The 287,251-nt window shown below is 43.0% G+C and overlaps 2 protein-coding genes, 1 long non-coding RNA gene, 1 other non-coding gene and 1 pseudogene across 9 annotated transcripts; 3 read left to right on the top strand and 2 right to left on the bottom strand.

The window, feature by feature from the left end:
- Nucleotides 1-65,707: 65,707 nt before the first annotated feature.
- On the top strand, nucleotides 65,708-72,230 carry LOC103553887 (inositol hexakisphosphate kinase 2 pseudogene; annotated as a pseudogene).
- Nucleotides 72,231-76,657: 4,427 nt separating this feature from the next.
- Nucleotides 76,658-139,424, bottom strand: MALT1 (MALT1 paracaspase). Of its 2 annotated transcripts, XM_070627775.1 has the most exons (17): nucleotides 138,953-139,424; nucleotides 130,010-130,176; nucleotides 119,996-120,117; nucleotides 115,503-115,662; nucleotides 113,582-113,760; nucleotides 113,066-113,162; nucleotides 112,217-112,249; nucleotides 109,482-109,508; nucleotides 107,270-107,302; nucleotides 100,918-101,121; nucleotides 92,973-93,150; nucleotides 92,149-92,223; nucleotides 91,687-91,814; nucleotides 87,227-87,376; nucleotides 84,978-85,135; nucleotides 83,391-83,516; nucleotides 76,658-82,305 (listed from the first exon to the last, which is right to left on the bottom strand). In XM_070627775.1, the coding sequence occupies exons 1-17, from the start codon at nucleotides 139,225-139,227 to the stop codon at nucleotides 81,865-81,867; spliced, it is 2,553 nt and encodes an 850-aa protein (XP_070483876.1). In that variant the 5' UTR covers nucleotides 139,228-139,424; the 3' UTR covers nucleotides 76,658-81,864. The 2 variants fall into 2 exon arrangements, with proteins under 2 accessions (XP_070483876.1, XP_070483875.1); XM_070627774.1 differs by lacking the exon at nucleotides 112,217-112,249 and having other exon boundaries at nucleotides 138,953-139,356.
- A 5,453-nt stretch (nucleotides 139,425-144,877) lies between these two features.
- LOC139084961 (U6 spliceosomal RNA) lies at nucleotides 144,878-144,980 on the top strand. Its single transcript, XR_011542901.1, has one exon. It is a non-coding gene; the product is annotated as a U6 spliceosomal RNA (small nuclear RNA).
- Nucleotides 144,981-167,586: 22,606 nt separating this feature from the next.
- ALPK2 (alpha kinase 2) lies at nucleotides 167,587-285,217 on the top strand. 3 transcript variants are annotated; one of them, XM_008524634.2, is made up of 14 exons: nucleotides 167,587-168,262; nucleotides 184,069-184,196; nucleotides 187,407-187,524; nucleotides 212,350-214,066; nucleotides 247,777-251,194; nucleotides 254,185-254,332; nucleotides 258,918-259,045; nucleotides 259,143-259,178; nucleotides 262,053-262,327; nucleotides 263,769-263,857; nucleotides 265,769-265,986; nucleotides 266,266-266,308; nucleotides 271,123-271,171; nucleotides 284,450-285,217. In XM_008524634.2, exons 2-13 carry the CDS (start codon nucleotides 184,073-184,075, stop codon nucleotides 271,142-271,144), a joined length of 6,336 nt encoding a protein of 2,111 aa, XP_008522856.2. In that variant the 5' UTR covers nucleotides 167,587-168,262; nucleotides 184,069-184,072; the 3' UTR covers nucleotides 271,145-271,171; nucleotides 284,450-285,217. The 3 variants fall into 3 exon arrangements, with proteins under 3 accessions (XP_008522856.2, XP_008522853.2, XP_070483874.1); XM_008524631.2 differs by lacking the exon at nucleotides 266,266-266,308; XM_070627773.1 differs by lacking the exons at nucleotides 265,769-265,986; nucleotides 266,266-266,308.
- LOC103553881 (uncharacterized) lies at nucleotides 168,858-216,670 on the bottom strand. Of its 3 annotated transcripts, none has more exons than XR_011542074.1 (4): nucleotides 216,451-216,670; nucleotides 212,328-212,897; nucleotides 210,246-210,438; nucleotides 168,858-171,209 (listed from the first exon to the last, which is right to left on the bottom strand). It is a non-coding gene; the product is annotated as an uncharacterized lncRNA (long non-coding RNA). The 3 variants fall into 3 exon arrangements; XR_011542073.1 differs by lacking the exon at nucleotides 216,451-216,670 and adding an exon at nucleotides 213,990-214,271; XR_545574.2 differs by lacking the exon at nucleotides 216,451-216,670 and adding an exon at nucleotides 182,582-182,691 and having other exon boundaries at nucleotides 212,328-212,469.
- Nucleotides 285,218-287,251: the final 2,034 nt, after the last annotated feature.

Below are 287,251 nucleotides of genomic sequence, written 5' to 3'. Positions count from 1 at the left end.
GCTGGCCTGGTGGCATAGTGGTTAAGTTCACGCACTCTGCTTCCGCGGCCCAGGGTTCACAAGTTCGGGTTCCAGGCACAGACCTACACACCGCTTGTCAAGCAAGCCACACTGTGGCAGCATCCCACTATAAAATAGAGGAAGATTGGCACAGATGTTAGCTCAGCAACAATCTTCCTCAAGCAAAAAGAGGAAGCTTGGCAACAGATGTCAATATATAATTGTTTTTAACTATGCAGCAATAACAACTAAAGAAGTGGCCTCTACACAGGAACTTAAAATTCCAGGATTAAATTACAAAAGTTCCTACACACAAAATTCATCACTGAATCATTCACAGATAAGTTACTGCAGCCAAGAAATGGAAGCCAGAAGTTCACAGATTGCTACAGGATATCACCAGTGAGGTTAATTTTATTTTCACAGGGGAGGGGGTGTAAGAAGGACTGTACAACGGTCCCTTTAAAGAGGGACTGTTTACCGTACTTTGAAGGATGAGACATGACTATTGAAATCTTGTGTATCACACCGTGGTTGCTGGCTATGTTATGGCAAAAATTTAAAGATAAGTTATGCATTGTCTTTTAAAAAGAGTGGTTTCAAATTTGCCCACCTTTTTTTTGGTAAATGCTATCCATAATATGCTGACAGATATTTTGTTAGAACAAAAACCTGTTTAATCTGTCCCTTTGAGGTAAAGATAATATTTTAACCACAAAAAGGAAGTGATTGCTTTTAGAAAGAAACTCATGCTATGGAGAGAGCATTTTAGCAACTGATGTTTAGAAATCACTCGTGATTTGGTACTTAAAATTATGTATGCATATCACTTTTGACAACTATTAGATATGTTCACTTAAAATAAAAGTATTTTCTAAACTGTCAAAAAAACCCAGATAGTTTCAGTGTGTTTGAACCTATCTGTTTAAAATATAGAAATGCAAAGGCAACTTCTTCTAGTTTACATTCAGAAACAATTGACCAATGATGGGAAACAGATTCATCACCCAAATTTCAACTAAGCCTTTTGCATAGTTGGTAGGTGAGATTGAAAAATAAGCATTGTCATTAAGTGGTAAAAATAACCCACCTCTTCCAATGGCACATAACTTTGTGAAGCATCTCTTCCCACCATGACAGTGTTGAAAACAACCAACATTGAAGTAAACTGAACTTAGAACAAGATCTTCAAATTGCTTTATCACAATGTGTTAGATCAAGACTTCCCAAAAAGCAGCATATTCAACATTTAGAATTTTAATGAGAGCAAAACACTTTATACCACTAATAAAGAAAATTAAATTGTAACCACATTGTTTAATCCATCATAATTTCAGCCTTCTTTGCCTCCCATTTTTGTGTATAATTTGTAATGTACATGACATACTAGAATAGTACTCCCTGTATTTAATTTAGAGGTAAATATATAGGTGATCCATCGAGACTACAAAGGCCACTGGGTTCGAAACATTTCCTTGAGTGGACAAGCTCAACTTTTGCTGGACACAGTGAAAACCTGTATTCCTTAGTTTCACTGCACTGACAGTCTAGATTTGGGGAAATAAAATGCACGTGGTGCTGAATAAACTCATTCCAAGTATCAGGTAAATAATCATGACCACACTTTTTTTTGCTTCCACCTCAGCCTCTCACCAAACGTAAAAGTGCAATGTAGACTGCACCACTACAGAGAGCTCCTGGGTCCTCCTTCCAGACGGTGCCTCTGCTCTGACCTTTCTCCCATCTTAGACATCCCAGTCCATCACTTACAGTGTTAAAGCAACTCTACTGTAGCACGTGGAAAATTCAGAGCAGAAACCACAACCAGTTAAGCTGCCTCGGGCACTAGACACACTAAACACCATGCCCCACGCACACTACTCAGTAGCTTTGCAAAGGAACCCCTACAGGTGCTGCCTGTCTGTCTAGATTGTTTTAACTAATCCATCCTCCTCTTACCCTTTAAGCACAAATTAAGCCAACGAGAATAAAGACCCTTCCTCTCGAGGCATAAAGTAAACCCTTGGGCCCCTTTTTGGCTGCCTCCCTTAAACTGTAGTCTGAAGGATTTTCCGTACTTTGAGAATTCTGCATGGGGCCCCTGACACCAGCCCCTTCTTGAAATTCTCTCTTCCCTCAACTTCCACTGCACATTTCTCCCTTCCATACAGATCATTCCTTCTCAGTCTTTCTTCTTTGCCGATTTTCCTGCATTCCTCTGCAACATATGGATTTTCTCAAAGTTCTATCTTTGGCCCTCTTTTTTCCTAAATCTGTGCTTCTTGGGGAAACAATCCCTCTCAGGGCTTCAAGTATCTCTTTCTTCTGGATTCCCAAATCTGTGTTTCTGGCCCTAATATCTCCTCTAACTCCACAATGAATTGCCAAGTAAATTCGAGAAATGACTGACAACCACTTACAACTCGGGAGGTCCAAAACTATACCTCCTCCTCTTCCGTCCTCCACCACCCGCATGTCACTCAATGGCCCCACTCTCCTTTCTCCATCCCTCGATCATCTTCCACTCCCTCCTCCAAATCCAGGAGGAGAATGCAGCCAGTTCTTTCTGCACCCTTCTCAACATGCTCGCCCCCAGTTCCTGCCCAGGTTGCTGCCTTGGATTAAGCAACTCTCTCTCACACAGACTTCTTAACTAATCACAAACCTCTTTTCAATGAATTTCTTCCCACCAAACAGCCCTTAAACAACCAGTTTATCATATTAAATGCGTGTTTATTTAGGAATAAACCATGTTATTCCTTTCCTCTAAAAAAAAAAGTGTCCCCTTGTCAAAAGTTGGATCCCCAAACATGACCATCACAACCTATTGATAAGGCAAAGCTGAGTTCAAGGGTGACCATGGTACATAAGGGAGAACGCCACCTCAGAAAACTTGGGCAGGGTCTCTGAGGGAGGTGGGTAAGGCGCGAATTTATTGAGAATTGGACACTTGGTTTAAGGTGGGTCTATCGGTGTGGGAACTTGGCTAGGAAGGAGAAGAATCCAGGACTGGTGGAAACAGCAAGGTGAGGACTTCAAGGTAAGGGATTTAAAGAATCTTAGAGCACAAACTATTGTGTCCTTTTCCATTGAAGAGCTGATAGGTCTTTGGAGAAGTTCCTCTAAGAAACAATCAAACCATTTTCTTGGGCAGGAAAGTTCTGGCAGAATAGAAAAAATGCTAATTAAGACAATGGAATAGCTAAGTCATGTTAACACAGATTCTAGGTGTAGTTTAGGTTCTCAACATCCAGGCTGGGGTTGGGGGTAGCCAGTTTTGGCTCTTGCTGATTTTGCCCCTTCAAGGCTTTCCTAATTTGACTCCAGCCTCAACGTCCATCTCATCCATCCAGTCTGAGGTCATAGTGCCAGGTGACCAGAGAGGAAAGAGAGATCATGCACAGAAGTATCCCAAAGCCTTTCTCTCCGGAACCTACTAAATAATAAAACATTTGGATAAATAATAAAAATTTCAATGAAAAGGTCTGAGCCCTTTATCCTTAGCAAATCCAGAGCATCTTGCCATAAGAAAGGGGGAAAAGTGGGGGCTGGCCCCGTGGCCGAGTGGTTAAGTTCGCGCGCTCCGCTGCAGGCGGCCCAGTGTTTCGTTGGTTCGAATCCTGGGCGCGGACATGGCACTGCTCATCAAGCCACGCTGGGGCGCTGTCCCGCATGCCACAGCTGGAGGGACCCACAACGAAGAATATACAACTATGTACTGGGGGACTTTGGGGAGAAAAAGGAAAAAATAAAAAAAAATCTTTAAAAAATAAAAAAAAGAAAGAAAGGGGGAAAAGTCTTGCCATCTGGAAAACCAAGACCGTTGTAGGATTCCCACCTGATCAGGTGGGTAGGATCTGAGGCACGCACAGGGCAGATCTGGGAAAAAAGCTGTGTTTCCATTTTCCTTCTCTTAGCCTATTTATTTTGTGTTAAAATATTTATATTGTTTCTGCTAGGAAGCTTGTCACAGAAGAAACAACTTTCCTTTTTTATTACTGTCCTAGATAAGATGTGAATAAGCACTTAGAATTAAATAGCAAAAGCCCATGAGCAAATATAAACCCAGGGAAGGCCTCTCTCTGTCTTAGAGCTGTGGATCTCTAGGTAGCACTTGGAAAACTGTTCTTTATCTGTTATCCGGGGCACCTTCAGCGGCCCAGGGTTTTGCCAGTTCGGATCCTGGGCGTGGACATGGCACCGCTCATCACGCCATGCTGAGGCGGCGTCCCGCATGCCACAACTAGAAGGACCCACAACTAAAAAATATACAATTGTGTACTGGGGGGCTTTGGGGAGAAAAAGGAAAAATAAAATCTTAAAATATATATATATATGAATGGCTAATACAACTGTGGACTGATGTAGAGTTAGACCAACCCATTTCAGTTATTAAATGCTTGCTAGTGCGGAGCCCAATTCTTGACATGGGAATTGGACCTCGGGGCCTCTGCGGTGCTATTCCTGCTCTCTTTGATGCTCTTTCCACAGTTATCTACCTGCCTGGCTCCCTCCCTCCCTTCAGTAATGTCTCTGTTCAATTGTCACCTTGTCAGAGGGAGTTCCCTCACACCCTAACTAAAATCGCACCATTTCCTCCCTAGCTAGCCCTTGACTCTGCTTTCTTGTCCCACAGCTCTTACCCTACTCAGCTCTATATTTAAGGTTGCCAGATAAAACACATGCCATCTTTGGAGTCTACTTGTACTAAAAAATGCTTCATTGTTCATCTGAAATTCAAATTTAACTGAGTGTCTTGTATTTTTATTTGCTAAATCTGGCAACTCTAATTATATTGCATCTTTAATTCCTTTCCCTCTCATTCGAATGCAAACTCCATGAGGCAAAGATGAGGTCAGTTGGATTCACTGCTCTAAATTCCCAGCATCTAGTGTTCTGGGGCCTTGTCAAGCTTGGCATACATTAGGCACTCATAAGTGTTCAGGAATGAAGGAAGAAAGCGCAAGGCAACAGAACGCCAACTGAGGACTTAGTGCGAACGGGGCCATGCATGCTCACTCCCATCTGGCCTCTGCCGTCTCCTTGGAAAATTTTCAATTGTAACGGGGATTCCAAGGATGAAAACATTTGCTTTCTGGTCCAGATACTGGATTAAGACCACCAGTACATACCAAACTGCCAAACCCCGGGCAAAGGACAGCTTACAAATCCTACTGATATAAATCAGAATTGAGCCATAAATTTGGCAGTAAAAACACAATCCTTTGTTTTTTTTTAAATACCCCTTATCCATTCCTCATCTTGCCAAGCATCTCTGATCTACAATCACTGGATTTCCTTCCCCAAGTGCATACACTCTATTATTCCTCCATTGAGCTCTCGTTCTCATAAGCTAGAAAACAAAACTACATCCATCAAACATTGTCTTCAACAGCTAGTCTTTAAAATACTTGGACACATCTAGGGTGATAGTTTGGGCAGCTTCATTTGATGTTCTGACAACTGAGTATTGTTAGTTTTGACTCGGTTACTTAGAGAAGACTTTGTAATTCTTCCCTAATCACTCATGTGTATTTATTCAGCTAAATAACTCTTGTGACCCGTGGCATTCCTCTTATGGGTCTTTTCCAGAGACAGGAAGCCAAAAGGCGGTGGAAGCTCAGAAAGCACACCTTTTCCACCCAGCAGCAGAAAGGAAGGGCTTCTTGCCATGGTTTCAACTTTGAGTTTTCACCCAGAAGGAAGCCAGGTCTTCTGTTTCTTCTGCTTATCCCACACCCCACCCACCTGGAGGGGAAAAAAAATCCTACTAGAAAACATCGACCTTTATACAAATAAATTGCCAAGTATTTTTTTTCTTGCTAAATCCTTTAAGCTTTGCTGTGCCTTAACCATAGAGCATAATTATGAGCAATGTATATCTCAGTACATCTTGAAGTAAATGACCGAAGACTGACAATACACTGGTGGGATACAGGAAGAAAGTGACAAGGAACAGATTGCTACTGAAAACCTGCCAAGAAAATTTCAAACATCTAAGAAGCAACCCCAAAAGAGAAAGTGGGAACAGGTGCAAGACCTGGACAGCCAGGCAGGTTGAAGCTGAGGTGTGGAACAGAGATACGGCATGCTGTGCTGTCTACATTGGATCTCTTGGACATCTACTATGTTCTATTCAACATAACATTATTTCCAAAGTTCAAAAAACATCCTCCTGCCTTTATAGGCAAGCCGCATTCTGAAAGAGCCTTTTTGCTCTCAATAGTTGTACTAGAAAACGGTGAAGCCTTTAGTGTGCTTCGGGTGCATGGGACTCTCACCCTCTGCCCTAAATGACCACAGTCAGCCAGTTTGCTATACTTCCGTGGTTCTTGCATCTATTTCTCCTAGTACTTCGACTTTCCTTGAGCTGCCAGGAGTTGCTTCTGCCTTTCCTAGGGGACCTGCTCCCGGCAGCTCCTCCTTTTCTAATCAGCTACTGAAACCAAGTAACCAAGTTGGTAAGAACCATGACTAAACCAGGAGGAGGAGCGCCAAGCTCCTGGAGTTTCCATCTTCTGGCAGTTTGCGAGCATCCCCCTCCCCCTACATTCCTCAGATACTTTAGAGAGCTGGCTTTGCAGGATCCGTGACTCCTTGGTGTGTGAGTTGTGGGAGCCAGGATAATACTCAGCACTTATGGAGCCCTTACTTTCTGCGGGGTAATGCTCTAAGTATTTTGCTCTGGACGTATACCTCATTTAACCCACCTTCTCTCACACAAACCTATGAGTTGAGTCCTGTGATTATCTCAGTTTACAAATCAGAAGACTAAGTAACTTTCTTAAGCACACAGCCTTGAAGGATAGAGCCAGCATTCAATCCCAGGCAGTCTGGCGCCATGTTCTGTTGACCACTGCTCCATATGGAAGCCAAGCTTGAAAGCCCTGAGTCATCCACAGCCCTCCTGTAGCCTTTCCTCCCTGCTCTAATTTTTATCGAGCTTGTGGACCTCTGTCTCCCAAACACCCCATGGCTCTTGGGATAAAATCCAGCCCCCTTATGTGGGTTACTCAGCCCTCCAAAATCCAACTCTTGCTTACCTCCTCAGCTTCTTGTCAGGCCCAAGGCCCCTGGCGAAGTGCACCCCCAGATTCTTCAGGGTCTCATTGTTGGAAGAAAATCTTTCTTGCCTTGAGAGCTCTGCACGGGGCACTCAGTCCTCCGCCTCTGCCTGGCTAGCCCTTACTCACCATTCATGCCATAGCTTGAAGCCCACTTCCTCTGGGGAGCCTCGGAGGACTCCGGTCCTGCAGCTGGGAGCTCCAATAATACCCTGTATTTCCCCAATTTGTTGCATTTATTCCACAGCACCGGGGTTGCTGGTCTCTCAGCTCGAGGAGGGGAGGACCCCATGTCTGGTTTACCATTATATCCCCAAAGAGTAGCAAAGTGCCTGGCACATGGCAAGAGTAGCAATAATCATAAGTAATTTTTTGCATTCACTCATTCAACAAATTGATGGCGTGCCTACTAGACATCATACACTATGGTACTCAAGATTTTCTCCTTTAATCCTTCTGCAAGATGACTTCATTTATTCTTCATAACAACTCACTCAACAACCCAGTTTATAGATTAGGAAAGTGAGACGTAGTTTCTTCTGCTAGAAAAACAAAATTGCCCAAGATCCCAGTGGAGACTCAAATATATCTTTGTTGAATGGATACGCGCGGATGCATGGACCCTGGTCGGGCGATGGAGGTTTCCAGACTGATACCCCTGAAGGAAGTCAGAAATAAGGTTAAAAGTTTACCTCCTTAGAGGTGAACTATTAAAAAATCTAATATAAAAGGCCTAAGACAGGCAAAGCCCCCTTAAGAGACAAAGCTTGCCAAGGCAAGACTAGACTGTAATCTAATTGAAGGAATTAGCATATCTAAAGAAAGAATGTGTCAATCAGAAGAGGGGGGTTGGTCAACTTAGAACCTTGGGAAAATAAACTCCAGTCGAAAGCAGCTTTGACAGCGCCCGGCCGAGAACCTTTCCCGGGGGGAGGTGCCTGCTAACGTGGCAGGTGTAGCCCGGGGCGCAGAGAATGCCGCCGACAGCCGAATCCCCCGCTTACCTCCCCCGCACCGGTCCCCCGCCAGCCCACGACCCGACTGTGATTCCGCTTCCGCCCGCAGGGAGAGCCTAATAATAGCTCCCATGTACTGATCTGCGTCCTGGGGCGGGCACCTTTCGGACTCTCCTTGTTGCATTTCAGCCTCACACAGCCCAACTTCCTGCCGAGGAACCCAGGCCTCGGGGAACAAGAGGGTTTGCCCAAGGTCAAACTGCAGATGTGGACAAACAGTGGAGGTTGGGACCCAGGCTCGCCCAGCTCCAGGGCGCAAGATTATCTCTCCTCTCCCTTGCACGCACCCCCCAACATGAGCATACCTGGCCCGAGAAGAGCTCTTCTCCTCCTTGTAGAAAATAACTGAGTTGACATTCTGGTTTGTGCCCTTGCCTCATGCGGGGCTGGTTTCATGCATGTCTTCCCCGAGAAGTGAGTCCGCCTCAGTTTGTTAAGGTCGAACCTTCTACACTTCAGAGTCCTCCTCCATCGCCCCCGCTCCTCCCTGCCCATCGAGCAACTCACAAGAACATAGAAATGCTCCCTTCTCTATGCCGTTCCTACCTCCCGCCACCTGCCCTCCTGCCATCTCTCCCCTAGAAACAATCGCCATCATTTATGGGCACCTGGCATCCTGCTGGGGACTGAAGATAAAAGGAAGAAATGGGTACTCTCCTTAAACCGTTTAACATCCCAACTGTTACACTTTTGTGAATGAAAAGGACAATCCATTAGTAATTAAGCAGGACAATAGGCATAACCCAGAACCACCAGGCGAAGGGGACGTGTGTATTCACCCTATGCACTTGGAAGTCCGGGAGATGAATCAGCCAGTATATAGCTGTGTGATCTTGGAAAAGTCACTTAAACTTCCTAAAATTCAGGCTCACAATCTGCATAAGGACAAAGCATTTCCCCCTCTTTCAGGATTCCCCCCTCTTCAAGTGTGGGGTAGATTTAGAAGAAACAGCAAACCATTTTAGCCTATGCACTGACAGGCACCCCGTGCATGATTTTAGACATTTTCCCCCAGATCTATATAGACAGGACTGCAAGGATAAGAGAACAGCACGGTGAGAAATATGTGCATAAACCTTATGACCTGTATTATTCATCCCCTTCTCTCTGCTCCCACTCTCCTGTCCCTGGCTCTTCAAACACGCGCCAATGCCTCATTAAAGACTCAAAACCATCCCATTAGGTCCAAATGCATGGAAACATATTCATGATTATTCAAATGATCCCCCCGTAATATAATCAGCACCGCCTTCATAAATATTCATTTTCGCTGTGCTAATCACTGTGTAATCTTACAAGAGGGAGTGCCTCTGTAATCCTCTTCCCTTTTGGCCTCCCCTCCCTCCTCCCTTTGTCTGATACTCTTTTCTCTACTCCTAAGCCTTCCTAGGTCTTCACGATCTCTTTCAGGGTAAAGATATTTCTGGTTCTGATCTAAAGCATTCTTTATTTATCTCTATCTGAAGATTATTCTACGAGAAGGTTATCCTCTTCTGAAAGGAGGGCTGACGAAGGCCCGACAGCTCTTGATTCTCAGGCATCAGTACATCCTTGATATTCCCTGTAATGGACAAGAGAGGTTCTCTTCACATTTATAAATGGGCGTCCCAGGCAGATCCTGCACTGGAGGACCACCCAGAAGAATAGCCCCTTACAGGTTATGTTCTGGGATACAGACAAAGCAAACAAGGCTCTGGAATAGGGCACGGAATGAAATAGGCAGAATAGAAGGCGAGGCAGAAGCTAGCAGTGGGGGAACACTGGGGGCAGGAGGAACCAGGGGGAGGCAGGAGATGAGAGAGGGAGTAACTCAGGGCTGAGTGTGGCATTTGGAATCTCTGTTGCAGCTATGTACCTGGATAGTTAGGCTGACGATCCTTTATCCTTATCCTGCTGTCTGCCTCTTGCCTAACTTGACCATCTGTCATTGACTGCAGCAACCATGTGTAAAATCAGGAAATAAACATGAATTCGAGCAAGGTGGAGCATGAAGAAGATTCCTATAAGAACGATGAGTCAGTGGAAGTTAATCCTTTAAATGAAGCCCCCCAAGGAGCTTGTTTCCTGTCACTAGGTCTTGGCACAGTGGCAAGGAAGAGCCCTAGTTCTCGCGAAGAAGTGCATATGCATGCATAAGCCCACAGAGAGCAGAACACAGGTGGGTCGCAGTGGGTCGCATGATCATCCTTTCTCAGTAGCCAGAATAGTGCCCACGATAGTCTATGTGTGCATTTGCTGGCAAGAAACTGTCTATACCATTTATATCCTTTGACGGAAAAACATACAAGAGAAGAGGAACGTTTTTATGGTAAAGGACTTTGGAAATTCTAGAATGGGGACAAAAATAACACAATTAAAGGAAAAAAGATAATAGCAGTTAACATAACCTCTAGGCCCAGATAAAAAGTGTAAGTATTCAATATTGTATGCTGCTCTCTAAGACACAGGGAAATCTCACCGTTGTCTTTAATTTTATATGAGAACCGTTTTACTGTTCAAGCTTTTTTAGGGTATAAGGAAAACCCACTGCTGCTTACAGTTTGAATAAGAATCATTTTTCTTTTCAAATGAGAAGCAAATTGCTCCTAAGTACCAAATATGTATAGGATGAAAATGAATGGAAAACAGCCTCTAAAGCAATACTTTCAGTAATTTCATTTGTCTTCTTAAAGGCATGAAAATAAGATGGCTTGTCAAAGAAAGCCTTCTGTTTCCCGAAAGGGAAACAGAGAACTCTACCACGATAGAAAGAGGATGCTGGTGACAAAAACCATTATCAATTTTTCACGGTTGATTTGTTAGTGGTTTCAGAGAGATAAATAATATTACTTTCTAATCCAAAGAGGTCTCATACCTGAGATTTGCAACATTATTTCTTAAATCAACATAGTTTTCTCTTCCTAGGAATCCTCAGAGAACCTGGAGTCCCTGATTGGGTTTAATGAGATTTACACAAAGGGAGTTGTCAGTAACCACAGAAACAGGGCAGGGGTTTCATAATGATTGTGCTTGAATTGTATTACAGTCTGAAAAGAGCCTTTTTAATTATAGGGTTTTGAGGCTGGGGGGAAAGGGGTTGCGGGGTGCAGGGGGTGGGAGGGGAGGTGGGGGTGGATGTAGTTTTTCATGGTAAGAGACTGAAAAGTCTTTTATCTATTTAAAAGGATGGCAGGTGGGCTCCACTAGCAAGTCTTAACCCCAGGACTCAGCTTAACCCTGGAGAAAATGTTTTTCCTTTTCAGCCCTCTGTATCTGCTGGTTCTTCACTTCTTTAAATCGCTAGCTCTTCAGATGGAGTTTAGCAGGCCTGGGGGTGGAGGAAGGTTCGGCTGAGGACAGCTCCAAGGGTTTGAAATCCCTCTGCAGAGCAGAGTTCCTGGAGATGCTACCGTAGTTCTGCGGGCGGCTTGGGCCCGGAATCAGCCGCTCCCAGGCAACGAGACCTGACCTGCTTTGAAGCTGATGTCACTCAAGCCTGAGACCCCATTTCCAGCTTAGCTGTGCAGGACTGGGGTTTTTGATGGTGTTATGTAATTTCAGCCCGTTTGAGTTTCCCTAGTTGATTTCTCACCTTAAATCTGAAGACATCAGTGGAACTCATTGTAGCAAGAAGCACAATCAGTTAATATGGCAGATGTGAGGTCTGGAACTAAATCTCAACACAAAAGGTCAGGGCCCAGAGGCCGTCTTCACAGGGGAGCCATGCTTGGAGGGCCAGCTTAGCATCCCTTTGGGTTCCTGTCTTCTCAGGATCTACCTCTCCTCCACCATTCTTTTTATTTTTTATTTATTTATTTTTTGAGGAAGATTAGCCCTGAGCTAACATCCACCGCCAATGTTATTTTAATGTTCTTACATTATTGAGAAAATGAATCATGTACCTAATCTGTGACCCAGCAATTCTGCTCCTGGTTATCCACCCAAGGAGAAGGAAAACATATCTACAAAAACTTGCACAATAGCCTTCTTCTTTTTTATTCGGTGAGGAAGATTGGCCCTGAGCTAACATCTGTGCCAATCTTCCTCTATTTTCTATGCGGGATGCCGCCACAGCGTGACTCGATGAGCAGTGTGTAAGTTCACGCCAGGGATCCGAACCAGTAAACCCCAGACCACTGAAGCAGAGCACATGAACTTAACCACTATGCCATGGGGCCGGCCCCACAATAACTTTCTTAACAGCTTTCTTTATAAGAATCAAAACCTAGACATAGCCCAAATGTCCATCACCAGTAGAATGGATAAACTATGTTGTATTTGTAAAATGGAATATTACTCAGCAACGAAAAGGAACAGACTATAGGGACACTCAACAATATGGTGGAATCTCAAAAACATTTTTACTGAGTGAAATAAACCTTACACAAAAGAGTACTCCCAGTTTGATTCTATTTATATGATGTTTTAGAACAAGCAAAGCTAACTATGATGGAAAAACATCAAAACAGTGATTTTTCCCTGAGCGGGTGGAATTGACTGGAAAGTGACAGAAGGGAAGTTTCTAGGAGAATGGTAATATTGTATATCTTGGTGGAGACTTGGGTTACATGGGTGTGTAGATTTATCAAAAATCATCAAATGATACCCTTAAGATTTGTGCACTTCACTTTGCAACAACATGGATGGACCTTGAGGGTATTATGCTAAACAAAATGTCAGACAAAGGGGCCAGTCCAATGGCACAGCAGTTAAGTGTGGACATTCTGCTTCGGTGGCCCAGGGTTCGCCAGTTCGGGTCCTGGGTGCGGACATGGCACCCCTTGGCAAGCCATGTGGTGGTAGGCGTCCCACATATAAAGCAGAGGAATATGGGCATGGAGGTTAGCTCAGGGCCAGTCTTCCTCAGCAAAAAGAGGAGGATTGGCAGCAGATGTTAGCTCAGGGCTAATCTTCCTCAAAAAAAAAAAGAAAAGACAAACACAAATATTGTATGACTTCACTCATATGTGGAAGATAAATAAATAAACACACAGATATGGAGAACAGATTGGTGGTTACCAGAGGGGTAGGGGATGGGGGGCAGGGCAAAAGGGGTAAAGGGTCACAGATGTATGGCGACGGATGAAGACCAGATTTTGTTGGCAAACGTGATGCAGTCTATACAGAAATCAAAATATAATGATGTACACCTGAAACTTATATAATGTTATAAACCAAAGTGACCTCAATTGAAAAAAAAAAAAAACCACACGTATACCAAGTGGTCAAAAAAAGATAAAAAAGATTTCTGCACTTCATTGCATGTAATTTTTAAGGTAAGGTAAATTACATACAAAAGCTTTTCAGTATCTTGACTGTGGTGTGGATACATGAACCTGCACAGGTATACAATTGCATAAAACTTAATGAACAGACACACTCACACAAATGAGTACAAGTTAAACTGAGGAAACCTGAGTAAGGTCAGTGGGTTGCATCAATGCCACTATCCTAATTGTGATCTTACACAACAGTGTTGCAAAATGTTATCATTAGGGGGAACTGGACAATGTGTGCAAAGATCTCTCGACATTATTTCTTACAACCGTGTATGAATCTATAATTATCTCAACAAAATTTTCAACTAAAAAAGATAATACACAAATAGTCTACTGAACCACATGCATACTGAAATGTCTAGCGGTGAACTGTTCTTAGAAATACATCAAAAAAAGACGGATTGGGCCGGCCCAGTGGCGCAGTGGTTAAGTTCACACGTTCTGCTTCTCAGCCGCCCGGGGTTCACTGGCTCGGATCCTGGGTGCGGACATGGCACCGCTTGGCAAAAGCCATGCTGTGGTAGGCGTCCCACATGTAAAGTAGAGGAAGATGGGCACAGATGTTAGCTCAGGGCCAGTCTTCCTCAGCAAAAAGAGGAAGATTGGCAGTAGTTAGCTCAGGGCTAATCTTCCTCAAAAGAAAAAAAAAGACAGATTGAGGGATGATTGGAGAACTGTTTAGATGGACAGATGTGATAAAGCAAGTATAAAATGAAGACAGGTGGTGGGTGTCCACTGTACAATTCTTTCAACTTGTCTGTATGTTTAAAAATTTTTGTAATAAAATCTTGGGAGGAAAAAGTAGACAGTAGCTGGCTGTGGTACCGCTGCTCATCAATGCCAACAGGGACCCAGATGCTTTCTATTTTTGGCTCCTTCAATCCTAGCGAGTTGGCTTGTGCTCTCAAACTTTTCCGTCTCATGGTTGCAAGGTAGCTGCTGCTGCTGCAGACATCAGATCCCCGTTAGAGGGAGGGGAAAGGCAAAGGTGCCTCTGTCCCCCTCATCAGGAAAGGAAAAGCTTTCCCGGACAACTCCCAGCAGATTTCTCCTTACCTGTCGCTGCCCTGAACTGTGTAACGTGGCCAACCGTACCTGCAAGACAGGAGGGAAAGTGATGAATTAGCTGGGCACCTTGTCAACCCCCCGCAAACACACACACAAATTTGGTTTGTTAGCAAAGAGGGTGGGATGGACACTGAGCAGATCACACCTATTAATGGCCACACTGCCTGGTATCAGATGCTGCTGGCATTGTCAGAGGTATGCCCATTTCTGTGATTCTGGCATGAGCTGCTTCCTCTGAACTTCCATGTTAGCTGGGCAGTATAAAGACACTCCAAAACATATGTGATTCCAAAAGTGCGTGGCTGAAGAACTTAAGTAGCTGTTTCACCCAATGTATCATATAATTTGGGGATCCCATTGGTGCCACGAGCCATATAGCTGAAAATGGAATTTACTAATACCCCAGAAACGAGATGCCTTGAATTTCTTCTATTTTGAGATGACGTTTATACAGCACATTAAAAAACAATCAGGTCTAAATGTGCATTATTTGTGTATGCAAATCTGAAATAATCTGAAAACTTCAAAGGTATTACTCGGTAGGCTCAACACATCTGTGTGTGTCACCGGGTACAAACCCATGGGAATGACCTCGGGCCTGAGAGGCAGCAGCCGCTTCCAGGTCTGTGAGCTCAGGACCCACAGGTGTTCTATTAACTTGGAGTAACACCCACCGCAAGGCTTGACGCTCCTCTGCCACAGCTCATCTGTGATTGGATGACATCCTTACATTTTTAGATCCAAAGTAAAACACACACCTTATAACAAGACAAAATCTTCATTCAATTTTTAACTATCACTAATGGGCACTCCCAAGAATTGTTTCTTAACGTCCTAAGGAAAGGAAATTACTACTTGACCAGCCCACTTGGACAGTCTCTTTCCTCACCCTCTATGACCTCACAGAGTCCTGGCCTTTTCTGTGGTGGGAGGGTCTCTTTCTCCTCCTTCCCTCATCCTGCCTTCTCCAGGCTCAAAACTCAAATTCAGTTTCCATCAAAGTCACTTATTGGTGACCTTGGGCAAGTATTTAACTTCTCTGGGCCTCAAATTCTGTATCTATGAGAAAGAAACAAGTGATGTCTGTACAGGATTCATGTGAAAAGTCAATGAGGGGCTGGCCTGGTGGCATAGTGGTTAAGTTCGCACACTATATTTTGTCTGCCTGGGGTTTGCAGGTTCGGATCCTGGGCGCAGACCTGCATGCTGCTCATCGAGCCATGCTGTGGTGGCATCCCACATACAAAATAGAGGAAAGTGGGGGACCAGCCCCATGGCTGACTGGTTAAGTTCGTGTGCCCCGCTTCATTGGCCGAGGGTTAGACTGGTTTGGATCCTGGGCGTGGACATGGCACTGCTCATTAGGCCATGCTGAGGCAGCGTCCCACATGCCACAACTAGAAGGACCCACAGTTAAAATATACAACAATGTACTGGGGGGATTTGGGGAAAAAAACAGAAAAAAAATTAAAAAGTAAATAAAAAATAGAGGAAGATGGGCAGTGACAGTCTTCCTCAAGCGAAAAGAGGAAGATTGGCAACAGATGCTAGCTCAGGGCCAATATTCCTCACCAAAAAAAAAAAAAAAAAGTCAATGAAATGAAGTCTTGGAAAGCAGCATGGCACAGAGCCTGGTATAGTCGTGCTTAATAGACATTAGCCTCTTCCCTCTATTACAATAGATGGCACTGTTCTTGCCATTTAAAATTAAAAAAAAAATCAGTGTTGCCCATTGTTTTAAAATAGAGCACATTAATAGAAAATTTGAGGTTTAGTAAGGCCAACAGATGAGGGCTGGTCAGGAGGCGGGGGGTGAGGGGTTGGGATGGGATGGACAGATGGACTGTGGGCAAGAGCCTCGATGGTGGTTTCTGTGGGAAGGAACCAGGCAAGGCAGGGTCAGCCAACTTGGAGTTAGCTAGTTTGCATAATGTCAGTGGGTTCAGGGGCGGAGTGGGTGTTCTTGGTTGTCTGCTACTTGCCCTGCGGTGACCAGGGCAGGTAGATAGTGACCCAGAGTGTGAGAGCCCAAGAAAGAAGGGGTAGGGAGCCTCTGGCATAGTTGGAGTGCATTTGAAAAGTGCACTCACTGGTGAGTTGTCCACTCTCACTAGGCATTGGCTAACCCTGGGAGGGACAGTCCAGGGTCAGCAAGGCTCCACATGTCAAAGCATCTGAATGCAGAAAATAAAAGACATGGCTAGTACACCAATGTTTAGAAATTGAGATATTTCATGGAAGAATTTGGACTTGTGACTTCTCTGTATGAAGTAGGAGGATCTTACAAAGCTGAGCCTGTGTCTGGGCATGGCCACAGCAGATGAGACCTGAGCTGCTGCCTCCCTAGGTGGAGCCTGAGAGCTCCACAATCCTCACCACTCCCTACTGCCTCAGCCTGCTTCACTCCTTTACATGCCTGGCTCCATAAGCTATTTCTTTTCATTTTTTTTTTTGGTGAGGAAGATTGTCCCTGAGCTAACATCTGTGCCCATCTCCTCTATTTTGTATGTGGGACACCTGCCACAGCATGGCTTGATGAGTGGTGTATAGGTCTGTGCCAGGGATGCGAACCTGCAAACCTGGGGCTGCCCAAGCAGATCATGTGAACTTAACCACTACATCCCTGGCCCGGCCCGGGCCGACCCCTATTTTTATTTTTTGATTATAGTCATCCTCACGTGCATGAGGAGGTATCTCACTGTGGTTTTAATTTGCATTTCCCTAATGTAGAAATATGCATATTACTTCTTAAAACAACTGCATGAGGGGCTGGCCCACTGGTGTAGCAGTTAAATTGACGTGCTCTGCTTTGGCAGCCCAGAGTTTGCCAGTTTGGATCCCGGGTGCGGACCTATGCACCGCTCATCAAGCCCTGTTCTGGCAGGTGTCTCACTCATAAAGTAGAGGAAGATGAGCACAGATGTTAGCTCAGGGCCAGTCTTCCTCAGCAAAAAGAGGAAGATTGGTGGCAGATGTTAGCTCAGGGCTAATCTTCCTTAAAAAAAAACAATTCCATGAGATAGACGCTATTCCTGTTTTATAGGCAAAGAAGTGTAGGTTTACAGAGATCACGCTGCTCTTAAGTGGGGGTGTCTGATGTAATCCAAGGTGTGTTGGTCTAATTTCATCTCCGCTATGCTGATTCCCGTATGCTTTGTTAAGTAATAGGTACTTTGACTTTCACTAAACATTAATTAAAATTAAATATCGAACCTTGCAATGTGCCTGGAGTTCAGAGAAGTAATGCCTGCACTTAATCTATTGGAAACATTTTATAACCCAAAGCAGGTTCACTGTGTCGTTCTTGCCTTCTGTGAAAGTCAGAGTATTCCAGCCACAGACCGTGCTTTAGTGAATGAATCTAGGAAAAGTGACTGCCAATTTTCCTTTTAATGGAAGGAAATGGAATAGTGTAATGTCCCAGAAGTCTTCAACAAGACAAAGGACTTTGAAACACTGGTGTTTCCTCCGTTTTGGTGAGTACACAGCTAATAGCTTCATAGCTAGATCCTGTGGGGGTTTTTGACGAGTGACGACATTTCCTTGGGGTAAACACAGCAGGCCTTTGTTCTAGGCGGAGGAGTAGTCTCCATTCAAAAAAAATCTCCACTATGGATGCCCAAAATGCCACCTCACCAGCAGTAAGCAAATTAGTATAAAAGTCAAATGTGCAAATATTACAGAAGGGCACAAATGTCCTATGTCATTATGCTGAGGCTGTGGAGTATCCACAGGACGAACATAGCATCGTTTAGTCATTCCCATTTTTATAGAATTTTAGGTTATTTTTAGCTTTTTCAATTACAGACAATACATACCCTTAAAGACAGGTCTGCTTACTTGTGCTAATATATTTCTATGCTTGTCATAAATATTTTGTTAAGCTTTGCCTCCCTGTACATTCCTTTTAAACATGCTTTAGCCTGTATATCTTCAAATTCATTCCACAAGTATTTGCTGAGTACCTACTGTACAGCAGGTAGGCCCTGAGCTCAGGGAGGGGAATAATGGTGAGAAAATAAAAATAAAAAGGACTTTTCGCCAGCAGGAGGAAACAATTAATTGCAAAATAAATGTGATGTTATGATTGTGATAAGTATTGTGATAATAGGCGCTCTGACTTTCAGTAAACATGGATTAAATTAAATATTGACTATAGCAATATGACTGGGGTTCAGAAAAGGTCAGACTGCTTCTAATAAGCAGAGCCTCCTGTGCTGTGAAACATATGACAGGGGAGCTGACCTAGCCAGAGCTGAGGGAAAACTTCCCTGAAGAAGTTATGACTGAGCTGAGACACTCTGTGAATTGAATAAGTGAGAAAGCTGGGGGTCTATGGAAAGCTTTCCACGCAGAGGGAAGAGTTTGTGCAAAGGCCCTGTGGCAGAAGAAAACGCAGCATATTAAAGGAACAGAAAGCAACATGGCTGAGTATAGGAAGCTTTTTTCCTCATGTTTGATAAAGCTGGAGGGGAGGTCAAGGCCAAACCTTGCAGGGTCTTCCAGGTAACATTAAGGATTTTGGTCTTTATCCTAGGAGCAATAAGAAGACCCTAGAATTTGAAGCAAGAGGGTGGATTAGATTTGAATTTGTAATTGATTTCTTTGGATGTGGGCAAAGAACAGATTGGCAAGAGAGAAATGTGGATGATGGGGGACTAACCAATGGAGAAGAAAGATGGTGGCTTGGTCCAGGGTGGTGGCAGTGGAAAGAAATGGACTGATTCCAGTGACAACTTCGCTGGGGTCTTGGGGAGGGAAGGAATTTAGCTGTCCCACAATCTCCATCCATCCTGCTATAGGAGATGCTGTTGATGTCCCGTCCATAACCCTTCAGCCCACCCTGGAGATCACCCACTCTGAGAGAGAGTTGCCCTACACACTGATGGCTTCTTGCCTCAGGCACCTGTGCCTTCCTGCCTGAGGACTTTCCTTGGCAGCAGGTTGTACTTGGCCAGCATGCACACACTTGGAAATGCTGGGGAGTTACAGCCCCCAGGAGCAACCTTGAGTCAATACCTACAGGAGTTGGTGGATATATACCCCAGCTTCTTCTCCTTTCAGTGGGAGAGTTCTAAGGAGTGTCCTATACCGTGTCTCAGAGGGTATGCAACAAGATCACACTCCAGTAGCCTAAAGGGAGGACCCACTATTAACACACGCTGTGTGCTTCTTTGCCTTCCCTGTCTCACTTCCCCGTTAACTCACAGCGCTTCCTGGAATCACCTCCCAAATGGACCACTAGTACCTGGGAGAATTCGAAACTAAGACACCTCCCTATAAGCCACTCAAATAAATATAAACCTAAGCAAATATAATGCTTGTTATGCAAAGATGGCTCAAAACTAGCTTTCCCTTTGCTTTTCATCCTATACAGAATTTCTGGAGTTGCCAATGTTAGGATCTGCTGATAGCTCGCATGGGGGGCGGGATGGGAGGTTGAGGGAGAGGGAGGAAGCAAAGACAATTATCTAGTATTTAGACTTGCAAACTGGAAAAATAGTGGTGTGGTGCCATCCACGGAGTTAGGGAAGGCTGAAGGAGGGTCTGGTTTAGGGTCAAGATCATGAGTGTGCTTTATTCCTTGTAGAACCCGGCAGTGCACCTCTCTCCCATCACAGAGTGTTGATTGCTTGGTTAAGCTATAACCATGACTGGCTACATAATTTGTGGGGCCCAGTGCCAAATGAAAATGCAGGACCCTTGTTCCAAAATGATTAGTTTCAAGATGGCAGCCACAGAGCATTAAACCAAGCACGAGACACTTCTGAGCTCCGGGGCCCCGTGCAACTGCACAGGTCACGCACCCGTGAAACCAGCCCTGCCTCTGGCTCTGGGAGGACAACAAGAAAGAGGATAAACTCTGGTTCTCACAGACTCATAAGCCGTAGGGGTCAGAGAGACGTAAACAGATAGTTATAAAAATCATCCTTATCTTTAAGAGATACATGCTAACATATTTGCAGATGAAATGTTATGATATCTGAGCTTTGCTTTAAAATAATTCAGGGGGAAGGGGCATGTAGGTGGAGGGTGTATTTAAAACACCATTGCCATGAGTTAAGTGTTGAAGCTGATGATGGGCACAAGGGGATTCAATACAATATTCTTTGTACTTTTGTATATGTTTGATATTTTCTATAATTAACAAAATTTTTTTTAAAGATTGGTACCTGAGCTAACAACTGTTGCCAATCTTCTCTTTTTTTTCCCTGCTTTTTCTCCCCAAATCCCCCCAGTACATAGCTGTATATTTCAGTTGTGGGTCCTTCTAGTTGTGGCATGTGGGACGCTGCCTTAGCGTGGTCTGACAAGTGGTGCCATGTCCGCGCCCAGGATCCGAACCAGCGAAACCGTGGGCCGCCAAAACGGAGTGGGTGAACTTCACCACTCAGCCACGGGGCTGGCCCCAACAAATTTTTTTAAAGAAAAACCAAGCAGTAACAATACTATATGAAAAATGCTATTACAGATGCTGGAATTTGGAGATTATTTATATACCATATCCAGTCCAGACCTGTTCCAGACTGAGAGCATTTTTTGAATTACATATTCCAATTTGGCGTTTGTATATTTACATGTACAGTCTCAAAAAAGAGCAGAATGAGTTTTTTCCAGCTTTAATGGGATATAATTGACATGTAACATTGTGTAAGTTAAAGGTTGTACACTGTGAAGGTTTGACACGTGTATATTGAGGAACGATTACCACAATAAGGATAGGTAACACCTCCGTCACCTCACATAATTACCATTTTGTTGTGGGGGTGGTGACGGTGAGAACATTTGAGATCTACTCTCTTAGCAACTTTCAAATATACAATGCAGTATTGTTAACTAGTCACCACACTGTACTTTAGATCCCGGGACTTACCCATCTTATCACTGGAGGTTTGTACCCTTTGACCTACATCTTCTCATCTCCCCTCTCTTCTCCCCCTCACCCCCTGCTCCTGGTAATCACCAATCCACTCTCTGTTTCTGTAAGTTCAGCTTATTTGTTTATTTATTATTTATTTATTTTTTAAAGCATGCAATTATTTAATATATCACTCTCCAGGGAACTCTTCCTTTCTTTCTTTCTTTTTTTTGAGGAAGATTAGCCCTGAACTAACACCATGCCCATCTTCCTCTGTTTTATATGTAGGACGCCTACCATAGAATGGCTTGCCAAGTGGTGCCATGTCCGCACCCGGGATCCGAACCAGTGAACCCTAGGTGCTGAAGAGGAACGTGTGAACTTAACCACTGCGCCACCTGGCGGGCCCCCAAGTTCAGCGTTTTTAGATTCCACATGTGAGATCCAGAATGAGTTTTTAGAAGAGACATTTTATTTCAGTTATCTGTTGCTGCGAAACAACCCCCAAACTTAGTGGCTTAAAACAACAATGATGGGGGCTGGCCTGGTGGCGCAGTGGTTAAATGCACACATTCCGCTTTGGTGGCCTGGGGTTCGCTGGTTCAGATCCCAGGTGTGGACATGGTACCGCATGGCAAGCCATCCTATGGCGGGCATCCCACATATAGGGTAGAGGAAGATGGGCACAGATGTTGGTTCAGGGCCAGTCTTCCTCAGCAAGGAGAGGAGGATTGACAGCAGATGTTAGCTCAGAGCTAATCTTCCTCAAAAATAACCGAACAATGATGTATTACATCTCCTGATTCCGTGGGTTGACTGGGCAGTTCTGTGGGTCTTGCCTAACTCACATGGCTGGAACAGCAGGGGCTGGACCATCTAAGATGACCCCTGGGCTGGGCCGGCGGAATGGCTGAGGAGGGGCTGGGCCTTTCTTTCCGTGTGGTCATTCCTCTCAGGCTTCCACAGCATGGCAGTCTCAGGGCTGTAAGAGGGCAGGAGCTAGAGCCGCCAGGCTCAGAGGTCACACAGCATCGCCTCCAGTGCGCTCTGCTGGTTAAAGCAAGTCATAGGCCTCCACTCCTCATAGGCAGGACGGCACAGGACTTGCAGCCATGTTTAATCTATGTGTTTTGATAATGACAGTGACATTCTAAAACACCAGCTGCCTGCCCAAGCCTAAAATTACTGAGAGGCCTCACACTTCATACCTGACCAGTGAGGCTGTGAGCAAGTCTCCGTGGCCCAGATGGGGCTGCTCCAACATCACTGACCTGCCGTTTGCAGCCCAGAAGGGCATTCCAGAAAGACCCATGATGGATGCATTTGGGTTTTTTCCCTCAATGATGATTGCTGTGGACTAAATGTTTGTGCCCCTCCAAAATACACATGTTGAAGCTAAACCCCTAGTGTGATGGTTTTTGGAGGTAGAGCCTGTGGGAGGTGGTGAGGTCATGAGAGTGGGGCCTTTGTGAATGGGATTAGTGCCCTTATAAGAAGACACACGAGAGAGACGACCACTCTCTCTCCGCCACGTAAGGACACAGAGAGAAGGCAGCTGTCTGCAAGCCAGGTGGGGGGCCCTCACCAGACTCTGAGTGTGCTGGCACCTTGGTGTTGGAGTTCTAGCCTCCAGAACTGGGAGAAATAAATGCTTGTTGTTTAAGCCACCCAGTATTTGTTATAGCAGCCCAGGCTGACTAAGACAATGATCATTTTAAATGACTCTTTTTTTTTTCTTTTGAAATATCTTTTTTTTTTTTTTTTGGTGAGGAAGAGTGGCCCTGAGCTAACACCTGTTGCTAATCTTCTTTTTTTTTTTTCCCCAAAGCCCCAGTATGTAGTTGTATATCCTAGTTGTAGGTCATTCTGGGTCTTCTATTTAGGATGCCACCACAGCATGACTTGATGAATGGCGGCGTAGGTCCACACCCAAGATCCGAACTGGTGAAGCTCGGGCCACCAACGCAGAGTGCGCGAACCCAACCACTCAGCCATGGGGCTGGCCTCTTAAATGACTTTTTAGAAGAAGTCTATTGTTTGGATGCATCTGTGTTTAGACTCTTAGGTAAAGAACGTCTGCTGTGGTTGGTGTGGCTGGAGCATAGGACCTCCATGAGGAACGAGCCTGGAAGAAGATCACAATGTTGTCTGAACCGCACCTCATTTTGTTGGGGAACTCCCTCCCCTTGCCCCACGTGCTTCCAATGGGGACTGCTCATCGACGTCTCCTGAATGCCCGGCCCACCTGGATTTCTCCAGTGAGTGCTAAGGGGACAGAGACCCTTTCGGGGTAGAAGTGGCAGCGTTGAAGGAGGAGCAATTGCTGGCTGGGAAATGGGAGACCCAGAGCTTTGGTGCCCAAGGCTGAGCCTTCTGCTTCTCCAGACACGTAGACATTCAGCTCTGAATCAGTTTACAGTAACAGCTCACACACGTCCGCATTTAAGGGCTCAGAAAAAGGGTCCTCTAAACAGAAGAAATCAGAGTCCAGCCCACAGGATTCGTTAGCACACTATTTAAATGCAGAGGTAATATCTTTATATCTTGTATTATCCCTGAACTCTGCTCTCTCTTTGTCTCTTGCTGGGAAGAATTGCTGTTGGGGAGGCCTGTGTCCTGTGGAGCCATCCAACGCTATTGGCTGGTTTGCCAGGAAGAGCTCTCTTTGTGGCGTCCTCACCCACACTGGGCAGAGACAACAAAGCCAGCCCTGAGTGCTGTGCCAGCCGTGGCAATCGCCTGGGAGAGAAGAAGCTTTTAGAAGTTAACTCCGTCAGGGCCACCCCAGCTACAGGGAGCTGTGCCCTAAGATGCCTGCTTGCTGCCAAACCTGAGGGTCCTCCTAAGACTATGAGTTGTATAGAAATCGAGTTAACCTTCTAGAATCAGAGTCTGTTGGAGCAGATGTAAACAGCCTGCGTTAGGAAGGAAGGCATGGTTCTGTTCTGGTTTGCATGGAGCATCTGAGAGACCCGGCATGGGCTGTGGAGTCATCAAGACTTGGCTTTGAATTCTAGCCTGTTTCTTCCTTCATCCGTGAAATGTGCTTGATAATATCTATCTCACAGACTGTCCTGAGCATCAAATGTAATCGTGTATATAAAAGTACTTTGTAAATAGCACTAAATTACTTGCCATTTATTTACCCCCAAGAAATTGGGGCCACCCGGAGGGCAAGCTCTAGGTCTCATTTTTTTTTTTATTGTAACAAAAAACACGTAGCATAAAATTTACCATTTTAACTATTTTTAAATGTAAAGTTCGGTAGTGTTAAGTATATTCACATTGTCGTGAAACAGATCTCTGGAACTTTTTCATCTTGCAATACTGAAACTCTGTCTCCCTTAAACAACCACCACCCCTTCCCCCTACTCCCAGCCCCTGGTAACCCCCATTCTACTTTCTGGCTCTGTGATACCTCATATATGTGAAGTCATACAGCATGGTCATTCAATTTTGAAGGATCTGTGCTTAGCAGGGCCCCTGGCCCCTTAAAGGACTGTCAGTAATCTCCGCTGGAGCGAACGCGGGTTACAATCCTCTCTACTCTCTAGGTGTTCAGACTTCTCTCACATTAATGAGGGGGAACACCCTGCGGTGGTTTGCCTGGGACTTCCCCTGTTTTAGCACTGAGAACTCTGCATCCTGGGTAACTCCTCAGTCCCTGGCAAACAGGGACGGTTGGTCGCCCTGCCCTAGATAACCGGCTATGCCAAAGACACGCTAGATAGGGACGAGCCAGAACCAGGAGGCTTTCTGCCGAGCTAAGTCAATGCTTTCCTGGGAAAAGAATCTTTCTGCAGGACTTGGGTTTGCTTTCAGAACGTTATAGCCACGAGGTAGGTCAGTCTTTTTGCTCAGAGTTGGGTTCCCCTCCTCCCTGAGCGCTTCAAAGAGATCTGCCTGGGCAGCAGGTAAAACTGACTTGTCTCCCTCAGCTGTTCCCAGGGCTCACTCAGATGAATGACATGCTTCCCTGGGGCAGAGCCAGGTTTTGTGGGCCTGGAGCTTAAACAATTCAGGGGACTTCTTGAAGAATAATAGAGGGGATGGCCCGGTGGCACAGCAGTTAAGTGCGCATGTTCCCCTTTGGCAGCCCAGGGTTCGCCGGTTTGGATCCCGGGTGCGGACATGACACCGCTTGGCAAGCCATGCTGTGGTAGACGTCCCACGTATAAAGTAGAGGAAGATGGGCATGGATGTTAGCTCAGGGCCAGTCTTCCTCAGCAAAAAAGAGGAGGATTGGCAGCAGATGTTAGCTCAGGGCTAATCTTCCTCAAAAAAAAAAAAAAACAATAATAGATATAGCCATGGCAACACATTACCCAAGTACCTCTCAGGGCCCTGGAAGGGTCCAGACAATCAAAGGCCCTGAAGACTAAGCTTCATTAGCTTCACAGGAAATCTGCTCTCTTCTTCCTCTTGCTTGTTTTTTACTTCAGTATTTTTTTAAATTTAGGTAAAATTTACATAACATAAGATTAACCACTTTAAAGTGTACAATTCAGTGATATTTAGTACATTTACAATGTTGTGCAACCACCACCTTTATCAAGCTCCAAAACATTTTTATCACACCAAAAGAAAACTTTGTACCCATTAAGCAGTCCCTCCTCGTTCCCCACTCCCTCGAGCCCCTGGCAATCACCAATCTGCTTTCTGTCTCTATGAATTAACCTATTGTGGACATTACATATAAGTGAAATGATGCAATGTGTGAGCTTTTGTGTCTGGCTTTTTTCACTTACTATATGTTTTCAAGTTTCATCCATATTGTAACATGTGTCAGTACTCCACTCCTTTTTATGGGTAAGTAATATTCCATTGTATGGATATACCACAATTTGTTTATCCAGTCAAGAGCTGATGGACATTTGGATGGATTCCACATTTTGGCTATTGCAAATAATGCCTCTGTGAACATTCATATTTGTTCAAGTCCCTGTTTTCAATTCTTTTGGGTATATACCTAGAGGTGGAACTGCTGGGCCATATGGTAATTCTATGTTTAGCTTTTTGAGAAACTGCCATAGTGTTTTCTGCAATGGCTGCACCGTTTTACATTCCCACCAGAAATGTGTGAAGGTTACAATTTCTTTACCAATACTTATTATTTTCCATTAAAAAAATTATACCCATCCTAGTGGGGATGAAGTGATATTTCCTTGTGTTTTCCTCCATGCTCTTTCGTGCTTTCCAGTCAGTTTGACATTTTCTGATTTTCAAAAACATCTTGAATATAATCATTTGTGGAAAAAAAATTTTTCTGATGAAGAATAGTCAACAATAAGGCATATACTTATTTATGTCCGTGCCTCCTCACAGTGGTGCTTTCAGCCCCCAGGCGTCTAAATGACAGGATATGAATTTGGGCTGGTGGAAGGTGTGTCTTCCCAGGGGTAAACTAGGATCTGGGAGTTGCAGACACTTTGAGGAAGCAGACCGGACTGCTGGAAAGATCCTGATTGGAAATTGACCTGCTTGGTCCTCCATCTTGTCTCTCACTCTGAGAGAATTATTTAGTCCCTGCATTAGTTTGCTAAGGTTGACAAACTACCACAGTCTGGGTGGCTTTATTTACAACAGGAATTTATTTTCTCGCAGTTCTGGAGGCTGCAAGTTCAAGATCAAGGTGTTGGCAGGTTTGGTCTCTCCTGAGGCCACTCTACTCCGCCTGCAGATGGTCGCCTTCTCACTGTGTCTTCACACGGCCCTTCCTCTGTGCACAGCCATCCTTAGGGTCTCCTCCTCTTCTTATAAGGACACCAATCGCATTGGATCAGGGGCCCCAGGAGTATGACCTCAGTTAAATTTAATTACCTCTTTAAAGGCCCTTTGTCCAAATACAGTCACACTGAGCATTAGGGTTTCAACATGAATTTGTCGGGGACACAATTCAGACACTCTGAGCTTTGACTTTATCATCATTGTAAAGAGAATTGAAATCAACTTGAAAAGTTTACAAGAAACTAAAAAGTAAAATCGCAGCCCTCTACCATGCCATTAATTGGATCAGTGAGTCAGACCAGATGGTGAGATACGGCAGAAAAAGCTGTGCCTTCAGGGCCAGGAGAGGATAGCTGTCAGCCGAGAGGCCACCATCAAAGTCCTTTTATTTCTCTAGGGTAGAAGTTTATTATGAAGATCAAAAGAGAAAATACATTTGGAAATGCTTTGAAATTATAAAGCACTATAAAAACCAAGCCATTATCATTACCACTTTTCTTGTTCATAGGATGCAATCTCAGCTAAGCTATGTAGTTATCAATTTTGTCACTAAATGCCACCTGCTTGAGTTCTCCACTTACACCATTTGCCACTGAATTAGTAACGATTTGGCTTGGCTGTGAGTGACAGAAAACCCGAAATAACAGTTGCTTAACAAGACAGACAAATTGAAGAAGGAAGCAATCTGCTTCCAGAAGTCTTCAAGGACAAGTCCTTATGGTCCAGCATGGCAGCGTCAGTATTCCAAACATCAGGATGCAAGAAGGGATGATGAAGAAGAGAGAAGAGAAGGGTTGTGAGCCACACCATCCCACTGGACAGAATTTAGTCACATGGCCACAACTGGCTGCTAGGGAGGTCAGCAAATGTAATATTTATTCTGGGTGGCCATGTCCTCTGATAAAATTTTATCACTAGGAAAGATAAGAAAAACAAATATTGCAGGAAACAGGAGTCTGTCTTATAATGTGCTCCTCCAATTCTCTGGACTTCAGCAGTGACACAAATCAATCAAGGAGAAGCCATTGAACAAGCCAAGAAATAGAGTAGGAACTACTTTGATAGGTACAGTTTTGTGTTCAAAAACTGATTCTAATACCTTGCCTCACAGTCCACAGGCTCTGAGGTGAGCTGAAACAGATAAACAAGCATATAACTATGAAAATATTGCTATGACACAATCGAGAAGGAGTTTTGGAAGGCATTGATTCAATTCTGCAGGAAGCCTCTTAAATCAGTTCCTCCCTGAATCAAGGCAGGGTACCAGTGTTTTAAAATTTGTACCTGCAGAATTTTAATTTATGGAGGTGACTGAGCGGCGACAGGGAGAGGTCAATGCCATTGAAAGAAGATTTTTATTACTTACATTTCTCAAGAGAGGAGAGCATACCATGCCACACAGGGCCACAGGGAAAGCGCTGGATTTTGGTCAGATGGAAGAAGGGGAAAGCCAAGGCCAGCACCTTTACTGTGTTTTCCGAGGGTAAGGCAAGGCAGGGCAGAGTAAACTGCTTAGGATTGGCTAGTTTGAATAGTTTCAGCCAGCTTTGGGCTACAGGGGTGGTCTTTAGTTGGCTGGTACCTGGCCCTGGGATGGCTTAGGGCAGGGGAAAATATTGGACTTGGCATGTGAGAGCTAGATAAGGAGGTCACTGGGGTTATCCACTTGAGATTGGTTGTTTGCATAGGAAAGGTGTGCTCCTAAGCAAGTTTTTATTATCTTTAGGAATTAACTAACCCTGGGAGGGGCATTCTCTCCCTCAGTCAGTAAGGTCCCCCAAGATGTCAGAACATCATAAGATACAAAAAATTAAAAACAAGATTAATACAGTCAGAGCTAGAACAAATGGAATTTCTGTCACCAGGAATAGTGCTTACTCGCCAACCAAGAGGATTAGAGGCTGCTCTGTGAAGGGCATTGCTGTCCAGATTCTCTTCTAGGCAGGCAGACAGCATCGTACAGCTTTAAAGGAACAGGACTGGAACCAGGCCTGAGCTTCGCTCTACTTGCAGCCATGTGAGTTGGAAAAAATTAAATGCTATCTCTAAGGCTCCATTTCTTTCTGTACAGATGGGCAGAATAAAAATATCTACGCAGAACTCTTGTGAGAATCAAGAGAGAGAATATGTGTAAAGCCTTAGTATCTGATTGCTAATAAGTGAGCAATGTTCATTAGTTGTGTTAAAAAATAAACTGAAGCATATTAAAAATTTTAAGAGCTTATTTGAGCAAAAATCGATTCGGATCAGGCAATGCCAAACCGGAAAGTGGTTAGGAGCGCTCTACCAACAGGCACTCGGGGAGATTTTTATAGAGAAAAGGCAGAAGCAAAGTAAGGAAATGATTGACTGGCTACAGCCTGAAGCTTGGTCTGCTGTTTGTGATGGGTTGTCCTTAGGTTTCAATTTTGTAACCTTGAGGCGTTTCTAGGCTTAGATTTTGGTTTGCTTCCACAGGCAGCCAGGATCTTAGAGCCGCCTCAGTGTAATGGCCTCTTTGTTTAATTAATTTAACAGCTGTTCTTGATATTATTATTAGCAACAGTTTGTTTACGAAATAATCTAGGAGTACATGAAACACGGGTCATTCATTTACTCAGCGCCTACCCTGTGGTGGCCACTGTTCTGGGCCCCAGAAATATCAAAGTGACCAGATTCTTGCGGGTCTGGAGTTCACGTTCTGGAGGGAGAACAGACGATAAACACATGGATGAATAAAATGCAAGGAGGACACAGGAGAACAGTCTTGACAACAGCTCTTGTTTTCACACTGTGTGACAGGCACTGTGCTAATGGTTTCCATACATTATCCTATTTAATCCTCATTTAATCCTCAGAACAACCCTATAAACCAGGTTATTGTTATCCCCGTTTTACAGATGAGGAAACCGAGACTCAGAGAAATTATAGCATTAGCAAAGGGCAGAAACAAGACTCTAACTTCTTAGTGGCTATGTTATGCTGCCTGCCTTTTTTTTCCCTGCCATTTTTAATACAGCCTTCAGCTGATGAGAGTAAAGTTGTATAAATCAAGGAATCTTTAAAATGCAACTCTTTGTAGTAATTTATTGTGCTCATGCTGTTAAACAAAGAATGTTCCCGAAAGTAGACTTTATCTAAATTAAGCTTATTCCTGGGAAAACCGCTTACGCAGCTCCTGTGTCCCGGCAGTCAAAAGCTGTGAATCAGCCCACCCTAACGGCTGGTCCAAGCACCAGTATGTTGAGTTTATTTTTCTCCTGAACTGAGGCTATTTGGGAGAGGACTTGGGAAATCTCATACCTCTCAGGTTGGGAACGTCCAAGCTAGGAGCTAGAAAATCTAAAGAAGAACAAGTGAGCACTGAGAGTCAAGAAGAATACATCCAGAGACCTTTGTTATGCTACCGATGTGCACACCTCTGCTCCAGGAAAGCCTTTCGCCATAAAATGTAGTTACGCCTTGAATGGTACACTTGCTGAACTATTGTCATCTAAACAATATGGTGGACGAGGCCATATCGCATCTAACCTGATCCTCCACTGAACTTTTCTTTTCTCTCTTTTTTTTTTTTTTTATTAAGAATCGTTACTTTCTTAAATATCCCCAATTTCTCTTCACTTCCAGGACAAGCACTTGGCTTTTTTTGTCAGGGCTATGAGTGTTTAACTCTTTACATGAGCAAGGGGACATTCAATTACAAGTAGGAACGATCAAGACTGACTGAGATGCAGATGCTGGAAGGCTCCTTCACCAGCCCTGGAATGAAGCACACACACCCTCAGCAAGGTTCAAATTCCTGGCTCAGTGAAGCTAGGAAGAACTACATGACATTTACTTTTGAGCTACTGATGAAAAGTTGAAACTATTAATGCCACAGTGCTGAGAACATAGTTAGTATATTAATTATCTATTGCTGAATGAGAAATGACTCCAAAACATAGTAGCTTCAAACAAAACAAAACGAAAATTATTTATTATATCTCTTAGTTTCTGTGGATTAGGACTTCAGACAGGACACAGCAGGAATAATCGACCTGCACTCCATGCTGTCTGAGGCTCAGCTGCAGGACTTGAAAGGCTGTGGGCTGAAATCATCTGATGGCTCGTTCACTCCCATGTCTGGGGGTTCGCTCCCATGAGGCTGGCTTTTGGCTGGGGGCCGAGGGATGTTAGTCAGCACATCCACACATAGTCACTCCATGTAGTCTGGGCTTCCTCACAAAATGGTGGTTGGGTTCAAAGAGAAAGCATCTTGAGAGCGAGAGGGAGACAGACAGCCAGGTAGGTGGTGTAACTTTCTACTACCAACCTCAGAAGTCACATAGCATCACTTCTGCTGTGCTCCGTCCGTCAGAGCAGCCACCACCCAGATGCAAGGGCTGGAGGAAGCCTTGCTCCCTCTCAGTGGAAGGAGAGTCAGTCCCATTGTAGGAAGACCATGTGAGACAGGACAAACATGTAGGTGTGGCTATCTTTGGAAAATATAATCTGCCGCAGATGGAACTCATCAAATACTTATTGAGTGAATCTGCGAGTGCTGAGTACCTGCTCTCAGAGAAGTTGTAGTCCAGCTGATTGACTAGACACAGAATCATTGGACTCTTTTGCTTCATGGCACCTAGGATCAACTAGTTCTACGCTTCTTAGCTGTTGTTTGTGTATCTCCAGGAGCATCCAGAGGTAGTCTGGATAGGTCATAGGACTCTCTTGACAGTTAATAAGCATTTGTAGCCCCCGGATCCCCATGTGCACGCACAGGGGAGATATGTCCTCTGCCAACTCCACCTGCTGAGGACCATCCACCTGTGGCCCCTCATCTGCATTTAGAGAAGTGCTGTGCTGGGGCCAAGCAGACTCGGTTTCAAGCCCCAGCTCAGCGCCTCACAGTTGTGCGCTCTTGGATGAGTTAGCTGACCTCTCCAAACTTCTGTTTCCTCCTATAGAATGGAGTGACCCGGCCGAGACAAATTACCCAAAAACTTTGATATCGGGTAAAAGGATGACTTCACGTCCTTTCAATATCGTATGGGAACATTGTCTAGCCCAAGGCACTCCCAATTTTTTTCTTTTAGTTTCCTGTAAATCTTTTTTTTTCCAGTTTTATTGAGAAATAATTGACATATATCACTGTATAAGTTTCAGGTGTACAGCATGATGGTTTGATTTACATATATTGTGAAATGATTACCACAATAGGTGCAGCTAACATCCTCCAAATTTATTTAATTCTCCAGGAGATGTATGTTTGTTTGTCTTGCTGTTTACTAATGACTAAGGCCCAGATTCTCTGAAGTTACATGTTAGTTTGTAGATTTCCAAGACTAGTGAAGATAACTCCAAAGGTTGTGGTTTCATTGCCCCGTAGGACATTAACCAGTTTTGTCTGTAACTTAGAACACTTATTTTAGGGTGTCTTTTCTGACTACACAGACCTCTGTTCATCAAATTCTCATTTGAACCTGCTTTACCATCCTTCTGGCACCCACTGTAAATTAGTTACATAAATAATTGCTGCGTTCATTCCATATTTGTCTGAGAGTCAGTTTTGGTTTTTTGGGTTTTTTTTTGAGGAAGATTATCCCTGAGCTAACTGCTGCCAATCTCCGTTTTTGCTGAGGAAGACTGGCCCTGAGCTAACATCCGTGCCCATCTTCCTCTATTTTATACGTGGGACGCCTACCACAGCATGACCTGCCAAGCGGTGCCGTGTCCACACCCAGGATCCGAACGGGCGAACCCCGGGCTGCTGAAGCAGAACATGCACACTTAACCACTGCACCACCGGTCTGGCCCCAAGAGAGTCAGGTTTTCAACTTTTGAAAGTTATACTTTGATAGTCCAAAGTCCTATACACCATGAAAAAAAAGAGTAATTAGTGTCATAGCAATTCACTGGACAAAGAGATCTGAAAAGGTCAGGAAGACTCTAGAGGAAAGACTTTTTATAGAAAGACTTTCAAGAAACGATCTTGGGGCCAGCCCAGTGGCCAGAGGTTAAGTTTGCACGTTCCACTTTGGTGGTCTGGAGTTTGCCGGTTCAGATCCTGGGGGCAGACAAGGTACCGCCTGGCAAGCCATGCTGTGGCAGGCATCCCACATATAAAGTAGAGGAAGATGGGCATGGATGTTAGCTCAGGGCCAGTCTTCCTCAGCAAAAAGAGGAGGATTGGCAACAGATGTTAGCTCAGGGCTAATCTTCCTCAAAAAAAAAAAAAAAAGAAAAGATATTGATAGATGTGGATAGTTTCAGGATGGAGGAGAGCATTTGAGGGCTGGAAGGGCCTCTGTGCAGAGGAAAGGCCAAATAAGTGGGGAAGTCAATTGAACAAACCAGAAAGCCATGGTCTGGAGAGGGTAATAAATAACATTTTGAAACTAACCACATGAAAGACTATTGATAACCTCACCACTTCACCAGTTGTAAATTATTAAGATGAAAACCAGCAAATTTAAATTGTATTACCTCTAAATTGTATTCTCTTTTGTTTTGCTTTTTCAACACAGAGGAAGCAGAAAGATGGTTGCTTCAGTTTATAGCTATGTCTTGCTCGTGTCTGCACGAACCTGCATGGGTGGCCTTTCATGGGGTTAGTTTGGAGAGAAAATGAAATAGTGCACTTGGTCATAAAGTTTTAATTTTTTTTCCTGGGCTCTGCAGAGCAACCCAGAGAGAGAAGCCCATGTCAATGCAGGCGGCTCAGATTACCAGCTCGACTAGTAACATATATAGAAAAGAAGTCGTTTTCTGCCTTTGAAATATTTCTTTAGAACTCATGAATTTTTTATTCTGTAAATTAAAGAATGATCAAGCACAACACTTGGAACCAACCAAGCCAACCCATTGCGAGAAAGCCATGAGAAAAGGGGCCTCGTTTGGAAATAAAGTGTTGAATTTCACCTTCCTTGCTTTTGCTGGGGCATCTCTACTATCAGACACTGCTATTTTTCATCTTCAAATTGCAGCAAACTATACGTAACATAAAATTCACTATTTTGACCACTTTTAAGTGTCCAGTGCTGTGGCATTAAGTACATTCACATTGTTGTACAACCATTGCCACCACGCATCTCCAGAAGTTCCTTCATCTTGTACAACTGACACTCTGTACCCCTTAGACAACTTCCCAACCTCCCTCCTCCCAGCCCCTGGCGAGCACCATTCTACTTTCTGTCTCTATGAATCTGACTATTTTAGCTACTTCATGTAAGTGGAATTGTACACTGTCCTTTTGTGACTGGCTCATTTCACTTAGCATAATATCCCCAAGCTTCATTCATGTTGTAGCACATGTGAGAATTTCCTTCTTTTTTAAGGCTGAATCATATTCCATCGTGTGTACAGACCACATTTTGTTTATCCATTCATCTGTTGATGGACACTTGAGTTGCCTCCTCCTTTTGGTTATTGTGCATAATGCTGCTGTGAACATGAGTGTACACATATTGGCACACTGCTTTCTAAATGCCCACTTTTTACTTATTTATTATGTTTAAAATTTTTATTTACTTAATTTTTTTGAGGAAGATTAGCCTTGAGCTAACATCTTCTGCCAATCCTCCTCTTTTTGCTGAGGAAGACTGGCCCTGAGCTAACATCCGTGCCCATCTTCCTCTACTTTATATGTGGGATGCCCACCACAGCATGGCTTGCCAAGTGGCGCCATGTCCACACCGGGGATCCGACCCGGCGAACCCCAGGCCGCCAAAGCAGAACGTGTGCACTTAACTGCTGCACCACCAGGCCGATCCTAAATGCCCACTTTTTAAATGCCCCGGACATTGTCCAGGAGACTGAAACATGTTCAATACTCACTCAGTCTCACAAGGGACTTTTGAAAACTTTTTGTACGATCCTAATCCTAATCAGATTTCTACCCATTTTTGTGAAGAGCAAAGCCATGAGCTGTAATAGCATCTCAATATAGAATTTCTGCTTGCCTCAGGTCGAATACTCGTGGTTATAAATTACTGGCTGTTTTGGGAGTAGCTATTGCAATCCTCCTGTTATATTTCCCAACTTCCCACACCGCTTTCTGGTATCCGACCCAGCTGTTTCTGACCACAGGAGTGGGCAGGTAGTGAAGCCAAACCAATCAGATTATTTTTCCTGGGAATTTGTAAAAATCATCTAATAGCAAGATCTGCAATAGAAGCTCCTTATGAACCTCGGCCATGTTGGTCCCCAGATCTGTCTTGGTTCCTGCTTTCAATTCTACGAGCTGCCCAGTATCATTCAAATAACCTGCTCCTTTTTGCCTTAAATTCATGAGTCAATTTCTATTGCTTTCTATCAAAAAAAGCCTCGCCTGATAAACTATTCAAAGACTGTTGATTGAGTTTCTTCAAGAAAGATAGGAATACCACAAAACTCATTAAACATGAAAATGATCTATTTTATTATGGTCCATTTCTCTCAGCATGTCCTGATAGCTATTTTAAAAACATGTCATAACTGAAAGAAAATCTGCTCTCTGTTTCCTTCTGTATCTCTATGTGTCTGTCTTTGTGCTTGTCTCTGTCTGTCTGTCTGTCTCAGAGGAAGAGGAGGAGAAAGAAGGATTAAAAAGGAAGCAGAAGAGGCAAGTGTTACAGAGCAGAAACTTCAATCATATAAAAATGTGGAAACTTCCAGAAGGGAGTCTGTTTTTTGCTCCTAGGAACACATGCCTTTGTATAAGAGTGTGTTTCTAATTCAGTGCTTGATTTACTGTCTTCAGCTTCTGGCTTATCCTCAAAGTAAAGATTCACTTGGGTTGGAAAGTTATTCCCATCAGAGTGAGAATAATTGGGTCTGCATTTTCCGTTATTTGCTTTTGTGTTTTCGTAAATGAGAGAATTCCTCCAGAGTCAGAAATTCTCCCCGTGTTCTAAAGACTTCTCTCGTTTGAGCCATGGCTCTGTGAGCTCTTTCTTCTAAAGAGCCACTTCTGGATGCTCTTCCACAAAGCATTTTAAAATGTGGTGTTGGTCTCTTTTTTCTGAACCACATCAAAGAGCATATATTGTTTCCTTTCTGAGAACAAAACTCTTTAATGACAAGAAAGAACAAGAAACTGAGCAGCCAGCCATCCCTGTCAGGAAAGACACCGGTAACTCTGACTATGACAATGGATCCGCTTCTCCGATCTCTAGACGCTTTTTGAAATTTAAGCCCCAGTGCAGTAATTACGTCCTAGCACATACTTCTCCAAAATGCAATCACACTTTTCCACTTTAGAAACTGTTTGTGAGCCTGGATTAATAATGAATCCTCACAGGGCAGTTCAGTAACACCTATCAAATATTTAGCATGGACTATTTAGCAAAATCACAAATATTTAGCAAAATTACGAGGTGTTCTTGTTCTTTGACTCAGCAATGTCACTTGTAGGACTTTATCCTACATACGCGTATATATAATATGTATTTTATGTATATACATATGTGCACAATGACAGATGTAAACAGTTACTTGTTGCAGCACTATGTGTTAGAGCAAACTATTGGAACATACCTGATGCTCATAAATGCCCTTCGTATTCCGTCTATCCAACAGAATACTATGCAGCTCTTTTTTAAAAAGGGCATTCTCATGTATTGATATGGAAGGATCTTGAAGACATATTTTTAGGAAAAGAACCCCAGCAGGCTTCAGAACAATGTATGTGTAGTAGTTCTTGACTTTGAGCATTAGAATCACCTGGGGAATTTTTTAAAATACTGATGACTAGGTTCCTCCCCCAGAGATTCTGATTTAAAGTTTCTGGAATGCTCCCCCAAATGATTCTAATGTGCAGCTGAGGTTGAGAAAAGCTGGTATGCGGTATGCTTACATTTGCTTAAAGAAGAAAAAAAATATGAATTTGCATTTATAAGCTCGGACTGTCTCTGGAAGTACACCCAGAAGGTAATGTCAGTGGCTTCACCAAGGACGGGAACTGGATGTAACTTTCCATTTGTATACCTTTCAGCGATTCAATTTTATATCCAGTGAGCATATTACCTATTCAAAAATATATAAATGAAATCAAATTTTAGCAATACTCTTCAGAAATGCTACTTTGGAAAGAACAGGTGAAAACTATTGAGAAAATGATCTCTCCTTTTTCTTCCACCCTCAAAGGCTAATGTAGTTTAAGAGAAAGATGCATGAGGGAGGCAAATGTGAAAAAAAATCAAAGTATCAGTTTTCAGGCAGGCTCTTTCTTTCTGTTTAGCCTACAAATGGAGCTATGTCATTCTGACTGTGGGGAGGTAGGAAAGGCAATAGTTCATATCAATTGTTGAAAGTAAACTACTTGTCCATCCATCTGTCCTACCACTCATCTATCCATCCATCCATGCACCCATCCGTGCAATACTTCAATAAAACATAAGTTGAGCACTTAGTAGGTGGCAGACCCAGTGCTCCTGCTCTTGAAGAGCTCAGTCAAGCTGGGGATAAGGAAATTTTAACCAATAATAATAAAAATCCAAAGCGATGAGGACTACAATAGAGATGTACACAGAATATTTGGCTTTCTTAAATACTTGGGATTCCCTGCACCTTATGAAGATGTAAAAGTGGAAAAACTGATGGATAGGGAACTTCAAGTTTACTGACACCATGTGTTTTCTGATCTGGGACAGGTACAAAGGAGGTTGTACCTGTGGGAAGGGACAGGCCAACAACAGGCAAAGGGCATGGGTGTTACTTCTGCCTGAAAATACCTCCCCAGCTCATCAATTAGACTTTCACATGCTGACAGGATGTCTATGTTCATAACTATGAATTAGATTAAGTTTATCATTGGCGCCAATACAATTCCTCTTATTTAACTTTTTTTTCCTGGTAATCCCAAATTCATATGCTTAATCTGTAATGCAGTCTCAATCATTTATTTCAATTTAGCAAACAGTAACCGAGCATCTCCCTATTCAAGGCACTGTGCTAGGCACTGGGATACAAAACAAAATAGGACATCGCTTTGTAGCAGGAAAGAGTCAGCAGTTAACCAGAATTCAGTGTGCTGAGTCTGACACTCCAAGTGCCGTTCTGCCCACAGTCTCTCTCTGAGCAAGCAGCCGGTTCCTAAAGCAAAGGTCATCCGAGGTAAGAACAAACATGTTGGATGTCCCGAGGAAGGAGTGCTTAATTTAGGGTAGGGAGAATGTTTGGGGTGGAGGTTAGCACGGGATCAAGCAAGGTGATATTAGAATTTGGCCTTGAGGAGTGTGCAATTTCATAAAGACATGTTACAAAGAATGAGAGAAATCTGTGAGAATTTAAAGGTATACCAGTCCACGGAATATTGGAGTCATGAGAATGACTATGAATTTCACAAAAGGGTTTGGAGGTAGGAGGTTGCAGATGAGGTAAGCTGGAAAAATAGGTTGGGGTCAGATTGCCAGGTGAATTTGGACTTAATTCCATTGCAATGGGGAATCGTCAATGCTTTGTAGGCATGAGACTGACATTACAGATATGTTTTAGAAAGAAAAGTCTAGCATCAGTAACAAGGAAGGATTATAGTTTGTAGCTGTGAAGTGCAAGGAGGCAAGATGAAAGGCTGGATAACAAGTTGAGCTATTGCAAGAGTTTCGAAAAGCAGTGATGAGGGCCTGAACCAGAGTTTCAGAAATGGGAAGACATCAAGAAAATTAACTGGACATGGTAGAGCTGTGAGGGAGAGGTGTTCACTTCAGTGTGTGGAGTTGTGATGACCACAAGGACGGCAGAGCTGGGGAACACTGGAGAAGAAGCAAGCAAGAGGGGAAAGTAATTATTTTGGTTTTGATCATGTTGAGTCTGAAATGTTTGTGAATCACCCAGAAGGAGAGGACAGTAAGAAGTTACATATATCGGTACGGACATCAGAGAGAGAACTGGAAACAATGATATATACATTCTTGGTGAACTAGTGATATTAGTCCCCTGGGGAGCATGAGAATCACCCTGGAAGAGAATGAGAAATGGCAGTTTAAAACTTGTTTCTCAGTCTCAGTGTAATTGAGGGAAAGTACCCATTTCTATCAGAAATGATGACTAACTATGAGTCATTGTGAGGAAGAAATTAGCATCATCAACGGGCAACATAATTTGAAATGTGTCTGAAATAATGGTGATGGAGGCCTGCCTCTTCAGGGTATATGTTCGAAAACCAGCAGTATAGGCTGATTAGAAAAGAACAAACCAAGGAGGGACCCTAGGGGACAATCATGTTTATGTGGAGGCAAAAGAGGACTTAGTAAACAAAATTAAGAGGGTCCATGGGAGAGTGTGGAGGACCTGGAAAGGGTGGTAACACGAAAGCCAGGAGAGGAGACAACAGTCACATGCAGAAACGCCAAGGAGGATGAAGGCCAAAGAGAGACCAGAACGGCAATTAGTTGTCACAGGAAGCTTCTAGAAGCTTAGTAGATTGGTGAGGGTGAAGCCAGACCATGGTTGAGTGGATCATTCAGTGGAAGGTGGGAAAATGCAGGCAGTAGATGCAGATATTTTAAAGAAAATTTTGTTGGTGAAAAGAAAGCAGATGAGGGTGGGTTTGGGAGAAGGTAGGACTGAGGGACACGTGAGTATGTCTCCAGAAAGAGTAGGCACCAGTGGTGAGCATGTGGTTGGAAGTGAGTTAATAAATGAAAATAAAGACTTAGAAAAGATAGAAGTGGATGTGATCAGGATTATGGGAAAGATGGTCTTTCCAAACTTCCTGGGTTATGGGAATTACCTAGAGCACTTGTTAAAAACACGGATTCTCATGCATCTTCCCAGGAAAGCCTGATGCATGAGGTGTGGGTTTAGGGTCCCTGGAATATGTAATTTTAGTAAGTTCTCCTTGGTGATTAGCAAGTGATTATCATCATCAGAACATTTGGGAAATGCCAATTAGGAAATGCATTAGTAAGAGCCCAGTCAGAAAGCAGAACCCACTTTAGTTGTTTCAAACAGAGGAATTTAATATAGGAAATATATATTATGTATACCTTACCTAGCCAGAAGCAGCCATGACTCCTGGTGGTGTTACCAGAGTCCATCAAGGGCAGAGCGGATGAGAAGATTGTCACATGTTCATACAACTGAGAAACTGCCCAGCAATGAAACAGAACGAACTACTGCTGTATCAATAATGAGGATGAATCTCAGAAACACAATGTTGAGCAAAAGAAGCTTGACGCAGTGTGATTCCACCTATATAAAGTCCCTAAACAAGCAAGCTAAACTGTATTATTTAGGATGCATGCTTCAGAGGGCAAACGAAGTGCTTACCATGAAGTTCAAGACAGTGACGAGTTGTGTCAGGGGAGAAAGTGGATTGTAATACACAGGGGTGTGTGTGTGTGTGTGTGTTGAAGGGGGGGTCCTGGTGTGCAGGGACAATCTATTTCCTGCCCTGGGTGATAGTTATACGAGTGTTTCTTTTATAGTTAGTCATTGAATGATGCATTTGTTTGATGGTCTTTTCTTCATATGTGTTGTATTTCACAATAATATATTAAGAAAAAAAGGATATTACGGAACATCATTCTAGGATGCTCCCTAGAGAGTGGGGAAACTAGTTTGGGATAGAAAGCGAAGGCAAGGAGGTGGGCAGAGGGACTACAGGTTTGTGGCCATCACCCTTGCAAGACACAATGGCTGGTATAGAACCCGCAGGGAAGACCCCCACCCCTTTGTGAGGAGCCCATTAATTCTTACATTGCATCCCATTTTAATGCATCTGCTTCTTTGCTTTCTCAGTTCACAGTAGGTTTAAGAAATAAAACAGCAAATTTGAAAGGAAATGCTGACCCGCTAAATGCGGGAAACTAGGGAGGAGACAGAGGAAACTGGAAAAAGATAAAGTAACAGCCAGCTAAGCAGTGTGAGTCCATTTGGTAAATTATTGAACCAACATGCGATCAGTGACCTCAGAGGTCTGGCTGCATTTCAGCCTAGCTGATGATGCTGACCCTCAGGAGATGTTTAGGTCGTGATTGGCGTGCTCTATTTAAGAAAGCAGGGGCATGTTCCATACGTTTGAAAAAATTTCCGTTAAAAACAAATATTTTCAAGGTTTGGCACTGAAAGGGATAGAGCAAAAAATTTTTTAAATTAATTTTGTTATTGTGGTAAAATATACGTAACATAAAATACACCACTTTTACCATTTTAAGTGTACAATTCTGTGGCCTTAAGTACATTCACATTGTTGTGTAACTATCACCACTATCTATTCCCAGAACTTTTTCATCACCTCGAACGAAAACTTTGTACCTATTAAACAATAACTTTCCATTTTTCTCTCTCTCGAGCTCCTGGCAACCACCATTCCACTTTCTGTTTCTGTGAATTTGACTACGCTAGGTACCTCACATAAGTGGAATCATATACTATCTGTCTTTTTGCAACTGGCTTATTTCAGTTACATAACATCCTCAAGTTTCATTCGTGTTGTAGCATGTGTCAGAATTTCTTTCCTTTTTAAGGCTGAATACCAATCCATTATATATATACCACATTTATCCATTCATCCATCAATGGACACTTGGATTGCTTCTACCTTTTGTCTGCTGTGAATAATGCTGCTAAGAACACGGGTGTACAAATATCTATTTGACTCCCTGTTTGCAATTCTTCTGGGTATAGACCCAGAAATGGGATTGCTGGATATATAATGATTCTATTTTTAATTTTTTGAGGAACTACCATACTGTTTAAAGATTTTATTTTTTCCTTTTTCTCCCAAAGCCTCCCCGGTACATAGTTGCATATTTTTAGTTGTGGGTCCTTCTAGTTGTGGCATGTGGGATGCCGCTCCAGCACGGCTTGACGAGCGGTGCCATGTCTGCGCCTAGGATTTGAACCGGCAAAACCCTGGGCTGCTGAAGCGGAGCACGTGAATCCAACCACTTGGCCACGGGGATGGCCCCATACCATACTGTTTAAAAATAATGTTTTTATTTTTTTCTTTACCCAACTGCTCCCCATCCTTCAAGGTCCTAATGAAGTTCTCCCTATTCCAGGAAGCCCTCACTGGTTTCCTCCACTCTTTCTACCTGTATGTTTTGTACCATGCAATTTGGCAGTTGGCTAAATACTCCCCGTACGTAACACGTGGTCTTGCTCCCCTGTGTCAGTTGTATATCCCAGATTAGATCATAAATTCCCCAGTAGTGGAGAACATCATGCTCAGCACTCTCCTCATTCCCCATTGCATGTAGCCCAGAGGAGAGGATATGGCAGATTCACAGAAAACCACTGCTTGTTTGTTTAAAGTACAATCAGAAAGAGGCACAGTGCCATAAATCTTCATCTCTCATATTTTAGGAGATCTGGTGAACATCAAAGCTGTTTTGGAATAGAACCCAGGAGAAACTCCCATGCGAGGTGGGAGGTGGAAACGGTAGGAGCTGAGACAAAATAATTGGGGTTGAGTTGGCATTGGCATTGAGTAACAATGAGAAACATAACTGAGTTTTAATCTTGGCCTTATTGCCTACTAGTGTGGGTTTGCGGCCTTGGACAAATTATTTAACTTCTCTTAGTTGCCCATCAGCAAAATGAAGATGACATTCTTTCACTTTACAAGCTCTGGATGAAGCTAACCTGGATAATGCCAGAAAATGTTGGTCGCCTACCCTTCTGCTTCACAGATTATCCTCTATCTCCCAATCCTCCATCTTGAATTGGTAGTCACAGGTTTCAGTCTTCCTTCTCTTTTTTCCTTACTTCCTGGAAGTGTGTCTGAGAGCAGAGTTGGTGTCTTTAAAACGCAAAATTTGTTATTATTCAGGGCTGATGAGGCCAAAAGATGAGGATGTGACTGAAGAGATTGTTACTCGAAGTTCCCTAGAAGCAGGAGGCACACCACACCGTGCAGGGCCACATGGGGAAGCACCAGGGTTGGTCAGGAAGCAGAAAGGGTGAGAGGAAAGCATGGACCAGAGTCTCTCTTTTTTTTTTTTTTTAAGGAAGGTTAGCCCTGAGCTAATTACTGCCAATCCTCCTCTTTTTGCTGAGGAAGACTGGCCCTGAGCTAACATCCATACCCATCTTCTTCTACTTTACATGTGGGACACCTACCACAGCATGGCTTTTGCCAAGTGGTGCCATATCCGCACCCGGGATCCGAACCAGCGAACCCTGGGCTGGCAAGAAGCAGAACGTGTGCACTTAACCACTGTGCCATCAGGACGGCCCAGGCCAGAGCCTTTATTGTGGGTTTCCAGGAGAGGAATGGTCAAGGCGGGGTTCGCAGGGTAGGCAGGTTTATATTGTCTAATTTGACCAATATCCGTGGGCTCTGGAGCATGGTGACTGTCTCCAGTTGTCTGACTCTGGGATGATTAGGGCAGAGGAATATTGCCTCCTGGGTGGAAGAGCCATAGAGAGGAGGTGCTTTGGAGTATAGGCTCTGGGTGGGTTAGTTTGCATATGAAAGGAACACTCTTAGGTGTGCAATTTGCTCTCTCTAAAAATTGACTAGCCCTGGGAGGGGCAGTCTCTCCTCAGTCAGCCAGGCCCCAGATGCCAGAGCATCAAGAATACAGAAAATCAGGGGCCAGCCCCGTGGCTGAGTGGTTAAGTTCACGTGCTCTGCTTTGGCAGCCCAGGGTTTCACCAGTTCAAATCCTGGGTGCAGACATGGCAGCGCTCATCAGGCCAGGCTGAGGTGGCATCCCACATGCCACAACTAGAGGGACCACAACTAAAAATTCACAATGATATACTGGGGGGTTTGGGGAGAAAAAGGAAAAATAAAATCTTAAAAAAAAAAAAAGAACACAGAAAATTAGAGAATACAGTGTAATACAGTTGGTGAATGGGGAGTGCAGACTGGCTTTCAGATACAAATGTTATGATTCCTACACTCCCAGGATCCTTGGCCCAAAACTGCCCCTACAGCTAAGGAACCACTTTATCTACCAGCCTGAGAATCATAGTCATTCGGAGAATGGCCTCTTTGCCTGAATTCCCCAAGGATTCTGACTTTCCTAGGCCCTATCAGCTGTCTTCTCTATGCTCTCTTTACACAGAAAGGTTTTAAGCTCCTAAAGATAAATATCTCCAAGAGGTTAAGAAAATGACCTCAGTGGGAAGAAAGTGAAATCCTCACTGGAAAATTTCAACGCAGGATGGCTCTCTCACAAAGAGGAAACAAACAAACAAAAAAAGAACAGGAATACTACTAATAAACATCTTCATAAAACATTTTCAAATGAGGGTTGCAACTCAGCTATAAAACCTCACTGAAGTCTAATCTTGAAAAAAAGACTTTGAAATAATAAACCTTGCTCCAAATTAGGAACGCCTGCAAATGTAGTAATTTCTACCTAAGAGGCTTTGTGTCCAAACATGTCATTTGAGAGCCCGGGCAGACAAAGGAGAATGCCCTTGGAAACAAGGCCGCCATTCAGCCAGGCCGCCTCGAGGCATTGGATTTCCTGGCTGGGCTCAGTAACATTTTCAGCCACATTAGGCACCAGCTTCAAACCTGGTGGGAAGCAAATTTAAGTGTTTCTTTTAGTGAAAAACAATGAGAATGCTGTATTTCACAAAAGACAGGGATCCTATCCCTCCCGGATTGGCAGACCTGGAGTCTAATGATTAACTTTGACAGTAGCTTGTATTCCTAGATGGTGAATTTTATAGAAACCTTTGGGCTGGCAGAGCTTATCCCAAAGGGGAAATGCCCCAGATCCTCTACTGAGCACAAGTTCAACAGCCTAGGAGAAAGTGTTTATCCTATTCATATTTATCTTTGTATTCCCGGGGATAACTGAATGAGTAAATTAATGATCCTATAAGCAGAAAGGCAGCCCGTGGTTCTGATCCTAAAGGACAATAGGAGATTAGAAAAGCATAGATGTTTTAAATTCACCAATTCATTCACTCACTCATTCATTCAATTAACAGATATATACCGATTGCATCTGAGATACAGAGTTAGCAAAATCTATGGTGAGAAATAGAAATAGTGGCATCTGGGGTGAGGAGTGGGAGACTCTCCCATCTGCAGATGAAGGAGAAAAAGACTTTCAGGAGCTGCAGAAGAGAGGAGTAGGGATGGAGCCATGGGCACAGGATAGAGAATGCAACAATGGGTACAAGGATATCAGATCAGCCAGCAGAAAGACTTCTGGTCAAAAAGAAGAAGAAAAGAAAAGAAAAGACTGAGAAACTAAGGGTTGAGAATTGAATGGAGAAGTTTTACTGTCAAGCAAAGAGCCCAATCCAGCCCAAGTCTAGGCTCTAGGGGATGAGGTTGGGGGAGGAGAAATGGGCCTCTTTTAAAGCTGTAAGACCATGAACCATCTCTGGCCCAATTAAGGAGAGCAAAGTCTCTGAGTGTGGCTAATGGGCTTATTGGTTAGTGTAGGGGAGGAAGACATTTCCTCTACCCTCTCTGGGTTCTTCTGGCCAGAGAACAAATTAAATTCACATGAGACAGAATAACAGGAGAAAATTAAACACAGCTTTATAACATGTATACATGGGAGAGGCTCAGGCAAACTGAGGAACTTGCCAAAATGGCTGAAGTCACCACCTTAAATATCATCTTCAGCTAAAGACAAAGGAGGATGTTGGTGGTGGGGGGAGTTAGTTACAGGAGGTTATCAGACAAGTACAGTAAAAAAGATGCAGATTTAAGTCCTTGCCTTTGGCATCGATTAAGAGTTTCTAGAGATAAGGTAATCCCCCCTTCTTCCTGGTACAGAGAGGGAGACACCTTTACAGATGGAGATTTCCTTTACAATGTAAATGTCTCTTAAAGGGTAGGTAAACTCTGCTTTTCAGAGTTGCCTTCCTGTCTGCAGTTTGTTAAAAGTAACCAGCCCCAAATAATCCTCATGCCAAAGAGACATATCTTGGGGTGGCCAATTCCAGTCCCCCACATTAGGTAAGCCCTGGACTTGCTAGAATGATCAGCCACGGGTGTTGGGGACATTCAGCTCCCTCTACCATGTGAGGTGCCCAAATTGGGATCATGGTGCCCAGTTAGGTCTATAGAGTTGTCAGCAGATCAGGAGGCCAGGTTAGCATCTGTCAGGTCAAGGAGGGAGGACAGACACTGCATGAGTGGACATCCTCCTACCCCAAAAGTTCTTGCTCTTGCATATATTCTTAGATTCTTGTGGTAGGAAGAATTCTAAAATCCTCCCCCTCCCCAAGATTTCCTGTCCTAATCCCAGGGCCTGGGAAAATGATGAGATACCATGCCTTGATTGTGTCATATTACATGGCAAAAAGGGATTTTGAAAATGTTATTAAGGTGACTAATCAGTTGACTTAGAGTTAATCAAAAGGGAGATTATCTGAGTGGGCCTAATGGAAACACATGAACCCATTAAAAGCAGAGAGTTTTATCCAGCTGAGAGCAAAGGGACAGTTAGAGAGACTGAAAGCCTAACAACGATTTGATGCACTCTTGCCGGCATGAAGATGGAGGAGGTCCTGTGCATGGACCAAGGAGCAGCCACTAGGAGCTAAGAGTGACTCCCAGCTGACAGCCAATAAGGTGATGAGGACTGTAGTCTTGCGGCTGCCTGGAGCTGAATTTTGCAACAACCTGAATGAACTTGGAAACGGCTTCTTCCTCAGAGTGCAGCCCAGCCGATATCTTGTTTTCAGTCTTGTGATACCCAGAGAAGAGAACCCAGTTGAGCCTAACCTGCAGAATTGTGAGTTAATAAATGGGTGCTGTTCTAAGTGGTTAAATCTGTGGCCTTTGTTACACAGCAATAGAAACTAGTACAACCTTCTGAGTGTCAGACTCTGGGCTGGATACTATGGAGACATAATTGCTGCCTTCAAAATCTTTCATCTTGTGGGGACAACAGATGCAGGCTGGTGCAGAGAAATGCAGGATTAACGCCCAAATGAGTGGGGCAGGGAAAATCACTGAAAAATCACTACCGAGATGTTCTGAGAAGAGAGAGGGTACTCTGGGCTGCAGCGATGAGGTGTCTTGTCAGGGAGGAGCTGGGTGACTCCAATTACAATATTTAGGTGGTCCTGGGGCCCTAAAGATGCTCTATCGAACGATGGGTATGCACATGGGAGCAATTCTCCCTCTCTTTTTGACATCAAAATCAATGGAAAAAGAATCAAGAAGTGAGAATTTAGTTAAGGAGAGGATGTGGGGCTGAAATGGCTCTGCTTGCTGGAAATGAATGGGCTGTCCCCTATGGTGTTTATCACAGATACTCTTAATAGACTGTGTCTATTTTGCTGTAAAAGATGCTGCTACTGCCCAATTATCCAAAATTCTGTTTCTTTTCAACAGTACTTTAGAAAAAGGCAGCATATTAATATAACAGGAATGTTTAGGAACCCAGGGGAGATTAAGCTGTCAGCCAGCTGAGGCAGGCGCTCTCTTGGGAACAGATTAATTCCTTCTCTTTTTATCTCTGCAGACTCTTCCCCACGACCCCAGGGGATGAGGATGTCAGTGAGTTAATAACTGGGAAATACACCTACTGCAGACGTCTCCCTTCTCTGAAGGGTGAGAAGTGGGGATGGGGAGGTTGGGCAGTGGGAGATGGGGAGAGGGAGGGAAATGGATGCTTATTTATGTATGGCCTGAAAGGTCCCCAGAAACACCACCCTCCAAGGGGGTTATTTGCATCCTGCCAATTAGCATTTCCAAAGACCTTGATAAATGGATGGTAAAAACATCCGTTGGCTTTTGCCATGCAGTGTGGCCACATTAACAGTTTGCTTTGCCATGACAGCATGTATCTCCTTCAGATTCTTCGAACCTTTGCCCTCTTCCTGCCCAACCTGAAGTACCGTAGTAAAGGATTGGAGCCCTCAGAACATGAAAAAATAATCCAGTGTCAGAAAATATTTACAACTGCACAAATCAATTTCTTAGCTTCCATTCACTTGAGTATTTATCTTGAGTACCAAGTATCTTGGGTATCTTGAGTATGGTCTAAATGTTTGTGTCCTCCCAAAATTCATATGTTGAAATCCTAACCCCCAAGGTGATTGTATTAGGAGGTGGGGCCTTTGGGAGGTGACTAGATCATGAGGGCGGAGCCCTCATGAATGGGATTAGTGCCCTTCTAAAGGTGGCCCAAAAGAGCTCCCTAGGCGCTTCTGCCACGTGAGGACACAGTGAAAAGATAGCTGTCTATGAGGAAGCAGGCCCTCGCCAGATACTGAATTTGCCCGTACCTTGATCTTGGACTTTCCAGACTCCAGAACTGTGAGAGAGAAATTTCTGTTGTTTATAAGCCACCCAGTTTGTAGTATTTTGCTATAGCAGCCTGAACTGACTGAGACAAGTACCACAGGACCTATTTTTGGGTTTGGACATAGCAAGGAAATTGAGGGTGGACCTGATGTTGATTCAATAATTGGGGTATGACTATCTCCTTGAAGGGGCCCTTGCCTTCCTTTGAAGATATCCTGTGGGTACTTCTGTGTAGGATGTATATACAGCCTTGCTGCAATGGCTCTCTCGGTGGTTGCCTGCTGAGAAGTTTCCACATCATGGCCTGTCATGGTTCCTGATTACCTATCTGGTTTCATATTTGGAATTCTTCCCTACATACTGATAGCTGCAGCCACTCTGGGCAGCTTTCTGCCTCCTAGATACCCTATGCTCTCTCTTCTCTTTTGTTACAACACTTCTCTCTGTCTAGAAGCTTCTGGACACCTCCTCTTCTCTCAGGAAACTCCTACTCATTCTTCAAGTCTCAATGCAAACTCCAGCTCTATTAAGCTTCCCATGATTCTCTCAAACACCTAGGGACTGGTTTCTCCATGCTGCCACCAACCCTTGATCAGTACGTTGTATTGTCACCGTTTGCCTGAGAGGCTCTCCATTAGACTCAACTACTTGAGGCACAGTGCCTGTTTTGTTTTGTTTGTTTTCATATTTGTATCACTGACATTATTCTTCCGCAATAAATATTTAATGACTATAAATAAATAAATATAAAAAAAAATAAATATTGAATGACTATAGAGATTATGGATTGTGTGTAGGTGACATTTGTAAGGTGTCCTGCACAATGTCTAACTCAGCCACCACAGGTGTTCATTGCATGTTGGGCTTCTTGTGGAAAAGGAGGGAAGAAGTGAATGCAGAATCTTTCAGAGTGTAAGTACCTAAAATGCTAACATACCTTGGAGAGGGTTCCTTTGTGGTGAAGGCAAAACAATAAGACCTTAGAAAGTCCTGGTGAGACATTCCGCTTTTGAGAGTTTTGGTTTGATGATCTATTAGAGAAGAAAAAATAAGTAGATACCAGTTTCCTGTTGGCACCGGTACTTATCCGTTCTCTTAGTGATTTCAAATGCTGTCTACTTTCGGCAGAACAAGCAGTTACATCCTTGTCCCTCCCTTCCCAGCATCTGCACAGAGCCACCATGTACCCCAGAATGTTAGGTCCACTTGTTTACTAAGTCACAGTTCCTATGCTCGTCAGTGACGGGCAAACGCATGATGTACAAATAAACAATTTTTTTAACTTAACAGTGAAAAGAATAGGAGATTTGGAATCAGAAGACTCCCAAAGTCCCAGCCTTGAGTCTGCGACTCTGCCAGTGTGACCTTAAGCTCTTTGTTCCTCAATGAAGTCATCCTCAAAACGGGAGCATGACGATGACAGCTGTAGTGGCCTCACAAGGCTGCAGTGACTGTCAAATGAGATACCTTAGATACTGCTAGAAGACCACTTTTTTAAATGGTCGAATTATGACTTTCACACAACTATGAAATAGATGTGTGTCAAAGATTTTATTTAACTTGTTGCTTAATGCAGAGACCAGCAAAAGGTTAAAACTGGTTCAAATTTGACTTACAAAGATTTTTTATTCCCCAGAGGACACAATTGCTTTGCATTGCCATGAACAGGAATCAGTGCGTTCCTATAGACGGGGAAAGTTTGTGTGGTCAGACTTCTACAACTTACCTTCTGTCTCTACAGAGTTATTAAATAGCTTAGTCTGTCAAAAATACTCCAAGATGCAGACCTCCACAGAGCCAGCTAATTCCTGTAGGGTCCACCAGAAAACCCCCAGCACTCTACTACAGGGCCACGAGGATTCTCTTCTGACAATTTTCCCTGATACCCAACAGCTGGACATTCCTGCCCCTGGGAAGTCCTGCCTTGTCCTTGACAATCACATTACACCTCGATCCCACCCCTCCCACTCTACCCTCTTCTCCGCTGGGCCACATCCCAACCCATTTTCACCAGCCTTAGAGGAAACGCTGTCCCTTCGTCTCAAGCACCCTTCTCCTCCAAGACCTCTCCTTAACTTCCCTCTCTTCTGGTTTTTTCAAGTATCCCCCCCTCCTTCTCCATGGCTCCTGCTCTGTGGCTTAGAAACATCTTTAAATCTCTCAACTTAAAAACAAACATACAAAAATATGACATTACTCACCTCTATTTGTGCAATAATGTTGTGTAACAAAAATCCTTGACATTTTGATGGCTTATAGCAGGTATCAACAAACTTTTTCCTTCAAGGTCCAGGTAGTAAATATTTTAGGCTTTGTGGGCCACATATTGTTTCTGTTCTGATTCACTTTGTTTTTCTTTATGACTCCTGAAAGATGTAAAAACCGTTCTTAGCTTGTGGCCAAATTGACCTGCAGGCTGTAGTTTGCTGATTGCTGGTTTATAGAAACAAGCATTTATTTTTCACTCAAGTCTCTGAAGCAGACTATAATGTCCACGCCTCCCCCATTGATGTTGGTCATGGCCATGAGCTTGCTTGGCTGGTGGAATGTTAGCAAATGTGACATCAGAAGAACAAGCCTTGTTACCTGTCGGTCCAAAGAGGTTGAAAGACATATAGCGCAGACCTGGACCCAGACCACAGCTTGCAACTGGATCAGCCAAACCTCAGCCAAACCTCAGCCAACCTCTTATGTTGTGCAACGTGGATGGTTGACTACTTAAGCGTGAACTGCCTGAGCGGGGAAATTTGGTAATGACACTTATTTCTGTTCTGCTAATGAAAGTCTGAGACTAGTGTCCTCAAAGTGTGCTCAGGAATCACCTGCAAAGGGTGGTCAGAACCATCTGGGGTACTTGTAAGTATCAGTTTTCTGGGGCCTCACCTTCGAGGGTCTAATTTGGAATATCTGGCGGGAAGACTCAATAATGTGCATTATTCCTGAACTCTCTGGGGAGTTTGAGAACCACTGTCTCAGACTTCTCGTGAGTTCTTTGGTTCAGGTTGGTAATAGCTACTGTTGTTAGGCACCTACCACGAACCAGATGCTTTTCAGATGTACATGATCTTATTGTTAAACCTTGTAACAACTCTGCGAGGTAGGTATGACCGTCCCCATTCTACAGCTGAGGAAACTGAGGCTTGGAGAGGTTAAAGAACTAACCTAGGGTCACATATCTATCAAGGCGCAGGATCAGAATCACCCGCTGCCTGCTGGCATACTTAATTTGGTTTACGGTTTTAGTCTTGCTTGACTTATATAGTTTTGCAAATCAACCCATGCAGTCAGTCTTTCAAGCCACAAAAGTGCAGAGAAGCAAAAGAGAGGCTGAAAGCAAGGGGAAGGGAGAGGGCGGCGTCCGTCCGGGAAGCTCTGCCTGAGGACTGTTTGTTAAGGGCAAGAGGAGGGGCCAGAGCCTCGCTGGCTGCTCCATCAGGGCGAGAGGCTATTTCCCGTTCCTGAGGACATAAAGGAGGTAGGGAGGCCAGAAGCATCAGCCAGGAAAGCAGGCCCAGGGCTGAGGGGCTGAGTGGTCACACCTAAAATGCCCCACAGTGGAGCCAGAACCTTGGAAGAAGGCAAATATTCACACAGGTGATTACATTCCTTAGAATCACCCAGAGAGGGTGTTTAAAATGCAGTTTCTCAGGCTGCCTCCCAGATTCTGAGTCAATGGCTCTGAGCTACACCTAGGGATCTTCCTTTTCAGCAAGCTTTCGGAGTCTGATATTGGTGTTTATAGATCGCATTTTGAAAAACCCTGAACTAAAGAAATGACTCACAAAGGTTAGGATTTCTCTTTGAAAAAAATTACGTAAGGAATATTTGTGTAGAGTAAATAAATTCTAAAAATGCAGAAAAATACAAGGAAAAAAATCACTTGAAATCCTACCAGTCGGGGATACTTTATCAACATTTTGATGTATCATCTTCCACATTTTTCCCGTGTGTATGTATGTGTGTGGCATGCCAGATAGAGATGGGGCCGTACGCCATACATTACTCTGTAGCTTGCTTTTTGCGTTTAACAACATATCTTAACACACCCTTCCATGTCAATAAATTTATATCATATTTCTGGTAGATTTTCAGGTATTAGTAGAGACCCCTGTTTTGGGGGGATGGTCTGGGACCTTTTACCTCCTTTTCAACTTGTATTATCTACCAAACACCTACTACCCTTGGGTAGAGCTAGAACTTGGGGTTCATTTCTGAACCCCACTGTCTTGCATTCAGCTACACTTCTTGGAGTCCTGCCTGGGCTGGGAAGTGAGGAGCTCTTGCCTGATTCTGGACAAGGAGCATCCTTTACTGGCATTCTGGGCAATTGCTCTGGGGCTTCTGAAAGCAATCAGGGGAATTTTCAGCCTCTGACGCTAATCCCGAGGGTTTCCAGCTCCAAAGCCACTGTGAATCTGCAAGGCTTGCAGCTTTGGGTTACAGTGAGTGTCCTTCCCAAGTCTCACCCCCGCCTCCCACCCACGGAAGCCCCACGGGGATTGGGTTCAGAACTGACTCACGCGTTGAAACCTAAGCCAAGTGAAACCACAGCGGCCGCCTCTGAACTGCAGAGAGGGCCACCCCCAGGCTCTCTGCTCCCGTGCAGGCCCCAGGTCCCAGCAACAATGCAAAGTTCAAATCTATGGTTACTTGGAAGAGCATTTGGGAACAATCAGGGGGCCCCTGACCTCTGACATGTGACCCCAGGACTGCCCTCCCTGCCACAGAGACTAAGCTTGAGTCCTTGGAACCAAAGAAAAAAATGTGTCATAGAAGGCCCGTTTTTTTTTTTTTGAGAAGAAATGAACTTAAAATACAATCTTTAGTAAACTTTTTTTTTTTAAGTAATTGGGATAATTGCCTTCAGGCTGAGAGATAAACAACAAAGCAAATCCTTTAACCTCCTGTCCGGGGCTGTAAAGGGGGCCTGCATTTGTATTTTTCTGGGGCATTTATGACCTAAGGGCTGGCCCCTCTGCCTCTGGATTGGGGCCAGCACAAAGCTGGGCTAATCACAGAGTAGTTCCGGAAATGCAGGTCTAGAATGGAATTTCCTCCCGCGCCCTCCAGTCTGCAGCCTCCGCACTGAGCTTCCCCTTCTGGAAGGCTCTGGGCCCAGCTCTGGGCAGAGCTGGAGAACAAAGGGGCTGTTTCTCTGCATTTTCCCTGGAGTCCAGCGAGCTTCATTTTCTACAAAAATTCAATAAAAGCAACTCCCTTCCTTGTGCTAGGGCCGTCAGAAGAAAAGAAACCAAGAGCTGCATATTTATGAAGCTGATGATGTGTAAATCTCTGTGGAGGAAATACAAAAACGTACATTGGAGCCTTGCCCTCAAAAGGCTTACCGTCATTTGGAATGTCATAACTAATCACAGCGCAGGAAAAAGTCAACTCACAATTCAAGACAGCAATCCAGGCAATCATCTGACAAGTGAAAATTATAGGCCTCAAATGTTCAGTAGATGTGAAATATTTGATGAGCGTCTCCTCTGCTAGACAAGACGGGGGATCGCAAAAACCTTATAGTGTTAACTTATCTCAAAGATGGCTGCCATCACTTCTTTCCTTCCTCCTATGTATGTTCCCCTCCCTCTGGGTGAGGTGGAGTCTATGTCTTTTCCTCCTTGAATCTGGGCTGGCCTATGACTGCTTTGACCTATAGAATATGGTGAAAGTGAGGCTGTGCTGCTTAGTTCCAGGCCTAGCCTTTAAGAAGACTGGCAGTTCCTGCTTCCTCTCTCTTAGAACCCAGCTGACATGCTGTGAGGAAGTCCAAGAAGCCACATGGAAAGTCCAAATGGAGGGCAGTTCAGGCTCCAGGACCATAGTGCCAGCTGAGCTCCTGCCAATAGCACCAACTTGCCAGCCATGTGAGTGAGCTATCTTGGCAACAGGTCCTCCAGCCCCATTGATCCACCTCAGCTGACACTACTTGGAGCAGATAAGAGCTGCTCTGCCAAGCTCTGCCCCAGTTGCAAAACTGTGAGCAAATCAAGGATAGCTGTTGCATTCATGCGTCTTCTTTGTTCTCACAACGATCCTATCGAGAAGATATTATTAGTACTATCCTGCTTTGTAGACAAGCGGCTGAGATTGAAGAGGTTGAGAGAATTATCCAAGATCCCACAGCTAGTAAGTGAAGAAGTCAGGAGAACAGGATGTGTCCTGAGGTTAGTGCATACACCGATTTGTCAGGAGTCAGGGATATTAATCTGGAAGTTGTGTGATATAAAACAGGAAGGTGGATTGGTTGGGATTGAAATAAGGAGAGACCCATGTGCCAGGATAAGAAGTTAGCACTTCATTTAATAATGGCTACTTAAAAGTAGCCATTGAAGGCTTTTGAGTAGAAGTGACAGGAAAAAATAAACAGGTGGTTGAACATAGGATAGTTTGAAGGGACAAGAGGCAGCAAGCAGGTGGTCTAGCCAAGAGAGAGCTGTTCAGGAGGGAAGCGATGGGGGTTTGCTGCCTGGGGTGCCAGTAACGGAAACAGAAAGAGACACATGCCAAGACCTTAGAAAAACCCAATGTTAGGATTCAGTGGCCAGTGGTTCCAAAAATTTGAATCTGGATGTCCCAGAGAAGAATGGTTTAGGTGATACTGCTAAAGAAATTCGTAATGCAAGAAAGAGAGCCCATATGGGGAGAGAAGTACATCTTAAATACTTTGAAAGTTGTTTGTAGAACTGGAGTATAATTGAGGAAGATTAGTTTTAGATATGCTGAAACTGACAAAGAATGAAGATGTGGAAATCATGGCCCATGCCCTCCAACGGTTTATGATCCTGAGTTCTCTCTCTCTCTCTCTCTCGCATATATACACAACAATCACACATACACACGCACATGCACCCATAATAGACATTCAAACATACATACACACACCAGAGAGCCAGTAAAAGTAGTGCATAATAAATGGTAATAAAAAGAATAAACTGCCAAAACGGTTTGGTACTGAGAATAAACACTATGAGTGATCTGGAAAGGAAAGCTCAGTGGCCTCGGAGCATCTGAAGGGGTTACAGTAAAACCAGAGGAGGATGTTCCTGTAACAGACACTTGAAGACAAATGTCCCGGGGGATGGAGGGACTATGAGAAAGAAAGATTATCATCGCCAGCACACATTCTTTGAAAATGTGATTTTTAGTGACCATCGAGTATTGCATCTCATGAATAACCACAGTGGATTATACTCTATCCCAGTAAGTTTTGTACATTTATGAGGTTGATAATTTTGGCTATTATAAATAACACTAAAATGAAAGTCTCTATAAGGAAATTTTTGGGTGCATCTGATCTTTCTTTGAAGATAGATTCCTAGAAAGGGACTTACTGCACTGAAGGGTGACAATTTAAAAATATTCTTGATACTCATTGCCAAACAGCCTGCTGAAAAAATTGCTAATTCACACTTCGTCCAGCAGCCTAAGGGGCCTTTCCCACTGGGTAAAACAGGATGAGAAGAGGACATAAAGCTCTATACTCTGTTCTTTTTGCAAATAAGTATGTGAAAATAGATGAAAAGATACCCCAAATGGTAACAGTGCCTACTCTGGGTGTTGGGGTTTATGGGTGATCTAATTTCCTTCTTTATACCTTTCTATATTTTATACATTTCCTAAATAGTATGAATATTACTTGCAAACAAATTTTTTTAAGCAGAAAAATATGGCAGAAAGAAGACTTTGCTCAAGTCACGAAAACGGTGTTGTTGTCTCAGGTCTCCTGCTGACAGTGTCGACTTGGAAAAGCCACTCAACGCCACTGGGCTGCAGTTCGCTCACCTCTGAAACAGGAGTTCTCAGCCCAGGGATGCATAAAATCACCTGGGCACTGAACATACCTTTCCCTAAGTCACACCCCAGACTAATGGAATCTGACTTCGTAGGGCTGCATGGCGCCTGGGCATGGGTATTTTAAGAAGTGACCCACGTACCCTAATGTGCAGTTTAGGGATGAGCACCCCTGAGCCAACGGCTCTGAGGAAGGCCTTGAATGCCATGTTGAAGACCTCATCCCAGTGGAGCCGCTGTCATCTCCGGAGCCCAGAGAGAGAGGGAACCAGATGCTGCTATGTCAGAGCACACCTCCATGTGTTTATTTGCAGCGCCCCAGCTGCAGGTAGAAGGTGATCTGACTCATATCCACCAACATTTTCAGACAATGAGTCAGAACCAAACAAAATCGCATCTCTTGCTAGCGCGGCCAGTTCCTCCTCGATTCCAAGGGCCGGAGAGATCAGAATGATAAAGCCCGCTAGTGGCGGGCTTTGGTCCTCCCTTCCCGTGTTAGGGAAGCAAAACTGGTGGTCTCCCTTTTTGGGGGGTTTGTGGTTGAGGAGAGGGAAGTGGAGGTGGGGCAGAAGGGAGAGGTAGGACTCGGCCTGTGGCCGCCTGCTTTCTCCGGGCCAATGGGGAGCTGCCACCTCATGCTGGCCAGGCTCCCAGCCTCCTCTGAAGCCTGGAGATTAGGGCAATTTAATCCTTTGCTCCTCTCCTCTGGCTATTTCTGTGGGGAAGGGGGCTGGGCTGGCTCTTGTTCCCTCAGCAACAGGGCCTGGCCCGGCTCCATTGTGAGGAGGGCCCCAGCTGGGAAAAGCAGTGGGGGAAGGAAGGGAGGAGCCAGCCTTTCAGAGGTGGTGGGAGCTGGAGCCACCCAAGAGCCCTGGGTTCCAGAAAGGGAGGAGAAGCATTTAGGGTCCTCAGACCCTCGCTGGGAGGAGAAGGCCAGAGGAGGAGCCTGTGGGCATAGAAGGGCTCATTGTTTACTGCTGAAATTGAGGATGCCGCCAGACTTGGGGGAGGAGGTGTTAGAAAGAGGACCAGGGCTATCTCTCCCTTTGATGGAGAGGAGGAGGCCAATCCCAGACAGTCCTGCTTGGCGGCTGGTTCTGGCCTTCAGCCCTGAGTCCTCACACTTGGCATTTTCTGACAAGCCCTGTCAAAACGACTAAGTATTTGCTTAGCATTTCTCTTCTCAGAGCTCTTAAAGGCTTCTCCCTCTGAAGTCCCCTCTGGGGCAGGGATCTCCGACTGCTCCATCTTACATCTCTAATTTGCTGTGGTCCTCTCTCCCTCTCCCCTCCACCTCTTTCATCTCTCCTTCTTCAGGTCCATCTCTCCCTGCCTGCCTTCTTCCCATTTACCTTTTCTTTCTTTCTTTCTTTCTTTTTTTTTGAGGAAGATTAGCCCTGAGCTAAAATCTGCTGCCAATCCTCCTCTTTTTGCTGAGGAAGACTGGCCCTGATCTCACATCCATGTCCATCTTCCTCCACTTTATATGTGGGACGCCTACCACAGCATGGCTTGCCAAGTGGTGCCATGTCCCCACCTGGGATCCGAAACGGTGAACCCCTGGGCTGCTGAAGCAGAACGTGCGCACTTAACCGCTGCGCCACCGGGCTGGCCCCAAACTTTTATTTCTTCCACACACACATCCATTGCAAAAACAAAGGAAAATCTCCCATCCTCTTCCCAGTCTTGGTTTTCTGTCAGAATAATAAAAGTTCTGATGGCCTTGAGCAGGCCAATAAAACCATCCAGTCTTAAAGACATTAGCGAACTTTGTGAACCAGATTTGTGACACTTTAGAAAGGTTCTGTCACTGGAAATTTTTAGATGCCTCAGTTCTTAAAGATGTGAGCCTCCATTTCTAAAAACAGCCACTTTGAAGCGACCGCTTCTGACCATACCCAAGGAGTAAAATTGGTGTACTTTACAAACGTGATTTAATTAAGCCCCTTGAAAATAAAATAAATATCTTCTGGAGGGATATCTTGCTGTTTTTAGTGACTCCCATAACGCTGTTTCCTTAGGGACCGTTGTTTCCACCTGGAAAATGTCATGATATTAAGTGTCATACTGAAGAGAGTCAGTCACCCATTTGATGAGGTTTCTTTTTATTGTTGAATGCATCACCAACACAGAGGAACAATACCCAGGGTCCAGTGGAACAGAGCACGTAAACCCAAATCTGACCCCTCCTAAGACCTACTCGCCTCACCCCCGCACAAATAAAAAGATCCCAGTTCATTTCTCACGGGGAGGATGGGGATCCCTGGACCAGCATCTTTCTTGCAACTACCAGCACAGCTTTCCTTGGACAATTCAGATCACCCACAAAGCATTTAACTTTCTTAGGCTTCACTTTAGACTTCTGCAAAACAGGGTTGTTGTGAGGATTAAGACAATTCACGGACGTGGAACATTTAACACACGCCCAGGGCCCAGGAAGCAGTAGTAATATTGTCTGACCTTTTTGCCTTGGGAATGTGCCTCCATCATCTCCACGGCGCACAACAAGCTAGTGCACAAGGACTGTTAACTTCAATTTACCCACGTAGAGATGGAAGCTCAGGCAGGGGCAATAACTTGCCCAGGGTCACCCAGCCAGTTAGATGGCGTAGTCAGGATTTGAACTCAAAGCACTCAGCAACACAGAAGCCCTTTCCAAAGCATCGCCCGCCTCTCCTGCATCGTGGCAGGAGTATAAATGGCTTGCCTGACCTGAGTCCCTGGAGGTTTGTTCTATGGAGAAAAGCCCATTATGTCAGTGCATTTGAAAACTGCTGGAGGCGGTCCTTTGGTGGATGGCTCGGAATGCCTATGAAGCAGGTGGAGAAAGGACCAGATCAATGAGTGTGATGTTTTTGCAGCTCCCGCTGAGGGCTTGCAGTCCTCACTGTACTGCCCGGGTTCTGGGCCGAGGCTGGAGTGTCGAGGCCTCCGGGGAGGCGGGTTTCCCCACGCTGGTGTGATTTCAGGGGAAGCGGAAATGTTCCCTCCGGCCGGGCACCGATCCTCCAGATCCAGACGGTCTGATACGACATGTGCCCGAAGAGCCAGCATCAAGGAATCATTCTTCTGAGGCCTTTACTCTGTCTAGAGTCTTCTTTTCAAATGAATATGCCCACCAGAAGGAAATCACCAGAACGATGGGGCCATCTTCCCGGAAAGCAATAAAGCACCGTCTCTCTGGGGTTGGGGGGCAAGGGAGGGGTGTGTTAGAAAGAACAAGCAAGGGAGAGAATGGGGTAACGAGAGAGGCGCCAGGACCTCACAGGTCTTCCCAAGGCATCTTGGGAAATACCCTTGATTTGATCTTTGTTTTATGATCTCTGTTGGGTTTTCTTGTTCCTTTCTGCTAATTTTTGACCAAGTAGGGGGATGACGGAGAAGGAGAGGATGTGGTGAATGATGGAGGTTAAGGGACAACAGCAGTTGGCTGCCTAGCTGAGTGGGGGTGGGTGGATAAGACAGAAGTTGTCTCTCACCCTCAGCACACGTGTGTGCACACATATGCCACATGCACCACCCCCCAACCCGCACACCCCTGCTGCGTTTTTAGAGAATAACAGTGCCACCTGGTGGCTATTTACAGGCAAAGACCCCTTTAAACTTTGAAGAATAAATAACACGTTATGTTATTCTGTACTGTACTTATTTACTTTGGTTTCCCACAGCTGAAAGTCCCTTTTCTCCCTCATGTCTTTTTCCCAGAAAATGAGCCAAACCCTAACTGTGCTTCTGAGAAGTGCTTTACAGCATTCCCGGTGGTACTTGGGGTGGGAGAAACAATACTCAGATAACAGCCTCCGAATGGAAGTCCAAATCCTCAGGGTCTTAATACCCTGGATTGAGCTTATTTGGGGAAGAAGCAGCAGGACTGAGGAGCAGAGGACGGTGAAGAAAAGTCTTGGTTTCAGGAATTGATTCCAGCTGCTGTCCGACGCTGTGCAATTTTTTCTCTCTCAATTACCAGAAGAGCAGAGAACACTCATCAATAGCATCCATTTCTGCTTCTCTGAGCCAAGCGTGGTCTCTCCAGTAATGGCTCATCTCACTTTGCTATAAGGAAGAGACATGCCACCCATTTGCATCCCTGATTCCCTCCCTGTGCCAGGCCCTGCACATGGCGGGGTCCTTCCCACTGCTGGTGACATCAGGGTAGGTGCAGACCTGGGGCTTTGCTCCCACGAACTGAGGCCGCCCAGGTCACAGGTGATCTTTATCTCCCGAAATTGATGAGATCATGTACGTCAGGAGCGTAACTCGCTGCCTGGTATATCATAAGTGTTCTGTAACAGCAGCTGTGAACGCACCTAACACGCATGGAACCATATATACGTATACAACTAGTAGCTTTGCCTAGGAAGCAGCACGAAATGTTAGTGCTTTGGGATTTATAAGGACTCATTACAAGGCACCAGGACTTCCAGCTGTGAGGTTTTTTATTTATGTAGGACTTCAAGGAGTTCTTTCCAAATGCTAAGTTGTGAATCCTCGCAAAATCCCTTAGAAGTGACTGGCCAGAAAAGGGAACGCGGGTGAACCCTTAATCTGCGTAATGTGGCAGTCGAGTCAGGACAAGGAACGAGCAGTTCTTCAAACCCCGCCCCCGCCGCTGCCCCAAAGTCTGCAGCAGTAACACTCTCTTGTAAACAACCTGGTTTTGTCTGTGAGTTCTAGGTAGACTCCTTATTTGCCCCAAGGCGGGGAAGGAATAAAGTTTTGAAAAATGATTCTGGGTTCATCTGTGAGCAGGACAACTAGGATGAGAGTGAGAGGGCTCACATTTTCCCTTCTGCTCGCCAACATTTGCACACAGGTGAGATCAGGCTAAGATGAGCATCAAGAGAGCCTGCAGGCGCAGGGCTTTGTGGGAAGGATCCGTCTCCCTGCCCTTTTCGGCTTCTGTTAGCCGCCTGTGTTCCTTGGCTTGTTGCCCCTTCTTCCATCTTCAAAGAGCATCCCTCCCATCTCTGCTTCTGTCGTCACATCGCCTTCTCCTTTCATCTCTCCCTACACTCCTGTTACAAGGATCTTTGTGATGACATTCGCCCACCAGATAAGACAGGATAATCTCCCCGTCTCAAGAGTCTTCATCGCATCAGCAAAACTCCTTTTGCCGTGTAACATTCCCAGGTTCTGGGCATTAGGATGTGGACATCTTTGGGGGCCATTGTTCGGCCTCCCAGGCTGGGACATGGGCAGGGAGACTGAATGACATTGTGAGGAGGAACTTCTGTAATATGGAAATCTTTCCATAATGTCAGTTTCTCTAAGTCCAAGGACTATGGAATATTTCAGCAATGAGTTGCCCATTGGAGTTCTGAAATGTGCGAACAGGAGCTGTGTTTCTTGATATATTCCCCACCTTGAGGGGAAGGGAGGTCATTGCTGTGACTCTTCTGAGCTAGGGGTGGTGAGATCCTGGAGCAGGATAAATTTCCTCCCCCAGAAAGTAGAGAAAGCCCTTGAAAGTCCAGCTACCAACCAGGCAGGCCACACGGGTTGACAGGGAGAGGCCCTTGGCCACGGCAGTCACGGAGAATGGAAAATGGATTTTATAACAAGCAAAGCACAGCGAGTTCTTTTTGACTGTCTCCAATGAGACCGTTTCTGGCTTTCACTTAGTAAGAAGAATCCTGATGGGAGCCACATACACCACATATAAGCATTTCCTTCTGCTTTTCAAGAGAACCAGGTTCAGGGTCAGAGTTCTCAGCAGAGAAAGCTGCTCAGAATGCCATCAAGCTTACAGAGTCCCCCATTCAGCACCATTCAAAAGGAGTGCAGCCTCACCTCCCCCAGAGTCAAGACAATGAGGTGGCATCCACTCGTCCCAGAACCTCCAAGATGGTCCTGGTCATAAATCTTCTGCCCTGTTGTCAGATCTTCCGGTAGATTCTAGAACCTGGTCTGAGCCTTGAGCACATGGGCGCCTTTGACTCTCCCTGCACCACAGCATAAACTGCTGCCCGCACAGGCCCCCAGCACAGCACATTTATTGCTGCCCTTCTCTTCCAGTGTTGTGGCTTCAAAGCCCCCAACGGGAGACTGCACAAAACATGGTCCCTTGGGTCGGCATTGAGGTTACAATGACCATCCCTCCCTCAGCCCTGCTGGTCAGTTCCACAGGAGCCCCGATTTCCCACTATCCTTTCCCTTTGAAGAGTTTAGCTCTATGTACCAAGTTCTGGATAGCTCCAAGCCCCGAGGATAAGCACACTGCCCCTCTTCAAAGTTCTTACTTTTTACAGAGCTCTTCCAATCCTTTGATTTTATCAGGGAGAAAAATCTTAATGTGGGGTGTATCGGATAGGAATCTGCTAGGCTGCAAAACACAGAAGACTTGACTTATACTGGGTTAAACGGTCGGGCCAGGTTTCTCAACCTCGGCACTATGGACATTTTGGGCCAGATAATTCTGTTGTAGGGGCTCTCTTGTGTATTGTAGGATGTTTTGTGGCATCTTTGGCTTCTAACCACGAAATCAGTGATTTTCAAGGGGGGGCAATTTTGTCCCCAGAGGACATTTGGCAATATCTGGAGACATTTTTGGTTGTCACAAGTTGGGGAAGAATAGGGTGGTACTACTGGAATCTAGTGAGCCGAGGTCAGGAATGCTGCTAAAATAGCCCACAATTCACAGGACCGCTCCCAACAACAAAGAATTATCTGGCCTCACATTTCAATAATGCCGAGATTGAGAAACCCCGGGTTACAGAAAATAAAATGGGCATTTAAGTTGGTCCAATGAGATGGGAGGAGAAAATCCCAAGAGAATGACATCTTCCCACAATAGAATTTGTATCCTATTCTCTCTGCTGATCAAGCCAGAAACAGTTCCTTTTAACTGATAATTCTGGGATGAGTTACACACTGGAGGCACTTCCTGGCAAGAGTCTCAGAGGGGGCGTGGTGCAGGAGAGAGGGCGCACACTTCATTTTAGAGATGGCTCAGAAGCACGGCAGAGGGTTAACAGATGCGTGCACTACTAATTGGGAAAAGGGGCTGCAAAAATTCTAGAAGCCACCAAATGCAGCTGCATTTAGCAACATGAGCACTGAAGATATGCTGGAAAACAAAACGAAACAAATATTGAAAGGACCAGACGCAGACACCCCCCACCGGAGGGAGACAGCAGGCAGGCCCATCTCCATCCTCTCAGTCCCTTTTGCTGTTATGGATTTATTTTTTTAGTACCTAATATCTGTTGAAACACTTATAGCTCAAAGTACATTCAAATGTCACCCACGTGTACGTACAAATGAAAGCAGGCCTCCAGTACGAAAAATAATGAGCAGATAACAAAGGGAAAAAAGGAAGAGTGTGTGCATAAATGCCTCAGCTGCAAATCAATCAGGCCCTGGGCACGAAAGCTGTATTTTTTGTTCTATAAGTATAGCTAGGTGATGAGGAATAAATAGATGTGGGCTGTCACCAATTGGAGCAGCTGCTGGTCCCTCCCCAGTGACAATGCAGTGGGCACAAGTTAAGGGGGAAGGTCAGATAGGGAGCCGGAGAAAGGAGAGGTTGATTAAAAGCACATTGTGCTCAGCTGCCTGGTGTACCTGAAACCATGTTGTTTTCAAACCTCTTTCTTTTCCACCTACCACTGGCTTGAAACATAAGAGCCAATGTGCGTTGTAAAAAACCAGGTGCAGGAAAATAGAAAATCATTCCTCAGTTCCTGTTCTACTTTTCTCTCTGTGCTTTCGGATCCGGGGATAACATGACCTCCCTGGCCAGGTGCTCTCAGGTTCAAGTTCCTTAAAGAGCTGGGCAGCAAAGAATGAAGGAGAAGAAGGGACAGGCTGAGGAAGGTTATCCACAGACAGCACATCCCAAGACGTGTCAGAGTGTTAAAACATTCCGGACTTTCTTAGGTCCTTTGGTGACACTTTTTTTCTTTTTTTGCACAAAGGCGGAAACAGAGGGCATGCAGTGGAAAGAGGTGGATGGTTGGTGAGCACGTGTGAATGCCCCTGTGGTTGCCCTGATAACTCTTGTTAAAGGTTTTCGGTGGACATTTACCAATCAAAGTGGACAGATTTAGGGTAATTCTAGCTCATCAGGATTGGTGACTCTGACATTGTTCAAAGACGGGGAACTCACCCTTCCACCTGCTTCTGAGCCTCCGGAACAGGAACCCCTCCAGTCGATCTCATCGCTGCACCCCGGCACCCAGCACAGAGGTGGGCAAAGCTGTGGCTATTAAGCCACGTCACGGAAGCCAGTCTGTGGGGTCCGAATCCAGGCTCCACCATTTACTTCCTCTGTGACCTTGAGCAAGTCAGCCAGCCCTTGGGGCTTCAGTTTCTTCCCCTGTAAAATGGGCATAATAAGAGCGCCTCCACCAAAAAGGCCTGAGTGAGAGAAGCAGTAAGCACAGCGTCAGGCTCATAGCAGGTGCTGTCTGGCTATGAGCTGTTCTTAGCATAGGGGTTCAAGTTCTGTCTTGCTCAGCCTTCTAGCTCATTGAAGGCCAAATATCTAATGCATTTTACCGGTTAAAATTTTTTTTGTCATAATTACTCATTGTTTTTCTTTTACATACTGTACAGATTGTTTTCAAAGTGATATTTCAGAGGACTTTGAATAGCCTTCCGTCCTGTTTCTGAACGTGGGCAGGGCTCCCTTTGGGGTTCTCAATACAATCCAGATGAGCTGCAGGTGCTGTCTGGCCGGTGCATGGGGAAGGCGTGGGCGAAGATAGGCCCCAGATGTGCAGGATATAACACCCCCCCCCCCACCCTTCCCACCCCCCAGGGCAGAAGGGTCCGGGAAAGTTCGTGGCACACGACGGCCTGAAGAACCTCTCATGCCCACCTTGGGATTCCTTCCGCATTCTTCTCAGCGAAATCATCCCCAGGACTCTGCCTTTTCTTGGAGGTTCAGGGTATCTCTCTGTGCCTCAGATTCTGTACATGAGAAATCACAACAAAAATCTAGAGTGGGAACAGTGTGAGCGCACTTAATACCACTGAACTGGACAGTTAAAATGCTGAAGGTGGTCAATTTTATGTTATGTATATTTTACTGCCATTCAAATAATTTAAAAAATATAATTATTAAAAAGAAAGGAGGGACCTAAGACTTTCATTCACGATTGACACCCAATTCCAAGAGGCTCAGTCTGGAGTCACGTCTTCTGGGGAGCCTTCTATACTCCTCCCGTGCGTGTCCTCCTGCTGTGTGGGTGGGTTTAGGAGCTCAGCCGCACCTGTGAGTTCCTTTGCTCCTGTGTCCTGACCCTTCCCAGGAGGGGCCCTGGGGGGGGGGGGGCACTGTTGACAGTTCCTCAAAGCAGGAGCCTTCCTCAGAGGGTCCAGTGGCATGTGGCCATGCCCATGCCCGGGAGTGGCACTTCTTACGGATTCTGTGCTTTTTTTTTTTAAGTTAAATTTTTATTGAGTTAATGATAGGTTACAATCTTGTGAAATTTCGGTTGTACATTATTGTCTGTCAGTCGTGTTGTAGGTGCACCCCTTCACCCTTTGTGCCCACCCCCCACCCCCCCTTTCCCCTGGTAGCCACTAATCTGTTCTCTTTGTCCACATGTTTAAATTCCTCATATGAGTGGAGTCATACAGAGATTGTCCTTCTCTATCTGGCTTATTTCACTTAACATAATTCCCTCAAGGTCCATCCATGCCATTACGAATGGGACGATTTTATTCTTTTTACGGCTGAGTAGTATTCCATTATATATATATATATACACCATATCTTCTTTATCCAATCATCAGTTGATGGGCATTTAGGTTGCTTCCATGTCCTGGCTATTGTAAATAATGCTGCGATGAACATTGGGGTGCATGGGACTTTTGGAATTGCTGACTTCAAGCTCTTTGGATCAGATTTTGTGCTTTTTGGCACCATGGTCGTGGGAGTGAGAGGACAGGAGAGGAGAGAGCAATGACCACTTGTAATGGCTTGCTCAAGGCTTGGCTGAGCCTGGCTGCCCCCACGCCACTCCTGCTATGCTAGCAGCCTTTCCTTCCACGTTCCCTCGGCTGTCCCTACCTTCCCTATGGCCACCCCTATCTTCTTCCCATCACTGAAGTAAGCCGTGGGCTGGATGGGGTGGCCCTGAGTGTGTGTGGAAGCTCCGGGTGGTAAATGCAGAATTGCCCCCTCAGTGTGTTCTTCCCATGGCAGATGGGGAAGGTGCCAATTGCCTCCCCACGCGGGAGGGCCAAGGGCAAACTCAAGCCTGCACTGCCCTCTGCTGGGAAGCCCAGCTCAAGGCTCCTCAGAACTTCTGGACCAGATGGAAAGCCAAGCCAACGCCCTGCCCAGCGAGCAGGGGCAGACCCAGGAGCACTCTGCAGAGCCGGCCGTCCTGAAAGCCGGGCCTTGAATGCCCACAGGGCCCCCTGCAGCTGCCCAACTGCTTCTCCTGCTCGGGTCCCAGGGCTGCTCACTGGGGTCTGACCCACCCTGTGCTGGTGCGGGCTGGCAGCATCCATAGCAAGCCCTTTCCAGGGGACCTGGATGAGCTAGCTCCCCTTCAGGCTAGGTGAGCTTCAACTCCCCCCTGAGCAGGGGTGGAGGGGGGTGCGACTCTGGCTTCTAGCCTCTCCGGGGGTGCGGCCTCACCCTGCTTGTCTCTCCAGGGTGTGCCCTGTCATTGGCTTGTCTTTCCACCATTGCCACATGCCCCATTTCTTTTCCAAAACGGAGTTGTAGGTGCCCTGTCCACTCTCAGTGCCGCCTCGTGGCACGAGTCTCTGAAGAGCTTGCCTGCCCCCAGGCCGTTCCCACCTGACCCGGCAGCCAGACTGAATGTCCAGAACATTAACATGATGCTGCTCCGCCCCTGTCTGACCTCCTTCAAAGTCTGCCAACTGCCAAGACGATGATTACGAAACTTAGCGTGAAATACAAAGCCCTTCGCCGTCTGGTTCCTGCCTTCCTCTCTGTTTGACGTCAACACTACCTCCTCTTGTGTCTGCCATCTTCTTGTCACTCAAACAAGACCAGCATGGTCTCTGTGGCCACGCGACTGGAATTCCTATACCAGCTTTACTATTGGCTAGCTGTTTGACCTTGTGGTTACCTCTCCCGCCTCAATTTCCTCATCTATAAAATGGGGATGATAATAGAAAGCGCTTCATAGAGTTGTTGGTAACATATACAGGTCTATCTCGTTTTATTGGGCTCTGCTTTATTGTGCTTCACAGAAATTGCATTTTTTACAAGACCCTCCACCAGCAAAAAGATTACGACTCACTGAAGGCTCAGATGACGGTTAGCATTTTTCAGCAATATAGTATTTTTTAATGTTACGTGTATTTTTAAATTTTCATTTATTTTTTAAAAAAATTTTATTGAGGTCATATTGGCTTATATAATTGTGTAATTTCAGGTGTACGTTATTATGTTTCAGTTTCTATATAGACTGCATTGTGTTCCCCACCAAAAGTCTAGTTTTTATCTGTCACCATACATATGTGCCCCTTTATCCTTTTTGCCTACCCCCAACCCCCTTCCCCTCTGTAACCAGTGATCTGTTCTCCTCATCTGTTTGTCTTCCACATATGAGTGAAATCATACAGTGTTTGTCTTTCTCTGTCCAACTTATTTTGCTTAGCGTAATACCTCAAGGTCCATCCATGTTGTCTCAAATGGCATGATTTTGTCTTTTTGATGGCTGAATAATATTGCATTATATATATATACTGCATCTTCTTTATGCATTCATTGATGGGCACTTGGGTTGCTTCCAGGTCTTGGCTATTGTGAATAATGCTGCAATGAATTTAGGGGTGCATAAATCTCTTTCAGTTGTTGAATTCATGTTCTTTGGATAAACATCCAGTAGTGGGCTAGCTGGGTCATATGGTATTTCTATTTTTAATTTTTTGAGAAATCTCCATGCTGTTTTCCATAGTGACTGCACTGTAATAAAGTATTTTTAAATTAAGGTATGTCCATTTTTTTAGGCATGATGCTATGGCACACTTAGTAAACTACAGTATAGTGTAAACCACAACTTTTCTGTGCACTAAGAAACCAAAAAATTTGTGTGACTCACTTTATCGCAATATTCTCTTTATTGCGGTGGTCTGAAGCTGAACTCACAATATCTCCAAGATGTGTTTGTAAACAACATAATATACGTAAAGCACTTAGAACAGAATCTGGCACATAGTAGGCACGTTGTAAATGTCAGTCATTCTTTGTTGAAAATTTTGGCGAAGTCTTCCCCTTGACTCCATCTTCTATTGTCAATCTGATCACCTGAATATTCAGATGAGCAACTTAGCCGGCAACCTCAGATCAGTTCCTTGATCTCCTGATCTCCTGCACTCCAGTGACTTTCACTTCCAGTTCACCTAAGCCACCCACACTCGTGACACCCCGAAAGTAGTCGGGACTTACAACTCTTCACAACTGTCTCAGAAGCCTTCAACTTTAGGATCTTGCCTTCTGACGGCAGCCACGCATCCTTCCAGCTCTCTCAGCATGCACTGCTTCTAGATCTGCTTGTTTTCTTCCCAAGTTATCCAGTTTTTTGGTTCCTCTTTTTCTCTCAGCCCATCAGATGTTTCTAGCTTTTAGAAATTTGTCTGCTGAGTTTATACATTATTGATCATTTGAACTCTTACTAAGATCTTTAACTCTCTTGTACATTCATTCATTCACTCAGCAAACACCCGGGAGTGCCCTCTGTGGGTCAGGCACCGCCTCAGGCAGTGGGCACACGCGATCCCTGGCCTCAAAGCTTAGGGTCTAGTGGGAAGAGGCAAAAATACATTAGCAATCCTACACTTGCAAACTGAGAACAGAGCTAGGATGGAGAATAAAGAGGAGGCCTTGTTTAGAGGGGGTCTTCAGGGATGACAACAGAAAAGTAGTCATTGAATTTGACCAAATGGAGGCCACTGGTAACTTTGACAAGGACGGTTTCAGGAGAAAAGTGTTGGGATTTGAACATTTTAAGAGTTAATGAGGGGCTGGCCTCGTGGCCGAGTGGTTAAATTCGCACGCTCTGCTGCAGGCAGCCCAGTGTTTCGTTGGTTCGAATCCTGGGCGCGGACATGGCACTGCTCATCAAGCCACACTGAGGTGGCGTCCCACATGCCACAACTAGAAGGACCCACAACTAAGAATATACAACTAGGTACTGGGGGCTTTGGGGAGAAAAAGCAAAAAATAAAGTCTTTAAAAAAAGAAAAAAAGAGTTAATGAAAGTGAAGCTGTAGAGGTGGTTCACACGGGATATTCCTCTGGTGACTTAGCAGGGGAAGCAGAGAAAATCGGAGATACTACAGCAGGCAGGACCGGCACCTCCTTCAAAAATTATGAAGAATTTGAAGATGGTGGGGCCGACCCGGTGGCGCAGCAGTTAAGCAGTTAAGCAGTTAAGTTCGCATGTTCTCGGTGGCCTTGGGTTCGCTGGTTCGGATCCTGGGTGCGGACATGGCACCGCTTGGCAAGCCACGCTGTCGCAGGCATCTCACATATAAAGTGGAGGAAGATGGGCACAGATGTCAGCTCAGGGCCAGTCTTCCTCAGCAAAAAGAGGAGGATTGGCAGCAGATGTTAAAAAAAAAAAAAAAGAATTTGAAGATGGTGAGAGTAGAGCATTAAAGCAAGCACTGGGACCTGTGCAACTGAAAGGTCACATGCCCATGAAGCTGGCCCTGACAGTGGGTTTGTATGCCAATGTGAATAAGTCGTTAGAAAGAGAGATATTGATTATGTAAGAAAGAGGAGGATAATGAAAGACGTAAAATTTGGGGAGGAAAATAAGGAGACAGGACCCAGAGTATCTGGGGAGGGATTAGACAGGAGGAGGTTACGTCCTCCACGGTAACAGGAAGACAAATGTATGGTATGGATGCAGCTGACTCGGTAACACAGCTGTGACGGCTCCATCTTCTCAGTGATGGCTGGGGCAAGGTTTCCAGTCAAAACACAGAGGGGACAAGGAGGAGGAATGAGGGTCTGGGAAGAAAGAAAACGTGTGTGGAAGATGGTTGGGGTTGGAGTCTTGCCAGTTAAAAGAAAATGGAGGGAGGGTGGATCAAGGGAGTTATTGGTGAGAGTGGTAGAAAGATGAACCAAAGACTCCGGGTGAGACAAGAAAACAAGCTGTCAAGAGAGGCTGTGAATGAGCCTCTCTGAGAGGGGTCAGTGAGTTAGCAGCCTTGATCAGGTTGAATGGTTACTGTGGAAGGAACACTTGGGGAAGTGAGCAAAAGCATAGGCGTTTGCGATCAGAGAGGGCAAGGTTTAACTTCTGTGGTGACAAGGGCCAGGGTGGCTCCAGGGGGATGTGTGGTTAAGTTACACGAAATGGTCCCTGTTGATGAGGAAGTCAAGCAAAGGAGAGAAAAGTTGCTGGTCGGTCATCAACACAAAGTTGAATTTACCAAGAAAGATGAGAGGACACAGGGTGGAGCCTGAGACTTCTAGACCAGTGGTAAACTCTTCACTCTGTTTTCTGAGACTGGGGAAAGAACGCACTATTAAATTTTTTTCTTCTTCAAACGTATTTCTTCTTAAGTTCTGAGATTCCCTCCATTCACCCATTTCTGCTGAAATATCAAATAGCTCTGGGGCTGGAGGGGGCACACTTCTTTCTTTGGGCCAGGAGGGGGCGCAAGAGACTGCGACAGAAGTGTTGGAGCTAAAGGCAGGCTTCTGGGAAACAAAGTGGATTGGGCTCAGGATCCGCTCTGCCTCCTCTCCCATAACGTCCTTCCGAAGGCAGGCCGGGTGGGAGCCTGTCTGAGGGTTGGTTCACCTGTGCGCTGCCCTTCTGTATTAGTTTCTTAGAGCTGTCGTAACCAACTGCCACTAGCTTGGCGGCTTAAAATAACACAAATTTATTGTCTCACAGTTCTGGAGGCCAGAAATCCAAAATTAGTATTACTAGGCAGAAATTAAGGTCTTGGCAGAGCCATGCTCCCTTGGAAGGTTCTAGACTAGGAGAACTCTTTCTTGCCCCTTCAGCATGTGGTGGCTCCGGGCATTCCTTGGCACGTGGCTGCATCGCTCCCACCCTTGCCTCCATCTTCACACGTCCTTCTCTGTGTCCACGTCTTCTCCTCTTCCGTCTCTTATAAAGGCCATTGCCACTGGATTCAGGGCCCACCTAATCCGGGATGATTTTAAGTCCAAATCCTTAACTTAATTACATCTGCTAAGACCCTATTTCCAGATAAGGTCACAGTCACAGGTTCCTGGGGTTAGGAGAGAGAGATATATTTTGGGGGGCCACCATTCAACCCACTACACCTTTCCTTTCTCTCTAGTTTAATAACTCAGTGGGTGGTCCTCATTTTATTTTGGTGAAAATGTCAGTACAGTTACTTAGTTTTGACTATAGCCTGCCTGTGCCAAGGTCTTTACTGTGTTACCTTATTTAATGCTCACAATACCTCTGTGGGGCAGACAGTACTGTTGACCCATGAGGAAACTGAGACATTCAGAGGTGAGCAAGCTGCAGAGTGGGCTTTGAACCCCAGGCAGCTGCCCTCTTCATCCTATGCTGCCTCTTCTTGGTAGGATCACATTTCTCCCGAGAAGGTTCGTGCAGTTCGAAGAAGTTAGTTAGAAGAAGAATTTGAGGGGCTAAAGAAATCTGAAATCTTGTGCTACAGTGTAGAGAAAACGACGAATGTCAGTTCCCAGCTTAAACACTCTAACCCTTGGAGCATGAAGTGTCCCCAGCAACAGTTACAGAGGGTGAAGGAGAATGAAACATCGGAACCAGTACGAATTTCTCTCACTGGAGAACCTGACTTCCCGCCACGGGGTGCCTTGTGTCCTGGACCTCTAGAGGGGTACATGCCAGCATGGTGACCATGCATCCGAGGAGAAGGCACCAGCTGGATGCACCAATGCCAGCAGAGCACATTGTGGTCACTGGTGTGCACCTGTGTGTCATGCCGGTGTACCAGGCAGGCAGTGAGCAGCTCACGTTCGTGAACAAGTACTAAGGATGGAGGCTGTCAGTGGAGGGCTTCAAGGAGGCGCTGTTCCAGTTCTTCCACAATGGGCACACCTGCGCCGTGAGCTCCTGGGCCCCGTGCTTGAGAAGCCGGTGGAGCTCAAGGCAGTGTTGCAGTGACAGGAGTCCTGCTGCTTCTACTCGAGCCCCCTGCTCGTCATCTACCAGCAAGGAGCTGCCTGAGGTGGCCCTGCACTCAGATGCTGAGGACTCGGAGGGCTTGTCAGAGGAGCTGGGTGACAGGTCTGCTGGTGCCTCCGCCTTCAAGAATAGAGGTTCTCTGAAATCCTCTCCTTTCAGGGGCTGTGTCACCAATTCCTGCAGGGGACTCTGCAGACTCCCAAGTCTTCCCACTTAAGAGCCCCAAGCATCTGAGGATGGGATCAGAGCTTCCTCAGACTCAGGCAGCAGCATTGACTGGGGGAACATTTTGCATGCTCTGGACCAGATGTGAAACTTGGAGGAACAGGTCCTGCAACTGCCCTTTCATCTCTCACAGCCCTTCTGTCCCCACTCAGATTGCATTTTTGGAGATAGGCCCAGGGAGCTTCGGCTCCAGGCTGCCTGGTGACCCCAGACCCTCTGGCATCTGGTCAGTGAGCTCCCGCTCAGTGTGGGCCAACCTCAGTAGCCTCCCTTCACAGAGGCCTTTTGAAAGCCAGCTGCCCATGTTGCCCACCGGAAAACAGACATGCCTCCCTCCCACCTCTCGCCAGCAGGGGGCCGGCCGTGCAGCTCAGCTGAGCAGGACCTTGTGAACAGTCTTCCTTACCCTTCCTCACTACGTTATCTGTTGACTTTCTTTTCAGTCTATGGACAAAATCAATGCTATCTAATAACTGTGCGATTTCTGCAGCCCTCCACTCTCTCTGCTGGCTAGCCTCAGCTTGAGCCTTGGTTACCCTTGTTGGTCACATGCTGTCAACAAGAGTGAGGACTTAGAAATGAGGGAAATGGTAGCCCAAGAGTCACACCGTGACCTGGACACAGCGTGGGTCAGACCTGAGATGTGTTAAGTCAGCTGATGTGGTTAAAATGGCTCCCAGACCAGCAAGGCAAGTCTGCAAGCTGGTCAAATGTATACTACTGGGGAAGAAAAACCTCTGCCAGAACGGGCGTTGGCAGCAGATGTTGGCAGTGCCCTCTGGGTGCTGTCCAGGACAGAGCGACTCTTGCCTTGGAAGCGTTCCAGGCTCATTGGCAAGGCTGGCCGATGAGACAGATATTTGCGTCATCTTATCCTGGCGTCCTTGACCACTACATTCATCCGAGTGCCTCCCCTTGTTCCCATCACACTTACAAAAACGCCTTTGACTGTGAACTGGCCTTCCACACAGGTGTGCTTCCAGGGAGGGCATGCACGCATGTGCTGACCCAGTGTACCACACCCCTGACTTTCTCCAACAAGCACACTTTGCCTTGCTGGGGGGCCTGTCAGTGTGTGCCTCGAAACCGTGCGCCTCTCGGGACCACAACTAGGTCAGGTGACACCAAAATGTAAAATCAGGTTTTAAGAAACTTAATACCTTGTTAGCAATAACTGATTCAAATGGGAAGATATCAGATGGTGTCTTGCCTTGTTAATAACTCCTACCAGCAAGTCACATCTTGAATGACAGTTGATTTAAGGGCCAAGTTCTGTGCTCTTTGCCAAAACTGCTGGTCAGTACCTGCTCATATGGCCTTTACTTGTCATCAGCAGCTCAGACTGACTGGCCTTCTGAACTGCCCCCTTTAACGGGGAGGCGAGACGCCCTCACAGCACCATAGTCTGCCCAAGGTCACCCGGCTGGTATGAGGAATGGCTGTGTGTGTGAGGGCAGGATCCCCAAGCAATGGTGGGGTCTAGTGAGAGAGGAGCCGAACTGATATTTTTAGCTTAGGATTTTTTTACACAAACCGAAGCACTTGGAAAGGCAGTACGTAAAACAGATAAAAGCAGAGTTGCTCTCGATGAAACAGAGGTGGGGAGCCCCAGTCCCATCCTTCAAGCGAGCAGCTACTCTGAACAGTTTGAAAACCACTGGATTCTGGTGTGAGGCCAACTGTTAGAACAGGAAATTGGGGAGGGAAACAAAGCCACTTACCCAAGCTGGGGCACAGGACAGAGGACACCAAAGCCAGATGACAATGTCAGAACCCAAGTCTGGCGGCCAGGAGGATAGATGTACATACAAGATATATATTTAAAAAATTATCAGGGTTTAGGGAAGACACTAAATCTTTGTAATGTGGTAATGACCATTCTACACAAAGTTGGAAGTAGTAAAACTTACAAAAATAAAGTGGTCCCCCTTATCCGTGGGGGATACATTCCAAGACCCCCAGTGGATAAGGAAATCTCAGATGGTACCCCACCCTATATATACTGTTTTTTCTATACACACATACCTATGATAAAGTTTGATTTGTGAATTAGGCACAGTAAGAGATTAACAGCAATAACTAATAATAAAATAGAACAATTATAACAATATACTGTAATAAAAGTTACCATAGATCTTAGCAGCCTCAGCATACAATTTTTTTTCTTTCTTTGTTAAGTCGAGAACTTTCACTTTTTCACTTAAAGGAAACACATTATGGCTTCTCTTTGGCACATCTGAATTGCCAGCATCACTACTCTTGGGGTTTGGGGCCATTATGAGGTAAAATAAGGGTTACTTGAACACACGCACTGCAATACTACCATCTGATAACCGAGAGGGGTACTAAGTGACTAATAGGCAGATAGTGGGTAGAGTGTGGAGACCCTGGACAAAGGGAAGATTCATGTCCCAGGAGGGATGAAGCGGGACGAGCGAGATTTCACCACACTACTCAGAATGGCTTGCAATTTAAAACTTATGATTTACTTCTGGAATTTTCCATTTAATATTTTTGGATCTCGTTGATCATAGGTAATCAAAACCTAAGAAAGCGAAACTGCAGATAAGGTGGGGGACTACTGTATTTTAAAAATATATTTTTTTAGCACCTTTCCATGTCAGAACTCTACTAAGCATAATATAGCAACATTATTAACTTTAGGTCAACTCCTTTGGAAATTTTTGGAGCGTGATCTGTGACTTTCACACTTAAAGATAAATTACTTTCTCCTTTAAGAATAATGTTTTAATATTTTAAAATTCTTTTTAGAAGAATGAAATGTTAAGCCACATTATTAACACATTTTAAGTCATCAGAAATCACTGTTGGCTCTTTTTCTGCTGTGTTGGAAAAACACCGAGAGCAAGTTATCAAATTAAAGATGCCATTCCTTCTGTTTTCACAGTAGGATGGTTTCTTGCAAACTTCAATGACTTGTATCTCTTAGATATGATCTTTATTTAATACTCCACCAAATATGAGCATTTAATGTTATATCATTTTTGCATTGATTCAACATTATTCAACAATGATTGCGTGTCTTCATTATTGGCTAATAATCAGTAGCACTGTGGAAAAAATAATGGGCTCTGTTCTGGGTTCGAATCATCGTGCCTCTGCCACCTGCCAGTTGGGTTATCCAGGGTAAATTAATATCTTGGGTTAGCCTAACAATTTGTTCCTTCATCTGTAAATTGCGAGGCTAAGTTCAATGAGATTGTGTGTGCGACGCGTGTACCTACCACAGAGAGAGTGACATGCCCCACCCCAAAGGCTTATTTGCTTTCCTTCCTTTGCATAAACGTTTACAACATCTTAAGTTCCCATGTATTTATGCGGTAATAGTGATGAAGCACTTATTCCACTAAAAGAGTAGAAGCAAGCTCCATTTTAAAAAGTCAGGTTTGGGGTGGAATAGTGAATAGGAAGGGAAATAGTTTGCCCAGAAAGGTGTCAGTTTCTTGCAATATACACAAATTAATCCAAAATTATTTTTGAATACGTGATTAGTTTAAAACATTACTTGCAATTGTACACTTCTAGTCATAATGTAACGATAGGACCGGAATTACTCTCCAACCTCAAACCACCAGAAAGTCACCAAAATATCTGAAACAATAGTTTTTAGATATTGGACAAGGAGCACTGGACAGCCATCCCTGAGGGAAGGGAACACATAAGGTTAGCACCCTGGCTGCTGGTGTGCAGGATACAGTAGGGGAAGGTTCTGGATTCCCAAGTATCATCTTGATAGTTGTACTGTGGTTATGTAGGAGAATGTTCCCGTTTTCATGTAATATACACAAGTATTTAAGGGCAAAAGGGTAACCTACTTTCGAACAGTTCAGGAAAAAAATGTCATATATATGTATGCAGATACACCTAAAAACACACATACATTTATGAGACAAAATGATAAAACATGGAAAAATGTTAACATTTACGGGATCAGGGTGAAGGAATATGGGACTTCTTTGTACTAGTTTTGCAACTTTTCTCTAACTTTGGAAATGTTTCAAAATTTAAAAATATTCAAAGTCTGGTGCTAGCAATTGATTAATGTTGGAATACTCAGCCAACCATTTCTACTACTTAAATACTGGTCAGCTAAACTCAAACATGATGCAAAAAAGTGGGAATTACTTTAGATTTTTAGGAATTACTTCAGATTTACTTATTTTGTAACAGGCAGAATAAAAAGCACCTATGTCACAACTAGAAGGACCTGCAACTAAGATATACAACTATGTACCGGGGGGGGGGGGGAGGGGGGGAAATAAAGTAGAAAAAAGAAAAAAAAAGAACATTTCCTCTGAAAATCTTAAAAAAAAAAAAAAGCACCTGTGTGTTACTCGTGACATTAAAAAAAACCATGAAGTCCTGTGCATTTTTAAACTTGATTTCATTTACGAAAAATTAATGTATTCTAAAAGCAAATTTATTGAAGCTTAGCATATTTGCATTATACAATGTGTATATCTATATTTGAAAATTATATAATAGTTGTTCAGTTTATAAAAACAGGAACATACAGGTAAGCAAAGACAAATAATCCCACCAATCAGAGAGAAACCCTGCTAATCAATTGTTTTTGTGTGTTGATATAATGCACGTTATACATAACACTAACAAGTGGTGACATTAAATTTCCATGCTTTTTGAAAAGTGATTTTGGAATGAACAAAATTGAATTGCAATTTACTTTATAAGCCGATGCTACATTGCTAATGCTATTATAGTACTTTGTAGGAAGTACCTTAATAACAAATAATACACCCTGTATGGTGGATGGACCGGTATGGTTTTGTGAAAGCCACATTTGAAGAACGACAATCCTTTTCAAAAAGCCGGCACTTTACAGGAATTATCTTCCTCGTCCTGCCAGCCCTGTAAAGTATTATAAGCTTCTGATGTTGTATCATCATCCCCATTTTACAGATAAAGAAATAGAAGCACAGACAAGTGAAATAACACACTTCAAGGCACACTATTTAGTGGTGAAAGCTGGAGTTGACTCAGACTCCTCCACCTCAGGAAAGTCAAACTTTGAGTCTGATGCTGAAATATTTTTAATGCTGTCAAATTGGGAAAAAATTACATACGTTTGTACAAATATTCACATATTCTGGGTATATTTTTCTTTACTAATATTTTATCAATATAAGAAAGTTATATAATGCACAGGAAAGTATTAAAAATATATTTTAGTTAGGCCTGGATAAAATTTGCAATGCCAAATGAGAAAAACAGGTTGAAATGCACAAAAATAATGTGTAAATTCTGAGTATTTGGCATCACTTAACAGTTAAAAGCAATGTTAGTATGTAAATACCATAGGAATGTCCAAACAACAGCAAAAACTTACAATTTATTAGGGCTTTTGTTAAAAAAATTTTATGTAAAAAAAATCCAGACATCCTCTTGATTTTAAATTTGTGCCAATCTATGTGTCAATTTATCAATTATCTGAGCTGTGGCTGTATCACTGAATTTCCTGAGTTTGACAAGTCAAAAAGATTGTGATTACTGAAGAGACCACCTCATTGTTGCTTCATGTGCAAGTCAGAGGTGTGGAAAGCCATAAATATTGGAGATGGAGGAAAAAGGAAAGGGCAAATGCCCCTTTTCAGAGTCAGCATTCTTTAAAGACTTTCTTTCCTTGGCTGTGGCCCTCTATTTATTGGACCTGTTCCCCTCCGGATGGACATTTTAATGTTTTATATTCAAATGATCTCATGTCTCAAGATTTGATTATTCTTTTATTAGAAAACACGTAACTCATAATTGCTACTTTATAATTTTTTAAGTTACTTTCCAGAAAAACACCCCCTTCCTCAGAATCAAAAATTTGGCTCCGGATTTAGGTGAGTCTTTACTATCCTAATCTCTTCTTCACATTGTAATTGGCGTCGACAGGTTACCTTTCTGAAATTCCACCGATGTATATAAATCCTATGCTAATATTACAAAGCAATTGGTGTAAGAGAGTCAAACAAAACAAAAGCATGGCTGATAGAAAAGACAAAAACTGCACCATTCTCTTAGTTATTTTAAAAAACTTTAACAAATTATAAATATAATACATGCTTAGTTAAAAAAAATTCAAATATACAGAAGAATATAAAGTGAAAGGGCAAAGTCCCCTTACCCTACCTAACTTCTAGCCCCATCCTCTACAGCTGCACAGTCGAATATGGAAGCCACGAGCTATATATAACTGTTTAAACTAAAAACAAAATTAAAAAAAAAATCCAGTTGCTCTCACTAGCTGTATTTCCATTGCTCAATGACCACATGGGGATACAGGCTACCATACTGGACAGTGCAGACGGAGAAAATTTCCATCATCAGAAAGTTCTTTGCACAGTCGATTGGTTACTGCAGAGGAGTGACCATAATTAAGAACTAGCATAGCCTTGTTATTATGAGTTCTTCATATATTCTGGATATGAGTCCCTTTTCAGACATAATTTTCAAAGATTTTCTCCCATTCTGTGGGTTTTTTCACTTTCTTGATGGTGTCCTTTAAAGCACAAAACTTCATTTTGATTAACTCCAATTTTTTCCCCCTTGTTGCTGCTTGCGCTTTTGGTGTTTCATCTAAGAAATCATTGCTAGTCCAAGGTCACAAGGATTTACTTCTGTTTTCTTGTAAGCGTTTTATAATTTTAGCTCTTATATTCAGGTATATGACTCATTTTGAGTTAAAATTTGCATTGGTCTAAGATACAGGTCCTTTAGCATGTGGCTATCCAGTTGTCCTAGGACTATCTGTTGAAAAGACTACTCTTTCTCACTGAATGGTATTGGCATCCTAGTCAAAAATCAATTGATCATAATGTATGGATTTCTGGACTCTCAATGGTATTTTTATATTCTGTCTATCCTTATGCCAGTACCAGACTATCTTGATTAGTGTAGCTTTGTAATAAGCTTTGAAATCTACTAAATGTGAGACTTCCAACTTTGTCCTTTTTCAAGATTGTTTTGGCTGGGGGTCCTTTGCATTTCTGTATGAATTTTATCATTTTGTCAATTTCTGCCCCAAAAAAGCCAGCTTGGATTTTGATGGGAATTGCATTGAATCTGTAGAACAGTTTGGGAAGCACGCCATCTTTAGAATGTTAAGTCTTCCAATCCACGAATGGAGATGTCTTTCCATTTATTTAGGTCTCCTTCAATTCCTTTCAACAATGTTTTGTAGTTTTATTTTGTTCATCTTGATGCTACTGTAAATAGATCTTTTCAAAAATCTCAATTTCAGAATGTTTATTGCTAGTATAGAAATGAAACTGATTTTTGTATACTGATCTCGTATCTATCCTGCAACTGTGGAACTCATTTATTAGTCTTTAAATGAATTCCTTAGAATTTTCTACATGACAAGATCATGTCATCTGTGGATACACACAGTCTTCCTTCTTCTTTTCCAGTCTGGTTGCCCTTTACTTCCTTTTCTTGCCTAAGCTGGAACTCTAAGGACAATGTTGAGTAGAACTGGTGAGAGTGAGCATCTTTGTCTTATTCCTGATCTTAGGAGGAAAGTCTTCAGCATTCAGTGTGCCGCCATTAAGTAGGATGTTAGGCGTGGGCTTTTTGTAGAGGTCTTTTATCATCTTGAGGAAGTTCCCTTTTACTCCTAGTTTTTTGCGTATTTTTACCATGAAAGGGTGCTGAATTTTATCAAATGCTTTTTCTGCATCTATTAAGACAATGTGGTAATTATGGTAAATTTCTCCTTTATGAACATAGTACAGTTGATCCTCGTTATTCACGATTCTGTATTTGTGAATTTGCCAATTTGTAACATTTATTCGTAATCCCAAAATCAATACTTGCAGCACTTTTACGATCATTCACGGACATGAGCAGACTGGTGAAAATTTTGCGATCTCTGACGTGCGTGTTCTCAGCCGAGGTCAAACAAGGCAATGCTTTGCCTTTTTGTTTCAGCTCTCCCACAGAGACAACCGGAGGACGGAGAAGGCAGGGGGCAGGGCAGTGTAGTGCAAGCAGCTCTGGGGCCAGTTGGATGGGATGGAATCCCAACTCTGTCACCTGTTAGTGGGGTGGCTTCAGGCAAGTCACTTAATACTTCTGAACCTCATTTTCTCTTTTTTAAGATAAAGAAAACAATCTACCAGGATAAGTTGTTTTTAGGATTTAAGATTATAATCTACTTGAGTTGTGTATATGTATAAATACACACACACTCACATTTCCCCTAGAAGCAATGGCTCTGTATTCACTAATTCAGTATTCATTGTGATACTACAGAACATAACTACTGCGAATAATGAGAATTATTTGCATATTACACTGATTTTTGGATGTTAAACCAACCTTGCATTCCTGGGATAAATCTCACTTGGTCATGGTGTACAATCCTTTTTATATGTTGCTGGATTCAGTTTGCTAGCATTTTGTTGATGATTTTTGTGTCTGTATTCATAACAGATATTGGTCTGTAGTTTTCTTGTGTCGTCTTTGTCTGGTTTTCTATCAGGGTAACATTGGCCTCGTAAGAAGAGTTGGGAAGTGTTCTCTCCTATTCTATTCTTGGGGAGAGTTTGCAAAGGACTGGTATTAATTCTTTAAATGTTTGTAGAATACAGCAGTGAAGCCATCTGGGCCTGGGATTTTCTTTGTGGGCTGTTTTAAAATTATTAATTCAATCTTTTTCTTTGTTATTGCCAGTTGCCTTTTTAACTTGCTTTTAGATAGAACCAAAGGTGATAACATTATCTCCTAAGGCTAGTAAAATTCAATAATAAAATACACATTATTAAGGAAGATGTGTCCAACATTTGTAAGATTCAGATAAGCAGCTACCAAGATTATCCAGTAGCAAAATTATCCTGCTGTCTAGCTTTAACATAGACAAACATTTCATCACCTGTTATGTACTTTAACGACCTTATGAACAAGAAATTCCGGCCTGTTCAACCTAAGATTTATATACAAACCTCCTAACTGACATTTGCAGTAAAGTCCTATAATCACAAAGTAAAGTTTGTACGTTTCTAGACTATACACAGATATGCATATTTACATATCTATCTTTAAATCTATCTACAAAAATAGTACCTGTTTCAGAACCTGTTGGGAAGGCAGTGAGTAGTGGAATAAACACCAGAATAGAAATCTGGAGGTCTCAGTTCTGTTGCCAGCTCTAACTTAAAGAAGATGCCTCAATCTGTTTCTCCCACTGATAAAATTAGGTTAAGCCTGATGATCACCATGGTTCTTTCTCTGGTTCTAGAAATACAATGACTTATTCTACAATAATGCCATTCCCATTTTAATTACTTCAGAGTGGTCAAAATGAAAGCATTTTTGTTATATACACATAAACATATACACATCCATACTTAGAGAATACACCTCCATTCTTAGAGAATAAATCAACTAATTCACAAAATTTTAAAAGAGAAAGAAGAGGAGGAAGTTGTCTGTGGTTAAATAATATAATTCCAACATCTCAAAGTCCTGAGTTTGCCATGAAACAGCTGTTATTCATTCTCTCTATATATACATATTTGCTTTTTCACAATACCTCACTTTATATAAGTACTGTTGCATATGAGGCATCGTAATTACCATGACTTTCAAAAACAAGCAGGTCACTTTTCAGAAATTCTGAGCCCATCAGAGAAACTGAATGGTATTTCATCAGTCGTCTCTACTGGCATATTACTTCTACCAAACTGACATGAATACTGATGGGTATGATGACTTGAAAGAAATGCATCTGCAGTCCGGCTGCAACGACAACTGTCTGATGGCAGAATATTACTTGAGTTACCAAGATGTGAATGGTAAACACCATGGAATGAGTCTTGAGATGAATGATAACGTCCAGCTTCTGCTGAGGTGGCCGTAGAGCTCTGGTAAGGGCCGTTACACATGATACAAGTTTGAAAGCAAGTCTTCCTTCCTAAACCTCGATGAATGTCTAGTTTAGCAATGAGAGGTTTCCCGACATTCACTTCTTGCTTTTCCTCTACAGTATCTTCCAATCCTGAGTACTGATATGATAAACATACTGTGAAGATGAGATGCTCCTGAAAAGGTAAAGAAATAAGTTTGTTATTTTTATCAACTGTGAAAGTACATCAATCTTAAAATATTATTCATACACACAAATACAGACAAAACCAAACAACAACAAAACTCCACTCTTGCTCCCCTTCTCCAGGTTCCAAACTTCAAGGCATCCTTTACACACCTTCCCTACACTAAGAAAGGCCTTCCTTTTCCCCTATTCAATACTTTGAATTAGTAGCATTCCAGTTCTTACTACTGAAAGTAGTCAAAATCATGGAGATCTTGTATTGTATTCCTGGTAAACGGTAGAAAGGTATTTTCCAAGCAGTGGGGCGTGGGGAACTCACCTTCCCTATTACTGGAGATGAAGAATGATTCTTTAACGAAACAAGAATCTGGCTTTACATTTAGGTCAAAGTTCAGCTGTTTTTAAAATACCATGAAACAATAATCCACAATCATAGGTGGAGAAGTATAATCGAAATAAGATAATGGACTGAATTTCAAAGATAGAAATAGACTGCCAGTAGACTGCTATGAACAGGGTGACAACAGGTTTACGTCTGTTGTCCTCGTGTAATTGTCAACAGTGCCCACTTCATTCCCCAAGTTTTGGCTGATACATTCTAACGTCATGCAGCTATAAATAAATTAAAAACTCAACTTTGACAAGGATATACTTTTATTAGAAAGCTCAACCATACAGAAGTAGTTTCTGATTTGTAAGTCAATGAGAAATGAAAAAAGATCAAAATAAATTCCAATTCTAATTTGCTAAGTTTTGTAGAAAGTCAGAAGTAGGTAATGATTATTTGAAAATGCTAAGATATCTAAAAGTAGACAATGCTCTCTCTCTCAAACTTCGCAACATGGAGAGTAATCACATACATTCTCTGGCAAAAATCCTCAGCCCAGGATCAGGGACAGAAGACGATATGAAAAGCGTCACTGGTAAGACTCACTGTACATCAGTTATCTCTGCGCTAATCCAATACTCAGTGAAGCAGCACATCTAGGGACTAATACAAGGTTCATGTGCCAAAATGAATTTCCACTTTCATGAAGTTTTCCATTAGTAGTTATGAACAGGGAAAGGAATCACCTTTAACTTTTGCAGTGAACTGAGTCTAGTATAGAGGCAATGCTTGGGAAGATCCTTTGATACTAAATAGCTGCCAGTTTCTTCAGGTGTCCCTTTATTTGCATCTTTTGGATCAATATCTAAGTCCTGTGAAAATCAGTAAACGTTATTAATGAAATCAGTGAAAGTCACAACATTGTCTATGACAATAAAACACCTTAGCATGTATTGCTCCCTCATGAATTCTGGCCTAAGTAGGTAATCTCTTATCTAGGACTAAAAAAACAATGAAAACAACATTCTAGAGTAATAATAGGAATTCTAAATTCTGCACTGATACACTTAAAAAGTTAGCTCTCAAAGGATAGTGACTTTCAAACTATGCCTAGAAACACTTCTTAACCTACTCGAGTTTCCTTTTAAGTTCCAGCCTCATTAGCGTTTTGATTCCTGGATTCTCTCTCTCCTCATTCATCACTTTTGGGAAGCTGCAGGAGGATTTATATGATTCGTATATTTAGGAAGAATAAATGGACATGTCAAAGGCAGCCCTTAACTTTTTCCTCTTTTAGAGTCAAGCGGCCAAGAGCAGGAGGTCTGTTCTGCAGCTCGAGAGAGAAGCCCTCAGGCTCTGCCCTGCCCAGTGCCCAGGGAGGCCCATCCTGGTCCAGTGCTGCCATGACTGGTGGACAGACTTCTCTAATTCTGGGGTGCAGTGCTGGACCATTCGCTCTCACACTAAGCAATGTCCTCCATGAAGCCTCTATCAGCAGCAAAGGTCAAGTTTTGGATTTGTCCTACTCCTTGCTTCCTTCTCAATTTACACACCTAGGTAGGAAACAGGGGCAGTGTTTATTGACTTTTTTAGGCCAACACAAAGTACATATACTAAGTGTTTGGAAAGAACAGAACTAGATTTCTATTCTTCCAATATACTACCACAACTAGAGAAGACTTACACTATTGTAATAACTTATATTGGAAACAATAGTTTCTAAAAGAAAATTATTCTTGACATACGTAGAGCACATTTTATTCCTTCACTTTTGATACCCTATTTAGGGTAAGGGAAATTAAAGGCATCTTTCCTGGGTGAACTTTAGACATTTCTAAATTTGACAAATTTAAGGTATTTTGGCAGTTAAGTTTTTAAATATTATGACAATATTAAATATGATTTAATTTAAATATGTTACTGAAATACAAATAAGTATTTCTATATATGTAATATATATATGTATACATATTTCCTTTTATATTTACCATCAACAGTAAGTTTTCAAAAATTTAGTCTTTTTTTTTTTTGAGGAAGATTAGCCCTGAGCTAACTACTGCCAATCCTCCTCTTTTTGCTGAGGAAGGCTGGCCCTGAGCTAACATCCGTGCCCATCTTCCTCTACTTTATATGTGGGACGCCTACCACAGCATGGCTTTTGCCAAGCGGTGCCATGTCTGCACCTGGGATCTGAACTGGTGAACCCTGGGTTGCCAAGAAGCAGAACGTGCAAACTTAACCGCTGCACACTGGGCCAGCCCCCAAAAATTAAGTCTTTAATAAGTGAGGATATATCCTTACATTTACAATGAAAGAGAAAAGGAGAGACTTACAAGTGGAAAATCAGTAACATAGGCGTCGCACATCATTATATCAGGTGGTTTGTGGACTATACTTGTATAGATTATCATGACATTGGAAAACTCAGCTGCAAATCCTAACTGAATCTGAACGCCACATTGAAATTTAAGACACATACTTTCTGGAAGTTCTGAAAAAGAACAATAAGAACAACTTATAAATAACTATTTAAAGGGTGCTTGGTAAGTTTTCCGATAAGGAGCAAACAAATATTCTTTTTTTTTTAAAGATTGGCACCTGAGCTAACATCTGTTGCCAATCTATTTTCTTTTTTTCCTCCTCCTTCTTCTCCCCAAAGCCCCCCAGTACACAGTTGTATATTCTAGTTTTAGGCCCTTCTGGTTGTGCTGTGTGGGACGCCGCTTCAGCATGGCTTGACGAGTGGTGCTAGGTCCGCGCCCAGGATCTGAACGGTGAAACCCTGGGCCACCAAACTGCAGCATGTGAACTTAACCACTCAGCCACGTGGCCGGCCCCCAAATATTCTTTATGGGGCAAAATACAGCTAGACCTTTTTCTTTTGCTTAAAAATGTTATATAACTAACATATTATTTAAAGACACACACACATACACATAGAAGGAAAGCTCAATATTCTGCTGGTCAAGCAAAAATCTTTCATTTACTGTTTTCTTCCAGTTCTTGTCCCTCTGCATATATAATTTGTACAGTGGTAATCAAAAGTATACATACAATTGTAGATGTATTTTCACTATTGCCTCAATCTTCATGAAAATAGTTTTTAATATAGCATAATGTCACTGAATAGTTTATTACCATTAACAGTTCTGTTACTCTGGAATATCTATAATATTTCTGGGTTTTACTTTGTTTTTCTGTCATAGTCTTTACTTCTTACACATACCTAATGCTTTAGGATTGTTGGATACAGCTATTTGATAGTTCCTCACATGTGACAGTTTTCCATTTATACAGAATATAAATATACTAGTTTTACATAACATTTCCAAAACAAGGTAACTTAAATTTTTAAAATGTTTGCCTATTTGACAGGATTAAAAAAGGAAAGAATTATACCATCATAGTTTTAATTTTCTTTTTAATTGAGAGGATCTTTGTGTTTTTGTCTTATCATTTTGCATAAGCTCTTTATTATAAAAAATTGTCTACTTACCAAATTTGTTACAAATACTTTCTATCTGACCTTTTAGTTTCATTTTGAAAAAGCTTTTGTTTACCGTTGATCTTTACCACCGTGATTTTGTTACTGTTGTTGTTTAGAGCATTTTTAAAGGAAAAAAATCAATTTCAATTACTTATTCGATTATTTGAAATGTCAAGATAATATATTTATGGCATTTTACATTTTAATTTACATGTTAATTTACCAAAAATATATCTCAGAGAACAGACTGTCATGAGAAAAACGATACTATATAGAAGTTCAACAAATACAATTAATTTTCAATTATCTATAATAGGGGATTGCCAGCATAAATATTTGGGACTCATAGAAAACTGAAAAATCTTTATTTCAGTTAATAAATCAAAGTTACTTTTTCACTAAATCACATAGAATTACCAAAGGCAATTAAGCTACAGATATGATTTCTACCTCACCTTCTTTTCTCTTGATCACTAACTCACTGCTTCAAGCGTCAGAATGCTTAGGAATTTCCGAGGGAATGCTAAGTAGTATTCATAAGCAAACAGTATTTGCTGACCACCAAGCTGTCTCTTTACATGTGCGATCTTATTCAGTAGCAACAACCCTATTAAGTAAAGTACTATTTCCTGTCCCCATTTTATAGGTAACAGGCTTATTGAGTGGTTGGGAGAGACAGGATCAGAACTCAGGCCTGTCTCATTTTGGAAACAGCACACTGGAACAGCTCTCAGATAGGATCAGAACTCAGGCCTGTCTCATTTTGGAAACAGCACACTGCAACAGCTCTCAGACAGGAAGGTCTAAGGGACTACATGAGACAAATTAAAAATTATTTTAAAAATAGAATAATTTAGAAATGATTATATTTTAACTTTACCAATGGTAAAAATAATGGGTTAAATAATATGTCCAATATCAAATAAATCAGTCTAATATCTATAATGGAAACATTTTTTAGTCTTGGATTTGCCCAGGCTAAAATATTTTCACTACAAAATTGGGAGGAAAGTTGTATATTCAGGAGGAAAAAAAATTCATGATTTAATAAAAGTTTATTATAGAAAGACTTCACAAAAATAGGCTGTACTGTACCATGTGCCTTGGCCCACTGTAGGTTCCGCACCAGAGACTCTGCAGAATATGCTGTTCCCTGTATTGGATCTGTCAGTGCTCTCTTTTCAGATAAGCTACTTCGAATCTCTAGAGCCTGTTTGCCTTTGGTAAGGTGACATTTACCCATATCTAAAAGATAAGAAGTGAATGTTATTTTTAAGACCAAAATCTTTTCATTAGGTTTCAAATATTAGGCCAAGAACTCCCCTACCAACCAGTTTATAGTCTCAATATCACTTATTCACCCAACAAATATTTACTAAGCACCTACTATGTGCTGGGCATGGTTCAAAGTGGTTGGAATATGGCAGTGAGCAAAGAGACAAAAATATTGGACCCGTTCATTTCCTAAGGTCCCTTTCTAGCTTTTATCTTCTATAATTCTCTTAATGAATCCCTAATATTCTAAGCCTTGAAGTTCACAAAGAGCTGAAAGTATATTTCTTTACTGAAAACGCAGCCATGATAATTTTACATCTATACTCTGTTGAGAAATATGTTCAGAGTAAACAAATGACTACACATCTATGAGAAAGTTAAAATAGCATGCTGTCTTTACCTCAGATTTATTTATTTGATTTTCTTTTTGTTTTGAGGAAGATTAGCCCTGAGCTAACATCCACTGCCAATCCTCCTCTTTTTGCTGAGGAAGATTGGCTCAGAGCTAACATCTGTGCCCATCTTCCTCTATTTTATATGTGGGATGCTGCCACAGAATGGCTTGATAAGCGGTCCATAGGTCCGCACCTGAGATCTGACCCCCCGAACCCTAGGATGCCAAAGCAGAGTGCGTGAACTTAACCACTATGCCACCAGGCTGGCCCCACCTCAGATTTAGTTTTAAAAAAGGAAATAATGTGTTAAAACCACCAAGACAGTTAAAGCATCACCACTGCCCTCCCCTAGCTTGAAGTAATCATTACCCAATGTACTGTGTATACTCCCATACATATTTTAATTTTTGCCCATGTGTAGGTAATAGTAAATAGTATGTGTCAATGTTTTAGGTTTTGAACTTAAAAATGCTATGTTATACACATGCTTCTGGGATGTGCTATTTTCAATCAACACGGCTTAGAGACAGACTTTGGAATATTGATAAATCTCAATTTAAATTTATAAAAACACTGTATGAATAAATTACAGTTTATGATCTTATTTCTGTACACATTATTAATAAATAATAAGTTAAACAATAATATCTGGTTTAGGGAAAGTAGTTATTTATTGGGAAAAAAGACAAAATTAAGAGTATCCGTTTTATTCAGAAAAAAGATTCCAAATGTGTTTGCCATCTTTCAACATTAGTGAGATTAGAGAGAGACAGAGATAGAAATATAGAGAGAGAGAAAGAGAGAGGGAGCGAGGAATGCAGCAATCGAGAGTTGAGTCTAAGTCGCATCAGCATGTTGGAGGTTGAGGAGGGAGGCTAAGGGTGGTGAGCGTGTGCTAAAATAACTATAGTCACGAGAGAGGAGACACAGAAATCGATGAAAAAAGATGAAAAAGGAAGATGAGTCAATCACAAAAAATCAATGATTAAAACAGGTACAAAAAGCCCACAATAAATGTAATTGAACTAAATTTTCTAGTTGAAAAACAAAGATTATCAGATTGGATTTAAAAAATCCAGTTATTCTAAACGTGAAAACATTAGAAGCATTCCCTTTAAAATCAGAAATAAGGCAAGGATGTCTACACTAATACTTCTTTTTAATAATGTCCCAGAGGTCCTAGCTAGTATGAGATTAAGAACATAGAATTCCTCTAAATCAATAAGCAAAGCAAAAACACGACCATACAAAAATGGACAAAAGACATAAACAGATTTTCACATAAGAAGATATAGATATTACCATTAAAAACATGAACAGATGTTCAAATCACTAATAGTCAGGAAAAGCCAAATCAAAACCACAGTGAAATACTATTTAACATCAATTGGCAAAAATGAAAATGTCTGACATAAGAAGTGATGGAGAGAGTGCAGATTTACATCATCTCTTGTACATTATGGGGGAGGGGGTAAGTATAGATTGGTGCAACCACTTTGCAAAACAGTTTGGCATTATCTCTTAAAATTGAACACCCAGATACTACAAATATTAGATTTATATAGCAAAGAAACTCTTTTTTTTGAGGAAGATTAGCCCTGAGCTAACATCTGCTGCCAATCCTCCTCTTTTTGCTGAGGAAGACTGGCCCTGAGCTCACATCTGTGCCCATCTTCCTCTACTTTATATGTGGGACGCCTACCACAGCATGGCTTGACAAGTGGTGTGCAGGTCCACGCCTGGGATCCGAACCAGGGAACCCCGGGCTGCTAAAGCGGAACGTGCACACTTAACTGCTGTGCCACCAGCCCAGCCCCCCAAAAAACTCTTGCATAGATACTCCAGGAGACATATAAGAGAACGTTACGATAGCATTGTTTACAATAGCAAAAAAGCAGCTGTAACTCAAATGCCCACCAACAGGAGAGCAGTTGAAAAGCCTGTAGCACCTTTGCAAAGTAGAATATCACATAGCAGTCGAAATGAGTGAACTACAGCCACACAACAATATGGATCAAGCTTAGTAATATAATATAATTAAAAAAATTCAAGTCCCAAAAGACTACACAGAGCATAACTTTTTATAAAGTTAAGAACAACTAAAATAAAAATATACATATTCTTTGCAGATATATATATAAACTCAATAAAACTATGTAAGAAGCAAATCAAGGGAATGACAAACAAGATTTAGAATGATGGTTACCACATGAGGGGAGGCAGGGAAAGAGGTAGAGGGAACATATCCTTAGATTAGCTTACTGTTATCTTAGATTCACATCAAACATCCACTCACAACAAAAACTGTCAACGTTATGTTCAAAGGTAATTTCATGAAAAATAACTAACCTCACTAATTGAATAAATGTTTTTTTCTAGTAGGTCTTGGAGTTTATACAGCAAGATGGTTTTTGGGTATCTTAAATGCCATACTCTAAGAATTAGATAGGTAAGCATTTATTTTGCAATTTCAATCAACTTAATAATAAGGCTGTCCAGAGTAATACAAAAACCACAATCTAGGGTTATAGACAGACAGCTGCAGTCTCACAGCAGCAACGAATTTATTTCATATTTAGTTTCACTTGGACACAATTGAACCTGGAAAGGTGGTTTTTTCCCCCTCAACTCCTTGGCTTATGATCTCTGAATACCTTTTTTTCCTTGAGGACTTTTTAATTAAGTATTCCATAAGATATGAATATATCATAAAATACATAAAATAAAAATATATTAACATATCAATATATAATAAAATATAGATAAAATAAAAAATAATCCAGAAGTTCAAATATAAACTCAAAGCTCACACTGGGATGCTATCACTGACACAAGCTGGTATACATCATATATAGGGAAACTGGTGATTTTTATTAAGTTTTAAAATAGTTACATTATATTAAAAAAATTACAATAAAACATTTTAGAGTTTCTGAAGCACCTTCATAGATCTCAGTTTGAAAATAACTGACATATTCCAAAGGCTTTATTTTTTTAAGCAGAAGAATCTTTTCTTCAAATGAGAGCTTAAACAGAAGCCCAATACGTAAAACAGATAAAAGCGGAACTTCTCTGGTTGAAGAAGCAGGTCAAAAGCCCTGGCGTCTATGTTAAACGGGAAAGTGGTGAAGTCAAGTGATCCAGCTAAAAGATCTGCACTGATAAAAACAGGAAAATAAGCAACTATGACTAGCAGCTGTTAATGAAAAACTCAGATACTTTGTACTCAAGGTGCCATCGTTGGAACATTCATGAAACTCCATTTTCTAGTGAGCTGGCTTGCAAAGGCAGTAGCTTCTTTCTGATATGGCTTATAAAACGTATTTCAAAAAACACAGGTGAATCGATTGATGTAATATGTACTTATCACACCTGGCGCACGCACAGCATTACACTGGGCAGGCAAGGAAAGGGACAGAAAGAAATGGAGACACGGTGTCAGACCTCTAGGGTCATGTCCTTAAAGTGGCATTTTAAAACCACTGACCAAGTTCATCAAGAAAAAAAATGAACCTAGCTTTTTCCACCAGCGTCTCAAAATTTCTGTTTCATCTACCTGATCCTGGGAAAGGACGCTCATTGAACAGTTTTTTTTTGCAAATAAGTAGACTGGGCAGCAACAGGCACAGAAACAAGGTAAAGAGCTCTGAGGATAAACCTCATTTATTTCACATTCGTATCTGGTCAGCCTTGTAATTCAAGCAATGCTGCACAGATGACATGCAGCGAAGTCAACAGGGAAGGAAGGAATTAAACGGGAATGTTGCTGAACACTATATGAAAAAACAGTTTAATGAAATAAATACTAATTTCAAACCTGTGCAATAACAGTAGGAATAATTACCAAACAGAGAACCCTGAGAACCTTTCTCTTCTTTATTTTACCTTCTGCAACTTCATCCAGTAACACAGTAATTTTCTTGTCTTCTAATAATCTATCTTTTAAAAATTTCATGAAGATTCCATTTGCCAATCCAGAATGCTGGATTTCAAAAGCTTCTGCTCCTTGACACCTTAAAAACAGAAAAAGAAAGAAATTTTTAAAAAGCAAACACTTGCCACATGAGGCTTCTAAAAATACTAATGAGCTTCATTCACTCCCCTGTCTCTCAGATGACATCCTAATTAGAGTTAATCTTTAAGCAAGAACCAAACACTTTGGCCCTTAGTAAAAAAAAAAAGGATGCCAAGATGTAAAGTCAGTTATTTAAAATTTTTTATCAAGAATATCAAGGAGGCAAATTTATGCCTGGATGTCTATGAATATTTCTAGGCCTCTAATCTACAATCAAAGAGAAGTCATGGAAAAATGAAGGAATCATCAACACAAACATAAGATTTTCTTACGTGGCATATCCAAACACAATATTGGCAGTGACTTTCAGTGCGTCCAAGATCGGAATGGTGTCATCGTAGTCATTTCTATTTAAAAGGTAGGAGGGGAGAAGGACAGACATAAATATGAATATAATACATAATGAAAAATATGACACTATTCTATTATACATAATTTAAAATTACAGATTCAAAATTCCTTTATCTAGTCAGTTACATATTTATCAAAAATAATCCAGGGCTCCTACACTGCTGCGACAGCAGACAGTCACCTCTTTTCTCTTGTTGGCTTTAAAGCTGGAGTTATGTTCGAACTCTGGCATTGGATTTTGGTTGGTAAATGCTCAGCACGAAAAAAACTGTATATGTGAGAGGAATCATCATTGGTTCTATTCCTTAGTAACACATTGGCAGACAGACAAGATCCAAACCTTCAAAAGTCTGGCTCAGCTAAACTTTCTATGTCTGCCAGACCAGGACTGACCAGAGGGACCACAGCCCCAACTCTACGGGTGTTGTTTCTGTCACTTCCTGGGGGACAACTGCAGCGAATGTTAGAGGCATCTGAGGAGAGGTGTCTTTGTAGTCTGAGCAAATACCCACGCCCCCTAGTTCCTCGCTTTTGTTCTACAGCAGATAGGAAAAAAGTTAAAATAATGAAATATGCATAGAGAAAATATATTTTCCTCTAGTTTCCTCTTAATCAGTTTCAATCTATAATCTAAAATTTACAAACTGAAGTGGTCTTAGCATTCACAGGTTTGCCTTAGATTTAATATTTCAAGGTTGGTATTTAACTCCAAGCAGCTTTGTTTAATAAAGATTAGACAGTTTACCTTTTCCTACACATATCCAACAAGAACACATTGAGTCCAGTTTCTTTTTCTTGCATTAATTTCAGTATATTCTGTACACAGAGGCAGTTTTCAGACCTATATGGATTTGGAGCATCAACAGGAACCATAAAGCTGTTCCCAAAGTTTTCATAACCATGCCCTGCATAATATAATAATCCTGAAAAGGAAAACAAGAGGTAAAAGTTAATTCTAAATTACACTCTGAACACGTATGTAGCAACTCTCTTAAAAAAAAAACCGTGACTTTTTTTTTTTCTTTTGAGGAAGATTAGCCCTGAGCTAACATCTGCCAATCCTCCTCTTCTTGCCAAGGAAGACTGGCCCTGAGCTAACATCCATGCCCATCTTTCTCTACTTTATACATGGGACACCTGCCACAGCAGTGCCATGTCCGCACCCGGGATCCGAACCAGGGAACCCTGGGCCGCCGAAGCAGAACGTGAGCCCTTAACCGCTGCGCCACTGGGCCAGCCCCAATCATGACTTTTATTTCCTTCAAGTTAATGTGAGCTTATTTAAGAGATACCCAATTATAAGTACGGTCAATGTTAACTATATTTGCATTGAAGATTATTTTGGCAACAGTCTTCATTTAAGTATTGTATTTTAAACCAACTCTAGATGCTGTCCTGAAGTCTATTTTAATTCACAGAAGTAATACATTTGTAACCAATGATATAACATGGAATGCAATTTTATTTCATCATGTATAAAAAGAAAAGGGCTAAGGACTTTGCACACTCATCTGTCTCCTCCCCGAGACCAGGAGCTCCTTCAGGACAGGGGCAGCCTTACATTACCTGTGGATTCCTGGCACAGAGCAGGAGCTTAGTTAAGTATTCAACAGGTGAACAAATAAACACAATTCCGATGAAAAGTAACTGCAGTATCAAGTGTTTAAGAAATTCCATAGGCATTTCCATACGATATAAAGCAATGGTTATATAATATAAATGTAGCTTTTTCTAAGCAGAGAGGGGAAATCTGATTTCATGGATTATTTCTTCTTTTTGTTGTGAGATATAAATATTATTAATTTTCCATTTAGCATCTCTTAAATTAATAATCTAAAATTTGGGTTAGTTTTAAAGATTTTTTATTTTTCCTTTTTCTCCCCAAAGCCCCCCGGTACATAGTTGTGTATTTTTAGTAGTGGGTCCTTCTAGTTGTGGCATGTGGGATGCTCCCTCAGCATGGCCTGATGAATGATGCCATGTCCTCGCCCAGGATTTGAACTGGCGAAACCCTGGGCCGCTGAAGCGGAGTGCGCGAACTTCACCACTCAGCCACGGGGCCAGCCCCGGGTTAGTTTTAGTATTAAAGAGATGAGTCATTATTTCTTTATTGAAAAATGATATTATAAAAACTGGACCAAACAACTCTAAATACTTTTGTGAAAAGAAGTTTGTTTTGGCTGTAAAAAATAATGATGAAAATAGTAGTTTGGGCTTCCTTACAAAAATCTTTGATCGAAATACTTGTGAAGACACATTCCCTTAAGCATGCAATCTGTAGAGTGCACTAATTTTGCTCTCTCAATCTTCTGGATGTAATGACATCGTCATGTGCTATGCTACAGTTAACAGTAAAAGGCATTTAGATAGGGAACAAAAAGCCCTAATCCTTTGTAGCTATGGTCCCAACTCCTAGCAGAGAACGCGGCCTCGAATACTAAAGAAAATGTGCTTCATTTGGCCCTAGAGGGCAGGATCCAAGTCTTCTCACTTTTCTTGAACTCCTATTAAAATAAGAAAAATGGTTCTTTCATATGTAACATTTCGGATAAAAAAATGACAAAATGGACACACCTATTAATTCAGTGAGGGTTTATTCTATACCTCGTGCCCTACGTATTATCATGTAGCTATGGAGGGAACGAAAAAGAAAAGGAAGACAAAGTTTCTGGCCCTGAGGATGCTGCAACTCATTCAGGCATGCTCATGTTGTTAGCTAAGCAACAAAGAAAGTCAGCATATGATTAAATACCATAAATCATGTGATTAGCGCAATCCTGTAGGAAATGAATAAACTGCAGAGAGGAGTATGAGTGTGAGGTAAAGTACTAACGGATGGTCTTGAGAGAACGGGTACAATCCAGAAAGGCAGAGAGAGTAAGGTATGTTATAGGCAGGCAGAACAGAAACAAACAAGGCTTGGACCTGAAGCTAACAGAAAGGAGACTAGCCTGGCAAGGAATTAAATTATCTTTGTAAATGAAAGTGAGAGCGCACATACAGGGAGCATTTTGAAAATCATGACACAGGGAGTGGGATTAATTCACTAAGCAATGAAGAGCAAGTAAGTGGAAAGACAACCCACAAGAAAACATTTGCAAATCATCTAAGCACAACTTGTATCCAGAATATTAAAAACAACTCTTCAACTCAACAGTAAAAAGATCACTCAATTAGAAAATGAGAACTGAATAAACATTCAGAGGATATACAAATGGCAAATAAGCACACAAAAAGATGCTCAACATCATTAACCATTAGGGAAACGCAAAACAAAACAATGAGATATCACTTTGCACTTACTAGGACAGCTACAATCAAAAAGGCAGTAAGTGTTGGCAAGGATGTAGAGAAACTGGAACTATCTTACTTCTGCAGGAATACACAATAGTGCAGGCACTTGGGAAAGTATTAGGCAGTTCCTCCAAAAGTTAAACTCAGAATTATCATATGACCCAGCAATTCTACTCCCAGGTATATACCCAAGAGAGCTGAAAACGTGTCCAGACAAGAGTGTGCGCCCAATGTTGACAGCAGCATTATTTCTAATACCCCCAAAAAGGAAACAACCTAAACGTCCATCTGCTGGTGAATGAATAAACAAAATGTGGCATATCCACACAACGGAAGACTATCCAACCATAAAAATAATTGTACAACATGGACGAACCGTGAAAACATGCTAAGTGAAGGAAGCCAGACAGAAAAGGAGGCATCCAGAATGATTCCATTTCTATGCAATGTCTCAAATAGGCAAATCCATAGTGATGGAAAGTAGATTTTGCTGTTGCCAGGGGGTTAGCGTAAAGAGAATGGATATGGGGTTAAGGGACACGTGATTATGGATATGGGGTTTGCTAATGGATAATGGATTTGGGGATTCTTTTTGGGGTGATGAAAATGTTCTGGAATCAGGTGACTGATGCACAACTCTGTGAATATTCTAAAAACCACTGAATTGTACACTTTAAAAGAGTAAAATTTATACTCCTTTATCAAGTATTCAAAATATGATTCTATTCCTCATCAGTCTCTTTACTGCTTCTACAGCAAGATACGTTTATTTTTAACCTCCATGGCCCCGATCATGTTACTCTATCTCTTTTCCATCTACGCAAATCACAACCAATCCTCAAGGGTTATCTCAAGTTCGGAACTCTCCGCAAGCTGTCCCCGGTGTCTAGCTTTCTAACACACTTCAGTCTCTCCGACTGTGAAAGCCAGCAGCAGCACTCTTGAACACTTAACTACATACTGGCTTTTATTGACACTTTACATTTCTATGACTATTTAATTTCTCTGATAAAAAGCGATCATAATAAAGACATTAATCTTATACATTTGTATCGTACTTTCAGGGTTTTCAAAGCACCTTCATATACATGATCTGATTTTAATTCATATAACAATTTTTAAATGATTTCTATCCCTATTTTATAGATGTGAAAATTAAATATAAAAAGATTAAATGATTTGCTTAAAATCATATAGCTGATAGGCGTTTGGACTCCATATATATAGCATTTGTTTTTCACATTATATAAAAGGACTTATAATTTTCTTAAGCATATGGATCATGGTTTTTCTGTACGTTTCTCAACACCTAGCATACTCCCTATCTAGGATATAGATATAATAGGAACTCAATAAATACTTATTGAATGCATTAAATTAACAATGCCAACTGATCAGGAGACAGGTAGATCTGGAGATCTTTCCATGAAGGGTGTGATTTTCAGTAGAAATGGTACCATTTCTACAAGTGATATTAGAGACAGCCAATCAGAAAGCTTGGGTGTTGCTTCCAGTGTATTACTTAACACGTCTGGCTCTGGCAGAACAACTTGGGAGAGGCAGCAACTGTGAGGGAAGGTTTAGCCTCCTTCACCCAGGGAAAGCTAAGTGTGGTCCATAACTGTAGTTGCTGAAATTAAGGCACTTATAAGCAATGCCTTTTCTCCACCTCAAAATGATTTATGAAAAGCATAAGCATTTTGTATCAAAGTCTAAATGCAATATAATTAGGAAATTAAACATTTGATGTGAAATAAACTAGACCAAATAGTATTTTAAAAATTCCATCTTGGGGCTGGTCTGGTGGCGCGGTGGTTAAGTGTGCACGTTCCGCTTCTCAGCGGCCTGGGGTTCGCCAGTTCAGATCCCAGGTGTGGACATGGCACTGCTTGGCATGCCATGCTGTGGTAGGCGTCCCACGTATAAAGTAGAGGAAGATGGGCACGGATGTTAGCTCAGGGCCAGTCTTCCTCACCGAAAAGAGGAGGATTGGCAGCAGTTAGCTCAGGGCTAATCTTCCTCAAAAAAGAAAAAAAAAATTCCATCTCTAGTACTGCTTATTAATTTAATAAGGACAAAAAGACAAAATAGATATCTTTATAAATGACGAAGGATTTAATGTGGTTAGAAATGTCATCCTATGAATGAGATCTTTAGGGAATTTTAGTTCTTGGGAACATGATTTCCAAGAATACAGTTTGTCACAGATATTTATTTTTGTCTACACAGAAAATAACTGTTTAAGTGGAAGACTCCCACTTGAGCTAAGCTGCAGTGTACCTAGAACAGTGACTGATCACAACATCCACCACCATCACCGCCATCGACCTACACCACTCTTACTGTGTGCCGGCACTGCTTGAAGAAAGTGCTTTAATTATACATTAGCTCATATAACCCTCCTAACACACACCTCATAACAGGGTGGGTAATACTATCATCTCCCTTTCACAGAGGTGAAAACTGAGACACTGAGAGGTTTAACAGTTTACCCAAATTCACGGACTAATAAGTGCTAGAACCAGAATTTGAATGCCGGCCAGATTAACCACTGTGTTATATTATATTGTCTCTTTATAATCTGCTGTGGCTTTCTAGTTAACTTTCCTCTCAGAAAATAAAAAACAAAAGTGTACTGGTTTTTCATGGCTTCACTAGACTATCACTTTAAAAACCCCTTCTTTTTTTCAAATGAAGTCTTAGGCTGAACTTTAAAATACAAAAACTTATGAAAGCTAGGTTTCTTTCTGTTTTTGAGGCCTGAAGTAGAATGCTACCTAGTTCAAATTCCCCATTTAAAGATGAAGGAAAACTTGAATTCAGGAAGTTACAATAATAATAGCTACAATATTTTGAGCATTTTTAGTCTGTCAGGCACAAGGATAATTATTTTATCTTATTTATTCTGTAACTACCTTATTTAGTCTATCCATTTTATAAATCCTTTTTGGCTTAGAAAAGTGAAATAACTTGGTCATGGTCACACAGTCAGCGAGCAGAAAAGCCAGAGCATGAAAGCAGGCTAGCCTACTCCGAGGCCCACTGCTTAACCTCCAGGCTACACTGGACGGCTCTGCCATACTCTGACCAGACTCCTCTAACATTCTTCCCCACAAAAGCACAGCTAAGCTGCAGCCAGCAATGGATGTAGCAAGGCATTGGGTGGGGTGGATATGAGGCCAAACTGCTACTCTCTATTGTAGCTATCTGTATAAGATAACTGGAAATCTTTATCCCTATTTATCTTCAAGGACATGTAGTATAAGTCAGTTATTTCTGTTCTTAGATCGTGTTTTTTATGTGTATATATGTTTAAAAGTGTATTACTTATTTTCTGTTCCGTTGCAACTTTTGATTCTTTGATAAACCCACGGGCTATATAATATAAAAGGGCATAAACTTGAGTGCCTATGTTTTCCATATCTAAAGTTGTTCATGCTGAAATTGCTATGCTCTGCCTCCACCTCCCCGCCGCCCCCAAGTACCACTAGTCACCTGGGCTATCAGCTGAGGTAAAGGCACAGGCCAGGAGAAACACCCTACTCCCTTCACTACCACACTTACATGTAATGTAGATGTGTCTGATGTTTGGGATATTCACAATACTTCAAAATATAATGCAGCCACGCTGTTAAGACATGAATCAGCAGGATTTTAAAAACCTTCCGGCTTTCTTAAGCTGCCAGTTGGCTTTAATATGCCCCTTTATTCCATATTCCAAGATGATGTTTTTATACTGGGGCAAAACTTCAGCATAAAGCTGAACTCTTCTCGTCACAACTTTTTTAATATTTCTGGTTGTCTACTTTGCAGGGGCGATGAAAAGTTCGGATTTAAAAAGCTACACAAAAGATGTAAAGCCAAGGTGACAATGTCAGTAAGAAATGAGAATAAATAATCAAGTACATAATTCTTCATAAAATTCCCTCACTCCTAAAATACTTCAGCAATCCAAAAACCTAAATTGGTTAATACTTTTTCCTTTTACCTCATTACTTTTAGCGAAGTTTAAGAAGCTTATTCCTGCTTACGCCATCTAGGCACTTTAAAAACTAGATAAATTACATAATATAAAAATAATGAAACCACCACCTTATTCTAGACTAAAACTACAAACCAATTACCAAGGGGGCACATCTGTGTAGTCTCTCCTGTTTTCATTAAAAAAATGAATGGACTCACCCAGAGTCAGCACTCTATACACTCATAAGCAGGACTGTTATTATGACATCAACATAATATTTGAAATCCCAAATTTGAGGTATTTACTTTGTTGACTTATTTGTGGGACAACAGTAATCCTTATTATTTAAGAGGAAACTCATTTAAATAAGATTTTGAGATTCTCTCCTATCCCATACACAGTCACGTGTTAAATCTTGAAAAAAACTGGTTTTCTTCCAGTAAAAATACTCCTTTGAGACCCATTAGCAATTCCATCAAGCTTGCCTCCTCATATCAATCTAATTATAAATAAACAACTAAATTTAGAAGTTATTGGAGTAAAATAATTTCAAAGATATAGAAGCCAAATAGATACTTTTTGTTTACCACTGGCATGCCTAACAATAGACCTGAAAATGTCACTTTCCTGGCAGTCAAATGTTATTGCACAATATCATGGTAAGCACAACCCTGTGAAATACGGCTCAAATGAGCTCAACAGCTGGCCTTCCCACATTTGTGGTTATACCCATTAAAAGAAATAAGTTACCAGAGAAATTACCTATTACTGACAGCATAATCTCTTTAAAAAATCTTTACCGTAAATGTAGTGTTCTTAACATATTTAGATGAAAGGAGGAGAAAAAGCATTAAAAATTTACAGTTACAATTTTTATGGAGGTCCATCTTTAGCTCTACCTGTATTGAACTTTAGTTCACAAATTGTTTTCATATGCCTCATTCACCAACATTACCTTGTTAAATTCTAGTTCCCACTAAAATACGAGGAAATATAATAGTGCAATAGTTAGAAAAAGGAAACAAACATACAGAATGTACATTCAGTTACAACCTTTTATACTCCAAACACACACACACACACACACACACACAGTAGTAGTTTACATATTTGAGCAAACAATTTGCTATTTGGTTGAGCTTTACTATACTGTAGCTCTTGTCACTAAAAAACAAAATCACGTAAGATAGGTAAGGATTCTAACAAGGACAATATTGTTTTGACAAAATAAGAGACATGAAAGTAAAGACATTAAGCTAATTAGTTATTCACATGGATCTATGGAATGAAATTCCAATCTATCTTTTTTTATAAGAATAAAACTCTTCAACAACGTGTTTATTGTAGCTTCCTGATTTTTAACTCTTAATCTAACTTGTACCATGAAAAGAACAGTGAATAATTATAAAAACAAAGGTTATAAATATCTTACCATATACTCCTTTGTCTAAAAGTAGTAAAAATTCATCCACAGCATTACGCATCTCGTATTCGGTAAGATCCAACAATGAAACAACTTTGAAATCCAGCTGTCTTAACAAGTTGGTCAATTCATACACATCCACCAAAGGAGCTTTAAGCTTGGGGTGCTCCCAGTAATTCATATTTCCTATCAAAAGAGCAACCTTGTCCTTTGCTGTTAAAAAAACGGGGGAGAGGGATTTAAAGGCGGATATAAAGATTAAAATAAAACCTATGGAAACAGTATCATTATAATAAAAAGTATGCTTTACAAATAACATTTCATTATTATTTAATTTCACCTTAGAATTATCACTTTATGTAGCAGATCAATAGTCTCTACTGTATAGAGGCTAATAAATCAAACAACTGAAATTAAACTTATTGACACTTCTCAGAATCATGGAAAGGATACTCATTAGCTGTATATGAAGCAAAATCATAACTAATATTAAAGTAATTACTTTTATCGAACCACAACAAAAGTAAAGAATATAATATTCAGCTAGACTTGGAGAGCAAATTTAGCAAGGGATATTTGGAACTGCGTTCGCATTAAGTTAGGTTCTGTTTTGCTGACAAAGAAAGAGGCTAAAAACAAAAGAAATACCAAAAAGAAGGACAGAAGGAATTCGCATCAGACCAAGTCACGGGAATGCCACAGAGAGAGAAGCAGGAACTGGGAAAGAACTGCATCTGGATGCGATCAGGTGATGCGCTGCCTCCTCTTAGGTTCTTTAAAAAAAATTTCTTCTGTTTGGGCGAGATGCAGCTACCTTAGTCATCTGTGAAGACTTTTTTTTTAAAGACTGGCACCTGAGCTAACAACTGTTGTCAATCTTCTTTTTTCTCTCTTCTTTCTGCTTTTTCTCCCCAAAGCCCCCCAGTACCTAGTTGTATATCCTAGTTGTGAGTGCCTCTGGTTGTGCTATGTAGGACTCAGCCTCACCGTGGCCTGACGAGCGGTGCCATGTCCATGCCCAGGATCTGAACCAGCGAAACCCTGGGCCGCCGCAGCGGAGCGCGCGACCTTAACCACTCGGCCACAGGGCGGGCCCCCGTGAAGACTTTTTGAATGAGTATCTTAGTTTATTTTCTGACGTTTGTGCACTGAGACTTTGCTCAAAGATGCGTTCTCATACAAAGAACGTTCTGTTTTTAAGAAGCAAAAAGATCCACAGGCATCCCTTAAAAAGTACTGGCTAGTTAACCAGCTGTAGAGGTTGTCCAAAAACAGCTGGGGAAGGCTGGACACAGCTTAGTGCTTAAGAGGTTTTCAAAATTGCACCTTCGCTAATCCGGGGTGTGGTTAAAGGTTAAGGACTTGAGACTGTGCCATGACAATAGGAACCTGTTGTGACGTTTCCCCTGAGGACTGGCAGCGGGGCGTGTGCAGCACATGTTACGGTATAAATCCGTGATGGAGACACCAGGGAGCAGAGGAGAAGGCGGAACAAGAGCATCTGGCGGTTCCAGCCACACCGGGGAGGACTGCAGGCCACCTTCCGACACAGGCCAGGGCTGGGTGACCAAGCTCTGTCACAAAGTGCTAAGCAGTTTATTTATGAATTATTATGAATACTACGCTTATGAAACTGAAACAAACACAAATAATCACAATGCTGACTTGTCTGCAATATGTAATAGAACTTCAGATGTTTCAAATCATTCAACTGATTAAATTTCACCAAAAATCTCTTTGGTGAAATTTCTTCTCTTTCCACAGAACACTTACATCTAGCGTCAAACAGGTGTGGGGAAAAACTGGCACCAATTCAAAGAATGCGACTCTTTCAAAGTGGTAGAAAACCACACTTTGTGAAAAGTCTCAATACTTTTATGTCATGGTATCTTTATTCTATACTTATTATTTTTTTTTAGGAAGATTAGCCCTGAGCTAACATCTGCCGTCAATCCTCCTCTTTTTGCTGAGGATTGCTAATATCTGAGCTAACACCTGTGCCCATCTTCCTCTACTTTATATGTGGGATGCTGCCACCGCATGGCTAGATAAGTGGTGCGTAGGTCCACACCTGGGATCTGAACCGGTGAACCTTGGGCCACTGAAGTGGAACGTGCAAACTTAACTGCTGTGCCACTGGGATGGCCCTTCTATAGCTATATTTTTAAAGATTTCTTGAAAATTGCCTATTCTTATGTGTACACACACTTTAGAAAAAAATCAAATGATACGTATGCCACATTTCTAATTCAACGAACTTCACTTCAAGTCCTATACAAATGATAATCTCTTCTTTTACCCAAAAGAAAAGGCCAATTATCAAGACTATTTCATATATAAGGATTCAGACAGAAAGCTTCTGCTAAACTACCGTTAGTTCTAAAACAACGAAAAAGTTGAGAATACTCAGGATGGAATTTAGCTTCTTCTTTTGCCAACAGAACAGGACCTAATTTAATAGGAACCCAGTTCTAAACATCCTTGTTAAATTTGCTCTAGAAGTCGAGTTGAATATTATATTCTTTACTTTTGCTGCAGTTCAGTAAAAGTTGAGAATACTCAGGAAAGGAGGCAGTATAAAATTTAACACTGCTTGTGTCTCCCTTTTTTAGAAGTTTCTTCTTAAATAAACTAGATATGTGGTCTTATACCAAGTACTCACTATATGCAAGACTGTTAGCTGGCTAACCCATGGAAGGAAAATTCTCAGTGCACATTTTCACAGGCCCATCAACCCCATCAGAATTCAGACCCGAGTGCAATATAGTGATGGACTCAGTTGAATCTACTTCTAAGTGAGGGGAAGTAAGAGAATGTGTCTCTGGCTTATACCACTGTAGTCCAAATCATGGGCTTCCCACAGTTATCATGTGGTAAAGTGTTTGCAAATCCTAGTGGGTTTTTTTGGTAGAATATTATCATAATTCAATTCTAATATATATGCTAGACTAAGTTTTACTGGCACAAAACAATTATAAAGAATAAGATAGAAAAAAATCACTGGGGTCTTTGCAGAAAAAAAGCTAGTTGTCAAACTAAGCATGTTTCTGCTAATACCAATTTTTTATCTATTTGGAAAGAACTCTTGGTATAGTTTACAGAATGCAAGGGTTCAACAACTTGAGAACTGTGTGGCTTAAAATGTATGTGTCAACAACTGACCATAACTCTTCAAAAATTTTTCCTCAATGATAATTTTTTTAAATTTAAATTTTATTTTTCGGTGAGGAAGATTGGCCTTGGGCTAACATCTGTGGCAATCTTCCTCTACTTTGTATGTGGGGTGCCGCCTCAGCATGCTTTGATGAGTACTGCAAGGTCTGTGTCCAGGATCTGAACCCATGAACCCCAGGCCACTGAAGCGGAGCACGTGAACTTAACCACTACACCACTGGGCCAGCTCCTCCAATGATAATTGGTTCCTTCTTCTTCTCCCCAAAGCCTCGTAGTAGATAGTTGTAGATCCTTCTGGTTGTGCTATGTGGGATGCCGCCTCAGCATGGCCTGATGAGTGGTGCCATGTCACGCCCAGGATCCGAACTGGCAAAACCCTGGGCCGCTGAAGCAGAACACAGGAACTTGGCTACAGGGCCAGCCCCTTCAATAATAATTTTTAATACCTAGTTCCTATGTCTTAGAGTATTTTCTGAGGTTTAATGGTAATAAAGATAATGGGTAAGTAAATCTTACCTTGCCCAATCTACTTGTAAAACAGTTCCTGAATGACAGGCGAACTGGGGTGGATTGAGAAGAGAGAAGCAGAGTGCAGTGGTCAAAATAAGAGATGACAGACTCATTCCAGGAGTTAGTTGTAAGAAAGGGAAAGGAAAAGTCAGACTTTAGAGAGACGACAGACAAAGAAACTGCAAAATCTGAAGTTGAGGAGATAAGAGTGAAGAATCAAAGGAAACTTCAAAACAGCAACTATATAAGCAATTTATGCTGGTTTTCAAGTGATAAAATGGAAGAAATTTTCTGTAGAAAAACATTTACTGTAAGAGCCACCCACAATTTCTTGAACACAAACCATTTATTGGAAAAAAGAAACACAAACGCCAGTTGATTAAGCAATAGAATAAAACCACTTCAGAAAGATATTTTAACTACACGATCCTAGACATCTTCCAAAGCTTAATGCCATGTATTCTTTAAAAACCGGTACAGCGTTACAGCATTAATTCCATGTCTAATCACTCTAATAGTGTGTTACTCATCTTATCTCACCCAAAATGAATTAATATTCACAAGTACCTGAAAAAGGGCCTGGCACCTATTAAGTGCTATATAAGTATTTGTTAAATAAAAAATCTTTGGCTGTCTATCAAAATTGAATATTAGCATCAAATCTGGTTGAAAATAGTGTCTCTCTTGGTCTCATACCTAAACTCTTAAATCTCGTGGCCTACAAAATAAGTCCAAGTTCCTCAGTCCGGCAAACAAAGCCACTCCCACTCCAGTTCATGCATCCCTCTCCAGCTGCAGTAGAGGACAGCCCCCAGTGAACCACTGCATCCTTGCCCTCACCTAGTGTGGTCATCCTCACCCCAGCCCCCAGCCCCTACTCCCAAATCTGGGCTGCCCTGTGATTCTCTCTGAACAACATAATGTGGCAAAACACTCTACAAGTTCTGGGTCTAAACCTCAAGAATACTGACAGCTTCCGGTTTTGGGATCCAGCCACCCACCATATAAAGAAATTTAGCCACATGGCAAGACCATGTGGGGAAGGAAGGGAGGGGAGAGGGAGGGAGAGTAAAGACCCAATGTTCACAAGAGGAAAACGGGAGCACATGCCCCTTTTAAAGGAACAGCCACTATTACTTTTCAAAAGAACCTAGAAATCTGAACTTTATATGATATCTGATCAGTGACAACTGAGTCTAATTGTTAAAAATTAGACCCCCCCCAGGTTAGCCAGTTTGTGCCCTTTTCTCTATGGCTTGTAGCAAGCTCATGTACGCTACCCTTTGGTTTTAACTTCCATGTCTATGCTGGCGATGCTCATTAACTGTATCTCCAATCCTGGCCTCTCCTTAGTGTTCCAGATCCATGTACACAACTGCTTGCTATGTATCTTCACCTAGATGTGACACAAATACCTCAAACTGGTTAGAGAGCAAACTGATGGTCATCTATCCTCTGAATCTTGCATTTGATTCTGTATTGTCTAACTCAATGGGCTCTATCACCATCCGCCCAGTGGTCCAAGCGAGAATCCTTGCAGACATGGTGATTCTTCTCTATTTTTTTAAAAACGTTTTCTTTTCTTTTCTTTCTTTCTTTTTTTTGGTGAGGAAGATTGACCCTGAGCTAACATCTGTTGCCAATCTTCCTCTTTTTGCTTGAGGAAGACTATCACTGAGCTAACATCTATGCCAGTCTTCCTCTATTTTTGTATGTGGGACACTGCCACAGCATGGTTTAATGAGCAGTATGTAGGTCCACGCCTGGGATAAACCCGCGAACCTTGGGCTGCTGATACAGAGTGCACAAACTCAACCACTGCACCACTTGGCCAGACCCTCTCTCTATTTTTTAGAACCTACAGCAAGGTGACAAAAACAGCTTACTGATTCCATCACCTAAAGACTTCCTGAATTTGTTCTTTATCTTCTGAATTCTCACTGGTACCACTCTAGTTTAGATTCCCATTATTTCTTACCAAGACTATTACAACAGTCTCTTAATTTTTCACCTAACCAAAACATCCTCTCCTTTCAGTTTATTTTCTACACTGACACAAGACTGGTCTTTCAGAGAGACAAATCTCATTCACCCTCTATCAGAGTTCCCTTCCAATGGCTTGCCTGGGAAATGGGGCTCCTCCAGATCTGGTCTCACTCTGCTTCTCTAGCCTCATTCTCTTTATGCTCCAGAGCACTGTGTGTTACTTGCAGCTCCCCAAATTCAACAGGCTGTCTCATTCTCTACAACGCTGTACTTAGGATTTCATGTTCTCTCTGCCTGGAAGGCCCTTCTCCTATTCATCCTTCAAAACATAGAGCTGCTGTGGGCAATCTCCCTGCTTTTTCGTAATCTAACCCCACCAGGAGATAGTATTTCTCACTTCTATGCAACATACATGTTTCTTTCCGTTTATAGGTTTGTTTGCATGTTGCCAAAACAAAGAAATCACTCCACAGAAGCTGACTTGGTCCCAGAAACTGAATTCATAATCTCTTTAAGCCTCCTGTCCTATAATTTCTTTTACAAATATCCAAAATAAACCATTTGGTCTCAGTGTTATTCAAATATTTATAAAAGCTGTCAAATTAAAATGTCTTAAATCCCTTCACGATCACCATAAAAGAGTTATATACTATAATGATATTTTAATCAAGCATTTTAACGCTCTACTCACCCAAAGGCTGGTCAGCTGTTTGCTCTTTATTATCTATAAAAAGATAAAAATGCAAAAAAATTAAGACGTTATTATCCATGATTCAAATATCTTCAGGGTTAGAGATGTATGGAAGCAATGAACAGTAACAAGATAGAATATGTTTTCCAACAGCTAACTTACGATTTTAAGATTTTCAGATTCTTGATAAAAACATATACCTGGCTAGACAGAGTTGGAATCAGAGCAGGGGAACGTCTTTAGTAATTAATTGCCACAGCTGGGGGTAACCATCTTTAATGTGCTAGGTGGAAATTACAGTCTGCCTGCAGTGGGTGGTGGTAATAAGAAATCGCAGGAGTAGTTAATGTTCACTGAATGCCTGCCTGGCTCTGTTCTACGTGCTTTAAATACATCTGATTGACATAGACCTCCCTTCACTCTATGAAGTTTGTACTACTGTCACCTCCATTACACAGAGAAGGACTCTGAGGCAGGGAGAGATTAAGTCACTTATCCAAAGCTATCAAGCTAGCAGATCTCATTCTACAGTCCACGCTTTTGTCATTGCCTACACATAAAATGAAACACCTCCCACCCCTGAGGACCACGAGGGAAGAAATGCGGGAGCTCAATCAGTAATGTGTCTACTCTCATAGACAGGGTAACTTTGCTTGCATTTTTAATAATTCATATGCTACTGAATGATGTCTATTAAAATTCTTCTTTGTTTTTAAAACTCAAATTTTTTGGTGTTTCTGAATCTTGAGGAGTAAGGATATAACGAAAGAGAGGGCCAAGAAAATTTTAGAGCGTAGTGGTGGCTGTTTGCAAAGGTTTTCCTGAAATAACTTTTCACAACGTTCACTGAAGGGCGAGAAATAACAGACCAGTTTAGGAAAGGAGGATTCTAACCAGGCCAAGAGAAACCAGCGGCTACGTGACAGGATGGTCTCTGGCACCATGAGGGTCTGGAGTTTGAAGCACGTCTCACCAAGGCTTCCCCTGAGCTCGAGGTTGGTTCGGCAAGACCAATGTGGTGACAGCGGCCTCTGGTCTGCCTGATCTGCTTGTATGTCATCAGCACAGCCCAACCATCACTCACAATAGATTCTATTCACAAAACATGGGCAAGGAACTAAGCAAGCCAGCTAGGGTGCTAAAATAATGAGAAATAACATGTTGAGAAATAAGAGGGCTCTCCATAAACACGAAATGATATAACTGCTTTCTGAATCTACTCCTGTAAGGTCTTATTTTCAGATATACTCACAGATCCCAACACTGCCTTTCAGATTCCTCTGTGTTTATGGAATCCTCACAATCAACACCTCTTTCATCTCAGTTAAGGCTTTCCCTTTAGCTTAGCTTGTTCAGAAATCTGTTCTGATTAAAACTGGCCAAAGAATGATGAATACCTCTGCCGGCTGTCAGTCTCTTAAAGGTCACTGACCAACTACTTATCTGTATAGCGCCAACTATTCCCACTAACACACCTTTTACTTCAGATAAAGACGCCACTCAACTAGTTCATATGTTCCATGATTGAGCGACTCTGAACAAGGTCCCAGGGGTCTGGCGAGTTCAGAAACGTTACCTCTGTTACTGTTCAAAGACTTGTTTCTCATCATTTCAAATTAAATGGGCACTTGCCCCATTAACTGCCTTTTATGATATAGAATCATATACAATGATAAAAAAAATTGATATTCTACATTATCTCAGTATACTTACTTTTCTATCCTTATAGTCTTACAATCTAGAATATCTTAAATATTTCCACCTGCATGAAATTGTACTTCATGTAAGTACTAATTTCAAGCCTAAATTATGATATTATTATTTTTGTTTTTTAAAGATTGGTACCTCAGCTAACATCTGTTTCCAATCTTCTTTTTTTCTTCTCTTCTTCTCCCCAAAGCCCCCCAGTACATAGTTGTATATTCTAGCTGTAGGTCCTTCTTGCTGTGCTATGTGGGATGCCACCTCAGCATGGCTTGATGAGCAGTCCTAGATCCACACCCAGGATCTGAACTGGCAAAACCCTGTGCTGCCAAAGCAGAGCGCACAAACTTAACCACTCGGCCACGGGGCCGGCCCCTGTGATATTATTTTAATAAAGGAAAAAAGTAACTAGTACTACTATAGCAAAAGAATATCTACAGTATCTTTAACTTACTGTATTCAATAACTCAAAAGTCTAAAACTAATGTTTTACGTTTATATTACTCACCGGGATGCCCAAGATGATTTAACTCATCTAAAATGAAATGAGAAAATTGATTAGCTTTAAATAATCTAACTGCCAATTTATAGTAAATTGTAAGTAATAGTAAGTAAACTGTAATAGTGAATTGTACAATAATCAGTAAAACTAATCAAAGGAGTATTTGGTTTTGAGTTATTAAATGTTATAATGTTTCATCAGTTTAGAACTTTTCAAATGCCTTAAAGGAGAAGCCATGAAAATACTGAATGGGAAAGCACACTGTTGTGGATATCATTTAGGACTGCTTAGCTATTATTATCTTCATTAAATGGCAAAAAGCTAAATACACTGACTCATAATTTGTTCAAAGTTTTAGATATTCTGGTCAATTATGGGACAAAAACAGTTAAGGGAGAGGTCTGTCTGTGGCCTCAACTATAAACTTCTTGAAACTAATTAACAATCTCAAATGATCTTTTTTTAATAAACTTTTAACTTTAGAACAGTTTAAGATTTACAGAACTAATGTGACAACATTGCAGAGTTCCTCTATATACCCATACCCAGTTTCCCTATTTTTAACATGTCAGTAAAGTACATTGTCACAACCATTAATGTTCTTTTTTGTTCCAAGACCCCATTCAGGACACCACATTACATTTACTCGTGGCATCTTAGGCTCCTCTTCGTTGTGACAGTTTCTCAGACTTTCCTTGCTTTTTGATGACCTTGACGGTTTTGAGGTGTACTGGTGAGGTACTGTGTAGAATGTCTCTCAATTGGGATTTGCTGATGTTTTCCTCATAGTTAGACTGGTGTAACGTGTTTTTGGAGGTAAACTGGTTTCTGAATTGTTAACCTGTACCCTCTCGCTAAAGGACACATGAAATCATCTAAGCAAATATCCACGACATTATAGTCATCTATCTTTCCTTTACAAATCTTATGAAGATAAAAGTGAACAGTAACAATAAACTACAAACGTTATACTATTCCTAAGATGTTACGCAGAAACTTATTCTTCTACGTGATGTAAGATAACTCAGGAGAGGCATCAACTGGAGTACAGGGCGATGTACGATTTCTTCAGCCTTCTGTCGTACAGACGTCACTCATTTCCAGTTACTTAGGTCAGCACGTTGTTCTTCCTCCCCCTCTTCAGTGAGGTTGCTTTAGACATTCGTAATCCGTTCAGGTTTTTTGGTCATATTTTGCATTCCATCCTGGGATCCCCCCTCCTCTGACCTCCTACTAAACGATTTTTTTAAACTTGCTCACATGTATTCATCATTACAATGATCACAGAGAATAGTTTCACTGCCCTAAAAAATCCCCTGAGCTTCACCTATTCAATCCCCACCCTGTCCCGATGAAATATCTTTAATAAGAGACGTAAAATGAAATAGATAACATCATGTTCTACAAGTAAAAAACGATACGATGCAGGACACTGTTTACGGTATGTGTCAATCCACCAATTATAAAATGCCTCAACTTTGTAGACTTTTTTACAAAGAGAAGTTGCATCTAATTTTTCCCTCTGAAATTTTTGGAGTAGATAGTTTGATTTTCATCTCTAAGTGTTCTGAACAGATTTATTTGAAAATTATTATTTAGTAGTGTGTTCCCTACTGCAGAAATTATAGGGAGAATCTTGCAGGCAAAGAGTCAGCACAGCCAGTGGTAACTTACAAGCACCACCCTGAAAACAGCAATGCTAGTTTATGTTTATTCTTAGAAGTTGCCAAAGTTAGGAAGTTTTAAAAATCATGCAACTAGGCAAAAAAAAAGTAAGAGAATGAAGAAGAGTTTGGTTAGGATTTCTTCCCATAGCTTCCCTCATGTAGGGCCCAGAGATCACGGGACTGGAATCCTCTTATGCTAGAGAATCCCGGTTCAGGATAACGTGTTGGGATGAAAGCAGTAATTATAGTATTCAAAGTGCCACCATAATGATACGAAAGACAGGAAAACCAGGAAACCTAAGATTTAACATTATTTTCTTAATTCACCCAAGTAGAGCCTAAGGTTATATAATAGTTTAAAGAGGCAGAAATTGAAAAAATACTTTGCTATCCACAAACTTAATTTTGTAAAACAATGTGATATCATACTAAGGGAAAATAAGTTTTAAAATTTACTCAATACAACTCATGTACAATGCTTTGGTTAATTACAACAAATTAGTAGCTTATGCTGAAATAGATTTTCAGTTCTCTTTATACATTACGTAAAAGTGACATGGTAGATTAATCTACAGCCTTGTAGCTTCAAAAAATGGATCTTATCAATTTTATTTTAAAACAAAATATTTAATACTTGATAAAACAAGTTAAACAATAAATCTCCTGTGCTGAAACTTTTATAGAAACTACATTTGTGTTTGAGAGGCATATTATCATGGCTCAAGAATAGATAAAATAATCTAAACAACGATCCACGATGGTACAGACATCTATCTTTTTTATAAATTTTATGAAGATAAAAATTAACATTAAGAATTGCAAATTCACTGTTGAGACGATGTTGTGCAGGAATTTTATTCTTATATGCAATAGCATTCAAGTGAAAATGAGTTATTTTAATAGCGTGTCAGTTTAATGGTCTGTGGCAATTTACAAGTCCTCAAAGACTAAGATACAATATCTTTCGATGAAAATTACTTCTAATAGCTAGTATTTTTTCCATCACTGCACTCTACCAATCCCAGAGGAACCAGCATGCAGGATATTTGGTTTCAAACCAAAGGATTACACTACCTTCAGTGCACTCCACTGCCTCATCTGTTCTTCCTTGTTCCAGAGAAAACAAATGTGAATATATTGTAATTCATGATCTTAGGAAGGGCAGCCATCAAGCAAACAGAGAGATAAATATCATAGAAATATGTTGGCAAACCAACATATGCATCAACATCTCCTACTATTAACATAACTATAAATGCATTACGCTGAAATAGAACAAACTCCCAAATTATGTACTTCATAATGGGGATTGTTGTGAATAATCATTCTTTTCTTTATATGTCTGTGATTTTCCTTTTTCTTTTTTTTTAGTGAGGAAGATTGGCCCTGAGCTAACATCTGTGCCAATTTTCCTCTATTTTGTATGTGGGAAACCACGACAACATGGCTTGATGAGCGAGCGGTGTGTAGGTCTGAGCCCAAGACCTGAACTGGCGAACCCTGGGCCACTGAAGCAGAGTGCACAAACTTAACCACTACACCCCTGGGCCAGCCCCTGTGATGTTTGTTTTTTAAAAATGTTTTACTAAAAATCTTTCCCCACTATATCAAGTTTTTTATAACTAAAGTTTTAAAAAATACATTTTTGCCATAAATGTTTAAATAAACTATAAAATTCAAAAATAACTAAAATGATCTAAATAAAACAATTTTTCCTGATTCTTTCCGCTCTTTGTATGTCAACCTAGATTATAAATTTTGTATGCATTCTCTCAAATTTCTAGATAAACAATATAACTCCTGATACTTACATCATTAAATAGAACGGGGTAACAAGTAGTAGAATTTCCATTGCTCAAACTTCTCATTTCATATAGCTTGTATTGTACTCCATTTGTCAGAACACTGAGTAACACTGCTTACCTATGATGATTTCTACCTTCTTGCTATGTTGACTGTCTCGATCATTATAAACATGACACCAATAGGTTCCTTGATGTTCCAAATCCACATAAGGCACCTACATCAACATCAAAACACACACATTTCCTCTTCAATTTTAATTTAAATTTGCTTGGAGAAAAAGTTATTTTGTATTTTAAAAAACTACAAAACAAAATTTCACAAGGCTTTAGACATTCTTAGATCATTTCCATTCAATTAGGTTAAATAGTAGCAAGCAAATGATACAATGATTCTAACAACGGTGAGTTTGCTGCAATACTTAGTATAAGCCCTTAGATGTGGGCTGGCAGTATATTCTAGCACTTTTGCAAATATAAGAATCACTTAATATCAAGGAAGGAGGGACTTGAAACAAAAATACTGAACACATTAAAAAACCCCAAAGAATATGAATTTTAATGTGCACCTTAATTTTCAATTATATTATTTATTTCACCTACTAACACAAAAAATAGCCCAAAACCAACTTCCTACCATATATAGCTTTTTCGTCTCATGCGTCAACGGTGATTCATTTTTGAACCACTGGTACTGAGGAATAGGGCTTCCAACAGCGACACACTGTAAGACCAAGGTGCTACCAGGCATCAGCTTTTGGGACCTTGGTTCAACACAGATTTGCAACTTAGATTCAGAGACGCCATCCAAGCTTCCTTAAAAGAAAAACATTGAACATAAATAAAATCTCTACGTTAAAATTTTTTTAATAATTTAAAAAATAAATGTTTTCAAGTTCACCTTTCATTTTTTTACAATCTTTAATAGCATCTCCCGAACTATGTTTCATAGAACTGTAGCACTTCTAAAAATATTAAGAGATGTTCTGTGGATAAAAGGATGCTGTGGACAAATAAGTTTAGAAAATTCTGGGTTAAACAAATTTAAACAGTTTTTGTGTTTTTTTTGAGGAAGATTAGCCCTGAGCTAACATCTGCTGCCAATCCTCCTCTTTTTGCTGAGGAAGACTGGCCTTGAGCTAACATCCATGCCCAACTTCCTCTACTTTATGTGTGGGATGCCTCCACGGCATGGCGTGCCAAGCAGTGCCATGTCCGCACCCGGCATCCGAACTGGTGAACCCCGGGCTGCCGAAGCAGAACGTTTGCACTTAACCGCTGCGCCACCGGGCCAGGCCCTACACAGATTTTTTTATTGCAGGACTTCTCAGAGTTCTCAAAGTGTTAGTATGCATTGTGTATTTAAGAGGAGAAAACAGTTCCAGTGGTTTCCAAATGTGTCTGGTGGCAGAATCCTCTTGGTAAGGTGAAACAACTTATTAACATCTTGAAAGATATTCACGTTCAACACAGAAAGCTCTAAATTCTGCTGTTTAACATGACATTAAAATAAGGAATTTTGTTACTAGCACTGAGTAAATACAGATAGGTTATCACTAGTATTTCTTCCCAATGCAGATATCAGAAAGCAGCATTTACTGAACACTCAATTGTTACTTTTTAAGTTCCTTGAGGACAGAGGGTTTGTCAATGTTACACTATACGCACCAAGTCCCCATCACGAAACTCAAGGTCTAACACATTGCAGGTGATCAATAATATCTGTTGAATGAACAAGATTCCATTTATAAACATACTAAAGTTCATTACATGCACAGATATATTCTAGAAAGATGTAAATAACTCTCTTAATTAATCATGACTATTTTTAGACTATTTAGATGTAGGAAAAGCTAAATTGAGAGAGAAGAATGGAAGACAGACTGACTGGTAACAGAAAGTCTGTTTCCCTCCTATTCTTTCTGTCTGGCAAAAATGACAAAGAATATGGTTCTTGACTATGTGTATGAATAAATAAAATAGTATCTGATGGCTGCTCTTTAGACTGTTTTTTTCCCTTGATCAATACTAGATATTGGACTAAAAAGATGGATGACAAAGAGCAGAAAATTAGTTTGATGAAATGCTTTATTGCAGAGAATGATACACAACATGCTCTTTCATGTCAACATCAAACCTAGAGCTTTTATTCCACAACACAATGTTTTAGGAATAATGCAATAGTTTGGGAGAAAAATATACAGTATGGAAAGGAACTGAAAAGTGAGCAAGACTATCAGATTTTTTTCTCCTCGAAAACCAGAGACCACCACCTTCAAATCCACGAGAGAAGGCAAGTGCGAAGAGGTCAGCAGCAGGACCAGAGCAAGAAGGGTTCTGTGCCATCCTAAGGCGTCTGCACTTATACACAGACATCCACAGAGAGAGAATGACAGTGCATGGGATAAAAGCTTAACAATCGGTGACCTTATGTTGGGTGAAGTACATAGGTGAGCTTTTGGTGCTATTTTTAATACTGTGAAAGTAAAAGTAAACATTTAAACTAAAACAAAATAAGGCAATTTCCATCCCAACATTCAACTTAATTCATCACTTACCCCGGAAGCTTTCTGTGACTTCTGTGACATCACAAACATCCAGCTGTGACCACTGGCTGAATTCAAAGGTGAAGTGATTATTAACTCGACAGACGTAAAAGCCTGCATCTTTTACGTGCACTGTGTTAAAAATAAGTTCTGATGCATTTCCGTTTGGAATCTGTGATAGAATCAATAAGAGAACATGTGAATGACTCATCAAAACATGCCCTATAAAACGTGCTGTGCAAAATGTGTGATTTCTTTGGAGCTTTGAAAAGTATATCTTTTTTTCCAAGTTCTAAAGTATTTGTTACTTAAAACAAACAACATTTCGAGTAATTTAGGACTGCAGTCTTAGAAATCCAGTCTTTCAGAAATCCATTAACCAGAGTTAAGCTCTCTCCCATATAGCTTCCAAAAACTCACTAATAGAAAAGTACCTGTTGTCATTTAAAACTGTTCAATCGTTAGTATTTAAAGAATCTACAAGCGCAACATTTACGAGTTAAGTAGCCACATGCTATAACAAACGCCATGAAGTGGAGAGGAGTGCACAGAAAGTGAGGCCTGACCAAATTAGCTGTGAGCACGTGAGCAAGTTACTCCACCTCAAGACTCTCTTTTCTCATCTGCAGAATTCTCTAAGAGGACAGACTCCTTATAGTCTGTCCGATAGTCTTCTTTCCAGGTCTGACAGAGAAGCGCTATGGAAAGCGTATCTGTGATGGAGGGAGCGGCCGGCTGGCCGAGGGTTTCCCGAGCTTCCCCCCCCACCCCCACTCCGGGCTTTGGTCACATGGTTTCTTTCATCTTTGCTGCTCCCATCAGCACCACCCAACTCTGCCAAGAGGCTTAGTTAAGTGCCTCATATGAGCTCCCTTGCAAAGTACTTTAACAAGCTCACCCCTCTCCCTGTCCAAACCCCAACCAATTGAATTCAACTCTCTCCCCTCTCAGAACCTGCAGGAGAGCAAGAACATTTTGCTGAAGATGTGACAACTGGGATGGGAGGCTGCACTGAGCACTGCCTGACAATCCTACCATGTTAATCTACTAAGTTTGCTTTCCTACCATACTGTTAATGTATCCTTTCTCTCTCCTCTAACCTCCTGCAATTCTACTTCTCTCAGCCATTGGCTTCAGATAGAAACTCTCCTCTTCCTGCCACCAAATCACAAAACTGTCTGTGTCTCTACCTACTTATAACCACTCTCTTCCCTCCTGTTAAAATGGAAAATGCATCTTCCTAACACAGGTTACTTGGGTTCAGGATCTATGAGGACCCATTGAGAACCGCAGAGTCGGTATGAAGATTAGTTCAAGCTGAAGACATTTGGGATTCAACAGACGCAGAAAGAAGCCTTCTCAGAGCTTCCCTTATCAGACTAAATGCAGAAACTTCTGGGAAATGAGGCTGCCATAAATTCCCTCTTCAGTGCAGCTTTTACTCCCAGGAAGGAGCCCAAGAGTAAACAGACCATAAATCCCCTCCCCAGGGGAGTTTTATGGCCGTGAGGAAGATGCAGAGACCACTCACACCTGCATGAACAAAGATTATCACAGACTTTCTTATCTCCTGTTTATTCTTCTGGAAAACCCTTGTATTTCCTAAAGAAAACCATTTGTTCTTCGCATAGAGGCCTCTTCTCCCTCATCCCTTTTCCCTACTAAGTTAGGTACATAAGCCTCTAACTTTAATCACTCATGGAGCTACTTCTTTTCTAAGTTTCCATATAAATAAACATTTTTTTCTTGTTAATCTGTTATTTTGTCAGTAAATTCACAGACCCCCAAGGACTGACCATGAGGGTAGAGGAAAACATTTTTCTCTGACAATCCCATTCTCTCTGACCTTGCTCCTGGAATTTTCTCTCTGCTTTAGCATCTTTTTCTCTCTTATGTCGTATCACTCTCAAAAATATACTCTAGTGCCTTGTATCTTAAAAAAACAAAAACAAAAAAACAAACCTCTCTTGACCCACACCCACTTCTGAGCAGCAATGAAAACGCTGACCACTCCTTTCTTCTTGAACTCCTTTCCCTTTTAGGCTCCACACCATCCTCTCCTGGTTCTTCTCCTCTCTCTCTTGCAGATTCTTCTTAGTCTCTCTTCTACTGGTTCCTCCTCCACGACAGAAACTTTCAATGTTGTCTCACCGGATATCCAAACCGACTAGCTGATTCATTTAGAAATCTAAAACTAAACTCTTGATTTTGCTCCCTAACTCGATTCCTCTCCCAAGCTTCAATACCTCAGTATGTAACACATCCCCAGATGCTTACATAAAAAATCTAAGGGTCATCCTTGATGTCTCTTCCTTTTTCCTCATGCTTCCCATCGAATCTATCAGCTTTGGTTAACTCTACCTCTAAAATAAACTGACTTACACACTTTGATCCATTTCCAGTGCCACACTCTAGTCCACACAACCATGACCACTATTTCTAGTGTAGCACAGGCTTACATAACTTGGTCTTCTTGTTTTTCTCTTGCTTCCCTTTGAGCAGTAAACGTGTGTTTTAAAAACATAAATGCTATCCTGTTACTTCTCCTGCTTAAGACCTGTAGTGGCTTCTCACTTTACATCACCTTGTTTATTTTCCTCACAGAACTTAACTCAAACAATTATCTTTTTTTTTTTTTTTTCTGAAGAAGATTAGCTCTGAGCCAACATCTGTGCCAATCTTCCTCTACTCTATATATGGGTCACCACCACAGCGTGGCTGATGAGTGGTGTAGGTCTGTGCCTGGGATCCAAACCCTCAAATCCAGACCGCCGAAGCAGAACACACCAAACTTAACCACTATGCCATGGGGACAGCCCCTCAAAGAATTATCTTATTTGTTTGTTGTCTCTCTCTCCCCACTGGAGGAGGCAGGCCCCTTGTGAGTCAGTGCTCCTTCATCATGGCCTTGAACGTGGCCTGGCACAAAACAGCTGCTCATCGCGTACTCGTTAAACGAGTATTTCTTAAAATAGACCCATGAACATACAAGTGGTTTGATAAAACTCAACTTGCTGAAGCTTTGAAGTCCATTACGACTCTCCAAACCTAAGATGTACTCCCCATCCCTTACATTTCTACTATTCTCAAATCAGGACATATTTCACAAATGATAATATAGTAAGTTTTCTCCATTACTTCTCCTTCAAAAGGCATTTACAAAAATGAAAGCAACTTTGCATTTGAGAAAATATGGTAAAAAACGTTAAGTCACCATCTCGTGGAAGCCTAGGCACAGAAAACACCTGTCTGCTAAATTCTCACGACCCCTGACAACAGGAACTCACATCGCTCATAATGACAGTCAGGGTTCCACACGGGCTGTCTGGCACCAAAGCCTAAATGAGCTCTTTTTAGTACAGTCCACAGCTGCTCTACTTTACCTGTGTGTGAGGGATGTGGACAAAAAACTGTATAAAACCACACACTTCTAAGGCATAGAGTGATCCCATTAAAGGAAAGATTGTAATCTTACAACAGCTCTTTACCTAGTTTCAGGTTTGCAAATGTAGCTTTAGCATCGAGCTGGGAAGAAAGCTTAGCTATCTGACTAACAGGTTGAAAACAAAATGGAGTTTTAAGGTGTGATCTAGGAGAGAAGGGGGCAACGGGAGATGGATGAGGGAGAAGAGAGATGCCCACCAAAGTGGGACACGACACAGGCCAGCAACACCAGTGAGAAATCCTCAGTGACAGAGGGACTCAAAGAACTTTTTTTTTTTTTGAGGAAGATTAGCCCTGAGCTAACATCTGCCACCAATCCTCCTCTTTTTGCTGAGGAAGACTGGCCCTGAGCTAACAACCATGCTCATCTCCCTCTACTGTATATGTGGGATGCCTGCCACAGCATGGCTTGCCAAGCGGTGCCACGTCCACACTTGGGATCCGGACTGGCGAGCCCCGGGCCACCGAAGCAGAACGTGCTCACTTGACCGCTGCGCCACCGGGCTGGCCCCTCAAAGACCGTTGGAGAAAGAGAATTCCAATATGCGATTTTAAATTATCTGTTGGCAGTGCAGGGATACAGTGCTTCCACAAGAGGAATAAAGGCCCCCTGCCACCAACCTGAATTTTACTTTAGAATCTACCACAATAGCCGGAATCTTTTGATCTAATACAGTTATGTGGAATGCTTAAATAATACTGCAGTAGCCTTGAAAATCTTGTAATTAAAGATTTTAGTTGGAACATAATTTGTTGCAAAGGAGTTTGTATAAAGATGTTAAAATGTACTGGTGATGTTTCCTATTTGTTAACGCTGTCGGTCCAAGCTATTTTCCACAATTTTTAGAGTAGAGAACTGATTTTATTATTGCTTACAATTTTTTTGTAATATGATTTTGAAACTGTCTTACCAAAATAATTATTGGATACTTCGATAATAACACAGCAATGTCTATCAGATGAAAATTCCTAAAAGCACATTGAGGATAATAATGCTAATTAATTTTCTATCATCCTCTCTTCTTATGACAAAGGAATTAAAAGACATTTAAAAATATTACCTCTTTATTCATTTTGAACCATTGATACTGTACAAAAGGATGTCCAGTTGCCCGGCAACACAGTTTCACAAACTGTCCAGCCAAGACTGCCTTTGATTCTGGGTTTACGGTGATCTTTATTCCTTAAAAAAAAAAAAAAAGTTAAAGTCACCAAAGAGGGGTTTTCCTTGTTTACATTTCTGAAACCAAAAAAAGAAGTATTTTGGAAATAACCTGCACGTTGATCCTTGTTATAAACCACCCATTCACATCTGCTTCCCCCATCAGATTATGAGTCTGAGAGTTCCAGGCTTTGTCAAACGAGGAGGAAAGACACTCACCTGCGGAAGACTTTGATCTACTGTACTTCCCACGATTGGGGGAGAAAACTGTTTGCCATATTTCTTCAATTCTCAGAAATATGTTTTCCACATTCTAACCCCTCTGAAATCAGGACGCCCCTTATAACAGATGTCTGCTAGGCAGCAGTCATAACGTCGTTTCTCAGTGCCAGCTCTTGGAATACTTGGTCATCAATGCTCACGTGGGTGGCACTTCAACTGAGTTAGCTGCACTCTTAGTAAGACAAGTGTTGAGTTGAAATGCCAACGAAAATGTCTTCACAAGACACCTGAATTTCAATGCTATGATTCAGCATTAAAATGAAAATTATTCTCTAAGCACAAAAGCACAGAAACAGAACAGCAGGATATAAATTTGATATACGTGACTACAAACATTTCTCACATATGACTATCAGCATCAAAACTTGGAAAACTTTTGACGGGAGCTTCAAAGAAAATCGTGGAGTCAATAACGGAATACCCTCCCTGGCCCTCCCTCCGGCCTCTCTCTCAGTCACTCCATCTGGGGAAGGGAAGTCTGCTGCATGTCACCGGACACTCAGGACGCCCTGCGGAGAGGCCCAAGTGGTCAGGAAAGAAACTTGGGCCTCCTGCCTACAGCCATGTGAGTGAGCCACCTGAGAAGAGGGTCTTCAGACGGCTGCAGCCCTGGTCAACAGCCTGGCTGCCCCCTCATTAGGGGCCAAAACCTGAGCCCGAACCACCCAGTTGAGCCACTTCTGGATTCTTATCCTCAGGAACTGTGTGAGATAATAAACAGTTGTTGTTCTAAGCTTCTGGTTTTTGGGTAATTTGTTATGGAGCAACTGATAACTGACAGAAAAGAAACCAAAGTTAGGAAATTTTACATCTGCCAGGGCTGTAATACAAAAAACTGGGTTAGTTGGCTTTTAGAAAGGAAGGAGAAAAGATCATTAAAACTTACAAACCTTAATTCCCCACACCTAGTTTTATTTTCTTTCCTCATCTATCCTGCATATGATCTCATAACTATCTTTTTCCTCTATAACCAACCAATCCAAGGGAAGAAAACAAGATTACAACTGAAGAGGAGTTAGTCTAAACAGTAGCAATCGTATTACAGCAAAGGTACTAAACTGTCTAGGAAAAAAATAGTCTATAAGGTAAAATAGGTGTGTGAAATCCATACCAAAAAGACACGAAATAAACCCCAAATCCAAAATAAGTAAACATTTATTGCATACCTACTACATTTCAGGGTCCGGAGAAACCCTAGAAAATCTTTGGTAAATCAAGTAGAGCCTCTTAAAAAAGAACTTAAAACTTTTGTCAAGGGAGAGCTTTCATATTTATTAATTCTTTATGTTGATTCCAAATCTGCACAGGATGGATGAGGTAAGAGTTTTCTGAATTCTGTAACACATGTTGGTAGGAAAGTACACGTGGAAGTCAGAAAATGGGATGAGCACTCTCACTTAAGCCAGCAAATTCACAACACTGTATTTTCATGCTCCCATATACCATTCCTCTGCCAGGAGAGACTGACATCACAATTTTAAGATACAATGATTCTGATTTTCAAAGTTCAGGTGTGGTAAGAGGGAAAAAAGTTGCTATAACAAGAGAAAGGAACAGGTATAAATCTGAAAAACACAAGGGTTGTAGCCAATTCTGGCTTTAAAATGTGGCTGTGTCACAGCCATCTCAAACTCAACATGTCCCAAATCTCCCCAAACAAAACCCACTCCTCCACTTGACCCGCAGTCTTCTCCCTCTCAGGGCAGATAAACAGGTTTCCAGCCTACCCGACCTGTCCAGTTACTCAGGACAGAAACTCAGCAGCCATCCCAGAATCCCTCCTTCTCACTTGCTGATTCTCCACATGTAATTTATCTGCAAGTCCTGTCAGTTAAGCTTTTCCAAGTCTCACCACATTCAACGCCACGGTCGTCATCCAGGCCACTACCAGCTCTCAACTCAACTACTGCTACAGCCTGCGAACTGGTTTCCTTGCTTCCAACCAGCAGCCCAGATGTCTCTTTAAAACATAAATTAATCCACATCACTCCTCTGATTAAAACCCTCTACAGACCTCCCACTGTACTCAGAATAAAACCCAAACTCCTCACACGGCCTACGAGGCCCTACCTGAACGGACCTGCCTGACCTCGGCCCCTACCATTCTCCTTGCTCACCATGCTCCAGTCACATTGGTCCCCTTTCCTGGGAAACTAAGCTATTTTCTGCCTTTCCATTTACTAGTCCTCTGCTGGATTTTCCCCGCAAGCCCCCACTGTTTCATGGCTGGCTCACTCTTTCTCATCATCTAGGTCTCCAGTTTCCCTGGGCAACATCTCTAAATTAGCCACTCCCCCACCCCCAGTTCTTTATTACATTCCCCTCACTTTGTGGTCTTCACTGTACGAATCATCTGAAATTCCTGTTTCTGGTTGTCTGTCGCACCCACTAAAACTGAGGCTCTGTGAGAGCAAGCACCTTGTTTGTCTCAGTCACCAGTTTATAACCTACAATAGTGCCTGGCACGTGAGGATACAGTGGGTGTTCAACACGTATTTGTTGAATGAATATATATAATAATAATAAAAGTCACTTTAGCAGCAATTTACTGACTGCTTTATAAGTGTTAGCCATTTGGATCTCTAACCTTCAAAATAACCATATGAGTTAGATATTAATTAGACCTATATTACAACGAAGAAAATGAAATTAAGTAATTTGTAGGTGGTCACCCAAAATTACCTTGAGTAAACTGTTTAACCTCGCTGAGACTAATTTGTTTTCATTGTAAAATGGCAGAACTAGGGCGCAAACCTAGGTTTTCTTGGGCTTTAAAATCCTCATGCTTGTTAGCCCAGTGATTCTTTTTCTTTTCCCCTCCACCTTTATTGAGACATAACTGACAGAGGCCGGCCTGGTGGCACAGCAGTTAAGTGCGCACGTTCCGCTTCGGCGGCCCGGGGTTCGCTGGTTTGGATCCCGGGTGCGGACATGGCACTGCTTGGCACGCCATGCTGTGGTAGGCGTCCCAAATATAAAGTAGAGGAAGATGGGCTCGGATGTTAGCTCAGGGTCAGTCTTTCTCAGCAAAAAGAGGAGGATTGGCAGTAGATGTTAGCTCAGGGCTAATATTCCTCAAAAAAAAAGATATAACTGACAAATAAAAATTGTATATATTGAGGGTGTACGGCATGATGATTTAATATACATGTATGTTGTGAAATGATTACCACAATCAAGTTAATCAACACATCCATCACCTCACAGAGTTATCATTTTCCAGTGATTCTTTTTTTTTTTAAGGATTTTATTTTTTCCTTTTTCTCCCCAAAGCCCCCTGGTACATAGCTGTGCATTTTTAGTTGTGGCTCCCTCCAGCTGTGGCACATGGGACACCGCCTCAGCATGGCTTGATGGGCAGTGCCATGTCCGCGTCGAGAATTCAAACCAGCGAAACCCTGGGCCGCTGAAGCAGAGCGCGCGAACTTAACGACTCAGCCACAAGGCCAGCCCCTCCAGTGATTCTTAATGCGTCTCCCAATGCTAATCCCATCTTCTGCCACAGTGAGCCTCTCTTACTAGAGGGAATGTATGGGGCAGAGTGCAGTGGCTTGCACCATGACAGTGCTTATAAAGTGACTGTGGCAAATGTTCTCTGCTATTATACAAAGAGACGAGACAGAGTGATGGAAAGTAAAAGGCTTCTTCCCTAGAGGGTCTTACAAAGGAATGAGCGACCTTTCTGGAAAGGGTCCATATGGCCAGGATGTTCTAAACGGTATCATTTGTGTGGGACACAGGACTAAAGGATTTTTAATGTACATTCAAATTCAGTTTATACATCTATCCTCTACCAACAACTCTAGTAGTCTAGTCTTCAGCCAGCAAGTACATAACACATATTTATCACTTATTGCTTCAAAGACTGAGAACTGAAAGGCAAAATGTGATTTGGAAACCACTCTTGGTGAGTAGTAAAGAAAAGAAGTCACAATACCTCCCATGTTTTAACCACACTCATTTCCTTCCTCCCACGTAGCGTTGTGTGACAGGGAACCATGGTCATCCTTTAACCACCCTCCTGCAGAGCCCACTAGTGAGAAGGTGCTGACAAAGGTAAGGAAAGAACCTGGCATGGCGCGATGGAGGGCACACCTAGGCACACAAATAAAAGTTCTGTTTTAAAGGGTGAATGCACAGCTTCCTGGCAAACAAGCCTATTTTCAGATAACATCTGCAAAGAAGTCAAAGAGGTTACTTGATTTCCTGTAAGCTGGGGAGAATCTGACTAGGTATGATGGAACCTGAGGATTGCGCTTTCAACACACACCTATGCAGATCAACAAATACATGACATTAAACAATAAAACCAAAAACCCTGCTGGAACTACAAGACAGACAAATTAGGGACGATTCCTGACTTGACAAAAGGACTCATCATGGGCTCCCTTTAAGTTACTCTCTCTCGAAATGCACTTAAATATTGATGCAATTCACAAACAGCTTTTCCAGGAGATTTATTCCATACGTTCCAGTCCATCTATCTTCAGAGACCACGAACCAAAAAATTTTTTCCATCAGCTTCCATCTAAAACTCTCCCTCAACATTATTCTGAAACTTTCTAAGTCATTGTTGAAAAGCGCCCATAGAGTCCCAGAATACCTTCCTCTTCCGCCAACAATCTCCCATTACACACCGAAGTATGTCCATGTTATGGTCCCTTTTACAACGTTCTACAACCAATGTATGTCCATGCAGTTTCTTCTTACATGTCAATTTACATGTGCACCTACTGTGGTTAACCCTAGCCTCCTCAGCATCCCATATTCTTCTACCTCGCCCAATGACCCTGCACACCCAGGCGCAGAAACACATTCCTTCACACCTCACTTACCACAGCCTTTCTCTCTCTCTACTTCCTCCTCATCCTTATTCCTAGCCATACCATCTTTGCCTCTTCATTTCTTGATATTTTCCTTTTGGGAATTTTTATTGCTCATGAAACAAGAAAAGTCCCTTATAAATAAGATCTAGTATTTGTGTACTTTTTAATTTGACAAGAAGAAAAAAACTGAAGTCCATGCATTAAACAGGCATAAGAGGTAATCATCTATACTTAAGTTCCTCAAACAACCCAGAAATTTCCTAGAATTACAGAAATGACCTTGAGTTCAGGTCAGAGTCAGCAGACTTGGGTTCTAATCTACCTTTGTCAATAACTGTGACTCTGGCCAAATGATAACTTCCAGAAATCTCATTTTTCTACATATATATTTGCTCACATTTAAAATTTAAATGTTCATAATAGTACTGTTCTCTTCCTTCACGGAATTGTGAAGATAAAATGTGAAGTAAAGGTATTTTGGTTAAATTAAAAAATAACATTCAAAGATCTTTGCTCTTGTCTTAGAGATAATAAAAGTAATAAAAAATAAAATTGACATCAGAAACATAATGAGTGTGCCACAAAAGATTAAAGAAAAAAAGTAAAGTGATCTGAAAGAAAAAAGGGGTGGGGGAGTGAATGGAAAAGATGCCCCGAGGATCTCACATGACTCTGCCGTAGCTGTCTGAGACAAACCGAGAGCAAAGCACCTACATGAAGAATGAAATAAAACAGCAACATCATAAAACTGGAGTTGGAAAGAACCTTAGGATTCACCTAAGGAAAACCACATAAAAATGTTAATGATCTCTATATATCCCCCACTGTCTAGCTTCTGCTTAACCAATTTCAGGTCAGGGCATTACTTCCTTGGCAACCATTTCATGATCTACATAACTCTAATTGATAAAGCCTATAAATCTGCACTCAAAACGTTTTCACTTAAGACAAAAGAAACAAAAGCATCTTGAACTGCACATTTGAGTCTATCTACAGTTTTTTTTTTGAGGAAGATTAGCCCTGAACTAACTGCTGCCAATCCTCCTCTTTTTGCTCCTCTTTTTGTTGCTCTTTGAGCTAACATTCGTGCCCATCTTCCTCTACTTTATATGTGGGACGCCTACCACAGCATGGCTTGCCAAGCAATGCCATGTCCGCACCGGGGATCCGAAGTGGCGAACCCCAGGCCGCTGAGGCGGAACGTGCGCACTTAACTGCTGCGCCACCGGGCCGCCCCCAGTCTATCTACATTTGCCAAGCACACAGATGCCAATATCAGTTGCTTTAGGGATCAGGGTTTTTGATCCTTTGATAAAAAAGTAATGGTCTAAAAAATTGTTATGAACTTCTGGTTCAAACAATTTCAGCAAATTCATTTAACATCTCCACCCCCCCCCAATTCCCACTGAGATGACCAAAGGAATAAAAACAGGGAAACAATTAATCAGCGCTGGAAATGGGGATGCACATCATCCATGCATAAAAACTATAAGCAATTTCTCGAACATAAAACACAGGCAAAAGCAGACTGAGGGGCAAGCTGGCCAACACATGTGCTGTGGAAAAGCCCAGTTAGAGAGAAAGCAGAAGCTAAACCTCAATCCCATGGGGCTCCTTAAGAAAATACATTAGGTGTCACGGCCCATGGAGACCAAGAATTTGGGGGCGAGTTACCCTCAGCTTACAGCTCATGCTAGGTGAGGGACCACTGAAGCTGGCTCCTAATCAAGGGAATCATTCCAGTCAGAGATGGGGGGATGCTGCTCCAGCTACTTCTGGGCTATGAAAACAAATACATCAGTTTCTCAATAGCAGATGAAGTCCCTTCTACAGCCATCTCCTATGGCGATCTCTGGCTGTGATCCCACGTACAACTGAAATCTGGTAAAATAAGTCTACAGTTTCCCCTTCTCTCTACATTTAGGTCTGAAAGACCTGTACAGAGGTTCTCAGCATCCTTGACAGAACTCATCTTACTCACCCAAACCAGACTGCTTCATAAAGACAATTCGGAGAAAAGTCATTGGACTTTCTGTGGAATAAAACCTAATGTCCTCCTATGAAACTGCATTACTCAAACAGAAAGAAATATTAGAATAGTTCTATTTTGTATTTTCACCAAGATTCTGGAATACACCAAAAAGGAAAAACTAGAGATCAGATCAAACTTACTCTGTATATACTTGTTTTTATGATTGTACTGGATGTGATCATTTACAGGTTTGTCTCCTCTACTAGACTATGAACTCTAAATAGGCAGGAACTATGGTTTCAGTCATCTTTGAATTCACAGTACCAAGCACAACATCTTGAACAGCAAAGGTACTGGAATAAAATAAATGTTTATTGAATGAATGAGCAAAATCCCAAATTAAGTTGATTCTATCAGAGCTTACATTCTTAATTACAATGGTTTTTATTCTCAGTATCCTTATTAAAATATTAAAATTATTCTCTATAAGTCTTATATTTCCTTATTCTAATATCTGTAAATACAGTAAGTTTTAGATTACCCACATAAGATGCAGATAGAAAACTAACAGTAATTACTTCTTCCTGAAATTACTGAGCTTTATTAGATCCCAAAATATTTCCTCTCAAATCAGTAATTAACATTCAAGAAACAAGTGACTCCTACCGGATACTATATGGCTAATATGACATAAAACTTCACAGAAACAGTGCATAAGTGGTAACGTAGAAACTGCTTTCCTTTTCCTATTCTCCCCTCAAATGTGAAAAGGTCCCCGGGTACCTTTGAAAAAGCCTGTAGGCCAGATATCACGATGACCTGCACAGGGGAACACTGACAGTAAAGTGCTAATCCTACTATTTGGAGAAAAACACAAAGAGCAGAAATGGACTTTTCAAAAGAAGATTACTGACGTTTATTAGGATGGCACTGTATTCACTGCTGGATTGTCAAAAATCAAAATGTAAAATACTGTTTAAAATTTCAGGCAGATCGTTACACATATATTGACTCCATTTCAGTCAAGCCCAGTTTCGTATATGGGAAACTTTGACAAATCGGAAACTAGATCTCAGGCCAGTGATTGCACCACAGATCATGAGATGTGAGGCCTCTGCTCTTGTCCAGATGCAATTCAATTCCACACAGCATTATTCCACGTAATTCTTACAACTCTGCGAGGTAGAGAACACTTAGGCTCATTTTATAGATTTGGTAACTGATGGTCAGAGTATTACGTGTAATTATTGACAAAGATAACGAGACATAAACATTCTATTTATTTCCCAGGGAGGTTTCTTAAGTTTTTAGAGGCTCTGGTATTCTATAAAGTTTGAGAACTGAGAAGTTAACTGAGTGCCCCGGACTGGCAGATTTCAGTCATCACAACTTCTGAGTACTACTCAAGGCACTGGGGATATAAAAACTAATAAATGTCACCTGAAGAAGTAGCTTACTAATTGGTGACAGACAACAATTTTCTCTAGACAGGATGTTCATTAGCAGCTGGTGATAGAAGTGTTAGAAGGATGTTCATTAGCAGCTAATGATACCTACTCCACACCTCTTGGTACAAAGAGGCACTGAGAAACTTAGGTCAAGCATCCAACACAGGATGTGACACAAAGGAGGCATTTTCAGGAGGTTTCTGGAAAGCTAACTCAACCCAACTCCACTCCCGGCTCTAAACCAGGCGAATCAGCACATTCCATCTCCCTGGCCACAGTGACAGGTGCAGGGACAGGCACGTGGCCAAAATTAGTTAACTAGAGTGAATCTTATGATTTTTGCTGGGTCAAAGATGAATGCAAGGAACAGCTAGTAGATATCTTGTGACAATGTAGAAAGTCAATCTCGGAAGAAAGATAATGACAGGAAAGGAAGAGCAAAAATGAAAAAAACCAACTCCTGGGGAACAGGGTTCCCCTGCCTCTCTTGCAGCCCAACCTGTTTCAAGATTTTTCCATTAGGACAGCCAACATATTCCCCTTATTACGGCAATGTGAGGTGGGGTTTCTGGTACATGTAACTGATAGTACACCACTCCCCTGTGTCCCTAATTCCCCAACCCCAGAACTGACAAAGTTAAAAATAAGATCTGGATTATAATGTTAGGTTCCTCATGTTAACTTAAAACTATATCACAAACAATTTGTTATGTAATGAAAACTGCATCCATCACAACCATGTAAAATGAAAGCATCATGTCCTTAGTCTACGGCCCTCCGGATCTTCACTGGCTTCTTTGCTTCTACTGGGTCCTATAATGGCAAAGTGGACCCCTGAGAAAAGGCTGCAGCGCTGCTGTCATCAGGTGACTTAGAGGGTACGGTCTGTCCTGCCTGATACTACTTTAGTTGACCAACTCTATCTGTAGTTGTGGGGAGGAGGGACTGTTTCCGAGTCCTCACATCTGACCTTGGAAGTGAGAAACCTCACCCCATATTGGTATATTCAGGAAAAAATCATATGGTTAAGTCAACCAACACTTCAAAATCATCATGTTGGCAATTGTAATAAAGACATTCTTCTGTAGAACTACAACACCATTATCACACGATAATTCTCTAATATCGAACATGCAGGTTATATCTGAATTGTTCTACTTGTCCCCAAAATGTCTTCTGTAGCTGATTTTTTGAACCACAATCCAATCAATGCATTTTATTGTCTTTTTATGTGTTCTTTAGCCTTAAGCTGTGGAAAAAAATGAGATTCCAGACATTGACATTTTCTAAAAATATTTAACACAATTGATCTGGTCAAATGAGATATTTTCCTCTAAGTTTGCCTCCATGAACTCCTGGAGAACATACCCAAGAGAGAAACCTACCTGGGGGGCTGAGAAGCTGAAGAACTTCAGTGTGGTCCATAGCCTGCAGGAAGTCACTCAAGTCCGTGACCGTACAACCTTTTTCACCCATTAGCTTCAGTAAACATAGGCTCGGGCTTCCTTCAGGCTCCAAGACCTTAAGAGAACACTGTTCCAAGTCCAGGCCACTGGAAACAACAGATTTAATCCAAGTCAACAATTTTCTTCAATATATGCCTGCTGTATGTTTGGCACCATCATAGGTGTTGTAGGGAATAAACCACGAGTTGCTGAGTGATGAAAAACTCTTTACATTATGACTGCTACTGTCCTTTCCTCTTCCTCCTGCCACTACAGGGGATTCCTCTTTATTCCCTTTTCCAACTCAGCTCCGAATGACTACTAAATCAGGACAATGAGGGAAATCTTGAAACAGGATATGAGAAAAATTTGGCCTTGATAGTGATAAAAATTTCCACCTTTAATTTCAGAATAGGGAATAGGAAAAACAGATAAATTACTCTTTCTTGTACTTACATAAAGCATAAGATGACTCAAAAAAGAGGCATCAATCTTTGAGACATACTGAAAAATGAAAAAAATTAACACAGTATTTTGTATTAACAAAGTAATGTCTACGTGTGTATTCACATGAAAAAACTAAGATACAGAACAGTTTATGTTCTGTATGATACTATTTTTATTAACAAGAATATATACATGTTCTTATATAGGCAGAGTAACTTTGAAGAGACAGCCAAGAAGTTGGTAGCAGTGGTTGCACTAGAGAGAGGAGCCAAGGGAGCAGAGCTCATACCTGGATGATTCATTTTTCACTATAAATCCTTTCGTATCACTGAATTTTTTACTATGTGCACTGATTTTTGCAACAATTTTTCTAAAAAGACACTTAGTGCTATTGACATTCAAAGTACTTCTAAGCACCTAGAAACACCCTAATGGGTGGGCAGGCAGACTACGGTCTGTGGGCCAAACGTGTCCAGTCGCCTGATTTTGCAAATAGTTTTGTTGGAACACAGCTATGCTCATTCATTTGCACATTTACACACGTATATGGCTGCTTTCCTGTTACGACAGCAGAGTTGAGTAGTTGCCCTGCAAAGCTGAAAACATTTACTATATGGCTCCTTACAGAAAAAGTTTGCTGACTCCTGCTCTAAAGAATCTTTACATTCTGTCTCATTCTCCTTTTGCTAAAACTATTCTCCTTTTTGTATTAGTATTTTCTTTTTTTTAAAGATTGGCACCTGAGCTAACATCTGTTGCCAATCTTCTTTTTTTCTTTTTTTCCTTCTTCTTCTGTGCCCCCGCCCCCGCCCCCGTACATAGGTGTATAGTCTAGTTGTGAGTGCCTCTGGTTGTGCTATGTGGGACGCCGCCTCAGCGTGGCCTGATGAGCGGTGCCATGTCCGGCCCAGGATCCAAACCCGTGAAACCCTGGGCCGCTGGAGTCAAGCACGCGAACTTAACCACTTGGCCACGGGGCTGGCCCCTTTTGTATCAGTTTAACATTTAACATACATTGCAATTTCCTTTTCAGTGTGACTGTGCTCAGTAGTGATGTACAAAGTTAGAAAGACAGGTTAAGATCAGACTGTAGAAGGCCATAAACAATGGGACAAGGAAGGAGTATGGACTTCAACTGTTTCAGAGGAAGGGAAAGTATAAGTAAAAAATATTCAAAAGAAGAAAAAAAAATACAGTAAAATCAAGCAACCAAAACAATAAAAACCTTCCCAATGAGACCTAACAACCAACCAAGACCAAACAAAATCCAATGGTGCTCATCTCACAGACCAGAGGTTGGCAAACTGCTCCTGTAAAGTGCCAGAGAGGAAATATTTTAGGCTTTATGGGCCAGTCTCTGTCAGATATTCTTCTTTCTTGGTTTTTTTGTTGTTTTATAATTTTTAAAATATAAACACCATTCTTAGCTCATAAGCTGTATAAAAACAGGAAGTGGCCCAAACTTGGCCCATGGGCCATTGTTTGCAGACCCCTGTTGTATGTTTTGTTTGACACAATTTTGCCCTAAAACTGTGAGCTTTTCTTTCATAAGCATGTCTTCTCTACCCAACTAGATTACAGTACTCCTTGAAAACAGAAACCCCATCATATATATATATTTCTTATATATATTCTTCTCTCATGCTTACTTATGAGAAATATATATCTATTTCTTAATCCCTCAATGCCTAAAAATCTGTCTTGCCCATATTAATTACTCACACCTGAATTCCAATCAAAACTGAAGAGCCTGAAAGCCTGGGTAGGTGGAAGGGGACAAACACAAAGTACCACAGCCATGGCAGAGTCAAGGTCAACAAGCTTTCCTATGACTTGAAATACTCTTAATCCACATTCATTTTGATCAGTTTTATTAAAAGGCTGCCATAGCACTTACATAATGGTCACCCAAGATTCACACTTCTCCGATAAAGTTGGTTATCTCATAAAGAAAAAACTGTATCCAACCAAAACGATGTCACTAGTAATATCATCTATCTCATAGGATGGTTAGAATTAAATTAGATAATGCAAGTGAAAAGTACTTACCACAGTGCTCAGCAAATAATAAGTACTCAACAAAAGTTAGCTCTCATTATGCAACAAAATGAGGGGATATTAAAAGAATATTAAGGTTAATTTCTTTTATTTTTTATTTTTTAAAGATTTTACTTTTTTCCTCTGTCTCCCAAAGCCCCCCGGTACATAGTTGTGTATTTTTTTTTTAGTTGTGGGTCCTTCTAGTTGTGGCATGTGGGACACCGCCTCAGCGTGGCCTGATGAGCAGTGCCATGTCCATGCCCAGGATTCGAACTGGTGAAACCTTGGGCTGCCGAAGCAGAGAGCGGGAACTTAACCACTTGGCCATGGGGCCCGCCCCAAAGGTTCATTTCTTAATTATGCTTATTTCTGAAACTGTTTTAGCTTTTCCTTGAAAAAGTTTTTGAGTGGCTACTATTTTGGTAAGCTGATAATGTCCTCCAAGGTCCTCCAGTCACTATATTAACTAGGAATTCTTTTCTAAGTATCCTAATTAACCTTGTATATTCAATACTTTATTCTTGTTAAACGTGAATCATCATAATACAGAGGAACCATTCCCAATTCTGCACTGTAGACCAGTGGCAGCACAATCTGAAGTCCATGGTAAAATGATCAAAATAAGGACAATAAGACTGTCTTTTACTCTAAGATCGTCTTTCCTTCTTCTTCTTCTTTTTTTTTTTTGGTGAGGAAGATTGGCCCTGAGCTAACATCTGTTGTCAATTTTCCTCTTTTCCCCCCTCTCCAAAGCCCCACTACATAGTTGTATACCCAAGTTGTAGGTCATTAGAGTTTTTCTATGTGGGATGCTGCCACAGCATGGCTTGATGAGCAGTGTGTAGGTCTGTGCCCAAGATCCAAACCAACGAATCCCAGGCCACTGAAGCAGAGTGCGTGAACTTAACCACTCAGCCATGGGGCTGGCCCCTCTTTCCTATTTTTTTTTAGTGTTAATCTGTCCTTTCTTTTATGAAATAACGGTGACTATGATGGTAGCTAAAACAAAAACTGAAGATGCCTGTTGGTCCTGTTTTGTAAAATTTTCTTGCACTAGTCCCTGTAATGCCCAGGTCAAGGAACCAGTATTACAGATAGTATAAGGAGTACCAACTTTTCAAATAATTAGAATATGAGATCTATAAAAACAAGGATGCTGTATGCTAAATATAGTTTTTACCAGGATCTGATACATGAAATTAAAAAGCCATCTTGGGGCTGCCCCCATGGCCAAGGGGTTAAGTTTGCACGCTCTGCTGCAGGTGGCCCAGTGTTTCGTTGGTTTGAATCCTGGGCGCGGACATGGCACTGCTCATCAAACCACGCTGAGGCAGCGTCCCACATGCCACAACTAGAAGGACCCACAACGAAGAAAATACAACTATGTACTGGGGGGCTTTGGGGAGAAAAAGGAAAAAAATAAAATCTTTAAAAAGCCATCTTATCAAATGCAACCAAGTCATGCTTTAATTAAAGTTTACATTGACATAGAGAAAATGAAAAAGGAGTTGAACTTTTCCCCCCAAATGAAGAAAGATCAAATTGAAGCAGACATGACTTCTCTTCCAATAAAAGAGGCAGAGAAGAAAAACAAGACTCCCCTTCTCCTTTCCTTTCACTGATTTTCCGCATGGGCGCTGGCTTTCAGCCAAGATGGTGCTTATACATACCCAACTTTTATTTCTTTCCTTTTTTAGTTACATTCCTGTAAGATTATGCTTTGAAGTGGTTTCTACCAGCCCTAATTTAGAATTTCTGATCTAATTTAAAAGACTTACTGAAACAAAAAGACTTTACTTTTAAAAAAATACATCTATATTTATCTTTACTTTTAAGAATATATAATCAAATAGAACACGATACACCCTTTAGGGTACAAACCATGGCACTGCTTTCAGGGTTCTCTGCTTTTCTTCTTGGTACATTTACTCTTTGGAATCTTTACTCATTAATTCAACAGCTACTTATTAATCACCTAAAATAGGCCAACCATTTTTCTTAGGTATTGAGGATACAGCAGCCAACAAAATAAAATTTCCTATCCTCCTGGATTTTTCTAGAGGAGAGGGACGGATATATATATACTGATATAGACAGACAGATAGATACATAGAGACAGAGAGAGGGAGATTTCTCTCTGTAGGTGGTATGTGTGTATCCATCCATCCAATGGTCATGAGTGCTTTGGAGAAAAACAAAGCAAAGCAGCGGTACAGGTAGCGTGGAGCAGATGCAGGGGTAACTGTGAATAACGTGATCAGAGAAGACCTCAGTGAGAAGGTGACTTTTAAGCAAACACTCAAAGAGGTGAAGGAGGAAGTCATGTGGTCATCTGTGGAGACCATTTCAGGCTGAGTAAACAGCAGGTACAAACACCCTACTGTGTTCAAGGAAAAACCAGAAAGCAAGTGTGACCAGAGTAGAGAGAGGGAGGGAGATAATAATAGCATATCACTGGTAGCTAAATGGTGTTTTCATGGCAAGACGGCAAAGTAGTTGGAGGGTTTTGAGCAGAGGAAGGACAAGACCTGACCTAATGTTCTAAAAGAATCATTCTTACTGCTATCTGGAGAAGAGACTGGAGGTGAGGGCAAAGCAGGTGGAAGAGAAGTCAGGCAGCTATTGGAACAGTCCAGGTTAGAGACAGTGGTGGTTTGCCCCAGTGTTGTAGCAGCGGAGGCTGGCTTCTAGATCTACACTGAAGGCACAGCACACAGGATCTGCTGATAAAACACGTGTGGTGTATAAAAGTGGACTTAGGAATGCCTCTCAAGTTTTTGGCTTAGCAACTGGATGGATGCAGTTGCCACTCACTGAGACGCAGAAAACAGCAAGAGAAAGAGGTTCATGGAGGAAGAAGCTAAATTTTGGACATGTTCCGTTTCATTCAAAAGGAGATGGCAAATAGGCATCTACTCATAAGAATCCAGGGAGTTCAAAGCAAAGATATGGGCTGAAGATATGAGCTGAGAGTGATCAATCTAAATATATGTCAAGTTATGAGACTAAAAGATAACACCAAGAAGGAGATTAGGTGAAGAAGTGTAGATAAAGAGACACAAAGCCTGGGCCCTAGGGCACTCCAAAACTCAGAGACCTAAGAGATAGGGAGACAGAAGAGCTAGAGACAGGAGGAAGCCTTTTGTTGCAACTTTTCACACACGTTCTCATTCCTATCACAAAGTGCTTGAGGGCAGGATTTCTGCAGCTCAAAGGACACCTTCAATATAGTAGGTAGGCAATGACTGACTGTTTTCCTTGGTCCACGTTCCACAGCCTATTTCTAAGTTCTCTCCTTCATGGAAGTTAGACAGTATTAGAGCCCCTTGAAAGCTCTGTCATTTTTGGGGCTCTGATGTTCTATGCCACCAGAGAATTTACATAGCTTGGGTAAGACTCTCAGAACTGTCACTATCTACAATGACAGCAAAGGGTGTTCAATATTAGGTCAGTGTGGAACGGAATTAGGGCTGAGTTTGTATTTAGGGCATTCCCATATGTCCATGGTTGTGGGAAAGTAAACTATATGCAAGGATTTATTCTGAGTCATCAATAACCGTCTGGAAACAAATTATTCTTAATCCCTGATAGACAGTTCAGAATCGATGCTTGTGGTGTATTTATTAAATTCTCATCTAGTTTGCAGAAAATGTATAGAGTCAGAAAAAAAGTGAAGAGAAACAGAATAGGCAACTTTTTGAGATTTCAGGGTGGTGAATCCAGCAACTCTGAGGAAAGCACTTAATACCTTCGCGGGAAGTGTTATCCACTTGGACTCTCACACCCCAACTCCCAGGTCTGATACTAGAGAAAGCCTCCCTTAGGACCTTCTACCATCATAGATGCTCTTCTGCCATCAGTATACAATAGTTTTAGAATAACTTTCTTTGTCTTAAGTAGAGTAAGCATGACCAGCTTACCTTGCCCCTTCTGTTGTCACTCTTGAGTCTCTAACTTCTCAGTGCTAACCTCTATTATGTCAGTTTACTTCTGATTTCAATAGGTATATGAGCTTAACAGTCCCCAATTCTCCAACCTTCTGGGTTGCCCTCACACACTCCTTAACTAACCTACTCTGAACTAACCTTCACCATCTGAGGAGACTGGTGAAACTCCCTCTGTGTCTTATCAGACTTCCCAGATTCCACCACCCCATGCCCCTTGTTGTCTGTCACCTCAGGCTAGGCAACTTCCCTTCTCTCTATCCCGCCTTTACCAGAAATGTGGACTCAAACCTTTCCATTAGTTTCACAAACAAAGCAAACACCATTCTGTAGCCTTTAACAAAACGTGACTGAAGGCTTGGGGAGGAAAACTGAACACCTGATGTCAGGTATCCACTACTTCTAGATTCCAGCAGCCTCGCTTCTTCAGTGGCAGGGCCTTACTGACTTTTTTCTCTCTCTTTGATCACCAAATAGGAGTCTTTGCTCCCAGGGCCTCTTCAGGAAAGCCTAGACCCTTCCCTAACTAGAGTACTAACTCAGTTAATAATAAAACTCAGTTAATATCACAAATTAACCAATCACAGATCTGGTAATCTGAGCCCCCACCTCCAAAAAAGACAACTTTTTATATTATCATAAGTCTAGAAATTCAGAAATCTATGGGCCTAAAATAACAGTATTTTGGATTTTCTTTACACAGTCAAAAGCACAATGTGTTTTCCTAGAACAGAAAGAAAGTATGCCATTTGTCTGCTCAACTTTGCAAGTTTACCAATTCCTGATTCCATCCTCACATCATTATTCCTCTGTATGGCCAAATAATCCCAATTCTCTGAAACACAAGGTTGTTGTGAGGTAGATAAAGCGGATAATGCATGTAAACACTTAGTACACTGGTATACACTAAGTGCTTAGTAAAGGATTAAAACCCATTATTATTATTATTTACACCCAACATGGCAGTCAACACGTTGTTTGTGAATGGCCCACAATAACAGTCCATTACTAGATGAGCCGTTATGAATAGGAGTTAAAAATGTGTCATCTTTTTACCTTCTGGAACTTCTAGCAAATAACAGGCACTCAAGTTGTGAATGAATGAGTCCCCTGTCAATTCAAAGTATTTACAGAACTCTAAGATAGGTTCTATGCATAACATACAAAATCTTAAGTGATGGTTCCTGTTCTCAAGGAGTTCATAAAGATGTGTACAAATAATTACAGTATAAGACAAAGTCATAGGAGAAGCTAAAAAAACCACTAAGGGGTTCAAAACAGACTGAATCATAACAATGGTATAGAATGGCGGGTCTAAGTGTAGTCTAGGAAGCACAAGTGCAGTTCCTGAGATCCTGTCACTCGATCTACAAGTCAGAGACGTTATTTATCTCTTTCATTCGCTCTCTCGGGAGTGTATGTGGGAGCACCCAGTGTTGTACAACCTGTGACAGTGCAAGAGAGACTGAATGTAGAAGCACACAGAAGCAGCCAGCTCTCTGCAACTAAGCCAAGACGTTAAAGAGATTTTCAAAATGTCAAACAGTGCCACTTTTCTTTTCGTTTTTTTTGTTTTGGAAATATTTGTTTTTCCAGAAAACATGTAATTTCTGTTAACATATAATGAGTTATTCTTTTCAGGTAATATTTTAAGAATTTCTCAGTTTTAATTTCTCACATGGTAAATACCAGTATATATTATATGTATGTAATACATTTAAAGCCACATTAAAAACTCTCTGGGGTCCTCAATAATTTTTAAGAGTGTAAAGGAACCTGAGACCAAAAGTTCAAGCAGCGCTAGTACAGCGGTTCCAAGCACGGTAACAGGAAAACAGTTTTACTTATAGTTTAACGTTCACGGTGAAGTCAAGAAGAGAACTTGGTAAGCTGTTTCGACCGAGGAAGATGGTGAGTTAAGTTTGTCTTTCCCACCATCCTTCTCTCGCTGCATAAAAACCTTCACGAATTCCTGCACCCCAAAGCCTTCGCTTCCATTCTCTCTTTACCTGCACTTCTCTTTCCTAACCTTCCTAAGGCTTCCAGGTCTGTGCCCACATCCTGTTCTTCTGTACTTTAGTATTAAGTGCTTTGGAATTACTGCCCTATCATAACGGTCTCCAGATGGCTTTCCTTCTCTCCATATTCTCCTTGGTCAACCTGGACTTCTCTCTCTCAGCTCATCGGGAGGCGGGTAGGGAAGGGGTGTGAACGCCTGGGGTCCACTCCCGAGCCTCACGCCTTCCCAGGACCTTCCTGGCTTCAGGCTCTCTCTAGATTATTCACGTCCTTCCCTCTGCGCTCCCGCCACACCAGCGGCCCCTGCACCATCCCGCTTGCCCCCGACGCTCGCCAGTCCCTCCCACAACAGTGTCCACCGTCCCACCCGCGCGCCCCCCGCCAGGTCCGCCCCACGTGACCCCGCCCCGCCCCCGCGCCCCCGGCGCCTCACCTGAGCCGGAGGCGCCCCCGACTCGCGGCTACCTCGGCCAGCCTCCTCCAGCCGCGGCCCTCGGGCGCTCGGTCCAAGCTCCCGCTGAGCCTCCGCAGCAGCGGCTCCGGAAGGCGGTTGAGGGTCGCGCCGGCGGGGGCGGAGAGCGGCGGCCCCGAGGGCGCGGCCGGAGGCGGCTGCGAGGCCGGGGGCGGCGGGGCCTGCAGCAGCTCCCCGCACAGCGACGTGTCCCGCGCCGGCGACCCCGCGACGGCCGCCGCTACCGCCGGCCGCATCACGGGCCTCGGCTCCGCGCCCCTTCCGCTCGCCCCCTCGCTCGGCCCGGCGCCGCGGCGGCAGCGGCGGAAGGACAAATCGGGCGGCGCTGCACCGCACGGACAGGAGGAAGCTCCGCTCCCCGCCCCGCCGAGACAGGTTTGCCAGGGGAAGCCGGGCCGGCCGGCCGCGCCAGCCGCGCCGAGGGGGCGGGGCCTCGGGCGGGGGCGGGGCCTCCCTGCGCGCGTGCGCGCGGCCGCGTGTCTCCCTCGCCCTCCCCGCTGCCGCCGGGCTCGCAGAGGCGCGCGCTTCAAACCCGGGGAGGTGGAGTCCTGGCCGAGCAGGAAGGGTCGGGTGGTTGCAGCTGGAGGAGGAAGCGGCGGAGGAACTACGCCCGGGCGGCTCCACTCCGGCGAGGAAGCCTGCGGCGTCGGGGCTTCCCAAGACTGCGAGAGGAGGATTGCCTCACGCCAAAAGAGAGGCGCACGCGGCTCTCCACTGCCGGCCCCCGGCCTGCTACTCCAGGGGCGCGTTCGGCTGACTCAGTGACTTGCGTGTGCCGGGCGACGCGAGGAGCACCCGCCGTGGGCAACCTCAGCGGAGGCTTCCTCTTTAGGGTTAGCTGTCTATGGCATTGCTGGGGAAGTGGTCCTAGAGATCCAGATACCTAATGGAACTTTCCCGAAATCTGTGCCTAGACTTTTTTTTTTTTTTTTTTTTTGACTGGGCTGTGGTGTATTTAAACCTAATCAGATCTTGGAAATGATTGTTCTTCGCAGGAATCGTCTGGTTTCTTCCGAGTCGGACTGCCACCCACAATCTTCATAAATCAAAGCAGGCAGCCTAATAGAGGATGCCCACCCCTGGAAGGGTCCAGAATAGATGAAATAATAAATGCAGACTGCGCCTGAGCTCTCTCTCCCAATGTTAGCAATATCGAAGGCCATTGTCGCATTGAAAGCTGTAGGGACAAAAGCAAGCAAGCAGCTTATGAAAGGTGACCAGCCAGGAAGCGCCCAGACCCAGGCCTCCTGGCCGAATTTCTGTTGCCGTTACTTCTTTCATCACACAGGACTATGTGTGATGCTATGTGCTATTTTCTGTAGCAATAATTTGGACACCCAAATTCCAACTACCTGTTGGCGAGGTAGTCGCTCCATACAGTCTCTAGCACAAGCCACCGCGTTCTAGCACAAGCAGCCGCTATGCTTTTTCATTCAGTGTAAGTTCAGAGTTCAGAATGCAGTATAACGGCTAAGAGCATGACCTTTGGGTCCAGAAAGATCTGCTGGATTCTAGTTTTATGATCTTAAATAAGTTACTTAATTTCTCTGCCTCATCTGTTAAAATGGGACTGAAAATATACTATGTAGAGTTGTTACCAGAATTAAAGGAGTTGATGCATGTAAAGCACTTAACTCTTCTTGGCACATAGTATCTATTACCCGTACAAATGCAAAAACTTGTTCATATTCAGTCTGACTTGTTAAGCCTTTCCCAATCACTTCTGATGTTTTCCTGTTTTGTCCTAAATCATGGAACAAATATTTTATGAGTCTAGTCCCTGCAGGTGCCAATTATGGAAATCAAGTCTTCTAGCCTTTATTGATCTAATCTGGATCTGTCTTGTCTTCTAGTCTTTTAAAATTGAGATTCAACAGATGTCTTTTTTCTAAATCTACCATGTGCAACGTGTTGCTTATGCCGATTCTCAGATGTGCATAAGGGTTAAAACGGGTGCCTGTGTTGTACCCTGTGAGTATCCTTCCCAATTTGATTAGGTGCTGTTTTATCCAGTCCAGCTCAGCTGGGCACTGTGTTCACCCCTCCTCTCCTCTCCTCTGCTTCTCCTCCTACCCCTTGGCGGGTGCCTCCCTCATTTCTCTCTAGTCCTGGCCCTGTTTGCCACCTGGCAGTTTTATAACCTATGCAGTCACCCCATCCACCAGTCTCCAACCTCTACCTTGGACTGACATTACATTTTATGACTGGACTTTTCCTCCTCTCAATAAAATGTTAATATTTTTATTACATAATTTCACTCCTGCGGTTCTCTGGGCATAAAGGTATAGTAGAAAGAATGTGACCTTTAGAGTTAGCCCTGAATTTGAATCTTGATGCTGCCACTTGTTAGTGGTATGACCTAAGGCAAGTCACTTCACCTCTCAGCTTCAATTTCCACATCTGTAAAAAGTGGAAGATAGGGGCTGGCCCGGTGGCGCAGCGGTTAAATGCTCACGTTCCGCTTTGATGGCCCAGGGTTTGCAGGTTCGGATCCAGGGTGCAGACATGGCACCGCTTGGCAAGCCATGCTGTGGTAGGCGTCCCACATATTAAGTAGAGGAAGATGGGCACGGATGTTAGCTCAGGGCCAGTCTTCCTCAGCAAAAAGAGGAGGATTGGCAGCAGGTGTTAGCTCAGGGCTAATCTTCCTCAAAAAAAAAAAGTGGAAGATAATAGTACGTGCTTCAAATACTTGTTGTGAGAATTAAATGAGAGATGATATATGTGCATATATAAAGTGTCTGGGAGAAGAAGATGCAGCAGATAGTACTCTGAAAATTGCAATGTTAATTTTGGGAACAACATAATGAACCATAATCCAGCTTCCTTTTCTATATCAACCGTTATATTTATGTAAAGGAGGAGAAAAATAGAGTGGAGATCTGGCTTTTAAATGCCCCTTAAAAGTTCACGCATGTCTATAGCTAACATACTTGGGAGTTCTTCCTCATTAGTTGAGAGTGACACAAATCTTTGTGAATCCAGACAATCTGCAGGAAGTGTGTGTTTTTATTCTATGGAAATTCATTGATGTAATCTTCAGAACACTCACAAATCTGGAAACTGACTCATAGGTTTTTTCCTTTAGACAATTTGGCTATAGATGGTACTCTAGCTAAAAATGCCAGAACAACATATTATTTCATATCTAGACAGGTTTTCAAAGGCCCAGTACAGGAGAAAACTTGCAGGTCCTGGGATCTGTCTACAACAGAGGGAAATGAAACAGTAGTCTTGTGACTTACATGGCATTCCTTGTCTCTCACCCTTAGTCTGTGCCCAGCACCCTTCATGACCTCTGACTCAGCCTCTGTGTTGAGGCCACTCAGTCCACCCTCTTTCACAATGCTCTCCACATCCCTTGCAGGCCCTTCTTGCTGCCATCTCCCAAAAGATTAGGGGACTTTTCCCATTTTGATTTCAACTTTGAAATAGTAGCTAAGTGTTGCACTCATATTCCACACCTTTCCGTCATGACGAATCATCCATGGCAAAGACTACATTTACTTGTCTGAATTCACTCATTCATTCATTCATTTGTTAACAAATATTTATTGGATGCCTACCTTTTGCCAGACTCTCTTCCAAATACTGGTAAAGGATTGTTTTTAAGTTTTTATTTTTTTAGAGCAGTTTTAGGTTCACAGCAAAAGTGAAGTAAAGGCACAGAGATTTCCCATGTACCCTCTGCTCCCACACATGCACAACCTCTCCCATTATCCACATCCCCCACCAGAGTGGTACATTTGTTACAACTGATGAACCCACATTGACACATCATAATCCCCCCAAATCCATACTTTACGTTAGGGTTCACTTGTGGTGTTGAACATTCTATGGGTTTAGACAAATGTGTAATGACATGTATCCTCTATTATAGTCTCATATGGAGTATTTTCACTGCCCTAAAAGTCCTCTGTGTTTTGCCTATTCATCCCCTATCTCACCCAACCCTTTGCAACCACTGGTCTTTTTACTGTCTCTCTAGTTTTGCCTTTTCTAGAATGTCATACAGTTGGAATCATAAGGTATGTAGGCTTTTCAGAATGGCTTCTTTCACTTCATAATATGCATTTAAGTTTCCTCCATGTCTTTTCATGGCTTGATAACTCATTTGTTTTTAGCGCTGAGTAATATTCCGTTGTCTGGATGTACCACAGTTTATTTTTCCATTCACCCACTTGGACTTGGTTGCTTCCAGGTGTTGGCAATTATGAATAAAGCTGCTATAAACATCTGTGTGCAGATTTTTGCATGAACATCAGTTTTCAACTCCTTTGGGTAGATACCAAGAAGCATAATTGCTGGATCATATGATAGGACTATGTTTAATTTTGTAAGAAACTACCAAACTGTCTCCCAAAGTGGCTGTACCCTTTTGCATTCCTACCAGCAATGGATGAGAATTCCTGTTGCTCCACAACCTTGCTAGCATTTGGTGTTGTCGGTGTTCAGAATTTTGAATGGTATAGTTTTTTTAAGAAAGTTAAAATCATGACTTTCAATGAATGGATGATGAACATGTATCAAAGATTTTATTTAATACATTAGTGAACAATGGAACTGGAAAGGTGTTGCAACCACTTCAAAGGAGAATCCAAAGATGAGATAAATATGTAAACCTAGCAAGATGCTGAATTGAATTAGCATAACAGACGCAAAACTGGCTTCTCCCATAGTGGAGGAGGAAAACAGATTGAACCTCCACCTGACAGAATTTATTTATTTATAATTAAGAATTATTTGTCTTACTATCAATTTTCTACAACTTCTACCTCTCAGAGTAGCAAAACAGCCCAAAGACAACGAAAGGCATAGATAACCCAGAGAGATGAGGAGTCAGAGACCCATAATTCAGTCTTTGTCAGGTTTTCCTTACAGTGCTTCGAGCACAAGGTTGACTAAATCCAATCTCTGCTTGAGGCAAGGAAACGGAGTGGTGAGTACTCTCTTGGCAGCAAGAAGGAAGTGTGAACATACTGAGGAGAAAGTACCGTGTGGAGGAGCAAGAGGAAAAAAATTCCTTGCATGCAAGGGAACTCCCATGAGGCTGTCAGTGGAGAGTTTAGCAATGCTTTCTGAGATGGAAGACATTCTTAAGTGCAAGACCCTCACACAGAGATCGTCAGCTTTCCTTCCTGTTCAAGAAAACATATCTGAGCACTAGCATTATGATAGGAATAATAGTAGGTGTCATGATAGATATGGCATTATGATAGGAAAAGTCTTAAATCAGGTCTAACTTGTTATCTACAAAGCAAATCATTCAGAAACTCTGATACTTGAAAGATCAATACTAACAAATCACTGGGGACACATTTCACCTGAAGGTAGGAAGTGCAGTTGAGGTGATATTTCTCATGGCCATGAGACTCTTTGTTGGCTTTTTCAAAAGGGTACTAACTATATTAATCCACCCAATAGTCTTTTGACTTTGTGGCAATAACGACAGCATTGGGCTTCAGTGCAATTTATGAAGAAAGTCATTCAATAATGTTTACCAACTACCAATCAGTACTCTATTAATGTAAGAGGGATGCTGGCCACAGTAGTGTCCCTCATCTTTGACTGCACGTAAGACTCCTATGAGGCTATATGGCAGGCTCACCATAAAGTTAAACATTCAGGGGCTGGCCTGGTGATAGTGACATACTGGTTAAGTTTGTGTGCTCCACTTTGGTGGCCCAGGGTTCACCTTTTCAGATCCTGGGCAGAGACCTATGCACTGCTCATCAAGCCGTGCTGTGGAGGCATCCCACATACAAAATAGAGGAAGGCTGGCATGGATGTTAGGTCAGGGACAGTCTTCCTCAAACCAAAAAGGGAGGATTGGCAGCAGATGTTAGGTCAGGGCCAGTCTTCCTCACACACACAAAAAAGTTAAATATGCTTTGGTAGCACATATACTAAAATTTCGAACATACGGAGAAGATTAGCATGGCCCCTGCACAAGGATGATATGCAAATTCATGAAGCGTTCTGTATTTTTTTTTGTTTGGTATCTATATGAAATGATGGATATTAACTAAACTTACTGTGATAATCATTTCAAAATATATGTAAGTCAAGTCATTATGCTGTACTCTCTAAACTTATACAGTGCTGTACGTCAATTATATCTCAGTGAAACTGGAACAAAAAGTTAAACATAGAATTACCATATGATCTAGCAATCCCACTTCTGGGATTTTTGCATACCCCAAAAAATTGAAAGCAGGGACTCAAACAGATCCTTGTACACCAATGTTCACAGCAGCATTATTCACAATGCCCAAAGGGTGAAAGCAGCCCAAATGTCCATCATCCAATGAGTGGGTAAACAAAATATGCTATATACATACAATGGAATATTCTTCACCCTTCAAAAGGAAGTTCTCACACATGCTACAACATGGATGAACCTAGAAAGCATTATGCTAAGTGAAATGAACCATTCACAAAAGGATAAATACTGTTTGATGCCACTTATATGAGGTACCTAAAAGACACAAATTCATTCTACATACAAAAAGTAGAATAGAAGTTACTAGGGCCTGGAGGGAGAGGAGAATGGGGAGTTGTTTAACGGAGGCAGTTTCTGTTTGGAATGATGAAAAAGTTCTGGAAACGTGTAGTGGCAGTGGTTGGAGAACATTGTGAATGTACTTAATGCCACTGAATTGTACACTTAAAAGTGGTTAAAATGGTAAATTTTACATTACATATAGTTTACCACACACAAAAAGGATCACCCCCAGGAAGCTTAAAAACATACTGATAACCTGGGCTGCAATCCCCAGAGACTCTGAATTTAATTGATCTGGGGTGGGTCCCAGGCAACAGTAGCTTTTCAAGTCCCTCCAGTGATTCTAATGTACAGCCGGGCTTAAGAAGAGATGCTTAGTCTCCAAGGGCTCTGTGGTCAGCCTTGACTGTACATTAGAATCATTTAGGGAGTTTTAAATTACACTGATGTCTAGGTCTCACACCCAAGATTCTTATTTAATTGGCTTGGAGATGCTGCCTGGTGACTGAGATTTTTTTCTCAGTTCCCCATCTGATTCTAATGGGTAAACCAAGGTGAGAACGCTTGCTCTGGGGAGAGCCCATGATCTCTGCCTTTCATTCTACCTTTGGAGAACGAGTATTTCTGTGTGTCAATGATGGAATCAAGAGCATAGTGCAGGAGGGACTTCTGATGAGAATCAAAGTGCCAAATTCTCTAAGGCCACTTGATTCTTTCTCTTTGAGTCAGAATGTTAAAAATGGGAGAAGCAAAGAAGACCAGTAGAGGGCCCAGGAGAAAGAGGTGAAGATTGATCTATAAAGCTTACTCATAAGGGAGAAAGGCTCTCTATTCTTCTTCTAGGCACCCAGCTCCTAGCACCTTCTAATATGAGCATTGCTCCCACCCTAGCCTCAATCTCCATTTGAATTCCTCTGCCTCCCCTGGAGGGGCTCAGAGCTGCCCTGGTCAAGCAGGGTTCCAAAGAGGCAGGGCTGTTAAGAGTATCCCAGTCAAGGGACTGTAGAGCTGATGCATGAAAAATTGGCCAGTTTACCTTTAAAGGATCATGGAGATGGTGGTCATACACCATCCCTAGATTGATCCTGACTGACTTCAGCCAATCTTTTATCCTTGGTATTTGTATTTCTGTTGTTCTGTATAAATGCTGGCTCATTCTGCTTATTAGGTCTTGTTGCATCCTGCTGTCTTATTTCGGAATACCCTGCTCTAACCCTAGGTCCTTGGAACCAAGGCAATTAGACCAGGGGTGATATGGGCATTTAGATATGCAGCTGAAAGGCACTGTGTGATCAGGGCAGTACCTAGACGACAGGAAGTATGAGAGAGCAGATGAGGCCAGCTCTGCTCTAGGCCTTGAGGTAAAGTAGTGGTTCCCCGTTAGTCTATGCCATCTCATGAAGGCAGAATCCACCATAAGGATTTTGGCTGATGACTAACCCCGTGGTAAAGAGAGTACATCTGCCTGCAATGTCTCTGCCATCCATCTATACATCCCTTAGGAGCCAAGCAGACATTGGCAAGGAGAGTTGGGATTCCAGATCCCGGCTAACTCTTCAGACAGCTGACAAGGGACACAAAATGTAAAATAGAACCATATTTTCTAGGAGCCTATGATCTTGTTGAGAAGACAAATTGTACAAACATGAAAAAGTGAAAAAGCAAGGTTTTGAACCTTAGGATTTCTGCATTTTTGGTGTATGTCATTCGGTAGTTCTCCAGAGGCTTTTATCGAAGGCCTAGAGATGGACCAGGAGCAAAGAGAAATAACTTTCTAGGATTAGGAATGGTGGTTTCAGAGAGGTACAAGAATTTGACCAATGAAGGCATGATTATTTCCTGGGTAATAATGGTGTTATATTTTTTAAAAATGTGACAGCTATGACCGTTGCCAGTTAATGACATTAACCTCTGCAGGTGGGCACACTCAGATAGAAAGGTGGTTAAATACATTTGTGCTGGCTCTGCTCTCTGCTTCCGGAGGTGACCTGCCCTTAGTTTCCTGGTGTTACTGATGGAGGAACCTTAGCAGACTCTTCACAAGATGTTATGTGCCAAGAACTGATTCAAAGCTCCTGATTGCTCGGGCTGTCCCTTCAGAGTCTGGGAATTCTTTGGCGTGGTACCCCAAGGACACATTTGATGGGTCAGATTTGGGGTGTGGTCTAGACATTTTCCAAGTCCCCTTAAATCCTGAGGTTCTGAGTTGGAAGGGCACTAGGTCCCAGAGGGAGGAGAGCACGTGATCAAAGACTAGCCATGGAGGATGATTCAGCAGCTTCAGGATTGTGGAATACTTTGAGTTAAGCAAATTAACACATAAATAAGATTTATTTGTATAGGGCAGAGGAGCAATATTTAAATGACTGACAGTCCAAATTGTAACGTGTTAGTTATATGCTAAAATTAGATGTTGAGAATAAGTGTAGCTATTTCAGGAGAATGGACACAGTATTACATGAAAATGCAAATAATATTTATTTGTTAGGGAAAGGGGAGAAGAAGGTACGTGTTTAGTTGATGAACAGTTTAATTAAGGCCTTTAAATATTAGTTATATGCTATCCTCATATGCTAATTATTACTTCGTTCGTAAAGCAATATCAATGAAAACTTCAAAACATTTTTGTAGGAGGCTAGTTGAAATTATGAGTAAAATGGCATTTATTTGAAATGTTCTATAAATTAAGCTTTTCCCTAAGTGACTTTAATGAATTTAATGAGTTTTTGCTGCATATAGATCAGCGCTCTGAAGCTCCTGGAAATTTTTATAATATCTTAATAAAGATAAGCGATAATTATTTCGTGATAATGAGAATAGCCTGACACAAGTACACGTGTAGTCACCCATTATAATCACCTATAATCATGGAATGTCAGCCCTAAAGAGCACCTTAGCTGACCTAAGCCAATACCTTCAATTTCAGATGAGAGCCCTGTGGCCTAGAGAGGGTTTCTGTCTCTTCTTGAATCTCTACCAAGGTAGTTCTCAACGTGTACCTGGACCAACAGCATCAGCTTTTTTAGAAATGCAAATTCTCAGGCCCCACCCCAAACCTACTGAATAGAAACTAGGGATGGGCCCAAGAATATGTGGCTTAACAAGCCTGCAGTTGATTCTGATCCATGCTAACGTTTGAGAACTTCTCCTGCACACTTTAGCTTTAAAATATCTCAGGGCAATAACTTCTCTTAGATCACTCTCAGCCACTAGAGAATTACTTCCTGTTTTACGTCTAAATTTATCTCCCTGAAGCTTTGAAGGGCGTGGCACACAACTTCACAAGGGTAGAGACATGTCTCTCCGTTCTTTTATGCGTAGCACTGCAGCGTGGGTCTCAGCAGAAGGGGAACCAAGCCCAGAGGGGGGATGAAGACAGAACTGGGGGTGGGCAGAGAGTGGGGAACAAGGGCTGATCTTCAGCCCCTCCCCATTACCATTATTTAATAATTTGATAATCCAAAATCTACTCCAAAGAGGAGCATGGCACAGTTTAGTTTGGGGTCTGAGTTTTTAAGACAAATAACACTGAATCAAGGGGGTACAGAAGGGGGAAAACTTAGGAGCTATGTAGTAGAGATAATGGGAGTCTTGGACACTGGCCAACATTGTTCCAGAAATTGTCTGAATAAAGCAAGATAGAATAGAGAAGGGTCCTGCCCTGTGGGAGCCAAGTATTGACTGACAATCTAAAAAGGGCTGCAGATCATTGGGTATAATTCAGGGCAGGAATCTACTGCTCCCTACCCACTCCTGCCAACCCAATGTTAGCGGAGAAATCAGAGATTCAGGATGCCAAGGTAGCCAGGTAGGTGGCTGACTGTTTCTGAGGTCTTCGTAATGCTGTTTGGAAGGACTGTGCAGTGGATGGTTACTGTTTTGTCTGCCTAGAGTAGCACTCTTCTCAGCAATATTGCTTCTCAATGCATGGTTCCTTGAGAGCCCCAGTTTCTTTTTTGTTTTTTTATTTTTATTTTTTTGTTTTGTTTTTGTTTTTTGTTTTTGTTGAGGTAACTTGGTTTATAACATTATGTAAATTTCAGGTGTACATCATTATATTTCGATTTCTGTGTAGATTACATCATGTTCACCACCATAGAGCCCCAGTTTCTTACCACTCTGCTTCCTGAGCTCAGTGATTGGCTACAGGTAGGCATATTCCCCAAGCTCGGCCAGTTCTGGGGATTTCTGACCTTCAACCAGATGAAGAGGGTCTCAGGTTAGCTCAAGTGGCAAAGCTGTGAAGTATGAATCTGAGCTGTTTGGTGGCTATGTCCCCACCGGCTATGTGGAAGAAGCTAGTCTGTAGTGGGAGAAAGTGACTGATGTGCTGAGAGGAGCAGAAACGAGAGATGGAGAAAGGATTGGTGTTGTTCCAGTCCCTGGTTGTGTTCATCTCTGAGGTCCAGCTCACATCCTCCTTTCCTGCAGTTCTGTTGTCCGAGCCAACAAATTCCCTTTTCATCTTCCCTCTTAGGTTTATTACCTGGGGACTGTGAATTACACAGACAAAAGACAGATTAACAAGAGAAAAGATTTATATTGACTGTACGTGGGAACCATCAAAGGAAGTAGCTCGCTCCTTAAACAGTTAAAGGGTTATATAACTAATTTAATAGAAGAAGGGGAGAGGGGAGAAAAGGCTTCTTAGGGAAGAACAAATAGGTTTCTCTAGGAAAGGCCAATGGGTTTTTAGGAGAACAGATGGGAGATAAGAAAGTTTGCGATAATGTTTGTCTATACAAATATGAGTGGTCTTTCCATCTTCTTCAGGGTCACAACACTCCCCTGGAGAAGGGATTTGGGGTGTCTTTTATTCACGTTCTCTATTCTGGGAGTAAACTTACCCTAAAGAGGAATTTATGGCAGCCTTATTTCCCAGAAGTCACTGCTTTTAGTCAGATAAGGGAAGCTCCCAGAAGGCTTTTTTTCTTTTTCATCTGTTGAATCTCAAATGTCTTCAGCTTAAAATAATCATTTTGCCAAAGTGGCATATTTTGGGGTGGCATACTTTGATCCCTTTCCTTGCCTAAGCCAATTCGTCCCCCTAGGTGTCACCGACTAGTTGCCCAGAGAAACTCAAGGGTGGGTTTGGAAGCATTTAACTGTTTTTCCCAATTTTTTTTCCTTTTGTTAAGTTAACGAGATGCAATCACCAACCACCCTGAGCCAGACCAAGCCTCCACAAGAGTCATGCCTATGACCTTTGCCTTGTGGTTAATGCTGAGATCTCTCCAGGAGGAGCTCAGGCCTTATTACCGTAACCTGCAGTGTATGTGGAAGCATGTTTTCCAACTGAGCCTGCACAAGTGAATACCCACCTATCCCTTTTGAATATTCAGCCCTCATCTGAAATAAAAGGTCCCTGCTTCCCTTTGCTCCAGGATGCCATGACTTTAGAAATGATTCCTCATGGTCTCCTATTTGCAGAAATTATACCTTACTTTGTGAGACAACTACTTCTGGTGGAGAGTCTGATTTAGCTCACCAGGAAGGAACCCACTTTGGTTTTGGTAACATAGGTACTGTGTCTAACTTCACAACATCTTGCTGTAGATGCTTTAACTAGTAAAACACCCAGTAGAGGTTTTTAAAAATAATTCTTTTCTTTTCCAATTGGATAAACAAATCAATTCATACTATATTTTAGACTTCGTTTTTTTAAAGCAGTTTTAGGTTTATGACAAAATTGAGAGGAAGGTACATAGATTTCCCATATAACCCTGTTCCCACACATATATAGCCTCTCGCATTATCAACCTCACTCACCAGAATGGTACATGTGTTACAACCGATGAACCTACATTATCACATCAGAATCACCAAAAGTCCATAGTTTACCTTAAAATTCGGTCTTGGTGTTTTACATTCTATGAGTTGAGATGAATGTATAATGACGTAAAGGAGGGAGACGTTTCCTCGACCCACTCTGGGTCCTTCTGACTAGAAACGAATTAAATTAACATGAGACGGAATAACAGGAGAAAATTAAACAAAGCTTTATAACATGTATACATGGGAGAGACTCAGGCAAACTGAGCAACTTGCCAAAATGGCGGAGGTTCTCATCTTAAATACCCTCCTCAGCTGCAAAGGAGGATGTTGGGGGTGGGGGAAGTCAGTTATGGGAGATTACCAGAGAAGCACAGTAAACAAGAGTAAGGTTATTATCCTTGCCTTCTGCATAGATAACAGTTTCTAGAGATAAGGTCATCCCCCTTTCTTCCTGGTGCAGAGAGGGAGCCACCTTTACTTACGGAGATTTCCTTTACAAATGTAACTGTCTCTTAACAAAGGGTAAATTCTACTTTTCAGAGTTTCTCTCATGTCTTCAGTTTTTAAAAGTAACCAGCCCAAAATAATCCTCGTGCTAAAGAGACATATCTTGGGGTAGCCAATTCCAATCCCCCACAATGACATATATCCATTATTATAATGTAATACAGAGTATTTTCACTGCCCTAAAAATCCTCTGTGCTCCACCTATTCATCCCCCTCACTCTCATCCTTGGCAACCACTGGTCTTTTTACTGTCTCCCTAGTTTTGCCTTTTCCAGAATGTCATATAGTTGGATTCATACAGTATGTAGGCTTTTCAGATTGGCTTCTTTCACTTGATAATAAGCATTTAAGGTTCCTCCATGTCTTTTCATGGCTTGATAGCTCATTTCTTTTTCACACTGAATAATATCCCATTGCCTGAATGTACCACAGTTTATTTATTCGCCTACTGAAGGACATCTTGGTTGCTTCCGAGTGTTGGCAATTATGAACGAAGCTGCTATAAACATCCGTGTGCAGGTTCATATGTGAACCTAAGTTTTCAACTCCTTTGGGCAAATGCCAAGGCGTGTGATTGCTGGATTATACGGTGAGAGTATATTTAGTTTTATAAGAAACTGTCAAACTGTCTTCCAAAGTGGCTGTACCCTTTTGCATCCCTACCAGCAATGAATGAGAATTCCTCTTGCTCCACAACCTGGCCAAAATTTGGTACTGGCAGTCTTCCAGTTTTTGGCTCTTCTAATAGGTGTGTAGTGGTTACTTTTTTGTATTATGTCATCTGTGTTGTAAATCCTGCCTTTAAGTGCTCTCCTGCCTCTTTAGAATGTGGTGTCTGTTTCAGGAGCCTCAGCTGAAAATTTCATTTTTAACATCACATTACATTTATGTTTCTTAGCTTGGCATTTTCAGAAGCTCATTGATGTCCACAAACTTGTAGATTTTAAAGCTCACACCTCTTCATTGTATATAACAATGCCTCGGGAGGGCTATTACCTTCCTCCCTCGAGAAGTGTTTCCCTTTATTGCTACCCTTCATTTACTGTCATTGAGCCAACACTGACTCTTCGCACATTCTTTAATCTCATGATGACTATGTGTTTAGAAAAATTTTCTTTTAGGAAAATTTTGCCAAAGAATTTTATCACTATAAATAATTTACATCCACTTATTTGCACAATATTAATCAATTATACTTTCCTTTTTCTGGATACCATCTTACTATTCACTCTATGGATTGGTTATTATTGCATCTAGATGTTCCTACATTTTGTGACAGATGCCACCAAGGCTGTCCCTCTGGAACTTTTTTTTTTTTTTGCACGCAAGTCGTATTGGCAGCTTGACGGCCTCTAGCTCAGGGTCATTTGTAACATCAGTTTGATCAATAGTAACTCACCTTCATTCCTAGCTGTCTTCAGAGCTCTTCAATGGATACTGCCTAATTCTGGTGACTTAATATTCGGGTGATTTGTCAAGTGAGTTCTAAATAGCTCCTGTTTAATTGAATGCTTTATATCTACTTGCTTCAAAAGACATTTGGGGACAAGAATGTCCCTAAAATATGGAGTAAAGAAAGACTAAGGCAAAGAAAGTTTAAATGCTCTAATCGTTTCATTCCTGGATGCACATTTGCACTGCGTTTATCTAGTAAAAAATGTAATAACATGGACTCTAAGTTTTGACTGTAAACTTTTGGTTTCACACTGTTATGTTTCCTCCCTTTGTGGTTAGACACTGGGAGGGGATTTCCGGAGATGCAGGCTATATAGTTTGTTTCCCAAAATATTTTGCATTGTTTTGGGTGAGAGAGTATATTGCCTCCTCTGTAATACCTAGGTCTCAGAGAGCTGATATGACTGATAGCTATAATCACATGATCATAATTTGTCTCAGTGGTGAGGGGAGGTGCCTCTATCATGACACATTCTTTCATAAGAAAAGAGAAGTTTTAAAAAATATATTCTTTTCTAATTTGGTAAAATAAGCATAACATAAAATTTACCATATTAACCATTTTTAAGTGTATAATTTGATGGTATTAAGTTCTCAGTGTTGTGCAACCATCACCACTATCTATGCCCAGAACTTTTTCGTCATCCCAAACAGAAACTCTGTATCCATTTAACAATAACTCTCTCTCTCCCCCTCCCCCAGGCCCTGGTAACCTCTGTTCTACTTTCTGTTTCTATGAATTTGCCCTGTTCTGTGTACCTTATGTAAGTGGGATCTTACAATGATTGTCCTTTTGCTTCTGGCTTCTTTCACTTAATGCTTTCTACGTTCATCCATGTTTTAGCATGTATCAGAATGTCATTCCTGTTTAGGGCTGAAGAATATTCCATTGTATGTATGTAGCACACTTGGTTTATCTACTGATTTGTCTTCATCTGATGATAGATATTTGGGCTGTTTCCACCTTTTGGTTATTGTGAATGATGCTGCTATAAATATTGGTATACAAGGATCTCTTTGGTTCCCACTTTCAATTCTTTCAGGTATTTACCTAGGAATGGAATCTTATGGTAATTTAACTTTTTGAAAAATGAAGAAAGGAAAACTTTCAAGGTATCATTTTTTCTTCACTAACCACAAGTTGGCTCTGCAGGCCCCAAATGTGATGTGACAGAATGTCTTAGAACACACCACTGCCATTTAGAACCATGAGGTTTGAGGTCATGGGTACACCCCCCACAGCCTGTGAAATGCTGTAGAAACTGGTTTGGTTTTCCTGGCACAGAACATGGTGGGGGGAGGCAATTCACTTTGGGGTATCTTGTCTGAACCCATGATATCTCTTTACAGAAGAACTCTGGTTCTTTTTCCAAGAGGACCCTGATTTTCAGGATAACTCCTAAACTAACACTGTATCCTTGGATTGATCCAGATTGGGGCCTTTACAGAACTGGACTAAATCCCAGAGTTGTTCCAGGCAAGACTAGACAACCACTTACTTCTTCCTAAACTTCCTAAACATTCATCACCAAGTCCTGCCAACTTTTATTCCTCCTTACCTTTGATCCTATTTTCTTTCCACTTCTACTGCTACCATCTTGTTCAGGGTGACCCTCATCTTGCTGGTCTTCCCTCATTCACTCGTGTTCTTCACACTGTAGCCAGAGTCGTCTTTTTGCAATTCAGATCTTATCTGATAATGTCACCAATAGGAATTTGGTGGAGGGGGACCAGGCAAGATGATTATAAAGTTAAGATGGAAAAGCAAACAGGTAATAACCAGGAAGCTTTTGGAAAACAAGAATAATGAGAAAGGACCAGCCCCATCAAATATCAAAATAGATTTTTTTTTTAAAGATTTTATTTTTTCCTTTCTCTCCCCAAAGCCCCCCAGTACGCAGCTGTATACTCTTCGTTGTGGGTTCTTCTAGTTGTGGCATGTGGGACACCGCCTCAGCGTGGTTTGATGAGCAGCGCCATGTCCGCGCCCAGGACTCGAACCAACAAAACACTGGGCCGCCTGCAGCGGAGCGTGCGAACTTAACCACTCGGCCACGGGGCCAGCCCCTCAAAATAGATTTTAAAAGCCATAAGGACTGAAATGGTTTTACATCAGCACAGGCAGATGGATAAGCAGATCAATGGAACAGAATAAGGAACCATAAAAGAGACCCAAAATAGATGAGAACTTAAATTATAATGAAGATGGCATTTTGAATCAGTGGGGAAAATTTGATTTTGAATAATTGGGTGTTCAGACAAATGGGAAAAAAATTGTTTCCTTAACTCATTGCATCACACCAAAACAAGGTCCCAGTGTATCAAAGATTTGGATAAATTTTTAAAAAATGAAATCATAAAAATAAAATAGAATTCAGGAGAATGTCTTCATGCCTAGTATTCCCTGAAAAACTCCTACCACCATCGCTGATTTTAAGAATTCAGGCAACTCAAAGTATCAAAACAAATGGGTAACAAATGAGTTCAGAGAAGGGAGGTACAGGAGTGTTGGATTCGGAGCTGCCAGGAGGAGGGTGCCCCTTAAGTTGAGCCATGAAGGAGATGGAAAGACGGGTGTCAGCAAAGATGCAATGGGAAAGATTAATATAGAGAGTTTGGGGGAAAATGAAGAGATGAGGCTAGTCGGGATGCAGAGTGCCTATAGGGGAAGAGCAGAGTTCAGTGAAAGCATTTCTACCTACGAGTCAAGCTATTATGGTCCTGGAAATGAGCTCTTGGATAGTCTAGCTTAAGGCGAGTGTAAAATATATTCTCTTTGACAAGTCTCTGAGGTGCTAATGACATATGCCACTGATTAAACTCTGATCCATACACATTACCAATGGCCTGAGGTGAGAATATGGCTGAAACTGATAAGAAAGTTGAGGAATCTGGGCAGGATGAATGTCTGAATACAAGGCCTGCACCCTCCTTACAGAAGAGCAGAGTAATCTAGAAACAGGACCTACATTTTCCTCAGAATTTACTTCTGGGTTGACTTTCTTCATGGGACAACAGAAGACTCAGGAATGTCGGGCTGAGATGTTTTAGCTTTATCCCATTAATGATGGGGAATCAAAGAAGATTTATAATCAAGGGAGATATGAAAAACAACAGTGTTCCTAGAGGATTGGTCCGATGGTTGTCTGCTGGCAGCCTCAGTCGGTGGTATGGTGCTGGGAAGTGGTGGTGATGGTAGCAGACCCGGAAAGAGGAGGCTGGTATGCTGTTGCTGTGGTCCCATCACTAGGGGGTGGGGGGAGTTGGGTAGAAAAAAATGGACTCAAAATATCGCTCATAAAAGAAATGAATATGGAGAAGTGCTTGTGTAACACACACATGTGTTAACTGGTTGTTATATTATCTTTATTGTTACTGCCACATGCAGCCACCCTTGCAGATCGAGATGATAGTTTTTCACCCCGGAAAGAAGTTCTCTTTTTGTCCTCAGGAAGACAGGTTTGGACAAAGTCTGAGAAAGAGGGCTGTGAAATATAAAGAGAAAGAAGGGCCGTGTTCTCAAGGCGTAGTCACAGATCCTCTCATGGGGGCAGCAAAGACGGGAATCTGCTGGGCTGGCAAAGCTGAGCCCGGAACTCAGCCTGCTGAATCTTACACCACGAAAGGGATCTGACTGCATGGAGCTGGGGCAGGACTTCTGAGTTCAGGAAAGGGAGAGAGGGCACTGGGGGTAGACAGCGTTTCAGAAAATGGTGACAACTCCACTGAGGGAATCTCCTTTGTGAAATTTAGCTCCAGGTAAGGAACTTACACTTTTCCTGTTGATTTATCAGTTAGAATTGGTTGATCTCTTAATTGACCGTGTAACTGTAACAGTAAATCATAGGAACATGAAGCATAATATTTTGCCAAAAAACCTGATTTAAGATCAGGTGAGTTTTACTATGGTTTTAAAGTTAATGTTATTAATGCATGATCTTGGGCATTAAAGTCTTCAAGGCGACCTGACCAGCAGGTAACACGTGATGCGAGTTCAGGAGCTCTGCCTCCTGACCTTTGCAGAGCTCCTCAGACCGCACCATTTCCCCTGCCCGCCCCGTTTCCCCTGCCCGCACCGTTTCCCCTGCCGCCTTTACATTCGTCAGAGGACAGGCTCATGAGCTGTCTTGTTACGTAAGGGAGCAGCATAATAACACTGTCACACGAGCAAGTGTCACACGAGGTGGCTGGTGAGAATTCTTATCTTAGACTTTTGGCTCTCTGGGTATCTGTCATGAGGAATATCATGTTCAGGAGGATTTATTCACTAGTATCTGCTTCTCAGGCTCATGGGAATTGAAGTCCGAAGTAATCATGCAAAGTCACAAGTTTACCAAGTAGGTCTTATGCTTTTTGATATGACTCAAAAATGAAGGTCAGATAAAAGGCATCCAGATTGGAAAGGAGGAAGTAAAGTTATCTCTGTTTGCAGGTGACCTGATCTGTAGATCTGATACGTAGCAAACCCTAAAGACTCCTCAAAAAAACTGTTAGAACTAATAAACGAATTCAGTGAAGTTGAAGGATACAAAATCAACATGCAAAGATCAGTTGAGTTTCTGTGCACCAAGAATGAACTATCTGAAAAGGAAATTATATCCCATTTATTATAAATCCCATTTATAATAGCACCAAAAGAATAAAATACTTAGAAATAAACTTTACCAAGGAGGTAAAAGACTTATACACTGAACACTATAAAACACTGATGAAAAAAATTAAAGCAGACACAAATAAATGGAAAGACATCTTGGGTTCATGGATTAGAAGAATTAATACTGTTAAAATGTCCATACTACCCAAACAATCTACAAATTCAATGCAATCTCTATAAAAATCCTAAAGACATTTTTTATAGAAACAGAAAGAACAATCCTAAAATTCGTGTGCACCCACAAAAGACCCCAAACAGTCAAAGCAAGCTTGAGAAAGAAGCACAAAGCTAGAGGCATCACACTTCCTGACTTCAAACTATATTACGAAGCTACAGTAATCAAAACAGTATGGTACTGGCATAAAAACAGACACATAGATCATTGGAACAGAATAGAGAGCCCAGAAAAACACCCGTGAATATACGGTTAACTAATTTTTGACTAGGGCACCAAGAACACACAATGAGGAAAGGACAGTCTCTTCAATAAACAGTGTTGGGGAAACTGGATATCCACATGTGAAAGAATGAAATTGGACCCTTATCTTTCACCATACACAAAAAGTAACTCAAAATGGATTAAAGATTTGAATGTAAATCTGAAATTGTAAAACTAGAAGAAAACGTAGGGGAAAAGCTTCTTAACATTGATCTTGGCAATGATTTCTTGGCTATGACTCCAAAAGCACAGGCAACAAAAGCAAAAATACACAAGTGAGACTACTTCAAGCCAAGAAAGCTTCTGCACAGCAAAGGAAACACTCAACAGTGAAAAGGCAGCCTACAGAGTGGGAGAAAATATTTGCAAACAATGTATGTTTATACCTCAATAAAGCTGAAAAATAAGTAAAAATAATGAAGTACAAATAAAAATATATTTTTTAAAAAGGATAGGCAAGGGATCCACTAACTGTTCTATTCTATTTTTTAAAAAGCTTTACTCAAGTATAATTTACATAAAATAAACTTCTCCCATTGTTAGTGTACAATTCAACAATTTTTAGTATATTTATATTTGTGCAAACATTACCATAATCCAGTTTTAGAGCACTTCCATCATCCCAAAAAGTTTGTTCGTGTCCATTTGTAGCTAATCCCCTCTCCCACCCCTCCAGGAAACTACTGATAGGTTTTCTGTCTCTATAAATTTGCCTTTTAAAGACATTTCAGATAAATGGAATAATTCAATATATAGTCTTTTGCATCTAGCTTTTTTTACTTGGCATAATATTTTTGAGTTTCATTCAAGTTGTAAGATCTATCAGTTGTCCTTTCTTTTTTATTGTTGAACACTATTCAATTGTATGGACAGATGTACCATAATTTGTTTTATCCACTCACTGATTGACGGCCACTTGGATTGTTCCCAGCGTTTGGCATACAAGTTTCTGTTTGGACATGCATTTTCATTTCTCATAGGTAGATTCCTAGGAATGGCATTCCTAGGTCATGTGATGAGGATAGGTTTAATGTTTTAAGAAATTGCCAAACTGTTTTCCAAAGTGGCTGTACCATTTTACATTCCCACCAGCAATGTATGAGAGTGTCAGTTTCTTCACATCCTCATGGACACTTGGTATTGTCTGTCTTTTTTATTCTAGCCATCCACTGGGTGTGTAGTGGTATCTCACTGTGGTTTTAATTTGTATTTCCCTAATGACTAATGATGTTGAGCATCCTTTCATGTGCTTATTAGCCATTCGTATATTTTCTTTGGTGAAATGTCTATTCAAGTCTTTTTGCCCAGTTTTTTTTTAAGATTCTATTTGCCCCTTTTTTTCCTGTTTGTCTTTTTTTTTTTTTTTTTTTTTTTTGGTGAGGAAGATTGTTACTGAGCTAACATCTGTGCTAATCTTCCTCTATTTTTGTATGTGAGATGCCGCCACAGCATGGCTTGATGAGCAGTGTGTAGGTCTGTGCCCAGGATCCAAACCAGCAAACCCCAAGCCACCAGAGTGGAGTGTGCAAACTTAACCACTATGTCACCACGCCAGCTCCTGCCCAGTTTTTAACTGGGTTATTTGTCTTTCAATTGTTGAGTTTTAAGTGGTTTTTAAAAATATATATATATCTTCTGGATACAAGTCCCTTATGAGATATATGATTTGCAAATATTTTCTCCCAGTCTGTGGTGTGTAATGTGATGTCTTTTGAAGTAATAGAATTTTTAATTTTGATGAAAGTCAATTTCCTAATTTTTGCTTTTATGGATCATGCTTTTGGTGTCATATATAGGAACTCTTTGTCTAACCCAAAGTCACGATTTTCTCCTATGTCTTCCTCTAGAAGTTTATAATTGTAGCACTTACATTTAGGTCTGTGATTCATGTGGAGTATCGTATGAGGTAAATTTCAAAGTTCAGATTTTTTGCGTATAGATATCCAATTGTCCCAGTACCACTTATTGAAAAGACAATAGTTTCCTTTATTGAGTTATCTTGGTACCTTTGTCAAAAATCAATTAATGTAAACGTAAGGGTTTATTTCTGGACTCTCAATTCTGATACATCTATATAGACTACCCATCTGTATGATAGTGTGCCAATATTGCACTGTCTTGATTACTATGGTTTTTTGGTAAGTTTTAAAATTGGGTAGTGAAAGTCCTCCAACTTCGTTGTTCTTTTTCAAAATTGTTTTGGCTATTCTAATTCCATTGCATTTCCATATAAATTGTAGGATCCATATAAATGTAATATAAATATAAAATGTATTTAAATATTTTCTAAATATAAAATCCATAAAGTATATATAAATATAAGTATATAAATAAATATACATATATTTGTATATAATTTATAAATATAAAATACATAAAATATATATCCATAAAATCCATATAAATATAAAATCAACAAAAACCCACGTAAATTCCATATAAATTTTTGATAGGGCTTGTGTTGAATATATAGATAAATATGGGGAGAATTGCAACCTTGATAATACTGAATCTTCCAATCCATAAACATGCAATGTCTCTCCATTTATTCAATCTTCTTTTATTTTTGTTTCAGTGTGTTATAGTTTTCAGTATAGAAGTCTTCTTTTACATTTATTTCTAAGTATTTTATTTTTACTGATACTACTGTGAATGGAATTGTTTTCTTAATTTCACTTTTGAATTGTTGTTAGTATATAGAAATACAATTGATTCTTGTATATTAATTTATATTTTGTGACTTTGCTAACCTTGTTTATTCATTGTAGTGGTTTGTCTGTTTAATCCTTGGGATTGACTACATACAGGATCTTGTCACCTGTAAATGAAGTCTTACTCCCTCCTTTCCAATCTGAGGCTTTAATTTGAATGTTTTTTCTTTATTGCCCTGCCTAGAACCTCCTGTACACTGTTGAATAGATGCAGCAAGAATCACGTCCTTGCTATTTCCCCGATGTTGGGGAAATAGTAATCCATCTTTCACTGTTAAGTAGAATATTCACTGTGGGTTTTTTGTTTTGTTTTGTAGATGTCCTTTAACAGGTTGAGGAAATTCCCTTCTACTTCTAGTTTGTGAGAGTTTTTATCATGAATGGATGTTACATTTTGTCAAATGTTTTTTCTGCCTCTACTGAGATGCTCATGTGGTTTTGTCTTTTATTCTATTAACGGTGTATTACGTTGATTGGCTTTCAGATGTTAAACCATCCTTGCATTAGTAGGGTAAATCCCAGTCATTCGTGGTGTATAATCCTTTTCATATGTTGCTCATTTCAGTTTGGTAACATATTGTTAAAGGTTTTTGCATTTATGTTTTTGAAAGATGTTGGTCTTTGGTTTTATTTTCTTGTGATGTCTTTGGCTTTGGTAGAAGGGTAACACTGGGGGCACTCAGAGAGTTTCTATTGACTGCTTTTTTTCCTGTGTAAGAGTACATTGTCCTGGTTTTTTTGTATGTTTCATAATTTCTTGTTGAAAACTTGAAAATTTTTTTTTAAGATTGGCACCAGAGCTAACAACTGTTGCCAATCTTTTTTTTATTCTTCTCCCCAAAGTCCCCCAGGACATAGTTGTATGTTCTAGTTGTGAGTGCCTCTATTGTGCCGGGTGGGACACCCCCTCATCATGGCCGGATGAGTGGTACCACGTCTGCACCCAGGATCCAAACCTGCAAAACCCTGGGCCATTGAAACAGAGCACACGAAGTGAATTATGTGGCCACAGGGCCGGCCTCAGAAATTGTAGATAATATATTGTGGTAACTCTGAATTGCAAACGTCCCCCCAACACCCAAGGCTGTTGTTGCTGTTTGGTGTCTTTGTTAGTTTAGTAACTTGCCTGAGATAAATCTGTGAAATGTGTCTCCCCCAAAGTATGTGGACACAGATATTTCTGTTCGGTTTTCTTCAAATTTTTTTAAAGCTTGGCCTCCTGAGGGTCACCCCTGTGTCTGTACAGCTTAGTGGTCAGCTAATCCTTGGACAGAAGTTGTGCTCAAACACCCTGAGCCAGTTAAACTTTCACCTTCTGCCGATGGATCTGTGTGTGGGTAGGGGAGTGCATTCAAGTTTCAGCCACGTTCGATCTGCCCTCATGTTTAAGCTAGTAGAGCTGTTGGCCTTCACTCATCTGCTGCCAAGAGTTACTTCCATTGATAACACTGCCGGGCATAGGTGTTGTGCACTGCCCCAAATCCAGTGAGCCCCCTTCGACCGTGGCAGTGAAGCTAGTGCTCACAGCCTGCCCTGGCAGACCCTCTGTGACACTGGAGCAGGGCGGAGGAAATGGGAGCAGCTCCAGGCAAGAATGCCATAGAGACTCATTGTTAGTGCCCAAAGTTGAGACTTTTTCAATCATAAATGCTTCTCAAATTGTTGCATGCCTTTGGTTGATTTCTAGAGCGCTAAAATGGCTGTTTGTCTGTGCTGTCCATCTTTATAGTTGCTTTTGGGGGGAGAAGACTTTCCAGCCTCCTCATTCAGTCACAGCTAAAAGTCTTAACTCCCATTTTATTCTCTTTTTAATGGGGGAAAGAACGTAGAGTGTCCAATCAAAATCCTAACTATTATATGACTCTCTTCGTTGCAAAGGGTGGAAGCCTCTAAAGCAGCCAGGAAGCTGAGAGCCTTAGCTATCTGGGTTAAGGAAAAAGACACACACTGCTCTAGTATTTTAGCACAGACCAAGTAACATGAAAAAGAGGGAGCAGGGCTGGATTTGAACCCGACTTTACTCTCTACTCTGCCTGGAAGCAGTATGGGATAGTGGGTAAGCACCTGGAGGGATGGGGGCTTTATAAGCAAAGGAAGGAAACAAAGAAAAAGATAGTTTTCTTTTTCATTGTGGTTAAAAAAAATAACAAAAATTTGCCTGGTTAACCATTTTTAAGTGTGCAGTTCAGTAGCGTTAAGTATATTCACATTGTCGTGAAACAGATCTCCAGGACTTTTTCATCTTGCAAAACTGAAACTCTGTAGCCATTAAACAACAACCCCCCTTCCCCCTCAGATAGTTTTTATTAAGTAAAAATTCATAACTTCTATATATCAAAACTTCACAAATAAAAGGGCAAGCCACAAAGTAGAAGACAGAGCCCCTCTACAGCAAATTCTACATGAAGTGCTTTTGTATGTGCCAAAGGAAAACGCTGGAATAGCAAAGTTGACTCAAAAAGTTGAAAAGATAATTCATAAAAGAAAAAAGGCCAATGAACCTAAAAAATAATATTTAACCTCATTAGTAGTCAAAAAAATGTATATTAAAATACTAGTTTTGCTTCTCAGATTGGCAAAAAGATTTTCAACGACAGTGCTCAGTGCCAAGAGTTACTCTCTCAGGGTGACCGGCAGGCTCGTACCTGCTGGTAGAAACATAATGCAGTACAGCTGCTGGAGTTTTATTCGACACTATGTTTCAAAATCTTAAAATAGTCCTAACTTTTGACCTAGTAATGTCACTTTTAACATCCTGTCCTCAGGCAAGAGCAATGTGCCCAAAGATTTCTTTACGAGAATGTATATCACATCATTATTTATAAAAGCAAAAATGTATAAGCAATCCAGATATCTGACTGTAGAACACTGGCTACATAAAGTATAATGCATGCAAATGACAGAATTCCTGAAGAATTTTTAATGAGAGGCTCAAGCTAAGTGGAAAAAAACAAAAGAGCAGAAAAGAAAACTGTACGTATAAGCATGCATAAAGGGAAAAAAAAGGAATAGAAGGGAATACACCAAAATGGTGGCTATCTCTGGGTGGCAGAAGATTTGAAATTTTCAAAATCAGAATATTAAACATTTTCAGTAGCGAGTATGAGTTTTCAGTAACAAGTATGTATTGCCCTTATAATCAGAAGAAAATTGTATAAAAGGGAAACTTTTAAAAAATACTTAGTATACATAACATATGGAAATATTTTTTAAAATTTAAATTTCCATACACTGTTCAACTAATTAATCTGACTTAGTATTTGTGAAATTGGACGTAGGGCTCAATATATAAATTTGTGAAAATTGGAATTTTGCTCCTGTTCTGAGAGTTGTAATACTTTTTTGTGGCTGTTTTTAAAATGCAACTGAAACACTGGAATAAATTGTGTAAGAATTTTATCTTGGAAGGTTGGATTTTTCTCTTCAGGTAGTTAGACTCTTACATTTAGTTAAATTGAATTTTAACCTGGTTTTGATACTTGTGGTTTTAGGAACCTGAACTTACTACTTCAGGAAGTATTACTGAATAGATTAATATAAGTATTACTATGACAGATTAACTATTTCTGTCAGGTGTTCTGTGAACCTAACTACCATTTATATATATGTGTGTATACATATCTTTTTTTTGCTGAGGAAGATTAGCCCTGAGCTAACATCTGTCAGTCTTCCTTTATTTTGTATGTGGGTCGCCGCCACAGCATGGCCACCAACGAGTGGTGTAGATCCATGCCTGGAACCGAACTTAGGCCACCAAAGTGGAGCATGCTGAACTTAACCACTAGGACATGGGGCCAGCCCCTACCATTTATAATTTTGATACACTGGCAGAAAATAAAATCCCAAATTCCAAACAACATTCATATGTTTGGAAAAGTCCCTGTCAGATACATGAATTCTGATAACATTGCTTTTTGTTGTTGTTGTTGAGGAAGATTGGCCCTGAGCTAACATCTATTGCCAATCTTCCTACTTTTGCTTGAGGAAGATTGTCCCTGAGCTAATGTCTGTGCCAGTCTTCCTCTATTTTTATGTGGGACGCTGCCATAGCATGGCTTAATGAGCAGTCTGTAGGTCTACGCCTGGGATACAAACCCACGAACCCCAGGCCACCAAAGCAGAGCATGCGAACTTAACCACTACGCCACAGGGCTGGCCCCCAACATTGCATTTTTAATTATTATTTTGCAAATATTTTTAATCTTCATAGTCTCACGAAGAATTTTATAAAAATCTGTTACCTAGGATGAAAACACTATGAGAGAATGGAGTCTTATTTACATCAATATTTCTTTCAACACTGTACTTGAGGGATAAAAATGCCTGCTGAGTCGCCCAACCTGAGTGACTGGCAGCCATTTAAAATACAGAGAACTGAATGAAGGTTGCAAAGGCCTGATTCAGGTCACGTCCACTGAGCAAGTTCCCACAGATAGTGCAGAAACTTTGAGAACCTGTGGACCCTGGATAGGGATGAATTGTGGAGAGGGGGAGAGTGAGTTGATGCTCTCAGTGGTCGGGGGACCCTCTCCAAATGCTAGCTGCTTCCTGCAGCAGGAGTGACCCGCTCAGTTCCAGCTTGGCCCAAGGACCCTGGCAGAAAACCTGATCTGACCTGACATGTGATTGGTACCAAGCCTCAGCCAAGAATGTGCTTGCTGGGAAGGGCATCCATCACTTGTACCATTAGACACAAACGTTTGAGGGCCTTCTGTGCCAAGAGGAATAAAAGAAGCAGATAAACCCCTCACGTAGCAGTCCACCCCCAAGTTATGGGAGTGAAGAGCAGCTTAAGAACCATGAATTTGCTTTAAATATTCAGATGAGTTGGGAACTGACCACATCCCAGTCCTCTCTGAGCCTAGAGTGGCGGGTGAATCAGTCAGCACCCATTCATTCCAGAAGCCAAGAAAATAGCAAAACCCAAAAGGCCTTTCAGAGAAGGAGTTAAAAAACGCGTGATGCAAACATATATTTCCAACTCTGCTTCTTAGATGGAAAAATCTCTTCACAAATGAAGTGGGTTTTTTTCCCCTTCTCTTATAGCCTCAGAAAAAGAGATTTTTTTAAACACATTTTCTTAAATCCATACTAACTTGAAATGATGCTAAACATTTTCAAGTCTTCACTCTTAATCACAAAATCATGTATTTTTTGGTGCTATAAGAGGAGCACAAACACATACCCATCTGTGTCTCCTTAACATCTCTCCTTCTATCGTCTCCTTTGAACAATCACAGAAAATTCAGAATCGTGTCCTGGCATAATTGAATTGAATCCCCGGGGTCTCTGTTTCTGATTTTCTTCCATTCCTGCTCCACTAAACCTACAATTAAAACAGAAGTTCTGTGTCTGCAGGCTAATGAGACAAATAATAAAACACACACAGGCAAATCCATATGTTTGGTTTTTTTAATCCTCTGCTCCTTAACTTTATTTTGCTAGGAGATGAATGCCAGGAGTTGAGGGAGTTTATCTTTCAACTTGTTTGCGAGGAACAAAATTCAGTTTCATAATGAGCATCAACCGTTCCATGTAAGAACTCCCCGGCAGCCCTTCTTTCATGACCACATCACGTTTATCTACTGCATTGGGATGTGGGTTCCCTTTTGGCTTTATCCTATCCTGCTGCTGTGTGATAACATTTGTTTATTTTTTATCACCACACCTTCCTCTTCACGCTCAACCTAAAGTTATCTCCTTTGATCTGGAAAGATCCTCCGTGAAGAGGATCCAGCTTTAAACAAAACCAGCTGATGCCCACAGTAACCAAGGTTTGGTAATTTCTGCATTCTGTTGCATTTCATAGCCGTGTTCCCAAAGAGACAGTCATTATTTTAGAGTCTTTCAGCTTTCAATATCTTTCGTCTCATATGAAGATACAACTGAAAATCAGAACACACCAGCCACACACTTCTTGATATTTAATACATTTAGATCATTTTTCATCTGGTGAAAAATTTCATTCCATCAAGGTATGGTGATGTACATACTGTGCTGTGTAAAAGCAGTTTGCTTTTGAGGATTATAGTCCTACTACAGATTGAATATTTACAGTTATGTCGCTTTCAAAGTCACCCAGTCAGAGTTGCTAATTTTAGCCAGCTCCGTGAGTCTCATAAGAGGTTTCTTTCTAAGCTGTCGGTTTCCAGCTGTGGCACATTAAAATACTTTTCTAGAGAGGCAGCATAGTCACAGAATGATACTTCTGGATTTTCTGTGTTCTTTCTTGGATTTGGACAAAATTAAATAAAAGAAATGCCCACGTTACAAAACCTACTTTGCCAACAGGAACAATTCTCGGCAATTTGAAGGAACAGGGCCCATGGTATTTCTTCTATGAATTTCTTCTGGTCTTCCTCTATTCTCTTTTTACGGCTGTAGCCAAAATAGGAAGAGAGAGAGAGACAGTGTGTGTACGTGCGTGTTGGGGTTGGGGGAGAGAAAGAGAGAGGTGGGGGGGCACCTCTGGGGGAAGTGGAGAGAGGAGGGTGGGTCCTGCCTTGCTGTGGCTTCTGCTTTTCTCAGAGAACTTCAGAGAATGACTGTAATACCAGTTCTAAACGAACAACATATGACTCTTATTTTCATCTCCCCTCCACCCCTCCACGGGTTTCCTATGTGTACTTCAAATGCCTGATACCCTTGGTATGACAACTGCTCGTGTTACTCTGGCCTCAATCACTTTATCAGGCAGCAAGATTTTTTTTGCTTTTCCAAGAGGCGAGCAACTAAACCTGAGGTCCTGCAGGGGCTTTGCAAAATGCTGCTCAGTCTCTTGAGCCATCAGTGACAGCTCGTCTGGGTTTCATCAGCTCACTGGGGCTGCATTTTACCAGGCGCCTTTGCCAAGGCCTCCCCGGCAGCGTCAACAAGTATTGCACCTACTGCAGAAAGCCCTCAAGTTTCATCACGGTGATGCTAAAAAATATTCTCCAGGCTTCAGCAATGACCTAGTTCATTCAAGGGCAGGGGAAAAAAAAATGCTCTTCTTCCAGGACTCCCCTGAGCACGGAATTTTCCCTCTTAGGAAGATAGGAGCTTTTCTGGAAACAGACCCAACTGTGCTTTGACCCGTTCGTGGAAAAGACCCTGAACCCTGTAACTCCTCTGAATCCCCAGTCCCAGGAACAGGGACACCCAATCAATGCCTCACACACAGCCTGGGGAGCCCACAGCCGAGCCAGCCCTCCTATCACGTCTCTTGGACAAAAAGTATTGAAAAGTAAGTATCTAGACTTTGGTTTTTATATAAGGAATGGCTGTGCTTTAAATATGTAGTTGTTTACATTTTCTATGGTAGGGAACAAAGCAGATTCTTTCCTTATGAAATAGAACAAGGTAAAACAAGGAGGGGCTATACAGCATATTTGGGTATGTAGGGTTTTAAAGTGGCCAAATTCTCATGTTTAATTTAGGTCCACTCTGACCCTTTTTGGAAATTTTTTTTTTAATGTCTGTTTATTTTGGCTTGACAATAATTTAAAAAGATTTCTTCCACATCATGGCTATTTCAACAATTAGGAAATAAAAATATGTAGGATGATTCAAAGGAGTAATTTGTAAAGACTTTGCAAAGTAACATGAAAAACTGAGTTACCTGTCCAGAGAATTCAGGCACTGGACACTTTTGCCTGAAATATTTGAGTATTTTAATCAAAAGTTATTCCTTTTACTTGGATTATCTGGATGATTGAAAACCCCCGCTTTCTGAATGGACACAGCAGTATCTTGTCTGACAAGAGGAATGCAAGTTGCTGAAAAGCTATCGGGCATTTGCAAATGGCTGATGCAAGCATTTGTTGGGTCGTTAAAATAGATTTTCTTTCCTTTTCCTTTTTTTTAGTGTGGTAAGAACACTTAACATGAGATCTACCCTTTTAATAAATTTGTAAGTGTGCAATAGAGTATTATTAACTGTAGGCATGACGTTGTACTTGAGTTGTTAAATAGATTTTTTAAAAATTTAAGGCAAAAAGTCAACCCCCAAAATCCATCGATCAAATGGCACCACTGTCACGTTACGTTTTGGTGAACACATCCAAACTTCAAACCACTGATTATGGGTGTCAGTTACAGACATCTAGCAATCATTTAAAAATAGATAAAAGCAAGAACAGCATTTAGAGCTGCTTCTGCTCTAATTATTTCCCTTCTACAGCATTTTCCTTAAGTAAAGGTAGCCTTCAGTTTTGAAGATTAAATAACCAGGAATGTAAGAGACGTTTTATAACAGCATACCAGCTAAGGATAAATTGAACAAGTGTCTTTGCTGTGAGGCTTCCGAACTGAAACCCAGGATGTTTTGAGCTACCTTCTGCATGGATAAACCGACGAGTCTTGTATTGAAATGCACCGATGGTCAATACACACATTCAGATCTTGGAAATCTGGATTTAAAACAAACTAAATGTATTTTAGCTCCCAAATTACATGGCCCTGTAAAGTTTCTGCAAAAAATTCATTCACAATTTGGGGAACATTTTTAGGCAGGGTGGAATTCCTATTTTCTTCACCTGCAAAGAACCCCCCCCCCCATTAATTAGTTTTTAACAGCCCCATGCACACTACACGCAGATATCAGCCTATGCAAGGAGTGTGCGGTGGAGCATTGTCTGGGTGGAGGTGGGGGAAGCAGCGTGGGGCTGAGGAAGAAAGCCCAGACCCTGGAGTCAGATTTGGAGACAGTTTTCCAGCCTGTCTGAACTCCAGTGTTCTCATCTGTAAAATGAAGATAACAACATCCACTTTGACAAGATCAGTGGGGGGTTAGATGAGTGAATATGCCTGAGGTACCATAGTTTCTTCACAAAGGCTGGTTCTTCCCATTGATTCATGAAAAAGCTGCTCTCTCTTTTTTTGCTAAAACTTTGGAATGTCTTCATAATATACACCATTAAAGTAATAGACATTACTTTCATGTCGATTAAAGTAATACCCATTTTTGACATCAGTGCAATAATTAAACAAAAATAACATAGAAAATTAGATTCTTTTGAAGAAAATTTTGTACTTAAAAACAATGTGTTTGACAGCAAAGTGAAAAAGGATTATATTTTAGAATGCCTCTACAATAAATAAGAAAAATATTTTTGTCTGAAAATGATTGATGGTGTATTTATTATCTAAAAAGAGAGAGAGAGAGATTTCTCAACGTCACCTGGTAATGCTTTTTAGCGCATATCAGTCTCATATTTAAATAGGAGTTTTCATGAGTCCATAGGAATGGAAGGCAAAGGTAAATCTATGCATAGAAGATGACGTCTGTGATTACTATGAAAGTAAGGCAGGAGCCCAGCCCTTCCTCAGAGATTATAGTTGAGCCGTGCATCTGGGTCCCTTTTTGCGTAGACACAGGCATGGTAGAGTGAGGGGGTAGGAGCAGGGTGAGAATGCTCTGAAATGGACTAGCCTTTGGGGGACGGGAGCTTTGTGGGCCATCTCAGGAGCCATGGCTGGAATCTCAAGGTCAGTGATGACGGTTCAGAACAGAGTGCTCCCTTGTCCTGGGGTGAGGGGGAGTCAGGCATGGAGGGATGGAGCAGGCAGGAATCATAAGCAGGGTTCACGGGACAGCTCTGAAGAATTTTATCAGTGTCTTTATTGCCCTGTTGTCTTTACTGAGATGCCCCACAGATTTTGCCCAGGCACATCAGAACATCTTGATAAATTCTTTGCTTGAGTTACTGACAGGTTCTCAAGGAACCCTGTTATTCTGGGCTTAATTCTGCCAAAAAGGAAATCTGGAAATTCAGAAATGTAAAGAAACTTGGGAGAAAATGATCATGTCATCTTGGGTTTGGTAAAAATGAAAGAATAAACACCCGAGCCACAAGAGGGAAAAGAACATGTGAAAATGTTTAGAGCCCTCATTGAGGTTTCTGCCAACGCACACCCACCCAGCACAGACCAAACTGACCAGGAGAATTTGGACATCGAGTTGAAGAGATGGACCCAGGTTGCGGAGACGTCAGTTCTGGATAGTTTACTTCTGAATACATAGCGCCCTACCCCTCCCAGGGCCACCTCCTCCATGGCTTCTGCCGGTACATCTGGGGCCGCACAGCTCAGCTTGATCTTCACTTGGTCTTCAGTCCTGTTCTTAGATAACCAGGCTCATTCACTCCTCAGTCAGTAGTTTAAGACGTTCCTCTAGTCCAGTAGTTCTCAAACTTTAAAGTGCAACAGAATTTAGAAAGCTTGTTAAAACACAGCTTGCTCAGTCCCACCCCCAGAGTTTCTGATTTTGAATGTCCCAAGAATTTGCACTTCTGACAAGTTCCCAGGATGCTGGTGGTGTGGTCCAGGGACCACACTCTGAGAAACACTGCTTTAGCCATTTCTTTGACCTGTAATTCCTGAAGAAAACCTATTTGCACGTGTTCTTTTCAATTACTAAAATTGCCTACTTCTCAGGGATGCAGAAGGCACAACCACAAGATGCTAGAGCTGAGGAGAGCACAAAAGATAAACCCATCAGGTGTCCTTCGGGCAAACAGCTTGCAGTGGAGGGTGGGGGACTGGGTGTGGGGAGAAGACACTGAGGCAGTGGTCCATCATTTGGGAGGGGGCATTTTTTCCAGCTGAGGCTCTCAGGGGAGGTTTCAAGGACAAGCTAGCACTTGAGCTAGGGTTTGAAAACTGGTGGCATTTGAATATATAAAGATGGAAGGTGGTCCATCTGTGTAAAGGAAACAACAACAAAACATGGAAGGCAGAAAGAGCTACGATGAGAATAGAAATCAGAAATTCGTTTGGTTAGGCTACGTTTTCTACAGTTGTCCCCGGAACTTTCTAGGAGAAACATTCTTTGATTAAGCCATCTAATCGTAAATCCTTTACTTCTGTCTATAGCTTGGTGAAGGCATATCCGACATAGAGATCTGGAATAGAGGCCCTCTGGTAGGAATTTCAGGCACCATGGGCCAGGGAGGGGAAGGTATGGATGATTCAGTATGCTTTCTAGATGTAACAATCAACTCAAACTGGCTTAAACAATAGCGGACATTTATTGCTCACAGAACTGAGAAGTCCAGGCGTTTGGTCAGGTTCTCTGCATTCCTGGAGGCTGTGTTTCTCTGTGCTTTAGTTTCCACCTCACAGCCTCACTAGTTTTCTCTCAGTCTCATATGGCTATCAGCCACCCCTTGAGTCCACAGGCTTTCTTTTTCCCGTTTAGAGGACAGAGTAAAAGACCAAAGCTTTGCCCTGATTGGATCACTGCTCAGCTACTTTCTTGAGAGAGGCATGTGCTGATTGGCTTATACCTTGGTTAATGAACCAATCACCAGGCAAGAGTACTTGATCACTCTACACCAATCAGAGTCCACTGTCCCCAGGCTCGAGTGATGGGAGTGGCGTGGAACGGAGTTAGGAGGACCATTGAAAGGGCTGCTTTAGGAGCTTTTGGATATTTTGGAGAAACGCCGCTAAAGTCATGCTATCTTTTCCCTTAGTCATAAGGTGAGCATGGGCAGTGTTCATACTTTAAAGATGTAGGGTGGGCCAAGTTAGAATATTCTCCCACAGAATGGTCCTGCCTTTGAATGGAATGGACGCTTGGATACAGAACTATTCCACTCCTACCCCGGCGCTTTTCGCTCGGTGTGGTGCGCCTTCTCTCTCAGGCACACTTCACCAAAAAAAAGATTAGATACAGAAAGATTAAAAAAATTCTTCAGAAAACAAGGCAAGAGGAGGCAAAAATAAAGTTTTCTCCTAAGACCTTCAGACTGGCTGGGTTGAAGGATGATGGTGGAAGGTGGCGGAGGTAAGACTGACATTCTCCACAGCACCCTGTCCCTGGTCCTCAACTAGCTGACTTATTTGAGCCGGTTTACTTACTGAGAGGTGATTGGTTCCTCGTAGTAACTCCAGGCTCAGTTCATTACACCAGGGGAGGTCTTATTCTTGCCCACTACAGGGCTGGGAGTGGGACGGAAGAGAACCTGACATTTCCCAGGTACTCCACTATACTGACTGATGCCTGAAATTCCACAGGGTGTCGCCTCTTGGTCCCATTTAAAATAAACAGTCTCCAGTAAAGTATAACTCGGAGTTGCTCTGGGGTTTTTTGTTACAGGAAAAGCCAGCATGAGGACACAGGGAGCCAGGGACAATGTGGAGGAGAAGAAGAGGAACCAGAGGGAGGGTTTCTTCACTACACAGTGATGACCCTGATGACACATGCCTAGCTTGAACGCAACCATCAGCCCACCACATTCAACCTCAAATCAAAGTCATTTTAACCAGTTAATTCACGAAAGTTGGTCTCATTAACAACACTGTCATGCTCTGCATGTTTATAGCATTATGGTCTTTCCTCTCTTCCCTGTCTTTACCCTGAGAGAGGACAAGGACAAGATAGGCAGAGGAATGTATCCTTTCAACATAGTAAATTGAAAATCAGAATCAAGAATCCTGAACTCTACCACTAACAAGCTATGTGACCTTGGAAAACTCTTTTTTTTTTTTTGAGGAAGATTAGCCGTGGGCTAACATCTGCTGCCAGTCCTCCTCTTTTTTGCTGAGGAAGACTGGCCCTGAGCTAACATCCATGCCCATCTTCCTCTACTTTATATGTGGGACACCTACCACACCAGCATGGCTTGCCAAGCCGTGCCATGTCCATACCCGGAATCTGAACTGGCAAACCCTGGGCCCCCGATGCAGAACATGTGCACTTAACTGCTGCGCCAGTGGGCTGGCCCCATGGAAAACTCTTTTAACCTGCCTATGTTTCAGGGGCATTTTTCAATTGTAAAATCAGAGAAGGTACTAAACTCTCTCAAGGGTTTATTTAACCTTGAGCTATTTTTTACCCTCCCTTAAAGAACTGGACACTGCCACAGATTTTAAATAGCAGAGGAGAGGAGTACCAGTAGGAAGACCCTATTCCACCTAAAAAAAAAAAAAAATTCAAAACAAATCCAGAGAGAGAGAGCAGCAGCTACTGCTCAGCATTCACCATATCCATGTGTCTGGGACTTGGAATTGCTCAATATTAATATTTTAAAATTATGGGGCTGGCCTGGTGGTGTAGTGGTTATGTTCGATATGCTCCACTTCAGTGGCCTAAGGTTTGTGGGTTGAGGTCCTGGGCATGGAGCTACACCACTCATCATGCCATGCTGTGCTGGTGCCCCACATACCAAATAGAGGAAGACTGGCACAGGTGTTAGCTCGGGGACAATCTTATTAAATTGTATTTGTTTATTAGGTAACATTTATAAATTAAAAATATCCAAAAAGATGTGCAGAGACAATCACTATCTCAACCACGTCCACTCCTTTCCCAGGACACTCGGGCCTCCTCCCCAGGGGCAGCCAGGTTACCAGTTCCTTGTGTATTTCTAGAATCATTATGTGTATAAATAAACATATTCGAATATTTTTCATTTTTTGCTTATATAAGTGATAGTAGACTATATATTCTTCTATACTTTATTTCACTTAATAATATGTCTTGGAGATTATTCCATATCAGTGCATACAGAACTGCCTTATTCTTTTTTAATGCCCATTGCTGTTAAAAATAAAAAATCCCATTGTATAGATACACTGTAACCAGATGCCTATTGATGGACGTTGAGGTCACCTCCAGTCTTCTGCAATCGCAAGCAATGCGGCAAGGAATCTTGTAGGTGCTTATTAAAAGTTTGTCTCCTGGCCTCTGTTTTAAAAATTAACTTTATTGAGGCATATTTTGCATATCGTGTAATGCACCCTTTCTAAGTGTTCGATTCAATGATGTTTTTAGTTAAATTTATCAAGTTGCACAACCATTGCCATAGATCAGTTTTAGAACATTTTCATGACCCCAAAAAGATCCCTCATGCACATTTATTGTTAACTTGTGTTCTCCCCACTGCCTCCACCTCCATCAACCACTAATCTACTTTTGGTCTCTAAAGCTTCTTTTGAACATTTCATATAAGTGGAGTCATGCACTATGTGGTCTCTCGTGTCTAGCTTCTGTGACTGAACGTAAGGATAATGTTTCTGAGGTTCATCCATGTTGTGCCGTGTATCCTAGTTTGCTTCTTTTGATTGCTCTGTAGTGTTCCACTGTATGACTGTACCACATTTTGTCTATCTAGTCAATAGTTGGACATTTAGGTTGTTTCCAATGGACATTTAGGTTATTTCCAATTTTGGGTTATTATGAATAATCTTGCTAAGAACATTTGTGTGCAAGTCTGTGTATGGATATATGTTTTCATTTCTCTTGGGTAGATACCTCAGAATGGAATTTCTGGGTCTTTTGGTACATTTTTCTTTAACTTATTAAGAAACTGCCAAACTGTTTTCCAGAGTGTCTGTACCATTTTGCATTCCCACCAACCACGTAGGAGGGTTGTTTTTTTCCATATCCTCGCCCACATTTCGCCATCTATTTTATTATAGCCATCCTAGCAGGTGTGAAATGCTATCTCATTGTGGTTTTAATTTGTATTTCCATAATGACTAATGATGCTGAGCATCTTTTTATGGGCTTATTTTCTGGCCTCTGTTTCTCATATATAACCCTAAAGTCGTATCCAAGAAAGAGCACAATGCTTGAGCTTCAGCAAACCTGGACTCGTACCTCAGCCCTGCCACTTGCGGGCAGTGAAGAATTAGGTCTGTTATATCGACTCTTTCAAGTTACCTTAAACTTACAAGTCATTGTCTGTGAAACGGGAATGAACACTTACCTAGTAGTTCACTGTGAGGATTAAATGCAATAATGTCTATGAAGTGCCCAGCCTGGGGGCTGACATGGAGAAGGCACCCAAAACATATTAGTTGTCTCCCTCCACCTCCCAAATTTTTAGAACCCATCTTTGGAGAGAGTACTTTCCCCTAAGTAACCTAGGGGCTGGGTGTTAAGTGACAGTAGGTGTGGCATCCAAATGTATAGTAACTCAGATGGCAAATTCAGGAACCCAACTGTCATTAGATTAGGCTGGGTAATCAGAACTAATCCCTCCTGTCCCCAGTGAGAAAGCGCTCTGACAGCTGGCTTTCCTGCCAGCTCCAGGAGAGCTGGTTACCCATTATCTGCATGTGGGCTGGGAGCCCTCCCTTACCCCTTCCGTTGTCAGCAACCTTCCTGCTGACAGCAGTCACGCCGCCAGCTATCTGTGCAGGGAAGATCAGCCAAAGTAAAACTTGGCCTCAGTTGAGGGCTTAAATGTTCAAAGAATTCTCCTCTAACCTCTTACCTGTTCTCCACCAGTTTGAGAGGAAGATATTTTTGTAATTTTGCTGACGTTAAACCCAAAGCACCTGATAGCAGCTAACACTTACGTAGTGCTTACTGTGCTGTACAGAAGAGCTTTATACAAAGGCACTTAATTTTCCTAAAAACCAAATGAGGTACATACTGCTGTTATCTTAGTTTTACCAATGAAGAAACCAAGGCAGAGAGAAGATAAGCCAGTATGTGGCAGAGCTAAGATTTGAACCCAGGAATCCAGGCCCTTAATTCTGCATTTTGGAGTATCTATCAAAATGTAATATGTGAATACTTCTTCATCCAGCAATTCTATTTCTTGGCATTTAGTCTAGAGACCCACTTATGGGCCCGAGGAGGCGTGTGCCAGGATGTTTTCTGAGACAGATTCGTAAGTCTAAAAAACTCCAGCCAAGCTATATGTCATCAGTACAAGAACAGACAGATTAATTGTGCTATTGACGTGCTGTGCACTACTGATATCATCGAGCGGTTTTAAAAAAATGATGCAGCCTTTGATGGATTGGGTTGACGTTGTAAGACTGCCAAAACGTATGATTAAGTAAGATAAGCCAACTGTATGGCAAGTGTATATAATTTAATGCCATGCATACAACAAAATCATATATATATTTAGATGACTATATATGGAAATGATAGAAAAATGCCCGAAAGGATAGCAAACCCTTCCTCTTGGGAAGGTATTGAGATGGAAGGATAGTGCTTGTGGAAGATTTTACCTTTATGTGTATTTTTAAGAATATGAATGTATGCCTTTAGAATCTGCATAACTAAAGGTAAACAAAATTTTTAAAAAGAAAGCAACTTGCCCTGGATCACACAGCTAAAAAACAAAAACAAAAACCTGCAAATTTTGTGTCCTTTCCAGTTAATGTGTTCTCCCTCCAAGGTTGTCTGTGAACCCCCCCACAGCCCCCTCTGCTGATATCAGTAATTCAATCTTGGTTACCCATCTCTAGCAGAGAATGATAAATCTGTCTTCAGAGGTTCTCACCTTCAGAGAAGCCACGAAACATGAACCACAGCCTGACTTAACTGTCCTTTCCTTTATAGTCAGTGCCCCGTGCCTGGGCTATGTGGTGACTGAAAGGACTATGTGAGTCAAATAGTGTGTTCGTCAACCTTGTAACCTGTGGGGCTTCGCTGTCAGGAAGCAGTCACCTGGGGAGGAGTCATAGATGACACATAAGGTCTTTAATGTCACCCCGACTCTTGATAGCTTGACTTATCCTTTCTTCCCTTTCTAACCGTAGCAGAGGACCCTGGGAATTGGAATGGAAGGAGTCATGTCTTGTAAATTACTATTAGAGGCGAATATTATACCAGGAGAAAATTTTTTTTCCTTGAGGTATAATTGGCATACAGATCCTATTAGTTTCAGGTGTACATCATAGTGATTCGATATTTATAAACATTAAGAAATGACCACTACAATAGGTCTAGCTACCGTGCAAAGCTATTACAATATTATTGACTGTATTCCCTATGCTGTACATTACATCTGACTTATTTATTTTATAACTGAAAGTTTGTACCTCTTAATTCCCTTCACCTATTTTTCCTGCCCCCTACCATTCTGCACTCTGGTAACCACCAGTTTGTTTCCTGTATCTATGAGTCTGTTTCCGTTTTACTTTGTTTGTTCATTTGTTTTGCTTTTGAGATTCCACATATAAGTGAAATCACACAGGATTTGTCTTTCTCTGTCTGACTTATTTCAGTTGGCATAATACCTTCTAAGTCCACCCATGTTGTCACAAATGGCAAGACTTCGTTCTTTTTTTTATGGCTGAGTAATATTTCATTGTGTATATACGCCACATCTTCTTTGTCTCTTCGTCAATCGATGGACACTTAGGTTGCTTCCATGTCTTGGCTATTGTAAATAATGCTGCAGCGAACGTAGGGGTGCGTATATCTCTTCGAATAAGTGTTTTCGTTTTCTTTGGATAAGTACCCAGAAGTAGAATTGCTGGATCCTATGGTAGTTCTATTTTAAATTTTTTTGGGAACAACCGTACTGTTTTTCCATAGTGGCAGCACCAATTGACATTTCCACTAACAGTGCACAAGGGTTCCCGTTTCTCCACATCCTCACCAACACTTGTTATTTTTTGCCTTTTTGATAATAGCCATTCTGACAGGTGTGAGGTGATATCTCATTGTGGTTTTGATTTGCATTTCCCTGATGATCAGTGATGTTGAGCATCTTTTCATGTGCCTGCTGGCCATCTGTATGTCTTCTTTGGAAAAATATCTATTTGAGTCCTTTGCCTATTTTTTAAATTGGGTTGTTGTTCTTTGGTATTAAGTTGTGTAAATTCTTTATATATTTTGGATATCAACCTCATATTGTGTGTGTGATTTGCAAATATCTTCTCCCATTCAGTAGATTGCCTTTTTGTTTGATGGTTTTCTTTGCTGTGTAAAAGCTTCTAGTTTGATGTAGTCCAATTTGTTTATTTTTGCTTTTGTTGTCCTTGCCTGAGGGGACTGGTCCAAAAAAATATTGCTAAGACTGATGTCAAAGAGCTGACTTCCTATGTTTTCTTCCAGGAGTTTTATGGTTTCAGGTCTTACATTCAAGTCTTTAATCTATTTTGAATTTACTTTTGTATATGATGTAAGGTAGTGGTCCAGTTTCATTCTTTTCGCATGTAGCTGTCCAGTTTCCCAACACCATTTACTGAAAAGAATGTCTTTTCCTCGTTGTATATTCTTGCCTCCTTTGTCAGAGATTAATTGACTATACATGCGTGTATCGTTTATTTCTGGGCTCTCTCTTCTGTTCCATTGATCTATGTGTCTGTTTTCATGCCAATACCATACTGTTTTGATTACTATAGCTTTGTAGTATAGTTTAAAATCAGGAAGCATGATACTTCCAGCTTCTTTTTTCTTTCTCAAGATTGTTTTGGTCAGGAGAAATTTTTAGACATTAATTGGTATATCACTTAAAAAAAAAAATCATTGTGGTAACCCATAGAAGAAAAGGAAATTGATGAAACAAGTGAAGTCTTTCCTTAGACTCTACTGATTTATCATCTTGGAAACCAATTATAACCGATTCTTCCTAGGTCATTTGCATACATTATTCTAATCCTTAGAACATTACCATCTCCTCTTACAGATGAAGAAATAGGCTCAGTACTGCAGCCAGGTAAGTGGCAGAGCTAGATGTAGATTTGTCCCTGGCAGGTAATGAGGCCTGGTTTTTGTCTTCAGTCCTGTTATACCTCCTGGTCAGGAGAGTTTTCCAGCCATGAGAGCCTCTTCCTTGCCCCCCACACCCCTCCACTAGTCTGGGTAAGTCTCCTAGGAATGTGGAGAGCCAGAGTAGTCATCCCTCTGTGCCAATAGCTGCTCCTAAGAAGGCTTGCAGATCAGCCATAAAAAGGACTGAAGTACTGACACATACTACAATGTGGATGAACCTTGAAAAATTATGGTAAGTGAAAGAAGCCAGTCACAAAGGACCACATATCATTTGATTCTATTTAGAACAAATGTCCAGAATAGGGAAACCCATAGCGACAGAAAGTAGATTAGTGGTTGCCTGGGGCTGGTGTGTGTTGGGGGGTGGGGGTTATGGGAAGATGAGAAGGTGAAAGCCAAGGGGTGTAGGAGTCTTTTTGAGGGTGATGAGAATGTTCTAAAATTGATTGTGGTGATGGTTGCACAACTCTGAATATATTGAAAGCCATTGACATGTACACTTTAAATGGAAGAATTGTAGGGTATGTGAATTATATCTTATTAAAGCTGTTATAGAAAGGAGAAGCACTTCAGAGACTTGAGCATCATAGCTGATCAATGAGCCAGATGACCTAGTGTTTCCAACTTGAAGCTAGACCTTTTTTTTTTAATAATTAGTGCTAACATTTATTGAGCATTTACTTTTGTGCCAGGCAATGTACTAAGAGCTTTACAGGCAATAACTCATTTAATCTTTGCAACAATCTATGAAGTATATGCAACTGTTATGCCTCCATTTTGCAGATGAGGAAACTGAGGCACAGAGAGGTTGTGACATGCTGATTGAGCTCGTAAGGAGTGGAGTCAGAATTTGAACCTACAGTATCTGGGTCTAGAGCTCTTCATCACCTTTGCTATGCTGCCATTCAAAAATTATAAAAGGAAGGGTCAGGACTAGAGCTTCTCACTCCTGGCCCACTGCTTTTCTTTGATAATAAACTCTAACTATGCTCCATGTCCAAATCAATATACTAATTGAAAATACAAAATTTGTAAGTTACATGGTTCTTATCTTTGGGAAATTTACCAGACCAGCAATAAATACACAAAATATGTTTCTGTGCAGGATGATTCTAAATCTAATACTCTTTTCTCTGTCTCTTTATTTTTTTTCCTTTTCTTTCTTTGTTTCTCTCTCTCTCTTTCTTTCTAAAGCTGCGCTTTTATATGTTTGCCAAGCCTTGTTCCATATCTTGTATTGAGTCAAGGACAGTTGATGAAATTGTGAATACAATTTGCACTTCTAGTTGCAAAATGCCAACAAAAAATTAAAATTCTGGGGCCAGCCTCATGGCCTAGTGGTTAGGTTCAGCATGCTCTGCTTTGGCAGCCTGGGTTCCATTCCCGAGCTGTGGACCTCCACCACTTGGCAGTGGCCATGCTTGGTGGTGATCCACATGCAAAACAGAGGAAGACTGGCACAGATGTTAGCTCAGGGTGAATCTTCCTCAAGCACAAAAAGAGGAAGACTGGTAATGGATGTTAGGTCAGGACAAATCTTCCTCAGCAAATAAAAAAATTAATTAATTAAAAAGTAAAATTGGACTTAGATTCTGTTCTTTCTGCCTTATGCTTACATTTAGCCCTAAAATTATTTGCTCAATAATCCTGAGAAATATCAACTTTTTGTCTCAAATCAAATCCACAGCTCTAGCTCCCATCACCAGCCTGAACCTCTAAAATAGGATGAGTAAGTACACTGGTGTTAACAGAAAAGCTTTTTCTTTCTGCACATGTTCTGCAAGGCTGGGCCCACCTTTCCTCAGCAGTGAGAGGACAGCATGTCCCCACTCATTTTTCTTGGTTCTTCGTTTACTGTTGGACCCATACTCATTACGGTTTATTTATTTATTCATACAGTAATTCAACAATATTCACCAAGTTGTCTCTGAACATCTTCATTTTTGTGCAAGATGGCTATCATAAACTTGTCCTTTTGAATTTTTTTTTTAGATACTTCTTTCAATGTAGTTAAGAACAACTTTTCCATTAGATATTACTGTGATTTCTAGGTGAATAATGAGTGTCAAAGCTGGCCTTTTTATACCAATTGGAACCCTCCAATTCCTCAACTACCACATGTACTTGTCGCTTAATCTGGAAAGAAGTTGTCTATTTGCCATCTTGCGGATGAATTTTCTTCCTGTTCTGTGCAACTAATTTACCAGCTACACTGAGAGGCGCTTACGATGCTTTTAAATATAACCCATGTCAACCAAGGACCCTATGTGGTCCTATCTCTACATAGTTGCATTTAAAAAGTCCTCTAACTAAAAATAATTGGAAATGCAACTCGAGTCTTTATTAAAGAATGTCAAAGGGTCCAATTCACAATCACAGAGCAAAATTTCTTAAAATTGTCTTTTCAATCTCTCTGGCTCAATAATTCTCCCCACATCCCTACAGCTCTTCAAACTTCTCTCCCAGGCCATGCATGTGCTCTGTCTCACGCCCATGCAGTTTTCTTCCTTTTTGATGCTAACATGTGACGTCTTCAACTTGACCGCTCTTTCTACCCATTAACCTGAACCTCAGGTCTCAGCGCAAAGTTGCTTCCTGCACACACTCTTCCTGAGAGGAGAAGGCAGGGTGCTCTCCTAAAGTAATTTTTTTCACCCTGATATTCACAGAGCTCTGGTGTGTCACATGGGAACAGTTTGGGAATGCTTTTTTGTTTTTGAGGACTGACCCTATTTCTAAACAGAACATCTGGAGGTTCAGGAAATGCTGTGGGAACAGCAGGAACAGCAGGAGAGGCCTCAGAGGGAAGGACGAGCAGGCACTCATAAGCAGGATTTTCCAAGGAACACGTCTACCGGCCAGGGCTGGCTGCGTGGGCCCACCATCTGTGCCTTCACACAGGCCCTGCGCCCAGAAGGGCCCCAGCGCTCAGTTTAATGCTCTGCTGTTGCCATCTTTAATAACTTAATCATATTTGAACAAGGAGCCCCTCATTTTCATCTTGACTCACGCCCTGCAAGTTGTGTAGCCAGCCCTGCAGCAGGGGCAGAGTCCTCAGATACTGACCACCTCCCGTCCCAATTCCCTCACCTTCTACTCACTTCCCACTCATCGGAAGGTTTTCAGGTGGTGGTGAAACCTTGAACTGTTGTCAGGAAACTTGTCCCTGGCACTCTGTCTCTCAAGGTATCTGAAACAACCTGGAAAAGTGGGAGGAAAGAAGGAGGAATTGGTCCTGAATGGCTTAGAAGCTGTTACGCCCATACGGAGGGGGGTTGCCCCTTCTACAAAAGTTGTGGCCATTGAGATCCAGCCTCTACCAGCAAGAGCTTAGCTCAGGCTTCTGTTTTAGGACCCTCAGCATCCCTGGATTCACCATTGCAGCTTCTAAGCGCCCCTCACCTGTTCATGCTAAATGTGTCCTATGTGGTGTGGGCTTTCCTTTTCCTGAGCTTCCTGGTACACGAGAACTGCTCACCTTTGAAAGAAGTGGGACCCTACTGTTTGGATAGAGCAAAATGTTATTTCCAGACTTGGGCTCCACAAAGGATAGATTTGGCAGTGTGGGGCTAGCACTGTACCCAGAGGATAGAGTGGAAAGGGTCCTCTGGGTTTAGACAGACCTGCGTTCTTAGGGCTGCCACACACCTGTGTGAGTTGTGCACTGCGCAGCTTCGGGAGTACCTTACACCCTGAAGGTGTCAGCCTGCACAGCTGTGAAGGGGATCCCAGAGCTGCAGCCACGTGAGCTGTGTGCTCCTGAGCAAGCTGTTGAACCTCTCTGAGCTTCATCTGTAAGATGTAGGAGGTATTGATAACCATTTAGGTAGTTTAGGAGACATTAAATGAAATGATATACCTGGTAACTAATCAAGAGTTTAATGCCTACTTGTATCTGTGAATACGTGCTTGCTCAAAAATGCTAGCCCAGTCACCGCCCTCCCTGGGGGAACCTGTCTGGTACTCGGAAGGAGCAGTGCTTTCCCAATTTCAAAGTACCTCCTGTTTGCATTTAGTCATCTCCTTTTCTTGGAGGCAAATATACATACACATATTTTTAACTCCAATATGAAAAGTCTTTAAGGAGAGAAAGAAAGAGATGAGAGGAGGTGGCACCAGCTACAGGCTCATGCAATTCTTCCCTCTCAATCTGTGCTCTGGCTGCCCTGCGATCTACCTCAGACGATGGGTCCTCAACTGGGGCTGCCCTCCCAGGGGACATTTGGCAATATCTGCAGACATTTTTGATTGTCGTGACTTTTGGGGAAGGCCGTTACTGGCAGCTAGTGGATCGAAGCCAGGGATGCTGCTAACCATCCTACAGTGCACATGACAGCCCCGCAACCAAGCACTGGGCCCAGAGGCCAGCAGTGCCGCAGGTGACAAAGCTTGCCCCAGGGCTTCCAACCTCCCCACCAGCCTGAATGCCGACACCCGGCCTTCTGTAAGCCAGGAGAGCAACTCCATGCTCCCTCTCTCCTCAAGAGCCGTCAACCGACTGCGTGGTTTCTCGAATTCCTAGGAAAGTCAGAGAAGTGTCAGAACAAATGGTGATGCCTGGGGTTCTTATTTTTCAGATTCATGTGGCATGAAAGGATGGCCGACCCAGGAGGGCCCCAGAGGTGCACACTTTGTTTTTTATCTACTTTGCTTTCCCGGAAAGTTCCTGAGAAGTCAGACACTGTGCTTCGCTGCATAATATCTGGTAATGATCACCAGCTAATCGCCGTCTGAAATCTCCCTGCAGATCAGGGTTTTTGGCTCACAAAGGCATTATTAAAACATCATTTGGGAAAATCACCTGGGAAGTTAGTTCTGAGTAACCGATTGAGCAACTAAATCCTCTATAACTTTTTTCCAAAAGATTTCCTTGAGTCACTTCCTGGATGCATTTTAGTGGTCTTCCTCGTGTCACACTGTGGTTCTTGCTTAGGCAACTCCCACGCTGGTTATTTTTCAGATGATCCACTGTAAATTTCCTGTGGCACACAGGAATGGCGTGAGTAAAGTCACTTTAGGCAATTTATTGAACTCTTCTTCCCTCGCTCTTTTACTGATAGCCTCAGGCTGGCTAAACGTGTCTTCCGCTGCTTGCTCTCTTCAGTCGTGCTCATCCGCAAGGAAGGGGTTCTATCCAAGGCACAGGTGGAGGAAAAGCAGGGACTGGAATTTCCCTTGACTGGATAATAAACGGCCTACAGCTGAGCCAGAATTGGTGCCCTCCCCACCCCAGGGGTAAAAAGGGTTTGTTATTAAAAGAAAACAGGGGGCCGGCCCCGTGGCCGAGTGGTTAAGTCTGCGCACTCTGCTTCGATGGTCCAGGGTTTCACTGGTTCGGATCCTGGGCCTGGACATGGCACTGCTCATCCAAGCCACACTGAGGCGGCATCCCACATGCCACAACTAGAAGGACCCACAACCAAAAGTATACAACTACATAGCCGGGGGGGCTTTGGGGAGAAAAAGGGGAAAAATAAAATCTTTAAAGGAAAAACAAAGGAAAATAGAAGCCAAATAATCAGGTAGGGAAGTGGTATCTTGTACCTTGTGGGTTGCTTTACTTTCTTGGATTATGTCTCTACCCTCAAAAACATGGAGACACCAGTGGTCTTTCCTGTGAACAGACAGAAAGCTCTTCTCCCCCGATCCCTTTTTCTAAGTCCAGATAGAAGAGCCAGCCTCTGAAATGGCTGCGTTTCCTTAGCAGGAGTCGTAATCAATTTTCGTCTTCAGTCTGGAAGCTGGGGTGTAGAACTGTGTACTCAGCCTCTCTGAGCCCAGAGCTGAGCCCCCGCGCCCTTTCTCAGTGTTGTCCATAGCCATTCAAATAGCGGGACAGGCACATATCCACTATTGAGCCTTCAGAGCAGGACCCCATGACTCCCCAGGAAGGCCCAGTGTTTGGATGTTCTCTAAACTTGGCTACTGGTCCCCATATACATTAGCCAGATACTTGTGCAACATTCTGGAGGTGGCTTTCAATATGTGACTTGCAGGTAGGCTTAAAAAACAAGGGTAGGATTTTCGGGTGAGGTTTCCAGCAAGTGAAGGGAGAAAAGAAAACACCCACAAGGTACAAGATACCACTTCCCTATGCAAGTCTCATTTCTGGCTGATTATTCAGATCTATACCCCACAGAGGGAAAAAACGAGTCAGCCATTAAGAAACTGAGGGAATCAATCAGCCCTGATCAGTCTGAATGAGAAATTGGAGTCCAGGAGATGAGCAGGAGTTCCCCAGGCCCAGCTCATGCATTCTTTATAGACACTCTTCAAAAGACACATACACACAAAAAAAGGTGCAATTAAATGCTTCCTAAGAAGGAATCTAATAAAACTGACAAAGGGGGGCAGGCAGAAGTGAATTACGATCAGCAGCTTCCTTGATGGTTTTTCAGGGAAGCTCATATTTGGTGGTTTAGTCATTTGCCTGCAAGAGACTCAGCCAAGCAGCTGCCGGAGAAGGACGTGTCCTTGCCTGCAGCTCTGTCTGCTCCTGGCTCCGGGGAATGACTACTCAGGTGCCTACCTGGAGGAGGGGCAAAGAGAACACCTGCAGTTACCACAGGGCACATTCATGGTGTTGGCACAGAGGTGGCCTAGCTGGGAGACCCAAAATGAGATGAGACAGGGGCTCTGAGCATCCTCGGGTCCCATCCGTGGTACATGTCTCAGAAAAACATGGAGTTCTTCTCTCAGTGGTCTCTGGGATTGCTTGTCAAAAATCATGTGATAAATAAGACAGAAACACAAGAATGTTCCTGGGATGGATTCAGAATGGCGTGTTGTTTCCAGATACCGGGCTTTCCTCCTGTATATATGGCACATTTCGATACGTTTTTCAGTGACATGGAGGCTAGTGACAAAGCTCTTTGGGACACACTGGAAACTTTCCTGCCCTGTCACAAGAGGAAAAAACCCCCAAGGGGTAAATGGAATTCCTGGGGGATTTACCAGATTAGCCAATTAGCATCCCATCCGGTTAATGATCACCAGGCGAGGAAGATCCTCTTCTGAGGGAGAAAGCATAGGTCAATTTCTGTAATGACATCAGTCACATATGCACAGTACCAGCCTGGGAAACCTGCATTCCAGACGCCTTCATCCTCAGAAGATAGGGCATTTGCTAATCCACATTGTTCGACCCTCTTTTGTACCACAATGTACACTCAACTCTGAGCACTGTTGCAGTTCTCCAAAAGGTGAAGCAACCCCCATGCAAATATGAAATGAACATTTCAAAGATGTTATTCAGTTCTTTAAATAAAGAGGGAACCAGAAAGTATTAAGACCTGGTCAAAGACTGTTTGAGGAATTTGATATTTATAGGCAGTTTAATAAAGGACTGTTAGGATAAGATTGCTGGGTTAGGTAAAACACTGGTTAGTGTCCTAAAGGGCAATAAACCGTAACTACCGAGTTATCTTTTCTGCCAGACAGAGATTATTTACATCTCTGTTGGAAAAAAATCTGCAAGTTTACAAGTAACTAAATCTGGGAATTTTAATCAGTGGTAATCATTGAATGAAACAAAGTACATTCCCCTAGATAATTCTGAGGTGGATCCTTGCCCCCATTTGACATCAAAAGAGGATACTATCCACATTTTTGCCTTATTTCTAAGTTTTAGATAATTTTTCTTAATAGCTCCTTGAGATTAGGGACAACACTGTTCATTTTTTATGCTCCATCTCCACCCAGAGCAGCCCCACTGTAGGCGCGTAACATGCTCAGTAGTGCTTATTGAATGATGCCTTTGTATCTATCGATGAGAAAAAGATTTTCCAGTTTCCCCACTGACATATCACTCATGCTCATCCCTATTGCTTATTACCCATTCTTGTTCATAACTTTATGACTTTCTTTTCTAAAAATGCTTAACATAATAATAATATTCTTATTTCTTTATCATCAGGTCAGCCCAAGCCAGAGGTAACTTGGTATAAGAATGGTCAAGCCATAGATGAGAGCGGCATTATTTCCAGTTATGAATCCTTTGAGAATCAGTATATTCACATGTTACATCTCTTTTGGTAAGTGGGTGAGCCTCTGTGGACTGTTTATTAGGACCCCTGTATTCTCTCCTATGCTGTTACTAGAGGTAAGGCCAAAAGATTGGCTCACGTTTGCTTTTAAAGTCCTAGTGTTAGATGTTATTGTTAGGCACCAGCAAAGACATCAGCAGTGACTCTGCTGAGCTCTGCCTGGTAACTAGTCACACTCTCCTCATTTGCTGCCACTGATGGAATTACAACTTGATCTAGAATTTTATTCAAGGTGGTCCAGCTGTCTTCATTCATTAAATGAGCTTTTAATTTAATCTTATTCTCTCTGGAAAGTTAAGAAGCACAATAGGAGACATATATATGTATATATTTGTGGTGGTGGTGGTGGTTAGTTTGTTTAAATTGGTGCTGGCAAACTTTTTCTAAAAAGGGCCAGATAGTAAATATTTTAGGCTTTGAAGGCCAGATGGTCTCTGTCACAACTTCTCAACCCTGCCATTGTAGTGCAAAAAACAGCCATAGATGATACCTTTTTTTTTTCTTAAAGCATCGCTGTGTGTTCCAATAAAACTTTATTTAGAGAAATAGGTGAGGGGCCAGATTTGGCCTGTGGGCTGTAGTTTACCAACTTCTGGTCTAGATGGTGAGATCCTTGAAGATCTACACTCTGTACTACTTTGTATGCTTTCCACCCTTGCCTCTGACCCTCTGATCACTCAATACATAATTTCTTGATTGATTCATTTTAGTCTCACGCTAAGTGAAAATACTGTACGCACTTTTTAGCCAGAAGAAAAAGCTTGATGTTTCTGGAAAAAGTATTCACTCCTGATGCAAGGACTAATGGTAGGGTAATATGATAATAGACATGATTGCATTTTTCTGCTGAGTAGTAAATGTGCTGGGTAGTAATGATCTTCGTAAGTTCTGACTTTTTATACCAGTAGTTCTGCACTGTAGCTGCCCATTAGCATTGCCTGGGGAGCTTTTAAAACCCACTAATGCTTTGCCTTCACCCTTGACTAGTTCATTCCAGACCCCAGGTGATTCCAACATGTTGCCCAAGATAGAAAATGCTTTACGTCCTAAAATATTCATCTGCAAAGTAGTTTGACATCTACCAGTGTGTTAAATGCTGGTTAGGAAAATGAATGGTATTTTGTGCAAATGCCCTTCAAAGATTAAGTTAGTTGCTAGTTACAACGTTAGTCTCAAATTTTCTTGCCATTATCAATACACCATAAACCACCAGATTAGTTCATAGTTCCCCAAAGAAAAGTACTTTCCTTTATCTACTGGAGTTTAGTTTTTGGGTCATTAAATCTGCATTCTTAGATAGTTGAAAGTTCCTATTTCTGTGTTTCCCGAGGGCTTTTTCTGGTTTAACACATCTAATCTGTAGTTCTGCTTTGAGGCCCAGAGCCCTGCTGCCATGTTGATCGACCTTCTGATCTTACCTCTTTCCTCAACCTGGCAGCACCCCTTCCCCCATCCTCCCTATGCTGTCCTGCTCACACTGTTCTAATCTCATTCATCTCATGAAACTGTGTGCCTTGGACAAATGAGACTGCGTGGAAGAGATTGATCCGCACTGTTGTGACCTTCACATTACCACAGGTCAAGTGTGCTTGGCAGGCAAGAGAAATGGAAAGCCAAGAAAGCATTCCAAAGGACAGAAACATCAATAATTACAGGAGGGTTTGTACTATAGCATGAAAAAAATGTTTTGGTTTTTTTTTTCCCCAGAAGATATGGGGGTTGAGAGAAGGCGAAGAAAATGCAAATAGATGTTTTCTACCTCAGAGTGAAAGCAAGTTGTCACGACCACGTGTATAAAAGTGGGGAATTGTGGTCTCTTATGAACACAATGTAAAGAAAGGCAGCAAAGCAGCAGATAAAAATCTGTCGGGGAACCCACAGTTAGAGAGAGACACTCCTCTCCACAGCAGGGAGGCATCCTTTGGTGGTGACAATCATATCCCGCTGTGCTGAGGGACAGCAGAGATTACAAGTGAGGCAGGAGGGTGGGTCAGGGAAGTTGGGTGGATGGGACAGGAGCTCCTGGGTTAGAGGGAGGGGCAAGCACCCCTCTGGCATTGGCTGGGCTGGAGGCCCGCCCTGCAGAGGGCCAGGTGAGGACAATGGCCAGGAGAAATGAATGCACAGTCACCACAAGCCAGTCTGCCCATGGTGTGTACAGGGTTGAACAGTATCCTCCCCAAAATTCATGTCTAGTCTACTGGAGGATAAGGTCCAGGCCCCCTGGACTCTGAGAAGGTGACCTTATTTGGAAATAGGGTCTTTGCAGATGTAATTAGGTGAACTAAGAGGAGATCATACTGAGTTGATATGGGCCCTAATCCAGTGACCAGTGTCCTTATATAAAGAGAAAACAGAGATACACACAGAGGGAAAACGACTGTGTGAAGACAGAGGCAGATTGGGGTGATACACCCGCAAGCCAAGAAATGCCAAGGATTGCCAGCCACACCAGAAGTTGGTAACGGCCAACTGAAGATTCCTTCCCAGTGCCTTCCCTGCCAACACCTTGGTTTTGGACTTCTAGCCTCCAGAACTGCAAAAGAATAAATTTCTGTTGTTTTATGCTACCCTCTTTATAGTAGTTTGTTACAGCAGCTCTAGAAAGCTAATATGTGATGTGTCTGAGCATTCTAATTTTAAAAACTGTGCCACCCTTCGCCTATATTGGCATAGAGCTGACCAACTTTATCTGATAACGTAGTGCTGGTTCCCAAGATAGAAGCTGAGTTCATCCCGGCCACCTGGGAGGCATCTATGGGTCAAGGGCAAAGAACATTTTTCCAACTCTACCACCAAAGTGGGTATTGATTACTCAAGATTTTGAAGGAAAAATCAATAAGAAGGTTTCCTGGGTCACTTGCGTTTTTGCCCCCAGGGGACATTTGGCAATGGCTGGAGACGTTTTTGATTGTCTTGACCAGGGAGGGGTGCTACTGGCATCCAGTGGGTAGAGGCCAAGGATGCTGCTAAACATTCGACATTGCCCAGGGCAGTCTCCTACAACAAAGGACTCTCCAGTCTGAAAGGTCAATAGTGAGGAAGTTGAGAAACTTTCTAACAAACCACCACAAAACAGAGTGCTTGAAACAGCAGCAGGGGCTGGCCCTGTGGCCAAGTGGTTAAGTTTGTGTGCTCTGCTTTGGCGGCCCAGGGTTTCACCGGTTCGGATTCTGGGCACAGACGAAATGATGCGGGATCGGTGAGCCGAGGAGTCGAAAGAAAGATTTCTTAGACTCTCAAGATCTGGCAGTAGTGCTCCTTTATTTAGAAAATAGTGTGGAATAGCATGGGGACAGGACCCATGGGCAGTCAGAGCTTCTGCTGCCGCCGCTTCTGCTGCCCCCGCTGGCATGGGGACAGGACCCATGGGCAGGTAGAGCTGCTGCTGCTGCCCCCGCTGGCATGGGGACAGGACCCATGGGCAGGCAGAGCTGGTGCGTGGGGACAGGACCCACGGGCAGTCAGAGCTCCTGCTGCTGCCCCGAGTTGAGGGTTAGGGCTAAATTTAAGGCATAGGTATGTGATTCATCTCTTTACAAGACAAAGGAAAGAACATGAAAAAAAGTTAAAATGGTATCAGTGCGGGTGGGGTCTGGTCATTGGGTGATCCCATGACTTTTAGACAAGAATCAAATCGGATTAAGTAAAGGTTAGAAAGGTTAGACACCACCACCCTAAACCAGTTACATGAGATTGCCAGACAGCAACCAATTTAAGTTCTTGCCTCTGGCATTGACCAAGAGCCTCTAGAGATAAGACCATCCCCCCCTCTTCCTGGCACAGAGAGGGAGGCATCTTCACAGATAGAGGGTTCCCTTAGAAATGTAAATGTTTCCCAACAAAGGGGCAAACAAATTCCACTCCTTGGAGCCTGCATCTCATCTGTAGTTTTAAAACTAACCAGCCTAAAAATCCTCATCATAAGCCATTTTAAAATTAAGCAGCCTAAAAATCCTCATCACTAGCACTGCTCATCAAGCCGTGCTGAGGCAGCATCTCACATAGCAGAGTCAGAAGGACCTACAACTAGAATATACAACTATGCACTGGGGGGCTTTGGGAAGAAGAAGAAGAAGAAGAAAGAAGATTGGCAACAGAGATTAGCTCAGCTGCCAGTCTTTAAAAAAAAAACGAAACAGCAGCAGCTCATTAATTTCTCATAATTCTGTGGCCTGGCTCTGGTTCCTCTGCTGCTTTGCCTGGCCCGCTCATGCTCACATGTCTCTTGAATCAGTCTGAGGATTGGCTGGGCTGGAAGGTCCCAGATGGCTTCACCAACAGGTCCAGCGGTTGTTGCTGGCTATTGGCTGAGCCGCCTCCATTCTCCTCCACATGGGCTCTTATTCTCCAGTAGGCTAGAATGGGCTTCCTCCATACCATGGTCTCAGGGCAGCATTCCAGGATGATGGAGCTGCAAGTCTTCTTGAGCTCCACCACCACACCAATCCTACCACATTCTCTTGGCCAAAGCAAATCACAGGACCAGACCAGATTTAAGAGACAGGAAAATAGGTGCCACGTCTTGAAGAGCAGAGTGGCAGTCACATTGCAATGGGACATGCGTAACTGGGTGAGACGAATTCTTGGCCAAATTTTGTAATCTACTACACTCTCCATCCATCCATCTAATACCTAATTAACCTTTTAAACCACCTATTCGGGAACCTTTTTATCTAGCTCAGAAAATTTTTTATGGGGGCTGGCCTGGTGACGTAGTGGTTGTGTCTGCGTGCTCCGCTTCGGCAGCCCGGGGTTCACAGGTTCAGATCCCAGGTGCAGGATCTCCAGCCCCTTTCTTCTACCTGGAGGTCAAAGGTGGGGCTGGGAGTTCCAACCCTCTAATCATGCCTTGGTCTTTCTGGTAACCAGCCCCACTTCCGAAGCTATCTCCACCAGTCATCTCATTAGCATACAAAAGACACACTTATCACTCCAGAGATTCCTAGGGTTTTAGGAGCCATGTGCCAGGAAGCTGGGACAAGGACCAATTATTTATTTTTTATTACACCACACCAAGTATGTGCTAAGATAGAGGTAAAGAGAAGATATCTTGCAAGACCAGAGAAAGGGCAGCTAAGTCAGACTCTGCTGGGTGAGGGATGTGTCAGGGGCTAGGGGCTAGGACAGGGAAGTTTTCTCAGAAGAAGTGCTCCCAGCAATAAGCCTCGAGGGGCATGGCAGGAGTCCACCTGGAGAAGGTGGGTAGAGAGGGAGGAGAAGATAAGCCTGTTCCCTAGGGTGGGAACAGCCTCTGGGAAGGATTGCAGTGCATTCCGTCCCTGGCAGGGTAGGGAGGGCTCCCAGAGGAGGAGAACCTCAAGGTGAGAGAGACGAGACTGAAGGGCAGGCCGGGTCTGGACCCCAGGGGCCCCACGTGCCATAGTTAAGGGGTCTGCACCTTTATCCTGAAAACAATACCCAGTCTGTGAAGGAGTTTTGGGGCAGCAGAGGGTCATGGGAGGGGTCAAACATGAGTAACATTAGGCAGTAGAAGCCCTTTCTTTCTCCAATGTTGCCCACATGGCTACGCTTCCAAACTCGGATCCCATCCCTCCTGCTCACTTGCTGTTTGGGGGACAGGTGGAGCAGCTCGCCGTCCTCACCAGCATCAGGACCAGTCCCGCCTGCCCCGATCCCTTCTCCCTGAACACCCTCCCTCCTCCACTCCACTTCTCCAAGCCCACCCATCCTGCGGGGAGGAGCGCGAGCGCACGGATCCAGGGGCTTCATGGACAAGCTCTTGACCCCTGAAAATGGTTGCTCCATTCCGGAGTATATACCACCTCAGGAAGCTTCTGAATGCCTTCTATGAAACAGCAGTCAGCATTCACCTCATGTTAGTTTTCCTCCTGTTATTCTTTTGTTTGGCTTCCATCTGTCTCCCCAGCTAGCCTGAAGCTCCATGAGACTGCTGTCTCTTCAGTTCCTAGACCGGCACCTAGAGTGACCGGCACATAGCTTGTGCTCAATAAATATCAGTTGCATAAAGTTAGTAACTTCTGCTTTGCTTATGTCCTTTCTTCTGTGTTGAAATGTAAACTCCTGGGGGCAGGGGCTGGGATTTCTATTACTTCCTGTCTCCATGGCCTCATGTGTTTGTAAGTGATGATAAAATTCTCCAATTCCTTCCTCAAAACCCACACTTTTCCTGTTTTCGTGCTCTGTCGCTTATTAGCTGTGTGGCCTTGAACAAGTCAATTAACTTCTTTGTGCTTCAGTTTCTTAATTCATAAAACAAGTTTTTGTAGTGATTTAAATGAGATTGTTCATGCAAAACGATGAACAAAGTGTGCATTTAAGTGTGCAATAAATATTAGTTGTTAATCTCATTTTGCTGACCATGCCCTAAAAGCACTGTGTTCCCGGAATTACTCTGAAGGAATTACTCTGTCCTGGTTTATAATACCAGGTGTGTTCGGAGCCAGAATAATTTTATATGAATAGTTTTGAAAAGTGTTAGAATCAATGGAGAAGTTTCAAAGACCAGAAGGGAACGGATATTTAACAGGAGAGCTATAACCCAGACACAAGGGTTGAAGCTGTTTTTTTGTTATATACACGTTTCTACTGGAAACTCTGTTAGGATGGTTTTTAGAAGGTGGAATCTGGACTTGAGTGAAGTCTTGGCCTTCTCTGTTATTCCTCCTGTCTGGGTGGACAGACAGACCCCAGGAGCCTTGGGACACTGTTATATTCCTGAAGCCACTTTGGTTTCTAGGAGGCAGAGTTGTCATAAGTCCTTATTGTGTGAGCAAAGACTTAGGCCCCTGGTGGCACCATCAGCCTCTTTCTACACATGATCACCCAGGGAAACACAAACGCCTTGTCAAATGTCTGGAAAACTAATTGGGGTGGTGAATGAGGCTGAACAAATGAGGACAGTTGTCCCTAGGTATCTGCAGGGGACTGGTTCCTGGAACGCCCTCGGATACGAAAATCCCCTGAGGCCCAAGTCCTTTATACTGTACTGTAAAATGCTGTAGCCCAAGGAATACAGTTGGCCCTCAGTATCTGCAGGTTTGGCATCCATCGATTCTACCAACCACAGATGGAAATCAACCCCTAATTGGTTGAATTTGCAGATACAAAACCTGTGGAAACAGAGGGCAAGCTGTATACGTGACTCAGTTAAAAATGTCTCCGTTCCTGAAAGAAATGCCTCAAGGCACACATCCTGCTAAAGGTACAGTTGTCACCATCAACTTCACTTACAAAGGACAAGAGATTATTTCCACCATTGAGAGCAAGGATCTGAAGGCAGGTTGTCTGGATTTAACTCCCAGATCTAACTCTTAGAAGCTGTGTCATCTCAGTCAAGTTACTTAACCCCTCTGAGCCTCAGTGTCCTCATCTACAGCATGAGGATGATGTAGGACCTGCTTTATAGGGTTGGCATGGGGATTAAATCAACACATGCAAAGAATTTAGAATATTCTATGACTAGCAGTTATTTTGTGCAGCTTGAAGATGTTCCCCATACTGAACTATAATTTTGGAATTGGTTAAAAATAGGACAATTTGGAGGTAAGAAAGGTAGCTTAGTTTGGCAGCATTTTTCCTCTCTGCTCTTTCCCTCTTGGAGGATAAAATATAATTAACATGTTTGATGAAGGAATCATTGGGTAGAAATAAAGATGACTGAATCTTGCTATGTCTTGGCTAAGACAGAAGAGGCATTTCATCCAAGGTTGGAAAGCATTTTGTCAACTTCGAGTTCCCGTGAGCTTAAGTAGGTGTAATAAGTCTTAAGATGACTCTCTGGCACCTGGAAGGCCTCTGTGTTCCCAGCATGGAGCCGAGGCGGGCTCTTTCGGCATTCTTCCTGAATGAATTCAGCAGGCACACATCGTGACCATTCCCTAGCCCACGCCTGGAGTGTTTCTTGAATGAGCCTCAAGGGTCTGACGAGAAGCTCCCATTTAGTCCCCAGGGTGATAGGTCCTTGCGGAGAATCCACTGCCCATCATCATATTCTGATTTTGACTTTGTACATAAGTGTCTTGCAGGAGTGAATGGTGATTGGAGCCACACCGTGGGGTGTGCGGCTTTTCCTGTGTGCTCACTCATCTTTTCCTGGGGACTGGACTTGGGCTGCTGCTCCCACCATGATGCTGACTCTCAGGGCAGGGGGCAGGTGACAGATTGATCCAAGAGCCCATCCCAAGACCTTGGAGAGCTAAAAAAATGTGCACTGATCACTGGAAACTGACACGTTCTGAATGTCCCTGAAAATGTCACTCCACAGACACTTTCTGAGAACTTAGAGCAGACCAAGGACATCAGGGAAGTTCTTGGGCCAAATGGAGTTCAGTCTCAAATAGTAATCACAGAATCATGGTCAGACATTTCTGAGGATTGAAAAGATGGGGGTCTCTCTGATGTAGAAATCATAGCCTTATGACCAGCGATCATTTGACCAACTCCCTTTTTAAAGGTGAACATCATAAAGAACTTACTTGACAAAGGTGGACAGCTAGTTAGGACCAGAGCTGGAACCAAATCAGGCCTTGTGAGTCCCTTTGCTCCAGCTCTGGGGGGAGGGCAGTTGGGGCAGGACCAAGAACAAAGTTCAATTTAGCAACATGTGTCTTTGTCCTGACCAGCCCAGCCCTATTTCTCTCTCTGGTACAGTCAGCCAAGGGCCTCCCATGAAATTTCCCTCCACCTTTGCCCCATTACGCCCAGAAGCCTCTCCTGCTCCTGCCTTCCACCCATCTCCTCTCCTTGCTCTGTCTTAGAGTTCTCTGTGAACTACGGCCTGTCTTGGACCCCATTCCTCCTCTCTCCCTGCCTCCAGGCTCCATCACTCTGCCTGCCTGGATTGCTGTCTCCAAAACAGAGATGCCACTTCCCTCTTCTAGAACCTACAAGGTTGGGCCAGTGCCAGCACCTTCAACCCCTCAGCTCCCAGGGTCAACCCAGGTCTCTCAGTTTGAGTGCTATTCACATGAGTGGGGAAGGCCAATACTCTGGATCTTTCCAGCACCCCCTCAAGACCACACATGAGCCCAGATGAACCCAAGAATGTGCTCAACCTATGAGAGGGGTTTGGACTTGGCATGGTCCATCTGACCCTCCCTGTATTAATGTGTTCAAAAATGCCATAGACTAGGGGGCTTAAAAGACAGAAATTTCTTCCTCACAGTTCTGGAGGCTGGAAGTCCAAGTTCAAGGTACCAGCATGGTGAGGGTCTGGTGAGGGCCGTCTTCCGGGCTTGTAGACAACTGCCTTCTCGCTGTGTCCTCACATGGCAAGAGAGAGAGAGAGCAAGCTCTCTGGTATCTCTTCTTCTAAGGGCACTAATCCCATCATGAAGGCCCCACTCTCATGACTTCACCTAACCCTAATCACCTCCCAAAGGCCCCATCTCCAAATACCATCACGTTGGGGGTTAGGGCTTCAACATATAAATTTTAGGGGGACACAATTCAGTCTATAGGACTGCCCCAAATATGGAAGGGGTCCCAGCCATGTACAGGGACAGGCCTGGACCAGGCCAGTGGGAGTGTCCTGGGACCTATTGGTTAAGAACCAGAGATTTGCAGCATTCTGTGAGGCCATATGTGGGTACTTACGAGGGCTGGCTCCAGAGTCGTACTGCCCAGCTGCATATCCTGGCCCTCCCTCTTAATTGGGCATGTCATTTATCCTCTATCTGCTTCAGTTTCTATATCTGTAAAGTGGCAATAATAATAGTATCTACCTTGCAGGGTTGGGTGAAAATTAAATTAAATAATACACTTCAGATTTTTAGAACAGAGCCTGGCACTTAGCAAATGCTGAGTAAATGGTAACTCTTTGTACCCTGAGGTCTTCTGTGTTTTGTTAGACACAGTTAGTCACTCTTAGTCATAAAAATTTGAAAATGGAATCAGGCAGTCTGCCCATTTCAGAGAAGATGGAGTCAAACAGATCTCTGGAAAGAGAATCTTAATGCAGATTCTCAGGCTGGTGTAGTGTGACTACTCCTTATGTAGGTGTTAAGAAGCCAGGCTCAGGCCAAAGACGTGGACTCTGCCTGGGTTGGCAGCACAGACACAAGAGAGTATATGAAACTTGGGGCAATTGGTCCAGATCTTGAAGTGTTAACTCAGGTCTGAGCTGTTACAGAGCTCAAAGATGTTCATCAGGCCTAGTGTAGGCTCCCACAGGGTCTTTGCAACTGCTCTTCCTTCTACCTGGAATGTTCTCTCCCCAGAGAGCCCCATGGCTAGTTCTCTTACTTCCTTCAGGTTTCTGCTCAAAATCGCCTGATCACTGAGACCTTCTCTGACCAGCCGTCTAAAATGGCACCGCCTGACCCCAGCATGCACATAGCACATGACATAATGTGTGTATGTGTGCAAAGACACAGCTTTGTGTAGGAATAACTGACATACAATGAACTACACATATTTAAAATGTTCAATTTGGTAAGCTTTGACACACACACCCCCATGAAACCATCACCACCATCAAGATAGCGAACCTATCTATCACCCTCCAAAGATTTCTCGTGCCCCTTTGCAATGCCACCTTTCTGCCCCTCTCTCCCTACCCATCCTCAAACAACAGTCCATCTGCTTTTGGTCACTGGAGACTAGTTTGTCTTTTCTAGAATTTTATATAAATGAGATCATAGAGCATGTACTCTTTTGTGTCTGGCTTCTTTCACTCCACATAATTTATCTTGAGAGTCATCATGTCATTTGGTGTGTCAGTAGTTCATTCCCTTCATGGCTGAACAGTGTTGCAGTGTTTCATTGTTTGGATTTACCAGAATTTGGTATTCTGTTCACCTGTTGATGGACACTTGGGCTGTTTCCAGTCATGATGTGTATTTATTCATATTTTTGTTTCCTGTGAGTCTCCCCCACCTGGACTGTAAGTTCCATGGGAGCAGAAACTTGTCAGATCTGTTCTCTGCTGGATGTCTCACACCCAGTGCAGTGCCTGTCTCTCAGGAGACATTCAGTGAAGATCTGTGGGGTGAATTACATGACGCATTCAGTGCTGTAGTTATATTTTTCACTGAGTCTTACCCTGAGGCGAGTAGAAAGAGCTGATGGGGTTCAGGACCTGCTACCCCAAAATATGGCACCTTAGCATATTAAATATTTTAAGTTGAAGGAATTTTTTAAAAAATGGCAGAAACAGGAAGGTCACTCTGATCGCCCTCTCCCCTTGCCTTTCTTCCCTGGAATAGATCATAAAACTGCCACGTGAAAGCTGCCTCCTTGTACTGGAAGGAGGAAGACCTTCTTGTCACCAGAGTTGAGAAACTGGGGGCCAAGAAATCGGTACAATCTAACCTTGTTCAGCTCACGCTTATCTTCCTAGCTCCTTCCCCACCATTTCCTCCCTCTAGCCCAAACCCCATTTTCCTGTCAATTCTTCACAAATTTATTGTTTCTTTGTCTAAAAGGTTTAAAAGCTTCCTGTTGTGGCCACCTCTTCGGGTCTTTATTCTCTTGTAAAGGTGCTCATGTACATGTAAAAATTCAATAAAACTTGTGTGCTTCTCTCCTGTTCTTCTGTCTCTGTCAGTTTAACTTTCAGACCCAGCCAGGGACCCTAACAGAGGTGAGGAAAACCCATTCCTCCCCTCCAAACCATATCATGGGCAGCCATCTGAACGTGGGGAAATGATTTGACTTATTGTGGCTTCTTGGTGGTCCGCCTCCTAGTAGATGCTATACGGTTTAAGGGGATTGTGAAGACAGGAAATAATTTGAAAAGGCCTCCTGCAGGAGCGGTAGGAGAAGGTCACCATGTCAGCAACTCCTGTCATCCATTGAACTCCAGGGAGCCTGAGCTTCTGGTCACTGCATGGCCGTCCCCTTTCTGTCCTTGTCATTCCCCATTCCCTGGGCTGCTGCTCCAGCAGGGGGGTATTCTTCCTCCTTGCCAGCCCTGACTGGCCTTCCCCCGACATGGGGCTGCTCCTCCAGGCACCCCGCCAACTCCTCGCTTTCCTGTCTCCTGCCAGTTGCTGCGTCTGCTCACCCAGCAGGCACCAGAAGATGGGAGGAGGCAGAGGCACCATGAGATGACCTGGTAAAGATGACAAAGAGGGACACAGCAGGCACCAAGGCTCTGACAACAGAGCAGCAGGCAAAGAGAAGCAATTAAACTGTGATGGGTTTCTCCCCGACCACAAGTCTCCCAGGCTGCTTTTGAGAGAGACGTCCTTAGGTCTGGTTTTGTGCATTCTCCCTGCCTGGGTCCAGCAATTAGTTTTTTAAAAAAGCAAAATCAACTCGAACAGCCACAGAGTTGCGTGCAGGGGCAGCTTGCCAGGCATTTACTGGGAACTCAGCTCAAATTGAGCAGCAAGTCAAGTGACAGCTGATATTTTTCTGAGAATTTAATAGAGGGACTTTCATTCTTCGTAGAAATGTTGGAGTCAGAGTTGGAAGTGACTCTAAGACCTTGCCACTCTAAGTAGATTTCAGACCACCAGCAGCACCATCCCCTGGGAGCTTGTTAGAACGCCAGAATCCCAGCGCCTACCCCAGAACTAGCCAATCAGATTCTGCATTTTAACAAGATCACAGTCGATTTGTGTGCATATCCTGGGATTCTCCTGCTCCTGGGTATATATTACGCCTGGGGAACTCTTAAAAAGTACTGATGCTCAGGTCCCATTCCTAAGAAATATTGATTTAATTGGTCTAGTCCAATCCTTTTACTCTATAGATCATCCAAGGCCCGGAGAGATCATGGGACCCATCCAAGTTCTTAACAACTGGTTAGGAACAAAGCCAGGATTAGAAGCCAAGAGTTCTGTCTCCCAGGGCCCCTGGGTCCTATTATATCACTCACTGCATCTCATTCTACCAGAGCTGTCCTCCAAAACAAAATCTATTAACGCATGTGCTGGAGTTTAACTCAAAAAGAAGTGATCATGAGGACTTCCTTCAAAAATGACTAATTGAGGCCCTGCTATATGGCAGGGACTGTTCGAGACCCTGGGGATCCAGCAGTGAGCACAGTAAAGTCCCCTGTCTCATGGATAGGGATAGAGGAGCATTGGCACATTAGACACACCAGCAAAACCAGTAAAGTGTCAGGTGAAAACGAATAAAGGAAGGCGAGGGACAGAAGGAGTGTCAGGGAGGGAGGTCTCTGATGAGGTGCTAGGAGCAGAGATGTGAAGGGCAAGAATTAGGGAGGGATGTGTTCTCATCAGAGGGAACGGCAAGGGCAGAAAGAAGGCCGGAGGTGGGTGCCTGCCAGGTCACTGTGGCTGGAGAAGAGGGAGCAAGTGGGGGGTGGGGGTGGGAAGGTAGGGGAAGGGTCTTTTTTTTTCCTCTCCCCAAAGCCCCATCACCTAGTTGTATATTCTAGTTGTAGGTCTTTCTAGTTCCTCTCTGTGGGATGCTGCCTCAGCATGGCTTGATGAGCAGTGCGTAGGTCGACACCCAGGATCCAACCGACCAACCCCGGGCCACCAAAGTAGAGCACGCAAGCTTAAGCACTGGGCCATGGGGCTGGCCTGGGGGGACAGTCTGAGAGGCAGCATTGTACGGTCCTATAGGCCACAATCCATGATCACAACTTTGGATCTCTGAATGAGATGGGGACACATAGGAGGGTTTTTAAATGGAGAAATAATCTTTTCCGGCTGTATTTTAAAAGGATGATGCTGGCCGCAGCATTGTGAACGTTCCGTCTATAGAAAGACAGGATGCAGTGGGGAGACCTGTGAGCCGAGATTAGAGTAATTCAGACAAGAGATGAGATTGCCCAATCCAGGATGGTCCTGGAGAAGGCGGCAAGAAGCCGCCAGGTTCTGGATTCATCTGACAGGAGTTGCTGTTGGACTGGATGTGGGAGGGGAGTGAAAGATGGACTCCAAGGTATGCCACCTGAGCAATGGGTAGAACGGAATTGTAATTTTTTGAGACAAGAAGCAGGTTTGGATAGGAAAGTCAAGAGTTTGGATTTGGGCATTCTGAGCATTTGATGAGCGAGCAGCATCAGTCCTTTAGAATTCTAAATTCACTTACTTCTGTAACAGAGTGCTGAGTCCTCTGGGCCAGTGTCTAGTGGTGTGTTATTCTCTGTCCCGCTCTCAAGATGCCATGTCTTTCATACATTTACCATTTAATCTGGGAGTTTTCTATTGTCACAATGTCCCTTGAGATTTCTGGAGACGTTCTGGGACACTAAGCCAGTTTAGTGGCCTCCTGGGAGATGGGAGGTGGGGACTGTTTTCACTTACCCTTGAATTTTCTTTTGATAAGAGGGATCAGTTGTCTGTTAACTCAGCCTGATGGTAATAAGGCTGCAGGATTTTTTCCTTTCTGAAGTCAGTTTGCTCATTTCTTGTTCAAAGAAAGTCTGGTCGGTCTGCACTGCTCCCAGAGCTCAAAAGACTGTCAAAAGCTCAGCACTTTTGTGCCAAACAAGACCTGGGAAACCGTTCCCCCTACATGCCTAGGTGAAGACCCATCCTCTACTAGTTGGCAGCATGTGACCCAGGCAGACTTGCTGCTAAGTCTGTCCCTTAACCGCTATGCCGTCCTGGTTTTGCGATCTGCCTCTCCGATCTGCTCAGAAGCGCACTTGGGCCAAGAAGAAAAGTATGATTCCCCTGCAGGTCGCATGCATGCCGCATTCCTGAGCAGAATTCTACACCTTCCAACCCACAGCTCCTGGTCTTCAGGGCGCTCTCCCCACACCCCAGCTTCGTTTCTTTACCGATCCTTACACATGACCTGCTCGTTCCAGCACTGGGACATCTGCCCTGAATGCCCTCCCTACTCAGCCAAAGTTTAATCCTTCCCTGTTGGGCTCAAGTTCCACGCTCCTGGCTCCGTTCCCTGAAGATCCAGGCCACTGTGAACTTCCCTCTTCTAGCCACCACAAGAGCTCACTGCCTCCACTGTACCTTTTGGAATTCAGTGACACTAGAGTTTGCAAATTGCGTACTGCTTTGTATTTAATACCTGAAAGTCGTATCTCGGCAAAACTGGCAGTTCCCCTAGGGAAAGAGTCAAGTCTTACGCCACCAATTGCTTGTCTCCCTTCTCGAGTCCCATGCAGTGCTGGGCATATATAGTTGTAGGTCCAACAGGACTTATAAGAGAATGGGGTTTTCCTGCTCAACCAGATGCCACAGGTCGTATCAGCTGTGGTGAGCGGGAGGGCTACAGCCTCACCCCCGGTACCCTGTGCAAATGTGGTGGGCATCTTACAGAATGATTTCCATCCCTCCCTAAGTGGCTGCTTTGACCTGCTTCCCAGTGAATTAGAGCCCGAGGTCCAAAGCCCTCAGTCTGGGATGGGAAATCGCCCACCATCTGGGCCCTGCCCACCTCCTGGTAGGTGACTGTTCCTCCTGATTTGCCCGGGCCAGCCTCAGTTTCCCTGGCATGGCCCCAGTTTCTGCCTGTGGTTTGGGGTAAGTCTTAGTAGCATCCCTTTTCACTCTCTGAAGTGTCCTCTTTAAACAGTAAATAATGCCATTGTGCTACCTTTCAGCCTGCCACTCCCCCAGGTTCCAAATAAAGGAAAGTTTATTGTTTCCTGGGGGGCCTGGAGCGGTTGTACCTCCTCCAGCCCTTTAGACTATTCCTTCTGCCTGGAATGATCAGAACCCCCACCCCAACCCCAGGCATACACCATCCTTCTTGCCAAATTCTACTGTGTGTTTCCTAGGCCAGCTACAGCTTTTATGTGCCCAGGAAGACTTCCCTCATTATCTTGCATCCCTCTCCTCTGAATCTCTGCAATTAGTTTGATTTTTAATGGCTCTTCACACGTACTGTCCTATACTGTAACTATTTGTATGGACCCCTCACTTCCTTTATTGCATGGGAAGCTCCTGAGGAAGGGCCTAGGAATTTAACATCTTTTCTGAATTTCTTCCACAGTGCCTTATATATGGTAGACATTTCTTATAATTCTTTTTTCAGCTGCATAACTTAATTCAGTCGCGTCTTCTTTGGGCCTCAGTTCCAACATCTGTAAAATGAATCATCTCTGTATCAGTCAGGGTCTAATCAGGAAGACCATTTTCAAGCCTTAAATGCAGGGTTACACAGGGGATTGAGCCAAACGGGGCAGCGAGGTCACCCAGAGATCAGCATCAGCAGGAAGCCGCCATCTCCTCGGCTACAGAGACAAAGGGAGTGGGGAGGACTGCTAGTTCCCATCAGAGGGCAGGAGCTGGAACCCTGGTGGCCTGTCCTGTGGGACCTGGAGCTACAGGAGAGGTGTAGCCTACTAGAAATGCCACCTGAGGCTGGCTTCTGCCCTATTCCCATCCTCCAGTCTTCTGCCTCTCTTGGTCAAATGCAGCAGGAAGCCAGCGGTCCTGGGAGCTGGGGAGGTGCAGCCTCAAGGAGTCAGCCCCGTGTGCAGAGCAGAGTGGGTAAGAGGTACACAGGCCCAGGAGCGGCACAGCTCCAGGGCCCCTGTCACCTCTTCAGACGTATGGTTCAGTAACTGTTTGGATAAGTCACTGAACAAATTGGTAAATATATGCGGAATCTCGTCAGTTTTGAAATGCATCTAGCTGTAGAAAATATGATCAAGCAATTCTGTGTGTCTCTAGGATTAGAATTCTTCTCTCTCTATAACAAACACAGCTTTGGGGCATGAAAAAAAACCGGAGCCTTTCTCATTCCTGTAGTTACTCTGAATAATTCAATAATGAAATTATTGACAGCAGCAGTTAGGCAAGTAATAAAATACAGACAGCATAAGAAAACATGATGACCTTCACCTGGTGCTATGACTGTGGCAAGGACACGGATGTCATCACATAAGTATTTATTGAGCCGAGCCCCCTCCCCCTCCCTACCGCATGGGCAGGCAGGCAGGCTCAGAAAATGCACAGCCCAAGCCAGTGGTGGAGGGGGCGGGGAGGCCACCCCACCCCCACATTCCTGGCTGATTGGGTGAAGACATGCTGACAGTTCCTTCCCAGATCTTGTTTTCTTCCACTGGAAGGTGGAATACATAATAAAATGAAATAATATCTGAATCTTGGAGAGGATTCCAACTCTCCCCGTAGCCAACAGTTTCAGCGTCCTCCCTTCTGAACCCTGTCTTCTGGGCGCCTGGTCAGATTGCATAGTTTGAATTTCAGTTATTTTAATATTGTTGGGAGAGTTTTTTGGGAGCAGGGGAGTGACCTCAGCAAGACAAAAAGGAGAAAAGCAGCAACACAGGCCAAGGCAATCTACTTTTCAGTCCACACGGGCGTAACTGATTTCATTTGTGCCAGTAGAATCACCCACCTTCATCATGAATAAGTAGATGTATGAAGTAATGCACATGAGAACACAACACCTGTTAAGGTGTTATAATGATGAGGACAGTTTAAAATGATGTCAGGGATTTTTGGTGAGGAAGACCTGCTCTGAGCTAACATCTGTTGCCAATCTTCCTCTTTTTGCTTGAGGAAGATTGCCACGGAGCAAACATCTGTACCAGTTTTCCTCTATTTTGTATGTGGGAGATTGCCACTGAGCTAACCTCTGTGCCAGTCTTCCTCTATTTTGTATGTGGGACTCCATCTCAGCATGGCTTGATGAGCGGTGTGTAGGTCCAAGCCCAGGATCTGAACCCAAAAACCCCTGGCCTGCAAAGCAGAGCGTGCAAACTTAACCACTACACTACCAGGCCAGCCCCAAAACGATGTCAGTTTTGATAGGTAGCTAGAGAAAAAAAAAATGATTCCATATCTTCTTTTTGCGTTTCTAATATCCTCTTCCCCGACCCTTTGTCTTCCTAATCTTTTTTTTCTTTTTTTGAGGAAGATTAACCCTGAGCTTAAATCTGCCACCAATCCTCTTCTTTTTCTTTTTGCTGAGGAAGATTGGCCCTGAGCGAACATCTGTGCACATCTTCCTCTATTTTATATGTGCGACACCTGCCACAGCCTGGCTTGATAAGTGGTGCGTAGGTCCACATCGGTGGACCCCTGGCTACCAAAGTGGGTCATGCAAACTTAACCACTGCACCACCAGGCTGGCCCCATTGTCTTCCTATTCTTGATAGGGTTACTAGTCCTGTGGATACTTGCCCTGTGCTCTTAGTTCTCACTCACATTTAGAACCCTTGTTCCCAAAGCACAAAACCATCCTAAGTTGTAGGGATCCTGAGGAACTTCCAGGATTAGACCCCGAGCGTTGATGGAACCAGCCTCCTCCTGCCCAAAATTACAACATGTGGACCCTTGTGTTGAGTATCAAATCAGAATCTCTGGAGAGTGGAGTCCAGATACAGGTCTTCTTTCTCTTTATAAATCAGGAAATTGAGGCCCAAAGAGATCAAGTCATCTGCTTAAGACAGCACGTAAACAATTGTACCAAGCAAAACAGTCAGCCCTCCATGCTAGTGCCACCTTCCAGCGTCCAACGGCACTTCTCTACCACGTGTTATGCTGCAAGAGAATGCTGAGAGCATTTTAAAGCTTCTCTTGGTGAATAGCTTTCATCAGTGGTTCTCAAAGTGTGGTCCATGGATCCTTGGGGGGGTCCCTAAAACTCTTCCAGAGGGTCCACAAGATCAAAACTATTATCACAAAAATACTCCAACCTTATTTGCCTCTTTCACTGTGTTGACATGTGACTGATGGTACAAAGCAATGGATGGTAAAACTGTTGGTGTCTTAGCATGAATTAAGGCAGTGGTCCCGAACTATATTAGTTGTCATAGAATTCTTCACTGATGTATAGTCACGGTTAAAAACAAACCAATAAACAAAAAGTTTTACTTAATAATGCCTGTGATGCATCAGTAAAAATTGTTAATTTTGTTAAATCTTGTCAACTCATGTAAAAGCCATTTTAATGCCCTGTGTAATGAAATGGGAAATATGTGCAGAGTGCCTTGGCTGGATTTCCTTGAAATGGTGGTCATCTTGAGGAAAAGTGCCTGTAGGATTGTTTAAGTTGCAAGCTGAACTAACCACTTTTTTCATGGAGTACAATTTTTAGTTGAAAGAACAAATGATGGTTATTCAGCCTTGGATGTTTGGCAGACATTGTGTCAAAGACGAAGAAAGCAGGCCTGCCACTTAAGGAAAAACTAAAAGTATCTGTTGCCAGTATAAAAAATCCAAGCTTTCAAGCTATCATTGCTGTCCCTCCTCTGAACTAGGGACTTCCAGTTTCTTTGAATATTCTTTTTGCCTCTCTCTTTCTCTCTTCCCCTTCTGGGACTCTCATTATGCCAATATTATAAGCTTGATGGTGTCCCAGAGGTCTCTGAGTCTCTGTTCATTTTTCTACGTTCTTTTTTCTTTCTGTTCCTAAGACTGGATAATCTCAATTATCGTCTTCAAGTTCTTCGATTCTTTATTCTGCCTGCTCAAACCTGCTGTTGAGCCCTCTGAATTCTCTATTTTGGTTATTGACTTTTCAACTTTAGAATTTCTATATGGTTCTTATTTATAATTTCTTTGTCTTTATTGAGACATTGTTCTCATGCTTTAGCTCTTCAGACATGGTTTCCTCTAGTTCTTTGAACATACTTAAGATAGCTAATTTAAAGTCTTTGTCTAGCAAGTCTATGGACAGTTTCAGTTGACTGCTTTTTTTCCTGTATGTGGACCAAACTGTATTCTTTCTTTGCATGTTCTGTAGTGAAAACTGGACGTTACAAACAATACAATATGGCAACACTGGAAATCAGTGTTGGATTTCAATGGAAGCAATGATTTCAGTGGAAATCAATATGATATGGCAACACTGGAAATCAAACACCTTCTCAGGGCTTGTTATTTGTTTGTTTAGTGATTTTTGTGAACTAATTCTTTAAAATCTGTATTCTTTGTTGTTTGTGGGCACTGAAGTCTCTGCTCAGTTAGCTTAGTGGTCAACTAATGATTGGACAGAGATTTCCTCAGATGCCTAGAACCAGTAAGTCTCCCAGTTTTTGTTGGGGGGCGATGTGTGCAGGTTGGGGCATGCCTTTAGTGCTCAGCCAGGCAGTTGACAACTCTGCCTTAGCCTTTACTTCCTGCTAGCGCAGAGCCTTAAGGTCAGTTAGAGGTGAGAGCTTAGTGTCTTCTCAGGTCTTTCCTGAGCATATGCACATCCCAGGACATGCTCACAGCCTCACAATGTGCATGGCCTTCTAGATGCCCAGGAATATGTCGCAACTTTTCAGTGCCTACCATAGACACCTCATTCTTCACCTTTCCCTTTTGATCTTTCTGGTTAGCCTATTGTGTGCCTCAGTTGTCACCCACTGCCTCAGGCAGCCATGATGTTAAACTATTGCCTCTGAATTTTTTTCTGATAAAGACCCCCAGGTAAAATGTTCACGCTAAGTGAGCTCTGAGTCAGATCACGTAAAGACAGTCTTGTGAGTGGGACCTTCCAGAGAACCACCAGACAGCTCGAACAGTTACAGTTCCCTGGGAATGGGGCTGTGGAGTTGCTCTCACCCCTGTTCTGTCCCCTCCAGTGGCTGCCAGGCCCCTGGTTTTCACCGTGATTGTGGTCTCTTGGTTTACAACACTATCATGGAGCTGAGGGTGGGGATAGGATGAGGGCAAGTTAAAATGCCAGAGAATTTGTTATTCTTACTGAGATTCAGTGATTTTCCATGAATAAATGCTCCCCATTGCTTTTGTTTAGTTTTCAGAGTTCTGAAGAAGTTGATTCAGACAAATCTTCCTGGTGTTTCTACTGCTTTTAAGGAGGAGAAAATTTCCAGAGGTCCTTATTTCACCAGTTTTACTGATACCCTTTGCCTTCTATTTCTCCCATGGAACTTAGCACAGAATTGACTTATATCATTATGATAAATTAGTATTCATATTATTTCCCTTACTAGAAATTTGGAAAACTTGTATTCTTCATCATAAACTTGGCAGTTTCCCAATGCTTCAAAATTGTATTAATGAATGTGATTTTTAAAAATATTGTATGATGAAATATATTAATATTTAGAAGATCTCATGAACTAAGTTTTTCCAAAATGACCAATACATGATGTTACAAAATCATGCATGCATAAAAGATGCATGTAAAGTGCAACATGGACTAATAGATTTTATGTAACTAGTAGGGAAAGTTCATCAATAAGGTTTCAGATTCCACACTGCGACTAATCTTTGTGTAGTGTCAAAAGAGATTATCTGAAATCATATGAAAAGACTATAAAAATACTCCTTCCTTTTCCAGCTACATATCTGTGTGAGGCCAGATTTTTTTCATATACTTCAACCCAAACAAAGTATTGCGTCGTATTGAATGCAAAAGCAGATACAAAAATCCAGCTGTCTTCCATTAAGCCTAAAGATACATGAAAAAATGTAAAGCACTACTTATGAAATTTTACTTTGTTTTGGAAAAGTAGAGGTATTTTTCATAAAAATATGTTGTTTATGCTAACATGTAATAAGTTTATTTTTGTTGTTTTAAAATGAATAGATAGTTTTAAATTTTTCTTAGTTTTCATTTTAATATAAGTATTGATAGATATAATTCCTATGAACAAACGCTCTTTGGAGTCCTCAATTATTTTTGAAAGTGTAAAGGGGTCCTTTTTCCAAAATGTTTCAGAACCTCTGGTTTGGACCAATCCAGGGGGTTCGAACTCAGAAGAAACCCCAACCTCTTAAGGTCACATGTCCCTCTTTTCCTTTAACATGGAAATGATTAATTTAGAAAGAACCTGGAGTATTCAAGCAAGACTTTCACAACAAGGTGAAGGAATGTGGCTGCTTCCTTCAGCCAACAGGAAAGGTATGCAAGGAGGGAACACAATTAATTGTTCAGGGAATTTCTTCCAGGATGGTTTGCATTCCTGTCAGATCACTGTGGGGCACACAGCTTACTCTGCTAGCATCTTGCAGAGATTCTAAACCCAGACCCTACTCTCGCCATTTCAACTGCTACCACTGAAGACTCTTTGAACTTTGTACCATGCAACTCAGCACAGAAGTGACCTACAAGGTTCTCTGAGAAATTCATATTATGATATCTAATATAATATTAGAAAAACAATAGATTTTTAGTTGTTTTAGGGCTGAACATGATGTCCCTCACATCTCCTTGACTCTTCCTCAGCTCTTAACATAATATTGGTATATATTCTACACAAGTTGTCACTTGACCCATCAAGGTGAAAACATAGGACAGAAACACTTATTTGCAAAAATGATCTATCTACACTCTGCCTTTTCCCTTCTCTGAATGTTAGTTTCCTAACAGGATAAACAGAGCTAGGCTTCAGAGTCAGAAGGCTCTCGTTTCCTGTCCTAGCTCCACCACTTACCAGCTTGGTCACTTTGGGGAAACTCTTCAACTTTTCTCAGCCTCAGTTCTGCACACAGGGATCGGCTAGCACATTGTTTAACAGCGGAAGCATTCAACAACTACTGGGTCCTTTGCCCTATTTTTCTGCACTTCCTCTTTAGGATGCTTAGAGATAATTATCCAAGACATGTCAACCACAAACCATAACTCTCTCAAGGTGTTCATTAGCCAGTGAGAAGTTAATTATACTTAATCCAGTTTCTTTTCCTCTGTAGTGTACTTAGGATGACTTGTCAAATCGTATATCAGCTAAAACACATGTTCTATAAAATCATACATTACTAAATCATAACATTTTCCCATCTGTTTACTTAGTCATTCAGAAGTTAAATGTGTTTAGCCCAGTTATTTTCTCCATACTTTTCTAAAATTCATTTTGTTTTCCCTCCTTGATTCTTGAGAACCATCTCTGTTCCCCTCCTTTGCTGATTTCTTACCTCGTTCTTTGTGCCTTTTGGCCTTATCTTCTTCTCTTCCTTTCTCATCTTTCCACACAGTCGTGGTACCTTCAGGGTAAGTGGTTTCTCTGGCAGAGGGATCATGGCCTGGATACATCAGGGATTTTCCAGTAGCCCCTGGTGCTGTTTTATGCTCCTTGTAAGCTCTTAACTGACGCCAAATCTCCGAGAACTAATGGGAAAAGGCATGAAGGGAAAGACATGCACAATCAAGGTGAAACTCAGGCAAAAATCACCTTTTTCCATCCTTCCTCAGTTTTAATTGAGAAGACCTAAGCCTAATTAATGATGAGGAGGATGAGGATGTCTCCAAGGGTGGGCCAAAGACAGTTTGTAACAGAATGTGTTTGGGATCTTTAAAAGCAGATTCTCAGGCCTCTGACCCACAGATTCTGGTTCAAGAATTTTAAATAGAGCTCCCTGCTGATTCTTCTGCACACTTCTTGGGAACCAGAGGTGACCTGGCCTTAGCACTTCCTCATCTTTTCCTTTTAATTATTGAGTTATATTTGACATACCACGTTGTGTAAGTTTAAGGTGTACAACATATAGATTTGATACATTTATACTGCAATATGATTGCGATAGTAGAGTTAGCTAACACCTCTATCATATCATATCATTATCATTTTAGCACTTCCACATTCTTGTAGCATACATGTGCATAAAGTTTCTGCTTTGCAAAGCCCCTTCACATTGATTTTCTCATTTGATCCTCAGAATAACCTTGTGAAGTAGACAGGAGTCGGTACTGTTTCCCCCAAAACGTTACCCTAAATTTCAGTCTCCCCATGCTGTTGGCCAAGACAAAGCTGGATATTAGCTATGGGTCGGGCTTGATGAACCTCAGCCACCCCTGAGTGGCTTCTACTTGGGATCGAGGTTACTAACAAAACAAGATATTAATGAAATTGGAATTAGTCTATGATTTCCAAAAATGAAGTCTATGTGAATGGGCACCCAACGATGAGGGCTTCTGAGCACATATGATCTCGAGGAGACAAACGGGTCCCTCCAGTGAGAAAGAGCGAGGATAAGGAAGACTGTGTGTCGTAGCTGTGAGCATCTAACACTGACCCTCCTCAGTTACATATTTGTTCACATTTTACACAGATCAGTCAATAAACATCTAAGCATCGCCATTAAGTCCAAGTCAGACCCACAGCTCCTGCCTTCTGAAAATGGTTGTCGACTTCTGAGCTGGATAATACATAGAGTGAGATCAGCAATGTTGCAATTACAATGAGGTCGAATGAGATCAATAAGAGTACAAATTATAAAGCAAGTGTAACAAATTTTTATTGGGACCGCAGAGCCTGGAGCAGGGTCCTAGTGGGAAAAGTCAGCAAAGCAGGTCAGGCTCCAGGCTCAGTGTGGCTCCAGTCAATAAAGGGAGGGTCCAAAGAGCACCATCCCTCCTGGAGCAGGGAGGGCAGGCTTGGTGTGATCCAGGATTCAGTTTCTTCCCTGCTGGGCCAAAGCAAACACCAGGCTTGGACTATGTAAGTCAGGATGGCATGTGGACACAGGTTTCCAGCCAGAGGGGCTCACAGACTGAGGTTTAGATCTAATAGTCATGTTAAATTACAGAGGAAATGGCACTATTCTTCAAACACATGATCCAATTAATTATCTTTACAGCCTCCTGGCAAGAACCGTGCCTTCTTAGCATGGTCTTAGAAAGAGTGGTTGCTTACGCTGTTCCACTACGTGAAGTAGAATGCTTTGGTTATTTGTGTACAATATCTCACTCCAGAATATAGAGTGAGATTTTCAAATTCCTGTAACATAAAAATAACTTAAAAGGAGAGAAGAAGAAACTAGCATATAAAACATTTCCCCCTTCATCTAAGTAATTCTCAGCATTTTCAGTGTGGGGTAAGATTGTGCAAAGTCTTAAGGGAAAATGCTGATTCCTGGAAACTGGTTGCCTCTGACCACAACCCCTTTGCCAGAGACACCACAGGTCTGCTTGAGTGTGCAATGCAAACCACGGCCATTTTCCGTGCGTGCCATGGTGTGAGAAATGTTGGCATGCACGTCCAGACATGGCAAGCTTACCTGTATCTTCTCTTCATCCTAGCTGTACCAAAAATGACACTGCTGTTTATCAAGTCTCTGCTAAAAACTGTTTTGGAATGATCTGCTGTTCTGCTTCCATTGAAGTTGAGTGCTCGTTAGAGAACCTACAAGTCTCTCCTCACCCAGAAGATGACGGGGACACAGGTTGGAAACATGAAACAGAGACATCTGAGCAGGAAAGCACAAATCAACTTGGTGGGAAGGATCATCCTTATAAGGAAGAAGACAGCCCCTCCTCGGGTGCTCCCATGTCAGCTGATTCCCCTTCCTCCAAATTCAACTGTTTATGGTCACGCCAGTTATTGGCCAGTAATGATGTTAGTGCATCCAGTTCTGAAAATCCCTTGGATGTTAAAGGAACCAGGCAAACTGAAGCGGCTTATGATCCAAATAACACAGAGGACATTGCAGATGGATTACTTTTTCCTAATTCGAGTAATATTCCCGATAAACAAGATATACCTTGCCAGAACACAGTGCATTCCAAAGTGTCAAGGTCAATGGATGGTGCCTTAAATGATGATGTCTTGATCTCCAGTCTTCAAAATCCTGAAGTACAGAAATGCATTAGCTTCAGCCTACCGCTGTCAGAGGCAGTCGCATCCGTTTACCCAGGTGAGAGAGCCACGATCAACAAGCAACTCAGCCCACAGGTTTCCAGCAAAGACTCTGACAGTGACTATGAACTTTGCCCAGAGATAACCCTAACCTGCACCGAGGAGTTTTCAGATGATGACCTGGAGTATCTGGAATGTTCCGATGTTATGACGGATTACTTTAATGCAGTTTGGCAAAGGAACCTGCAGGGAACTGAGCATGTTTTTTTATTAGAAAGCGATGACGAAGAGATGGAATTCAGTGAGTGTTGCCTGGGTGGGTGTGAGCACCTCCTCAGTGAAATGGGTTGTGGGCCTCGGGTGTCAGATGACACTGGGCCTATGGATGCCACCACTGGCTTCTGTGGTTATCACTCACAACCCCAAGAAGTGGGGATAAGGAGAAGCGGAGCCTCCACCCACAGTCCCTCATCCCTGCAAACAGGGATGACTCTGACTTTGGGACCTCACCAGGATGGAACGTCTACGGTGATGGACCGGGGGAGATACAAACTACCCATTGCTTCTGAGGCTGCTGAAAATGATTATCAAGGAGTTCAAGGAGAAACCAGAGACAGCAACCAAGGAGAGGAATTTGCCAGTGACAATCTGCTAAACACGGATAAAGCGGTGACAGAGACAGAGATGAAGCACTTATCTGGTGAATTAGAAAAGTCAGGGATGAAGCAGTGTTTGAAGACCGTAGTGGAGAAACGAGTAGGGGAAGAGGATTTATTGAGCAAGAGAGGTTCAGAGAAACCTGCCAGGGTGAGGCGACCAGGAATTAAGGGAAAACCCAAGAAGCTGAACCCCAACGTGAAAGAAAGTGCAACAGAAGACACCCTTAATCTCCTCTATCCCAAAGAACCTGTTAAGCACCCACTAACCCAGGGTGATAAAAGAGCAAGTTCTTATGCCAAAGCAGAAGCGACTGGTCTGAATTCCCAGTTCCGTGCAGGAGAATGTGCTGTTTCAGCCGAAGCAGAGCAAGAAGCAAAAACCCCACAAACTACGCCAGGCTCACTCCCCAAAGAAGGGAACTCACCCTTCAGGGGAGGAGGGGTGCGGGTTAATAGGCCGTTTGAACTGAGCCGGGTTCCAGACTGGAGTGACCATCCTCAGGTAAGACTCCTCTTTTTGAAAATTACAAGATACAAGTATTTGTGTATGTGTGTGTGTGTGTGTCTTCCTTCACTTCACATTCACGATCGCTGTGCCACCATGTAAATCAAAGTAAGTCCCCCAATACCGTCAGGATACTTGTGGAGAACAGCTGCTGCTGCTGCTGCTACTGCTGGGAAGGAAATCTGGTTTTGAAAAAAGGCCCAGATAAACCCTAAGCCATCCTAATTATAGCCCAAGACAGATAGAAGTAAGAGGCACTAATGGGATTCTGGACAGCTGGAAAAAGAAATCTGATATTTTGTCTACTGCCTGGGTTTTACCAGGGCATGTCACTATTCAGGAAGTTTTTCAAGCAAATGTTTTGGGTGTAGCCTCTAAAAGAAAAAAAAAACATTCTTTTCAGTCATTTTTCGGGGGCACTTTGAAAATAGTAAGTGCTGTCTTTAATCAGAATTCATAGTTCATACGAAAAGACTTGTAGGATTTACTTAGTGATGCTGGAGAAAGTAGAAGTAGATTTTGCTGTGCTGGTGGGGCATTTTTGATTGTATGTGTATTTTATTTTGTTTTGTGTAGACCACACAGTATAAAAGAGACCAAGAAAATACTGCCAGGAAGTAAATTTATTTTACCCTATTACTGACTTGGGGGTGTATTTGAAAGAGATGGAATTGAATTAATGGGAATAATTAATGCACAGAGGATGTTGTGCTTGATATATGAATTTATTATAATCTTAATTTTAAAAGGTTCCAAATGGGCTTTGAAATGATGCTCTACTGTGGTCAAGATTTGATTTTTGTAATACATAAGGAAAGTTATTTGTTAATTATTTTTACTATACTTGTGTTCTCCCTTCCCCCAACTTTCTAGTGTGAACCTAGTATTGTTTTTATAGAAGACTAGATATACTCCAAAGAAAATAAAATATTGCAAAATGCACTCAAAGTTATTGAACTCTCTCTGTGAAAAAGTAAAAATTTAATACATTGATTTCCAAAGACCCAGTAATAAAATAGCCAATCTAAAAATCTCCAACTCTGAGGTAGCTTCTTTCTGAGTAGATTATCCTGTTCCACTGGCCAAATTAGCTATATAAATATAGCTACATTTATCCTTTACTTTTTGCAGAGAGCCAGCTTTATCCTAGTTGGTTAACACATGCCAGTTTGCTGATCACACACCAGTGGCCACAGATTCATGCCCAAGATAAGTTTATGGAGGTGGTTTGGCCAAATATTACTACAAAACTAAGTTACAATGTTAATTTTTTCATGTCAATGACTATAGCATTTCTTTTTCTATTCATAAAATGATCTTTTTGGCTCAGCTAAGTGCCTTTTTACAGTTGTTCATCCATGTTGAGAGTTTCACTGGGCAAATTACTTTATTAAAAGTTGCGGGGGTGGGGGGAGTTAAAGTGGCCAGAAAGGAGTATGGAGGGGAGGGGACTATTGACAATGTCCCACCACTGTGGGAGGCAATTTCCAGCTCCCTCAACTGCCTAAAGGAAGAAGCCCCCTTTGTCACCCTCCGCTTGTGCCCTAACCTGAGTTCTGAGATTGAGAGTCCTGGTGACCAGCAAGCTCCCTTGTGTACTGGCAATGCAGCTACGTAAAATGGGCCATCTCTGAGACCAAAGTCGTGTGTCTTGTGCACATTCTTGTCTCTATCAAATTCTTATGGGACTCTTGCTTATACACTCACACCTTCATGAATGCACACTCACCTCACCAGATATCAGTTCAAGGTCCGACCTGCATTGTGTGGCACGCCTAAGGCAATTATCTCAGAGCTATGAACAAGACTTCTTAGCAAATTTGCATTCTGCAGGTAGTCGGACCACGTCTCCCTTTGCTGCGCTCAGTAGCAGAGCCAACCTCTCCCTCGAGGGCCAACCAGAAACTTGAGTGGAAGCTGTCTATTCAAGAGCACTTCTGTGCAGCCTGAAGTTAGAGATAGGATCTCTGGATCTGTGGCGTTTATTTTCCCGGGACTAAAGCAGGGAAATTTTGCCACAGGGATAAGCAGCATAGTGAGTGCAAATTCTTTAACTCATGCAAAAAGTTACTAACTGTAGGAGAGGTCTGTATTTCTCACACACATACACAGTATGGCCAAATTTACAGCAAATGGCTAAACATCATTGTAAATGTGACAAAAAGCATTGGGCCATCGAGAACTAAATCAAACTTTTTATAATACTGTTCAAAAGAAAGATTGGTGAGTCTTTTCATAACCAATTTAAAAGACATTTTAAATATTTATTCTCAGACATCTGAGGCTTGTGGGAGCTTAAAAATTTGAAATGGTTAAAAATCTTTGGTTGGGGGTAATATTAGCAAATTTGCCCGCTCTTGACTCTTGCCTGATTCACTTACCTTCAGGTGTCTTGTTGTAGAAACAGTGACCAGCAGCTTATCTTTAGTATGTTGTCTTCATCTGTATATTACTTTCAGCATTCTGAGAAAAATTCCGTGTCTCTAATTCTGCATTATAAGAACAAGGCTATATTGTAGAATACCTCTTGCCCAAACATATGTCTCCAGATGTATTTACTTCCTGTATTCTTTTCCTTCTTTTACAATGCAAAGCCATCTTGTTCTGATTTGTCTTCAAATAGTACTTACTCAGGCTAGCACTGGAAAGCCCCCAACTTCTCTACATTTATGGAAGATTATAAAGTTAATCCCAGTTTGGGAGTGGAAAACCAAGAGGGTACCCCAGGCTAACTTGAATCTTCTTCAAGGGTCACAACACCAATCCTTCACCTTGGTTTTGATCTCACTTTCCTGATCCAACTCAGAGGCAAGACCTGACAATCCACCCATCTTAAGTTTCTCCGTAGCCACACTGGGGTAAGATCATCCTCACTCTTAAATCAAAAGTGCTGTGTCTGTCCTTCTGCATAGCTGCCCAGCTTCACCCCAGAGCGATTTGCATTCCTCTTTGGGGTCATGGGGTCTCAAGTGGACAGTATGGAAATGTATTCTTAGGTTCCCATAGTTAAGAATCTTCCTGATCAGGAGTCAGCATTAAGCATAGATGGTGAGCTCCATGATGGCTGTGAGTCTGGTCACTGTATTCTGTCCACTGATATATCCCAAGTCCTTGGAAAGTGCTTGCCATATAAAGACACTCAATAATTGAATGAATAAGTAGCCATACAGTACTAGATTAAATTCCAGGTATAGTCAGGAATGATTCTAATGATCATTGGTCTCAACCACTTTATGGCCTTCATTGTCATAAGTACATTCTTTGGTTCCCTTCATATAACCAATTTTCCACTAGGAAACTGCTTCCCATTGCTCTTGTGGCCCTGAGAATGGGTTGGTTTGTGCTAAACTCTCCGCTCCTTGCTCTTGGGTTCCCTTGTGAATGCTGGTGATTCACACACAACCTTGGCCTTCTCAGTGCCTTATTAGCTCTCACAAATTGCTAACTAGACCCAGGAAGATCTGACTACATCTCCCTAGCATTCAAGACCTTCCACGATATTGCTTCCATCTACCTCTGAGAGGCAAAGCAGGCGGACACGTGGATTTCCTCATCTGGAAAATGAAGCATTTTCTCAGACGTGGGGTTTTTTCCATCTTGTCTGGAATGCCCTCGATTGCTCAGCTTGTTGCCAGCTCAACTCATCTAGTCCTTCAAGGCCAAGATCCTGCGGGGTCCTTGAAGTTGCACCTCCCCCAAAGCACTTTCCTCATCCCTAACTATGATTTCTCCTTCCAGAGCGACACAGCATTCTTTGTACATTGTCGTGGGCTCCAGGCCTGAGTTTGGTTCCTGTCCTGTGGCTTTCTGTCTCTGGGACTCTGGGAAAAACTACTTGAGTTCTCCCAGCCCCAGTTTCCTCATCTAAAACAGAAATAATAGTAATAATAATAATGCTTACCTCATAGAGTCTTGTGAGGATTAAAATCTTGCATGTAAAATGCTCAACACAGAACCTATTATGCAGTTAACATTTAATGAGAATTATCATTTGTAGTTTGTTTATTTACCTTAATACATTTGTCCTTTCTCCCCATATTAAAGACATACTGAGGGCTGGCTACAAGTGGTTTTGTATCTTTTTTTAATTGAAATTTTTATTGAGATAATTGTACATGCACGTGCAGCTGTAGGAAGTAATTCAGAGAGATCGCGGTACACTTTGCCCAGGTTCCCCCAATGGTACCATTTTGTAAAACAACAGTATAATATCACAACCAAGATACTGACATTGATCCCATCTACTGATCTTATTCAGATTTTCTAATTTTACTTATACTTGTGTATGTGTATATGTGTGTGTGTGTGTGTGCACATTAATATCTATAGAAATTTATCACCTGAGTAGGTTCATGTGATAAACGTAGTATGAAACTTCATGTTAATCTAAGTTCAGCCTAGTAACTAGGCAGGTGGTACAGTAACACACTAGAGTATATGGCAGCTTGAAATATGCATGGCCATTCAGTGACAGACAGGGCACACAGTAGGTCTCAAGTAAATATTATTTTTAAGCGTAGGAAAATATAAGCAGATAATCTAAACCTTCTTGCAATATAGTTTCATATCTGGGACAGAACAACCTGAGATTTGAATTCACTTGCATAATAAACTGCATCCTCCCCAAATAACAACTGTTAAAACTGACTCCAGAAGCCTGATAAGCCAGCTCTCTGCTGATGACCGGAAGGGCAGAAGTTTATAATCGCTCATCTCTCAGCACGTGGCCGTCACGCCTCTTGTCAGCACCACTCCATGGCTGACCCAGGGAGTGACACAAACATTTGTTTTGTTTTTAATCAGAAAGCCCACTGTGCCACTTCTGCCGAATGCCAGTACTGTAGAGGTGCAAGATGATTTAATACGCTGGCTCACTACACTAATTGGACTCAGCCAGGGTTAAGTAATCAATGGGAAGTCATTAGTACCTACAGCCTTGCTGTTCACAGTGCGCTCCACAGACCAGCTGGTCAAAATGCAGGATCGCAGCGCCCCCCCCCCCCCCCCAGTCTTGCTGAATCAGAATCTGCATTTTAATCCCCTTCTTAGGGGATTCATATGCCCGCTGAAGTTCTGGACGCCCTTGTCTACAAGGAGGAGATCTTTCTTAGATTAGAAAAGAGGCTAAAGCAATGGTCTCAACCCTGGCTACATCTGGGAACACCTGGAACCTTGATACATTCTGATGCCTGAGTTCTGCCCCCAAAGATTCTGATGTAATTTGGTCTGTGGGGTAGCCTGGGCGTTGGGGGTTTTAAAGCTCCCACGTGATTCTCTGACCCTCCAAGGCTGAGAATCTTAGCTGTGCTTTAGAACCATTCCTGGTATTTTCTAAGTATACAGTTGCCCAAGCCCCACCCCCAGAGGTCCTGATTTCAGAAGTTCTAGGGCAGGGCTCAGGCTCCTGCGAACTAGAGCCCGCAGCAAGTAGAATGCAAGGGTGGCCTGGGGGTCTCCAGGTTCCAGACCCACAGAGCAGGCCCGCAGAGGCAATGGGTATTCTCTACGCATCAGACGTTTCTGCGCTAGTACATTGTACGCATTCCTAAAACACCTCACATTCTGCAAAATCAAACACCTGAAAAATAAGGGCTTCTGGGGAAGATAGCATTCTTCACAGGTCACTTCATAAACAGGCCTTTTTACAACCAGAGACAAAAGCAGAAAATGTCTCCAGGAAGCTCACTTGGACCACCCAGGGACCACCCTGAGGTGGCGCAGGTTGGCCAACAGCTGTCATGGCAGATGCTAAAAATACACAAGATAATTGAGTGGAAATGCTGGCAGCCCTGTAATTAGAGCAAGCTGGAGGGTGCTGAGGCCAGGAAGACAGAGAGGGTCTCTGGGAACGTGGGCCTGTGAGGTCAACCTGCCTCAGGCACTCAGGGCTGGAGCGTGCTTCTCAGGAGAGAGGAGGCCTGGGGCAGGCTTCATTTGTTATTTTATTAAAATGCGACTTGAAAGGGTCCCTGTTGCCAATGCAAAAGCTGAATTAAAGACTATTCCTTTCCTGCTTAAGATTCTGTAATTTACTCCAGCTATTTAGGGCCCAGTTGCTTAGGAAAAACTGCGTATAAACCAACGCAGCGTCTGGGTCATAATGACGTCATTCCCCAGTTAACCCATCTGCTAGGGCTAACTCATTACAGAACACGTGTTATAGTGCAGAGACAGCATCACCCCGCCTCCGTGAGGGCCCCTAGGTGTCCTTCTGCTCAGGTGCTCTGAGTCCTCGGGCAGAGCATCAAAGTGAGGGCCTGGATTATTTGTGTTGGAATCACCTGCAAAGGTGCATGTTTAAAAATAGAGATCTCTAAATTTTACCCCAGACTTTTTTTTTTGAGGAAGATTATCCCTCAACTAACATCTGCTGCCAATCCTCCTCTTTTTGCTGAGGAAGACTGGCCCTGAGCTAACATCCGTGCCCATCTTCCTCCACTTTCTATGTGGGACGCCTACCACAGCAGGGCTTGACAAGCAGTGCCATGTCCGCATCCGGGATCCGAACCAGCGAACCCCCGGCTGCCGAAACGGAACGTGCTAACTTAACCCCTGTGCCATCGGGTTGGCCCCAAGACTTCTTGAATCTGCGCTTTTAATAAGCTCTCTAGGGGACAGTAAAATTTAAACCATGGGCTTAATTAGACTGAGACCTGGAGCGAATCCTACAATGTGAGGCGTTCCCATAAAGAATCAGAGGATTCTGGAAACAACAGGAAGTTTCGGGCTTGTCAAGTTTAACCTCTTCACCCTAAGAGGAAAAAAACCTCATGATTTGAATTTTTCTCTGCTTTCTAGTTGGCTTGCTATAAATGCGGCTTGTTCTTCACCTGTCCGGCCACTGAAATAAATACAGAGCCTGATTTATTGTAACTAATCCGGAACAGGTGTGCCATCTACAGCTGAACTTTATTTTGAGGAGTAGTTCAGTGACAGGAATTTGGGTGGCAGCAGTGGAAGCTGGTGAGAGGAGGGTCATCTGGCTGCGAGGGTGGGTTTTAGTCGCTGTAGCAGATCTCTCATCACTGCCCCGGGCGGGAGCTAATGCTGGAGACGTGCCTTAGTCGTCTTTTTTTTGCTGTGACTAAAAATGAACTTGCTTCGCTGAAATGAGATAGAAATAATATTGGACTAACCAATCATCTATCAATGTAAATGATAAAGCTATGGTCATCAACACAGTGTGGGAGTACCCCAAATAGATCAATAGATAAACCAAACAGAGCACAGAATCAGACCCAAGAATATACTAGAATTCGGTTTATGATAGAAATAGCCTCTCGAGTTGTAGGGAAGAAACAAAATCTTCACCGCTGACAAAATTGGCCATCCATATGGGAAAAAAAATAAGGCCAGTACCTTAAAATGGACCCCAAATAAACTCCAGGTGGTTCTCTGAGTTAAATATAAGAAAATAAAACTGTAAACTACCAGAAAAAATATTGGAAACTATTTTTATGACTTTGAAAACCATAAGATCTTGGGATACAAAGAACACCACCAAAAAAGAAATTGATAATTTTGACTACATCAACCATAAGCAAAATTAAATGAAAGTGACACACCAGGAGAAATATATAGAACATATGTAATAGACCAAGATTAATTTCCAAAGTATATGAAAAACAGATAAGAAAAATATTCCTAACTGAATTTTTAAAAAGTAAAAATAAATAAATATGAGGTTCATAAAGAGGCAATACGAATGTTTAATAAACATATGAGAAGTAAAACCTTATGAATAATTAGGAAAATATAAATTTTAAAAATATAACATCTTTCATCCATAGATAGACAAAAAATTTAAAGGATGATAATATCAAATTGTTGAGATTGTGGAGAAATGGGTACATTGCCAGCAAGAGTGTCATTTGGTGATATCTTTTAAAATTAAAAAGGGTATTACCCATTAGGTAGTAATGTCACTTGTCAGTATCTGCTCTTGAGAAAAGCTTGCACATGGGCCCAAGGAGATATGTACCATAATGTGCATTGCAGAATTGTTTGTCTAAGGAAACTTTTATGCAAAATGGCTAAATAAAGTGTGGCTTGTTCAAATGATGGACATCTCAAAACATAAAGTAGAGTGAGAAAGGTATATTGGACAATGACACATATGACATGATATCTTTATGCCCTCCAAAACCAACCCATAATAGTATATGTTATTTTTACATACATATATAAGTAAATGAAATTATTTTTTTTAAGTCTGGAAGGATTCACACCAAAATGATAATGGTGACTAACTCTGTGGAGGGAAATAGGAATCTTGCATTCGGAGGGATGATTAATAACATAATATTCTTAAAGGAAACTGTATTCATTTATTATATGTATTATTGAAAACTAATTTTTTTAAAAAGGAAAACAAACTGGAGACTAGGAATCCTTGATTTTAGTCCTGGTTCTGTCATCGACGAGCCATATGGCCTGGAGTCGTTTCTCCTCCTCTTTGGGGCTCTCTCCTCAGTGGGAACTGAAGGGTTAAACACGAAGTTCTGCTTACAAGGCACTAAAGTCTTGTGAATCTCTGATTTTACATCAGCCAACAAAATAAATAGCAAATAAAGTGGAAGAAAATGTGGATCTTACGGTGAGGAAAGCCTTTCTAAGCATAAAAGGGAAAAAAATGGATAAATCAGAAATGTAAGAACTTTGCATATAAAAAACACCATAAACAGAATTTAAAAACAAATAGAAGCGTGGAAAGGTACTCGTGATGCATAGGCAAAGAAAACAATGTATGAAAATAGGCGAAGAAATCAAATAAGCAATTCATTTAAAAAGTACAGTTACATCATAAACTTATCAACTTCCTCCCTTCCCTTCCCCGCTTCCTTCCTTCCTTCCTTCCTTCCTTCCTTCCTCAATTTTCAAAGATTGTTTTTAAAGTGATAATACCTTGTGCTGAGAAAACTGTGAGGAAACAGGCTTTCTCCTACACTGCTGTGGAAGTACAAACTGGTACGAGCTTTCTGGACGGCAAATTGGCAATATTTACTAATACTTTTAAAATGCAAACTTAGGTCCAGTAATTAACCTAATAAAATGATCAGAGATATAAACAGAGCTTGCTGGACAGTAATGTTCATTGCAGCATGATTTGTAATAATGAAACATTGGGAACATTCTAAATATTTAACAACGAGGCGGTGGGGGATGGTTGAATATTGTGGTACACAATTCTTTGGAACATTATGCAGCCATTAAATCATTTCAAAATATCTAAGGATGTGAGAAAATGCTTGTAAGCAAAGCAATATATATAATATATATGTCGTCTCTTCCCTTGAGAAACTGAGAATTTCATGAGAGAAAGATTAAGCTCTTTGCCTATGATCCCAGCATGGGGTCGTTGGCAACCCTAAGCTAAAGCCCTGGTCATTTTTCTCAGTTTAATGTCCTTACATCTCACTGCAATTCGAGCATAAATGAGTCAGTCTCAAAATTACTTATTTTACTCTTACCTAAGGTAGTTGACAGTAATTGGTGGTTTTAGAAAGGAAATGGCTCCTCTTCTAGCTACTTTACTAAATAAGTAAGCTCCATTCCATTTTTCCACAGGAAAAATAGTGTATATATTACAACTTTTCTAAATCCTTTAAGAGACTGTCCAAAATCCAGCAAGAGAATGTTTCTCTTATTGAGGAAATAGCATGATCATGAACATAGATGCTGAAAGTTAGATGCCAAGTAGAGGCCCCATAAGCATCCAAGAGACCTAAACATTAATATTAATATTGTTAAAAATGGAATTAATAAATATGGATAAAATTTCATTTCTTTGTCATTTCCTAGAATCATTTGTGGTAAGACTGTATTATGTGAGATGCCAAATTCCCCCAGGGGGAAATCCACTCTACAATGGTAAGCAAGGTGTTGAGGACTGAATGCTTGTGTTCCTCCAAATTCACATGTTAAAGCCCTTACTCTCGGTGTGATGGTGTTTAGAGGTGGGGTCTTTGGGAGATAATTAGGTTTAGATGAGGTTATGAGGATGGAGCCCCCATGATGGGATTAGTGTCCTTATAAGAAGAGGAAGAGAGACTGCAGCTCTCTCTCTGCCATGCAAAGACAGAGAAGGCAGCCATATGCAAGCCAGGAGGAGAACTCTCACTTGGAACTGAATTGGTTCTCCAGAACTATGAGAAATAAATTTCTTTTCTTTAAGCCCCGCAGTCCATGGTATTTGGTTATGGCAGTCCAAGCTAAGACATAAAGTCACCCTCAGAATTCACAGCTCCAGGTAGTTTGGGAGCCATTTGGCACACTAATGTAGTAAATTACTAAAAAGCATCCCTATAGTCTAAAACAGCTTCCATTTGTACCTCATCTATACCAGAGATTCACATATTCACTGGGAGGCTGTGAATTCTTATGAATGATGATATTGATATTTTTGTTTTCATTGCATGACACTTTAGTGAGGCATTTTTCTGAAATGAAATTGTTATTTACCAAAACTAAGTAATAAGTAACAAGTTCTACCAGTCAGTTATGTAGTTAGAAGCCCAAAGATGAACCTGTCTTAGAGGTACGCTTTCAGATCATCATCTCAACTTCTATACCTGGTCAAAAGTTTGCACCTATTGTAGGGAGAAACAGAAGTGTTGTCACCACCTGCAAAAGTAATACCCAATTACTAAGTGTTTGCATGTTCCAAGTACTATATTAATGCCCTACATTTGGTATGTCCTTTAATCCATATAACAAAATTGTGAGCTGGCCCACAAGGCTCAAAGAGGTTAATTAAAATGCCCACAGTACATTTATTTTAAGTGACAAAACTGGAATTCAGATTCCCTAAGAAAATCAGATCAACACAGCACAAACTGAAGCTGGTGATTACGAGGGCCACTGAATTTTGACTGAGGGCAGAGTCAGAATCATTTAGGTAAAAGAACCCCAGTGATTGGCTCCAACATCCAGATTGTTGATGAAATTATCAAATTGTTCTGGCGGCAGATGCAGATGACGCCCTCCCCCATAGATCCTCGGTCCGCCTGGGTGCAGTTGCAGGTGAGGTGAAGGCAGTTGCCAGCACCCGACAGCTTCCCACTGCCTGAGGAGTTTCTTCATGACCTGGGAAGTTGTTTTTCCACACACGAGAGTGTAGCTGGAAGCAGGAAAACCTCAACCAATGGTGGGTAGGAGCTGGTAGATCATGTCTCAGTCTCCCCACCTTCCCGTGGAATGATTCTAAGGCTTGTGTCACACAGTTTCTTCGAGAGCCCCCGTGGGATCCGGCCCCTGTTGTCCACAGCAGCAACATGTTCATTAATGTCCTGGCTGCCTTCTCTTCCCTGTCTCGCAGTCTTCTCTCTCCCTTCTTCCCGGGGTCACCTCCCAACTAAACTAACTGCATCCACGTTCTTGGCTCAGGGTCTGTTCTTTGAGGGGAACTCAAATTAAGACAATTTCCTAAAGCCTCCAGTTAAGCTTGAATCTCCCATCCCCTGGAACACTAGGGGCACTCCCTTTAAACAGTTGGCCCTGAAGGAGTCTGGCCCATTCTTTAAGGCTCAGGGTTCGAAAGTCACTTATTTCTCGATGCTTTCAGGATTCTAATCTCCACATGACCATCCAGTCCTGGTTCACTCCCTCTGCTGCAAGTCCTATAGCTCCTCATTTTACTGACTGTAGCATCTTTACTGTAAGTTACACTGGACCAGCTTGACAGTGTACTGATTTGTCTGCACTGCTAGATGGTAAATTCCTTATGGGCCAGTGGTGAACTTTATTGAGCACACACAGCAACAAATAAGAGCTCAATAAATGTTAAGTTGAATGTCAGCGTGTGATCTGATAAGCTCACTTGTGAAAGGGGATTTCCACTCAGCAAGTGTGACAAGAACTCCAGGAACTTTGTAAACCAAAATCATATGAAAAGATTGGAATTGTAATAATTCATTTTAAACTATACAAAGATATAAATAGGGAAAAGTAGTGTTTTAGTTTACTGGGGTTACCATAATGAAATACCACAGACTGGGGGCCTTAAACAACAGAAATTTATTTTCTCACAGTTCTGGAGGCTGGAAGTCCAAGATCAAGGGGTCGGCAGAGTGGGTTTCTTCTCAGGCCTTTCTCCTTGGCTTGCAATGGCCATCTTCTCACTGTGTTCACGTGGTCGTCTCTCTGTGGGAGCACGTGTCTCATGTATCTCTCTGTGTCCTAATCTCTTCTTATGACACCAACTACTTTGGATTAAGGCTCACCCTAATGCCCTCATTTTACCTTAATCACCTCTTTAAAGGCCCCATCTCCACATGCAGTCACATTCTGAGGTCCTGTGGTTAGGGCTTCAATATATGACTTATAAGAGGTGGGGCACAATTCAGCCCATAACAAGTAGTTTATAAATCTCTCACTGACCATTTTGGGGCGTAAGTTGAGAATTAGTATCTGGAAAGTCATCATTCAACTGCCTCAAAATTCAAATTAGGAAAGTCCCACAATTCTAAAAAAGCAGATATGCTCAATTTCTTCTCCCTATGGAATGAGGGTGGCAGAATGCTGGCTGAGGGACCATCTAGCAGATTGCCCATGCCTGTTTAATACTATGGTAGGCAAAACAATTCCCCCCCGAAGATTAGCTCCATGCCCTAGTCCCTAGAACCTGTGAATATGTCACCCTACATGGCAAAAGGAACTTTGCAGATGTGATTAAATTAAGAGTTTTGAGATGGAGAGATTGCACTGGATTATCCAGTGGTCCAAATGTAGTCACAGAGGTCCTTCTAAGTGAAAGAGGAAAGGAGGGGAGTCAGCATCAGAGAGATTTGAAGATGCTATGCTGTTGGCTTTGAAGATGGAAGAAGGGGCCATGAGTCAAGGAATGCAGACAGCCTATAGCAGCTGGAAATGGCAAGGGAATTCTCCTCTAGGGGCTCCAGAAGGAATGCAGCCCTTCTGATACCTTGATTTCAGCCCAGTGAGATCCATGTTGGACTTCTGACTTCCAGAACTGTAAGATAATAAGTTTGCATTGTTTTAAGTGACTAAGTTTATGGTAATTTGTTACAGCAGCCATAAGAAACTAATATAGATGGAAAGGGTAATTTAAAAACAAAGTACCTCAAAGGTACTTCGGGGATCTCCTTCTTCGGGTTTTTACTTCAGGCATCACAGAAGGAGCCCATTCATGACACAGGCTTTGCAAATTCCACTTGTCTCGGCTTAGAAAATATGATGTGGCCGAGAAAACAACAAGAAAAATGGCAATCTACCCAGAATAAGGCCAGCTTAATTTAAAGTAAGTATAACATTTTGGAACCCAGGAAGCCTCAGAGAGTAAGGACAGAGGCATGGACTCCACAGCTAATCTACTGGAGAACCCCTGGGCCCTTTCAGAGCTCTGCCTACCATGTCTCCAAGTCCACAAGGCTACTGGGGTCCGGAGGAGCTCCTGGCCCGTGAATACGTGTGTGTGGCTGGACTCTCGGAGAAAGCGTTCAGGGAAGGCCGCACCCAGAATGTACCGTCTAACCTCAGGGCAGTCGAAGAGGCGGAAATGGTGCAAAGGAGACAGGGAACCTCTGAGCAGGAAGCCTCTAGATCAGGGCTTCTCAAACTCAACACTGCTCACATTTGCGGCAGGATAATTCTTTGTTATGGGCAGCTGTTCTGTGCATTGTAGGATATTTAGCAGCACCTCTGGACAGTAGCAATCTCTTCCTCTCCCCCCACCTTAGTTGCCAACCAAGAATATCTCTCCAGACATTGCCAAATGTCTCTCGGGTTGGGGTGGGGGGTAGCAAAAATCACCCCATGTTGATTAGCTCTGGCTAAATTCTGTACCTTCACCAGTGTCAGCTGGGCAAGAAACAGTTATGTCATCTAAATCAGCACTGTCCAATAGGAATTTAATGCAAGTCACATATGTAGTTTTTTGTAAGTGTGTCCACAAGTTGTGCAACCATCACCACTCTTTAATTCCAGAACATTTTTATCATCCCCAAAAGAAACCCACACTCATTAGCAATTACTTCTTATTCTTCTCTCCACCACACCCCCCACCTCCAGCCCCTGGCAAACCCTAATCTACTCTCTGTCTCTAGAAGATTGCCTATTCTTGACATTTCATATAAATGAAATCATACAATATATGGCTTTTGTGTGTCTGCCTCCTTTCACTTAGCATAATATTTTCAAGGGTCATCCATATTGGAGCATCTATTAATACTTCATTCCTTGCTATGGCTGAATAATATTATATTGTATAGATATAACACAATTATTTTTATCCATTCATCAGTGGATGGACATTTGAGCTGTTTCCACTTTGTAGCTATTATGAATAATGCAGCTATGAACATTTGTGTACAGGTTTTTACGTGGACATATGTTTTCAATTCTCTTGGGTGGAATTGCTGGGTAACTCTGTCTAACCTTTTGAAGAACCTCCATACTGTTTTTCAAAGTAGCTGCACTTTTCTACACTTCCACCAGCAGTGTATGAGGGTAAGCCACATAAGTAATTTTAATTTTGGGGGAAGCCACGTTTTAAAAAAAAGTTTCAAAGACACAAGTGAAGTAAACTTTAATAATATATTTTATTAACTCAATATAAGCAAAATATTATTTCAACATATAATTCATGTAAAAGTTATTGAGATATTTTACGTTCATTTTTGTGGTATTAAGTCTTTAAAATCCAGTGTGTATTTTACACTTACAGCATATCTCAATTTGGACGCTCACTATTTAGTGGAAATACTTGATCTGTATTGAGTTTCATGAAATTAACAGCTGAAAGAGTAGATTCACATACCCAAATTGTTCCAAACCTACTTAAAGTTTTTCCTAATTGAATCACACGTCAGTTTTAAAGTTTATATGTAAATTAACTAAAATTCAATAAAATTTAAAATTCAATTCCTTCCTAGTTGCATTAGACACATTTCAAGCGGTCACTAGCCACATGTGGCTAAAGTCTTCTAGATTGGACAGCCCAGCTGTAAGTTATTTCTGTTGTAATTTTGATTTTTAAAAAGCGTGCTGCCCCAGGCCTCAGCCTTGGTTTTCTTTTCTCTTCTACAGCTGATCCAGGGACAAACTGTTATTTGCTCTCTCTTTTTTAAAAAATAGACTTTCTTTTTTAGAGGAGTTTTAGGTTCACAGCAAAATTGAGTGGGAGGTACAGAGCTCCCGTACCCCTGCCCCCACACATGCACAGGGGTGCATTTGTTACAATCGATGAACCCACACTGACACGTCGTTATCACCCAGAGTCCATATCTTTGCATCAGGATTCACTCTTGGGGTTGTACATTTTATGAGTTTTGACAAATGTGAAATGACACGTATCTACCATTGTAGTATGTAATTCTATTTTAGAGGAAAGGGTTGCTTCCTGTATGCCGCGTATTCCCAGCCGAGGTCTACCAGTTTGGAACAAGTGGCAAACAGCAGCAATTGTCACCCCATCAGCCCCTCCAGCCTCCCAGTCCTCACCCCATGCAGACCTTATTTCTAATGACAAGTTCTAACTAACGCAGCCCCCCACTGCCAGGGCCTTGCTGTCCCAGTTGGCATCCTGGCAGCCCGGCTGCTTGTTGGGCAGGTTCCACTGTGTCTCTTGTATCACTTTAAAAACAGCATGCCACCCTGCCCCCAAGACATCTATTGGGTTACCATCAAGCTACAGGACAAAAGAGGGCACATTCTGGTTGTTTGGAGGTCATAGGTTATTGGGTTTGGAAAATCAGATGTGGAATAGAAAGCTGGGGAATGGGAGGAAAAAGGCTTTTCCTTTAAAAGTGTTTCTGTCTTGAGCTTTCATCATGAGAAGTCTAAGGGCTCAAGTCTGAAGGCGAAGAAACAGCATCCCCATCTCCCCAGAGGCAGGAAATCTACAGCCATTCCCTCCAGGATTCCTGAGCTTGTGTAGGATAGGGCTTCTCATACTCTACCGTGCACGTGGGGTGCTGGAGAGCTTGTCAGAACGCAGCTTCTGATTCCGCAGGTCTGGGGACAGGCCTGGGACCCTGCGTTTCTAACCAGCACCCAGGGACTTCTAGTGACCACACTTTGAGCAAGAAAGACTTAAGGCTTTCCCCAGAAAGTGTTCAATATGCCCCACCCTTCCCTTCCACCTTCCTCCACAACATGCAATCGCCAGATAGCTAATAATAGCTGACATTTACCGAGAGTCAACCTGTGCCAGGGACTGTGCTAAGACTTCAGTGGGTTTGCTCATTTAATTATCTCAACAACCCAGTGAGATAAGTCCTATTGCTGTCTGGACTGTGGGTCAGGAGGTGGTGCCGCCTGGCTTTGAACGCGGTCTGCCTGACTCCACACCCTTGGCCCTAACCACGACATTACCTAACTTACTAATTTCATGTTAGGTCTGAGTTCCTTAACTTTCTTAGACCTAAAATAAACTCTGATAACTCTGATTGCCTCTGGGGAAGGGGACTGAGTGACCGGGTAGCAGGGGTAGGAGGACACTTGTCATTCTATATCCTTTCAGTGTATTCTTTGTGAATTTTGTACTCTGTGTATGTGTGTTTGTGTGTGTATTACCTATTCAAATAAATCAGTGAATGGTTTAAAAAAAATAGTTAAAAAAAAAAATAAGTCCATGGCCTTCATAGTTAGCACAATATACCAATAGCTGGACCAGTATCAGATCTGTTCTCGGGGCAAGGGGATCAGCTGTTTTCCTCCAAGCTGGACATTCAGCATCATTGCTGAGATGGTGAAGGTCCTTCAGGCTCCAGCCATATCCTTCCCATCCTCTGGGAATGTCCACAAGGCTGGCCTGCAACTTCCCACCAGACGGTAATCGATACATTTGCCACCTGGTCTGTGAGGACTTTTCCAGAGCTGGTAGACTCGATAGTAACAATTCGATGAGTAGATGATGTTGGTAAAAATAGTGCTTCTCAAAGTCGCATGTGAGCATCCCTTCCCTTCAGACAGCGTCGCATGGGTCTGAATTCCACTGTGCTTATCTGTGACATCACACATTAACAAAGGTGTTAACAAAGGGAGAAAATAAGGATATTAATCAAAAAATGGTTGGACTCAGCCATTGTGGGTATCCAGATGTGATTGGAACCTCAATGCTATCCCACTAACCTAATCCAATTGCTGTGCTCATAAAACTGTGAATTTTAACATATATTTTAAAGGGATGCAGATTAATTACCTCCAAATTCATATAGTGAGTGAATCTAACTGATGAGAAGAGTTTACAAGAAGAGGCTCTGACCTGACCAGTTTTCCCCAAACATATAAGCTTCTGATGTAATTAGTCATAATTAAAGTGTCCGTATTAGAGCATTAATTGGCTGAAGGGGACACAGTAGGGGAAGGCGAGGTCCAGTTTGGGTGGAACGTGGTGAGTATAGATGATAATATTAGGAAGGTTGAGACCAGAGCCTGGGGGTGGGGGAACTTATCACTGGCCTAAGGAATGGGAAGAGACCCAGCCAAGTGCCTGGCACATGGCAGAATGTTCCTGCCATGTTCAAAATACCTTTGGACACCTCCAACCAGCCCCCTCAAAAGCGCTAGTCCGAAATTCACTTGCTTCTTACATATATGCAATAACCACGTGGTCCTTACCCTGTCCCTCTGACCGCTCTGCATATTGCCAGGAGAAGGGATTTAGGCATGTGGTGTGCACAACAAAACCTGGGGTCTTCACAAACACAGATGGCTGGAATAAAGCCCAGCCTAACACTTGAGTATAAAAAATATTACTATAACTCTGCCAGTTTGAACCACACATTTGCGGACTGTGGGAAACACTCACCTGAGTCTTTGGAGGTCCTCATGCCCTATTCTGCAGAATTGTGGAATCTGCCCACACACCAACAGTGGTGCTGTTGGTCTACTGGGGTCACTGATAAGAGGTGGCCATTGCTCTGGCCCACGTGACCTCAGATCTGGTGGCTCCTGCTCTTTCAATGCCACACTGGGGGCCTGATGGCCCATCTTGCAGGGTGCCACACAGCCATGTCCCCCAGGGCTCTTGCTGCCTCCCCAGCAAGAGCACTGTCCTGGATGCTGGGAGCACAGACACCCCAGGTCCCTCCTTCCTGCCTTCACTCCCAGGCCAGCAGATCTTTCTCTCACCAGGGAAAGTCCATCTCTGGTCAGAATTCTCTTTCCGGGTCCTTGTTCATCCAAGAAATATTTATTGAACACTTACTATGTATCAGACCCTTTTCTATGTGCTGGGGATGCAACAGTGAGAAAAGCAAAGTCCCAGCCCTGAGGGTGCTTACCTTCTATGGGGGGGAGACGGACGACAAACCAACAGCCGTGCCTGCAACATCAGTAGAGATGGATGCTCTATAGACAGACAAAGCAGCATCAGGAGTGAAGGCGGTGCTGCTTTAGGAGGGGTGTCAGGCCTCTGTGAATCTTCTAACTGTTCTGAAAATCCTCTAAATTCCCCTTAGATTTTAGACATTTTGATACCCAAGAGCTGAGAGTCTAGAACACAGGCTGGTGGTGTTTTTCACACCCCCACATCCCCCCCAAGGCAGTGAGGAATAACCTCTCCATCCACTTGACTAGAGAGAGAGCAAGAAGGAAATAGAAGGAGAAAAGCAGCTGTGGAGTAATATTCCTTTAACAGCAGGGTGACGGAAAGAGGAGTGAGGTGGTGTCACACCCGCTTCAGGGTCTCACTACGACCCTCCATCTCTCCATCTGGAATTTCTGAGTGGTGGTTCCACAGTTGCTCTCTTGCTGTCAGGAGGACCTATGGGGGTTGGAGTGGGCAGCACAAAGATTGAAGGAGAGCAGGGAAGTTTTGAGCTGCCGAATATGATAATTCCATGTTCAAATCTGGCCCTTATCATTGTTACTATGCTGCACTTTTCTGAGGTCCCAGAAGCTCAGATGAGTAGCTTGGAAAGATACTGACAGATCTGAACTTAGAGAAAGCCAAAAGTACAAAGCAGCAGCAGTGGCCCCAAGCCTGAACGAACTGCATTTACCCCAAAGGCTGCTACCTTACACCCCAGCTTCTCTTCTCAGTTATCTTCATCAAGAGGGGCAAGAGCAGGAAAGACTGAAGAAGGAACAGAGGGAAGGTAGCAGCCAACTTCTTCTGGGGCCCATCAGATGTCATCTCCCTTCCTCGATTTTGAGTATCTTCTCTGCAAAAAGGCTCCGATCAGTCAAATCTCCGGTTTTCTGTGATATTTGAAGGTTCCCGTCGTTTTAATGTGACAGATGCTAAGAGTACACCTGCAGGCCCTGCGACGTGCGTGTTGAGCTGGTGCTCCACCCATGGGGGACCGACTAGGCTAGTTAAACCCCGCCAGCCAGATCTCTCGAGTTGCCACACGTCTGGGAAAAGGGAGGGCAAAGAAGCCTTTTAGCCCGTGACAGATCCGAAGGACCAACGGACGTGTCAGAGATACTCATCCTGAGGATCTTAGGGTCCTCAAGAGAAGCGGAGGCTGGAGACACTTGGCAGGCTGCTGGGAAAGGGGGCTCCGCATCAGGTAGGAGCGGGAGCACCTCCAGGTCGGTGCACTCAGAGGTGGTGCAGTCCGTCTTATGATCAAGGCTGGAGGAGCAGAGTTCAGGATGTGGCCTGTGGTGACGGAGAGAAATGAACCACGGCACCCATCAGCTCCACTCCACCATGGTGTCTGGTGTTCCTCCCCAGGCCCCTGCAGTCAGAGACAGGAGTGACAGACATCTACTGTCACGACTCTGAACCCATCTGCACTTCCTGGCAGCCCTGAGCACACTGGCTTCACCTTTCCCCCAGATTCTTCTGCAGAACTTCAACGCATATAACTAAGTTGTACAGTAGCTCTGTTGTAGCCCAGAGATGATAGCTGAGCTAACACATGTTTATTAAGCACCTACTTAGTGTATCAAGTGTTATAGCAAGCATGTGTCTCTATCCCTCGAAGAGCTTATAGTGAAATTCCCTGAGCTGGAAACCTGAGAGTAGTGCTTGATGCCCTCCTCGTCTTCAACCCCTGTGTGTAACCAGTCCCCAAGGCCTGTCCATTCTGCCTCTACAGTGTCTCCTGAGTCCGAATCTTCCTCTCTTTATTGGTTTCCAAGGGATGCCATAATAAATTATCACACTGGGTGGCTTAAGACAACAGAAATTTATTCTCTCATGGTTCTAAAGGGAGGAAGTCCGAAACCAAGGTGTCGACAAGGCTAGTTCCTTCCGGAGGCTCTGAGGGAGAAGCCATTCCATGCCTCTCTCCTAGCCTCTGGGTGGTTGCTGGCAATGCTGGTAGCTGTGTCCTTCCAAACTCTGCCTCTGTGGTCACATGGCGCTCTTCCTGGGTGTCTCTGAGTCCAAATTTCCCTCTTCTTATAAAGACACCAGTCATTGGATTAGGGCCCACTCTAATCCAGTGTGACATCATCTCAACTTGATCACATCTGCAAATGTTCTATCTTCAAATAAGGTCACATGCACAGGTGCCAGGGGTTAGGACTTGAGCTATCTTTTGGGGGACACGATTCAACCCACAACACTCTCCATCCCTCCAGCCGCTAACGTAGCAGCCTTCATAATCTTATCTGCATCATTGCAACAGGGTTATTTCTAGACTCCTTGGGCCCGTGTCTCGCTCTTCTAAGACGTTGTCCACAGGCTACTGCAACGATCTTCCTGAAACCTAAATCTAGGAATGTCATGCTCTTGTTTAAAACAATGGCAACCACACCTTCCCAGCTCCTGGTAAACTTTGGCAGCCCTCTTGTTATAGGAGTAAATCTGAATACTATGCATGATGTGCAGGGCTCTCTATAACCAGGCTGTAGCCTCTCTCTATTTTGACTCCCTGCTTCCACCCTTCCCTTCCCATGCACCCCTCATCCTAGACATCCTGGATGACTCAGTGCCTGCCTGCCCCAGTGCCTTTGTTCCTGCCGTTTCCTTTACCTTCTCTCCTTATAGAACATCTGCTAACCTCCTTCACCATGTCTGCCTCCTTACAGAGAATATAGATTCCAAGAAGACAGAGTCTGGCTGGTGATGTTCTTTCCCTGGCAGCTAGGATGAGGCCTGGCACATAGAGAGCTTTCAACAAGTATTTGGGGTTTTTTTTGAGGAAGGTTAGACCTGAGCTAATGTCGGCCGCCTATCCTCCTCTTTTTGCTGAGGGAGATTGGCCCTCAGCTAACATCCTTGCCCAACTTCCTCTACTTTGTGTGTGGGATGCCTGCCACAGCATGGCTTGATAAGCAGTGTGTAAGTCCGTACCCGGGATCGGAACCAGAGAACCACAGGCCGCTGAAGCAGAACATGTGCACTTAACTGCTATGCCGCCGGGCTGGCCCCAACAAGTATTTGTTGAAAAAAGGAATAAAGGAATTCATAAATGTAAATGCATAGGCAGCAAACAAATGGATTCTGGATCTTTCCCTGATAGCCCTTCTCCCCTCCCTGAAGGAGAATGAATTTCTCCCATAATGTTCTATTCCTACTCCTGCCAGCATTTACTGTATATTATAGCTGTTTGTTGGCCCAGCTGGGCTGTTACTCTGTGAGCCACGTGGAGATGGATGCTGGGTCTGATTCATCTGTGAGTGCCCAGAACAAACGCGGTGCCTATCAATATTATTTGTTGAACTGAATGAAATCTAGTTAAAGAGGCAAGACAGAAACACGAAAAATCATATTCCCCCACCCCCTCCCTCTTACTGCCTCCACCGCACTTGCAGAGCTGAGTGGGGTGGGGGCGGGGCAGGAGGTAAAATCGCAAATTCTGTAAGTTCCTCTTTCTGCTGATGTTTGAAAAATTATCTTTCTGAGTCAGCACAGGTATTTTGATACTGCATTGAGATTTCGGGCTTTTTTTTTTTTTTAAGTGATGGTGTAAAAACAAGTGCTTTCACATTTACCATCAAACTGACAGTGTTGGGTAGGAAAATAACCATCATGAGACTGTTTACCCCTTCATCTTTTACATTTCTTGTTCAGGGTCTAAATCTGACAACAAACATAAGGAACTCCTCAGTCACCGCCCATCCAGCAGCGGGTGGGAGGACATCCAGCTCAGGCACAGGCTGGTCTTTGTAATAATGTTCTGAAGTGGCTGACCTTGATTACAGGGTCTGGGAGACTGGGCTCCAGGGTGCCAGCCTTCGTGAAAGCAGGACAGTGACAAAGGATAGACTCTTGGTTGTACTGATTTCCACTCTCCCCACAGACTCGGCTTGCCCCAGAAGCCGCTCCAGAAGACAACCGGCCTCCCTATAATTGTCCTGATGCTAGAATATTATTCTAAGGCTCTCTATTCTCAAGTCCACACCACCCAGTCAAGTGACAAAGCTTCACTGTTGAGGTTTGATGGCAAACCGGAGGCTGTGGGGAGGCAGGGCCAGTAGGACAGCTTGGGAAAAGAATGGGTTGCTGCAGCGGGTTGAATAGTGTCACCCCAAATTTATGTCTACTTGGATCCTCAGAATGTGACCTTATTTGGAACTAGTGTCTTTGTGGATGCAATTAGTTGAGATGAGGTCATGCTGGATTAGGGTGGGCCCTAAATCCAATGACCAGGGTCCTTTTAAGGAGAGGAGAGGGCACAGAGACTCACACAGAAGGAAGATGGCCATGTGAAGAGAGAAGCAGAGATCGGAGATTCATCAGCAAACCAAGGAATGGCAAGGATTGCAGGAGCCTCCAGAAGCTGGAAAAGACAAGGAGGTGTTCTTTTCTAGAGCTTTCAGAGGAAGCACAGCCCTGGGGACACCTGAATTTCAAGCTTCTGACCTCCAGAACTGAGAGAATAAATGTGTGTTGTTTTAAGTCACCGAGTTTGTGGTCATTTGTTTCCGCAGACCTAGGAAACTAATGTAGTTGCTGATGGTGTGTACAGGGAAATGTCAGAAAAACTTTTGGTTTTCCATTTCGGCCTCTAGGACCTTCTTTCAACGCTGCAGGGGACACTAGGGTCGCCTTGTGGGTGAGGCGGAGATGGTGATTAGGGTTGGACTGAGGAAAGCAAAGAGAGGAAAAGAAACAGTGTTTGTTTTTCTTTAAGCAGGACAATCTCTTTAAAGTCCAGCTTTGTTGTGAGAGGAGTTTTCTGAATTCCTTTCTTCTTATTAGATCAGAGAGTCTTATCTCTGTACAATCAGAAACCGGGAGTGAGTGAGAGAGTGGACAAGGGGACTCAACATCCCCTAGGAGATACTGGGACAAAAAAGCTGGCAGTGATAGTCAGGGCCGAGAGGTACATCCTGACTTCACCCCACCCCCATCTACCAGCGTGGGCAGCTAAGACACCAGCTTCCAGAGCAGCAGAGCAGTCCCTAAAGGACTGTTCCACTTATTGGTCAGAGGCAGCCTTAGTCAGAGAGGAACTTATTCTCCGCACAGCCTCCAAACGCTTACATGTGATTGGGAGCTCATGAGGAAGACAAGATCAGTTCCAGAGAAAAAATAAAGAGATTGCATTTGCTCATGCATATGAGAAGTGATAGGGGTGAATTTACGACCCAGCGTAAGTGCCAATATCAGCTCAGCATGTCTTTTGTTTTCCTAGCTCAAATCACTGCATTAAATCTCAGACATTTTCTTTCTTCCTTGGTTCTCAAAGTGTTCCCTCTACAACTTCAGCTTCTTGGAAGCTTCTTCGCGAATCTTTTTGTGTTCTTTCTGTGTTCTTTTTCCTTCCATCTCAAGAGGAAAGTTGATTTTGATGAATCCATCAAAAAAGGTCCCTGAATTTCTAGTCTAATCTGTACCATGCTCCTCCCCACTCTCCATCTTGCCCTTGATTTCCTTCATCTTCAAAGGATAGATGTTTTAAATTTAACCCTCCAGCTGCACATTGTAATTTTAGAATTCTGTGCCCACGGTCAGTTGGACATCCCCACCTTCAGTGGCTGGTGCCCACTGGTGCAATTATGCTGATGTCTTCCGGGCATTATCTATCTGGAACTTCAGTTGTTTGTGGTTAAAATAAGAGATGCTTCTCTCTTTCTGCTCAAAAGAGAACAGATGGCATCAGTTTGGATCTAAAAAAGACCAAGGCCAACCAAGCACCAAATTATTAATGATGAAGAAGAGTTATAGTTTAGTAGAAAATACATATTAACCAAAGCACAGGACCTTTGGGCAATTTTTCAGGTAGGAGAGCAATGTCTCCACAGAGAACTCGACAGAGAATGAGAAAAGAACCAGAAGCTGAAGAGGCAAAATCTTCCTGCCTGTTTTGACAAAGGGACACTGGACCAAGAGCAGACTGGATGGATGTTCACTCGTTTGACCTATTTTTTGAGCACCTACTATGTGCCTTTCTCCGAGTTGAACAAGACTAACCCTAACCCTGTCTTCCCTCTCATGGATCTCACTAGCCCAGGAAATTTTGTTTCTCCTGCTCAACGAAGCTGTCTCTGAATCTAACTAGGTAACTCTGCTGGGTAACTAGATGCTCCTAGAACTATGCTCTCTAAGGGGATGTTTTCTGCTTAACTTCTAGTTAAGCCAAATCTGAGGGCATATAGCTAATAGCTATGTCCTGCTATTCACTATAAGAGACATATGCCATATCAGGGCTCTTCAAGCCCCAAGCCTGCATTTTCTCTTCATTTTTGGTAATGACCTTACGAGACAGGCGACCTGCCTATATTTATGTGTATATTCAGATTTTCCAAGTGCCAAATACCATCATTGCTGTACACTTTGAAGCCACGCTGAATAGGCAAAGTAGTAGTGTAGTCACCATGGCGAGTACTTCCTGTTTCTAAAGTTTACAAGAATTTGCTTTGTATAATGTATTATTGTCAGTGTAGTACCGTAATTGCTGTTACCTTGGTTCTGATTTTGCTCACACATTCTAGAAACTATAAAGAGCAATATTGATTTGAAAACACTCTTCTAGAACCTGACTAAGGTTTAATATTTTCCCCCGGTTATCCCATCTGAAATCTGCAGAGAGGTTTCAGTCTGCAGTAAGTAAACACCACGCCACTCACCCCCAGGTCTTGACCCTCACCAGGGATTCAGTCTGTGCTCCTGTGGCCTCTAAGGAGTGGATTGATGGGCTCAAGGGGGTCTGGAAGCCCCTGAAATTATACACAAAATTGTGTGGGTAAAACAAGATTTTCTGAGGAAAAGAAGCCATAACTTTCTTAAACCCCAAAAAGGATTAGCCAAGTTGGGGGCTGACAGCCACTGGTCTTCCATTGTGTGGCTGTGATGATTTTCATTGGCTTGGACTAGGTCTATGAGCCTCTAGAACTCTCCAGCATCAGCTTCAGGGCCCATATGCTGACACAGTGCTGTCTACCAAAAAGATGAGGCACTTACTGCACAGAGGAAGGGGCAGCAGCGATGAGGGAGGCAGGACTAGTGCTCGGAATCCACGGGTTCCGTGCCCCATGGTGACCCATCCTCCAGCCCACTGTCACTTCCCTGGCCCTCTCTGAGGCCCCCAGTGGTTCATTCAGGATCTGTCTACGTATAGTGACATGCTGGGCCCTTTTTCCTAATGACTCTAATACTTAATAGAGAGGATTAGATCTAGAAGCCTTAGGAGTCAACGGAAAACCTGGTTGCAAATGGAAGGTGAGGTTTAAGCCCCATTTCAATGTTTGTGTTGTTTACATGGCAGCAGGTCATAGAACACCAGAGCCGTTGGGGCCAGGAGATCCTCTCCAGCCCTCTCACTTTACTGTGGGAGAAACAGCCTCAGAGAGATCCGGTGACTTCTCCAAAGCCATTTCCACGTAGCGCAGAACCAGGACCAAACCCTGGGTTTTCTGAGGTCTGCTCCTCTTTCCATCATCCTACTCCACTTTCCCTTCACCTCCTCATCCAAGTCCAGTCTCTTCAAGACACAGCAAAAAACCCGATGACTACTCTGAAATACCTGGTGGAATTCAAGAAAAATTGCTGGCCTTCCCAACTCCATTTTTCTTATGCTTGCATATCTCCCGGTTTCACTTATGGACATTAAGTCTCTCTTTCTCATCTCCAAGCAAACTCCCAGATGCAGGAAAACAAGATGCCCACAGGCTAGGAAGACAGCTACTTTTCCGACCCATTGTACTTGGGAGCTTGCCACTAAGAGGCTGTCGTGTGTGTTGGAAGAGCTGGTATATTTCTCCCTAACATTACACAACCAAAAGTCCCAAAGGTATACACTTCCATGCCATTTTATAAACATTAACTGTCTTAACATATGTAGATGTGTTAAGTGCTGTATAGGGCCTGGTGATTGTTATTAGCAAACTACTACTTGTCACCGCACATCACCCGAGGTGCCCAATAAACACATAAAGCTCCTGTCTCATGGTCTAGTGCTCTTTCGTTCACACCATGCTACCAGGCAAAGATTCCACTTAGCGCACAGAGCCGCTTAGCCCCAGGAAAGTTGTTCTTCGTGGAAACCCAGTCCTCTCCCAGTAAGAGATCAAATTGGTATTTTACAAACTCTATGACTTTCCCAAGAAATCAGGACAGAATTATAACACCAGCTGGCTGAAGATTTCTTCTCTCCCAGGAGGGAATGGAATGAAGAAGAGCTGGTCAAATAGAGGTATTCAGGATCAGGTTTCAGGATTGGGGATTTTAGTTGAGTGTCCTCTTTATTATGTGTTATTTTAACATTCAAAGCCTTTAAAAGAAACTCCTTTCTGGGCAACCCAGCAACTCCTAAAAATAAACTCAAGTTCCTGAAATATTCTAGTTTGCCTTTAAGCTTTCTTTGGCTGGGGACTGGGCTATTTTCAGTTTCACAGCCCCAGGTGGTATGGATTTGATCTATCGAATGACGAACGACCTTATGACGCTGTGCCTGCAGTGAGAGCTCAGCAGATATTTAGGAAAGGTTAGCTGTGGGCGAGGCTACAGCAGCCCAGGGTGGTTGGGGAGTGGGGAAGGTCCCATTTAAAGATCCTGGAACCACAAGGGGAAATTGATGATGTGTAGACAACCGTTGAAGGACATGGTGCTATTTATATTTAGTCCAGATAAGGAGGAAAGAACATTCAAAGAACATCAAAGAAGAAAAAGAAGTTAGAGAAAGAAAAGTATTCCATGGGAGGACATGTTGGCAGATGGAAGTGTTGCCCAGTGGAAGCAAGGAGCTAACTGACTTGATTCTCTTGGCCTTGGGTCATTGAATTTGGCCTTTAGAATCTCTGTCTCTCCTTCCATGATCTATCCTCTCACATTTCCTCATTTTCCCTCCCCAACTCTATTTCAAGTTCACCTTGCCCTAGGCCCTTTTGATCCCTGGCATTTGACCAGCCCCTTGAGTTCCCTTTCCAGGAACCACACACCTTGCCCTTTGTGACACTGTCCCTCAAATCATTCCCTACCCAAAGCTGCCCAGCACCTTCAGAAGGGCTCCAGGTTGGATCTGACATGGCTTTGCCTTCATCCCTCAGCAATCTATTTTCCTCTTGTATCCATTAGGAATGCTTCTAGCTGCACTTAACAGAATAACCAACTCACAATGGCCTCAAACATAAGGAGCTCTATTGTTCGCTTCTTAAGAAGTCTGGAGGTAGAAGGTCTCTGTGTCGTGCCAGTGGCTCAAGGATGCCTGCATGCTCCCAAGTCCTTTCTCTCCTTCTGCTCCACCAGTCATAGTGTGTTGACTTTTTCGTCTCGTGCTGGTTGCCTCATGACTGGAAGGTGACAGCTGCAGCACCAGGCATCACATCTACATTAGAGGAAGAAAGAAGCAGGTAGGCAAGGTACCCACCAAATCCGTACCCTATATAAAGAGCAAAGCTTCCTCAGAAGTCTCTTAGTGGAATACCCCTTACACCTCATTAGCCAGAACTGACCCCTTGACCCCGCCTAGCTACGCAAGAGGCTGGGAGGGTACGTGGTTTTCCAGCCTCTTTAATTGGAGGTAGCAAGGAAGAAGGGGATTGGAGATGCTGTTGAGTTAGTCAGCCAACAGCGTCTACCATATCTGCCTACTCTCACAAGTGGAGAAGGTTCCTGAGACCGCACTGAAATGTCCAAGAATTACTTAAGAATTGATACATATAACTTGAGTGCAACTGTAAGTGAACATAAGAGAGGCCATCTTATTACCCTAAATAACCCTTTCCTAGTTAAAGCCCTTCTTCCATATGATCATTATAAATTGCTACACGCTTTCCTGATTTTCTGGCTCTAACCCTGTGCGCATACCCCTGCTGAGGTATTCTGATAGCTTTGTTAAAAATCTTCATAAATTTTCCCAGGGAATAAGAAGGCCTCTAAGAAGAAAGAACACCTGTAGGATATTCATCATCGCTGACAAAAGAAAAGCACAATGAGGGACCCTGGAGTCCGTCATGCCCGAAGGCCAACATTTCTAAACTCCCTCCTTACTGCCCATTTTTCCTATGTAACTGCCTCAAGATTCTGTAATTAAGATGGGTTTTTGAGACATTAGTCACTCATCTTCCGATTGTGCTGGCTAATCGAATTAAAGCTTCCTTTCGCGATCCCCAGCTTGTTGTGATTAATTGGCTCAGATGGCGGCAAGCAGAGCCAGCCCATTGCCCGGTGTCGCAGCCTCTGGTTTTTGCACTGCAGAGATCTCATCCATTGAGCAGAAGAGGAGATTCGGTGGTGACCTTCCTTCCTCTCCTGGAGCAGTGCCGCTGGTTTAGTTCCGTCCATTGGCAACCAGCACAACTTGTCAGGGATTGTTATTTATCTTTTCCCTGTACATCTTGTCTCTTCAGCTGGATTATAAGCTATTTGAGAAGAGGGATCTTAGCTCATACCACCTTCTATTGTTAGTGACTCAAATTAGTGTCATGCACTTTGCTGGCATCCAGGTCACTCTCATTAATGATGGAGTATAACCCTGAACATCACTGGCTGGACCAAGAGACAGCACACCTTTCCATGGGACCCATGGCAGACACACTTAGGAGGTGGAATTTCTAGAAAGGCCAACAGATGAAAACAGTGTGTTTGTAGAATCAGAGGCATATTGAGTAGAGATGGGGTTGGAAAATGCTGTGCAAGCGGAGTGTAAGTTTTCAAGCTTCATGCTGCTTTCAAAAACAAGTCTGGAAGTGTTACTAAATTTAATTTACCCTTTCCGCTCCTTGCGCTCATTCATATGTTTATTCATTCAAAATTAATTGAGCCCCCACTATGTGCTGAGGTTCTGGAAATTCAGAAATGCATAACGCAGAGTCCCTGCCCTTAGAGTTTGTGAGGGAGCTGACAAATAAACAAGCGGTCACGTTGCATGTAATAAAGACCATTATAGTCTTCTACCCAAAGTGTCTCTCGACAACTGATGCACCCTTCCGTAATGCTTGGTGATAACAGAATTCCATTAACCTTTTCTTTTTTCTTTTTCCCCCTTTTTTTTTTTTGAGGAAGATTAGCCCTGAGCTAACTACTGCCAGTCCTCCTCTTTTTGCTGAGGAAGACTGGCCCTGAGCTAACATCCATGCCCATCTTCCTCTACTTTATACGTGGGACGCCTACCACAGCATGGCTTTTTGCCAGTCAGTGCCATATCCGCACCTGGAATCCAAACCAGCGAATCCCGGGCCTCCAGGAAGCAGAACGTGCAAACTTAACCACTGCACCACCAGGCCGGCCCTGTACCTTTTCTCTTTTAGTGTAAGCACGATGTGAAGCTTTCTCAAGACATTGTAGGAGGAAGAGGATGCCTGTCATTTTCAGCATCAGTGAGGGGTTGGTGATACGGGTTTGTGGTCATCCCATAGAGCCTGTCCTGGCCACGGGGCCCACAACACGGTCCATCTGCGACCTTGTAGCCTTGGCCTAGTGGTAACCTTCCTGCAGCCCTCTCTGTGCAGAATCCAGAGCGCTGCATGGCCTGCCGCCTCTGAAGGCCTCAGCCTATACCAACATCCAGACTCCGCTCATGGCCCCGTATACACAGGGCTGTTGTTCCCTCCCCTTCCTCCCAGCATGTGGCCCACCCACTCTGAAGGCCTCGGCCTCTGCCCCAGCCAGTGCCCAGACTCCCGCTGCGATCCTGTGCACTCGGTGCTGACGCCTGCTTCCTGCCTTCCCTGGGCAGGGTGCTCTATTGCTTGCCCGTCAATTCCAGATCAGGTCTGGCCTAGGTAAACCAGCAATCTTCTCTGCTATCTGGTGGCCTGATTGTACCTTCGTCAACCAGGTCTGAGCCCCTTCCAAGCTGTCCTTCCTTGGTACTCTCCCTCACCCTGGAGCACCGTAGATTTCCCTGTAGCTAATAGTTACTCTTCTATTACATTTAACAATTCTTTATATTCAACTTCCCTTATTGAACCTGCTGTGTGGTTTCTATCTCCTGATTGGACCCAGGCTATTTACCTCATCAATAAAGAAGAGATGATGGTATCAGTATTTCAGATTTATTTTACCAGTCAAATGAGAAAGCCTATGTAAAACCCAGAGTACACTATTCTGCTCATTGGCATTGCTCAATTTTCTCTTTGCCTTAACCACTACTTTCTTTTTACACAGAACAAGGGAAACTGATGTCAGGGAGTGTCAGGCACTTGACAAGATGGTGCTGACATGCATGTGGTTAGCCTTGGAAGAGGAGACAGAGGTTCAGAGAGGCCAAAGAGGTTACCTGGTGTCATGCATGCAATATTGGATTGAGCTGAACTCAGATGGCCAGTCCTCTGAGTCCTCTCTCCACTAGGCTTCCTCTTAGAGCCCCAGACCCTCCTTCTTTTCATCTGACTGAGAACAATTTTCCTATGTAACAAAATGACAAAACCTCCTGAGTCTAACCACTTACTCCATGATGACAAGAGCTGAGCAGGAGGAGAATCATTTGCTGGAGTTTTTTCATAATGACTTACCTAAGAGATCTCCTGAAAGAAAGGTCTGACTCATTTGCAAGGTACGAGTCTGTGGTTTTCCTTTCTCATGAGTCTGCCTCTGAACGAGACCTGAGGAGCCTGCCCTTGGATCTGATGCTGTAAGACTTGACAAGTATGGACTGGGCTGTTAAAGGCTCCACTTGGAGAAAATCCCATTGGTTAAAGTCAAATTTATGGAATTCCACAACAGCAGTGGACCAATCGTGTGGTTTCTTGCTTGAATATAACTTCCAAAAGGCCAGCAGTCCATGTTGCATTCACTGATGCTTCCCCGGGGCTCAGAATAGAGCCTGGTAGAAAGTAGATGCACAGTATACGTTTGTCAAGTGGACAAATTTACATGGTGAAGGATTCGCCATATTTCTTGACATGTGGGACCTCACTCCGGTATTTGAAAGTAGGATTTTATTTTAAAAGCAAGAGAGGGAAGGACCTTAATAGAAACATGGCTATTTTGTCAATCAAGGCCTGATACCATGGCTATGATGATATATTCCAATGACCAAACTCATTTTAGTCAAAGCTTACTTGTCCTGTGTTTCACCACTCCAGGTAATCGTCTCTTCTAGGTATCAGCCTATTACTCTTTGTATATGGTAGTAAGCAATAATGAGTGGGTACCATCCCAGTAAGCAACAGTGGCTTTTTAGCTGGAGCCCTTTGGAAAAAATTGTACACTGCCTGGCAGAGAATTCTATGCATGGCAGCTACTCCATGAATGTCTGTTGGCACTGATGTTGTTGTGATGATGGCAAGATCTTAAAATAAGGGACTGACATAGGTAGTGGAAATTCAGGCAGGGGAGGAAGGCTCAAGACAGGGTCGTGGTATTTTTAATTGGAAAGTCGCCTTACACAACTCAAATCGCGACCAGGAAGCTCCCCACACTGTCTCTGCTTAATAGTTCAGTATATTTGAGCTAGAGCTTGTTATAAAAAATCTGAACCAAAATAGCAAATGGAAAGTACATTCCCCACATGTGTCATGGATGTTCAGGTATAGAGGTGAAACCATATGCATATTAAACTCCTGAACTCTTTTTAAAAATCTTGCTTCTTATTTCACAGAAATTACCTTTCTTGTTTTCCCTTTTCCATTTTAATATGATGGGGGGAAAAGGGAGATATAGAAAGAGAGTAAATACATTTTTCTTTTTAGAAACACCAGCAGGTGAACCAGGAGTGCCCTTGTTTACGGTTAAAAGTCTGCTTTCTAAAATACAGTTGTCCCAAAGTCAGGAGCAGATGAAAGTCCAAACCGTGCCAAATGTAGAGGTTTAATGGGTGAGGTGGGGTAGAGCTGTCTCAACTCGTGCGTGGTTCATTCACTTACTCATTCTTCCACCAAGTGCTTATGGAGCACCTGCTGGGCGCTGACCGCTGTGACAGACCTCAAAGACAGCGCAGAATGGGAGCTTCCTGCAGATGCCTGTGTTGTGTCCCCATCAGCTGGGAGACTCCCTCGTACATTGGAAGCATTCAATAAATGTTTCTTGAATCAGTGAGTGGTCTCTGTCCTCATGGAGTTCATAGCACAGGAAATTTCTTCTTGGTCAGTTAGCACTCTTATGCCAGTAAATTCTAAGTTAATGAACATCAGGATAGCTTTAAGGAGAAAATGAGAGGTGAATCACTGACGGCCACAAGCAGCCTTGGGGATTGTGTGGAAAGGAGGGTGGTGACACTGTTGTCCTGTTTCCCGATGGCAGTGGGTAAAGGGATTGGCCGCAGGGCAATAAGACGCATTCTTGTAAGTGATTTATGGAAACGAGCCTCAGAACCCAGAGCTGCCCTGTGTGCAGGGACATTTCAGCTCTACTGTGTCAGGTGCTGGGAGAGAGACTCTATCTGCTCCCCTCTTTAAGCCCACTCATTGGCTCCTGCACATTTGAATGGGGCTGCCCCAGAGCAGGAGTCTTAGGGGCAAAGATGGAGTCACTTGCCAAAATTTAGCAGCAATGCCCTTCTCCTTGGCTGGGCATAATTTTGATATGTATTGAAATAGTCAGTGAGATAAAAGTTTCAAGAGATGAGAATTTAGTCAGAGAGTGTGCTGCTTCCTTGAACAATATTCAGTGTCATAGAACATTCAGATTCATGATGGGTTCACACCTCACAATCCGCATTCCCTCCTCCCTCCTTTTCTCCCTCCCTCCCTCCCTTCCTTCTTTCCTTCCTTCCACCCTCCCTCCCTCCCTTTCTCTCTGTGTCTTTCTCTCTCTGTCTCTATCTCTTTCATCCCCAAAACCTAAGCAGTCCCGAATCCCCTACTCCTTGTAGACATGGTTTGCCTGCCACAGAGCATATCTTTTAAAGAGGGGGAGGCATTCCAAGATTTTATAACTTTCCTGGGGCAGAAGTGATTGGCAGTGCTGATGACCAATCATATCCCCATTACTTTATTAGAGGCAGGTTCAAAAGACAGTCATCTCTCTGTTCTTTAGTAACATTTATTAACCAACAAGCTGTTATATTTAGGGAACAAAAATTGCTCATTGCTACTTTAAAGCGCTGCATATTTCATTTGTCATGATCGTGTGAAGTTTGTCTTTCTGATAAGATGCACACAAGCTCTTGTGACTTACTTTATCAAAATAGTTAACGTGCAGTTTATCTCCCATCTTTTTTCCTGAGAGAGAGAGAAAGAAATCGCTAAAAGATGATTGTCAGGGGGCTTTTGGCTTATAATGGGAAATTTGACCAAAGGTTTTCTGGAACATACAGTTGCTTACGTTTGTATTTCTCCAGGAAGTCTGTAACAGCTAGGGAGAGTTTGGGGATTCGTGTTCAGATTGCAATCGTTCCTGCTGCTCTTCTTGCCCATTATTACAGTCGTCAAGGATTAACGCTCTAGGGACTGCAATTATGCCCTGTTGTGGGCTCTCCCAGGAACAATTCTATTAATATCACTTTTCATCTTCCTAGGTGCAAATTCAGGAAACCATCAGGGAGAGAAGCCCTCTCAGCCGGATGCCAGCTTTCTCAGAGCCTGCCAGGGAGGAGCCTGCATTTACTGGGACCACAGCAAATTCCTTCCCCAACTTCGGAGGGATCCACAATCAAAAGGCACCATTGGCCCAATACCTGGAGGTAGAAATCTGTCCTCGAGGCCCACGGCATGGAGAAAACCAAGACAGAGAAGACAACGCACCCAGACAGTCTCGGGGAAAACGAGGACCTGAGCTGAGCATCCCAGAAGCCAATAATGCAACTATGTCCGCCTACGAGCTGTCAGCCCGCCTGCCCCAGGAGGGCAGAGCTGACCTCATGGAGCCCGAGGTTCTCTCTGTTGCTTCCCCTGAATGTGCAAATACCGTCCCCACCCTGGAAACTGTGTGTGATGTGCCAAGGGACAGAGAAGCAATGTGTGCGAGGGAGCTTCTCAAAGCAGGTGAGCAAGAAACATGTGATACCATGGATTTTCCTGTTAGAGCCTCAGTTGATAAATATTTGCCTCAAGAAATTTGCCCCATGGACTTAGAGCTGGCAGAAGGTCGGAGCAAAGTATCTGATTTATGTTCTCTTGATGACAAGACACTGGATGTTCTTTTTCAGACACGAGGTTCTGAGCCTCCACAGGCTACTTGCGAAAGCAGCAAGGACAGAAACTCGGCCGTGTCCCCTCTTTTTATCAGTACTTTCACCTGGAACATTTCACAGAAAGCCAGTGAAGGTGCCACAGGGGAAAGTCTAGCCAAGGTGGAGAATTCCACCTCCACATTGGCCTCCGTGGTACAGTCTGGCCAGGAGAAGCCGAGCCCCAGCTTCTCAGGAGGGCTTGAGGAAAGACAGCCTCTATCTTCTGAGAATAACTCTGTCGTGCGATTTAAAGAAGGAGATGACCGGAGGCCCAGTACCAGTGGCCCAGACACAACAGACACACCAGCTAGTCACAGCTCAATTGTGAAATTTCCTCAGGAGAGGCCAACAACAGTAATTGCTAATCTTGAGTGCCTTCAGGTGACCAGGGAGAGTGGGGACACATCAGCTGTTACCATTGCCACCAAAGTCCACACAGTCAAATACCTCCCTGTTTCAGTTGCTGGGAACAGCCACGCAGATGGCCCAGGGGAGAGCTCACCTCAGGCACCAGACGAAAATATTTTCCAACTTCCTTCCAATGTATATTTGGGTCATATTTTAAATGGTTCCACAACCGAATCTCCGGAAGAGCTCCTTTACTTGGCTCCCAGTGGACCAGGAGTCCACATCTGTGTTCCCCCACTCCCAGAGGGAGAGGGTTTCTGTAGCAATTCTCCTCTTCAGATTGATAACCAGTCTGGAGAGAAGGGCCGGACTGTGGACAGAGCAGACAGTAGGGGCCTTGAAGAGAATTTACAAGAAAAAGGAAGTGAAACAACACAGAGGGTCCAGCAGGAGAGCCTGCCCCACCAGGGTTCTTGTTCTGAAGATGATTTCCAAGAAAGTTTGCCCATGACATCGGCTGCTCAAGGGGAAATGAACCCAGTGCCCTCAGACCACTCATCAGCAAACTCCAGGGAGCAAAGAGGGCAGAGCTCAGGCCTGGGGACTAGCATGTCTGTGGTGGCAGAAGCTACTGTGGAAGAACATGGTCAGGCTCTGAGCAATGTTCCACCTCTCTCTAATATCCTCCTGGAGGAATCTAAAGAGAGCGGACCAGGACTTTGGGAAACAGGCAACAAGCTGAAGATTATAACTCTAGATGCTCCCATTCCAGAAGTCGGGCCATCAAAACAACTGACAGATTCTGAGTGCAAGGAGTTGCAAGCTGTTCCCATGATCCCTAACAGGATCTGGGCTGTTTCTGACGTTCTAAAGGCAGATGCTGCCATGCCTGAACTGTACCCCTCTGAAACTGCAGCTTCAGTTCACGATCCTCAGGCTGAGTCTGGCTCAGCCCTTGCTAATAACAGAAAAATCCGTGAAAGTGAAGAGCCAGCCCATCATGCACATTGGAGTTGTCTTTCTTCCCGATATTTGAGCCAAGCCAGACTCATGGAGTCGTCTGTGGACCCTGTAGATGAAAAGGAATTATGTGTCACAGATTTGCTATCAGAGGCTTCCAAAACTGGAGGGAAGAAAAATGATAACAATGTGAGTCAGAACCAAGAGGAAAACCAACTCAAGGTGGATCACCCTGCCTTCTTTAAACAGTTTCTGACCTGCCCTAAAATCCTAGAGTCCTCTGTAGATCCCATTGATGAAACAAGTGTGACGGAGTGTGCCAGGGCTGAAATAGCAGAGCCCTCTGAATCCACACTGGGTGTCATCAGAGAGGAGAGTAAATTGAATGATGGAAACATGAGCCAGAGAGTGAAAGTCCAACCTGCCATCTTACAAGTCCCATGCCCCCAGCAAAGTGGGGAAACCATTCCAAGTGAAAACAGCATCAACCAAAGCCAAGAAGACAGTGAGAGAGGGGAGGCTGAACAGAGTCAACATGACAGAGCGACAGTAGAAGTCCAACCAGCCATTTTGCAAGTCCCATGTTCTGACAAAGGTGGAGAAACAATTCCAAGTGGATACAGCAGAAGCCAAACACAAGAAGGCAGGGAGAGAGGCTTAGGGAAGGCCGAACAAAGTAAAAACAGCACAGCAGAATTTGTTTTCCCCACTTGGCCTCTTTCTAGCTGTCTTGAAGTAATGACTCATGCATCTGTTGGAGCTGATACTCACAGCTCCACAGGTCAAATTCATGACATCCCCGAGAATGATTTAGTTAAGCCCAGAAACCATCAATATGCATTTTCTGACTCAAAGGAAAGGGGAGCCTTTGAGAGTGAGTATGGGAAACATTTGCTCTCTCCTAGTGGTCTTACTCAGGTGCCCTTTACTTCCTCTCCTGAAGGAAACATCACAAACTTTTCAATAAGCCGAAAAATTGAGGAACCTAAAATAGTGGAGCCCCAAATTGGGGAAACCAAACCCGCAAGTGCACCTGGCTCCCCGGCAATGACTTTGGCATTCATTTCGGGAGAATGTGCATCAGATAAAGTGCCTAAGATGCTGCGGGACCCGTGTCAACAGGGCTGCACCCTGGGCCATGGGAGAAAGTCAAGAGAAGAGAAGCCCAGCCACATGGCAGACCAGACTGACAGATTCCCCCCAGCACCCCCAGCAGTGACCGGGTGGGAGGAAGTCAAGAGGAAGCAAGAAACCTCAGGAAGTGGACATCTAGCTGAGGGAGTAAAGAAGAAAATTCTGTCCAGGGTGGCTGCCCTGAGACTGAGATTGGAAGAGAAGGAAAACATCAAAAAGAGCTGGAGCTCTCTTAAAAAGATTCCTAAACTTGAAACATCAGTATCACCCACAGATGAGAAAAAAGACCCAAAAAGGTCACTTTGCCAAAGAGAAGGAAAAGGTGAGGCTCTGTTGCTTCCTGTCGTTGTTAAAGTTTGGGTTTGTTGACCAGATGTCAAGTTCCAGTGTCCTGCTGAGTCCTTTGCAATGAAGGTAAGTTTCCACTGGGTAAGTGTTGATGCTATGGCTGTGACCAAATGGCTTGGCATGTAGGCCCGTGGTTCTCAAACTTGAGTGACCTCAGAATCACCTGGAGGGTTTATTAAAACACAGATTGCTGGCCTTCAGCCCCAGAGTTTCTGATTCAACATGTGGGCTTGAGAAATTGCATTTCAAATAAGTTCCCAGGTAATCTGGGGAGAGAACCGCTGGTACAGGCTGCCTGTAGGTATGTTTAATTGCAGGAGCGTGATTAAGATGCCTTTCTGTTTAATTATCCCTTAAAAAAATATTTTAAAAGATAAACAGAAGTGTTAATCAGTGTAGCTAATTAGTATAATTAAATAGACCACATGCTAAGCAGGATTTACAGAAATAAACATTTAGGTACAATTTGGGAGTCTTCTCTTTAATCATTTATTTTCATTAAAAATGGCTTAATTGAACATTGGATTTTCTTCCAAATTTGAGTATAAAATTTCTTTCCAACTCACCCTCCCCATTACTGGAGTCTGAAGCCCCTTGTGGTCTCTGTTCCAGGTTCCAGACTCAGAGCTCTTGTAACTGCTGTCCCTTCTGCTTTGCCTGGGGAATCACTTCAGCCTCAAACTCCATCCCATAACCTGAATTTTAGCCTTTTTTATTTCAGAGCTCTTCTTTCCCTTCCCATGAAATCTGGTAGAAGTCAGAAGAGAAAATATTGCAACAAGGTAAAGTGGCCCACGTGTGCTGGAGCAGAACGCTATGGCGTTCACCCGAGTCCTCAGACCTCAGGGCGGGCGCTCATTACTCCCAGTCCAGCTCAGACGGGCCCTCAGCCTCTGGTGCAGAGAGAATTAAATACAAAACTGCCTTCCGAAGAGTTTGGAGGTATCCAACCAGGTTTCTAGTATATGTGTTGTAAAACATATTTAAAGAGAATGAAGCAATGTCTTAAAAGATCTCTCAAGTGGTTTCGGCCCAGAGGGAAACAGTCTATTTGGACGTTTTGTGCATAGTTGTTCAAGTTACTGTGGGAGAAAGGACTCTGCAGAGGACCACGTGCAGTGGGAAGGTTCCATCTCAGTCGTGGCACAGCCTCCCCATCGTGAAGGGCTGCAGCCTGGGAGCACAGCATTCTGGGAGGGTGGTGACCTGGTGGGGTAGGAGTAGGAGCAGGGAGGGGAGTGGGGATGACTTGGATGATTCTGAAAGAAAGAAAACAAACCAAGTGACCCTTTTTTTCTTGACATTCAAAGCTTAATACAGCCGAAGCTTTATGTTCACCAGGGGACTTCTCCATCTTTTCCCTCAACGCTTGGCAGGAATATACACAGAAGATGAACCGAGCTGTGCTCCCAGGCCTCCTTTTAGCTCCTTCATCTGCATTTCTACCTCTGTCTCACACAAACAGGGGTCCTTTCCAAAGCCCTGAGGCCTCTTGTCCAAGCCAACTTCACATCTCTCAGAGACCCTCATTTTGTGCTCCTCCCTCCGTGCCCCGCTTTTCTATGTTCAGAACTGACAATGGGTTGTGGATGGGGTTGGCCGTCTTAGGCACATTTCGGTATCTGCAAATCACCCATGAAGGCTGCCGCCACATAGTATTGGAAAGGCCCTCGAGGAAGTAAGTCCCAAATGAGGGGACGGGTAGCCCAAGCGTTTGAGACCGTGGGCCTGAATGCCTAGCCCAGCTAGCCAAGTAGGGCCAAAGGACCTGAAATGGGTTTTGCCATCAGTAAGTACTTGGTATATTTTCTCTCTCTCTCGATTATGCGCTTGGATCCTGTAATATCATTAGTAGCCTCAGCTACTCAGTTACCCAAGTGGCCCATTGTTACCTCCTGGAAAGAAACTAAGCTTTAAAATATGCATTCTGTTATCCAAATGCTATTGGACCAAGGAAAGATGGGAGGCACAGTTAACGCACCAACTATTTCACGGTAGTGGAATTTGAGGCAACAGAGCAAAAGAGAGCATCAGTATGGATGACTTTTGGCTTGGCTGTGGATTATAAAATATTTTGTGTTACCAAACTGCGGAGTTATGGAACTTGGTCTGTAATAGACTGACACCCCATTTCCAGTAACCTCACTGCTTGCCAGATTATTCTGACCACCTGGCCGGGTCAGCCATCCTTGTCTTGTTCTAATGTCTATGCTGCCGCCCAGTGGCTGCCCCAAGTAATTACACATGTACCTGGCTTGCCAGGCTCTCATCCCTGATTTTAAAAGGCGATATTCAAAGGTCACAGCCTAACCCCCGGGAATCGTTTCCTTATTGCTCCCATTTCATCCAAGGAGATACTGCTCTTTTGCTAATGAAACTGATGTCAGACATCACTGCAATACACTAGGATATCTTCAGCACAGACAACTGAAATCAGAGAAAAGATGGATGAATATTTTTCGGCAATTAACTTGCTGTTGAGTTGCCTTTTGCATCTGGGGGTTTAGCCACAATTACTACTTAGATAATCCAGATTTTATTCTACTCCCTAATCTCAGCTCTGATTTTGACCTGGACCATCTGGTGATCATTTAAAAGTATCTTTATTCTGCCCAGGTCCTACAGATTAGGCATCTATAACCGCCCTCCCCCATCTTAAAAAAAAAATGTTGCTAAAGTCCTATTTCACTTTGTGCATTACAGACCTCACTCACGGAGTTTTAAGTATGAACAGTAAGAGTTTTCTGTTAGGTTGATTGGTTCATTTTCCTACTGTTTAGGCAAGCCACACCTCCTCCCAGACACTTGGTTTCCTCATCCATAAATTGAGGGTAATAATTCTTATCCCTGTCTCTGGGGATTGTTGTGAGAATTAAATGTGATAAAATGAGAAAGTCTTTTGCCCACTGCAAAGCTCTTTGCAACTATTGTCGGAACACTGACCTGCAAATCTCGCGTTTCCAGCTCCGGTATTATTGAAGAAGATCCAAGCCGAGATGTTCCCTGACCACTCCGGAAATGTCAAATTAAGCTGCCAGTTTGCAGAGATTCATGAAGATTCTACTATCTGGTGGATGAAAGATTCCAAGTCAATAGCGGAAGTGCAGAGAAGGTGCGATATTTGCCCCAGTTACTTGTCACAGTTGTTGCTTGAGTATTTCACGACACAGTTCTAGAAGAAAATAACAAAATTATAGGAAGCAAAAAGGAAAATTGAAGCAGAAACTCCACACCCAAAATATCCAAGAAGAGTAAGTAATGGAAGACAGATGTCTGGACAGGGAAAATGGTAGAGGGTTCTTGCACTGGTTCTGTCACCATTGAGTTTTGTGGCCTTAGGAAATCATGGAACCTTTCATCACATTTTTAATATCAAGGGAACAATCATTTTCTAGCCTGAGGTTGTGTGGTCCCAAGATTAAAGAGGAGCTCTCTTCTGCATGTCTGTGAATTTTGCCGTGTCCTCGTTTCATAAATTTCCATTAACCTGATGAACCTCAAACCCAGATAAGAAAGTGAATCAAAAGGAAATAATCCTTGAGATTATAGAAAAGTAGCAGCTATTGAGGGTGATACAAAGCCATCTCTAAGAAGGAATAACGGGTTTATTTCGGGGCCCTAGGATATTAGAGGAGAGGAGAAGGAGGAGGGGAGAGAGATGAGAGTGAGAACCATTGCCAGGAATTCCCCCTGTGGAAGGAACCTGACGAATGGCTTCCTGAAGCCCCTTCTTGGCAATAAATTGAGGAGGGGTGGCTCATTCTAGAAACAAATCACCTGTTTAGTGGAAACCAGCGTAACTCAAACAATCCTCAGAAGCTTCTTACTGCCGAAGGAGGTCCCAGTTCAGCTCCCCGAGTCACAAGAGGTGTTTCTACTCCCTTAATCTCGTCACGAGTAGACTACAAAAGTGAGAAAAATCTGAGCTTTCTATATAACTAAATCAAAGGTGTCTGCTTGGAACAGATGTCTGGAAATTATGTCCCAAAAGCAACTATGGAAGAGTTGAGCTATGGTTTCGTTTCCATAACATCACTCCAGAAAATCCAACTGGATTGTGATGGATGTAATAGGCCCACTTTGCCTAAAATGTTGTCATCCCCCTGCTTGTCTTATGTATGGCTTAGGGAGAATTATAATGGAGAATAAACGACTTGATTTTCAAGTCAAGGAGATCCCCCAGAGCTTTATAAAAAAGAAGCACTAATTATTCATTTGAAGTGCTTTCTGTAGCCGTCAGCCCAGAACAGTTAACCAGTGTTTTGCAGCCTTGCTGGAAGCTCAGAATTGGCAATTGAATCATTCAGGTCCGTTTTCCGTTCGAGGTGTCTTAAGAAAACGTAACCTCCTTCTAGGGAGCATATGTCATGAGTAAACATGCTATTTACTAATGACATGTGGCCAGGGCCTTTAAATTCTTAGTGATGTTTGCTTCCTTTCTCCTTGGCGACATTCCCTGGTCTAGGCACACACATTTGCCTTCTCACTGCGAAAATTCAGGAATGTTTGGGAGTCATAACTCCTTTATATATTAAGAGATCATTTATATTATTTCAGGTGGGTTTTCAAGTGTTATCAAATTTCTTTCACGCTTAATTCCAGTTGAGTGTTTCCTTTTCATATCCCTCCAAGAAATATCTCATTGCCTTCTCAAGATAGAATTTTCAAAAATCTGAAATCTCTCAAACAAACATAATGGAAACACGTAGCAAAGATCTTCTTCGACTCATTAAGTAATGAAGAACCAGTAGGATGGTAAAGCTGTTCAAAGGAGCAGTTGAGGAATGGAGATTTATATCATCAATCTGACAAAAAAATGCTGAAATAAATTTACAGAAAGATACAAAACCGGTTAATCTTGGACAGATAATAAACGTCGGGGGTTATCTTTTCTCCTGGACAGAAAGCTTACAAGCTGTAACTTAAAAGCGTCTGAGGGGGTTCTGTTTAAGTGGTAGATGGTGATGACAAGCACGGGCGCATTCTCCTATAATTAAATCCTCTGTGGGTGAGCCCTTGAAACAGTGACATACAAAGGGAGATGCAATCATCCTTTCGCCTTTGTCCCCAGGTTTTGGATACTTTTCCTTAAGAGGCTAAAGTGTGGAAATTAGGTGTCAGGACACTTTCTTGTGGCTGGGGCAAGGCGAATGTACTCTGAGGAAACCAAGAAGAAGGAAGTGGTAGCTTTCTCTGAGTGTTTGTATGATGGTGGTATGTCTTGACTCCATGAAGATCTCAAGTTGGCACACTCTGGTGCTACCCTGGCCAACAGTACCTTCTTGGTAACTAGCGTGCCCTGGGCCTTTGACAGAGCAGTTGTCTCATGGAGTGATTGGCTGGAAGCTGAGCAATGTTTTGGAGCACAGGTCACATCATTCCTGCTGGACAGCCAGGGAGTAAAGAGCTGGCTGCCATTGCAGGCAGGTTCTCATTGGTTGGCGATAGGAAGGACACCCCAAGGACTTCTCAGCCCAGGCTGGAGGGGGACAGCGGGTGCTGCCCCCTACTGGCTCCCTGGGGCTGATGGTGGATAATGGGGTCCTCTGAGAAGTCCCCAGGTTAGGTACCCTCTCGCTTCAGCCAGTTTAGTTCTTGGCCATGTTATTCTGATCGCGTTCATGGCATGGCCTTCTTTTGTGCTTGTCTCCAGCTAAGCTCCCCTCCTGTTCAGCTCTTTCTGCATTTGTCCATTTCTTCCCCTAAAAGTAAAGAGATTTGTCCCTCACAGGGTAACAGGATGTGAAACTGAGCTTTTTCCCTATTGATTTAAGAAGATGCAAGATCACTTCTTTTCACTTTCCACAGTTTGAGTTGGTATGTTCTGTTTGTCCATCTCCTCCCAGACTGGAAGGGCAAGGACTGTGCCTTTCTTTAATTTTACCATTGAATGCCTCAGTACGGGGCACACAGCTGCTAACCCACTCTGATGGTCCGTGACCACTCACTAGACTAGACCCTTTGCTGGAGCCTCACATGCCTGGTGCTGGTCACTCCTCATACTTCGAAGAGATGGTCTTGCTCTTTCCTCTTTCCCACAGGAGGAAACTGAGGATGAGAGACTAGGTAACATGCCTGAGGTCAGCTCAGGATTTGAATCCAGGCCTGTCTGACTCCTAAATTATTCCTCCCAGAAAAAGGTCTTGGATGGGAGTAATAGGTCAAGACAGAAAAAAGTTCTGGGCCAAGTCATCAGAGAATCAGGGAATTTCTGGGTTGGGAGGAAGATGTTCATGAGACAATTCTAGTTCAGCAGCCAGCTGTTCTGGTGGAGCTCGACTGCTGTTTCAGGAACAGACATGCTGTGCTAATCAGTGAGCCACTGGAGAAGGGCGTTGCACCAGCCCCTCTGTGACTCTCTGAAGACTTTCAGCCCTGTCAGGAAATCTTCCCCTTATAACTGGGCTTTCAATCGTGTGTTCAGGATGTGTTCAGAGGCCCCATCAATGGAAAAAGAATTATGATTTAGGGGACTTTGTTTTAAGTCACTGGTACATTCCAGAAGAGTCATGTATACATCAGAGACTTCAAGTTTATTGAAAAACCAACCACTAATGAACTCTTTTGTTGAATGTGCAACTGAGACAAACTCAAGACAAATGGATTTTGTTGTTGAGCTGTGAAATGAACCAAAAGTGAAACATACCCTGCACACACACAACTTGGTGAATGTTTAAACAAAATTCATTATATACAACAAAACTAGAACAATATTTGAATATCGTTTTTTGGTTGCAAAGCAAGTTTTTTGTTTGAGACTTTGGACTAAAGATTGTGGCTTTACCCACAATTCCAGTTATCCCAGATTTGAGAGCAGGAATCACAAATCACCTGGGGAGGCAGCTTAATGAAGGCAAGATGAGGGCTCCAGGCTCAGGCTATCTTGGTTTAAGTCCTGAGTCTACCTTTATCAGCGGTGTGACCTTAGGTCATTTGCTTAATCTTCCTCTCTGTGAACTGGGAATAGTAAGAGTACTTCTCTCATTAGATTGCTCTGAGGGTGACATGAAATAGACCTTTCAGTGATTAGCACAATGGCTGGTACATACCAAGCACTTGATGCACATTCGCTATCATCATCATCATCATCATCATCATCATCATCATCATCATCACCTCTGCCCCCACCAGTTTTTCTATTCATAGCACAGTGCTTGGAACTTAATAATGGTGGGTGGGTGGATGGATGGACAGATGGATGGATGGTTGATATCCACTAGGGGAATGCATTATTTAAAAGAGTTTTCAGCCATGAGTCCTTATATACAGCAAAGACCTTCTTTCTCTTGTGTCTTACTGTGTCTGTGTTCAGATCTGGGTTTGGAATTTTTAGGTTTCCATCAAGCACACGACACCTGATCAGTAACATAATGGAGGTGAATTCTGATCAGAAATATTAACAACATCCCCCAGATTTCACAATTCCACTTCCTTGGTCTACTCATGGCAGTCAAAACTCCCAGACATTTCTGTGTATTAATATTGCATATTCGTTGAGGGTGTTAAACCAAAAATGTATTGATCGTCCTCTACAGATACATAAGTTATTTAAACCGCTTATCACCATCTTGTCCTTTAGCCAGCTCATTCTCTAAAAACATTAGGACGGGAGCATTAGCTTCTTTCTCCTTAAGTGTATTAGAAAAATGCAACTTCAGGATGATTATGCGTGCAAACCTTAATGTCCCCCATTGCAGTGCAGGAGACAACTCCACTGTGTCCTTGGCCATCGTTCAAGCCAGCCAGAAGGACCAGGGCATCTATTATTGCTGCATCAATAACAGTTATGGAAAAGTGACTGCTGAATTTAATCTCACCGCTGAAGGTAAACTTCAGCTTTTCACTTTCAAATGAAAAGCACTAGCCCCTACCACTTCCAAATGTTCATCTGTACTGAGGGCATTCTCTTCTTTGTCTTCTAGTTCTCCAACAACTTTCAAGTCACCAGGATATTAAAGGTAAGCCAGTCTGAGTTGGATGTGAGAAGAAATGGGAGAACCATAAGGCATGAGATAGCTCCTGGAGTCAGTGGTAGAAGCAATATTCCCATGGACTCGTCTACCCAAGTAGGAGAGAGCCCAGGAATGACAGAGAAATGCATGACAGCTCAGGAGCTGTTTCAGCCTGATTGCAAGGCCTATTATAAGTGCATGAGGCCATGAATATCCAGAAGTGTATTCTTTATGAAAGAGATGAGACTGTAGCTGTGCACTTGTTGGGAACCTGTGGAGAGGGAGTTTGGGGTTAGACTTTTTCCTTTAAGCATCAGACTTGCATTCAGCCCATCTGCATGGAGTTTTCAGCCTCTGGCACTTACACAGCCTGTTTTGTTTCTTCAATTTACTTTTCAGTTTGACTAGCTGAACAGATTCCCAAAGAGAGCCAAGTGTCTAGGAGAGCAACTCCATTCATTTGCATCTTAATAAAAGTGAAAGATGGGGTTTCATGCTTTCCTTTGACATTTGTGCACACCTGATGTAGCAGGAGCCTAACAGCTCCTCCTGAACACTCACGCTGCCGCTGGGCCACCCACTGAGTACGTTTAATGGAGTCCATGCTCCTCATGGATTTCCTCTTAGGGAAAATTACCAGTCCCCACACTCGTGCCCACCCCCACCTAGAAGGGTGCTGGTAATTTTATTTATTTATTTTTTTTTTGAGGAAGATTAGCCCTGAGTTAACATCTGTGCCCATCTTCTTCTATTTAATATCTGGGATGCCTGCTAAGAGCTGACTGTGGGCCTCTCTTCCCAGCTCCACATTCCTGTGACGTCGCACCAGCAGTTTAAAATTGGCCACAGTGAGAGTGTTTACACCATAGAAATTGGAAAACACTACAAAAACCAGGGCCTCCCCACCCCCCAGGCAGGTTGTTAAAAATTTACCAGCTGTGACAGGCACAAACTTCTTACTTTTAAGAGTAACTGAACTTTAGAAATGTTGAGACTTTGAAGGAAAACAGTATGAGTAAATATAGCTCATATTCACTGGGCTCTGCTGTATATACATAAAACACTTCCTATATTCTTTAAGTGGTATTAGGGTCCAAATTTTCCAAATAAATTAATCATGTAACTAGAATTGACAAGATCTGGGTTATAGAGAAAGCATTCCCTCTCCATTTTGTTGTCTAATTTTTAAGTTTAACTTTTTTTTTTTTTAAAGATTTTATTTTTTTCCTTTTTCTCCCCAAAGCCCCCTGGTACGTAGTTGTATATTCTTCGTTGTGGGTCCTTCTAGTTGTGGCATGTGGGACGCCGCCTCAGCGTGGTTTGATGAGCAGTGCCATGTCCGCGCCCAGGATTCGAACCAACGAAACACTGGGCCGCCTGCAGCGGAGCACGCGAACTTAACCACTCGGCCACGGGGCCAGCCCCATAATTTTTAAGTTTAACTTTTAAAAAAACACTATACTCCTCTCAATAAATTAAAAAGAAAATTTCTGGTTCTATTCCTTAGGATGAAATCTGTGATACAACTTTCTCCTTAGAATTTATCTGAGAAAATATCCTATTTGCCTGCCTGTCTTCCTGCTGCCCCAGCCGAATTCTCTCTAGAAACAGTGACAGGTCACTCTGCAGGAGGCTGCTGCTAGTCTTTGTGAAAAGTCTTGGAGCATCTTTCCACTAGCTCCTTCACCCACTTTTTCTATTTGAAAATCCCCCACCAGCCCCCTTTATTTCTTTCTGGCAATAAGTTGGCCTGGATCAATACCCTTTAAGAGTAGTTTTAGTCTCCTTGTACTTTTAATAGCTAGCATCAGTCATAGTCTGCTCTTAACACATATGATTTGAAAATATTTTTAAAAGGAGAGAAAAATATTTCTCTGAATATTCTAAATAAAAATGTGAAGTGGGATTTTCATTCTGATGGCTTTCTTCTTTTAAACATTCAGAAAGATGACAGTTTTCATTGACTTTAGGAGTGGAAGGTGTTTTTAAAAATCTTAACAATCGTATTTAATTGAAAGCCATCTTATTTTCTTCTCTGAACTCTGACTTGGTCGTCTCTAGTTTAAAATTGAACATTCTGATTGAATGCATGGTCATCTGAAACACGTGCAGAATCGACTCTGAAACAGCTGCTAGAAAACTCAAAAAATATTCTACTTTTTTTTTTTTTTTACAAATAATTCTACTTTTTATCAATTTCTCTTCAAAGGCAGTTCTTTTTACTTATTTTGCTTCGTTTTTTCGCCTATTATATCTATGACATGCATTCTCAACAGAGGCAGTATCATCCCCAAGAGGCAAAAATTGATTCTTGGGGAGGCAAAAAAACGGTATTCTTCTTGTGTGTAAAGCACGGATATACACACAGTACATAAACAGGTATACAGTACATCTGTGGTACTAAAATTTTATGGGGGACAGTTAGAAAAAAAGCCTAAGAGGCTCCTCACTGGGGGGCATAATGAAAAAAAGGTTGAGAAACATTCGTTTATCAGACTTTACCATTGGTCCTTCCTCCCTCTTCTGTACTTTATCTTCTCAACTTTTCTTTAATCACCTTGCATGGTTCTGCTTTTGTTTTCCAGATCTGTCTAAAATTCTTTTCCCAGTATCCCCAGTTTGGCTTCAACCAATCTTCTCCCCTTTCATCTGATCCACTGGGGCCTCACACTGATCTTCCTACATCTCCTCAATGACCCGTCTCCCTGTCAGCACCCACCCATCTCATCTCTGAGCTATGCCTCTGTTAGGGGTTAAGTGTGGTTTCCCCTCCTAGGTTCTACAGGTCAACCTTGTCATTGTCCCTATGTGGGAACGTTTGTTACCCAAGGAGCAGGATTGGGGGATATTCTGTCTAATTAAAGTTGTGCTATGTTTTAGGATGTGAAGAGATTGAATTCAGCCAGCTCATCTTCAGAGAAGACTTCCTCAATGACAGCTACTTTGGGGGCCGCCTGCGCGGTCAAATTGCAACTGAGGAGCTGCACTTTGGGGAAGGCGTCCACCGGAAAGCCTTCCGCAGTAAAGTAATGCAGGGCCTCATGCCAGTCTTCAAGCCTGGCCATGCCTGCGTACTCAAGGTGCACAATGCTGTTGCCTACGGGACCAGAAACAACGATGAGCTCGTCCAGAGAAACTACAAACTCGCTGCCCAGGTGGGTCCACCTGCCCTAAAGGTGGCACTTGAAGTGTGAGAGGGACCCATGATAACCTGAGATGAAAATTAGACTCAGAATTAATGGGATTGTCTCCAAGAGGGTGTTTACTCCCTTTGGGATGTGGTTATAAGGGAGCCACTGGGTTAAGGCTAAATGCTGGGAGTCATGTCTCAGTTCTCAGGAGTAATTTCTTGGACTCAGCCTATGTCTGGAGGCACCTCATCAGTTCTGACCCGGGCTGGGATCATTTCTGTTCCTAGGAAGCCCTATGAGATCCCTGGGGGTTTCTTGGATGTGGGATGACATGGAAAGTGGGGGTTCTAAGCTACACCAAATTCCAGGATTCCCAAGGACAGCTAAAATCAGAATCCGTTTCTGGAGTGTTTTGTTTTGTGGAGGAGGAGGTGGCTGGGGTGTATTCAGAAGGGTCAGCACTTGTCCTGTTCCCTGTCTTTCTGACTTTGGTTCAGTGTCAGCCCTTAAGCTATGGAGAGAGATTGACCCAAGTCTCTAGTTAAGTTCCCACCTCTCTGTGTTATTCAGTCACAGAACTCTGAGGCAAGAGGAGAGCATTAGCTTCTCTTCCTGCCTCCCCATCCCACTTTGGTCCATGTATCTCACTTTTGACATTCGCACTGGCCAAGCTTCAGGAGAGCTGAGGCTAGCTCTCTCACGAACTAGGTGCCTTTTAAAAAGCATTACCTATAAAATGAATAGGTGTTCTCCGATGAATCTCTCAGGTGCCCTAAGCATTAGTTATCCATGATTCTCCCAGATGTGGCAATGTCACATGGGACTTGGTGCTCATGAAGGTAGCCCCTCTTCTCCGAGTATAGGATTTTGCTAATTGTCTTCCTTTCTCCTCCAAATCCGCCCTTCTTTTTTCTTTTCTTTCACTGAATATTCCTTCCATCTCAAGTATCATCTGGCCCAGTCATGGAAAGTCCCCCAGCATCCAGACTCCTACTCAGAGAGGCCCTACAGAGTAGAAAGCAGAATCCAGTTTGCTTTTTCTAAGACAACAATCTTGGCAAAGTGTTCACTGTTTACAACTCAAATTACACCTTTGAAGAATCACCTCAGGTAGGAGAGCTCATGGAAAACCCAGCAGGCCCCAAGCTTACCTGACGTCCTGCCAAGGAACCAGCACCCTCAAGGGTAAACTTCAGCCATGCAGGTTCCAGAAATTTTATAGTTCAGGGACACTTGGCCCCAGAGACCACTTGGCCTTCAGCTGGATAGTTCCTTCAGGTCTCAGAGCTCTTCTGTAAGTGGCCAGCTCTAGGTTGTAATAATATTTGGTTTTGTGTTCCCAACCAGGGGATAGGTTTGAGAATCCACTGGCTGGATCTATAATAGGAAATCTGATTAGCATTTCCAAGCAACTCTCTGAATTTCTTCTAATCACTTGGATTTCCCATGTTTTCGGGTGATATAGGAATGCTATGTCCAAAATACGGCCAGACACTATGCCAAGATCTATGCTGCTGAAGCACAGCCTCTGGAAGGCTTTGGAGAAGTGCCAGAGTAAGTGTGTTCACCCTTTCTTGTATTACCACCCTTGACTGGTTGGGGGCCTGGAGGGATGAGAGGGTGAGAAGGACCAGTAGGACAAGCATGTCAATTGGTCTCTGTCTGTAAGCTCCATCAAGGCACACATGGCTGCTGTCCTGTTCTCCACTGGGTCACTAGAGGTTTACAGAAAGACACCTGATAAATAGTCTTCAAACAAATGTATGTATGTATAGGTGGTTGGATGAATTCAATAAATGTATCCATCATGTTAAATAGAAAGGAAAAGGTATCTACTTTCATGGATGTTACATTGTCTAAACAATAAACAAATATAAGGGAACACAAGAATATCACAAAATGGTTCATCTCATGGTGAAAATAAAATATGGCGCTGTGTCAGGGAAGAGAGAACTGGGTGATCAGGAATAGAAAATCACGGTACCCACTTCCTGGAATCCTACAGAGATAAATTACACCGATTACTTTTATCCTCTTATTAACTAAATATTTATTGACCCAAGGAGATTTTCGGATGTCTGGAGCTTGTATTTACTGATCTCTTTATCTGGTTGAGATCACATGTGCGTGCTTAAGTGGAAAGAGAAAGTGCTGTGTCAGTGCACATTGGAAATTTCAGACAGAACAGTCTGTCATTCATATATCAGTAAAATATGTCAGGGCGAGGAAAGAAGGAAGGAATTCTTGTCTACACCATCCCTGTTAGCTCACAAAATTGGAAAAATTCTCTCCCTGAGGTGGTATGCTGAGCATACTATGTATAAATTCTAATACTTTCTGCCCTTTGCCAAGAAATGCTTACATACTTATTTAGTCCACAAACGTTTCTCAGCAACTTCAAGACAGATTAACATAATGCAAAGAAAAAAACACTCAAATTGCCTCTGTGTTGAATATGCTAAGACAGCAACCCGGACCGAGTTGGGTCCCTGTTATAAGAATTCCTCCTGCCCCGTTCTCTCTCTTCTCCAGCCCCCCTCCTCCCAGTCTCTGTCCTCTTAGCCTGTTCTCAAGGAGGAAGAGTCAACCCCGTGACCAGTCCACCACGCATAGAACCGCGGCACCCTCCTGTAGGAGCAGACCCAAGTTTTGTGTGGCTTGACTTGTACACAATTTGGGGCACTTTCTAAGGAAAAGAACACAAAATTATGAATATAAAGATTGGTCCAGGGACTTGGAAAGGTCTTGCGCAAGTGAGGGTAAGGAGGGATAGGGATAAGGGTCCTCAAAAGGGCATCTGTGCCAGATCCCACGTTCATTGAATCAGAGGATTCTACACCAGAAAGACACACACACACACACACACACACACGGTGCCTACTCATCTCCTCTCCACTGCTTTATTTTTTCACATAGCACATAGTGCTGTACATTTACTTGATTATTGTCTGTCTCCTCCGTTCAATGTAAGATCCTTGTGAGCAGAGCCTCTGTTTTCTTTACTGTTGTTTTCTGGAACTGCGTCTGGAAGAGTGTCTGATACATAGAAACCACTGAATGAATATTTGTAGACTGAATGGAAGGAAAGAAAGAAAGATGGAGGGATGGCTGGAAAGATGGATCTGTGATGGATGGATAGGTGGGTTACAGTCACCAGTGACCAGTTATAGTGGTTATAGTGACCAGTGGGTCATTGAGACATGACTATAATGAAGACATTCATTTCTACAGAGCAATTAAACCCCATCCCAAAGAGGAGTTTCTGATCAACTCTAGGAACAAATGACAAACAGAAACACAGCCTTTTACTCATGGAATAATCATTGGGAGTTTTTTAACCTAAATCTAACAGAACCCAGGGATTTATTCCGCAGCTCCCTGCTACTCCAGTGAGGGTAGAATGCCCCCAAAGTGTTTATTCCCATCAGGCAACATGATGTGTGCGCATGTTCTCGTCCCTTCCAGGATCATTCCCATTTTTCTTATCCATCGACCTGAGAACAACATCCCTTATGCAACAGTAGAGGAGGAGCTGATTGGAGAATTTGTGAAGTATTCCATCAGGGATGGGAAGGAAATAAACTTCTTGAGAAGAGAATCGGAGGCTGGTCAGAAGTGTTGTACCTTCCAGCACTGGGTATACCAGAAAACAAGTGGCGGCCTCCTAGTCACGGACATGCAGGGTGAGGAGAGCAGCTTGACCCGGGCTCCAAGGATGCTGTGGGCCTGGAATATTCCTGGGCATGGGGAGGGGAGGAGAAGGAGGGGTCTGCTGAGTCACTTTAAGCACTTTTGTCAGTAGGAAGTGTTACTAATGTCTCATCAGAAACAAGGTGTGACAGAGGAGCCCTAAATGACCAGCCAAATGGAGGAATAAAGAACATTTTAATCATTAATGCCAATAACGCCTTCCCATTACAACAGGTAACTAAAGATCGGCTTTATTGTTATATCCTCAACAGGCAAAATTCAGAAATATATGAGAAAATCTGGATATACCAAAAGGTAAACTAAGACATAATAATTCATTTTTAATAAGTAAAAGAGTCTTTCACAGTTGCTTTAGTTTTTATCTCCCCTGGTAAATTTACAGCATTTTCAATTTATATATAAATTGTTAGGAAACATTTGTCATATGAAGTGGGGATGTCATAATTAGGTTTCCCATAGAGAAAGCCCTGAGACAAATTGTGATTTGGGGATTCCCCAAGACTACCATCAGGTTCATTAACTTTCTGTAAGGCCCCGCAGAACTCAGAGAAGCCTTTACACTCATGGTTATGGTTTATTACAGTGAAAGGATACAGGCTCAAATCAGCAAAGGTAAGAGGCACACGGACAGAGTCAGGAGAGACGAGGTGGGAGCTCCCAGTTGTCCTCTCCTGGTGGAGTCATGTGGACAGTACCTGCTTTTCCCAGCAATGAAGTGTGGCAATATGCATGGAGTGCTGTCAAGCAGGGAAGCTCGCCCGAGCCCTGGTGTTCAGAGTTTTTACTGGGGGGTCCATCACATAGGCGTGACCGACTGCCCATAAGGTTGACCTTAGTCTTTAGCCTCTGCAGAGATCAAGCTGATACCGCACGGCCCAAGGTGCTAGGCAGACAAAGACACTCTCATCAGGCAGGACATTCCAATGGCTTAGAGGTTGCCTCCCAGGAGTTGGGCAAGTGTTGAACCTTTATTTGGGCAAGGTTAATCCTTTACTGTTCACAAATGTTCAAGTACAAATATTTTGGAAGAGATCCCAGGAAACGTTGGTAAAAGAGTGGGGACGTGTGACAGGAGAGGGGAGAACAGCCAATAAGCACAATACAGCCAGTTACCACTGTGGGCAGCTGAAGCTCACGTCTGCTGCAGGAACTCTGGGAGCCTGTGCGGAACACTCTTCTCAGAATTGTTGCACCCAAGGAGTGTGGGAGCAGGGGTGTTTATACCCCCATTCCCTTTAGGTTCCAGTGGCAGGCTGCTCCTGGTGGGGGCGTTAACTCCCTGCACTTGCCGCCTGCCACACGGGCAAGCCAAGCGGAGCAAAGCAGGCTCCTGTGCTCAGAGAAAGGCAAAGAAATGCTGGTGGTGGCACCTGGAGGTGGAGCCACTTGCACGGAAGTGGTTAGGGTGAGGGAAATGGGTGGGGCATCCACAGCTTCTGCCACAGGGGTTTTCTATTTCTTTTCCTTTCCAAATAATAATGTTGTTAAGAAAAATCTGAACTGTAATTATTTGCCTGCTAAATGTCAGATGCTGTCATCTACGAGAATCTCAAGCTCTATCTGTAGCGTGGCGGTGAAGAACAAGACTGCCTCTGGGTTCTAGTCCCTGCTCCTCCACTTCCTGGCTGTTAGCCTTGGGCAAGTTACTTCCCTCTCTGTGCCTCATACTTTCCATATGGAGTTGTTATGAGGATTAAATGAGATCATAAAACTTTTAGCACAGCATTGACACGTAACATGTGTTCCCTAGTTTTTTAATTTCTGTTTTGAAATAACCATAGACACAAGAAGTTACAAAAATGTACAGAGGTCCCTGTGTACCCTCTGCCCAGCTTCACATAATGATAGCATCTTACATAACTACAGCATGTTATCAAAACCAGGAGATTCACATTGGCACGATGTAATTAAGTAGACAAAGACCTTACTTAGATTTCGCCAGTTTTTGTATGCAGTCATTTTTCCTATTATTTTATTTAATCTTCATAATAATCCTCCAGAGAAGATATTATGATCCCCTTTTTACAGATGGGAAAACAGAGGCCCAGAGGTGGTGATTTAATTGCCTGCTGTCACTCAGCTAATGAGCAGAGAGATCCAAGACTCCAACCCATGATTTCTGACTCCAAACCCCATGTTCTTTCCACTAAACCACAAATTTACAAATTGGCAAGAGATTTCCAAGTGTCTCTTGATGTTAAATGTTCCCATGAGGGACTCCTCGAGGGCCAGCTGGGAAGTGCAACGTTACAGTTTGCAGACAGGGCCGATCTGCAGATTGAAGGCGGCCATATCTGCTCACTTTTCAAAGAGGCTTTGCTGCCACACACACAATATGGTCTTAACAGACAGCTTTCTATTCTAATTAGACCCCGGCTGTACAATTGTTGCTGCTCCCCCATCTTTTCTCCTTCCGAGTTAATTTTGCATTAACTATAATTCTTCTCCTGAAAAGCAGCACCCTGGAGCTTCCCACACAGCTGGGTTCTCTTCCAGGCACTACTTAACAGCCGTAGTGGAATATCACATCTCTCTGTCAGTGATGTGTGCAGTTTAATGTGTCGGCGCGGTGTTCCATAGCCGTGTGTATTTACTCTCTGCTGCTGCTGGGAAAAACCTTTTTATTGTCATCGTCCTTGTGGCACAAGACAACACATCCATTCTCTAAACAATCTCCACGTTTTATAATTTTCCTGAGACACTGGAATTAGGATTAGAAAAGATGAACAAATCCAAACTCAACCATCACCTTCTCAAGCTCTAAAAAGTCATCCCCTCCCTGGTTGCATTTGCTTGTTGACAGGATTGATGTGGGTCCTGCAGCTTTGAGAAGTAAAAGCTGCGCCTGTGATTGGCCCTAAGATCCTCACCCTGGTGAAACCACTAGGGTTTCTAAGAAGTGTCACCCCAAAGACCCAAGAACCCAAATTCTGGAGAATGAACTCCTAAAGCTACCTGCTTCCTTCCTTCCATCAGATAAGACCTGTAGCTGATGATTGTTCCCAATTCGGCTTAATAGCTGCACATTAGAATTTAAATTATTGTCCTGCAGAGACCCTTAATAACCTGGGAAATTATTAAACCGAGAGAGAAATTTCCTCTTAAAAATTATGTTCTGTTTTTCTAAACTGTAAGTGACAGCTGGTATTGTGAGAAGCAAGGAAAAGCAATTCCCCAAGTTCAAGGACGTTTCGCCAAATGACTTTTAAAAATTGGACTTCTGTGCAGCTTAGAGCTGTGATTTTTAAATACAACTTTCCACAAAACAAGATGTCCAAAGGGAGCTTTTGCAATTTGGTGTTTGGGGGTTTTTTTGAGCACGGTCCCTGTAATAAAAGCTATGTGAAGCATTTCTACGTATGTTCTAGTTGTTAGCAGCTTTGAAAGAATGAGATGAATTAGTTGCCAACTGTGAAAGGCTTTTACAATGCTCAGTGGCTCACCCAAAGGGCCGTGTCTAATTTAGCTCACAGGTGCACTGCTGAAAACCAGGGCTCGTTGCTTCTGTCTGAATAGCCAGTCTGAATAGCAACATGGCCTGTTTTTTTGCCGTGTTCCAGGCAGACACTGCTGAATCAGAACATTAACCCTTTAGCTTCCCTTTTCTGAGCCTCAGAAAACAGTGCTCATAGGAGTGGAGACCCATGGGACTAGGTTGCCATCAAGTCTGACTCTCAGGGTTGGTTTTGCGGGGGATGCTCAGACTGGTTTCTTTGCTGCCAGGCCCATCACTGAGCAGGTCACCTGCTGGCTGAGGGGAATACAGCAATCACAGCCTGGCTCAGATAGGACTAGAGTCAGGGGCAAGAGAGGAGGCAAGACCCGGGCCTGGAATCTGGCAGGTCCAGACACGTGAGTGGGGTAGCCCCATGGACCCTGTGCCCGGCCATCAAAGGCCTGTCACTAGATTTCATGGGTGAGACTGAGTAGACGGCCACTGAATTGGAGCAAGTGCCCATAGCCAACAGCCGAGAGAGACAGGGGCAGAGCTGGTCCCTGGTGTGGCAAGGAGAATTCCAGAAAGGCCAGAGGCCGTTCACACTCTGGGCGTCAGAGAAGTTTGCCTTCTTCCAGACCTGGCAGAGGTTAAGAGTGAGACGGGGAGGCGGGCAGGGTGACAGAGGATGGCTCTTCTCTACTGCAGAAGGTGATGGCAAGCTTGCCCTTCCCGACCGTGCAAGACAGGAGGATTTTCCGTTCTCTTTGCATCCTGATTCCTTAGCCACTCTCCTAATTGCTCCTGCTGGGGAGACAGAAGCAAAATGACTCCTGTGTGCCTGGGATTCTATCAGGAATGCCTGTGGCACTTCGCCGAACCAGAGTGGGAAGCTCAGGAGCTATTTTGCTGTTTTGGTTTGGAAGTCCCCCGCCCCCAATGGTTTAATGGATAGAGGTTAGGAAAAGCATCGAAGGGTTAGACCACGGGTGACACATGTAAACGTGTCCAAGCCAATGGTTAATAGTCAGCAACTCAGGAGTGTTTCCCTAGGTCTAAAGCCAACCCAGAAAATCTTCAGTCCTGGATCAGAAAACTGACTGTATGGAAATGGGAAATCACATATCTGGAGTTTGGCTTTGAACTGAGCAAATGCCATCTCAAACTTTCTCATGGATGACCTTGGGTACCCCAACCCATGCCCATTCCACCTCCCACTGTAAGAGTTTCCACTATGAATGAAGAATGAGAAGCAGACCTAAGCCCAAATCAGAGCATTTCTGGGCAGAGAGTTCATGGGACGAGGGACAGGTCTCAGAGCCATTCATGGAGCAGCACCAGAGGGGGCGGTCAGGCAAGCAGAGGACATCATTTCTGGAGCCGCAAAGGGCTTGCATTGTCTGGGGCGGCACACCCATGAGCCACAACTTCCCTGGACGGCTATGTCAGAGGCCCCCCCTCCCCATTATCATCCCAAAGAGCTGGATGCAAGTCTGAAAGCCTGTCGGGCTCCACAGAAAGAGGCCTCTGCTGATGAAAACAAGGAGGAACTTGTGTGTTTATGCAGGAAGGGAAATGAGGATGTGGCTGTCACTACCCCTCCCCTGAATAGATTGTCAGTCCTTTCTGAGGGGCTCCGTGTAAATTCTGCCTTTGTTCTCTCTTCCTATAGGTGTAGGGATGAAGTTAACTGACGTTGGCATAGCAACACTGGCTAAAGGGTGAGTAGGAAACAAATCACGTGCATTTTATCATTCAACTCTGGGCTCCAAATATCTTCCAGGCAGATGCCGTTAGGCTGATGCTGGCAAAGCAGATTTCTTGTCCTAACTGGGCATGACAAATGTTCCTGGGATGAATTCAATTCACTTCTCTCACTTACATAAAATATTTACGGACTTTGTTCTCGCAGGGAAGCACATTTATTTCCCAACTTTGAAACAAACAAGAACTCTGCAAACACATTTCAAGATTAATTACTAGCGGGAGTGTCATGGGGGGAGAAATGCCAGCATTATTGGGATTTCTTGTAACTATGAATGTTCCATTTTTCTACATTTAATATCTTCACTCTTACAAGCTTCTTTAAATATGTACTGTATATATCTTTTGCAATCCAGTGCAGTGAATTCAATTTGCATATTTTTAATGTATTTTTTCCCAAAAAAAGTACTTTAGGCTACTCCCAGACTTCCATGGTGATGATTCCAGGAGCAAATGGCTATGGAAGATTTGCGATTAGTTACTCTGGTCGTTGTCAATGGTTTTGTTTTCCTAATTTAGCATGGGATGTTGCTTTGCTCCGTGTAGGGTATGTCCAGATGGCACTATAACGTTTACCGGGGTATCTCTTTAACGCACTGTCCCTTCTCACTGCTTTGCTTGACCACCACTGGGGAGAAAGCAGGCTATTTGTAGGTCTTCATGAAAATAAAATTCTGGGTTGGGACCACCATTGCATTTGCCCACTGCTGCTGTTCCCAGGTACTGAAACCATTTATAGTGAAGAGGAAATAGTGGATCAGTGCCTTTTAAGAGGGATGGCTTATGTTTTAAAATGGAGGTTTTGTTATTGTTCAGATATGGTAAGGCCAAGAGATCAGGAGACGACTGCCATTGAAAAGATGGTTTGTTATGCACAGTTGCCAAGAGGAGGAGGCACTCCAGAACAGTGGGGAGCACCTGGTCAGTCAGGAGGCAGAAGGAGTGAGGGGAAAATGTGGTCAAGAGCCTTTCTTGTGGTTTCTGTGGGAAGCAATGCATGAGGCACGGTAAGCGAGCTCAAAATTGCCTAGTTTAAACCTTTTCAGCAGGCTCCAGAGTGTATGGATTGTCCCTAGTTGTCTGGTACCTGCCCTGGGGTGATTGGGGCAGTGGATAGTGGCCCGGGGTGTGAGACCCCAGTAGAGGCGGTGGTGGGAGTAGGTTCTGGATTGGTTAGTTCACCTATTAAAGGTATTCTAGAAGGCCAGGCATTTCCCACCTCTAGGAATTGGCTGTCTCAGGGAGGGGCAGTCCCTCCGGGGTCAGCAAGGCCCCAGACGTCAAAGCATCAGAAATACAGCAAAAGAATGGCATGATTAGTACAGCTTCCTGTCCTATGGCTGGGAACAGCTTATTTACATGGGCTTTCTGCTTATTTGAGACCATCAGCATCAGCAATGCTTTAACAAGCGTACTAATTTTCAACCTTAATGAAGGATGGAGAAAAGTAGAGGGAGTTGAAAAAAGTAGAAAGGGGACCACTCTTTCTTTTAACCTCCAGTTTATAAGTCTGATTCGCAAAGTTCTCGACGACTGCATGAAGTTTCTGATTTGGTTTTAGAACTAAGATGAAATTTGGATATTCTCCTTCTCAAAAACGCTCAGGATAATAAAATTTTGTGCTGACCGGACCCCTAAATGTTGTATGAGTCAGGGAATTCGGTCACGGCCTTGGGCGTGTGAAGAGAGCATGTCAGGAGGGCATACGATGTAGCGGGGAGAAAGGGGGTTTTAGAGAGATTTGGGTTCAAATCTTGGTCCTGCCATTTCTGATTCTCCTGGTGTATCCTCGCTTCTTGTTGTCATAGGAATTGGGCTGGCCCATGTGATGAAGAGGGTGACCCTGCATCCTGGTTTGCCCAGAACAGTACCATTTCATGCCTGCTGTCCTGTTATCCCACCTAGTTCGACATTTGTCCTGGGCATGTTTCCTCATTTAGAAGATAAATTACATCGTGCCCCTATTTTTGAAGGAATTTCTCTGAATCCCAAAGGAATTTCCCAAGTAAAGCTTTTCTTTACAGACTCCACGTTCTCTGTGGGACATTGCAAATTCAGGCATCAGCCAGACCTGGTTCGAAGGCTGGGTTTTTGTCTTACCAGCTATGTGGGCCCATGATTTTAAGTTCTCGAAGCCACTGATCTACAGAATGGGGACACAGGGGTCATCTTGAGGATTCCCTGAGTTCATCTACATCCAGTTCCTGAAGCTGACCATGCGCTTGACAAAAATTGGTTTCCTTTCTCCCTCGTGCCTCAGCCTGACACCAGAGTAGGCAAATTTCACACAGTTCTTTAGAACAACTTTCTATCAAAACAAAACAGAAACCTGCCCAAGAAGTTTCAAAAGCTAAGACAAGCTTAAGAGTGTCCTTATTTAAGACATCGTTTAAAAGCATCTTAACAGCTTCCAGGAACCCAGACCACATTTTTCTCCTAATCTAAAAAGAAATCCAATCCCTTGGTTTTGTTCTCAGCTTTAATGTGGCTTATCTGGCCTGGGACAGCTGCCCAAGACCCATTAGAAGAGCTGATGGCTGGAGACCAGTGCGAAATGTTGTCTATAAAGTGTTGCTCACTTGCTGCCTTCCTCCGAGGAGGGTGGGGGAGGACGGAGTGGGAGAGAGGGGAATTCCGGTGTGTGAGAGCTTTGGAAGGCATATCAGGTCACTTTGTCCACTGTTCCTTGGATTTTTTTTCTTTGAACTTTTCTTTAAGCTTTTCCTTTTAAGCCACAATTTTTTTTTTTCAAAAAGAAAACAAAACATTTCTTAGAAGCCCAGTTTAAAAAATTGATGAAAGGGGGACCTCTGATCAGAGTGTCAGGGCTGGTTAGGAGATCTCTTTGGAGGCAGCTGGAACCCCTCTGCTCTGGAGGGAAAACCAGCAGCCTTGTCCACCCTTCTCACGTCCCAAGTGAGGAGCAGAGGTGGGGGGAGGGGACCCCAGCTCTCAGGCCTGCGCTGCACCACATAAGGTGCCCGAGGACAAGGGGCAGATACTCAACATTTGGAGGCAAGAGGCGATTGAAGAAACTCTCCAGGGAAAGCTGAAACTGCAAAATGGAGCTCAAACAGTGGGAGAGACTTGGAAAGGGTTCAAATTCAAAGGCAGCTTGCAGACAGGCAGAGAAAAGTCCAGGTGCCAAGCAATCACAAGGAGAGGAGGAAAAGGTTGGGGAGCGATGCAGATGGCAGAGGGCTTTGGGAGAGGGGGAGAGAAGATCGATGGCTAAGCATCATTAAGCGCATTCTCTTTATTCTTAACAAGCACCCCCTGTTCACCCCTGCTGGGAAAGGAGAGCTGTGCCTTCTGAAGCCTGGGGAGTGGATGCAGCCCGGAGAAGCTGTGCTCCGTGTAGGCAGCCTTACCCATGGTCTTTCAAAGGCATGAGAAAGAATGTAAGGAGTGGAGGGGAGAAACAAAGAGGAGGCAAATCTGACTTACTTTAATAACAATTAATAACAATTAATAATAACAATACTCTGTATTGTTTAAAACAGAAAGAAAAAAATCTCCCATGTGTAGGGCCCCCTGTTCTTTGGCCAGCAGTGGTCAGGATCTTTTGTGAAAGGGGAACCATTGGGTCATTTAAAGGAAATATTCTCTATGTCTCAATCTGCACCGTATATTTGGCTGCTGGCACTCCAGTGAATGCAACCTGTCTTATTCTCTTTTCTGATACAAACTGGACTCTTGCACAGGTTTCTGATTTGAAATTGCTCAGCCTTTTAGAGTTCTCTGAACGGGAGAAGGAAAAATGCCTGATTTTATCGCTGGAGATTTGGAAGTTTTACCAAACCAAACCAAAACCAGTGGAAACCAACACGTGCAGGGGAGCGAGTCATAGTGGGTCCTGCAAACACCCACCCCTTCCAAGCCAGCAGTTGAGTTTCTGAGGAGACAGCAGATTGCAATTTAGCCACCAGAGGGCACTAAAGCCAATACTTTTGCCCTTTATTTTCTCCCAGAAAAGCCCATTTCATGTTGCTGGATTGAAGTAGAACAAAGAAAAGTACCTGAGCAGATTTCTTCCCAGTCAGTAAACATTGAATCAAAATAGGAATGATATAAATAGCCACAAAAGATGGCCACCAGCTAGCATCGCCTTTCTAAAGAAAGATGAGGCGTAAGCATGCATGGCGTGCGTTAGGCGGCCCTGACATGGAAACCAAATTCAGGAGACCCTGGACAGAATCACCAAGGGCTTATTCCCTGCAAAGGGACAAATGTGAGGTGATAAAGACCCAAATACCAGGGCAGATGCTTGGGGAGGACCATTGCCTCAAGAAAGCAGGCTCTCCTGGCTTCCCTGTGCCCAGCTCAGTCCTGCAAGCCATAAACAAGAGGAAAGATCAAAATAAAGACCTGCCTTCGGGTCTTCCAGAAAAAAGGCTCTGCCCTCAGCGCCAAGAGCAGCCCAGTTTGGAGCCCCTGTGTGCCCATGAGCAGGTGCAGGGGCTAAAGCCACCCGGGATGCTGAAGCCAGCCACGAGCCCACCGTACTTGGAGAGGAAGGGCAGAAATTAACTTGTGGATGGAAAGAAATGGGATCTAATATTCAAGAAACACACCCCTAGAATAGGCTTGTGTGTGTATGTGTGTGTGTGGTGTGAATGTGTGTGGTATGTGTGTGGGGAGGGTGTGGGGGGGTGTTTGTGATATGTGTGTATGGTGTGAATGTGTGTGGTATGTGTGTGGGGAAGGGTGTGGTGTGGGGAGGTGGTATGTCTATGTGTGTCTGTGGTGTGTGTGTGGGGTGGTATATATGTGTGTGAGTGTGTGTGGTATGTGTAGGGGGGTGGCATGTGTATGTGTGTGTGTGTGGTGTGTGTGTGGGGTGATATGTGTATGTGTGTGGTGACTCTAGGCAGGCTATTTAATGCAATGCATGAGCCTGCCGGGAGGGGAGGAAACAAAGAGACTTTGGAGCAGAATTTCCTGATGTCCTTGAAGTGCTTCTCACAGCAGGGCCCGGGCCACTGTAGAACCCAGACAGTCTAGCTGACTCACCGACACCAGGCTTTGAAGGACCAGTCTCACAGACCTAAGGGACTGAGAAAAGCACTTTTAGATCCCAAATTATCTACTTTCCCACACTGCCACCATTGTCACCTACCCTGGATGGCAGCCCACATCCCATTTTAATCTGATCGAGCCATTATGTAGTTCAGCTGGTTGGCCAGTGGCTGATTTATTTGGCCAGTCTTTGCCGTCAAGGAGGTCTAGAGGCCATGAAGGGAACACTCACCATCGTCACAATTTTGGCAAGGCTCACACTATTAGCAATGCTCTTGGTGTGTGTTCAGAGTCTCCTGGGTCCAGGACTCAGCCAGGACACACCCCCTGGAATAGCATGGCAGTCTCCTGGCCTCTGCCTAAAAGTCTTGCAAATGACAGTTCTGTTGAAGTGACTAGAGTTGGGAGCCATGGAGCTCCTCCCCTTCCCCAACGCTACTTGCTAGTTATCCCCCTGCCCATTCTATCCCCAGGACCTGAGGGACTCACAGCCAGGCTCCTAGTCATTGGTCATCCAGCTCCAGAGATAAGTCTGAAAAGAAAGAACATCTGGAAAGGTTGATGGACTCGAGATCACCCCCTGCAGGAAAACCTGGTAGACGGCAGAAGGGAGATGAAAGAAGAGAAAGAAGTCATGGCCAAGAGAGTCAGGAGTCACAGAGAGCCTGAGAGGAGAGGACTGAGTGAAGACCAGAATTTTCCAGAAAAAAGATATCAGTGCCTTCAGGAAGGTCTAAGCAAAATGCAGTGAGGGGACCAGGATACAGGGATGGAAGACGGAATGTTCTGCTAGGATGCCGTCAACTCAACAAATTTATCAATAGAAGACGAGAAAATGTCTAGAAGGTAGCCAGAAAACGGAAGGGGTGAGTGTATATGTGTGTGTGTGGCGGGGGGGGAGTGTGTGTGTGTGTGAGCTAGAGTGCCTGTTTGAAGCCAAAGAGAAGGAGCCTGTGGAGAGGCAAAGAATGAGGGATAACTGTGGAGTGATGCTCCAAAAGGGTGGAAGCACCTCTCTGAGGATTTCAGGGCCTGTCACATGAGGAAGGCCCCAGAGTCAGTGCTGTCCAATCCTGAACACGCTGGAATGGAGAGGGTGGCCTCTCCCCACCCTCACCCCGCCCCTGACATCAGACCAGATGCTCTTCTGAGTGGTAAAATCTAGGGAGAACGCTGATGCTCTGCTCTCGCCTTAACTGCCTGGCCCTGTGGCCCTTTAGGGCCTTTTTACTCTGCAGGTAAAATGAGAGTGGGCCTTTGGAATCAGAGCTCTGGGGCTCTAGGACAATGGATGAATCTCGGAGTGCCTATTTTATGGGGGTCTTGTCCCCAGTATTCCTTCCTTGGCTCTCTCTGTCCCCAGCTTCAGCTTCAGATGTTAGGGAAAGGACCGTGTGCTTCCTGCACATCCAAGGGACTGCGCTCATGGCCTGGAGCGTGGACTCGTAGATGACTGGCTCTCCTTCATCTCTCCAGGGCCCTCCCTTCTCTTCTCAGAGCTCACATAACAGAGACCCTCCTGGTTTTGAGGTGCCTTCAGAAGCAACAAGAGCAGGAGCCTTGCAAGCGTGCAGGGCTTCTAAAACGCCCTTGCCAGCAGGACCAGAGAATCAGAGTTGTGGGTGTGCTCTGCCCTCCTCTCTTTATACCTCTAGCATTCTGCTTTTTTCCAGCCTGGGCGGATGTCAGGGAAGAAAGTGCCAGGGCTGGTTTCCATGGAGGCAGCCGGGGCTGTTGCTTACACCCAAGGGAGAGGCTGGCGATAAAGGCAGAGAGTGGGCAGGGAGAGCCGGGGGCCGTAAGCCAAGAGGAGCTGGATTTGGTTCTAAGGGAGATGGAGCCATTTGAGCGGCTGTGTGACTATGACCTGACTCACACTCAGGATGGCCGTGGGAGACTGCCAGGACAAGGCGGGAGCAAGGACGACCACCAGGAGGCTACCACAATAGGCTGGGTGAGGGGTGGTGGTGGCTGGTCAGGGGTTCCCATGTTTGTGGGGGTGGGGTGCTAAAGTCACCTGTCCAAAAGGAGGAGGTCAGCTTGGAGACAACCTCAGAACACAACTTCTCTAGAAAACATAGATTCAGTTACGTTACAACATCCCCACCCCAAAGAGCTCAGTGGCTTTTACAGAAGCATTTTTTAAAGTGATTATGTGAAAGCAAGATTTCCATTGTCAGATAATTTGGAGAAACATAGATTGACTAAGTGTAGGAGGTTTCTTTAGTGTGAGACGTCAGAGGGTCTTTACAGAGCTGACATGTATTTCAGATGCCCACCGGGGCAAGGAAAAAGATTATATAGTATTTCTCACAGTACTTAGACCACAGAATTATTTTTTTTTTCACAGCACCTTGTGGGAGTTTTGCTCCTTTGAACATATTTTGGGAAACACTGACCCACAGGAAAAATTACATAGCATGGCTTACGAAGCCTTGCACAATTGTCCTCTAGCTTCGTCTCTCCTCAGAATGCCTGCTCTTGCTCAGAACATCCTCTGAACCTTTGCGCATGCTGTTCCCTCTGCCAGATAAACCCGGAGCTGTCTCTCCTCTGTGAAACCTCCTTAGAACCCACCAGGCATTTAGAAAAATTACATCCCCTGGTTTCCCATCGCTCTTTATCACAGCATGATGTAATTACATGTTGATGTGCCTGTCCTCCCTACAAGATGGCCAGCTTCTGGAAAAGAGCCACGTACTCTAGTAATCTTTTTTAGTCCCTTTATAATGTCTGCCATACAGCTGGTGCCCAATGAATGAAGAAATGAATGAACAGACATGAAGAAATGGAGGGTATTGATGGAAATGCAGGTATTACTGGATGGTTCCATAGTGGGAGGCTCCCCAGAGCCTCTTCTTTTACACATAGGTGACAGTCTGTTTTACCTGTTCATAAATCCAGCCCTGGATTTATTTTACACACAAACACACACGTACTTACACACTCACCGCCCCCCCCCCCAATCTAGGGGTTTATTTCAATTCCTCACCCTCATCCTCAACCTGAATTCTGTGTCCTTGTAACCATTCCCTATACATTAAAATTTTCTTCAGAAAGAATAGCAAACTAAAACTTCTATTATAAATAGCTTCTGGCTTGTTTCTAAAAGGATTACCCAAGTGTGGAAATTCTCTATAGGTTTTTCTTGTCTCACCTAGTTTTCTCTAAGAGAGCCCTTTATGAAGCTAGTCAAGAACCTTGGTTTCTTCAGCACAGCCAGAGGTGGAAGTCTCTGCAGCTTCGCTGCACTCCCTCCCCTCTCCAGGTGTGTTTGGAAGCAAGAAATTGCACAGAGAAGCTGTGATAAGCTGAGAGAGAAGCTGGCTATGCTGTCAATTGGTGATTTTTGTAAGAATCTGAAAGACCGTAACGTCCATCATCAAGAAGAGAAGAAAGAGGAATAGTTTTTAAGCAAGAAACCAGCCTAGCATAGTTTCCAACACATAGTTAGTATTGGATAAATCTTTGTTGAGTGAGGGCAGGATTATGGAAATAGAGAGCTTCCTAGCTCCTCCCAAAGTGGCATGTTACAGAGTGATTTTATGATGTTGCATGACACAAATTTCAAAAGTGGAAGATACACCTGTGTTCCAGTTTAAGTATGAAGATGTTTCCAAAGTCAAATAGGGATGATTTGGGATCATTCACGCTGTACTCTGTCTGCTTGCTACTCCAAGAGGGACCCCTGGACCAGTGGCATCAGCATCGGCTCAAAGCTTGTTGGTCATGCAGAACCTCAGACCATACCCCTCACCTTCTGAATCCAAACCAGCATTTTAACAAGATCCCTGGATAATTGATATGCTCCCGTCCGAGGGGAAGATATTGAAGAAAATACTCCATTGGATGATGTTCAGTGGAATAAATGTGGTGTTCCACTTCTGGAGACAGTGAGAGAGGATGGATAGATTAACATGAAGCAATGGGCTAGAAAATTATACTAATTTGAGGTTAAGGATAAAAAGATCCAGTTAGTAAAATTCCACAGAGCTAAGGTTTCTAAAGACGGAAATGCATGAAAAACTTCTCAAGTGCAGGCTTCTTTATTCTATTCTGTTAAGTTCCCAGGGCTGCCAGAACAGATTACCACAAATGAGGTGGCTTAAAAACAACAGAAATTTACTCTTTCGCAGTTCTGGAAACTAGAAGTCCAAAATCAAGGTGTCGGTAGGGTCGGTTCCTTCTGGAGGCACTGAGGGAGAATGTATTCCATGCCCCTCTCCTCGCTTCCGGAGGTAGCCGGCGCTCCTGGGCTTGTAGATGCGGCACCCCAACCTCTGCCTCCGTCCTCACACCTTCTCCCCATGTGTATGTATCTTCTCCTCTTCTTACAAAGACACAGGCCATATTGGATTAAGGGTCCACTGTAACCCAATATAACCTCATCTTAACTAATTACATCTGCAATGACACTATTTACAAATAAGTCCACAGTCTGAGGTTCTGGGAAGGACATGACTTTTGGGGGGACACTATTCAACCCAGTATATGAGAGCTTGGTATGAGCAAACTCATGGCCCTTGAAAAATTCTGGATTAATTGAGGATGTTGCCCTATTTTCCTTCTAGGCAACAGCAATGGCTGTGAATTTGAGAGAACAAGAGATCAAATAGATGCCCAGCATCCCTGGCTGAGACAGAAGCCAGATTGAGAAAGGAGAAAGATTTTTAATTCTGTAGATACTAGGTAACAAAACAAGTCTACACCTGAGATAGCCAGGGGAGGGAAGCTCCATATTCCCTGAGAGGCCAAGTTGAGGGTCCAAAATTAGACAGAGAGAGGAAGAGAAGTTCAGAAGTGTGATACGGAGACTGCCTGGGCCAAGATGAGCTAGCTATGGTGTCCATTCATTTGTTCCCTCATCCTTTATCGAAAAGCCTCTCCTGGCCAGTGTTCTAAGCATAGAATAGCATCCCGGGAGAGATGGAAGTCCGTGCAGAGAAGACATGCAGGCACACCCCAAATTCCACCAAGCGGCTCTGGTCCCCACAAAGACACAGGGAAGAGATTGGCGAGGTTTCTTCTCGTGGTGTGGAGAGGGTCAGGAAGGGCTCCCCAGAAGCCCTTGAGCCGAGCTGAAGGGGGCTGGGGTCTGAGAAAGGGGCTCCCGGATTGTGCAAAGCTCCCTTCACTCTAGGTCTCACCATGCCCAGGCACGGCCTTCTCTAGTGACACCCAGCTCCTGTCTCTGCTGCGAGACTCTGGCTTTCTGTGAGGACCCTAAAGAAAGAAGGACGTGGAGGAAAAGAGGGAGCCAGATTCCTGGGAACCTCCCAGGAGCTACTCCAGACGGCTCCCCCTGCTGGCTGCCCAGAAGTCCTGCTCGTTTGTCCAAACTCAGCCTTTTCCCTTCTAGAGGGCGGGAACCATCACATCAGGGCTCACTTGTTACCCAGCATTACATACTTAAGAACTGACAAGCAAATATTTCTGGGAGGTCGCAGTGTGAATTAGAGTTTTTCCTCTGCAGAGACTAAATGTCATTCGAATGTGTAAAAGCCTCAAGGCAGCCTGAGACAGACGACCGTGGCTTGTTTCCCATGTGCTTAACCAGAGAGGCTGCCCCTGCCCGTGACCTTCCGACTTTGTCTGAGACACTCAGGAGTCTGAGTGAGACAAGCGAGGCCTCCCTCCAGTAGAAGGACGGGATTAGGTTTTCCACCATGTCTGACAAACACGGGCCCAGGCGGCCTTGCATCCTGCTAGGGAGTGCTTGGGCATCCAGGAGACGCTGACATTTCAGCCTTTCTCTTGGTCTCCTATGGGAGAAGATAGAGATGTAAAGATGACGTGGTTGGCAGCAGAATTTTTCTACCCTGCTAGATTCAACTCCTGTCTTAGGCTGACTTTTCTTCAACAAAGGAGGTTGGCTTTTAGCAACAGAGTCATTTTTCACAAGAAAATGGACTGTGGGCTCCAGGGGGCAGAGCCGATCCCTCACAGGAAGGAGGAGGGAGCAGCTGGATTCGTAACAAACAAGCTGCTTGCGGATGCTTTGGCTCCAGAGATGAAAGAAACCTTTCACGCCCTTCTTGAACAGCTTAAATCCCAGCTTGGATTTCACAGGGAAGACTGCAAAGTCCCAACCCATTCATTCCAAGTTTGTTGACCCGAATGGTGTCTACTAGCAAATGAAGGAAGGCCAATTTCTTGAATCCTATTAGCTATAGATTCAGCATCATGCCAGCATCGCACACTTCTTTTTGCCAATTTCTATTTGGCCCTGTTCATCAGACATGGCCAGAACTCTCTCATATGCAGTGGGGCCAGTTTTATGGGCATGCACCCCACAGAGCCGCCTGCTCAGAAGGGCCCTGGGCTTATTCAATGCATGTTTTGCTGTTGTTGTCTTGAAAGTCTTAATGATTTTTGGACAGGAGCCCTTGTTTCTGTTTTGCACTGGGCCCTGCATATTATGTTGACAGTCCTGTACGCAAGGTGCACCCCCTGCCCCTTCCTTTTACCTGGAAAATCCCGTATCCTTCAATCTCAGCTTCAATATCCCTTCCACAGGCAGCCTCTGTCAGTTGCACCAGTTATAGTATTGATAATTGCAATAATAACATGGCCAACGTTATTGAATGTCATGCACTGCATGTCGTGCACTGACCTAGGTGGTTTGTATGGATTTTCTCCTTCCGTCCTCTCAGCAACCCTTTGACCAGCTTTCTTGGTGGATCTTGTTCATCTGCAGGTGGGTGGGGAGACTTGTCTGTTCAAGGCCACTAACCTACCGTGTTTGGGATGTGAAAACACAGTTGTTTACAGTTTGAACATGAAATGTCCCAACTAAAAGGAACAGCCCAGAGCTTCTCCCAGGCTGGTCAGCCTGGGCCCTCCTAGAGCCTACCAGAGACAAAGGCCCAGATCCCTCCTCTTGGGGAGAAGACGAGTGTCACAGGCGAGAGCTCTCCTGTAGGAAGAAGACTCAGAGGGCTGTGTCCTAATCTTGTTCTGGCACCAACTCTCTTTGTTATCCTGGGCTGGTCCCACAACCACTCAGCCTAAATTCCTTTAACTGTAAATTGAAGGATCTAAACTAATTTCTTCCTGCCCCAAAGTTCTAGAATTCTTTCCCAGAATCTCTGGGTGGGACAGGGTGGCTGTTGGATGACCAAGACATCTTCTAATTTTTATCAAGATGGTCCAGCACTAGTCACTATGACTAAAAGGAAAGGGGCAATAACCTGCTGGTGTATGGGAGCTGGAAGCACCTAGAACACTCATATAATCACAGGCCTTTGATCTTCACTGTGCAAGCCCATGGGTCTTTGCCTTAATTCCACAGGGTTTGTTTTTTCTATCAATAGTTGTGTCAACCATTTGGCCATCCTTGCCCAAAGTGTAGTAAATATATTTTCCATGCACCGTGAGTTTCCCCTTTTAAAACTGGTGAAGTAGGGGCTGGCCCTGTGGCTGAGTGATTAAGCTCACACGCTCCACTTTGGCAGCCTGGGTTTCGCCAGTTCAGATCCTAGGTGCAGACCTACGCACTGCTTTTTTGGCTTTTTTGTTTTTCTTTTTCTCCCCAAAACCCCCCAGTGCGTAGTTGTATATTCTTTGTTGTGGGTCCTTCTAGCTGTGGCATGTGGGATGCTGCCTCAGCGTGGCTTGATGAGCAGTGCCATGTCCGCATCCAGGATTCGAACCAACGAAACACTGGGCCACTTGCAGCAGAAAGTGCGAACTTAACCACTCGGCCATGGGGCCAGCCCCTACACACTGCTTATCAAGCCATGCTGTGGTGGCTTCCCACATAGCAGAATTAGAATGACCTACAACTAGAATATACAACTATGTACTGGGGCTTTGGGGAGAAAAACAAAAAAAGAGGAAGATTGGCAACAGATCTTAGCTCAGGGCCAAACTTCCTCACCCAAAAGTAAATAAATGAATAAAGCATAAAAAAATTTTTTAAAAACTGGTGACATGTCCTGTTTAAAAAAATTGTGTTTCGGGCTGGCCCCGTGGCCGAGTGGTTAAGCTCTCGCGCTCCGCTGCAGGCGGCCCAGTGTTTCGTTGTTCGAATCCTGGGCGCGGACATGGCACTGCTCATCAAACCACGCTGAGGCAGCGTCCCACATACCACAACTAGAAGGACCCACAATGAAGAATATAATGCTATGTACTGGGGGGGGCTTTGGGGAGAAAAAGGAAAAAAAAATAAAATCTTTAAAAAAAAAAATTGTGTTTCCTTCTACCCAAACGCACAGGTACAAAGGATTTAAAGGTAACTGCTCCATGACTTTCATCGATCAGTTTAAGGCACTGCACCAATGCAACAAGTATTGTAAAATGCTGGGGCTGAAGTCGCTTCAAAACAACAACCAGAGACAGAAGAAGCCAAGCGTCGGGAAAAGCAAAATGCAGCCCAACTCCACCACAGGGAAGAAGACAGCACCCGGGACCCCAGCTCAAAGGAAAACCTAACGCCCCGTGTGAACTGACGGCCGCCGGCTAGCAGCACGCAGTCTTGTGGCTGGAACTCTGCAAACCGCCAGGAGAGACGACGTGGCCTGCGGAGAGAGGTGTGACGGTCCTGTGCCCAGCTGTCTGTGCTCCAAGCCGCTTCTAAACCAGTCACCTGCTGTCTTCGCTGAAGTGATTGCAGAGCGGGACTTGTGACCAGACTTGCGGAGAGACTGAATCCACTGTCGGTCTCTAAGACAGTCCGTGTTGCTGTACACCTTTAGCGTTTTTACTGACCTCGCCTTATGTGCCTGCTGGTGTATTTGCGCGTGGTTGTGTTGCCAAGGACTTGGTGCTGAGCAGTGTCTGTCCGCAGCCTCAGGATCTCTAGACACATCCAATTGCCATAGAAACAGAAAACATGAATTCCTTCATCGGGTCAAGTTGTCGCACTAGTGTCGAATATGCTATTGTGGCTGGAGGTGGCTTCCGAAACGTAAGGCTATTGCCCATCCTTATTTACACATCCAGTTATAATGTTCTGTGTAATTAAATTCATATTTAAACAAAAAGTGTAAGATGCATATATCAGCACAGGCACTTGTTCTTTAGAATTTGTGCCCTATTTCACATTCCCCCAGGGTTACTAATTTTCTAATAAGTTTACTGGAGCACAAAATATTTGCGTCTGCGTTTTCCCCCATTCTTATATCACTATTTCGGTTTCATCAACTTTTTTAGAGCTTTGCGCTTTAAACCCAGGCTCCCTAAACCAGGGTTGACTCATGCTGGGTTACACAGGAAGATGCACGCATGTCCTGGCTGGGGCACAGCAGCTCACAGGGGTCCCGGCCCCTCCCACGCATTCCACGGGAGTCTCCTTAGGCTCAGAACCTCCTTCTCCACCAGCTTGGGTCCCGCCCAGCTGTAGAGCAGAATGGCAGCAGGCGTTCACATCAGGCAAGAGGAAACGAGGTAAGGACAGCTCAGGGACTGTTTTACGCAGCACCCAAACTGTGAAAGAATGTTTCACGCCCCACCAGTTTCTTGTTGTTATTGTCTGATTAATAGGCTATTTTTCAGAGCCGTTTTAGGTTTGCAGAAAAACGAGTGGAAAGTTGGAGCATTACCCTGTGCCCCCTTCCCCCACTCCATCGTTTCCCCTTTTATTACCGTCTTGCATTAGTGTGATACATTTGTTACAATTGATGAGCCAATATCGATACATTATGATTAATTAAAGCCCACAGTTTACGTGGTGGTTCATGCTTTGTGCTGCACATTCTCTGAGTTTTGACACCCATAGAATGACATGTATCCACCACTACAGTATCATACAGAATCATTTCACTGCCCTAAAAATCTGCTCTGCTCCACCCGCACATCCCTCCTCACCCCACGCCCCAACTCTTGGTAGCCGCTGATCATTTTACTGTCTCCATAGTTTCGCTTTTTCCAGGATGTCACATAGTTGGAATCCTACAGTATGTGGCCTTTTCAGATAGTTGCTTTTTTTTAAAGATGATTTCAGTGCCCCTCTGACCAGATCTGGGAGAATTGTTAGGCCTGCTCTGAGCAGCGCCATCAATGCCTCTCAAACTGAAAGTGCACATGAATCACTTGGGATCTTGTGAAAATACACTGACTCTGTAGGTCTAGGGTGGGGCCTAAGATCCTGCATTTCCAAGGGACCTCCATGCTGGCCAGGGACCACGCTTAGAGGGGGGTTTAGACCACGGGCAGCAGGGTGCTGAAATGCTCACAGGAGTGACTGGACGCTCCTAGAGTTCAAATAACCATCCGCTGGAGGAAGCACCCAGCTGGTGCTGGATTCCGGTATGTGAAGCGGCAGCTCGGTGACAGGACAGAAAGCCTGCCCGTGAGGCGCCCGCCGCGGGCAGCGCTGACAGGACAGGACGATGCGCGCAGCCTTTCAGGGGCCGTGGGCTTCAAGGGAAGACTCCTGGCTGCTTCTGCTTGAAAATACTCTTCTCCTCGGGCACAGGGTTTTGATAAAAAAGAGAACATCGATGAGATTTTTGTTTTGAAAAGAGATTTGAAAGGGAAAACACTTCAGCTAGTCACATCTCATCTTTTCAGAAAATCTGCCATCTCCAGCCTTTCTTCTGAAGCAATTCCCCTGGCTACAGATTATAAAATGCTTATTTTTCTACGAGGCAGCCTGTAGCCTGCTTTCCCCATAGCGATCCCACAGATGTATTTAGCAGTGGAGTTCTAGAAAGTCCCACAATAGCAAAAGATGCAGGGCACATTTTGATTGGAATTAGCAAATATGTGTGTATGTATATATATATATATATATATATAATCAGAGTGGGTGTGACCAGAGCCCTTTCAATAGACCAGGGTACTTTCTTTGGTAATAATTTATAATTATAAAAATAATATCAACAAAAGTGTTAACAAATAAAAAAATGATAGAAAGGTACAAAATGCAAAGTCAAAGTGCATGATGACTCCACCCCTCTAGCTGGCCTTGAATTCCGACCTGGAGAGACAGTTGAACGGAAAGGATTTTCCCCTCCCAGATTTTGCATTTTGCGGTCAGCCCACGGGGCGCCTTGCTTGGAGAGAGCTGTCCCTTC

The sequence above is a fragment of the Equus przewalskii genome, chromosome 7 (assembly GCF_037783145.1).
Source record: "Equus przewalskii isolate Varuska chromosome 7, EquPr2, whole genome shotgun sequence".
NCBI lineage: Eukaryota > Metazoa > Chordata > Mammalia > Perissodactyla > Equidae > Equus > Equus przewalskii.
Note: the sequence above shows the minus strand (reverse complement) of the source record. Positions and strands in the feature narration are given on the sequence as shown.

What these genes read in the sequence shown, in the direction of transcription:
- MALT1 (XM_070627775.1), bottom strand. Translation starts at nt 139,227, where the DNA reads ATGCGGCCGGCGGTAGCGGCGGCCGTCGCGGGGTCGCCGGCGCGGGAC. An exon ending in TCAGCTTCTCAGCCCCCCAG is followed by an intron (nt 120,118 to 130,009) that starts GTAGGTTTCTCT and finishes TTTTTTTTTAAG; the next exon opens with GAATAAAGATCACCGTAAAC. An exon ending in ATGTTACTGATTTTCCACTT is followed by an intron (nt 83,517 to 84,977) that starts GTAAGTCTCTCC and finishes TGATTTTCACAG; the next exon opens with GACTTAGATATTGATCCAAA.
- ALPK2 (XM_008524631.2), top strand. Translation starts at nt 184,073, where the DNA reads ATGTGGCATGAAAGGATGGCCGACCCAGGAGGGCCCCAGAGGTGCACA. An exon ending in ACTACAAACTCGCTGCCCAG is followed by an intron (nt 262,328 to 263,768) that starts GTGGGTCCACCT and finishes CGGGTGATATAG; the next exon opens with GAATGCTATGTCCAAAATAC. An exon ending in ATAGCAACACTGGCTAAAGG is followed by an intron (nt 271,172 to 284,449) that starts GTGAGTAGGAAA and finishes CCAAACGCACAG; the next exon opens with GTACAAAGGATTTAAAGGTA.